General features: G+C 39.8%; 7 protein-coding genes across 13 annotated transcripts in view; 4 read left to right on the top strand and 3 right to left on the bottom strand.

The window, feature by feature from the left end:
• The first annotated feature begins 23,833 nt into the window (after window positions 1-23,833).
• LOC124149110 (annulin-like) lies at window positions 23,834-39,386 on the top strand. Its single transcript, XM_048397274.1, has 12 exons — window positions 23,834-23,858; window positions 24,010-24,124; window positions 24,986-25,488; window positions 26,956-27,438; window positions 27,719-27,994; window positions 30,783-30,901; window positions 31,288-31,401; window positions 32,093-32,267; window positions 33,259-33,400; window positions 38,097-38,209; window positions 38,371-38,536; window positions 39,196-39,386. Exons 2-12 carry the CDS (start codon window positions 24,081-24,083, stop codon window positions 39,353-39,355), a joined length of 2,295 nt encoding a protein of 764 aa, XP_048253231.1. The 5' UTR covers window positions 23,834-23,858; window positions 24,010-24,080; the 3' UTR covers window positions 39,356-39,386.
• A 301-nt stretch (window positions 39,387-39,687) lies between these two features.
• Window positions 39,688-45,518, top strand: LOC125381078 (protein-glutamine gamma-glutamyltransferase K-like). The gene is made up of 5 exons (XM_048397273.1): window positions 39,688-39,811; window positions 40,861-41,068; window positions 41,867-42,030; window positions 43,842-43,987; window positions 44,758-45,518. The coding sequence occupies exons 1-5, from the start codon at window positions 39,770-39,772 to the stop codon at window positions 44,906-44,908; spliced, it is 711 nt and encodes a 236-aa protein (XP_048253230.1). The 5' UTR covers window positions 39,688-39,769; the 3' UTR covers window positions 44,909-45,518.
• A 3,809-nt stretch (window positions 45,519-49,327) lies between these two features.
• On the bottom strand, window positions 49,328-219,849 carry LOC124149856 (TOX high mobility group box family member 4-like). Of its 5 annotated transcripts, XM_048397535.1 has the most exons (10): window positions 219,728-219,849; window positions 166,014-166,097; window positions 116,945-116,984; window positions 105,481-105,579; window positions 67,269-67,811; window positions 62,464-62,657; window positions 56,002-56,218; window positions 55,356-55,625; window positions 54,155-54,288; window positions 49,328-52,756 (listed from the first exon to the last, which is right to left on the bottom strand). In XM_048397535.1, exons 4-10 carry the CDS (start codon window positions 105,547-105,549, stop codon window positions 52,696-52,698), a joined length of 1,488 nt encoding a protein of 495 aa, XP_048253492.1. In that variant the 5' UTR covers window positions 105,550-105,579; window positions 116,945-116,984; window positions 166,014-166,097; window positions 219,728-219,849; the 3' UTR covers window positions 49,328-52,695. The 5 variants fall into 5 exon arrangements, with proteins under 5 accessions (XP_048253492.1, XP_046378710.1, XP_046379512.1 ...); XM_046522754.2 differs by lacking the exon at window positions 116,945-116,984; XM_046523556.2 differs by lacking the exons at window positions 116,945-116,984; window positions 219,728-219,849 and adding an exon at window positions 174,619-174,688.
• On the top strand, window positions 166,594-166,917 carry LOC124116399 (threonine-rich protein-like). The gene has a single exon (XM_046477758.2). The coding sequence runs from the start codon at window positions 166,594-166,596 to the stop codon at window positions 166,915-166,917; it is 324 nt and encodes a 107-aa protein (XP_046333714.2).
• A 4,536-nt stretch (window positions 219,850-224,385) lies between the features above and the next one.
• On the top strand, window positions 224,386-238,482 carry LOC124116488 (asparagine-rich zinc finger protein AZF1-like). 2 transcript variants are annotated; one of them, XM_048397532.1, is made up of 6 exons: window positions 224,386-224,715; window positions 226,702-226,833; window positions 228,310-228,384; window positions 232,019-233,251; window positions 233,692-233,775; window positions 236,402-238,482. In XM_048397532.1, exons 1-6 carry the CDS (start codon window positions 224,682-224,684, stop codon window positions 236,776-236,778), a joined length of 1,935 nt encoding a protein of 644 aa, XP_048253489.1. In that variant the 5' UTR covers window positions 224,386-224,681; the 3' UTR covers window positions 236,779-238,482. The 2 variants fall into 2 exon arrangements, with proteins under 2 accessions (XP_048253489.1, XP_048253490.1); XM_048397533.1 differs by lacking the exon at window positions 228,310-228,384.
• A 6,666-nt stretch (window positions 238,483-245,148) lies between these two features.
• The window catches only part of LOC124152250 (RAB11-binding protein RELCH homolog), a 201,677-nt gene continuing 192,751 nt past the window's right edge, over window positions 245,149-254,074 (bottom strand). For both annotated transcript variants that reach the window (XM_046525506.2, XM_046469522.2), the window contains exon 27: window positions 245,149-254,074. This exon is cut by the window's right edge and continues 184 nt beyond it. The gene's annotated coding sequence lies outside the window, so the exon portion shown is untranslated.
• LOC125381114 (proline-rich receptor-like protein kinase PERK2) lies at window positions 251,561-252,100 on the bottom strand. Its single transcript, XM_048397336.1, has one exon. It carries the CDS (start codon window positions 252,098-252,100, stop codon window positions 251,561-251,563), a length of 540 nt encoding a protein of 179 aa, XP_048253293.1.

The raw sequence follows: 254,074 nt of genomic DNA, 5'->3' as shown, positions 1-254,074 counted from the left end.
GTTTCTTTTTCTCCTCAGTTTATAATTTTCAGACGCTACGGCGACACATGTGTACATTTGGTAAAATTAAATATTCAATATTTTCAATTCAGTATTATCCAAAAACACTAGGTAAATAATATATGTTACCTATAACGATATTCACATTGAATTAATTTGATAACTTTTGAAAAACGGGAGAAGCATATATGTCCTTGTTTGGGTTCTATAGTTTTCATTACCCCCGTCAATGTGTACTATCAACGTACAGCCGATTGATACAATACCCGTTTAGGGCCCTATGACACAGCAAAGAGATTTGTACAATGTATTGTAAGGATCAACTCGTGACTTAGCTTGGCGCACGTGCCTTATGATCATCAATACATTTCTCGGGCAGCAGCCAAGGCCAACTAGCACTGCAGAAATACAGACTACAAAGACTTCTTGTGTATTTTGCTCAAAAGAATGAATAAGAATTACTTGGACCACGCGGGGCTCAGATTCATAATCACGGAAAGACAATTACTAATTGAATTAAAAACAGACAACTACTGGTATGTATGTATGTGATACTTTGGCGTCTTACTGTGATACGACCTGAATACATTTATCAATTTACCAATTTTAGTAAAACGTTGAAATTAAATCAATTAGAGACATACTTGATGTAAATGATTTTGTTACAATGTGATCAAGTAAGAATGATTTTATTATGACAATCCCTCTTAGTGGGTTTGTCTTCTTTGAGGGATGGTCCAGATGTATCTGGTCAGATATGATGACTGTGATGTTTCAGCTGAAGATCTAAAAGATCGACTGAGTCTACACCCGCAACCAAATTAATAACTAAGTAATTTTCATGCTTAACGTAAAAAGACATTGAATTTGTTCATAAAAAAACAAGATTTGTATAAATGATGATTTGCATGTTATGTCTGTATCTGCAACTTTGGAGGATATTAAGAAAATATATCTATCTGATCAAAGTATTCCCGCCCGAGTGGAGCTCGACTGTCTTATTCTAACAATGGGTATTGTCCTAATTCCCCCACTGTCTAACATCTGGCTGGACGACAACTGCCTGTCTGACGTATGAGAGACGCTGACAGTGTAAATTGTCCGGAAGAATGTCAGTGTCTCGGATGAAGTGCAATGTATATGTAAGTTATTTCCCACTAACCACCGGACCAGTAACACGACCATATACGACATGTACATTTGGAAAGTACACAATGCGCAGTGTGGAATAAAGTTATACGTAAACACGAACAACCATCCCAGTTTATAATGCAAGCAATATACATACGCAACCGGCGTCCTCTTTAATGGGAAATGGGAACAATATTACGAATTCTATCAATTCGTATCAAAAAGCAGTGTGGATCCATGGTAACGGGGACTGCAATACACCCGCAATCACATTTAAATTTATACCGAATCAGACAAGCGTTCAGAAGGAACGTCACTGTTCCTTGTTAGCAGGTTTCTCCTTTGCCATTACAACTCACAGTTGTACAAGGACGTTGTGTAAATGACCTTGGCATATACATCAGGATTTAGAGTTATTAGACTATATCAGATGTGTGAAAACGTTGGAGCGAGAACAGCTAGAGTCGTACAGTAACCGAGGAGGAGGATGGGTTGTAAATGGCTATATCTTTAAGCAATACGTTTCTTAAACGATTTATAAACCCCAGCGACGTGACCGCATTGTTTCGGTAGTCTCAGCTCATAATACTTCCAATTTGTATTGTGCTTTATTGAAAACACTCTATGTGAAATGTTGGACTTCCTCACTGATAACATCTATGTACAATTTGGGGGTAAGACATTTAGACAAGAAGTAGGCATCCCCACGAGCACCAATTGTGCTCCCCTTCTTGCTGATATGTTTCTTTATGCACATGAATCGGAATTTGAACTCTTCCTCTACCCTGACGGGAGTACCATGTAAATTATTTGCTTGGGTTTTTTTTAAATATCAAGCCATTCTCAAGAAATGCCATCAACTTGACTAAAATTATCAGACAGGGTAGAAATTACTCATACTTGAACGCATCTTTTTGTTGAAATATTTGTTTAAATGATGCAATTCAACATCAAGTATCAAATGTCTCAACTAAATCGGAAAGTACAATATTATGTTGTTTGGTTACGTGTCATTTTTTATAAACGATTCTAAGCATTCCAGCTAATAAACCAAACTGTATGTTACATATGATATTATTGGTGTCCAAGTACCAGACTTATTGACTGTAGCTAATTATAAAGGACGGTAATTTGATGGCTCAGGCTTTGGGAATGATAATGGCAGTTCGGGGGCTGATAATGAATGTTATCAGCTCTTGTTACATACTGCCAAAGGGAAGTATGTAATTCAGGATATCAAATATTTCGTTATAATTATTATCATATTTTGAATTGACCTTCTTCTCTTCTTGTTGTTTTTTATACTTCTGAAACTTGTGTAAAAGGTAAAACTCTTACAGTGAATGAGCAGAATTCTTTCCAGTGGAAGAATGTGAAAATGCGTGTCGTTGTTTGAAATAAAAAAATTCAAAACTTCCCCCGTATTGTTTGTATGAGCATTTGCCATAGATATGTATGACTATTTAGATAGCCTATGATGAGACATGATGATATTTGGGAAATTGGCCGAACACTTAGCAAAAGTAATGAACAATGTGTTATGGCAATATCCAGAAAGGCAGTTATTGTTACGTGGAGACATTCCTAAGTCCAGCTAGCTTCTGTAGGTTCCTCTTAGGGAGGGGACAGTGGGGTAGCCTAGTGGTTAAAGCGTTGGCTCGTCACACCGAAGACCCGGGTTCGATTCCCCACATGGGTACAATGTGTGAAGCCCATTTTCCGGTGTCTACCGTCGTTATATTGCTGGAATATTGCTAAAAGCGGCGTAAAACCATACTCACTCACTCACTCTAAAGGAGATGTTATACTTGGTTGTTGTGATTTCAGCTATTGTTGATGCTTTTCTTATTGCTTTCTTTTTAAGACAAGCTCAAGTGAACAGGTTCAACCGCCTCCGGGGCTGGTTTTTCTTGTGCCCAGACTCTGAAGTTGTTACATTTGTGTTTTGTTGGTTTTTCTAAAGAAGAAATTGGGATTGTTTTTCAGACTTTTACCCATGACAGTAAGGGAAGCGGGACAACAGGTTGCATATTTGAAATTGACTAGAATGCTGATGATGTGTTTGTCAACTGACAGGCAACCAGCTTCTCAGCTTCTTGGAAGGTGATGGTGTTTTACTCATTTACTTGCTGCATCCGGTGCTCCCATGCTCGATACATGGAGCCATAACAGGACTTTAATCCATGTCTAAAATTTCAGCATCGGAGTGAATCCGGAACATACATCTTCCACTTTAATGTTGAAATAAACAGCTTTGGTAGATTGAGGGGTAGTCATATGAGCAAAAGTGAAAGGTTAGGAGTTGGATCAACTACAGGTTCGAATGTCACACTGAATATTGCAGTACATCAACTGCAGTCTTCGATATTAACTTCCCATTCTGCCTTCAGTCCCAATATGTCTATATCCCATTTCACCTACAGAAATTAGTGAAGGCACAATGTGAATCACGCTGTATGCTCATTAGCTAGCATGGCTCATTATTATCTAGGAGAGATACAGCTGTTGTTTAGCATGTGATTTTACACTGAATAAAAATAATACATGTCACTGTGTGAAAATGAGAAACACACATAATCCACAGACAATCATGTGCACAACTATACCAATATTTATTGAGTAAATATGTTAATACATATCATTGCAAAACAGCAAGAAATAAACATACCCTGGAAACAATCGCATCACTCTATTTGTTTGAGAGGGCACTGGTAGTCAAGCCGTCAGTCTACGCAATTCGCCGCGCAGAGTTGCTTCCCTTGGCCTCGCCAGAAATCTGGGATTGTTGGTTCGAATCCTGGTTCGCCCTGATTGTTTCTAGGTTTGTCGAAGGGTTTCACCACGGGCTTTCTTCCCACATCAAACTGACACGCAGTGATATACGTTGTAACTGGAATACTTTTAAAGCGGAGTTAAACCCGACTCACTCATTCACTGACAATTACTTTGAATATCAGTTTGATTTATTCCCCAACCTATTCACCAATCAAGCAATGCTTCAACTGGCCCAGCTGGTAGCTTGTTCACATTGTCAATAGATTTTACCATGAGTAAATACAGAATATTGTAAAGGTGGGAATAAGTATGAAGGGTAACTTTGTGAATGCAAAACGTATAAAACCATGTTTATAACGTATTTATGCATCACACGACCAAATGACACAGGTTACTGGACTGGATCAGACCATTCAGGGCATTCATTCGAACATTCATTAAAATAGCGTGTCAGACTTTAGATTAAAGACAAAAGTTGACACTGTTTCTTAAAAAATAGACTGTAAATGTATTACAGTTATTAATTGATGACCAAACAATAAGGACGTTGCAACTTAAAATATCTGTGTACGAGACTAAGATAGAGACTAAGTTGTTAGGATTAATCGCCACTGTCAGCAATTCTTGTCTGTCCGTCGAATGTAATCATTATTGCAATCAAGGAAGAACTACATGCTTGAGAACATCCTTTGTTACAATGCCTGAAACCGGAAGATGTCAGAAGGGCGATGTATAAACTGCGGTCATGGGGTATGGCAGTTTATAAAGTTACGGAAAACTTCAAAATACTTAAGTCTTTGAATGGCATTTAGAAGTGATACACATGATAGAGAGAATTTATGGATGTCAACTTCTTTATTATCAGGTGCTCAACGTTTTGGAGTATATGCTTTCTCCATCATCAGAATGCGTCGTGTTCCTTATAGTAAAAAAGCTGACATCCATAAATTCTTTCTCTTATGCAAAATACTGGCATGAAAGTCATCAACAACAGTTCCGTGTAACCAGTTCTGTTTTTAGTCGAATTCAATGAATGAAACACGTTGTCAAAGCATTCCAACAACGTTTTCATAAAACAGTGACAGGATGTTAAGTAGATGTTGATATTACGTAAATCCAGCACGCTGTAAAGTACGTGCAGATGACATTTTTATTTTTGACGAATTGTCCCGAACCTTTGAAAAAAGAGAAGTAACTATATCTATGGTCACCACGTATAATGACAAATGTCCCATGAGTAAAGGAATGAAGTTTTTAAAAAACGAGATGATGATCTTACATTATTTAGATAACCTTCTCAGAGTTTCGTATCTTTGATGAAAAGAGCATATTCATTTTATGCGTATTTTGTTTTGTGTCACAGTAGTAGAGACCGCCTCCGTGGTCTAGTGGTAGAGCGTCCGCCCGGAGAGCGGAAGGTCCAGGGTTCGATCCCGGGCCGCGTCATACAAAAAGACGTTAAAAGATTGTACTTGTTGTTACCCTGTCTGGCGCTCGGCATTAAGGGGCTAAAACAAGGACTGGTCGGCTCGGAGTCAGTATACTGTGTCTGAGTGGGGTATTCATGTTAAACTGCGGCATGGTATCTCAGTGAGCTAGCACTACAAATCGGCATCAGTCCGGACTAGTACAAGCAGCCACACACACACATACACGTGCATGCACGTCGCTATATAAGTGCAATAATCTTGGACGCGACGTTAAACCCAATTTCACCTCACCTCACAGTAGTAGATGCGGTTGACAATTGTTTTCCCCACACACCACTTGTGTTTGCACTGTTACAATCAACAAATGTGCATCATCAATAATTTCATAGAAATTAACCTACAAATTAATCATCATTGCAAAAACTTTGAAGTTTGTAATCTGAAATGTTCATATTGTACATTCTATCTTTCTATCTTTCTATCTTTTCTACCGTTGTCACCCCAAATACTGACAAACATAATCACCAAGTCCTTTGGCAAATTATATATATTTATTTTCCCGTTCGATCTGAATCATGAACAATGAAAAGAACCAAGTCAGTATGCCATCGTCAACAAATCCATTGTCGAGAAGCAAAAACATCCACTCTTTGTAATCATGCAAACAACAGATTTCATAATTTTGCAATAGTCCACAGAGTAAATAAAATGCTCAAGCAACAACTGATACTGTAATTATTTAACCAAGAGCCTTTGAGTAACATTCAGTAGATTAGGGTTGGGCTATATTCAAACAATTTGGATAAACTGAAAGTTCCTAGTACTGGTGGCTATGGTTTCTATATGCAGAAGGCGAAACCTACAAGCCTCATATAATAATTACACTCATTGTCCCTGTTGTTTGTTACAAATGTTTTAGTGTTTTAGTGGCAAGGCCTTACTTACAATCCCTACGTTGGTCTCGAATAAAGGAACACATGTATCACGAAGGCACCTTCGAATCAGGTACATCAAAGCTCTAAGGGTATCATCAAAGCTCAAAACAGGTGTCATCAAAGGACGAAAATCAAAGCTCGAAACAAGTGTCTTCAAAGCTCAAAACAAGTATCATCAAAGCTCAAAACAAGTATCATCAAAGGTCGAAACAAGTATCTTCAAAGCTCAAAACAAGTGTCATCAAAGCTCGAAACAAGTTTCATCAATGCTCGAAACAAGTATCATCAAAGCTCGAAACAAGTGTCATCAAAGCTCGAAACAAGAATCATCAAAGCTCAAAACAAGTATCATCAAAGCTCGAAACAAGTATCATGAATGCTTGAAACAAACGTCATCAAAGCTCGAACCAAGTGTCATCAAAGCTCGAAACAAGTTTCATCAAAGCTCGAAACAAGAATCATCAAAGCTCAAAACAAGTATCATCAAAGCTCGAAACAAGTATCATGAATGCTTGAAACAAACGTCATCAAAGCTGGAAACAAGTGTCATCAAAGCTCGAACCAAGTTTCATCAAAGCTATACAAAAGTACCTTCAAAGCTATAAACATAACCATCAAGGCTCTAAAAAACACAATACTCAAAGTTCTGACACACTTTCATCAAATATCTACCATATCAACCTCAAAGTTCCATCACAGTGCCCTTTTATTATACAATAGTACCCAATGTCTAAAACTATCAAATCAACGCAAAAAAACCTCCGCGTTAGTTCTACAAGCACCAAGTGATTTAAATGTTAAACAAACTGAAGAGAAATGCTAAATTAATTTTAAAATGAGTTAGTATAACACTGTTTGCTCTACTTTATTGACTTCAGTGTTTCTGGGTTTTTTCCACAAGTTCCAAAGAAAAGTTTCCTGTGATGCCAGAAAGCTACCTGAAATCGAACCCCACGGCGACATCGAGCCTGGCAAATGCTCATGCACCACTCTAAATCTCAATCCTAAAGAGGGTCCACGAGGGACGAAAGCACGAGCTCTATGTATGGGGTTCGACATCGAGCACCCTGTCAGCGGCACAGTCAGCGTGTTCTTAAAGGAGACTTCCACTTGGATTGCATCAGAGAGGGAGCAAGTCTCCGGACTCAGGTTGTAGATGTAAATCACCGAGTCAACCGTGCGCAACAACATACTAAATTACACCACATTTTAACACATACAAAAATAATCAACAAAAGTGTTCCTACTTATCGGCCTCACTTTTGGACCCTTTCATGTACTACGACGCCTTGTGGGAGTTGTTTCAGAAGATATTCGATTAATCTCAAATTTAATTTCAAATTGTGCAAACATTTATGAAACATTTGTCTGATAGATACGTTTATTACGAACACGCTTATAACGACGGATATGACGAACTTATTTTTTGGTCCCGGCCATTTGCTGTAGGTATGGTTATAACGAACTACGGTTAAAGCGAACTAAAAGAAGAGTTCGTTATCATGGTAGTTCATTGTATATACAATATCAGTTATATGTGTCGGCTAACTGGTAATAATTGATATTATGTTCTTCATATTTGGGATTCTAACTAAAGATATACAGCTGTGGCTTTAAAATAAGTGTCTGATTGTATTGTTCTGATTGTATTAATATATGCATAACAACATGTGTAAGGCTCTTGATGTAAACGTAGTAAGACTAAGTTTACGGTAAAGTCAGTAATATTCCAGCAGCAACCTCTTAATGGTAGAGCGCATAAAACACGTCATCGGGGAATGTTAGCACGCATCAACCAGGTCTAACATTGTGTCCATCCGATCCTAAATAGCTGGCATGGACTACCTTCATGGGGATACACACTTGTCATGGCTGAGCAGGGGGTTAAACCCAAGAATTCCTGAGAGTAGGTGTTTCATATAGCCCTGATAAAGTTTCAGTACCGAGAGCTTTAGGTCGGGTTTCCCCATGCGGAATGTCTTGTCCTTTGTGGTTGTGTCATGATCGTGTTCCTTGCAAATGACCATTGCTTTAAGTTCAATGTTGAACTCATCTTCAGGCCTCTGGTCAGCTTAATCTTCAGTTTCCTCTATTGTGAATTCTTTGCATGGAAAAAATACATTGATTGTCAAATAAAAGCGACAAAACCCCTTTCACATCCACAAGAACCCCCCGCCAAAAGTAGAGTCGATTGCATGATTCCGACCACACCACGAGCATGCGCCCAAGAATCTCACCCAAGTAGTGACGGCAGTAGGTGTTTGCGAAAAGGTGAGCGTATCATGTCTCACTGTTGGCAACCGTTCACCTGAAAAAACACGGGAACACATGCTACAAGTAAAAATAGGGAGCTGCATTGGAAACCATCTCTGATGCGTCAAATTTGGAAATGTCCTCCACGTGTCTACCCTAAAACATGTTGAAAGCTTTACTGGGGCCTTGAATGTTGTAACATTGATCAAACAACTTCTGAGCAAGAGACGTAAGACACCATTGGAAAATTGGTAGAAAAGAACATGCTCGATAGTACCTCAAAAGTTGTTGAATGTAGACACAAAATGCTTGAGCTGCAGGAATATTGCTTGACATAAAGGCAAAGTTGACTATTGGCAAGTTGAAGTCATCTCTCTTGTCTACAGTCTTGAAGTAGATTTGTAGCTGTCGCTAAACACTGGATGCCTCTCAGTTCTTCTAGAAAGAAAAAGAAAGGATTCTATGTATAACTAGGTCAGACAACAATCTTAGGCTAACAGAAGCATGAAGTTAGGATCAGAGAGAGTTTAGAAAACGAGAAAACTGACTTCTTCAATGAAAGGTGTGGAGGAATACAGACAATTGGTCATCAATCCGATACCACAAGAAGTAAAGCCTATGAGAGACACATCAATATCATTCCTCAGATAAATGTATTATGCTAGACATGTGTTTTATAAGGAATCAGACACCTCTTGTTATTACCTTAAGTAATCCTACATCTGTTCGTATTGTTCACATTACGTAAATGGTGATGCAAAGAGAGGGTTATGAATATCGTGCAACACTTGCCTACATATTGGAGTGAAGGTTTCTAGTTTCTTCCGTGTAGAAACAATTCACCTTATATGACAACTATGGCTATGTTCCTTTCTTAAATGTAGGTTCCATGTGACATTCTCATTTATTGAAATATTTTATTTGAAAAGAATTTAATGTCGTTCAATCCGCACACGTTGTGGCTGAATCACGGAGACGACCAACCTTTACAAAGAATCACATGCACTGAGCTTTTATGCAATGGCTACACGAAGATAGGGAAGGTAACAGTTGACCTTGGTGACTACTTAACAAGAAACCACGGGCCTGTCTTACTGATTCAGCCATCCTTATTCTTTGCCATTGGTAAAAGTAAATTTTAAAATGAGGTAAAACGGCGATGGTATGGTATTTGCTCATGCGTGGTAGCAAACTGTTAATTCAGATCGATGATGTGGTTACTTCTCCTCACTGGAACCAGTAACAGACAATGAGAATCTTGTCAAACTCTGGGATTCGAACCAAGGAACACAGGATTCTCGAACGACTTACTATACTCTCTGCATACAGAAAGCACTTGTCACAATTTTATGAAATGTGTAAATTTGGCTTCCCGGTGGACATATTCACAAGGGGAAAGCGCTGCCCATGCCATGGAGGTGGGAAGGAAGCAATTACAGTAAACTACGGTTATAACGAACACGTTTATAACGAACTGACTGATATAACGAACTTTTTAGTCCCGGCCATTTGTTGTATATATGCTGCATATATGCTTATAACGAACTACGGTTACAACGAACTAAAATAAGTGGTCCCTTTGAGCTCGTTATAACCGTAGTTTACTCTACCACTTTCTCGCTGGAGTGTAAAAATGTGATTTCACCCGAGCACATGAAGCATAAATAAGACATGTTTTTGCCTTTTATTTAATATTTTGAACTAAATCGAACTTATATCATACACCGAAGGGCTTCCGGGCCATAATCGTTAGAGTATTTACATACAACACTCGATAATTAGCTCGATATTTGTATCTTTTCTTTCATTTCATCTGGCGCGATCGCGACGACTCGAAACCTAGGTGCTATTCAGCCGCGACTACCGCGACAATCAGCTTACATAGAAAATCAACAACCCAGACAGTGTTAACAACTCCCATCAACTCCTACAGTTTTTGGTTCGTTTAACATATCTGAATATATTCATAACACAAAGGTTATACATTGATACAAATCCTAAAATAGCCAAATAAGATAAAATTGACACAAAAGTACGCTAGACTGAATAATAAAGCCGTTTTCACTCTGAAAAATACCAAGTTTCGACTCGTCGCCATCGCGCCAGGTGACATAAAAACGAATTTGGTCCGGAAGCCCTTCTGTGTATGATGTAAGTTCGATTTAGTTCAAAATACTAATTATGAGGGCTAAATCTTGCTTCATTTTGCTCGGGTGAAATCAGACTTTTTACTGTTCAGCGAGAAAAGGGTAGTTGCTACCTACCATGCAGTTTCCGGTTTGGCATTACCCAATGTGATAGTGTGTTCTATGTGTTAGCATGCCCCAGCTGTAGACAGTTTGTTGTTGTCATTCATAGGCCTACTGTAGACGACTGTATAATGATGAATTATGAGTGAGAAATACATATCGCTATATCATATAGCGGGTGAAATTTCCAATCTAATAATGAGGAAAGAACTTGATCATGAAACTCATCGGAAAACTGGGTCTTGCCTTTGCCGACGCAAGCAACTTAAAAATAAAATATAAACGCCAGAGAATAACTCCATTAGAGCAGAAACGGTTGCAATAAAGGCATCATAGGCATATTAGAGGTGAAAACTACATGAATGGATCACTGAAAACTAGATTAACCACTTAACCACTCTCTTGTACTAGTTTTATCATCGGGGCTGTCGCCTGATCGCCTCCTCTCAGAAAATGAAATTTGTCATGTACAGTAAGTATGCATATTTCGATACGGAACTACAGTAAATATTTTTTTCTTTGTTATTTCCATATATGTAGGTAAAAAGATTGCATGAGATTAATTTATTGTAGAAGGATTCAGGACATATGATTCCTTTTTTCTAGTTTAAATAATATTGATACAAATAAATGCGACAGAATCCTTTCCATATTCATAAGAAATCGCTGCTATATGCACAGTCGATTGTGAGATCCCGATTACATCATTATCATGTGTTTATGAATCACTATCAAATGGTGTACCAGGTGTTCGCGAAAAGTAGAGCGCATCTTGCCACACCGTTTGCACACGTCACAAACACATGCAAAGTCAAGTCAAATGTTCAGCTGAAAAAAAACACGGTAACAAGTTACAATAAAGAATTTCATCAGACATCATTTTGGTCACTGATGTGTCATATTTGCAAATGACCTCCACATGTCTCACGTGAAAGCTTTACTAGGCCTTGAATGTTGTAACCCGAATCAAGCAATGTTGAGCAAGAGTCGTCGAAATCTCCATCGAAAGAATATGCTTGTAAAGTTGTAAATTGTTAATACTAAAGGTTGGAATATTGCTCGACATGTTCGACATATTGCTCGAACTTATATTTCATTCATAACAAAGGGCAATTCATGACACTAAGTGGTTCTGTAAATCTGTCATATTGTCAAATGTTGAAATAACACAAAGGCTACGGGGGCGGTCGGGTAGCCTAGTGGTTAAAGCGTTCGCTCGTCACGCCGAAGACCTGGGTTCGATTCCCGACATGGGTACATGAAGCCCATTTCTGGTGTCCACCGCCGTTATATGCTGGAATATTGCCGAAAAGCAGTGTAAAGCCATACTCACCCACTCTCACAAATGCTTGAAATACTAGGAACAGACACAGAGCTAAAGCTGTCTGTAATGTGAGTCTATATATGTGTGGGGCAGGTGGAGCAGGATACGCATACCTTCTCTCGAACACCTGGTATCAATATTTGATAGTAATTCGTAAATACATCCTTCTGATAAAGTCTTAATCCTAAAATCGACTCTGTTTTTGCAAAGATTTCTTATGAACATCGAAAGGGGTTTGTCCATAAAATATGGGAGTAGCAATAGTGTCTGTCGTAGTCTATCTGATATTAGAGAGTAGAAATCGTAACAGCGCTAAGACTTTCGTAAGTCTTTGTTAAAGTGTGGGAGAAGCAATGATGACAGCGCTAAGGCTTCGTAAGTCCATGTTAAAGTTTGGGAAAAGTAATAGTAACTTCGTAAGTCTATGTTAAAGTTTGGGACAAGCAATAGTAACTTCGTAAGTCTATGTTAGAGTTTGGGACAAGTAATAGTAACTTCGTAAGTCCATGTTAAAGATTGGGAGAAGCAATAGTAACTTCGTAAGTATATGTTAAAGTTTGGGGCAAGCAATAGTAACGTCGTAAGTCCATGTTAAAGGTTGGGAGAAGCAATAGTAACTTCGTAAGTCCATGTTAAAGTTTGGGGCAAGCAATAGTAACTTCGTAAGTCCATGTTAAAGGTTGGGAGAAGCAATAGTAACTTCGTAAGTCTATGTTAAAGTTTGGGATGAGCAATAGTAACTTCGTAAGTCCATGTTAAAGTTAGGGATGAGCAATAGTAACTTCGTAAGTCCATGTTAAAGTTTGGGGCAAGCAATAGTAACTTCGTAAGTCCATGTTAAAGTATGGGAGAAGCAACAGTAACTTCGTAAGTCCATGTTAAAGTTAGGGATGAGCAATAGTAACTTCGTAAGTCCATGTTAAAGTTTGGGGCAAGCAATAGTAACTTCGTAAGTCCATGTTAAAGTTTGGGGCAAGCAATAGTAACTTCGTAAGTCCATGTTAAAGTTTGGGGCAAGCAATAGTAACGTCGTAAGTCCATGTTAAAGTTAGGGATGAGCAATAGTAATTTCGTAAGTCCATGTTAAAGTATGGGGCAAGCAATAGTAACTTCGTAAGTCTTTGTTAGTTTGGGACAAGCAATAGTAACTTCGTAAGTCTATGTTAGAGTTTGGGACAAGCAATAGTAACTTCGTAAGTCTATGTTAGAGTTTGGGACAAGTAATAGTAACTTCGTAAGTCTATGTTAGAGTTTGGGACAAGCAATAGTAACTTCGTAAGTCCATGTTAAAGTTTGGGACAAGCAATAGTAACTTCGTAAGTCTTTGTTAGAGTTTGGGACAAGCAATAGTAACTTCGTAAGTCTATGTTAGAGTTTGGGACAAGCAATAGTAACTTCGTAAGTCTATGTTAGAGTTTGGGACAAGCAATAGTAACTTCGTAAGTCCATGTTAAAGTTTGGGGCAAGCAATAGTAACTTCGTAAGTCCATGTTAAAGTTAGGGATGAGCAATAGTAACTTCGTAAGTCCATGTTAAAGTTTGGGGCAAGCAATAGTAACTTCGTAAGTCCATGTTAAAGTTTGGGGCAAGCAATAGTAACTTCGTAAGTCCATGTTAAAGTTTGGGGCAAGCAATAGTAACGTCGTAAGTCCATGTTAAAGTTAGGGATGAGCAATAGTAACTTCGTAAGTCCATGTTAAAGGTTGGGAGAAGCAATAGTAACTTCGTAAGTCCATGTTAAAGTTTGGGGCAAGCAATAGTAACGTCGTAAGTCCATGTTAAAGTTTGGGGCAAGCAATAGTAACGTCGTAAGTCCATGTTAAAGTTAGGGATGAGCAATAGTAACTTCGTAAGTCCATGTTAAAGTTTGGGAGAAGCAATAGTAACTTCGTAAGTCCATCTTAAAGTTTGGGGCAAGCAATAGTAACGTCGTAAGTCCATGTTAAAGTTTGGGAGAAGCAATAGTAACTTCGTAAGTCCATGTTAAAGTTTGGGGCAAGCAATAGTAACGTCGTAAGTCCATGTTAAAGTTTGGGGCAAGCAATAGTAACGTCGTAAGTCCATGTTAAAGTTAGGGATGAGCAATAGTAACTTCGTAAGTCCATGTTAAAGGTTGGGAGAAGCAATAGTAACTTCGTAAGTCCATGTTAAAGTTTGGGGCAAGCAATAGTAACTTCGTAAGTCCATGTTAAAGTTTGGGGCAAGCAATAGTAACGTCGTAAGTCCATGTTAAAGTTTGGGGCAAGCAATAGTAACTTCGTAAGTCCATGTTAAAGTTTGGGGCAAGCAATAGTAACTTCGTAAGTCCATGTTAAAGTTAGGGATGAGCAATAGTAATTTCGTAAGTCCATGTTAAAGTTTGGGGCAAGCAATAGTAACTTCGTAAGTCTTTGTTAGTTTGGGACAAGCAATAGTAACTTCGTAAGTCTATGTTAGAGTTTGGGACAAGCAATAGTAACTTCGTAAGTCTATGTTAGAGTTTGGGACAAGCAATAGTAACTTCGTAAGTCTATGTTAGAGTTTTGGACAAGCAATAGTAACTTCGTAAGTCCATGTTAAAGTTTGGGACAAGCAATAGTAACTTCGTAAGTCCATGTTAAAGTTTGGGACAAGCAATAGTAACTTCGTAAGTCCATGTTAAAGTTTGGGGCAAGCAATAGTAACTTCGTAAGTCTTTGTTTAGTTAGGCTCAGAACCTTTCAGCTACCCCTGTATAGCGTTCATTTATATAGTCCTCCTGTATAGCGTTCATTTATATAGTCCCCCTGTATAGCGTTCATTTATATAGTCCTCCTGTATAGCGTTCATTTATATAGAGTCCCTGTATAGCGTTCATTTATATAGTCCCCCTGTATAGCGTTCATTTATATAGTCCCCCTGTATAGCGTTCATTTATATAGTCCCCCTGTATAGCGTTCATTTACACAGTCCCCCTGTGTAGCGTTCATTGATATAGTCCCCCTGTATAGCGTTCATTGATATAGTCCCCCTGTATAGCGTTCATTTATATAGTCCTCCTGTATAGCGTTCATTTATATAGTCCCCCTGTATAGCGTTCATTTACATAGTCCCCCTGTATAGCGTTCATTTATATAGTCCTCCTGTATAGCGTTCATTTATATAGTCCCCCTGGGTAGCGTTCATTTATATAGTCCCCCTGTATAGCGTTCATTTATATAGTCCCCCTGTATAGCACTCATTTATATAGTCCCCCTGTATAGCGTTCATTTATATAGTCCTCCTGTATAGCGTTCATTTATATAGTCCCCCTGTGTAGCGTTCATTTATATAGTCCTCCTGTATAGCGTTCATTTATATAGTCCCCCTGTATAGCGTTCATTTATATAGTCCTCCTGTATAGCGTTCATTTAAATAGTCCTCCTGTATAGCGTTCATTTATATAGTCCCCCTGTGTAGCGTTCATTTATATAGTCCCCCTGTATAGCGTTCATTTATATAGTCCCCCTGTATAGCACTCATTTATATAGTCCCCCTGTATAGCGTTCATATATATAGTCCCCCTGTATAGCACTCATTTATATAGTCCCCCTGTATAGCGTTCATTTATATAGTCCCCCTGTATAGCGTTCATTTATATAGTCCCCCTGTATAGCACTCATTTATATAGTCCCCCTGTATAGCGTTCATTAATATGGTCCTCCTGTATAGCGTTCATTTACATAGTCCCCCTGTATAGCGTTCATTAATATAGTCACCCTGTATAGCACTCATTTATATAGTCCCCCTGTATAGCGTTCATTTATATAGTCCCCCTGTATAGCGTTCATTTATATAGTCCCCCTGTATAGCGTTCATTTATATAGTCCCCCTGTGTAGCGTTTATTTATATAGTCCTCCTGTATAGCGTTCATTTATATAGTCCCCCTGTATAGCGTTCATTAATATAGTCCCCCTGTATAGCGTTCATTTATATAGTCCCCCTGTATAGCGTTCATTTACATAGTCCCCCTGTATAGCGTTCATTTATATAGTCCCCCTGTATAGCGTTCATTTATATAGTCCCCCTGTATAGCACTCATTTATATAGTCCCCCTGTATAGCGTTCATTTATATAGTCCCCCTGTATAGCGTTCATTAATATAGTCCCCCTGTATAGCTTTCATTTATATAGTCCCCCTGTATAGCGTTCATTTACATAGTCCCCCTGTATAGTGTTCATTTATATAGTCTCCCTGTATAGCGTTCATTTATATAGTCCCCCTGTATAGCGTTCATTTATATAGTCCCCCTGTATAGCACTCATTTATATAGTCCCCCTGTATAGCGTTCATTTATATAGTCCCCCTGTATAGCACTCATTTATATAGTCCCCCTGTATAGCGTTCATTTATATAGTCCCCCTGTATAGCGTTCATTTATATAGTCCCCCTGTATAGCACTCATTTATATAGTCCCCCTGTATAGCGTTCATTTATATAGTCCCCCTGTATAGCGTTCATTTACATAGTCCCCCTGTATAGTGTTCATTTATATAGTCCCCCTGTATAGCGTTCATTTATATAGTCCCCCTGTATAGCACTCATTTATATAGTCCCCCTGTATAGCGTTCATTTATATAGTCCCCCTGTATAGCGTTCATTAATATAGTCCCCCTGTATAGCGTTCATTTATATAGTCCCCCTGTATAGCGTTCATTTACATAGTCCCCCTGTATAGTGTTCATTTATATAGTCCCCCTGTATAGCGTTCATTTATATAGTCCCCCTGTATAGCGTTCATTTATATAGTCCCCCTGTATAGCGTTCATTTATATAGTCCCCCTGTATAGCGTTCATTAATATAGTCCCCCTGTATAGCGTTCATTTATATAGTCCCCCTGTATAGCGTTCATTTACATAGTCCCCCTGTATAGTGTTCATTTATATAGTCTCCCTGTATAGCGTTCATTTATATAGTCCCCCTGTATAGCGTTCATTTACATAGTCCCCCTGCATAGTGTTCATTTATATAGTCCCCCTGTATAGCGTTCATTTATATAGTCCCCCTGTATAGCGTTCATTAATATGGTCCTCCTGTATAGCGTTCATTTATATAGTCCCCCTGTATAGCGTTCATTTACATAGTCCCCCTGTATAGCGTTCATTTATATAGTCCCCCTGTATAGCGTTCATTTATATAGTCCCCCTGTATAGCGTTCATTTATATAGTCCCCCTGTATAGCGTTCATTTATATAGTCCCCCTGTATAGCGTTCATTAATATGGTCCCCCTGTATAGCGTTCATTTATATAGTCCCCCTGTATAGCGTTCATTTATATAGTCCCCCTGTATAGCGTTCATTTATATAGTCCCCCTGTATAGCGTTCATTTATATAGTCCTCCTGTATAGCGTTCATTAATATGGTCCTCCTGTATAGCGTTCATTTATATAGTCCCCCTGTATAGCGTTCATTTACATAGTCCCCCTGTATAGCGTTCATTTACATAGTCCTCCTGTATAGCGTTCATTTATATAGTCCCCCTGTATAGCGTTCATTTATATAGTCCCCCTGTATAGCGTTCATTTATATAGTCCCCCTGTATAGCACTCATTTATATAGTCCCCCTGTATAGCGTTCATTTACATAGTCCCCCTGTATAGCGTTCATTTACATAGTCCTCCTGTATAGCGTTCATTTATATAGTCCCCCTGTATAGCGTTCATTTATATAGTCCTCCTGTGTAGCGTTTATTTATATAGTCCCCCGCATAGCGTTCATTTATATAGTCCCCCGTATAGCGTTCATTTATATAGTCCCCCTGTATAGCACTCATTTATATAGTCCCCCTGTATAGCGTTCATTAATATGGTCCTCCTGTATAGCGTTCATTTACATAGTCCCCCTGTATAGCGTTCATTAATATAGTCACCCTGTATAGCGTTCATTTACATAGTCCCCCTGTATAGCGTTCATTTACATAGTCCTCCTGTATAGCGTTCATTTATATAGTCCCCCTGTATAGCGTTCATTTATATAGTCCTCCTGTGTAGCGTTTATTTATATAGTCCCCCGCATAGCGTTCATTTATAGAGTCCCCCGTATAGCGTTCATTTATATAGTCCCCCTGTATAGCACTCATTTATATAGTCCCCCTGTATAGCGTTCATTAATATGGTCCTCCTGTATAGCGTTCATTTACATAGTCCCCCTGTATAGCGTTCATTAATATAGTCACCCTGTATAGCACTCATTTATATAGTCCCCCTGTATAGCGTTCATTTATATAGTCCCCCTGTATAGCGTTCATTAATATAGTCCCCCTGTATAGCGTTCATTTATATAGTCCCCCTGTATAGCGTTCATTTACATAGTCCCCCTGTATAGTGTTCATTTATATAGTCTCCCTGTATAGCGTTCATTTATATAGTCCCCCTGTATAGCACTCATTTATATAGTCCCCCTGTATAGCGTTCATTTATATAGTCCCCCTGTATAGCACTCATTTATATAGTCCCCCTGTATAGCGTTCATTTATATAGTCCCCCTGTATAGCGTTCATTTACATAGTCCCCCTGTATAGTGTTCATTTATATAGTCTCCCTGTATAGCGTTCATTTATATAGTCCCCCTGTATAGCGTTCATTTATATAGTCCCCCTGTATAGCGTCCATTTACATAGTCCCCCTGCATAGCGTTCATTTATATAGTCCCCCTGTATAGCGTTCATTAATATGGTCCCCCTGTATAGCGTTCATTTATATAGTCCCCCTGTATAGCACTCATTTATATAGTCCCCCTGTATAGCGTTCATTTACATAGTCCCCCTGTATAGCGTTCATTTACATAGTCCTCCTGTATAGCGTTCATTTATATAGTCCCCCTGTATAGCGTTCATTTATATAGTCCTCCTGTATGGCGTTCATTTATATAGTCCCCCTGTGTAGCGTTTATTTATATAGTCCCCCGCATAGCGTTCATTTATATAGTCCCCCGTATAGCGTTCATTTATATAGTCCCCCTGTATAGCACTCATTTATATAGTCCCCCTGTATAGCGTTCATTAATATGGTCCTCCTGTATAGCGTTCATTTACATAGTCCCCCTGTATAGCGTTCATTAATATAGTCACCCTGTATAGCACTCATTTATAAAGTCCCCCTGTATAGCGTTCATTTATATAGTCCCCCTGTATAGCGTTCATTAATATAGTCCCCCTGTATAGCGTTCATTTATATAGTCCCCCTGTATAGCGTTCATTTACATAGTCCCCCTGTATAGCGTTCATTTATATAGTCCCCCTGTATAGCGTTCATTTACATAGTCCCCCTGTATAGTGTTCATTTATATAGTCCCCCTGTATAGCGTTCATTTATATAGTCCCCCTGTATAGCGTTCATTAATATGGTCTCCCTGTATAGCGTTCATTTATATAGTCCCCCTGTATAGCGTTCATTTATATAGTCCCCCTGTATAGCGTTCATTTACATAGTCCCCCTGTATAGCGTTCATTTATATAGTCCCCCTGTATAGCACTCATTTATATAGTCCCCCTGTATAGCACTCATTTATATAGTCCCCCTGTATAGCGTTCATTTATATAGTCCCCCTGTATAGCGTTCATTTATATAGTCCCCCTGTATAGCGTTCATTTATATAGTCCCCCTGTATAGCACTCATTTATATAGTCCCCCTGTATAGCGTTCATTAATATGGTCCTCCTGTATAGCGTTCATTTATATAGTCCCCCTGTATAGCGTTCATTTACATAGTCCCCCTGTATAGCGTTCATTTACATAGTCCCCCTGTATAGCGTTCATTAATATGGTCCTCCTGTATAGCGTTCATTTATATAGTCCCCCTGTATAGCGTTCATTTATATAGTCCCCCTGTATAGCGTTCAATTACATAGTCCCCCTGTATAGCGTTCATTTATATAGTCCCCCTGTATAGCGTTCATTAATATGGTCCTCCTGTATAGCGTTCATTAATATGGTCCTCCTGTATAGCACTCATTTATATAGTCCCCCTGTATAGCGTTCATTTATATAGTCCCCCTGTATAGCGTTCATTTATATAGTCCTCCTGTGTAGCGTTTATTTATATAGTCCCCCGCATAGCGTTCATTTATATAGTCCCCCTGTATAGCGTTCATTTACATAGTCCCCCTGTATAGCGTTCATTTACATAGTCCTCCTGTATAGCGTTCATTTATATAGTCCCCCTGTATAGCGTTCATTTATATAGTCCTCCTGTGTAGCGTTTATTTATATAGTCCCCCGCATAGCGTTCATTTATATAGTCCCCCGTATAGCGTTCATTTATATAGTCCCCCTGTATAGCACTCATTTATATAGTCCCCCTGTATAGCGTTCATTAATATGGTCCTCCTGTATAGCGTTCATTTACATAGTCCCCCTGTATAGCGTTCATTAATATAGTCACCCTGTATAGCGTTCATTTACATAGTCCCCCTGTATAGCGTTCATTTACATAGTCCTCCTGTATAGCGTTCATTTATATAGTCCCCCTGTATAGCGTTCATTTATATAGTCCTCCTGTGTAGCGTTTATTTATATAGTCCCCCGCATAGCGTTCATTTATAGAGTCCCCCGTATAGCGTTCATTTATATAGTCCCCCTGTATAGCACTCATTTATATAGTCCCCCTGTATAGCGTTCATTAATATGGTCCTCCTGTATAGCGTTCATTTACATAGTCCCCCTGTATAGCGTTCATTAATATAGTCACCCTGTATAGCACTCATTTATATAGTCCCCCTGTATAGCGTTCATTTATATAGTCCCCCTGTATAGCGTTCATTAATATAGTCCCCCTGTATAGCGTTCATTTATATAGTCCCCCTGTATAGCGTTCATTTACATAGTCCCCCTGTATAGTGTTCATTTATATAGTCTCCCTGTATAGCGTTCATTTATATAGTCCCCCTGTATAGCACTCATTTATATAGTCCCCCTGTATAGCGTTCATTTATATAGTCCCCCTGTATAGCACTCATTTATATAGTCCCCCTGTATAGCGTTCATTTATATAGTCCCCCTGTATAGCGTTCATTTACATAGTCCCCCTGTATAGTGTTCATTTATATAGTCTCCCTGTATAGCGTTCATTTATATAGTCCCCCTGTATAGCGTTCATTTATATAGTCCCCCTGTATAGCGTTCATTTACATAGTCCCCCTGCATAGCGTTCATTTATATAGTCCCCCTGTATAGCGTTCATTAATATGGTCCCCCTGTATAGCGTTCATTTATATAGTCCCCCTGTATAGCACTCATTTATATAGTCCCCCTGTATAGCGTTCATTTACATAGTCCCCCTGTATAGCGTTCATTTACATAGTCCTCCTGTATAGCGTTCATTTATATAGTCCCCCTGTATAGCGTTCATTTATATAGTCCTCCTGTATGGCGTTCATTTATATAGTCCCCCTGTGTAGCGTTTATTTATATAGTCCCCCGCATAGCGTTCATTTATATAGTCCCCCGTATAGCGTTCATTTATATAGTCCCCCTGTATAGCACTCATTTATATAGTCCCCCTGTATAGCGTTCATTAATATGGTCCTCCTGTATAGCGTTCATTTACATAGTCCCCCTGTATAGCGTTCATTAATATAGTCACCCTGTATAGCACTCATTTATAAAGTCCCCCTGTATAGCGTTCATTTATATAGTCCCCCTGTATAGCGTTCATTAATATAGTCCCCCTGTATAGCGTTCATTTATATAGTCCCCCTGTATAGCGTTCATTTACATAGTCCCCCTGTATAGCGTTCATTTATATAGTCCCCCTGTATAGCGTTCATTTACATAGTCCCCCTGTATAGTGTTCATTTATATAGTCCCCCTGTATAGCGTTCATTTATATAGTCCCCCTGTATAGCGTTCATTTATATAGTCCCCCTGTATAGCACTCATTTATATAGTCCCCCTGTATAGCGTTCATTTATATAGTCCCCCTGTATAGCGTTCATTTATATAGTCCCCCTGTATAGCGTTCATTTACATAGTCCCCCTGTATAGCGTTCATTTACATAGTCCTCCTGTATAGCGTTCATTTATATAGTCCCCCTGTATAGCGTTCATTAATATGGTCCTCCTGTATAGCGTTCATTTATATAGTCCCCCTATATAGCGTTCATTTACATAGTCCCCCTGTATAGCGTTCATTTATATAGTCCCCCTGTATAGCACTCATTTATATAGTCCCCCTGTATAGCGTTCATTTATATAGTCCCCCTGTATAGCGTTCATTTATATAGTCCCCCTGTATAGCGTTCATTTATATAGTCCCCCTGTATAGCACTCATTTATATAGTCCCCCTGTATAGCGTTCATTAATATGGTCCTCCTGTATAGCGTTCATTTATATAGTCCCCCTGTATAGCGTTCATTTACATAGTCCCCCTGTATAGCGTTCATTTACATAGTCCCCCTGTATAGCGTTCATTAATATGGTCCTCCTGTATAGCGTTCATTTATATAGTCCCCCTGTATAGCGTTCATTTATATAGTCCCCCTGTATAGCGTTCAATTACATAGTCCCCCTGTATAGCGTTCATTTATATAGTCCCCCTGTATAGCGTTCATTAATATGGTCCTCCTGTATAGCGTTCATTAATATGGTCCTCCTGTATAGCGTTCATTTATATAGTCCCCCTGTATAGCGTTCATTTACATAGTCCCCCTGTATAGCGTTCATTTACATAGTCCCCCTGTATAGCGTTCATTAATATAGTCCCCCTGTATAGCACTCATTTATATAGTCCCCCTGTATAGCGTTCATTTATATAGTCCCCCTGTATAGCGTTCATTTATATAGTCCCCCTGTATAGCGTTCATTTATATAGTCCCCCTGTATAGTGTTCATTTATATAGTCCCCCTGTATAGCGTTCATTTATATAGTCCCCCTGTATAGCGTTCATTAATATGGTCCTCCTGTATAGCGTTCATTTATATAGTCCCCCTGTATAGCGTTCATTTACATAGTCCCCCTGTATAGCGTTCATTTATATAGTCCCCCTGTATAGCGTTCATTTATATAGTACCCCTGTATAGCACTCATTTACATAGTCCCCCTGTATAGCGTTCATTTATATAGTCCCCCTGTATAGCGTTCATTGATATAGTCCCCCTGTATAGCGTTCATTAATATGGTCCTCCTGTATAGCGTTCATTTATATAGTCCCCCTGTATAGCACTCATTTATATAGTCCCCCTGTATAGCGTTCATTTATATAGTCCCCCTGTATAGCGTTCATTTATATAGTCCCCCGTATAGCGTTCATTTATATAGTCCCCCTGTATAGCGTTCAATTATATAGTCCTCCTGTATGGCGTTCATTTATATAGTCCCCCTGTGTAGCGTTTATTTATATAGTCCCCCGCATAGCGTTCATTTATATAGTCCCCCGTATAGCGTTCATTTATATAGTCCCCCTATGTAGCGTTCATTTATATAGTCCCCCTGTGTAGCGTTCATAGTCAGCAGTCCTAGCAGTGATGTTTTAAAAGACCATTTGCTTTTGCATAGCAATGGACAGCGAAACCTCAACTCCTATAGTGTTACACTAGATATGTGCACCCCTAGTTTGTATACAGCAGCACCATATAGACATGTAATGTGTCAATTACCAACAGCTGTAGCAGGTAGGATTTACAATCGTAACAGAAACGGATGTCCCGCCGAGGACCAATGAGTGTCCATGTAATACACGTGATGAATATAATCCATTCATCTGATGAATGATCCCACATATATATTGATGTGTCTCTCGTGGGCTTTACTTCTTCGTTCTTGTAAGTATCGGAGTGATGACCAACTGAGTGTATTCCTCCACAGCTTTCATGCAATATGTCAGTTGTCTCGTTGTGTAAACTCCGTATACGTGCTTCTGTTAGCCTGACGTTGATGTCCAACCAACATGAATTCCTTTCCTTTTCTTTCCAGGCGAATTGAGAAGCTTCCTGTGTTCAGCAGTAGTTGCGGATTTACAGATCTACATCGGCAGGCCATAGACAATGTTGGGCTTTTTTCGAGGATTCAACCCACGTCTACCTGGCAGGTAGGCTCCAGATAACATTAGCATTAAAATGTATCTTCATTTTAGCATGTGACATGTAGAGTAATCGTATACACTACTGGTTGTTCATCATCATCATCATCATTTATTGTATTCAGGCCATAGGCCCATATACATACAATAATATTATATTTATACAATTTTGTACAAGTATGAACATGCAGACTTATATATACAATTTTGTGAAAAATAAATCGCATCACAACACAACAAGAGGAGATTAAAGCATTTGATTAATAAAGGCAAATAACCTCAAGAATAATTAAACATCATTTGTACAAAGACGGTTGCGCAGTCGTAAACCATAATTAATGTATAGGATAGTATTCTTTTGTTGCTCGTTAGATATTTCATCAAAACGGAGGAGCTTGATTAGTGTATTGATGTTTTGGGGTAAACCTTGGAAATATTTTGTTCTGAGCGATTCATAACATGGACAGATAAGCATAAAATGGTATTCGTTTTCAATAAATGTGGGACTGGCTGTTAGTAATACCAGTGTTGGTAATTCAGCCTGGAAAATTGCTTAAAGCAGCGAGACATTGATGAATTGTGAATGATCAGTACCTTTCGCTTGTGTTGTAAACGTCAAAGAGTTCCCATCAGCCTGGCAAACAGTAATATAAAGGACTGGAAACAATGTTCACAATGCGCCTAACCCAACTCACTCACTCACTCACTCACTCACTCACTCACTCACTCACTTACCCAAAACAGCATTCAACACTCACTTACCCAATTCCCACACACTCAGTCACTCACGCATTCGAGTTTTCAAGCGGTTTGCATGTATATGAATTTATTGAACGTGAATATAGTTTGAGTGTTTTTGCGTCATTTTAGGTCCCGCTCTCGCAGAAGATACAGGGATGGGGGCGTCGAAGGCATACGCAGGAGCTATTTTGCCAGGCGGTTCCCCTCCTACTCCAGCTCCAACTCGCGACCACGACCTTCAGAGTGTGACGACAGGTTCGTACGCCCTCAAAGACCTGACTTCTCTCAACAGCCTGGCATGGAACAATCTACAGTGTCTGATAAAGACGATTCGAGACCGCAACAACCTTCGTTCCGCCCACACCGCCTTGGACAACAACGCCCGAGGCCCCAACAACGCCCGGGACAACAGGGTCCGCGCCGCCCACAACGCCCGGAACAACAGGGTCCGTGCCGCCCACAACGCCCTGGACAAGAACGACCGTGCCGCCCACAACGCCCTGGACAACAACGCCCGGAACAGCAACGCCCGAGGCCCCAACAACGCCCAGAACAACAACGCCCGAGGCCCCAACAACGCCCGGAACAGCAAGGCCCGACGCTTGGTCAAACAGTCCTCACCCAACAACAAGGTAACAATCCTTATGCAATCTTGTTTTACATTATTTTTACATACATTTCCAATTTCAAAAGCTTTTTTAATTGTATCAGTTGCATGTATTTATTTCTGGATACTGCTAACATCAGACATTATTAATCTGATTGTATAACGCCTATTCATTATCTATCTTTTCACATTCTGTCACCTCTATATTTTAGGTACCGTCATTTTAAACCAGGTCACAGGCTAGTCGCGCCTCAATTCGTTGTGCAGAGTTGCGTCCCTCAGTTGCGCCAGAATCCTATGCTCGTGGGTTCAATTCCCATATTCGTCCCGATTAAGTTTCTCGGTTTGTTAGCGCCTTGTGCTCGTGGGTTTCAAAAAAGTAGTAAACGTCTAAGACCTGCATCACTTCGGGCTTTCCTCCCACATTAAGCTGACACGCCGCGATATAACTGGAATACTGTTCATAGTGGTGTTATATCGTACTCACTGACACGTATCAAATATCCAACAAGAACCTGCTGTAAATTCCACCAGGACTGGGAAGGTTCCGATGGATTCCTGTGTGTTCCTTGTAGTAGGATCCCGGGTCTCAGTAGGTCACCGGTACATTATTCACGAAATCTTCAGGCAGAATAGGATCTGTTTGTTTCTTGTTCAACGCCTAGTAACCAGTATTCCAGTTATGAGTAAATGCCGACAGGTTATCAATAATTCAGCCTGGACCAGACGATCTAACTAGTGTTATTATTGCGTAAACTCAGGCTGACAATAAAATGACAGTACAGTAAACTACGGTTATAACGAACTGAAAGGGACTACTAATTTTAGGTCGTTATAACCGTAGTTCGTTATAAGCACATATACAGCATGACTACAGCAGGTAGTCGGGACCAAAAAGTAAGTTCGTTATATCCGTCAGTTCGTTATAAGCGTGTTCGTTAAAACCGTAGTTTACTGTACTTAACTTTATAACCGATTCTGACCACCTGATCTGTTTAGTCGCCTCGTACGACAATCATAGGCTACCAAGGACCAATTCTAACCCTGAATTCCCACTAGGTCACTCATATAGTGAGAAATGGGTTCCCGAATATAAGGCAAGTGAAATATGTTCACAGCCTGATTAGGTTACGGATCACGCTATAACTATTACGTCAACCGTCAACCATTTCGATTTCGATGCACGAATAATCATGGAATTGGGCCTGGCCAGTCATTGTGGTAATAAGTGGATAAGGGTCCAGTGTGTGTGTGTGTCTGTCTGTCTGTCTGTCTTTCTGTCTGTGTGTCTGTCTGTGTATGTGTGGCTGCTTGACCTAGTCCTACTGATGCCGATTTATAGTGCTAGCTCACTGATACAACATGAATACCCCACTCAGACACAATATATCGACTCCGAGCCAACAAGTCCTTGTTTAGCCCCTTAATACCGAGCGCCAGTCTCTGTGTTGTAAATAACAGTTGAAGTTTCTTCCTTTTTCGTCATCACCAGAGCAAACAGTGCCACAGGAACCAGCAGTGTGTGTGGAGCCGCCAGTGACAGAGCCGGAAGTGTTTGTGGAGCCGCCAGTGACAGAACCGGAAGTGTGTGTGGAGCCGCCAGTGACAGAACCAGAACCAGAGCCAGAGCCGGAGGTGTGTGAGCCGGAGGTGTCTGAAGAGCTGGAAGAGCCAGAGGAATTAGAAGAGTCAGACGAGTATGTTGAACCAGAGGAGCCAGAGGAGCCAGTGGTACCAGAGGAGCCAGAGGTTGAGGAAGAAGAACTGGCAACAAAACTGCACGTCACTGCGGTTGACCTTCACTATGAGGACAATGCCAAAGAACACCACACTGACATGTACGCATGCTCGAAGGGAACTGAAGAGAGAGATGCAGAGCTGGTTCTCCGTAGAGGTCAAGAGTTCAAGATGACCATCACCTTCGATAGGCCATATGACATCAAGAAGAATGACATCACGCTGATGTTTAATTTGGGTAAACTACTTAACAAAATGTGTTCAATACAAAAATACTGACAAGGGAGATTGTAGTACATAGTACTATTTCACGTTGACCACTTACTTAGAAAAATAATCCCATGATGTTATTCTTTATCGATGCACAATTCTTTCTTGGGTAGACGTTCGCGTTTTTCTGACTAAACATATTCATCCAATGCAGGTGACGACTACAAACCACACAAGGGTTTGAACGCACAATTCTTTCTTGGGTAGACGTTTGCGTTTTTCTGACTAAACATATTCATCCAATGCAGGTGACGAATACAAACCACACAAGGGTTTGAACGCATCCTTCACGGTGGACGAAACTGGGGCCACGAAGTACAAGCCCAACAACTGGGGTGCGACGGTCACAGGGCAGGAAGGAAACTCCCTCACACTGTCCGTCTTCATCCCCGCAACCACGCCCATCGGCGAGTGGGAGTTTGCCATCCAGACAATCGTGGATGTCAAGGACGACAAGAATATTATCTGGCAGTACAACCATACAGCTGACGTCATTGACATCATATTCAACCCATGGTGCAAAGGTGAGAACAACAACTACTTTCTTCTTTGAAGAATTGTTGATTTCAATTCAGTTCTTTGTATTCAAGACACAATACCTACATACTTACAAGTTACATAACGTTAAGGTTAGAGTAAGGCATGGATATACATGTACAGTGTGTGGGACGTTAACCAAACTTTTTTCGGATCAAAATAACTCTTTAATAGAATTTGGACAATATTTCAACAATTACATTATTAGTATCCATCATAAAAAACAGAATCGTTCAAAATTACAATTTTCTTTATATTTTGGGCATATATAGTTTTGCATACTATCATACAATGGGGGATCTTAAAATTACGTGAAATTCATCTTCAATAATATTCAAATTACAAAACTGACAGATTCGGCTTTCTATTGGAATATTTTGTCTGCGTCCTATGTATGTCTGTAGCCCTGCCCCAAGTGCCCTTGATAGAGCCAGATGATATCTAATAATTAATATATTGTTATTGTTAACATAAATTTCAGGATATTTATTTATATTTATATTTTTAACTGGAATAATTTCATATCTGGAGCTTTCGTTCAATTGTGCGTGCCTATCTTTAAAGGACAAAGTTTCATTTTGACTTCAATACAAATGTATTCATTATTCCCGACTTCTTTTTAGACCCATGCATACCCCATACTAAATGTAAAAATGATTTTCTAATGATTGATATCCAAGTAATTCTGTTATGTGCCTTCAGTATAACATATTGTTAGCTTTCTTTGGGGGCCGATTATTTGTCATATGTACAAGGGACAGCCAGTATTTGATGCATCTGAATTACGATTCATTAAACAATGGGTCTCTTCCAGAACCCCCAAGTGCCGTTATATTTTGTGTATGATTCGGCGTTCCTAAAAATCTTTTGCATGCCGTTGTTGGAATTCACTCCATAGTTCAGTTCCATTCAAAATAATAGGTTTAATCATTCAAATGTCTTGAAGAACATGTCGAAGATAAGGCTACCAAAAGCATACCATGAACGAAGAAGTTCATATAGTGCCACTTTAGCCGTAACACTGATATTCTGCACTGCTTTCTGCATATTTAAATTAAAGTAAAACATCACCCCAACATATATCTTTTGAGAGACTATTTCAATGTTCCCATTTCCAAACTTCAATAATTCTCATTTCTTTCAATGGACCCTTTTTTCGGAAAACAATAACTGTTGGGGGTTTTTTCTAGGTTGACATTCAATTTCCATTTTATACACTATAAATTCAGAGTATCAAGATGTCTTTGTAGTCCAATTACGTTATCTGAAAAAAATATGATGTTTGCAAATAATAAAATGAGAAGTTCTGTATAATCAGGGGACAATTGGGTTCCTCTATTTCCACCATATTCAAGGGAACTTACTAGTTCTTATATGTGTACAGCGAGAAGAGAAGCGGGCTAAGAACACAGCCCTGACGTAGTCCTGTAGATGTCTCAAATATTTCAGAGAAGTATCAGAATTAGCTTGTCCAGCTTGTAGCCATCGCACAGAGAGAGAGGATCCCATATATCACGGCATTGTACTTGTGATTATATAGACATACTTGAACACGAACGGCTTTTCTGTTCTATTAACGTTTTGATGAAATAACAAAATCTTTCGTGTTATAATTTAAGTAGCAAAGTGTGATAAAATGTAATCAATATGGTACAGCATACAATGATATTTCTAGCCAATGATGTCAAATGATGTCAAATATCACAAAAAAGTAGATTCATCTCTTTGTATGTATCATGAAGACGATAGGATGTCATGATTTTCAAGTCATTTTGCATTTCGGATTTTAAAGTAAATTGAGAAAAGAGTCTCAAGTTACTGTCTTTTTCATATTGTATATGTATTCTGAGCAAGCAGGCACAAGCCGACGAATAAGAAAAGAGGGCTGAACTTAAATGATAAAGTACCTAAACATACTCACCAACCATATAAGTGAGCCTTCCTAACCTGTCCCGCCACCTCCATTGAGAAGTGATGTAAGAACTATTTTTGCCTCTGTAACCCATAGGAGCTCGACGAGCGTTGATCTTTAATGATGGTCACCTTTGGTAGTACCTCCTCATAGATACCAGCCTCACTGATCAGTTTACAGCCTCTTTCCACAAACTTTCCACAAGGTTCATTCTGTCAAATAGGAATGTTATAAGGTGAGGTGAAATTGGGTTTAACGTCGCGTCCAAGATTATTGCACTTATATAGCGACGTGCATGCACGTGTGTGTGTGTGTGTGTGTGTGTGTGTGGCTGCTTGTACTAGTCCGGACTGATGCCGATTTATAGTGCTAGCCCACTGAGATACCATGCCGCAGTTTAACATGAATACCCCACTCAGACACAGTATACTGACTCCGAGCCGACCAGTCCTTGTTTTAGCCCCTTAATGCCGAGCGCCAGACAGGGTAACAACAAGTACCATCTTTTAACGTCTTTTGGTATGACGCGGCCGGGGATCGAACCCCGGACCTTCCGCTATCCGGGCGGACGCTCTACCAGGAATGTTATAAAGAAGGTTAACCATCAATGAAGAGAATTTATGGATGTCAACTTCTTTATTATGAGGAACACAACGTTTCGGAGTATATACTTACTCTTTCATCTGCCAAAGGTGTAAGTTTATACCCCGAAATGTTTTGTTCCTCATAATAAAGAAGCTGACATCCATAAATTCTCTTCCTTATGTATATAACTTCTAAATGCCTTACAAAGATTTGTTAACTATCACGTTGTGAATGTTTCAAAATATGATTAATGGTTTTGAATAAACTCTATCTAACAGAGGACTGGGTGTACATGGAGGACGATGTCTGGAGGACTGAGACGGTCCTCAACGACCACGGCACTCAGTACTACGGCACCTACAATCAGGTCGGAGTCAAAGCATGGGCCTACAACCAGGTAATCACAGCAGAACCATCGTCATTATTTTCTCTATACGGACCTTATCTCTGCTGAAGTATGGAGTTGGGGTGGATCGTATTGTGCTATTGTTACGGGTCCTTCACGATGTCCATGTTACATTACCAATCAGCTGGTGGTGTAGTGTCAAGGCTGCACTTGGAGTTCTTGCATGTGAGACCGTGGGACCAATAAGAGTGTGTCTTGTGCCTGTGTCCTGAGAGTTGTTCGTGAAGACGTGTATTGAGGTGCGATAACCGTAGCAGTAAAAGCATGTATTCCATATGAGAGTCTCTGTTTCCGTCCCAGTGAAGCAAGTAATAGTTTCCTGTGTATTAATTGGATGTCCATCTGGTGACACTTGGTTATCTGCTGTCATGTTTCAGTTCAACTATGGCATACTGGACACTGCTCTCCACCTTGTGAGGAAATCGTTCGGGTTCCAGGCTACGCCAGCTATGGCAAGCCCGGTCAAAGTATCCAGGATGATCGCAAAGATTGTGAGTTTTACAGCAGTGTCATTGATGCAATACTACGACACTCACTTCATCCTAAAACATATATCTTCCAACTCACAGTATCTATAGCCTCCAAACCGTATCTATATTATTAAAACGTTCAGTAAATACATTAACAGTACCTTATTAATTGACAAACGAATTTTGTATGACAATTTATTTTCTCTTCACCCTTTAAAACGATGTCTCTTCTGACTACGCTAAGAGGGTATGTAAGTCCCAAATCATTCGAAGTATTTTTATGCATGCCAGGCTTTTAAACGTAGTATTTTTGTCATTTTAATCTTAGGCTTAACTGGTCAATTCTCGTCAGTGACTGTAGGGTGATATAAATCCTGCCAGGGCCCATGCAGGAAGCAAAGGTACTGTAAGTCCCCATGGTCCCTGGTGTGGTGATCTCCCTTTAGTTACTGACGATCTCTAGACCATTTTTATATTGTGTTGTTCCTTAATAAGTAATGCTTTTTAAATGTTCCACAACTGGTTTTAAATCTTCTCTGTGATATTCTAGTTATCATACTGTCCTTCGATGACAGATTTTTATAAAGTTTAAATATATGTATATTTCATGTCTAACTTCTCGTCACGATATGGCTGAAATATTGCCGATGTGACGTAAAGCGTTAACTCACTCACTCACTCTGACTACGATTGAGAACTGGTATGGTTACAGGTGAACTCCCCTGACGATGACGGAGTACTCTTGGGCAACTGGAGTGGAAATTATGCTGGGGGTGTTGCCCCGACTGCGTGGGTGGGCAGCGAGAAGATCCTGTTGGAGTACATGAAGACAGCGAAACCAGTGCGGTACGGCCAGTGCTGGGTATTCTCCGCCGTCACCACTGCTGGTAGGTCAAGCACAGTTCCACATGTGTAACAACCACCATACACATATACTATATTGACGTCACGACATTTGTCTGTTCCTTTGGACGAGAGGCTGGAGACATGACCACGAAACTGATGTTCATAAAATTATGAACGTCACATTTTGAGGTCCATCCATTTTTCATGAGACTGTATTCCTGAAATGACAAACCCTGACGGACAACTTCCACATTCCTGGGAACACCCCTGGGAATTCCCAATCACGAACACATACAGAGGCATTGTTTCTGATCATTTAGATCTTTTAATCTTGAACTCGGCGTTTCAGCATACATAGAGGTTAACCCCGTGCCCGTTCGAGAATATCCTCGCTACGACCCACCCACGTGAACAAAACGTAAAAATGTACATCCAAGTTATTGACTCGGTGCATGTCTAGACTGACAGTAGCACTCAAGACCAATGAATTTGCCTCAGTATCTTTCTGACACATCTGTATAATCACCTTTCAATTGCTCGATGACAACAATGATGACTCGCAAGCTCGGACGTTCATACAGTTTGTCCCCTCACTCTACTCCAATGAACTCGTACAAAATGAAAGTCAAGTATGTAAGTGGAGGATTCTAACCGAACATCTAGAATCAAGACGATGGGTGGAGAGGAGCCAGTTGGTGCCACCCTAAACCATGACAGACGTTGCAGGAGGGTCCCTCAGAATGTTGAGGGATTTGACAGTTTGGCGGACTATCAAAGTACTGGTCCATATGGTCCAGATATTTTTTCTTAAAAGCCTCTACCAACTTTAAGTTAGATGTTGGATATGATTAGTGACTTGGTGATGGCGTGCTTTAACAAACTGGTAACCTTGCATGACGATTTAACTTGATCTAGACAACAGGTTTTATACAAAAATCGCACACTGGTTGAAATAAGCATAAACAAAGGCAAACATGTATTGTGATAAAGATGAGGAAAAATATTAGTCATCTGGTTTTTATCCCTGCATAGTGTGCAGAGCTCTTGGACTGCCTTGTCGCAGCATCACCAACTTCTCCTCTGCTCACAACACCGACCTGTTCCGTCTCAGCGTCGATGTCATCAAAAGAGAAGTGGGAGGCGTAATCGAGGAAACCAAGGATGATTTTATTTGGTAGGTTCAGGAGGAAGTGGACCTTTTTGTTTTCATAGCATATGCACTACAGTTGGGAAATGCGTCACACATTCTAGTATGTCATCATCAGACTCAAATTGGAATTGATGATAACCTCAATGACAAATTAAATAACGTTAATAGGTATGTTTTTATTTCTTCTTGTATTCTTTCTCTGAGATAAATTGTATCAACAACATATTATTTGTTACCCTGAGAGTTTTCTGCTGATTTAAAACTGTGTCATTAGTTGTCAGAAGTATTACCTCGTGTTACACCCATCAATAATAATAATACACCCCTCGGCTGTTTACCCCTGGAAGTTCTTCCAATTCATGGAGCTTACACAAGGTATGTTAGGTCAATAAGATATACCATATCTCAATAATCAGGAGCAATTACCTCGGCTGTTTACCCCTGGAAGTTCTTCCAATTCATGGAGCTAACACAAGGTATGTTAGGTCAATAAGATATACCATATCTCAATAATCAGGAGCAATTACCTCGGCTGTTTACCCCTGGAAGTTCTTCCAACTCGTGGAGCTAACACAAAGTATGTTAGGTCAATAAGATATACCATATCTCAATAATCAGGAGCAATTACCTCGGCTGTTTACCCCTGGAAGTTCTTCCAATTCATGGAGCTTACACAAGGTATGTTAGGTCAATAAGATATACCATATCTCAATAATCAGGAGCAATTACCTCGGCTGTTTACCCCTGGAAGTTCTTCCAATTCATGGAGCTAACACAAAGTATGTTAGGTCAATAAGATATACCATATCTCAATAATCAGGAGCAATTACCTCGGCTGTTTACCCCTGGAAGTTCTTCCAATTCATGGAGCTAACACAAGGTATGTTAGGTCAATAAGATATACCATATCTCAATAATCAGGTGCAATTACCTCGGCTGTTTACCCCTGGAAGTTCTTCCAATTCATGGAGCTAACACAAAGTATGTTAGGTCAATAAGATATACCATATCTCAATAATCAGGAGCAATTACCTCGGCTGTTTACCCCTGGAAGTTCTTCCAATTCATGGAGCTAACACAAGGTATGTTAGGTCAATAAGATATACCATATCTCAATAATCAGGAGCAATTACCTCGGCTGTTTACCCCTGGAAGTTCTTCCAATTCATGGAGCTAACACAAAGTATGTTAGGACAATAAGATATACCATATCTCAATAATCAGGTGCAAATACCTCGGCTGTTTACCCCTGGAAGTTCTTCCAATTCATGGAGCTAACACAAAGTATGTTAGGTCAATAAGATATACCATATCTCAATAATCAGGAGCAATTACCTCGGCTGTTTACCCCTGGAAGTTCTTCCAATTCATGGAGCTAACACAAGGTATGTTAGGTCAATAAGATATACCATATCTCAATAATCAGGAGCAATTACCTCGGCTGTTTACCCCTGGAAGTTCTTCCAATTCATGGAGCTAACACAAAGTATGTTAGGACAATAAGATATACCATATCTCAATAATCAGGTGCAAATACCTCGGCTGTTTACCCCTGGAAGTTCTTCCAACTCGTGGAGCTAACACAAAGTATGTTAGGACAATAAGATATACCATATCTCAATAATCAGGTGCAATTACCTCGGCTGTTTACTCCTGGAAGTTCTTCCAATTCATGGAGCTAACACAAAGTATGTTAGGTCAATAAGATATACCATATCTCAATAATCAGGAGCAATTACCTCGGCTGTTTACCCCTGGAAGTTCTTCCAACTCGTGGAGCTAACACAAAGTATGTTAGGTCAATAAGATATACCATATCTCAATAATCAGGAGCAATTACCTCGGCTGTTTACCCCTGGAAGTTCTTCCAATTCATGGAGCTTACACAAGGTATGTTAGGTCAATAAGATATACCATATCTCAATAATCAGGAGCAATTACCTCGGCTGTTTACCCCTGGAAGTTCTTCCAATTCATGGAGCTAACACAAAGTATGTTAGGTCAATAAGATATACCATATCTCAATAATCAGGAGCAATTACCTCGGCTGTTTACCCCTGGAAGTTCTTCCAATTCATGGAGCTAACACAAAGTATGTTAGGTCAATAAGATATACCATATCTCAATAATCAGGAGCAATTACATCGGCTGTTTACTCCTGGAAGTTCTTCCAATTCATGGAGCTAACACAAAGTATGTCAGGTCAATAAGATATACCATATCTCAATAATCAGGTGCAATTACCTCGGCTGTTTACCCCTGGAAGTTCTTCCAATTCATGGAGCTAACACAAGGTATGTTAGGTCAATAAGATATACCATATCTCAATAATCAGGAGCAATTACCTCGGCTGTTTACCCCTGGAAGTTCTTCCAATTCATGGAGCTAACACAAGGTATGTTATGTCAATAAGATATACCATATCTCAATAATCAGGAGCAATTACCTCGGCTGTTTACCCCTGGAAGTTCTTCCAATTCATGGAGCTAACACAAAGTATGTTAGGACAATAAGATATACAATATCAGGTGCAATTACCTCGGCTGTTTACTCCTGGAAGTTCTTCCAACTCGTGGAGCTAACACAAAGTATGTTAGGTCAATAAGATATACCATATCTCAATAATCAGGAGCAATTACCTCGGCTGTTTACCCCTGGAAGTTCTTCCAATTCATGGAGCTAACACAAAGTATGTTAGGTCAATAAGATATACCATATCTCAATAATCAGGTGCAAATACCTCGGCTGTTTACCCCTGGAAGTTCTTCCAATTCATGGAGCTAACACAAGGTATGTTAGGTCAATAAGATATACCATATCTCAATAATCAGGAGCAATTACCTCGGCTGTTTACCCCTGGAAGTTCTTCCAATTCATGGAGCCTACACAAAGTATGTTAGGTCAATAAGATATACAATATCAGGTGCAATTACCTCGGCTGTTTACTCCTGGAAGTTCTTCCAACTCGTGGAGCTAACACAAAGTATGTTAGGTCAATAAGATATACCATATCTCAATAATCAGGTGCAATTACCTCGGCTGTTTACTCCTGGAAGTTCTTCCAATTCATGGAGCTTACACAAGGTATGTTAGGTCAATAAGATATACCATATCTCAATAATCAGGAGCAATTACCTCGGCTGTTTACTCCTGGAAGTTCTTCCAATTCATGGAGCTAACACAAAGTATGTTAGGTCAATAAGATATACAATATCAGGTGCAATTACCTCGGCTGTTTACTCCTGGAAGTTCTTCCAACTCGTGGAGCTAACACAAAGTATGTTAGGTCAATAAGATATACCATATCTCAATAATCAGGAGCAATTACCTCGGCTGTTTACCCCTGGAAGTTCTTCCAATTCATGGAGCTAACACAAAGTATGTTAGGTCAATAAGATATACCATATCTCAATAATCAGGAGCAATTACATCGGCTGTTTACTCCTGGAAGTTCTTCCAATTCATGGAGCTAACACAAGGTATGTTAGGTCAATAAGATATACCATATCTCAATAATCAGGAGCAATTACCTCGGCTGTTTACCCCTGGAAGTTCTTCCAATTCATGGAGCTAACACAAAGTATGTTAGGTCAATAAGATATACCATATCTCAATAATCAGGAGCAATTACCTCGGCTGTTTACCCCTGGAAGTTCTTCCAATTCATGGAGCTAACACAAGGTATGTTAGGTCAATAAGATATACCATATCTCAATAATCAGGAGCAATTACATCGGCTGTTTACTCCTGGAAGTTCTTCCAATTCATGGAGCTAACACAAGGTATGTTAGGTCAATAAGATATACCATATCTCAATAATCAGGAGCAATTACCTCGGCTGTTTACCCCTGGAAGTTCTTCCAATTCATGGAGCTAACACAAGGTATGTTAGGTCAATAAGATATACCATATCTCAATAATCAGGTGCAATTACCTCGGCTGTTTACCCCTGGAAGTTCTTCCAATTCATGGAGCTAACACAAGGTATGTTAGGTCAATAAGATATACCATATCTCAATAATCAGGTGCAATTACCTCGGCTGTTTACTCCTGGAAGTTCTTCCAATTCATGGAGCTAACACAAAGTATGTTAGGTCAATAAGATATACCATATCTCAATAATCAGGTGCAATTACCTCGGCTGTTTACCCCTGGAAGTTCTTCCAATTCATGGAGCTAACACAAAGTATGTTAGGTCAATAAGATATACCATATCTCAATAATCAGGAGCAATTACCTCGGCTGTTTACTCCTGGAAGTTCTTCCAACTCGTGGAGCTAACACAAAGTATGTTAGGTCAATAAGATATACCATATCTCAATATCAGGAGCAATTACATCGGCTGTTTACCCCTGGAAGTTCCTCCAATTCGTGAAGCTAACAATAAGTCTTTTACGTCAAAAAGATGAAACATTGACGCTTCAGTGACAAAAATGATATCCGATGCAATTCCCTACTTTGACTAGTACCGTATGTTCCCGTGGTTTTTTTCAAGTGAACAATGACTTGCCTTTGCATGTGTTTGTGACGAGTGCAATCGATGGGGCTCATGCGCTCATCTTTTCACGAACACGTGGTATCATCACTATTTGATAGTGATTCATAAACGCATGCTCATTAAATAGTCGGAATCGTAGAATCGACTTTTAGAAGAGATTTCTTTTGAATGTGGAAAGGGTTTTGTCGCTTTTATGTATATATGTTCTGTTTCTACCTACAGGAACTTCCACGTCTGGAATGAGGTGTTCATGAGACGCCCGGATCTGAACACTGACGCCATAAAGTACGACGGCTGGCAAGTCATTGACGCCACGCCCCAAGAACGCAGCGATGGTGAGGTTTACCAAATTTGTACTTTAAGACCTTTAGTTAGAAGGTATAGGACGTTAGCAACATGTCTGTTATAGTCAACGTGTTGTGTGTGATTGTAGATAGATAGATAGATAGATAGATAGAAAGATAGACATTCGTCTTTTCCGTTTCTTGTTATGTAGGTGTGTATGTGTGCGGCCCGGCCCCTGTGGTTGCCATTAAAGAAGGCCACTTGAACGTAGGTGACGACACCAGCTTCGTCTACGCTGAGGTGAACGCCGACAAGGTGGAATGGACGAACAGCAATGTGCTCAATACACTCGTCGAAACGAAGCGGGACAGATATGCGTGAGTTTTTAATCACTTAGATGCCAAGAAAAGGCAACTGATGGAAGGTGCGAACGATCCGGGCACAGCATAATGACTCCGAGCCGACCAGTCCTGGTGCGTCAGACAGGGCAACAACAAGTACCATCTTTTAACGTCTTTTGGTATGACGCGGCCGGGGATCGAACCCCGGACCTTTTGCTCTCCGGGCGGACGCTCTACCACTAGACCACGGAGGCGGTCGTTGAATTTTAGTGAGAGAACAGAACCGAGACAGGATACTTCTGAAATCAGATACAGAGGAGTTAGGCCAGATCTTTGAGGAATTAGAAACTTTCTGGGTTAGGTTTACGGCAGGAAGGCCTTTTGAGCAGCAAGTTGATCAGGGGTCGTTGTACAAAACAACCTTAGCGCTACGATTGTCGCAAGTCTATGTTAAGGTATGGGAGTTACGATCACCTCAGCGCTAAGATCGCTTTGTGCAACGGTACCCAGGGATATAAGAGGGAATGCTGGGTGTACTAGGGAGTATAGAACGAGGAAAGTATATGAAATGAACTGGGGCACGATAGGAATCGTTGGCATTAAAAAACTGGCTTGGTGAGAATGTATTGGAGTTTTACCTTATTCTGGAGGGCACACGACAGAGAAGTTCATAATGTTATCTTGGCTTGATTCAGAATCGGCAAGAACATCAGCACCCACAAACCGACAGGCAAGCCCTACGCCTCTTCCTCCACAGGCAACTTCATGACTGGAGATGACAACATGGAGAGGGAAGACCTCACGAAGTGCTACAAGTACGAAGACGGTACGCCAAGAACTACATTGAAATCTTGAACCCGTAAAAATCCGGGTAGAATAGGTCTTCAGCGACCCATGCTTGCCTTAAAAGTCGACTATGCTTGTAAGAGGCGACTGACGGGATCGGGTGGTCAAGCTCGCTAACTTGGTTGATGCATGTCATCGTATCCCAATTGCGTGGATCGATGCTCATGATGTCAATTCCTGTATTGTCTGGTCCAGACTCGAATATTTACAGACCGCCGTTATATGGCTGGAATATTGCTGAGTGCGGCACGCCAGAAGTCATGTATATGAGTGAAGGATCCGCGCTGTGTGTCTTATTGAACATATTTGAGCAGTCACAGCATTTGAAAAGTGATCAGAGAATACATGTTATGACGCTGACCTGTTTCAGGCTCAGCCAAGGAGAAGGGTGTGCACGCATCTGCAGAGAAGCAGTTCTATCTGATGAATGGCAAAGACAGCGAAGCCAGTGAATCAGTGACACAGGTTGGTGTATGTCATTGGGCATTGGTAGTGTTGCAAGTCACATGTTACTTCCATGTACTTATAAACCTATTCATTGGGATCGCTATTAAGTAAGAGACTTCTTTCTATAGGCATTAAAACCTATTGTGAGGTTTTACTTTCCAGTCGGGTTAAATCTCCTTAACAGGGAGGTTGTAATGTCCCAGGGATTTTATATAATGTCCTGGGTATTTTATTAATATAACTTCCGTTCAGATTGTAACATGTAATGAAATGTAAATTCAACCGACAAATGTTTTCTTTATATTCCCGAGAATCGAACTCGCAACCTTCATATCTGTAGCCCAGTGAGTGTACCACGAGGCTACAGAGGTGTTGATAAGACTCACTGGTTTTTAGAATGTCTTTTTCAAGATCCGTACGCCAGCAACAGATATTTTACGCGCGTTTCCTAAGGTTGTGGAAAGTATGTTTCTTTTTTCGGTTTATAAGCATGGAAAAACACTTTCCCTCGGTTTTGGTAGACAGAGCATGCCTTAGGGGTCGGGAAAAACCGCGGGGGCTTCACCATTACTGGTGTATAAGCCCTGTTTGTTTCACGGAAATCAGTGGCAGTAACATGACTGGTGTATAAGCCCTGTTTGTTTCACGGAAATCAGTGGCAGTAACATGACTCGTGTATAAGCCCTGTTTGTTTCACAGAAATCAGTGGCAGTAACATGACTGGTGTATAAGCCCATGTTTGTTTCACGGAAATCAGTGGCAGTAACATGACTGGTGTATAAGCCCTGTTTGTTTCACGGAAATCAGTGACAGTAACATGACTGGTGTATAAGCCCTGTTTGTTTCACGGAAATCAGTGGCAGTAACATGACTGGTGTTTAAGGCCATGTTTGTTTCACCGAAATCAGTGGCAGTAACATGACTTTTGTATGAGCCCATGTTTGTTTCATGGAAATCAGTGGCAGTTACATGACTGGTGTATAAACCCATGTTTCATTCACGGGAGTCAGTGGTAACTAATGATGTAACAGATCTGAAAGTGATGACAAAAAAACTTTACTTTGCAGACTAGCAACTTGGATATTGAGATTGATGAGATGGGCGATATCACTGTCGGCAGCCCATTCGCCTACAGACTTTTTGTCAAGAACAACAGGAGTGATGCCTGCACCGCCAAGGTCAACCTGAAGGTGCTCTACAAGACCTACTTCGACACCGTCACGGGGATTGCTACTGAAAAAGATTGTGACGAGATCAGGCTGCAGCCTGGTGCTTGTATGCATTTTGTTATCCTCTGAAAACAGTTAACCAAACCATAGTGTATTACAGTAAACTACGGTTATAACGAACACGCTTATAACGAACTAACGGATATAACGAACTAACTTTTTAGTCCCGACTATATGCTGTAGCTATGCTGTATATATGCTTATAACGAACTACGGTTATAACGAACTAAAATTAGTAGTGCCTTTGAGTTCGTTATAACCGTAGTTTACTGTATATGTATCAATGTTTATGTTATATGTTTTCGGCAAACGAATTTTGGTAGGACCACCCAACTCAGGCTGGTTATGTCATCTGACAATGGCTTGAGAGGCGTTTGTAATCTTTAAACTTCAGATCTGGCGGATGCTACCGCTAGGGCGGGACATGCTTACCCTTTGCGCGAACACCTGGGCCCACTTGCACAAAGCGATCTCAGCGCTAAGATGATCGTAACTCCCACACTTTAACATAGGCTTAGCGCTAAGGTCGCTTTGTGCAAGTGGGCCCAGGTGTCGTCACGGATTTTCAGCAGTCCGCTCATAATTTTCACAGCTAAGTGCCTTTTACGCCCAACGGAATCAGTTTCGTGGGATAATCGAGACTGGTTTTTTCCTGGCGTTGACGTTCAATATATCTCATACCTTGACGGGAAATCAATCAACGCGGTCATGTTCAAGCTAGAATGCTTGATTTACATTTTGTAAACTGAAACACTTTTTAACCTTCTGTTAAAATCAACGTCAGGGAATAGGTTAAGGAAATACATTTTTACTCTCTTCTAATTAACTATGTGTTTGTTACCAGCCGAAAAATTCATGATTGAGGTAACTGAAGATGAAGCCAACAAGAGGCCTCAAGATGAGTTCAACTTTGAACTGAAAGCGACGGCCATTTGCAAGGAAGATGCGAGAGACAACGCCACAAAGGACCTTGGATTCCGCATGAGGAAGCCCGATATCCAGATCTCGGTACTGACACTTTTTCAGGCTTATATGAAACGCATACTTTTAGTAGGGATTCATTGGGCGTATGTAGCCCCAGAACCCCATGCTTGTTGTAAGACAAAGACTTAGTTGGGTTTCCGGTACTTTTAGCAATATTCCAGCAATATCACGAAATGGGCTTCACACATTGTACCGATGTAGGGATTCGAATGTAGGTCTTAAACGAAGGATTTAACCACTAGGCTGAAAGAAGAAAGAAGCATTCAAAAGTACAGTAAACTACGGTTATAACGAACACGCGTATAACGAACTGGCGGATATAACGAACTTACTTTTTAGTCCCGACTATGTGCTGTAGTTATGCTGTATATATGCTTATAACGAACTACGGTTATAACGAACTAAAAATAGTAGTCCCTTTGAGTTCGTTATAACCGTAGTTTACTGTAACAGTGCACGCCAACCTGGCTGATTGTTTGTCACCCAATGGCGTGGACATGTCATCATGCTGATAACCAGTGATTTACAGGCTATGACTTTATTATTAATGACCGCCTCCGTGGTCTAATGGTAGAGCGTCCGCCTGGAGAGCGGAAGGTCCGGGGTTCGATCCCCAGCCGCGTCATACCAAAAGACGTTAAGAGATGGTACTTGTTGTTACCCTGTCTGGCGCTCGGCATTAAGGGGCTAAAACAAGGACTGGTCGGCTCGGAGTCAGTATACTGTGTCCGAGTGGGGTATCTCAGTGGGCTAGCACTATAAATCGGCATCAGTCCGGACTAGTACAAGCAGCCACACACACACGCATGCACGTCGCTATATAAGTGCAAAAATCTTGGACGCGACGTTAAACCCCATTTCACCTCACCTCACCTTAATTATTAATATGCTACCATGAAATGGCTGGAATATTGCTGACTATCGTGAAAATCAGCGTGTGCCTATTTTCAAGTGGTATCAACGACTACATATAATACGGGCCTGTATCCATCGGGAGGTTTAAGGTGAACCATTTGCATTTCCTGAAGTTGGTGTGTGTTTAATGAGGGTTTTGTTCACTGGATGCCTTGAAAAATAACAGCTCCTTTCCAAGAAAAGAATGTAACTTGAAGCAATAACAAATATTTCGTTTCCAACATAATTCCACCAGCACCGGGGCGGTGGGGTAGCCTAGTGGTTAAAGCGTTCGCTCGTCACGCTGAAGGCACGGGTTCGATTCACCACTTGTACAATGTGTGAAGACAATTCCCGGTGCCCCCCGCCGTGATATTGCTGGAATACTATCAAAAGCGGCGTAAAACCATACTCACTCACCCCACCAGCACCCCATCCAGAAGGTGAAATGGGGTTTAACGTCGCATCCAAGATTATTGCACTTATATAGCGACGTACGTGTGTGTGTTTGTACTAGTCCGGACTGATGCCGATTTATAGTGCTAGCTCACTGAGATATCATGCCGCAGTTTAACATGAATACCCCACTCAGAAACAGTATACTGACTCCGAGCCGACCAGTCCTTGTTTTAGCCCCTTAATGCCGAGCGCCAGACAGGGTAACAACAAGTACCATCTTTAAACGTTTTTTGGTATGACGCGGCCGGGGATCGAACCCCGGACCTTCCGCTCTACGGGCGGACGCTCTACCACTAGACCACGGAGGCGGTCCTCAATCCAGGAGATAATCCTAGTAGAATTGTTTAGAAGAACTCTACTTAATCAGCGTCTATCAATCTCGAACTAAGTAGACCTACAGAGTCAAAAATTAGGGGATAGGGTAAAAATGAACGAAAAATGGTAAGGCATATGTCTTAACATATATTGATATCTACAACCAGGGTCCGGCGACCTGCTCCCTCTCTGATACAATCCAAGCGGAGCTCTCCTTTAAGAATCCACTGACTGTGCCGCTGTCAGGGTGTTCGGTGTCCTTTGCAGGAGGATTCGACCTTGTTGGTATTGCGTCAGATACACTGTATTTCAGGTAAGATTAATGATGCAATAGTTTGAACATATCAGGTCCTTCCTGGTACTGGTTACACTGTGCTGGGTTGCGTCACTTGGTGGTGCCGGGATCTGCTGATTGTGTTATTGATACTTGGTTCGTCGGCACCATACCTGTGCGCTCGTGGTATTCGCTCGATTTCACCCACGTGAAGGAGACAGGTCACCAAGGAGACAGGTCGTAGGCGTTTACCACTTTGATGAAACCTATGGCACGTTATAGCAGGGACAACCAAGAAACGTGATCTGGGATTCGAATTTCTGATTATTGGATTCTGTAACGAATAAGGGACATAACTCTGCATGACGATTGCAGAGCCCTGAAACGAATGTCAAACGAATGTCTGACGTCCCATGTTCTATACACATACAGAGGTCATTTAGTCCTCTGGGTCCCTAGTTTCATTGCATTTAGATCTTCTGTTGCTTCGGCCCTGTTCCACACTGAAGCACGTTTAGCACATACGGTGTCTCCTTGGGAAAGTTATCAATATGAGTCTGTTTACTTATTATAGCAATGAATGGGTACCAGTAGAATGAGATGGTAATCTGACTGTTAACCTATGCCTCACAGACTGCTTGAGTGTATACTCCCAAGGGAGCTGAGAATGAAAATCTAGTGCAGTAGTCCAGTGACCAGAGTAATAATAAGATCCATCATTGTCCAAAAGCATTTGACCAGTTATGAATTGGAAAGTGTGATATTCAAATTAACAATTTAATTTAACTTTAAAACTAACTTCTTTTCAGCAACATTGCCGCTGGTGAGACCTGGAGCAGAACATTCGACCTCCTTCCCAAAGAGGCTCCCCGTGGCCAGGCTGAAAGAGCTCTCTGTGTGGGATTTGACTCAATTCAGCTTACTGGTATCGCAGGAAAATATTCTACGAAACTTGTGTAAAATACTCCCGGAAAATGAAGTCAATGTAATCAGGGCATGCAGTTATCAGATGTGGATCAATGATTTTGAAAGGTTTGGGGAGGGGTGCACCCAGCGTCTCTGAATCCGCCAGGGAGATATATTGTAATTGATGTATCTAAAATTATCTATTCTTTATCAAAATCATGCTAGACGTGTGAGGTACTTTTGCAGGACTATATTTTCAAGGGATGAGTTTTGTTCTTTAAGGAAACTTGGTTTGTTTTGAATTTTTTAGATTTGTCACTGATCCAGATTGATACAAAACACTATCAATTATTTGCACAAATGGAAATCGTTGTTTTTTTCCTGTAAAAGAATGTATGAAGTCCATGAATGGGCCTAGTTGCTCCAAAGAAATCAAATGGTTTCAAACGAAAGTAACGTTAGAGAGGTCATGGCAGTTGTTGGACTGAGAGTGATCTTTGGCCAGGGAGAATGTGGTAGTGATGACGGTGGAGTTACCTCCCGTAGACTAGGAAATGAACCACCCAAGTCCATGTCCGATTTCCAAACGTCTTCAGTTTTATGTTAACGTGTTCAGGATTCACTGTCACATTTTATTTTTCGTGTGTGTGTGTGCGTGTGTGTGTGTGTGGGGGGGGGGGGGGGGGGGGGGGAGGGGAGTGTGTGTTTGACACCACAGTTGGCAATACTCCCGACAGTTGATGGGGGATAAACCATGTCTGAGTGAGTATGGTTTTACGACGCTTTTAGCAATATTCCAGCAATATCATAGCGGGGGGACTCCAGAAATAGGCCTCACACATTATACCCATGTACCAGCCTTCGGTGTGTCGAGCGAACGCTTTAACCACGAGGCTACCCTAGTATAGCTAACTACTGTGATGTGAAATCGGCCAAGTCACAGAGCATGGCCGCCTCATCCACATCTACTGGGGCTGTTGCCTGGCCTGCTGGTGAGTGGTTACCCACTCCATCTGGATCATCTCTGCGTGTGTTTTTGCGTGCGTGCGTGCGTGCGTTCACGTGTGCGTGAGTGATTGCAACAGTGGATATGGTGGGACCAGCGAAGTCTGAATATCCATCTTGCTGGCTTTAAATCTGGCAAAAGTCCGAAGTAGTGAAAGGACCCACAGTGCATGCTATATATAAATAATCTGAGTGAGTGAGTATGGTTTTAAACCGCTTTTAGCAATATTTCAGCAATATCACGGCGGGGGACACCAGATATGGGCTTCACACATTGTACCCAATCGAACCCGGGTCTTCGGCGTGACGAGCGAACGCTTTAACCACTAAGCTACCCGACCGCCCCTAAAATAATCTGAACCGACCTCAAAAACCATTTCCCCTCACCTCACACACAAGATGACATGCTGGTCCCAGCTGCAAAAGCCACCTTGAGCCCACAGGGTGTGAATGGTTTTACGCAGCATTTGGCAATATTCCTGAAATACCAGACAGGGACACCGGAAATGGTTGAGCCCATAAGATGGGTTAGGGGTTGTGGCAAGTGAACCGACTTGACACCATCCTCAACTGAGTCGAGATCTTCATCCTCATTGACAATACACATGATGCAGATGTGGTTGGGCAACACGGTGAGTGAGTGAGTTTTAATGCCACAATAAACAGTATTTCAGGTATATCAGGCCGCCATCTTGAATTTGGGTAAATTTGTCAATAGTCGAAAACGTTCAGTAGCTCTGGTGAATAACGTTTTAGAAACATAATATGGCTATTTCGTAATACAAAACAGGCTTTTTTCATCAAAAGATTGAACCTCATGTGAAATATGGAAGATATATTGATAAGTGGTAGCCATATTGGATTATGCACTTTACACATATTTCCAAACTTGGATTGCTTGGGACTAATAGTTTGTGGTTTTGAGGGCCTTGTGGAAATGCATTATGGTGAAATAAATTCTGTTGCAATTTGTTCCAAGTTGAGTGAAAATATGGCCTGGATTGCCTGGACTATTGGCGGGGGATGAAGCCCAAAGGGATGCAGGTCTTTGATGAAACGGTCCCACTGCCTACTAGGGGTGACTATTGGTCTGGAAATCACTATTGCAATAACTATTCATATTGAAAGAAACTATTGCAATAACTATTGGTATTGAAAGCAACTATTGCGATAAATATCGATAGTTTTCAGTGTATCATTTAAGATGGATTTTAGAGCTGAATTAAATCTTGGAACTGAAGTTTCCTTTGAATGTGATAACAATAACAACAAATAAAAAGTTAAGTTTGAGATATGACTGATTTGTTGTTTTTTTACCCTAATAATTTAAGAAAAAGAAAATCCATGTGTAAATTACTACCACTCATGATCAAAAGAAAAACAAATTTGTACAGCATTGCATGTAATTAATTGATGTATTAAATACAATCGAAACTATCGATATTCCTAACTTAAATCGATACTATTGATCGGAAACTGATTTAACAATCGATTTATGGACTTTAAGTGCTTCCCAATAGCAATATATCGATATTTCCATTTATCGTGACACCCCTACTGCCTACATTGATTGTTTGTTGTTTATCACAACACTCAGCAATATTCCAACCACATAAGTCAGTAAATCTTTGCTCTTCACTGTAGATAAACCAGATATTAGATTTGCTTGTTTGTTTGTTGTTTAACGCAGCATTCAGCAATAGTCCAGCTATATGTCGGCGGTCTGTAAATAATCAAATCTGGACCAGAGAATCATGAACATCAATCCAAGCATATTGAGTGAGTGAGTGAGTTGGGTTTAACGCCGCTTTTAACACTATTCCAGTCATATCACGGCGTGTCAGCTTAATGAGGGAGGAATGCCCGAAGTGATGCAGGTCTCAGACATTTACCACTTTGGTGAAACCCACGAGCACGGGTATGGTGCTGACAAACCTAGAAACATAATCGCCAAGCATATTGGATACGATGACAGGCTTCAAGCAGGTCACTGATCCATTTCGTCAACTCTAATGAGCAGCACAGATTCCTAAGGACTTATCTTACCCATTCCCAAAGATGTATGGTGCTAACAAATCAAGAGTGAGTGAGTGAGGTTTTACATCGCTTTTAGTAATATTCCAGCAACATAACAGCGGGTGATACCAGAAATGGGCTTTACACATTGTATCCCTGTGGGGAATCGAACCCGGGTCTTTGGCGTGACGAGCGCTTTAAGTATATACTAGGCTATCCCACTGCCCCTAAGAAATCAATAAACACAATAAGGTAAAACATAAGATTCAACCCTAAGATCATGTTGCACCCCAACCACCCCCACCACCCCCACCAAACACACACACACCCACACACACACCACACACACACACACACACACAAATATTATCAAGAGGGTAAGGCGGGGCACAGGTGGCCCAGTCTTCTAAGTTGCTGTGCAGAGTTGCATCCCTTGGGCACCTGGTTCGCCCCGATTAGGTTTCTAGGTTTGTCAGCACCATACCCGTGCTCGAGGGTTTCACCGAAGTGGTAAATGTCTGAGTCCTGCATCACTTCGGGCTTTCCTCCCACATTAAGATGACAGACTGCGATATAACTGTAATACTGTACTGTTAAAAGCGGTGTTAAACCCAACTCACTCACTGACTCAGGAGGGTAAGAATGAAAATAGATGAAGCCTGTAAATGAAGCCTGTAAATCCACCAGTCAAACCAATGACTGATATCATGAGTATTGCGCCACAAACTGTAAAAAATTAATGCGAGTGGTCTTTGCTCGCTTTTAACATCGCATTTATATCAACAATAAGACATTTTGGATAGCAGAAATACCAACTTAGACAAACGCTGAAAACAAAAAAACTTTGTATTCCACATCATTGTTTATTGAGCTGCACTTGTAACAAGTATATAAACAATGTCATTCAAACACTAATCACATCCTGTGAATTGTCACTGCTGGGGTCAAGACAAGCGTTCTACTCTCTCATGTCATCAGTGATCACACCTGCAAGTCCAGACAGACGCCACCCAACACGGTGTCTTTGCTCTTTGCGACTGCGTCAAAGGCCGACATGAGCCAGCGCGCACGTATTGTTTTAGCTGAAGTACTCTACTCAGCGCTAATAAGCGGTGCTATTTGGTGTGTGATTGGATTAATGTAAGGTTAGATTAAGGTGAGGATCCTCCTGTAAACCTGACAGAGCTCATTTTGTTTAGATATAAATCCACTGATGCTTGAGAGGAGGGGGTGTCGCATTCATATTGAGTCGCATTTTTGGCTAGGGGCCAGCGGTCGCATTCTTTTGGAGACGCATTAATTTCACGTTTTACAGTATTCAATGACTCACAATCAAACAAATCACGGTACCTGACCAACCCGACTCCGGCTACTGCCTCGGACAACACATCACAGGATGCTGGGAACCATCGAACAACCCCCAGGGGTCAAGTAAATTCAAACAAACTGGAATATTTTCCAAAGTTTTATTTCAGCAAAATCCATGTGACACCAATTTTGCAGATACATGAAAGTCATAATAATCATCATCATCATGATGTGTACACTGCCTGAATGTAGTCAGGCCACCATACAACACAGAACTGACAGGTGAAAACACTCAAACACAATCGCAGCACCAGTTCAGATGTCATCTGCTAAACAATGTTCAATAACTCGACAGTAAAGCTGTTAATCCTCAATTAACTAACAGAATGCATCTGATAATTTATCATTTATCTTTTATCTTTCATTGGGAAGATGTATCAGCCATAATTTAGTTTTCAGGAAAAGTGGCATTCTTGTGAAATCAAGGCATGATTATTACCATAGCAACACATTTCCAATTTTTCGCCTTACACGCAAAGGGAGCAAAATAAATAAATAAAATTAGCATAAATCTATTTTTATTTGCCCAACCAAATCTATCTCAAGAGGGATTTTTATAAAAATAAAATAATAACGATACAAATAGTTAAAAATCTAAATTAACAAAAGTAATTAATGAATGAATTTTAAGTATCATAGAGAATAATGCCTGAATGTTACCCTATAAATACCAAACATCCAGCTAAAAAAAACCAGTAAACAAATAAACCCAAGCGACTTCATACCAAATAAAAAAGTCCTGGGCGACACAAAATTATTTTTATATATATTTCAGCAAAGCCAAGCAAATTCATCATCAATTTACATAAACCCTGATTAAACAGTGTGGGTGAAGTGTTGTATATCTTGCAGTATTGAATAATTGAAGAGAGAATTGGGGCAAAAAAATGACCACAAAGATTTCATGTATTTTCTTGCTATCCTTGCCTCTAGCATCAGATTCACTACCCACCTGGTACCACCAGTTGCTGTGGTTCTGATAACCCTTTTCATCCTAATTTGGTGCAGACAACGATTTTTTTCGCACCTGAATTTCGACACGTCTTTCAACCTGTACGTAATTTAAACATTTTTCTGAACCCCAAAGTTTAAAAAAACCATCTAACCAGCATTATTATTACACCTAACAAATCGGTTATCAAGATTACAGTATTGTCAAAAAGAAATCCCTCAAATCTGTTCTGCATGCTTACAACAATCAGTTTTAAAATTAATTGACTAGCATTGAACATAAAACAATGATCCTACAACACTAACCCGAGGAGATTATTATTTGGTTTATGAAAACTCAAAACCTGAAAAAAAAGAAACTCCCCATCTTACAGTCTCTTAATTTCAGCAAATGAATATAAATGCAAAACCACATCATTCGACTGTCTCCCATCAGCACTGAGAGTAACTGTTATCTTCTTTGGAAAGTTAAATGCTTCATATGAAAGACTACATTTCCTAATTTCTTGTCTCAAATTGAAAACATTGAGCTGAGTTTATGCTGCGTAAAATGGTATTCCGAGGTTCAGCTTAATGTATGAGAAAAGCCCAAAGTGATGCGAGTCATAGGCGTATGGTGCTGACAAACCAAGGATCATAATCAGTACGAAGCTGAGATTTAAAGACACAGTAAGCAGATCCTGGCGCTAGCAAGGGAGGCAACCCAGCAAAGTGAAATTCTGGGCAACCCACACCATAGACGGTTCGTGTCTTTACAGAGTGAGATATTCTTGGTTTCTCCACAGTCAGAAATATTACATTGTGATAAATCAAACAATTTGAGATTGATACAAACTACTCAGGTTTGTCCTGCATATTTGTTTAGTGTTATTCAAACTCCAAACTTATTGCCTGTATTCTGCCCAACTTTTGAAAATCAAAGTGTTAAATTAGCAACTGTGACATATACTACTCAAAACAAGTTAAAGAACACCCACAATTGGAAGGCAGTGTGTTGCAATACCCACCAGCCGTGACAGGTTGACTATAGTCACAGTAAATAATCAAGTGTTCCTTACTTCTTTTGTGTAGAATATTTATTACGCTACAGTATCAGCATACTGCTACATCCTGATACAAACAGGAAACACACTTTCACATATCGTTCAATATCGTTCTCAATATATGACACATCACACACAGAAACCCAGGACGTGCCAGAGATATTTACAGTTGCCCTCTTTAACGCCTAGCAATAGGAAATTTGGTTGCAATATTTCATACTCCACGATTATTTGACAGAACAATTGCAGAAAAGTAGCACATACAGTAAAGTAGAAGGGTCATGATTCATCAACGAAAATCAGTCGACCTCATAATCAACAACCGATAGAAGTCCTCATGACATGTAGACACATGGTTGGACAATTAATTATGTTTATACATGGCCACAAGTATAGGCAGTGAGAAACATGAAACTGCACATTGATATACAGGAAATACATTTGTACAAATAATTCACTGATAACCAACAGTCGTGACACTAAGTCGTCGAGGAAGGTGTCCTATGTCTTGCATATTCCCAGTGTCACACTGTTACACATTGTCACACACTGCACAGGTCTAGATAGTGGGTCTGTCCACCAGAGACAGTTGGCATGGTGTTCTGCAAGCGTTCCAGCGGAACAACGTAGAACACTGACGTATGTGCTGTGTCTCCCAGCCCCAGGAAGGAATATCCTATCATTAGTCTGTTCTGTGTATTGATGTCTCCTGTTACAATGTTTTTTGCTGCAGAGGCTATTCAAAGTTTCAAAGCAGCTCATCCTCTTTGTTTTCAGAGAAAACAGACTCCCATAGATGACAATTAATATCCAGCAAAGATGTCCTCCTCCTCTTGGAGAACCAATCAACATGATCGCCACTCTCTATATATCAAAATACCAGACTCATCCAAGTGATCTTCGCTCAAAGCCTTGTTAGCCATGGTAAAGCACAGCCACAGATCCCGGTGTAGAACATGCCGTTGTCTTCATGCGAAGCTGCGTGTCCCAATGGGTATTTCACGACAATCTCTTGGTGCTTTTAACACGATGGACCTCTGAACATGTCCTCATCCAATGCAGCATCAATGAAAGATATTGGGAAAAAAATCTTTTCTCAAACAAGTTTCTTTACATTTAAACTTCATTCTGCTTCTCCAAGATCTGTTTTTCATGTTATCCTCCAACCCTAACAAACACAGAGGGTTTACTCTTCATCCTGTCCACAAAATATGTATAACTGTTCTACATATTCAAGAAAACAATCATCCTCCGTGTCCACAATGTACAACAAGGTGTCCCCTGTGCTGGCAATTGGCTCACTTCAAATCAACCAAAAGGCACAATTTCTAACCTAATTCATACGTAATCTGTACAAAAATAAATATATCTGTACAATTGTCACAAAACAACCCCAGGGGAGGGGATCCAACTGTGGAATTAAGAAGATTGGTCACAATGCATTACCATGGTAACGCATTATTTCACTTGAAATGTGCTTCCCCCTTGCTTTGATGCCACCCATGCTGTGAAGATATCCCTGAAACACATAAAATATGATTTTTAAAAACAGGAAAATATGGTCATGAACAAACTACAAGGTACAGGATCCTGTTCCACAAAGGGATCTTAGCACAATGATTACCGTAAGCCTTGTTAAAGGATGGGAGTTACGAGGATCTTAGCACTATGACTACCGTAAGCCTTGTTAAAGGATGGGAGTTACGATCATCTTAGCACTATGACTACCGTAAGTCTTGTTAAAGGATTGGAGTTACGAGGATCTTAGCACTATGACTACCGCAAGCCTTTGTTAAAGGATGGGAGTTACGAGGATCTTAGCACTATGACTACCGTAAGCCTTTGTTAAAGGATGGGAGTTACGATGATCTTAGCACTATGACTACCGTAAGCCTTTGTTAAAGGATGGGAGTTACGATGTTCTTAGCACTATGACTACCGTAAGCCTTGTTAAAGGATGGGAGTTACTATCATCTTAGCACTATGACTACCGCAAGCCTTTGTTAAAGGATGGGAGTTACTATCATCTTAGCACAATGACTACCGCAAGCCTTTGTTAAAGGATGGGAGTTACGATGATCTTAGCACTATGACTACCGTAAGTCTTTGTTAAAGGATGGGAGTTACTATCATCTTAGCACTATGACTACCGCAAGCCTTTGTTAAAGGATGGGAGTTACGATGATCTTAGCACTATGAATACCTTAAGTCTTTGTTAAAGGATGGGAGTTACGATGATCTTAGCACTATGACTACCATAAGCCTTTGTTAAAGGATGGAAGTTACGATGATCTTAGCACTATGACTACCGTAAGCCTTTGTTAAAGGATGGGAGTAACGATGAACATAGCACTATGACTACCATAAGCCTTTGTTAAAGGATGGGAGTTACGATGTTCTTAGCACTATGACTACCGTAAGCCTTGTTAAAGGATGGGAGTTACTATCATCTTAGCACTATGACTACCGCAAGCCTTTGTTAAAGGATGGGAGTTACTATCATCTTAGCACTATGACTACCGCAAGCCTTTGTTAAAGGATGGGAGTTACGATGATCTTAGCACTATGAATACCGTAAGTCTTTGTTAAAGGATGGGAGTTACGATGATCTTAGCACTATGACTACCACAAACCTTTGTTAAAGGATGGGAGTTGAAAAAAATCATCTTCTCCATTGTATTTTATTTATAACTACTCAAAATCTTCAAACTAAAACAAGTGATAATTATCTGATTATTAATTGGCTGATTATATAGTTTGTTTTTACAAAAAACTTGATACACGTCACTTAATAGTATTGGTGGAATATATTTCAAAATATCCCAATAAATCCATCCAAATACTAAAGGTTGGTCTCTGTATGGTATCAATGTTATGATGAGCCTGGCAATTCAGTGAAGCACTCATAAAATCTGACCTGCAATGACTGACAACACACTCGTTGCTGCAGTATTCGCTGTCCCAGCCGGGGTTGTCGATGGCCTGGTTGATACAACCGTTACGGACACACAGGCCGTTGCTTTGAGCTCGAGTATCCATCTGGTTCATGTTCTGAAAAACATGCACATGGCCATTAATACCAATTCCATTTATAACATTATTTCATTTTAACATGTCCAGTGGGATGAATGAGTTAGATGAACAACAATTATAAATTCTGAATACAAAATTACTACATATGTCAGTGTATATATACCCTTGTCATATACTAAATATGGTACTGACTGTAAACATAATTTGGAGAAATTTTGAAAAAGCTCACGACAATCAGTATGATCAGTATGACTGTCTCCGACTGTTCAAAGCCCTGGCTTAGTAAAACAAATTGTCCAGCAAATCAGCTGATAACCCTACATTAACGCTATGACAGACTGAAAACAGCAAAAACAGTTCTAGGCCTCGATCCACAAAGTGCTCTTAGCCCTAAAACTGTTGTAAGTCTATGTTAAAGTATTGGAGTTTCCTACGACTAAGATCGCTTCGTGGAATGTGCCCCCGGGTCACGTTCAACAAGCGACCATAACACTACAACTGTTGTAAGTCTATGTAAAAGTATGGGAGTTACGATCGTTTCAGTTCTACGATCACTTTATGAACACAGCCATTCCACAAAGTGATCTTAGGGCTACAACTGTTGTACTGCCAATGCTTTTACACAGATTTGCAATCATCATAAGATTGCTTTGTTGAACTGGGCCAGGGTTAGGATTGGTTGGTTTGTTCTTTTACGCCGCACTCAGCAATATTCCAGCTATATGACGGCGGTGTGTAAATAATCGAGTCTGGACCAGACAATCCAGTGATTAATATCATGAGAATCGATCCACGCAATTGGGATCGATGACATGCATCAACCAAGTCAGCGAGCCTGACCACCCGATCCCGTCAGTCGCCTCTTACGGCAAGCATGGGTTGCTGAAGACCTATTCTACCCCGGAATCTTCACTGGTCCCAGGGTTAGCACAAGTTGCTATGGTCTAGGTCCTTGTTCCACAAAGCGATCTTAGCGCTAAGATGAACACAACTCCCACACTTTAACATAAACTTATGACAGTCATAGCAGTATAATCACTTTGTGGAATGGAGCCAAGCTCTGGAAGATGATAATGAGTGCATACTTGGCAGTAATCAGACTGCTGATACGTCATGCCGTTATTCTGTTGCTGAGGCGCCATGTTCTGCATCTGATACGGTGGCTGATGAGGCGGGCTGTTGTAGCTGCTGGTCATCATCGGCTGTTGCTGTTGCTGAGGCGGGCTCGGCATGTTCACATGGGTCATCTGGGACATCATGCCCATAGAGTTACCTCCCCCTGACATGCTCATCTGGCTGATGTTCGGAGGCGAGGGCGATTTTTCCGACATTGAGCTCGCTTCGTCAGCTGCAGCCTGGGAACAGAATAAAAGGTTCTGTACATCGAATAAATCACAAATATTTTGTCATCTTTTATAAATATGCTTGTAGGTTCTTTCCGCTTTGAACAGTATTCCAGTTATATCATGATGTGTCAGTTAATTGTGTGAATATTATGGGTATGGTAATGCAGACCTAGAAACATAATCGGAGCGAACCGAGATTTGAAGCCTTGACCATAGGTTTCTGGCATGCCCAAGGTGAACTGGGGTGCCTAAGACGACTGGGCCAACATGCCCTCGCCACTTTGAAAGAGTATTTCAGCAATATCACAGCATGTCAGCGTAATGTGTGAGGAAATGTGAAGGTATGATATTGAATTATCAAATATACATAATAACTATTTCATACCTGTGACACCTGACTTGCTCGATATGCTGCCAACTGCTTCAGATATTCTTTTTTAGCAACCTCTGTTTTCTTCTTGTACACATTTTTGTTGTCAGGTTCAAGACTGTCCCACATGGATGCCACAATCTTCGACACATCTCCAAAGCTCTTGTTCGGACTCTGACCCTTTATGGCCGCTTGGGTGTCACGGAAAAAAAGAGCGTAGGCCGAAACAGGTCTGAAACAGGGAAGACATGAAAATAAACAAAACGATCATGTTTCTTTCATACCAACAAAATCAGTTTTATTAACCCACATTTCTAAAGTTCATTGATAATGTGTATGCAGCTGATTTTTCTTATTAGTTTTCACTGTGCCTTGTAATAAAATATAATTCTAAATGAATAAAATATATACAATACAACAAAATCAAGGACATAATTCACAGAGAAAGATTATTTCCTTTTCAGGTTGTGTAGCGATGCATCACTTGGGCAGCAGAGATGTACATTAACAGTTTCAGTTTTAATAACGTTGCATAATTCGACAGCATCCATCCTCTTCCGTTCCAAAATAAAATAAGTTTTATTTGTCAAACATTTCTTGGCTAAAAGTGAAGAGCTGGAGGATTCTGTCACTTCTAACAACTAGGGATTTGAATAAGCTGGTGCTTTCAAATTAACACTGCATAATTTGTTTTGGAGTTTTTCTTTTCCAAAATTTTGAACATTTGTTCCCTGGTTTGAAAAGCAAATTCTTGCCTTGTCTTAGTGAGTGAGTATGGTTTTATGCCGCTTTTAGCAATATTCCAGCAATATCATGGCGGGGGACACCAGAAATGGGCTTCACACATTAGACCCATGTCGGGAATCGAACCCGGGTCTTCGGCGTAACGAGCAAATGCTTTAACCACTAGGCTACCCAACCGCCCCTGCCTTGTCTTATCCAGAAGCCACTGTTTGTTTACTGTTACTGGTGGAGTCTTTCAATTTTCTTATAAGCAATATTCTGCACATATAATGTTAACAAATATGATGTAGCAGGTTTCTGTGGGCCAGTGGTAGATGCTGTACAATATGAAGGGGGAACTCGAATGTCATAAAAGTTAATATTAAACAGATTATCTTAGAAACATTAATTCTCTGAAGATCACATTTCAGGTACATACTTTCATTTCTTAGATCAAATGATTTTTAACTGAATCCCTTCTCTTCAAGATGGCTACGTAAGTTGGTCCCTCATTCTCACTAGAACTTCCAACATGACCAATTTTCATATCCACTTTTATAATGCTGGTTTATATATTTTTGCATATGATGTTTGATATGAAAAATCTGATAAAAAATCTGTTTATATTGTTACATTTCAGTTCTTCTTGTATGAAATGAAAGCTATGTATGCTACCGTATTCATCGTATTAAATGCCCCAAAAAGCACCCCACCCCCCAACTTAGACCAATACTACTGGTAACCCCAATACCCACTAAGACCAAAAATGTACCGGTACACGACAGCCAATATTTGTTTAGTACAGTTAAAGTTGTTACAGAGAACACCACCACAGAACAGAAGTTTATCATTGTTACAATTGTCCAGAATGTTTTAGTTTCATTGACGTTTGAGTAAGTATGTTCACTATCATTAGATCTCTGAAAACAAATTTAACTTTGTATGGTTTAAATATGCACCCCTTTTGTCAATTTTCAACGCACCCGTAACACTTATTACAGTGAAGACAGTATCACAAACAACACAAGACTTCTTGTTATTCGAGAGATTCAAAAAATTTGAATGAAATTATCTAAGTTTCCGTTCTGACAGATATACAGGACAGATATACAATGGTTTGGGTCTCATCTGCATAGAAGGGTGTCATTCACCTGTCAAACTGTCAATCAATAAGATCTGGATATGATAACACCGTCATTTCTCCACAGACCAAACACAGCTATCCCATCATTTCCATATATCCGAATGGCAACGTATCTAGATGGAATAGATCCGTTTATCTCCAAGTCTCAATCTCATAGCCAGGATATCATTTGCATTTGAAAAACAATTATCTTCGAACAAAAAACATGGCAGAAAGCACTGAAGAATAAAACATAAATTTTCAATGAATTGATAATTCATAGAATACAAAATACGAAAGGACTTAAAATGATGAGAGATTATGGGTTTGGCGTTAAGGTTTGGGTGAATTTTGAAAACACATCGTCTTGACATTGTGCAACTCAGTAAATACCCACAATGCATGTCCAGCCATTTTCAGCCTGTTCGTTCCACAATGGATGGCCTGTCAAAATTGTTTACGGAAAGGACACCAGTCTACGGAAGACAAACTGAAATTCTTCTGATTTGTTTGTACAAGTTAAATGTAAAATTTCGAAATAGAGAGTCCAGTCTTAACATACATAACCAAAGAGGAGTTTAAATATTTATTCGATGCGATTATGTTTGCAATGCTGGTTGGAGAAATGGCTTGCTTCTTGACAGTTGAGTTTATTTTTTGTTTTCTGTTTGAGCTCAAAATGACAATATGCTCCTTCACAAACACATTTTGTTTGAGGAAATTCTACAAAGGTTCTTCTAAATTTGAAGAATGAAATAATGAAAAGAAAAGAATGTCCAGTCTATCACAGCACTCATGTGTCTACACGGAAGTCATTGCACAAAAAACATTATTCTCTGATGCAAGATAATGAAAAAAAATGAAATATCAGACCCAAAATGTGAAACTTGTTGGAGAATCAATGTGAAATATGAACTTGCTACAAGGTTATGAGAACTCTATTTGCACATCCTTTATTTATAGTCTGTCTGAACTGAAGCTCCAGGCGTGTTCTAGCTGTTGGAAATACCCCCTTCAAGTAACGGCAAAATGAAAGATTGAGCGAGAACAGGAATGGTGTGTTGTTATGTCAAGCTCACATGGAGTGAGTGAGTGAGTATGGTTTTACGCCGCTTTTAGCAATATTCCAGCAATATCACGGTGGGGGACACCAGAAATTGGCTTCACACATTGTACCCATGTCGGGAATCGAACCCGGGTCTTCGGCGTGACGAGCGAACGCTTTAACCACTAGGCTACCCGACCGCCCCTGCCTTGTCTTATCTAGAAGCCAATCTCACAAGGAACAATGTCTGAATATGTTGCTCCCTGACAAAATGAAGCAATACTGATCACAACAAATATAATCTGAAAAATAAATACTTTACAGAACTGATGAAAATGTTAAAAAGTCACTGATATCTGAAATATTGACATTTATCATTAATTACAGGTTTCTCGAGTTTGAGATATATATCGTTTGATATCATTTCATAATTTAGATTGGCTGCTTGGACGTATATGAAGTCAGCTAGAGATTGGATGACATCTTATTATAAACTACTTTTATCAGTTAGACAAAAGGGTAAAACAAGGTCCTAAGTCTTACGTCTAAAGTTTCTAAATATTTCTTTAGACAGTTATAAAACAAACTTAACCGTATATTTGAATGAGTGAAATGAACACCTTGTCTGTGTTTATTGTTATATGAAACTTTATGAAATAATTGGAATTTTTTCAGAGGATAAATAAGATCTACCCATGTTTCATTTGCCATCAAACATATCAGTAGGACTGGCTATAGATCATACAGATCCATAATCTCTAATTAAATATCGATCAATTATGGATAAATATTTCAGAAGTAACTTTTAGCAAATATGCAAGAAAATCCCGAAAGAAATCAACATACTTCCTGCCACTGGTGAGTAGTGAAAAATTTATACATAGATTATTTTGCGGACATGTGAGATATAACAAAAACAGTTGCTTTTTGTCTTCGACAATTGACATGACTGACAACAAGTGTGTTTCCGTCTATCTAAACTTTTTTTCATCACAACAGTTGATGTAAGTTATTATTGATTACAACAATTTCATATCGATAATCGGTAATATTTCTTCCCATCGATGATAATTCTGATTCTCAATACTTTTAGCCAGCCCTACATATCAGTAATCGATAAAACTCTCAAATATCCTTGCCAAAGTCACAAACAGATCAAAGTAGAGCAATATATTGTAATACATATCACAATACAGACTGAAGTATAGCAATATATTGTAATATACATATCACAATACAGACCGAAGTATAGCAATATATTGTAATACATATCACAATACAGACCGAAGTATAGCAATATATTGTAATACATATCACAATACAGACTGAAGTATAGCAATATATTGTAATATACATTTCACAATACAGACCGAAGTATAGCAATATATCGTAATACATATCACAATACAGACCGAAGTATAGCAATATATTGTAATACATATCACAATACAGACCGAAGAATAGCAATATATTGTAATACATATCACAATACAGACCGAAGTATAGCAATATATTGTAATTCATATCACAATACAGACCGAAGTATAGCAATATATTGAAATACATATCACAATACAGACCGAAGTATAGCAATATATTGTAATACATATCACAATACAGACCGAAGTATAGCAATATATTGCAAAATACATTCCAGGCACTACACAGTCTAACTAACACTACAACAGATCAGTTTCATGGCGTCACATCAGATGCTAAAACTATCATTTCACTCTGTGTCACACATTGTGGATCAGACACAGCTTATTGATACTGTATTCGCCATAATAAGCTCACTGGGGGCTTTGAAAATTGACAAGGGAGGACGCTTATTAAAACCAGTTAAATTTGTTCATCGAGCAGTAGTGAATAAACTTAGTTCAAAAATCTATGAAACAAAACCTTTTTCACGTATGGTAATAAGGCAATTCTATGGGGTTTATAAGAAACATTCGTATCTGCACTTGAATCGCATATGGCATTTATATGTTATAAAACGCATTCTGAAAAGATAACATAACCAGAGCACCAATCATACTAATTCTTACAAAAGCAAAACAAAAGGACACACACATTTGCCCCTAAGCATGATAATATTTTAATACTGGTTATTAATTCATCATGTTTACAGTTAATCATTGATCTTTGCCTACTTATGTTCTAAGACATGTTTTTTACCATTAGCCATGGTGGGTTGGCTAAAAAAAACTATAGACAAATGTATTCCCCGGATTGTGATTGTGTATCTCACAGAACTCTCTGACTACATTCTTTACCACAATAGCTATAAGATATTTAGCAGTGTAAATTTCAACATTACGATGGAAAAGGACTGACAATGAATTTGATCAATGAAAACTAAATGCTGCACAAAACCTCAGTGGTTTATGATTGCGTAGCTCTCATGATAAGAAGGATTTTCTTATTATTATTTCAAATGACACAGAAATGATATTTTGTAATATTAAGTCTTTGTGAATGGCTGGCTTCCGTCTTTGTATTTCAATAGTTTCTTACAGTTTTCTTTTTTCATGGGATTAATGTTGGCATGGAGAATTCTGGTTTGTTGCCAGCAAATATCGTGGTCAGGATGGTCATAATATGGTTATTTTTGTACATTTATCCAACCTTTTGTAAACATATGAGCATGTATATATATGTATACATACGGATCATCTAATGTAAAGAAAAACGTGGTTGCTATTTAGAAACAGTTGTCATGTATTCATCATCTTTCATGTTTTGTTACAACTATACGTCCCAGAAGTGGAAGCTTGTCCCGAGAGACAACTCCGTTGATTTGTCCCTAGGGGTATCTAATAGGCCCTATACCCTACCCTTTGTGTTGCTATGTTTCTGTAAAAATCTGTAATATAGACAGGCAAATATAAACTGTCAAGTTAACTTTTAGTCTTTGCAGGTGGCACTCATAAAGATTACTTACAGATCAGTGGGTGCTTATTGGATCAATGCGCCTAAGACAGTGACAATGGTGACTGTTTTTCTAAGTACAGGTAAAATATTCAGACAATTAAAATACACCAATTTTCAACCGAGGAATATTTGCCTGACTGTGGGTACAATGTTACCAATATTCAAGCTGTATCCTAGCAACCTGTAAATAATTGTGACAAAGCAGTGGTTGATGGAATGAGCAACGACAACATCCAGAGTAGACATTGTAACCAGCCAATCACCAATTGTCAGCACCTGACAGTGTTGTACTGCAGACCTATTCTGCCTCAGATCCACAAATAGATTTTCTTGATGGTAGTATGCAATTTACATGAGATTGTTTACATGAGCAATATTCCACCTATATGAGGGCGGTCTGTTAACAATAGAGTCTGGACCAGACAATCCTGTGATTGACATCATGAGCCCATGATGGATCCACGCAATTGGGATACGATGACATGCATCAACCAAGTAGAACGAGCCTGACCACCAGGTCCCAATAGTCGCCTCTTACGACAAGCACAGTCGCCTTTTACGGCAAGCATGGGTTGCTGAAGACCTATTCTACCCCGGATCTTCACGGGTCGTGATAAAGTGTGACAGTGTGACCCTGTGTGTCAGTACTTACTTCTGTGGTTCATTGGGGTCCTTCTTCTTCTTCTTCTTGGGAGTCTTCTGTTTCTTGGCAGTGGTTGGAGCTGACACTGTAGTTGTTGTTGTGGTCGTGATGGTTGACTGTACTGGGGCCTGTGCCGTTGTTACGGTGATGACACTGGGAGCTGTTGGGGCTGTTGTTGCTCCTGACCTCTTCAGGGACATCAACTGAAAGACGAAGACAATACAATCTCAAACTGACACAAGACTTGTTCTCCCAAAAGGGTTATAAACTTGGCCCTATTGCAAGAATCTACAGCATAACATTCACATATTTAGCCATTCAATTCTGTCCCCTTACACTACATTCACTTCAAAAGGGAACACATTTTAGATCTTTACCTAGTCAGGGCATTTAATCATTACCTTCACATCTTGCTTCCAAAGATTTACACAAAGATGTTTTCAATAACTCTCCCAGCCCCACAAAGAAGACCACTGAAGCAGTTCCTTAATGGCTGACCCTTAAAACAGTCACCCATGCTTACAGAGGGTTGTCCAGTGCAAATTGTTGAGGAGGGGGTCACACCAGTATGTGTTGGGGAGGGGGTCACGACAGAATGTCTTTAGGAGGGGGTCAAGGCAGTTTAGGGAGTTGGGGGTCATAATTGTCATGTGTTGGGGGGAGGAGATCAAGGTAGGAGGGTGGGTGAGTGGGCTGGCTTCAGTGGGTGGGTGGTTGGTGGTTGGTCATTGTTGTCATCAGTGGGGGTAAGTGGTATGTCAGAGGGGTCAAGATCGTCATACACAGGGGGTTATTTCATGTTTGTTTGTTGTTTAACACCGCACTCAGCAATACTGCAACTATACAATGGCGGTCTGTAATAATCAAGTCTGGACCAGACAATCCAGTGAGTGACAGCATGCATCATCCTTATCCTGTTAGTCGCCTCTTACGACAAGCATGGGTTGCTGAAGTGGGGGTTATGTAGAGGTAAAAAGCTTTATAAAATTGAGGTGGTCATAGTATACAAGTCCCAATGCTTTAAACCAATATCCAATGTACCACATACTGTAGTGTCCTTGAAAATATTGTCAAAACTTTTTTTAGAACAATAGTGACAATGTTTTGTTAAAGACCATCTAGAACGTGCTTTGTGGGAGTTGTGGTTGGGTGTTAGGGTCTGAACAACATACTTACACAAAAATATACCATTTCAAAACAATATGAACCAAACAACACTATCAACACTCTAGCAATTTAATTGTTGAGAACACTGGCCTGACACAAGGATAAAATACAATATGTTCTGCCATATGGGTTTTTTTTCAATTCAATTTCATTCAATTTTCACGACCAATTGAGCAAAATTAATTTGTCAAAATGTCCTTACCAAGCTGGGCTTTACAAACTAACACCATGATAACATACATTCCTGAAACATGGCAGCCACAACTCACATGACCACTCAAATTTGAAATATTTTTATAACTCTTATTTAAGTTTTATTCATAGCGTCCACGTGGCCTCCCTTTCAATGAAACAAGATTGAAGAATAAATCTCAGACTGCATAATACTCATATTTTAACTGCCGCATTGTGAGTTCACAGTTGCGAGCAGGTGAGCACACACACACGGAACCAAGATGGCCGCCAGTGAATGGATCACAAAGCCACCCCAAGACGGCCTTACAATTACATCTGGTTCTGTGAGTGCAGGGGCCGTACTCTGGGCTTTATCAACCGCTACAAGGAATTGTGGGAGTGCTCCGTCATGACCTGCAACTGTTTGTATGGCAACAAGTTCAAGCACTTGTTAACGTGGCAGATGCACATAATAGAACCGAAACCCCACCACATAAATAAAGTCAAAAACAATCTTGTGCAGATCTCCTATCTACTATCAGCCACAACTAACGTATTCTTGCATCCATCGTTCCCTCCATCACTGATGACTGAGAGAAAGCGTCCCCGAAATAAAGACGGGTTCAAATATCTTGCATTCATCTTAAATGTACCATGACCAAGATCTGTCATTGATGATATTCCCTTGTGTTGGCAAAGGGTTGAGATTTTGTCATCTATCATTGGTCGGGGTTATTTTGGAAATGTAAATGATCAATATCTAATATTTAAGACATTTTCCAGAAAATCTATGTAGAACCTTGAATAAAAATCTCAAAAATCTTACTTCTTCAAATTGAAAAGCTCAGAATGTTGTATGGTGTTTCATACAGACCTTAGAGCATATATTAATTAAACAGAGCTCCAGATAAGCTGCGTATCTGCGTAAAATACGCATTAGAAATTCAGAAATACGCAGTAAAATAAAATCCAAGCGTATCAAATACGCAACGAACATTACAGATACGCTACAAAAATAAAACTTGTGCGTATCATCAAAATATTGTGAAGTAACCCCGCGTATTTGATTAGCAAATCAGCACTTTATTTTGAAATTATAAACAGGCATTCCGTCAACCTTGCCAAACTCCACGATGACAGTTACATCATGATCATTTGCCATCACACTTTCTTGTGGAAGTATCGTGGTATTTTTGAGTCCTATAAAGCTCTCGAACCCACACGACAACAGTTTGCAGGGACTAGATGAATAGTTTTTAAATATTTACCTTAAATACCCACATGTGTAAAAACTAGTGGGTAACAGAAATTTGAATACCCAGATAGAATTACCGATACCCAATGATTTTAAAATGAATGGGTAAAATACCCACAACACCAAAAGCATCTGGAGCTATGATTAAAACAGTCACCAATACTGAGCAGCTGTTACTTATCCCCATTCTTATTCATTTCTAGGACTTGAGGTTCGTTTAATACTCATGTGTTCCCTTGTAGAATGATTGTTAACCTTATACCCTTTACTGGACTATGGGTTAGTCTATGGGTCGTGTATTAATGATGAGAGCATTTATGTGAAGAAGATTCAATGTATGACTGAACATTTAAACAGTATGTTTATCAAACATCTACTTTGGACACTTCCAGTCCATCAAAATTAAAAATGCAGGGTAATTGATAATTGGTGGAATATAATAAATAAAACAATCAATTGTAGCTTAAACTTCAAATTTTATCAGATTCAGTTCATCATTTTCTCTGAGCTAAACATTTGATGTTGGTGTAACTTATTGCATTTATGAGTTGTAAAATTTTCTGTTGATAAGCTGCTTTAAAAAGAATATTTTAATATAAAAAAAACACACAAAAAAACACTGTAAAACAAAACTATCGTACATAATATTTGCCTATTCTCTTTAGGTGACATTGTCACATTTCTAAGGTCATTGGGGGCACAGGTGGCCCAGCCTTCTATGACAAGAGTTGCGTCCCTTGGGCATGCCAGAAACCTATGATTGTGGGTTTGAATCCCGGTTCTCACTGATTATGTTTCTAGGTTTGTCAGCACCATACCAGTGCTTGTGGGTTTCACCGAGGTGGTTAACGTCTGAGGCCTGCATCACTTCGGGCTTTCCTCCCACATTAAGCTGACACACCGTGATATAACTGGAATACTGTTAAAAGCGGCGTTAACCCAACTCACTCACTCACTCTAAGGTCATTGGATTGTTTGAACAATCTATATTATTTTTTTTTCATAGAAAATTTATTAGGAGTACATTTTAAGACAAATTGTCTATCACTTATTGACATAGATAAAAACAATTTGTTCACCTACAAATTCTAATGGTCATAAATATAAAAAGATGACTCAAATATCCCCGTAATTTAATTACTATCCTTGACCAAGCCACCATAATAATACAAGCTGCATGATACATAGCTCAGGTGCAATGTTATGGATGAAAGTAAAGCCTGATTTCAACTGATGAAAATGGAACAAGCACTGGTTTAAGGCAAGATTTGTACCACGAAACTTGATTAGGATGGAGATATGAAACGTTTGAAAACTTTTTCCAACTTCTCTAAATATAGATTCACCTATAATTACAACAAAAGAAGCAGAAGCCACATAGATATCCATCTGTTTCGCTTCTAAAATCCTACCAAAGACCATGTTATTATCTTAACATATATATTCAAATGAAGACTTGTCCCCAACTCTTTCTAAAGCCTTGTCCTCAGAATGACATGACACAACAATGGCTCAAGCTTATACCAATATGCTGCAACAATTTCAATATTTTCTCAAAACACAACACAGATAAATGTGAAGAAATTGAGTTCTTTGTGAATGAAGGCTATGTTAGGCGAGTTGACGGACCACGACTACATTCATTGTCAGTTTGGAGTGCAAGGGCAAAGCAGATAAATAAACCCCCAAGATGGAGGTCGACCTTCCCTGCTTGCCATCTGACGGGGAGAGTTGAAGGAGGGAGCCATTACGACCTCCCTTGGAGAACTCTCAACACTCCAGTGGACAAATTCAATAGTCTTTTTAACAGATATTCCTAAATACAGACACTTAAATTATTAATCATATCTTTAACAGTTTTTAAATGTTTTGTGAGATTGTGGCGCTTGGTGATGTATATCTATTGGTATTTGCCAATTACAAGAGAAAGATAATTCCTGATTACCTGGTGATATAAAGTTTTAAACAATAACCTTTTTAACGTTGTTTTTTAAATTTTGACGGATCTCTTTCTAATCATATTCTGCCATGCAAGTGTTATCAGTAGATAAGAATTGCATATTGATCTTTTTCTCAGTCAACTATGACTATCTAGATTGATACAAAACAAATAAAAACTTTAAAAACATATTTGCAAAATATTTAACATTTGACCAAATTAAAACTGACAACGATTTTTGTGATTTAGCTTAGCAGTGTTGTTGTCGTGGAAACTCACCTGAGCCAATGGCAGACTATCATCACTATCCTCACTACTCTCTCTACTTGGGGACGATGTTGAGTTTGAACCAGGTGGTGAAGCTCCTTGTACAGCTGTCTGAAAACCGAGTTGAGTGGCCATTTGTGTCTGGCTGATGGTTGACAGTGACTGGTGGCTTGAGATTGGGCCTCTGTTGGGTATCACATCATGAAACATCGTCCCCGTGGAGGCCGCGATGGAGGCGAAGATGTTGTCGGCATTGGCGGCACTTGCCATAACACTGTTAGTGACGTTGATATCGGGAACGTCAAAGTTCTGAGGTGGGAATTTCGGAGCAATGGGATGCGGACCTCGCATCGACGTTAACGGTGCACAGTCTGCAGTTTGCATAGTCGGCGCCACTGTCAGTGCTGGGTTCAAACCCAGATCCAAGTTGGACAACATCTGATGGGAGAACGGCGGCTGGGAGGTGTTCCCAGAATTCCCTGATTCTTGGTCGGAAGGAAGTGGCAACACTGGGAGGTCAAAGTCCTCATCCCCGAAACTGGGTGTATGGAAAGTCTGCAAAATAATTAGAGACGTGAGCAATTGTAATAAACAATCGGCATTGTGTTCTTACATGCAGCCAACACCTAACAAAACAATTGGTCGCCAACACTGACAACCATCAACACTGCAACCATCTTGTGTACGTCTTCATTGTCTAAGGGGGCACGGTGGCCCAGCCGTCTAAGACGCCGCGATTCGCTGTGCAGAGTTGCGTCCCTTGAGCACGCCAGAAACCTATCATTGTGGGTTTGAATCCTGGTTCGCCCCGATTATGTTTCTAGGTTTGTCAGCACCATACCCGTGCTCGTGTGTTTCACCGAAGTGGTAAACGTCTAAGACCTGCATCACTTCGGATTTTCCTCCCACATTAAATTGACATGCCACGATATAACTGGAATACTGTTTAAAATAGGGCGTTAAACCCAACTCACTCACTCACTCATTGTCTAAATTGGGTATAATGCATCAGACATTCATAAACTCAGGAAAGGTTTAATTAATATACATAAGGATAGTCTTAAGTTTGAATGCTCTGTTTTTGAGGATGAAGAAGTTCTTGCACTGTCCCCAATATGATGATATACACTCTACATGTTTTTCTTCTAATATGATTAACTGTCACGACAAGATCCATTTGTTTATCAAATTAAAAGAAAACAATATCTCTGCTTGCATATCTGTTCATATGTTAAAGATCCATGTAAATGTCGAACATTAAATCACATTAAGTTCAGCTCACATAACCAGTACATATATGTACATTACGTAAGTAAATGTATTTGTTTCATTGATCTGCTTGCAAAGAGACCAACCAAAGATTGCCATTGTCGTTGTCACAATGTTGTTGGCATCCTTACATTAAGCTTGGCTGCCTGCCATTTCCATTTCATTTTTTGCTACTTTATTTCTTGTTGCACATGTGTTTTTGAATGTTTTTCTCATCAAAATGTTTGACTCACATCTGTCATGCAGAACTTTTTTAATCAATTCACCAATATTTTCTAAAAAAATTGCAATCAATAACATAAATACAGGCAAGCTACAGTAATGAATCATTCGTTTTACTTTTAGTTAAATGGTGACAGCCTCCTTGAATTCCCAAACAAGTCTGAATAAAACTAATAAAAGGTAAAAAAAAGTCAAACCCAAAATGAGTCATGGATAAAAAAAAAAGTCAAGGTAAATTATTTGAAAAATATATAAATTAGTTCAAAATGTCTTTATAGATCCATAACAGAAAATGAAAAACTAATTAATGACATCTGTGATCTTTTTATCAATAAAACTCATGACACAGATACCAAATATCGACGAAAGAGAGCAGTGCACATCGCTATAGCAACATCTCTCTAGAAAAAACACTGGATACTTGAAAATAATTGAGATACTTATTCTAATAAATAGCATTATGACAAAAACATCTAAACAAAATAACGCAAGAGTTTCATTGTCCACGTTTGTCATGTTAGCAGAATCCACCATTAATCCTCGAGCAGGTTTCCAAGCATATCGCACAGAGGATCTAACATATTAAAATGCCATAAAGTTTTATGTCTAAAAATCAATACCTTTTCACAATGGTCTTTGATTAATCTTAATTACATGTCCGATCATAAAAGGCAATGTCTCCTTTGTGCTGTAGCCAATCGATACAATAACAGAGGGAATCTTATTCAATTAATATGAATATTATGGTTCAACTCATGCTCCATTTACAAAATGTTATTGTGATTTATTACATCCTGAAAATTGCTAGAAATTAAAAAAGCCTATCAAGATGGCAAAATAAAACTTTTGCGCAATTTTTATGCCAAAATCTGATGAAACTGAGTGATAAATTGTGCCGGTAATAACACGCCTTTTGAAAGCCATGCTACCTGACGAGATTTTTACAACCAGTGATTAATGAAGCGCTCTTTGCTTGTCATTCGTCACTTTCTCTAAATTAACATCATCAAAGTGTTTCCTTTCAACGAGCCTGACTAACCCTCTCAGAGGGTAGTACGACATATCCGGGAACAAAAGCCGTATCTCATCAACGAGAGATTGGTTGTCGACAAGTCATTCAAATCTAACCAACCATTAAAATCATCATTTCTGGCTGCTGGTTACTGATCATGCTAAAACCAAAATCAAAACATTTCTTGCCCAATTATTGTGATGTGCAAATAGATCAGAGAAATGACAAAATACTGTCCTGCAAGAAAGGCGGCCAGCTTCAACAGAGGACTGGATTCAGTGATGATGTTGTGAATCGGATAAATAGCTACTGCCAGAGTTGTGTAATGAACTTCACAAGTTGATGACATCAAAATGTTGACTGATGAAGATGATGTAAGATGGGGACAATGGGACTCTGGAGCAACGCTGAGACTATACAAAGACAATTTTTATGGTGAGTGAGTGAGTGAGTTGTGTTTAACGCCATTTTTAACAGTATTCCAGTTATATCATGGCGTGTCAGCTTAATGTGGGAGGAAAGCCCGAAGTGATGCAGGTCTCAGACGTTTACCACTTCGGTGAAACCCACGATCACGGGTATGGTGCTGACAAACCTAGAAACATAATTGGGGCGAACCGGGATTCGAACCCACAATGATAGGTTTCTGGCGTGCCCAAGGGACGCAACTCTGCACAGCGCATCGTAGCACCTTAGACGACTGGGCCGCCCGTGCCCCCCAATTTTTATTGAGAGCGTACACAAAGGAATGACCTGCACAAATATGTCAATTTCTTTCTGCAAGCCTTCCAAAGGGCTTTTCAATTCTATCTCATGACTCGTCAAAAAGAATCAGAACTGGTGCAAAATAAATTGCTATCATGAAAATAACATTAATATTATTAATATTTTAACCTTTAAATTAATGTCCATTGTAATCACCATCTCCAAATAAATGTGTATTTTATCGTTTGTCATTTACGCTGACTGTCCCCTGACTATTGACTCCTATCTCCAGCCCTCCATTGAATGTGGACCAGTATCCGAAGCCCCTCCCGACACTGTGGACCACCACCCCAACCCTTCCTGACACTGTGGACCACCACCCCAACCCTTCCTGACACTGTTGACCACTACCCCCAAACTCTCCACTGACTGTGAACCACCACCCCAGCCAATAATAAATCACAGGCCCCTTTATCAATTGAAAATATTGAACATCAAAAGAAGAACAAGTATAATCTTTCATGCCTCACATCTGACATCTGGAAAAGTTAACAAAGCACCATTAGATTCTAAAATCAAGATTAATGCATTGAAAAACACATCCTTTAACAAACAAGCGCAATTAATTGTAATTATCTCCTAATTAAAGAGCATAACCAAAAATAATACATCTGTTCAAAGTTTTAATCAGCAAATGTATGGCCATTCTGCTGATGTGTTGATGAGAGGTACCAATGCAAGCACTACATCATTCCGCCACAGATGGAACAATTAGCGGCTGTCAATATATCAACGCCATGTTAACACCAGATGGTCATATCCCCACCTTGCATGTTATTGGTCAATTACTGCCAAATGTACAGCGCTGACAGAATATCAAATGAATACGGAGGTGGCATGACCGTTGTAAAACTGCACTCACTGATAATGGCTTAAGTAGTATCCATAGTACCCGAGAATTGTGGGAAATAAGCTTTGCCCCAAGAACCAACCGACAATATACCGTGACATATAAACCAATGTCTCTAGAAAGGCATATTTTTATCAATATTAGCATCAAATTCCATGTATTCTACTCAAAACAAGTCAAGGAACACCCACAATTGGAATGCTGTGTGCTGCACTTATAACTCGCCATGACAGATTAACTATGGTCATATTAAAAAATCAGGGGTTCATTAACTTATGTAACTTTACCTTTATCGTATGGTGAGGTGAGGTGAATGGGATTTAATGTCGCGTCCAAGATTATTGCACTTATATAGCAACGTGCATGCACGTGTGTGGCTGCTTGTACGAGTCCGGACTGATGCCGATTTATAGTGCCAGCACACTGAGATACCATGCCACAATTTAACATGAATACCCCACTCAGACACAGCATACTGACTCCAAGCCAACCAGTCCTTGTTTTAGCCTTTAATGCCGAGCGCCAGACAGGGTAACAACAAGTAGCATCTTTTAAAGTCTTTTGGTATTACGCGGCCGGGGATCGAACCCCGGACCTTCCGCTCTCCGGGCGGACGCTCTACCACTAGACCACGGAGGCGGTCCTTTATCGTATGGATCATTATCATGCTGTAATGTTGTATTCACTTTCACTGCTTCATCACTGATGCTACGAAGCAAAATAATTCTGTTGAAGCCATGGTGACAATCCAACTTATAAGTTCCAAGCTCATGTGGAATCAGTAACTTTATTTGGGGTCAAAATAACTACCGATAGTCCTTCTAGATTTCCATTCATGAACCTGAGGACTGACTGAAAGGTCATGTCATGACCCTAACCCAATTTGAAAATGTTCTCAAAAAGCGTGTACCAGATTTTCCACTTGACAATGGTACATGCGTTTGGAATTCCAATTTCGGCATTTACGTTTAAAAACACAAATTTGACATCAAAATGTCTCAACCATCTTGACAGAATTTCCTGGCAGTGACAGACCTGTACTAGCATGTGAAACATTCAAGCCACTGTTTCCCAGTTTGACACATGTCAGTCAAAATAAGAGCCAATTCCAGAAAATTGATTTTCTTAGCAAAACATTGTTACATTGATTTAATCCCTCCATGAGGGCCAACAGACCAGACACAGACACCAATGTCTCAGTTCCTCACAACCGTGGAAACACCATCAAAGCCAGATACAGAGAGCACTGTGAGCCTCCTTTTCAGATTCTTAGTGAAAGCATATGTCCTTTTATATAGGAGTCTGTGCTATTTTGGTACATAGATGTCCCATTCTGTTGTGTTAAGTCAGGCTCTGCGAGGTGAGGTGAGGTGAAATGGGGTTTAACGTCGCGTCCAAGATTATTGCACTTATAATAGGGACATGCATGCATGGCTGCTTGTACTAGTCCGGACTGATGCCGATTTATAGTGCTAGCTCACTGAGATACCATGCCGCAGTATAACATGAATACCCCACTCAGACAAAGTATACTGACTCCGAGCCTACCAGTCCTTGTTTTAGCCCCTTAATGCCGAGCGCCAGACAGGGTAACAACAAGTACCATCTTTTAACGTCTTTTGGTATGATGCAGCCCGGGATCGAACCCTGGACCTTCAGCTGTCGGGGTGGCTGCTCTACCACTAGACCACTGAGGCAGTCGCTACAATGTGTGAAGCCCATTGCTAGTGTCCCACGCCATGATAGTGCTAGAATATGGGTAAAAGCAGTGCAATACCATACTCACTCACACTCCATAAATTTAGTCATTTTACATAAACCACTAGCACTACCTATGGACCAATTCCATACCACCATTCTGTTTCTAGTTAGGCCAAGTGATCTTGAAGGCAAAATCTGTTCTTAATATTTTATGCTCTTGAATGGACATTCTACATATACTGTATTCACTGTATAGAGCACCCAACTCCAATAAGCACCTCCTTGCCATCTTCTAGACCAATTTGTAAGTAATATTAATAAGGGTCGTTACGGCTCACTCGCTTATTCGGTGAATCGAACTGTATCCATTCATGAATTGAATTCGTTGCCACTAGAATCGAATATTTATGAATATGCAATCATGTGCATTTACATACCCTGTACCTAAAAACATCCATAAGAACATATGACATGCATAGATTTCTTCAAAGACAACACTCATATAATATTTAATTTGACAGGAATGTGGTCACTGGTCGTTGTCCCATTTGAGCATTTATACTAGTACCTGGGCAACTGTAGTATATAAATGTATAATATATATACACTGTAATTAACAAACCATGTCAAATAATTTATGTTGTTAATGTTTCACTGAATATAACAAATAATACATCAACTGCTGACTTGTTATTGTATTCATGAATTCATATTCATAGTCATAACCCTATATTCGTGATACGAATCGTATTTGCCTCATAGGGTATTCAATGCAGCCCTAATAAGCACCCCTATAGAGAGTGAGTGAGTGAGTTTGGTTTTACGCCCCTTTTAGCAATATTCCTGCAATATCACGGCAGGGGACATCAGTAATGGGCTTCACACATCGTACCAATGTTGGGAATCGAACCCGGGTCTTCCGCGTGACAAGCGAACGCTTTAACCACTAGGCTACACCCCCCTACAAAGACAGACAGTTTAGTGACAGTTTGTATTTTCAGAGAAGCAGAGATGTGCAAATAACTGCCTAGTAACAATTATCAAAAAAGGTTAAGTTTCATCGACATTTGAACTTTCTACTGCTTGATCTATGAAAATAAAATTAACTCGTTTATGGTTTTAATAAGCACTCCTTCATGCCAATTTGCTAAGCGCACAGGGTGCTTATTATAGCGAATATGGTATTTAAACATCATAAAACTACAATATCAATATTTTAAGGATTATAAAGAAATTATCCTGATGCTATTCTGTTTTTCTATAGCAATTAGTAATATATCAAAATGTCAAAACCAGAGAATAACCAGTCTCGATCATCAGCTAAAACAGATTCCATTGGGTGCAAAGGTCAAACAGCAGTGAAAACCACAGTGAAAACCACAATGAAAACCACAGTGAAAACAACATGAATGGATGTCATGTGTCTCGTGGTACATCAGTATCACAGAATATGGTTGTAATGGCTCTGTCACAATAACAATATTACTCCAAATTTTGCATTAATACCCTAAAACTGCCTATAGAAATTGTGAACATTTAGACAAGTTTCATCATTATTTGTGATCCTAACTGAAATAAGTTATCATTAAATACTACAAATATTATGAAACATGAAGATTGTGTTTTCATAATGATCCGGTACAGGTGCCCTGTATTTCATAATACACACCCTATTATGTCTCCTGGTTAAATCTGTTAAGTGTATTTGTCCTTGAGGTAACAACCTTTTATATATAAACTCTCTTGATTCTACAACCTAAAAAACTGTTTAATTCACAAGCACTATGTACTTTACTTTCCTAACATCGCCAATATTGAATTTCACTCATGCAAAACATTTCTTGGTCTTGCATTAAACAATATTTCTTGGAAGTACTCAAACATACTTCATTAAACAAACTACATTTGCATTTCTAGAAGTATAAATATTCAAAATGCCCTTTCATCCTACAAATCGACCCAAACAGCATCTTCGCCAGTATTGTGATGTATTCTGGCAATGTTATTTTCTCCTCAAACTGTTGTTATAACAGCGAAGAGAACAGAGTGCACATCATCGAAAAGCAAAACCTGCAACACCATTACAGAAGACTATTGATCTGCTGCAAGACGAATGTTGAAACCGATTCCACAGAGGTAGCATCATCGAGCAGAAACACATCCTTTCAGCATAAATAACAGTACAGAAATGATTTTTAATACAACACAAATAGGCCTAAATTGCATTCATCACAAGAGAGAAAAAAACAACAGATCAAAGTGTTTTCATCTTCCAACTATTGCAAGCAGAGAGTCGCCTTCTCCTTTCTGTCAGAATAACTAAAAGAGAATACACATAAAAAAGTCTAATAGCCTACTAAATCAAAACACTGAAAAGATATTTAGAAACATGTCAATCTTGAAGATCAAAGCATCCACATAGAGAATGGCCCATTAGCCTTAATTACTAAACACCTCTGTCCTCAAAAAAAGGAGCCTGCTTGCTGTGTTAGGGAGTGAGACAGTGATTGGCCTGAGAGGCCTATGGTTTTATGGCCCTACTTGACAGAACCTTGGCAAATTGGATGTGACACAGGGGTCAGTGGGCTTTGTGTGGTCACTGGATTGTGACCAATGTCATACAGAACATGCAGTGGTCATATAAACAGAGCTTTAGTTCCCACAGATGTGTGTACATGTCTGTTGTATTGGACATATGTCCGCTACTTCCTCAGCAAACATCAACACAATGCCGACTTCACACCAATAATACCATGTTTAATCTCAGTAATGCACACTCGAGACTAACATAAATCAAGGCCATGAATTTGAATGTTGTTACACACCCTTTTCCTGTTTTTCAAATTTACTTCAATAATGTTTCTATTTATTTTGAATTTCTAGCTTAATGCTGTATCCCTCTTTGAATCAATCATGGCTATTTGTTAAACAGCCTTTTTCTGATTAATAAACAAATTCGAAACTTTGTGTTTGTTTTGAATTTCTTGTTTTGTCTACTACTGTAGGCCTCTGGTCACCCCTTTTACTGATTGAACAAGCCAGACAACTGTCTGCGTGGGACAAAACATTAACAGAATGTGATGATATTGTATGAAAGCTGTTGTTTGCTTTAAAGTAATGAGGTCTAACTCAGCAAATTTCCAGGGTTCAAAGACATGAAGGGTATCACGATCAATGCAGTTGTAAGAACTGTCTAAAATCTTTGTTCTGCTATATTGGCTATCAAATATCGTAAGTATTATGCTGAACAAAACTAGAGGATAAAATATTCAAAAATGATGTGTTAAATAAAAGCAACAAAACCCTTTTCATATTCAGAAGACATTAGACATCAGAAGACTGCACAATTCAGAGTTTGCCGTGACATGGGAATGGCAGAAGTTTTTATAAAATGTCATTATCTGGATCTAAGAGTGCACTGTGACCATTGTTGCCAGATCTCAGGGGTGAGGTGAGGTGAAATTGGGTTCAATGTCGGGTCCAAGATTATTGCACTTACATAGCGACGTGCTTGCACATGTGTGTGTGTGTGCGTGTGCGTGTGCGTGTGCGTGTGTGTGTGTGTGTGTGTGTGTGTGATATCATGGAGATACCATGCCTCAGTTTAACATGAATACCCCACTCAGATACAGTATACTGACTCCGAGCCGACCAGTCCTTGTTTTAGCGCCTTAATCCCGAGCGCCAGACAGGGTAACAACAAGTACCACCTTTTAACGTCTTTTGGTATGACGCGGCCGGGTATCGAACCCCGGACCTTCCGCTCTCCGGGCAGACTCTACCACTGGACCACGGAGGCTGTCGCAAGATCTCAGTACACTCTGTGGCAAGATCTCAGTACACTCTGTGGCAATATCTTATCTCTGACCTCATCGATTCTTCTGTTTTTCAAAGAGAGACAGCAATAGTGATTGTCTTTGTTCAGAAATATGTGGCCTCCTAATCTTCTGATTTCATAATTGTCAGATGGTTCCAGGGACCAAAGTGAAACAATTATTACCATAATCAAAATAACAGTGACTGACCCTAGTCTAAGAGTAATGGACTCTTATTGTCGCCAATATCTCAGCAATGCTAAGGCTTCACACACCAACAAGGACATATTTTCCATGTAGGTATTAAACTCTGGTGAGAATTTTAAGCGAACCCCTTATCCACTTGACTAACCTACCTCCCAATAAACTGCAGCCCTGAATCAGGTCTCTGCCACAGCCGGCTGTTGTATGATGGCTGTCATTTGCTGTTGTACAGCTGTTGTGAGGCTGTCATATGGCTATTGTCCAGCAGGTGACTGTCAGGGGATAATTAATAAGGAAATGCATATCGGTTCCATATCTGAGCAGGACAATCAATACCAAGAGGCATCAAGGCTTTGATTTCCGCTCAGCTAACTGTCTTGTGTGTGATGGGCAGGCCAAGATGAGTGGTTGACCACATATCGGTCATATTGGACACTCCATAGCGACAATAGAGACTGACCATCTCGGCAAACAAGATGGCAGCACTGAGTGGTCATATTGACCAAGGATCATACGTTCACTCAAGACTCTGATGAAGCTGATTAGTCATATCATTTAGATTCATCACATGAAAACTACAACAAAATATGAGCAATTCTTGTTAGAAACAGATTTAATTTGTTGGAATAGCCTCATTTGTATCAAAATGGTAACAGTTTATCTACAGAACATACACTTAATGATGATTATGAATAACGAATGTATCACTGTCTTCAATGCATTGACAAAGGCCAGGCTCCGTTCCATAACGTGATCTCAGCGCAATGACTGTCCTAATTCCATGTTAATGTGTAGGACTTACGATCATCTTTCGAGCTAAGATCACTTTAAAGAATGAGGCCTAGGACATTGTAATAGAAGAACCTATCATTTCGGAAACTTCCAAATACTTTTAGTGAGTGAGTGAGTTGGGTTTTACGCCGCTTTTAACAGTATTCCAGTTATATCGCGGCATGTCAGCTTAATGTGGGAGGAAAGCCCGGAGTGATGCAGGTCTCAGACGTTTACCACTTCGGTGAAACCCACGAGCACGGGTATGGTGCTGACAAACCTAGTAACATAATCGGGGCGAACCGGGATTCAAACCCACAATCATAGGTTTCTGGCGTGCCCAAGGGATGCAACTCTGCACAGCGAATCGCGGCGCCTTAGACGACTGGGCCACCCGTGCCCCGCCAAATACTTTTAAGTCAGCAGAATATATCATTATACTAAGAACTGAACTTTTTAAAAAGCACGGAGACATCCTTGAAAAATGAAATATGATACAAAAGTAAGTAAGTAAGTACTGTTGTACTGTTGTTTATTTGCCTCTTTCATAATAGGTAGATACTTGTTCACTATCAATTGAATAACTTTGCAAAATGTACGTAATAGCTATTGGCGATTTCATCTGTGGTATACATATTATATTTGTGGTATACATATTATATTTGTGGTATACATATTATATTTGTGGATTATATTGTTATATGTAAAGATCGTGGAGTTTATGAAGGACGATAAACCTTAAACATTCAATTGAAAACTTATGATTGGAAATAGTAACATGCATAAATTCTTTAAATAAAGGCAACATTGGTGTATAATAATAACTTCCAATAACTAAATAACTTTCGGGAAGTTGTAATCTATAGGACTGTCATTCAGGCGATGTTTCTGAAATAAATGAAAGTGTATCCCGTGGATAAGCCGACCCCTTTCTATAGAATCTTTTTTCTGGTCCTCAAAATTCGGCTTATCTGCAGACATATACGATATTCCAGCCATCACAGCGCAGAAGAAACGGATTTGACATATAGTATAGACACGAGAGGACTTCAAACCGTTTGAGGTGGCAAGCTAAAGGTTTAAACCAATCGGCAACCACCACCCCTCTTATATATACTGACAAGATAGAAGTTCACTAAAATATCTATCATGTACCTTTATTTCTACTTGAAAGAACCAGAATGACGTTTACGTATTCCACGGGAATGACTCAAAGATAACATGATTGAAGTCCTATTCATGATAATGATAGAATTGGGACTTGCTTCATATGGAATGAAAACATCTATCATGCTTATATATTCCATGTGCATTAACTCTGTCATATAGTGTTTACAAAACTATTCTCCATGGACGAAGTCGTCCTCCGCTGGCCGCCACGTCCATTTACCAAACAAAGGTCAGTGCAATAAAACACTGGCATCACATTATCTGCATTGCCCAACTTATCAAATGGCATCCAGTCCCGTTGTCATTAAGGTTGTGGCGGGGCCTAATTCCGTCAAATATGCATAGATATTGCTGGAGTAATGCTTATAGTAGCCCTATTAACACTGGGACATTGGTTCCACGGACTACAGTGCCCCCTGGGAGAAGATATCAATCATGATGAATTGATGGTCATTAATGAACAAGAGTTGTAAAGATGTGATGAAGATCGCCACAGGTCAACCTGGATTGGCCGATATTCTATTGACTTCCGTATAATTGATGAGATAGCAATTACTGACATTCAGTCCCGTTGTACTTATGCTGTAAGTGCTTGCCAGGGATGAATAAACAAAGGATTCTCCTGGTCCTCCAGCTTACTGGGAGGACATTGTCCTGGTCCTCCAGCTTACTGGGACATTGTAAGACATATTAAATCCAGGACCTTCTGAAACCAGACACGTAATCCAGCAATACCTGGGATGTTTTAGAACATTTCTTTTCCCCAGTGAGTGAGTTGAGTGTCATGCCACTTTGAACAGTATTTCAGTAATATCCCGACGTGTCAGATTGGTTTGGAAGAAAGCCCCAAGTGGCGCAGGTCTCAAGATTTTTACCACTAAGGTGAAAGCCACGAGCGGGTAATTGGAACTGAGAAACCTAGAACAATCAGGTATTGTGATTCAAACCCATGACGGTTGTTCAAGAGATCTTCAAATCTTCAAATCCCCCAAATCAGGTGGGGGAGTGAGTTTAGTTTGATGTCTTTTTCGCAATATTACAACTTTATCATGGCAGGGTTTGGGGATGGGCAAACTGACCAATGATTTTATGAAATGTAATACTCAGTATAGGATTAGACCAGCAAGGCTTTTGATCTGTCAAGCTAGAGACTGAATGTTATCAAATCCCATCCCGAAAATCCAAGGCAGAAATGTCTTTTATTCTGTTAATTCCATGGTGATCAAAGCATCAACTCTAAGCTCACTTAACTAATAGGGCTGCTGGCCGAACTAAATAAACAATTACAAAATAATTCCCAATACACATAAACCAGAAAATCCTGGCTCCATTAATCTTTAGAGTCAAAACATCCTGAGGGTTCAGACTCTTATTAATAAAACACAACCAATTGCCTTTTTTGCTGTCTCATCCTTACAATGTTATATTCCCATCTCCAGTTTGTGAGAATCTTACGAACTCCCATTCTTCTCATTTCAACAACAGAAAGCTACTTTATCTTGAAGATGAAACATCTCCATGCAAAGGGAACCTTGAAAGTAATCAGTTTTAGCAGGGTTAAATCAATGCCTTAAAATTAGCCATGGGAGCACAGCCAAATAATCAGAACCAACATGGTGAACAGATAACGGCAGGAACTGGTAACAGGAAGGGCTAAGCTAATATTTGAGGTGAGATCAGCGACAAGAGAGAGGAAGTCTCTCCCAGAATGCATTGGCACAAAGCACTGAAATTTCCATGTAATTAATACAGACATTGATTCACACATGGTCTGAAAGAATGAAGCCATACAATCGGAACTTACCAGACGAACAAAATGGGGGATTGATAACAATCAGGGGTCTTACAGTGTGGGTTTAATAAGCTTGATTATTATACTCAATACATACCAATATACAATATCTTTTGTTTTTGTTTGTTGTTCAATGCCATACTCAGCAATATTCCATCTATATGATGGCGGTGTGGGAATAATCTACTATGGACCAAACAATCAAGTGATTGACATCATGAGCATCGATCTACACATTTGGGATACGATGACATGCATTAACCTCTTATGACAAGCATGGGTTCCTGAAGACCAATTCTAACATAGATCTTCACTGATAATAGCTTATTTGAAATAGGTTTCTGAAGTTTCCAAAATATCCCCTTTGTTGCAGAACAGTCCCCAGTCGCCTAGTGAAAGACTCTGATAACTGACTTTTAGGTGGTCACAACGTGCTACTGGCACCCATATCGGGATTCGAACCCGGGTCTTCGGCGTGACGAGTGAATGCTTAAACCACTAGGCTACCCGACCGCCCCTTGATACAAAAGCAACCCCTCTAGGATTACTCATTTGACATAGAAACGAACATAGAACTCGTATGGTAGTTTTTGGTGTTTCACGTTTAAGATCATTGCACTTATATGATGATGTGCATGTAACAACAAATACAATCTTCTATATTCTTTTGGTATTACATGACCAGGGGATGGAACAACCCACCCTCTTCTCCCTGCATGCTCCAGCCACTAGACCACGGAGGGGTTCCAGATTCATAGAAGTAGCCAACAAGGGTAAGTCAATGGATGGCCAGTTTGAGAAATATTTTGTGTGAAATCCAATGCGTTTGGTTAATTGGTGTTTCAGCTAAACAAGATAACCCTACATCGTCTAATCAAAGATGTAATGACATGCCTGATCCATTTTTGGTAAGTAAATGATTTTTTCATAAAAAAAGGAGAAGATAGACAAAATACAAACAAACAAGCATTCCTGGTCGGATGTGTAGATTACCTTACTCACTTGTCTAACTGATTGTTTAAACTGTTGTCTCAGGTTCTTTTTCCAGCATTGTTTTCTCCACCATACAGTGAAGCAGGTCTTCCCAACGCACTCTACACATCATCATAAAGCTAAACACACACTCATGACAAGTATGCTATTTCATAATCCCTCGTTACTTAACCAGAATATTTCAATGAAATGATCATCCTTTCACTAACTACTCCATCATGACATCAATAGGTTCATCAATAATAAAAGCAGTGGTCCAGCAGATGTCCAGCTGTGTAACGGTTACCTGTGCAGGCAGGTTAATTACAGGTAACTCAAGCACCTGTACCTGTGAGATGCAGGCTCGTGTCGCCAACTGTTTTCCACCTGTCTGACCTGAAGCACACTCCGGGAGCAGCACACATCACCACGGTTCACTGATCACAAGTTACTTGACCTTTCACCTCTGACCTGGCACAAGTTCAAAAACAAGAGCCAGAGCACCAAACCCAGAACACAAAACCTGGATAAACACACAACCTGGATAAACACAAAACCTGGATAAACACACAACCTGGATAAACACAAAACCTGGATAAACACACAACCTGGATAAACACAAAACCTGGATAAACACACAACCTGGATAAACACACAACCTGGATAAACACAAAACCTGGATAAACTCACCAGTTTTGACAAATCTTGATTTAATCATGTACCGTATTTTCTCTAGGCAGGGCAGGGTCAAGGGCTAATGTTTTGAAACAACAACAACGACCACATTTCCCAAAGCATTCATATCGCTACAAATGTCAACAGTCTATGTTAAATTATGATCATCATAACGCTATGTTCGTCTTGTGGAACAGGGCCCAGGCCTCTAATAAGGAGCAGGTGAGCTACAGCTAATGATTTCTCCCCATTACATTTTTAAATCATTTTCTTTTTCAAAACTAAGACATCCCTTCTGGTCACTGTTGGTCAGACAGGAATAAGGGGAGGGCTCATAAACGGGAAAGGTCTGAAAGTAAACTAAACTAAAAAAGACTGTGGCCTGTTTCATTGACATGGCAAGCGTCAAGTTTATATGTACCGTATTTCGAAATTACTGATATTAGCTATGTACCCTAACACATCAAAGAATATCATTACAGGCTCATGTCAATGTTGGTATCTACGACTCATTCACGGCAGCAGATACCCACGCTCTTTAACTCATTAAATATACTGCTCCACTATTGACAGGGATATATTTATCTTTCTATGACACTGAAAACTGATTCTCAAAATATGTCAAGTACATATTTAAATAGAATGACATTTGCTTATCCCTATCAAAAGTTGAGAAGTATATTGTTGGTAATTCATATATATCGGTACTGAGTATGCGTGGCTCAGCATCATCTGTGTGTACAGTGCCTCTCCATCACAGTGACACACAAATTGGAATCTAAAGCCATCTTCATATATCCGATCACTCATCTCGGATATCAAACTTGCTGCCTCATCAGTATCGGTTCCCGTCTTCCGAGTGTCTGTCTACAGGGCTTAGATGGGTAATAAACCCTCACTCCAACATGGCTACATTTTAGTTTTTGGAAACATATTAGGTAGCAATTTAGGTTTCCATGGTAACAGAAAATTCAAACTTACTTATGCAAGTTCAAACAAAAAAGCTATTTAATTTATAATTCTTACATCATATATGTGCATTGCTCTCAAGCAACAATTAGCTCAAATCATTAGCAATACCAGAGTTGACAAGATTAATCTGTCCATGCCATTAACAACATTCATATGAAAAAATCAGGCGTTCTTTCACTTCTTTTGAGCAGTTTACATTTGTTGTAATTAGCAACACTGCACTTGACGATGGAAACTCATCCAAACCAATTGTCCTTACATCAGTTAGGTATCTCCCCAACAATACCCCACCTAGACTTGTATAAGTCTCTAAGTCAATAATTATTAGTTTAAATCATAAGTTCGAGATTGTAAATAATAAGAAATAGTTGCCATGATGGGAGACTGGAGTGTCTAGACTTGCCTATTAGGAGGATAGAATTACTACACATCCATGGACTTTTCTTTCAGTACAGCCTTGGAGCAAGGCTATACCCCTGTCCAAACTTGAGGAAATTTATCCAACATTGAATTTTTAAACGTTCCATCACAGAAACCAAGCACAGAAATGACAACCATGAGAATATAATCCATGTCTTGTCTGCTTGGCCGCCATTGTGCACACACACCGATTAATGGTTGACTAAACAGATTGATCTACTGGGACACAATAGCCTTCCCTAATCCACCTCCCTCGCGGCTGTATGGGGTGTAGATGTTACACAACATTATAACAAGTGTTTAGTTACAGGCCACTTGTGTTCAGTGTGGGACATCTGTCCAGCCCAGCAGGGCTTATTAGCTGACCTGTTACAATGATCCCAGGGACATATGTTTGATTTAATGACACACATTTGAACTTGAGATGGGAGGTTGTTTGATGATAATACCCAATTTACACATCATTAATACTACATACACTATCCTTACAACTGAAAAAATGTCATTAAATTCACTGTGTGAAAAGGTTATGTTTATAAGATTATCTTAGTAAACATACTTATTAGGTCTTTTTTTATGCATTGTTACTCTTTTTTCAAATATTGTTTTTATATTTAAAAACATTTCTTTCTATGCTGGACTTGTTTCTTTGCTAAAAAAGTTGTAATGCTAAATGTAGAAGTCAGTGTTGTTAGGAAACCCTAAGGTTCTTGAGGTTTACTTATGTCTAACATTAGGGTTATGAGAAGGAAACAATGACTTTCATCCTGATTTTTTAATATATAAATATTTATATCATGACTTTACAATAACTTGTCAAAAATCATTAAACACACATTCACACGCTCCTGACATAAAAATATTTACTGTCTCGCGAATAGAAACAGTTACAAAATAGTGTTGGGTGATCTTTCATCTCTTACAGCATGTTTGACTGGCCCAAAGGCTGCATGAATCTATCTGCTTCCAAGGAAGGCTTTGTTCAACATATATCGATAGTGCCCTCTGTCCCCCCATCCATCACCCCCCACCCCCCTCATCTGGAGCCCTGCCTGGGGGATACAGTGCATAACACCTGTCTATTGACAGATGCTGATTGGTTAATGTTTTAAACAGTGTTGATATCGCCTGAAATATATCATGCCTCAATTACATCATGGTTGCAAGAGGTGGCACTCCAGACATAAAGGCTAATTCACTCACATTGTGCGTATTCGGGCCAAGTGTTTGTCCAGGTGTCAAAATTGCATTATATCATTGTGTTGTAGAAATGTAAAACGTTTTATGAAGATGATAAACGATGTGTTAGTGACCCCATGATACTAGGCAAGCAGGTGATAAAGACGATCATCCTACACCTCTGATAAAAAGACCTGGTAATAAAGACCAAACTTGAAAGCCATGCAATTTAATCGTAAAAATTTCAGATATATAGCTCTACTGTAATGTGAATATTCCTGCAATAACCAGACACATTTGATGGGAAATTAACTGGAATATTTCCTTTAAAAATAAATATTATCAATTTCTAATTTCTTAATGCATAAACATGGAGTGAATGCATATATGCCTCTGGTTGGCACTGTGTAGAGGGGGATCCGGGCTATCTGTGGTCGTTGACAGTAACAGCGTCCCCCACAACAGCTGTTCCTGCTAACACCTGCTTGGTGGAACCGCCCACAACACCTCATACATTACCATGCTTGTAGCAAATATACTGTCACTTAACCTTCACACAAATATCAGCTTAGATCAACATTATTAGCTCATAAAATAAGATCAAAAGAACTTAATTCCAGCTATTACAATCTTGATGTTACTTTTGAAAAATGAGTCTCATAAAGACTGGTCTTTTTGGCTCGAATCTCAAATGATAATTCTTGAGTATGCTCCAAAGACGTAACCCTTTCTTGTATCAGATCGGTACAGGTGTTCACAAAAAACATGAGGGGAGGTCGGTGTTATAACCCAAAGAGGGAAACTTCAGATATATACATGTTATCACATAGATAATAAGGCACAGATCGGATAAACACATATTGTTACATAGATAGATAAATCTCAGATGTACTGGTGTTAAAACATAAAAAGGCCCAGGTTGGAAAGAATGGTGTTCTACCAAGGGTATTGTATGTCTGTGTTATTCTACACAGGAAGGCACAGATCTGATATACTGCTGTTGTTACACACAAATCGTCACAAATTGTATCAGGGTTTTACCTTGACTTACAAAAGTAGTGAGTGAGTGATTTGGGTTAAACGCCGCTTTTAACAGTATTACAGTCATATCACAGCGTGTCAGCTTAATGGTGTTCTAACAAGGGTACTGTATATCTGTGTTATTCTCCACAGGAAGGCACAGATCTGATATACTGCTGTTGTTACACACAAATAGTCACAAATTGTATTTTAACTTGACTTACAAAAGTAGTGAGTGAGTGAGTTGGGTTGAACGCCGCTTTTAACAGTATTCCAGTCATATCACAGCATGTCAGCTTAATGTGGGAGGAAAGCCCGAAGTGATGCAGGTCTCAGACGTTTACCACTTCGGTGAAACCCACGAGCACAGGTATGGTGCTGACAAACCTAGAAACATAAACGGGGCGAACCGGGATTCCATACAAAAGTAGGGGTCCCCAATAATTAATTGTAAGGGTCCTTGCAGGCAATGTGAGGGTCCTGTAAAGTAACAAGATGGTGTTGTGTACTGGACATTTTGATAATTACTTTAGAGCCTGGAATGAATCAATGATCATGTGGACAGTTGTCATGATTGATGGATGAAATGACAGACATAACTTGCCTTAATGCTCTGTAGGTACAATGAATAGTATTAGTATATTCTTTTTCTACGTCCAATCTCAACATTTGTGCGTACTGTTCCCACATTTGTGCGTCACATAAAATCTTGTGTTTATACTGGCGTTATTCTCCAAGGAAAAGTAAAGGGTCAGATATCCAAGCATTATTATATTCAGAGTAAGGTATAAATGGGGCTATACTTGGTGTATTAAACAGAGTAGAGGTTGAATCGAATGTAGACCAGGCCTTTTGTGCGCCTTGTACTAATTTAACCAATGTTGTATCTGACAGTTGGAATTTGCTTCTTTTGAATTTAAAATATAAATAAATAAATGCCTGCCTCATATCAAAGATTTATGGCATTTCTGCCTTTCATTAATTTACAAACATAGAACTCGTTTATGCGATAAGATAAAGCTGAAGATGGAACAAGAAGATACAATAATTTTATTCCCAAATCAAACACTTTTTGTTTGATAAAACTATTAGCTTTTTACCCAGACATATGCTCACAGAGCATTAAAACATTAAATGACATGGAGGATGGCCAGTAATGAGTCCCTGATATATACAAGTTGTCTGGCGCGTGGCCCAATGTAAGCAGTCGGCGTATTCTTCTCCTTTGAGCAGGTGCACAGGTAGAGGAAGACAGTCCCATATATGGCCATAATAGCTACATCCATTTACTTCCAAACATAAAACTACCATTACATACTCTGTCTATGCCACAAACCTACTCAAGCGAACAAAGTAGAAGCAATTATGACAATTTAGACCAATTTCTTACATTTCTCTTCCAGATGTACAGTGCAGAGATAATGACCCTATCTGGGGCTACAATGGCTGACATTTCCTCAACATGATTGAATTCAACCATTAAGTTAGAGCAGTATCCCATCCACAGACATTTGACAAGTCTTCCTCCTTCGCTCCATCTGTCATCTACATGATCTCCTTGCATCCTTCTCTCTATCTCTCATCTACGGTCTCTTTCCATCCACCTGTCATCTATATTTTGTCCTTCCATCAATCTTTACACTCATCTGTCATCTATATTTTATCAATCTGTCATTTACATTCTCGTCCCTTCCATCTCTCATTTACATTCTCGTCCCTTCCATTTCTCACCTACATTCTTGTCCCATGTCTCTCACCTACATTCTCGTCCCTTCCATCCCTCACCTACATTCTCGTCCCATGTGTCTCTCATCTACATTCTTGTCCCATGTCTCTCATCTATATTCTCGTCCCATGTCTCTCACCTACATTCTCGTACCATGTGTCTCTCATCTACATTCTTGTCCCATGTCTCTCATCTACATTCTTGTCCCATGTCTCTCATCTACATTCTTGTCCCATGTCTCTCACCTACATTCTCGTCCCTTCCATCTCTCACCTACATTCTCGTCCCTTCCATCTCTCACCTACATTCTCGTACCATGTGTCTCTCATCTACATTCTTGTCCCATATGTCTCTCATCTACATTCTCGTCCCATATGTCTCTCATCTACATTCTTGTCCCATGTCTCTCATCTACATTCTCATCCCATGTCTCTCATCTACATTCTTGTCCCATGTCTCTCACCTACATTCTCATCCCATGTCTCTCATCTACATTCTTGTCCCATGTCTCTCACCTACATTCTCGTACCATGTGTCTCTCATCTACATTCTTGTCCCATATGTCTCTCATCTACATTCTCATCCCATGTCTCTCTTCTACATTCTTGTCCCATGTCTCTCACCTACATTCTCGTACCATGTGTCTCTCATCTACATTCTTGTCCCATATGTCTCTCATCTACATTCTCATCCCATGTCTCTCATCTACATTCTTGTCCCATGTCTCTCATCTACATTCTCGTCCCATGTCTCTCATCTACATTCTCGTCCCATGTCTCTCATCTACATTCTCGTCCCATGTCTCTCATCTACATTCTCGTCCCATGTCTCTCATCTACATTCTTGTCCCATGTCTCTCATCTACATTCTCGTCCCTCCCAATCCAGTCATCCTCCTGTTTGCATCCCTCTCGTCACTGTTACTGTCGAATCCCCTCCTTTCACACATCCAACACCACCAACATGCCCTGCTACTACCGACACCCATATATCAATGATGCCCTCCCAATCCAGTCATCCCTCCTTGCTTGCATCCCTCTCGTCACTGTTACTGTCGAATCCCCTCCTTTCACACGTCCAACACCACCAACATACCCTCCTACTACCGACACCCATATATCAGTGATGCCCTCGGAAACCAGTCATCCCTCCTTGTTTATGCATCCCTCTCGACACCGTCGAATCCCCTCCTTTCACACATCAAACACCACCAACATGCCCTCCTACTACTGACACCCATATATCAGTGATGCATTCCCCTCAAAAACTCCTCACTAAATCTCTTACTTGCCTTTCAAAACCTTCACCTGTCATGGGAATGTTTTGGGGCATATATTTGCAAATTAACATTTTTTTAAATCTTTCCATCATATGTTTCTAGGTATGCCCCAAGTGTAAAATCGGCACCTCTGGAAGCGGTCATTAAATCATCATCATCATCATCATCATCATCATCATTGTTCCAGCCTGGGCCAAACAATAGTCTACTCGCCCAAATATGGCTCCTGGCATAATTTTCAATGCATTTTAGTGTCAACATATGGACTATTATTAGCTGAGCAAATTGTAGTTTAATAGACTTGGTCTTGGACTACCATTTAGAGTCCCAGACTGTTGTTCAACCTGTCCGTTCAGATACCATCCCCTACTGACAGAAATGAATCTGAATTGTAAACCAATGTCATTCCTCCCCCTCCTAAAAACATTCAGACACTCCCTTCTTCCCTCCCTCCCTCCTTCCCTCCCCCCTCCTCCTCCCCTACTAGAATCTCCCTCAGTCCTTCCACCCCAACCCCTCTTTTCTCTCAGCCACTAAGGGGGATGAACTTGTAAACTGCAATCTGTATTATCAGTAAGACCTGGCCAAGATGTCTGCTGGAGTGAGGGAACTGGCAGCTGAAAGGGCCCTTGTCACACACACAATGAGAACTGACATCAGCCACTGGGATCAGATTTATTGGTCCAAAGATCACACTTAGTCACAGATATGTGAAAAATGTCATCAGTTTTCACAAATAGGTTAATCCAGCTTGAAGGGTATCAGATGATGCTTCACTATCAAAACATCTGGTTTTCATTTTTTTTATAAGATATCAAAAGAAAAAGGGTGAAGGAGAGAAAAACTAAAATTTAGGCCATTACAAACATGTCAACCAAGTTGTGGATCTTTTCTTTCAATTTATAATCCAAACTCAACAGAAAAATGACAGAAGACAATGATGAGTCTATTGTCATGTAAGAGTGAAGTTTGTGATTAATTGATAATGAAGTCAAAGACCCACAAACAAAACAGAACATCGACATTCTCGAGCCAGCATTATTTCCGCAGCATTACAACATTGTGTAAACAATGAAGTCTAGACCATGTCAAACAGTCACTGAAGGCAGGGGCAGCTGTCCACAACATCAGAATGACACACCACGACACATCTCAGAGTTGGACCACCAGATCCCCACTTCAGTCAGCTCAAACAAATGTGACTTACCCAGAACCCCACAGCTCCAAAGCATGAAAACCATAAACACTAGCACTTGATGTACACTAAAGCCCTATAGTGTTTGATGTACACTACAGCCCCATAGTGAGTGAGTGAGTGAGTTAGTGAGTGAGTGAGTGAGTATGGTTTTACGCAGCTTTTAGCAATATTCCAGCAATATCATGGCTTAGTGTTTGATGTACACTATAGACTTAGTGTTTGATATACACTATGACCCTATAGTGTTTGGTGGACACTACAGACTTAGTGTTTGATGTACACTACAGACTTAGTGTTTGATGTACTCTACAGACTTAGTGTTTGATGTACACTACAGACTTAGTGTTTGATATACTATACAGCTCTATAGTGTTTGATGTACACTACAGCCCTATAGTGTTTGATGTACACTACAGTACTTTAGTGTTGGATGTTGTTGCAAACTGAAGCACTTTCAACACAAAAGGCTTTTACACGACTCACAAATGTGCATCCAGTACCCACACAATGGATGCAGACATTTTTTTACTGCATCCCGAGGGACGCCCAATAATATTCATCGCACCTACAGTGCACCAAGAGCAGTTATGGGTTTCTACTATTTCATCCATCAATCATGACCACTGTCTACATCATCATTGATTCATTCCCGGGTCTGGAGCAGTTATCAAGATGTACAGTACACTACACCATTTCATTACTTTACAGGACCCTCCTATTGCCTGCATGGACCCTTAAAATGAATTATTGGGGACTTCCACTTTTGTAAGTCAATGTAAAACCTCATTATTTCTGTATGTTGTGTCATTTTTTTGTAAATAGAGGCATGTATTGTCATATTAAATAGCTGTATTTGTCTCAAATCTTGACATAAATGATCCTGCTCGACATCAACAACTGTTTACTGTTGTTTCAGAAAACAACACTGAATACTTAAAGAGCTATTACAAGTTCTCAACATAAGCATAACATTTCAAACACACACATTTCTGATTCATAATCATATTGTTTCCAGGTAATGTCAATAAATAGCATGAAATAACATAGATAACATATCAGTGAGGATAATAAAATTTCCCACTGTGAAATACTCTGGAACACCCCGAGTGCTAAACAAGCAGTATAGGTAGTGGGCCTTGCAGTGATGTAGCACACAGTGTTAAATCCTGTATCACACGCCTGTCTGTGGACTGCATCTATGTTCCACAAGGTAAATACAAACACTATCCCATTTATCAATAGACTGTATATAGATAGGACAAATGTTCATGTAAAACTCTAGTGTACAACAATGTTGACAAAGCTCACTGGGTACTTACAGCATCCATGGTCACCAGTGTCTGGGTACACAGATCCCTGATCATAATGAGTCGAGTAGCCGTAGGGTAATCCAATATATTGTCCAGTCACACAAGTGACCACAAAGTCAGCTCAGTCCAGTCCTCTCACTCTCACTGACCATACATGACCACAGCGGTCAATCCCGATCTCACCTGAGTGTCCAAAGTGTTGATCACTAACGATAGAAGGTGTACGGCTCCAGAGCTTAGATGACAGATGTTGACAATCGGCGATGCTAGTACTACTGAGCTACAGGCCATACGACAGCAGTCAGCCTTGCATTGTTCTCACCAGTGGTAGAAGCGGTCTATTAGGCTCCCTTCAATAGCCCCTTTTACTGCAGGGGGACTCAGGGAGTCGGCGAGCCAATCAAAGACTTCCTCTAGCGAGAATGCTGCTGTATTGATGGAAAGCCAGAGTTGAAGATGTATAACAAACACTCTTCACTTGAGGACATCCTACACTGTAGTACTGCCCGTCAACAAAGTTCAACTGGGGATACCACTATGTTGTAACATGTAGGCGGCGTCCTTGTCATGTTTATCTCTGGAATAGCATGATAACATGGGCCACTGAAGCGTGACTATATCTAGTCATGTTGTGTAGCTTCCGTAGCAAGATAAATGATGTATTTTTGCATAATGTGCCACTATTACCACACAGTAAATGATGTGAATGCATTTTTGGTGAAAATTTCATTTTTCTTTTTTTTAAAGGTACAAAACAGCATGACATATCAGTATTCATGTGACTTTGGGTGTTTGGCTATAGAACACAGGTTTATATAAAGAGATGATTTCTAAAATGGACAAGAAATATTGTACCTAATTGTATTTGAAATTGTATGAAATGTACATATAATGTACCTCTCTGAACTTTGGAAAAATATTGCTTAAAAATATCAAACACAGTTAACGAGTTAGCCTTCAGATCAGCTGCATGTTTTAGAGTGGATATCACAGAATTTGAAAACCCAGTTGATTACTGAATTAGATGAGAAATGTTGTATGTGATACAGACTGCATGACATATATCATTTGATATATCACCATCCTACATTTCACCTCTAGGTAAATGACCGGAGAGGAATCAACCTTTATTACAAAAATTAATAAATGAATCAGAAAAACCTGACTCACTTGTGACGCATCTGATGTATTGATACACTGGCCATAAACATCAACACTTTAAAGCTGGGAGAGGTGACTTAGCTCCTCAAAATCTCAATAAAAAAAATGGAGGTGATGCTTGGGAATTTTTTCAAAAAACAATAAATATTATTTTGAGGTGCAGCATATGTGCAACTCAAGTTTTATCCTCTAGATAACAATATGATGCAAATATTTTACAATTATTCAAATTATTCAACAACAAAAATCCAACTACTGTTATTCCCTCCCATGTGACAAACACTTCAAAAAGAAGAAGCCAAAGACATAATGGGGGATCAGGAATTTATCTGGACATGCTCAAAGGCTGATGTTCGGAGGCAATACCAGTAACAAATTTCAACATTAGAATTATACATTTCCTATTTCAAGCTAAAATAGTTATAACTCATGTTATGGCTTTGTGAGGTGACTTGTATTTCACTGCTAACAGGAATATACAAAGAAAGAGGATATAATGCTTTGTTTTACATTATTGCATCGGATGCTATGTCAGTATTCAATGTTAAAATACCTCTGAGTTTTGGATAAACAAGAACTTTAAAATAAATCCTTATTATGAACAAAATAATGAGTGAGTGAGTGAGTGAGTGAGTGAGTGAGTGAGTGAGTGAGTGGAGTTAAGGCCACTTTGAACAGTATTCAAGTTCTATCATGGTGTGTATCAGATCGGTACAGGTGTTCACAAAAAACATGAGGGGAGGTCGGTGGTATAACCCAGAGAGGGAAACTTCAGATATATACATGTTATCACATAGATAATAAGGCACAGATCGGATAAACACATATTGTTACATAGATAGATAAATCTCAGATGTACTGGTGTTAAAACATAAAAAGGCCCAGGTTGGAAAGAATGGTGTTCTAACAAGGGTACTGTATATCTGTGTTATTCTACACAGGAAGACACAGATCTGATATACTGTTGTTATTACACACAAATAGTCACAAATGGTATCAGGGTTTTACCTTGACTTACAAAAGTAGTGAGTGAGTTGGGTTAAACGCCGCTTTTAACAGTTTTACAGTCATATCACGGCATGTCAGCTTAATGTGGGAGGAAAGCCCGAAGTGATGCAGGTCTCAGACGTTTACCACTTTGGTGAAACCCACGAGCACGAGCAAATCTCTGGTAATATTGGGAAACCAATGTAGGAAGTACTGGGAACACATTCAGTATTTTGATAATTTAACTGTTGTCAGACACTGCAGTTGTTTCATTCCGACTGAATGAGTTCGGACAAGGGAGCTGTTCAGTTGTCGCTGCTTTACAACATGGAGTGGGCATGTTGTGTCTGTTTCAATACAGTGTTGTTGCATGATTTATCTGAACCACTCCTGTTAATAGCTGCCACACAACTCTTGATCAATACAGTAAGAGACGGTCATAAACTGTGCATTAACACTTTTAGCATCTAAAACGGCTGATCATATACATTACAGCCCTGAATGAAAGCTGAAACTAATCACAATCACTAGTTTCTGTACAATAGGCCCTGGTGTTTGGATTCATTGGATTTATCTCATCTTTTTTATTAATACCTACAGGTGATAGGGTAGCCTAGTGGTTAAAGCGCTCGCTCCGGGTTTAAGACCCGGGTTTAATTCCCCACATGGGTACAATGTATGAAGCCAATTTCTGGTGTCCCCTGCTGTGATATTGCTGATATATTGCTAAAAGCATAAAAACATACCGGGTACTCACTCGCTCACTCACTCAGCTTTTTTTGGTTTGTTTGTTGTTCAACGCTGCACTCAGCAATATTCCAGCTATATGACGGCGGTCTGTTAATAATCAAGTCTGGACCAGACAATCCAGTGATTGACATCATGAGCATCGATCCACGCAATTGGGATACGATGACATGCATCAACCAAGTAGAACGAGCCTGACCACCCGATCCCAATAGTCGCCTCTTACGACAAGCACAGTCGCCTTTTACGGCAAGCATGGGTTGCTGAAGACCTATTCTACCCCGGATCTTCACGGGTCTCACTCACTTAGTTTTAATACCTACAGAATTGTTTTTGTTTAAATATTTACAAAAACTAAATCAATTCAAACCAAAATTTACAATCAAACAATGACAAATAATTAGTTTTTTAAAAAGCTATGCAAATTTACACAGTTTGCACACTAGATTTTACGTTTATTCTCCATAAGTCAATTCGTAAAAGTGACAGTTGAAAGGTTGACAAACATATGCCATGAATGAGGACTCTTGGCGAAATGATGCTACAATGGGGAGCAATTCTATACCTTCCCACCAGACCTTGTCACCTGGTTAATGAGACATTGTGTCATCAAAGGTGGTGAAAGATCAAATAATAATAATTTGAATATGTCCAATAAGTCGGTGAATATGTCATGATTGCAAAACAGCAATCTCCCAGTAATACAGTCCGCATTCTCCACTAGTAGTCCAAGAAAGACCTCATTACCAATGTATTATATCATGGAACCATCTGCTTTTCAAAGTGAAATCCCTCCCCCTAATTTCCCCATTCCCTCTTGAGGGCTTGTGGTGCTGTATGCACAGTGTCAGAAATGACTTTGCCCACACAGCAAGTAGGCTACACAACAACCTACCCCGGGGAAAATGTTACCTGGCCTGTCGTGGGGTAACAGTTACCCTAGGCAAGGATCAGTCCCCATATTTAATTGCATCAGTGGGGCTACACTTGAGGAGGGTCTAGAAAACATGAAATCTGAAATGCAAATGTGGTGTGACACTGATGAATGTACACATAGGCAGGTGGGCTTGCCAGTTATTGATATGAAATGTCATATTCACCCAACAACTGAATTGGGGATATGTGGCAATATAAATTAAATCTGTATTGGCTGAAAGAAAAAAAAGAAAAAAATAATTTAAAGGATTTATAGATTTGAGAAATGGGATTTTTTTCCATGACATGAAAAATATGACAATGGCTGTCACAGACAGTTCAAAAGTGACAGTATAATGTCTTTTTCAATATACAATGAAAGTATTATTAGAGCAAGCAAATAGAGAGCTCTTGTATTGTATGCTGACTTGAGAACACGTTACATAGGTGATGAATAATTGACACACCTTGCCAGTGGGGTTGACTAGCAGAGATCATCACCTTGCCAGTGGGGTTGACTAGAAGAGATCATCACCTTGCCAGTGGGGTTGGCTAGCAGAGATCATCACCTTGCCAGTGGGGTTGACTAGAAGAGATCATCACCTTGCCAGTGGGGTTGACTAGAAGAGATCATCACCTTGCCAGTGGGGTTGACTAGTAGAGATCATCACCTTGCCAGTAGGGTTGACTAGCAGAGATCATCACCTTGCCAGTGGGGTTGACTAGCAGAGATCATCACCTTGCCAGTGGGGTTGACTAATGAAGATCATCGCCATGCCAGTGGGGTTGACTGATGAAAATCATTACCATGCCAGTGGGGTTGACTAATGAAGATCATCGCCATGCCAGTGGGGTTGACTGATGAAAATCATTACCATGCCAGTGGGGTTGACTAATGAAGATCATCGCCATGCCAGTGGGGTTGACTGATGAAGATCATCGCCATGCCAGTGGGGTTGGCTAATGAAGATCATCCCCATGCCAGTGGGGTTGGCTGATGAAGATCATCGTCATACCAGTGGGGTTGACTGATGAAGATCATCCCCATGCCAGTGGGGTTGGCTGATGAAGATCATCGTCATACCAGTGGGGTTGGCTAATGAAGATCATCCCCATGCCAGTGGGGTTGGCTAATGAAGATCATCCCCATGCCAGTGGGGTTGGCTGATGAAGATCATCGTCATACCAGTGGGGTTGGCTAATGAAGATCATCGCCATGCAAGTGGGGTTGACTAGTAGAGATCATCACCTTGCCAGTGGGGTTGGCTAATGAAGATCATCCCCATGCCAGTGGGGTTGGCTGATGAAGATCATCGTCATACCAGTGGGGTTGGCTAATGAAGATCATCGCCATGCCAGTGGGGTTGACTGATGAAGATCATCGTCATACCAGTGGGGTTGGCTGATGAAGATCATCATCATACCAGTGGGGTTGGCTAATGAAGATCATCGCCATGCCAGTGGGGTTGACTGATGAAGATCATCGCCATGCCAGTGGGGTTGGCTAATGAAGATCATCCCCATGCCAGTGGGGTTGGCTGATGAAGATCATCGTCATACCAGTGGGGTTGACTGATGAAGATCATCCCCATGCCAGTGGGGTTGGCTGATGAAGATCATCGTCATACCAGTGGGGTTGGCTAATGAAGATCATCCCCATGCCAGTGGGGTTGGCTAATGAAGATCATCCCCATGCCAGTGGGGTTGGCTGATGAAGATCATCGTCATACCAGTGGGGTTGGCTAATGAAGATCATCGCCATGCAAGTGGGGTTGACTAGCAGAGATCATCACCTTGCCAGTGGGGTTGGCTAATGAAGATCATTGCCATGCCAGTGGGGTTGGCTGATGAAGATCATCGTCATACCAGTGGGGTTGGCTAATGAAGATCATCGCCATGCCAGTGGGGTTGACTGATGAAGATCATCGCCATGCCAGTGTGGTTGGCTAATGAAGATCATCGCCATGCCAGTGGGGTTGACTGATGAAGATCATCGCCATGCCAGTGGGGTTGACTGATGAAGATCATCGCCATGCCAGTGTGGTTGGCTAATGAAGATCATTGTCATGCCAGTGGGGTTGACTGATGAAGATCATCGCCATGCAAGTGGGGTTGGCTGATGAAGATCATTGTCATACCAGTGGGGTTGGCTAATGAAGATCATCGCCATGCCAGTGTGGTTAACCAATATAGATCACCTCTCAGCCAATGTGTTCAATGATGACCATTACATCCTAAACAATTATATAATGTCACTGAACATAAAGATGTTGTTGCCAGGATTTTAGAGAATTTAGTGAGATCAGCATTTTCTGGTTGTTTAATAAAGAATGACATTCAAATTACATATTTGTGACCTGACAAAAGATATCGATGTTTTCCCGTTCCCCGCGGTGACATAAACATGGCCCTTCACAAGATAAACCACACATTCTCTACATTTCACATTTAGTCTTGGCTGAAGTCTTCTATTCTCTAACAAAAAATCTAAATTATGCATTCTGAATTTTGGCAAATTGAACATACTGAGAGTTTCTGGTTAACTGAAATATCTGTGACTTTAAGTCTCGTAAATCTGTTATCTTCGTCATTTGGCTTTTAATGCAACAATCAGCGATATTCCTCCAATATGACAGCCTGTCAATAATCAAGACAAGACAGGCAGACAAACCAGTGATTGATAATATGAGCAAATGATCCATATGCAGTACAATGACTCATATTTAACCAAGTCACTGGGCCTGACCACCCGATTCATTTAGTCCCAAGCATATATGTTGCCGCTTCATTTAGTCCCAAACATGTATGTTGCCATTTCATTTTGTCACACGCATATATGTTGCCATTTCATTTTGTCACAAGCATATATGTTGCCATTTCATTTTGTCACAAGCATATATGTTGAAGCTTCATTTTGTCACAAGCATATATGTTGTCGATTCATTCAGTCCCAACCATATATGTTGCCGGTTCATTTTGTCACAAGCATATATGTTGAAGCTTCATTTTGTCACAAGCATATATGATGCCGATTCATTTTGTCAAAAGCATATATGTTGAAGCTTCATTTTGTCACAAGCATATATGTTGCCGGTTCATCTTGTCACAAGCATATATGTTGCCGGTTCATTTTGTCGCAAGCATATATCTTGCCGATTCATTTAGTTGCAAGCATATATGTTGCAGATTCATTTAGTTGCAAGCATATATGTTGCCGATTCATTTAGTCACAAGCATATATGTTGCCAGTTCATCTTGTCACAAGCATATATGTTGCCGGTTCATTTAGTTGCAAGCATATATGTTGCAGATTCATTTAGTTGCAAGCATATATGTTGCAGATTCATTTAGTTGCAAGCATATATGTTGAAGCTTCATTTAGTCACAAGCATATATGTTGTCGATTCATTCAGTCCCAAACATATATGTTGCCGGTTCATTTTGTCACAAGCATATATGATGCCGATTCATTTTGTCACAAGCATATATGTTGCCGATTCATTTTGTCACAAGCATATATGTTGAAGCTTCATTTTGTCACAAGCATATATGTTGCCGGTTCATCTTGTCACAAGCATATATGTTGCCGGTTCATTTTGTCGCAAGCATATATAGTACCAGTTCATTTAGTTGCAAGCATATATCTTGCCAATTCATTTAGTTGCAAGCATATATGTTGCCGGTTCATCTTGTCACAAGCATATATGTTGCCGGTTCATTTTGTTGCAAGCATATATGTTGAAGCTTCATTTTGTCACAAGCATATATGATGCCGATTCATTTTGTCACAAGCATATATGTTGAAGCTTCATTTTGTCACAAGCATATATGTTGCCGGTTCATCTTGTCACAAGCATATATGTTGAAGCTTCATTTTGTCGCAAGCATATATAGTACCGGTTCATTTAGTTGCAAGCATATATCTTGCCGATTCATTTAGTTGCAAGCATATATGTTGCAGATTCATTTAGTTGCAAGCATATATGTTGCCGATTCATTTAGTCGCAAGCATATATGTTGCCAGTTCATTTAGTTACAAGCATATTTGCTGCCGATTCATTTAGTCACAAGCATATATGTTGCTGATTCATTCAGTCGCAAGCATGTATGTTGCCGGTTCATTTAGTTACAAGCATATTTGCTGCCGATTCATTTAGTCACAAGCATATATGTTGCTGATTCATTCAGTCGCAAGCATATATGTTGCTGTTGAGCAATTCAAAACCAGAACCCCCAAAGGGTCAACCACAGTGTATAATCAACAGCCCTCAGCAGTGGAGGATTTCTCTGGTTCGATATATTTCCCATATGAATCCATCAAAGATCGCAAGCTGTTGTTTTAAATATTTTCAGCTCAACATCAATCTCCAAGCATGAGCAATACAAACTCTGGCAAATAGAAAGGTAGACTTAATCACCTGGAAAATTAATTCCTTTCAAGTATTAAATTTAAAACTGCAAAAGGCTTTTTCAAGAATTAATTTGAAATGAATTTTCATATAAAACAAGAAAATGAATTGAATTCAAAGAAATTCCAAAATAACGATTATCTTTAAACAAGATAATTCAAGATAAAAGGCATAGATTAATATTTTGCAGAGCCAAAGAATATTCTTAACATTATTGCAGTGACAATCAAACACAACAGACGAGCCTCCTGTCTGTGATTCTGGTCCTGAAGGAGACTTCTCTTGACAACAGGTGATGTGATTCCTGATTGTCCTCAGATCAATAAATACATCATACACATCCCCTGCATCATCGCAGCCAACAAACAACAGGTGAAAATAAAGAAAAAAACATAAAGACCAAAATAAATGAAATTATTCTTTAAGAAAAATAACATTCTCTCCCTGAAAAAAGTTGCAGTAACCTGAACGTGTCTGTCCGAACAACAATGGTTGGTGCTATTTACAGGCGAAGAAGACAATGGTGCCCCTCGCTGCCCGCACATCAAAGCATGCACCTGTCAGGCCGGCTCTACTCTATTGTCCTCCACCTTTGATGGCCATTAGAACAAATTACAATCGAGGACTTGATATTCAAATCTTTCATCAGTTCTCTTTATCAACAACTAACGATTTTGGTGAAAAGAAATGGCAGGTTGAATGGGCCACGACATGCAGGAGCAATGGAGTGGCCGTTCTCTCGGTTGCCACCTGTTTTCTGCCAGTTCTTCATCTATACTGACATCGGCTTCATAATTAATAATTTAAACTTTCGGCAATTTGGAGTAAATATCAATTTTAGATTACATCATATCGGTTTGTGAAGAATGAATATTGATGAGATGGTACTTTTGATAGGGAATGTTATATAATGATATAGCAAATGTCTAACCATTAAAAGAACTGTGCACAAACAATTGGCAAGCAGTCTTTTTTTTCCCTTTCTTCCAGTAAAAAATATATTACCCAAATGTAATTTCTTTTCTTTACCGACAGCCAGGGAATATTTGATATCATTTTTACATCTAAGACTACTCTGATTGTATAGCTGCAAATTTAATTCTGGCACAAAATATGTGTTGATTTGTAAAGGCATACGTAGCGATGAGAACCATGTGGTGTTTGATAGAATTCTCCTACTCTACAGTTACTTTTATGACAAAGTGAAAACAGCCAGATACACACAAGAATAGCAGCCACTGTGGTGATTAGTCTGAAATATTTATGACTTCAAGTGGTGATCACAGTCATGTTTTACAAATGGCCTGATTGAATGGCATGAATCACTCCACACACGGGTGAGATGGGCCAGTGCTTGGTTGCTCATTGTATAGGGGTCTGGGTTTGATTCCCATATGAAACAGTTTGTGAAACTCTTGATACCGTCCTCCGCCTTGTATGATGGCAATAAAAAAAGTGCTTTGATAACACTTGGTGTAACAGTGCAGTGATAAAAAAACAGTAAACTGTGTTTATAACAAACTTAGGGATATAACTAACTTATTTATATATGTATATAAGCTCATACAGTTATAACAAACTAAAATTAGTGGTCCCTTTGAGCTCGTTATAACTGTAGTTTACTGTACTATTGAAAAGAAATAATACCGGCACTACAGTAGAGTACCAATAGTGTTTAAATAGTACGTTTGTGTGCTACAATAGTGAGTGAGTGAGTATGGTTTTACGCCACTTTTAGCACTTTTCCAGCAATATCATGGCGGGGGAAGACAGAAATGGGCTTAACACATTGTACCCATGTAGGGAATCGAACCCAGGTTTTCGGCGTGACGAGCGAACACCTTAACCACTAGGCTTGCTACAATAGTGCAACATTAGTGCTACAATAGTCCAAAACAATGTAACAATAGTGCTACTTAAGTGCAACAATAGTGCAATAACAATGTAACAATAGTGCTACTTAAGTGCAACAATAGTGCTGTTAGTGCAACATTAGTGCAACATTAATGCAACAAAAGTGTCTGATCATTCTTACTGGGCAGAATTTCTGCAAGATTCTGTATCACCATTAAAGTCAAAGTTATCAGCAACTTTTCATTTCTCACCAGGAACATAACTAAGACCTAAACCCCACAGTATCCATTAATACGAGTCCTTGTTTCGTGAGACAGTTTCTCACTCCAGTGACAACCCATTTGTAGCAGTTTGAGAAGTACATACTGCATACCATAAAAACATTCATGACATCCATGCACAGCTGGCGAATTATCGCCAAATTCCACACAGAACTTGTTTCAATGTACATGATCAATGATTATGCTGGCAATGATATACTGCATGGAGCATTATCTCTTCATGGCATATTAAACGCAGTAAATTATACCAAGCGTATTGATGGTTCTGCAGTAAAAGCGATGATGGAGAATCCTAACAGTAATGTTACTGGCATAACAAAAGATACGATTAAACACATTCATATTCGTATATTCCCCATATTCAAACAGAAGAGAAACTAAACTCTACACTAAACTATCTCTGGCTGTTATTCTCATAAATCTGTCTCAGCCTAGAGAATGAATACAGCTCCATAACAAAGGGTGGAGTGAGGCTGATCGCAGATATCAATTTTATGTAAATTGTCAAGTGTGTGAACAATTAGCTGTATTTATGAGCTCAGGTTTATATTATTCACCAACACCTGTTTTCACAATTTTGACATTTTGCTCTGTTATCACAGATTTGGTATTTCTCCTGCCATGCTCTTTAAACTGGAACCCTGTATTTGTAACGGAGACCTTTTCCCGAACACGACTCAAAGTGGTCAACAGGATTATTTTTTAAAACATTTGCGACAATATTTGTGAACATGTGTGACACATAAAAATCCAAATATTCATCTCAACAAAAGTTATCAGGTTTTCAGACCAAGCAGATGATTTGAATAATTTTTTGGCCTCATAAAATATTTTTTATGGCACGTGAATGCATCTTACTGCAATGGTCCAGACTGTATCTAACACTATGAATAAAGATGAAGCGTTTGCAGAATGTCTTTCTTCTTGGCTGTGAGGGTTAAATCTGCCAGGAAGGCAACTTTATAACCAATACAAAAAATCAAACACTAAAATTACCCAAAAGAGGTTTCTACAAAAAAAAGAGGCGGTTCTAAAAAAAAAAGTTGGCAAATATAACTCTATAGTTATCTATATGTTGTGACCTTACACTATGTTGCAGAAGAGGACACTGACTAAGATTCCACTGATTGATGCTTACGATTGAAGTCCAATCATTTTATCATTATTATTCATATAAGTAATGTTGTTATTTCCATAACTGAATTTTGCCTATCTCAGTGTAATTGAATATTGATTTAATCCCATATACAAACAAACAAAAATGAGAAGTTTAATTAGTTTACAAAACAAGACAGATGTAGTTTTCTGTTACTGGAAGAAGAAACGGCCAACTTTGGAGCAGAATGATGTAGTGAAAGCAGAGCGGTGTATCACATTTCCTGAAACTAAATTAATCCACCTTTGCATGTCTGTTACATTCCTAAATCAAATTATATATTTCTTTGATCAAATCCTGCTTAATCAACTTTTGATCAAAACTGACATTAATGTTGTATTCTAAGTGTGGACTAAATAAAGAGCTTTGACTTTTGCTAGATGTTGTTCTAATGATCACTACAGGAATGGTGTATGTATGTATGTTCTAACACCATGAAACAAAATATGTGTGTTTGATATTTCAGCCCATCCCAAAATTGGCACATAGTAAAGCCATTTGTTTTTCAACTCATGGCTTAAAAATGAGATTGTTTTTCTTTCTTTAGCCCCTGGGTTTTAATCAAGAAATCAATTTTGATTGATCCCCCCCTAGCGGATGGTTCAAAACATGTGGAATGTGACAGACTATTAGCACTGTGGGAAGATTCCATATTTATAAGACACATTGGTCTCCTCAGTTGGTGTTCAAGTGAGGCAAAAGTGTTTTATTCGACTTTTGAATTTGAAAAGCATTGATTAAAAAGTGAATAAAATGAACTCTTTGGTCAGGATTCCATATTTTCCCTATTTAAGCCCAGGGCTTAATTTTGGATGAAAAAGGTGATAAACCAATTATTAGACCCTGGGCTAAATTATGTCCATTCCCGGTAGGTTGGTGTTCCAAGCGATTTTTATAATGCTAGTTTTCTGCAATTTGCAGAATGTCATTAAAAGCCTTTTTTTCTAATGAAGATGACCCGTGAAAATCCGGGGTAGAATAGGTCTTCAGCAACCCATGCTTGTCTTAAGAGGTGACTATGCTTGTTGTAAAAGGTAACTAACGGGATCGGGTGGTCAGGCTCGCTGACTTGGTTGATGCATGTCATCGTATCCCAATTGCGTGGATTGATTCCAGTTATATCACGGCGTGTCAGCGTAATGTGGGAGGAAAGCCCGAAGTGATGCAGGTCTCAGACGTTTACTCCTCGGTGAAACCCACGAGCACGGGTATGGTGCTGACAAACCTAGAAACATAATCGGGCTGAACCCATGATGGGTGACTGAGTGAGTATGGTTTTACGCCGCTTTTAGCATTATTCCAGCAATATCTCGGCGGGGGACACCAGAAATAGGCTTCACACATTGTACCCATGTCGGGATTCAAACCCAGGTCTTCGGCGTGATGAGCGAACGATTTAACTACTAGGCTACCCGACTGCCCCAGTGAATCATGATATCCCTGTCTCAAGAATCACATTCCAATTATTGGAAACTTTTTTTCTGGACAGATAACAAGCACTGTTAAAGTGAACAATGACAGCAACATGCTTGAAGGAAAAGCATTAATGTTGAGTATGAGATATAATGTTCATTAATCAAGGGTTATTATATGGTTGGTTGGTTGGTTGGTTTGTTGTTTAACGCTGCACTCAGCAATATTCCAGCTATATGACGGCGGTCTGTAAATAATCGAGTCTGGACCAGACAATCAAGTGATTGATATCATGAGCATCGATCCACGCAATTGGGATCGATGACATGTATCTACCAAGTCAGCGAGCCTGACCACCCGATCCCATTAGTCGCCTTTTACGACAAGCATAGTCGCCTTTTACGGCAAGCATGGGTTGCTGAAGACCTATTCTACCCCGGAATCTTCACGGTTATTATATGGGGCCATATAAACAAATACTTGAAAATATTTTCGACCTTTGATATCAGATTTGAAAAAAAGTAATCACCATCCGCTGCCATGAGTGCATAACTCTGTAAAACATTAATTCAAGACACTAGTTTTCAAACTCATTTGATATCGTGACCAGTAACATCAGTGTGTAAAATTTCATTTCTCTAACATCAAGGTCAGAAGCAAAACTGTTTTGAACCAGGTCAGAAAAATAAGACTACATTTTTACCTGTAAATTGAAGTTTTATGATCCAGATCAATCTAGTCACGCTAATTTACCCTCGTAAAATTGAGACAACATGTCTCCAATCTCAGAAGGCATCAATGACCAAATCTTGACTCAGAACAGAAATGGCCATCGAACATTCAAGCTTCATCTCTCTTGAAACATCTAATCATAAAAACAATGAATCAAACGACATACCAAACAAATTTTTAGACGACACAAACTCCTCTTTGCATTTGTAAACAAAGCTGCAAACAAATAGCTGTTCAAATGTACTTACGCTCACACTTCTGGTGTTAAAGTTGTCTCCCCCTTGATGACCTTGCCCAGGATCATTTGACATTGCCATTGTGAAGGCAAGGGGGTTGGTGTTGTAGCTCTGGAAGATACAAGACAGATTGGTAAAGAAAGATATCATTAGTAATCATTCTATCAAATAAAGCAATTCATAACCCTGACATAATGTCACCCCTGCAGCCAATAGAATGACTAGGACACGAGGCCAATAGAATGACTTGGACAGGGCGCAATAGAATGACTTGGACACGAGGCCAATAGAATGACTTGGACAGGGCGCAATAGAATGACTTGGACACGAGGCCAATAGAATGACTTGGACAGGGCACAATAGAATGACTTGGACACGAGGCCATTAGAATGACATGGACACGAGGCCAATAGAATGACTTGGACACGAGGCCAATAGAATGACTTGGACAGGGCGCAATAGAATGACTTGGACACGAGGCCAATAGAATGACTTGGACAGGGCACAATAGAATGACTTGGACACGAGGCCAATAGAATGACTTGGACACGAGGCCAATAGAATGACTTGGACACAAGGCCATTAGAATGACTTGGACACGAGGCCAATAGAATGACTTGGACACGAGGCCAATAGAATGACTTGGACACAAGGCCAATAGAATGACTTGGACACAAGGCCAATAGAATGACTTGGACACTAGGCCAATAGCATGACTTGGACATGAGGCCAATAGAATGACTTGGACACGAGGCCAATAGAATGACTTGGACACAAGGCCAATAGAATGACTTGGACACGAGGCCAATAGAATGACTTGGACAGAAGGCCAATAGAATGACTTGCACATGCCCCTTTGTAATGTATAAATATCTAGGCTACATCCAAGTCTTCCAAGAGAGGTTCTTTATTAAGGTATACCTATTTCAGATAGTTTTATCTAATGCTTCCGAATACTTCTCCGGAATAAGATATACCTTTAACTGAATTGTTTGAGTGTTATTTCTTAGGAGCTGAAGGATGACAAAGTAGACATAATTTAAGGATAACAACTTCTTTAATGTACTACTAATACATTCATGAGATTGTGATGCTACATTGTGTCTACTTTGCCTATAACTAAGGTTGTGCTGCATTACCGGTACACCAGTATATTGTGGTGCAAATCTTCAGCAATACGTATTGTGATACGTTTGTAAGCGTAGCAATATATTGGGCTAATATAAATAAATATATTTATGTGTTCATAATTGATATGGAGATGGAAAATAGTATCTTTCTGATACATCTTTCCTCTGACGATCTTTTTATCAATTAGCGTGTACACATCGCGACTATCAAGCTCCTCACAGCGATAGCCTGTTCGTGGAGCTCTCTATAATGAAGAGTATAGTGGAGAGTATAATGAAGGTGTCACGCGCTGGAAAAGAGTTTGCTACCATGTGACCGTATAATCTCCCTTGATCGTTGGGATACAAAATGGCAGATGATTTCGACATCTTCCCAAATAAGGGACACTGACTGATGATATCTGAAACTAATATAGGGTATAACTCTGATTAACTCATGAAAATGTAAATTGGCAATATATTGCAATACGTATCGCAATATAGATTAAAGTATGGCAATATATTGCAACAAAAAATCCAGGTCAATACACAGCCCAACCTATAACTGGAAAGAAATATTTTGGGGAAGGGAGAGCAGTAATTAAATGGAAAAGGGTGATGAGTATATTTTCATTACGGTACATATTTCTTTACACATGCATATGATACAGTCACAATTGAAAAGCGTTTGGTCGAGATTTCTTATGGTTATGGGAAAGGTATTGTCGCTTGTATTTCCATGTGTAGCAGGGCATGGAGTCATCCCACAGATGACGTCCTTATTTTGACAGGGTTAATTGTTTTGATCAAGTGGACAAGGCGTCTGACCTCAGGTCAGAAAGTATGTGGGTCGAATATCATAATGGGACTCGGTACTGTTTGGCTGCAACAAGGGCATGAATTCTGAGCACCATACTTTTTGAATGAAAGCACCTAGGCCACAATAAATTATTAGATTTTCATTCAAATGTATTAAATATGTGAAGAGTGAGTGAGTATGGTTTTACGCCGCTTTTAGCAACATTCCAGCAATATCACAGCAGTGGACACCAGAAATGGGCCTCACACATTGTAGTCATGTCGGGAAAGCGAACCCTTCGGTGTGACAAGCGAATAGCTTTAACCACTAGACTACCAGACCGCCCCAAATAGGTGAAGAAGCCATGGTCATCTTTGGGTTTTTTTCGTATTTGTTAAACACACTGTTCAAGCCATCTCTGTACACTAACTGTCAATGGATGTGATTTACAAAAGCATGAATGGTTGGTAGGCCAGGTATCAAGCATATTTATCAACTAAAGCAAGATTGAATGAGTGAGTGAGTTAGTTGGGTTCAAACACCTCTTTGAACAGTATTCCAGTTATATCACAGCATGTCGGCTTAATGTGGGAGGAAAGCCTGATGTGATGCAGGTCTCAGACTTTTACCACTTCCGTGAAACTCTCGAGCATGGGTATGGTGCTGACAAACCTAGGAACATAATTGGGACAAACCGGGATTCAAACCTACAATCATAGGTTTCTGGCGTTCCAAAGGGATGCAACTCTGCACTGCAAATTGTGGCATGTGAGCCCCCAACTCTAGCAAGAAGGCAACACACATAGCAATTTTCCTTTTCAGCTGAAATGTGTTTTCAGTGGAGCGTGGTCCATAATTTGGGGGTGTTTATAGGGGGTTCATCGGAATTCAACAAATTTGTGTTCACTAAAATTCTTGGAAATTCACGGATTCACAGAAGATTCTCATCCTGTGAATGGAGACTGGACACCACTTTCAACAGTATTTCAAACACATCTTGGTGTCAGATTAAGGTGGGAGAAAGCCAAAGATATGAGGAGTGTAGGTGTTAACCCCCTTGTGAAACCCATGAGCAAATTGCAGGTGGCATACCAAGGATAAGAATGGCATTCAATCAGGTGAGGTGAGGTGAAATTGGGTTTAACGTCGCGTCCAAGATTATTGCACTTATATAGCGACGTGCATGCACGTGTATGTGTGTGTGTGGCTGCTTGTACTAGTCCGGACTGATGCCGATTTATAGTGCTAGCTCACTGAGATACCATGCCGCAGTTTAACATGAATACCCCACTCAGACACAGTATACTGACTCCGAGCCGACCAGTCCTTGTTTTAGCCCCTTAATGCCGAGCGCCAGACAGGGTAACAACAAGTACAATCTTTTAACGTCTTTTAGTATGGCGCGGCCCGGGATCGAACCCTGGACCTTCCGCTCTCCGGGCGGACGCTCTACCACACGACCACGGAGGCGGTCGCATTCAATCAGGGATCCAGTTAGCAACAATAGAATCCTGGAATGGTGAACTGTGCCATTTCAAACACACGCCCCTACATTGTCTTTTACAAATATCTGATATATCCAGCCAGCCTTTATTTGAAATCTGTGCTCTCAGCATATTCTCAAAGTTCACTTCTTGGCCTCAAATCAGGACATCAACGAAGAGGACAGAAGTCAACTGCTTCATCATAAAGTATTAATCTCACATATTTGACAGTGATCAGAGTGTAAAGATTAATCAAACCATGTGCATCACATTTGTCCATGGATGGATTAGATGGACAAGAATATAATTAGTCGTAACATTCATGCTGCATTATAGTACTGATACTATTGATAAATATCCACAAGCAAATGAACAAAATAATGTCCATTAAAATTTCCGTTTGTGTTGAAAAAAAACCATATCAGTTGTTCATCTGTCTCAATGATGCCAGGGTGTTGCAAAAAGGCTCAGCATGTCCTGCTCTACCTGTAGCACCCGCACCACACTCAATTTGCAAAAAATGTATGTGTCTGTTGCCTAACAGTCTTATGACTGTGGAATGTTAGTAAAAGTGACAAAACACACTCCTAATTCGTAAGAAATCTCTGCTAAAAGCCTGATCCTTAATATTTGAGTCAATCCAGTGATCCGTATCATGAGCAATGAAATTGAACATTGCATGTTCGGTTCAAAATTCAATTTAATGTGGTTAAGTCTACTGGTAACCTAGCCCTACATTGAAAACACAGCATGTATATCTCCTAACTGAATATTGGGAGGGTTTTGTTGCTTATTTATTGAAATTTGCTGACTGGTGTGCAACGTCTCCTGTAACCCACAGCACCATGTGCCGCATGTGGTGTGCGACGCCTCCACTCCTCCATATTAACCACACAATCAAGGCAGACAGGCAGTGAATCTGGTTAAGGAAATAACCCAATTCCAGAATATGATAGAAGATGGACACAGTCACCATTAAGTCAAAACTAAACCAATTAACTGACAAATGAATGCAAAATATCTAATGAAATGCGAGACCCAAATTGTTTGACCTCATCCTAAGACAGTCGATCCCTATATCATCTACAGTGCAGGAAATAAGCTGACCACTTCACTAGCAGTGTAGGCATGCACGGACACATCATGGCAGCTGATACACTGATCTGGAATACAACTGATACTTGAGCTTTCAAGCAAATTATTAATAAAGTCCAACAAGACATGAAAATGATCTCCAAACAAAAGCGAGTGAGTGAGTGAGTGAGCGAGTAGGTGAATGAGTGAGTGAGTGAGTGAGCGAGCAGGTGAGAGAGTAAGCGAGCAAGTAGGTGAGTGAGTGAGCGAGTGAGTAGGTGAGTGAGTGAGTAGGTGAGCGAGGGAGTAGGTGAGTGAGTGAGTGAGCTAGGGAGTAGGTGAGTGAATGAGTGAGCGAGGGAGTAGGTGAGTGAGTGAATAGGTGAGCGAGGGAGTAGGTGAGTGAGTGAGCGGGCGAGGGAGTAGGTGAGTGAGTCAGTAGGTGAGTGAGTGAGTGAGTAGATTAGTGAGCGAGCAAGTAGGTGAGCGAGTGAGTGAGTAAGTAGATTAGTGAGTGAGTGAGCGAGTGAGCGAGCGAGCGAGTAGATTAGTGAGTGAGGTGAGGTGAGGTGAGGTGAGTGAGTGAGTGAACGAGTGGGTGAGTGAGTGAGCGAGCGAGCGAGTAGATTAGTGAGTGAGGTGAGTAGATTAGTGAGTGAGTGAATGAGTGAGTGAGCAAGTAGGCGAGTGAATGAGTGAGTAGATTAGTGAGTGAGTGAGTGGATTAGTGAGTGAGTGAGTGAGTGAGTGAGTGAGTGAGTGAGTGAGTGAGTGAGCGAGCAAGTATTTCAGTTATATCCCGACGTGCCAGCTTAATGTTTGAGGAAATACTGAAGTGATGTAGGGCTAAGACATTTACCGCTTCGGTGAAACCCACGAGCAAAGGTATGGTGCTGACAAGCCTAGACACATAATCAGAGCAAACTGGGATTCGAACCATGATCAGGTTTTGGCATGTACTTCAAATTGCAGCACCTTACATGACTGGGCCACCCATGTCCCCCTTCCAAATCAGACTACACTTAAGTTACTTCTAAGGATGTCCTCTAGGCTGTAATCTCCAGTAATTTTTTATCAAAAAGAGGGTTAGTGTGCATTCTGTTGCTCTAGGTGCACTACTCAACTGCCACACCACATTAGCACTACTACAGGGGGCGGTCAGGTAGCCTAGTGGTTAAAGGGGGCGGTCAGGTAGCCTAGTGGTTATAGCGTTCGCTCATCACGCCAAAGAGACGGGTTCGATTCCCAACATGAGTACAATGTGTGAAGCCCATTTCTGGTGTCCCCCGCCGTGATATTGCTGGCATATTGCTAAAAGCGGCGTAAAACCATACTCACTCACTCACTCACTCACTACTACAGCTGCGTACAGGGATATTACTCACAGTTTAAACAGTTTTTAGAATAACGAACAGTATTTATTTATAAATATTTTAACAACCTATGGATAAAACTTTCATCTTTAAGAAAACGTCATAATTTATTTATGTTAGTGTGCAATTGTTTAAGAAAATAGATAACGTATGCATTTAACAAAACATTATGGTAATACTGTCATAACCTTTTGTCGTAAACAATTCATGACCTGTCGTAAAATTGGACTTCATTTACTTTCTGTTTGGTATATATTATGACATATACTTGATGATTTGACTTTTACGATGTTTCTTGTCTTCATCACTTCACCTTTGCAAATTATCAAATTAAAAAATGTCCAAAAATGCCCGATACACAACGGTTCGAGTTGCCCACAGAACACAAAATCCTATCAGCAGACATCCTTAAGTTTGAGGGAGGTCGGGTAGCCTAGTGGTTAAAGCGTTCGCTCGTCATGCCGAAGACCCGGGTTCGATTCCCGACATGGGTAAAATGTGTGAAGCCCATTTCTGGTGTCCTCCGCCGTGATATTGCTGGAATATTGCTAAAAGCGGCGTAAAACCATACTCACTCACTCACTTTTAAGTTTGAAATGAAGGAGTGAGAAAACATTTGTTAACGTGGCAGTCACCAATATACCAGGCATTCCAGTATAAGTCAGTGACGACTAATGGGATCGGGTGGTCAGGCGCGCTGACTTGGTTGATGCATGTCATCGTATCCAAATTGTGTGGATCGATTCTCATGATGTCAATCACTGGATTGTCTGATCCAGACTCGATTATTTACAGACAGCCGTCATACAGATGAAATATTGCTGATTGCGGTGTTAAACAACAAACAAACAGACAAACAAACAGTGCTCTCACAACAAGCAGATGGTACTGTGGTACTAACCCAACCCCAGAATCCCCACACACCTTTGTCTAGAGTCACCTAACAGGAACTAATTTCAAAAGTGAAAAGTATTGTTTGTTTTTCTGCTGTTAAAGGCTGCACTCAGCAATATTCCAGCTATACAATAGCAGTCTGTAAATAATCGAATCTGGACCAGACAATTCAGTGATTAATACGTGTATAATGATCATCGATCCACGCAATTGGGATACGATGACATGCATCAACCAAGCCTCACAACCTGGTTAGTTGCCTCTTATGACAAGCATGGATTGCTGAACACCAATTCTAACCCAGATTTTCACGGGTAAAACTGAAAAGCCCTACATATACAATGTTCTGTAGCAAAAATGTGATTTTAAGTCATTTTTCAGGAAAAATGTAATTCATCTGTTTCCGATTTTCTAAGTGAAATCTAAATGTTACTCAAGGACAATAGACACAAACTCGGCCTCTCAACCATGATAATGTAAAGATCGTCTAAAGAAGAATAAAACCCCAATCTCTACTGTACGATGAAGTGATCTGCATGAAGAAGATGAGGATGACCGAGGAGCTATTTGGAGCATATATAGCAATCATTGTACTTAATACAGGTTATCAAATTGCATGTCACAAGATCTGGCCACACAGTCAACCAAACTAAAACATAACACAATGCCGTAGTGTTTCCCAACACGAGGAAATCCTAACCTTCATGTCTAGGGTGGTCGTTATGGGCTGAGTGCGATACCCCTAAGTAGATCTGGCTCAAAGATCCCTAATCCAGGCGCAACCCAATTAGCCCAGGTAACCTAGCAACCTTAGTTCGACCATCATCACAAGTTCTTCATCATAATCAATATCTTTTTTTTTAATTTCAGGGCTGGAACATAAGCCACAATAACAATACTACAATTTGTGTAATTAACTGGTCCCCGAGCTCACAGAAATATGATAACAAACCATTTGATACAGCTATTGATTTCCTTCTTGCAACAAGCTTCCGGCACGAGTTCAAAAAGGCAATTTGGAGATGGGCATCATTCTTTGATTTAATGGATCCCAATAATACTTGAAGGCTTTCTCCCAAGTTTAGCCTGTATTTACACGATATGGACTGTGCTGATTATTTGTTTGGGGATGGGGAGAGCTATTACATTCCATTACTAGAACACTCCCGATCTTTTGCCATATTGAAAATACAAATCTTGTAAAAGTCATATGAGAATTATCAGCATTTGCTTATCAAGTTCTTTTGGTCTGAAATGATTTTTGTCTTCCCTTCAGATAAAAACGTCTACTTTTGGCTTGATTTGATTATATTTTCCCAGAAAGTGCTTCTGTGGAGAAACATTATGGGGGAAAAAGAATATTGAAGATTAAAGGCATGAACATGGGATCCTATGTATACATACATCATTTGATATTTTTTACATTTCCAGATAAGGCCACATCATAATGAAAATATCAAGTATAACCTGAATAAACGGATTATTTAATATTGTTGATATGTTTGCTGCAGGACTACCTTTGTTTGTTTGTTGCATAATACCACTCCGCAAATTTCAGCTATATGACGGCAGTCTGTAAATAATCGAGTTGGGTCCAGACAATCCAGTGATTTACATCATGAGCATCGATTTACGTAACACGAGACACACATCAAGTAATTCAGACAGTCTGACCACCCAATCCTCTCAGTTGTGTCTTAAAACAAACATGGGTTCCTGAAGAACAATTTTAACTTGGATCTTCACAGGTGACTGACTACCTTTGAAGAGCCATAATATAACAAGTGTTACTCGTTTTGAGTAACAGGTCCTAATGATGGATGAAACTATTAATATTTCTATTCAAATACATAATTAATCACGTTTTTTAAAAGGAAACTATTAACGATTTACACATGACTAGAGATCCGCCCTGGTCACACAGATGAGAAATCTGAAATCAGAACAGACTGGTCTATTGCAAGACTTTAAGGGCGCATTATATTTGTTTTGCATAATTATATAGATTACACTACTGCAACAGTGACAATTAGGTGCATGACAGTATATATATATGAGAAAGTATCCTGAAATGTGAAAAACTATTTCCATTTTTGTAGTTATCCTTTGTTCACATTGGCTGTAGGGCTCCACGTGCTGTCATCGAAACCCTTCAGCCACTTTGATTGATATATAAGTGGCTGAAGGGTTTCGATGACAGCACGTCGAGCCGTACAGCCAATGTAAACAAAGGAAAACTACAAAAATGGAAATAGTTTTTCACATTTTAGGATACTTTCTCAATGAAAGTTATCCGTTCTATGACAATAGGTTTATCTAGATGTGTAGATTTGTCAAAATGAAACAGTTGGAAAACATATGCAATATCTTGAAAGGACTGGGCCACATGGCCTGTGGCAGAGGTACTATGCTGGATAGGAGTAGGAGAGTGAGTGTTTTGCTAGTAATTATATGAGAACTTGACAAGAACAAAGACGCCATCATACACGTGGTGACGGTCATAAGTGATAGATCAACATGTGCAAACACACTTGACATGGTACTTGATGAGAGGCACAACATCTTATAAGTCCTAAATTACATTGTTTATTGGGAACCGAGCGATAGAAAATGGCACTACTGGTAGTTCTATGGTCCTTTCCAAACTGCCCAATAGTTAAAGCATCATAAAGACCAGTAGAAATTTGCCATTTTTAAAGGTTATGTATTTATTTATTTATTTATTTACAGCAATTGTGTGTATATTAACATTACCTGACCACAGCAACTGTGTGTATATTAATGTTATTACCTGACCACAGCAACTGTGTGTATATTAATGTTATTACCTAACCACAGCAACTGTGTGTATATTAATGTTATTACCTAACCACAGCAACTGTTGTGTACATTAATGTTATTACCTGACCACAGCAACTGTGTGTATATTAACGTTATTACCTGACCACAGCAACTGTGTGTATATTAATGTTATTACCTAACCACAGCAACTGTGTGTATATTAATGTTATTAATTGTTGTGTATATTAGTGTTATTGCATGTCCACAGCAACTGATGTTTACAGTATGTTAATGCATGACCACAGCAGCTGTTGTGAACTATATTTTTATTGCATGATTTGTTTGTTTGTTGTTTAACGCCACACTCAGAAATAATCTAGCTATATGACGGCAGTCTGTAAATAATCGAGTCTGAACAACACAATCCAGTGATTAATATCATGAGCATCGAACCACGCAATTGGAATCGATGACATGCATCAACCAAGTCAGCGAGCCTGACCACCCAAACCCGTTAGTCGCCTCTTACGACAAGCATAGTCGCCTCTTACGACAAGCATAGTCGCCTTTTACGGCAAGCATGGGTTGTTGAAGACCTATCCAACCCAGATCTTCACGGGTCTTTATTGCATGACCAACAAATATGTAGTGCACATTAATATAATGACATGATCACACCATCTGTTCAGTATCAGTGATTTCTGGTGAAAACCATGGCAACAGCAGCTGCTATATATAACTGGACTTTTGTCCTGATCATAGCACCTGTTGTTTCTGTAAATGCAATAACACAAGCGCAGCACAATGGCATGACCAAACAATGCAGTAAATCCATATGTGTGTGTGTGTGTGAATATAAAAGAGTCTGCATGGAAATCCTCAACAAGGAACTTGAGATATTCTCTCAATAAATATAATATTGAAAACAATTTCATACAAGAGTCAACAGGAGAAAACATATCCCTCTGGTCTGGTGCAATTTGGAAATGGAGTTTGGCTACATATACCCCACTTTTGGTTCATTGCCATTTGATACCTTCAGTTCAGTGAAGAAAAAATATCGCTGTTCAGTATTTTTAAAAAATCCCAAATCATCAAAAGGCATCGGAAGTCTGCAAACGAGCACTACCCTCATTTTCAGTAAAGTCCAACTTGTTGTCATGGAAACATAAACAATTAAAAAAATACAAATCCCAAATCATCAAAAGGCACCAGTTTCCAACCTGACTGATCTGTATAGCAAGTTTCATCTAGAAATATTCAACGGCTTTGGAGTTCTGCTCCAGAAAGGAGCACAACCCTAATTTTCAGAAAGTCGAACTAGTCATGAAACCCATGTCATCAAAAGGGTCCAGTTCACCGCTAGACTGATCTATACAGCAAGTTTCAACAAGAATTATTTAATGGTTTCAGAGTTCTGCTCCGGACATCCTGATTGCTATATACACCACCACCACCCCACTCCCCGTTTATCAAACCAGGGGATAAACACATAGAACCACAGTGCCATGAATGCTTATTCTATTACAAAGTAAGCAATGAAGGAAGGATTGAGTGATCTGAACTGAATTGAGCTCTATGAGCAACAACCCCTAGGTTCAAGCAATCATTACACAATGACACAGAACCTGGTCAACGACAATCAACAGAATTAATTGCCTCTCCATTGGTTCTCTCAGTACATCGAGGGGTCATAAGGAACACAGTACATATTAATCAATACATCTGCAGAGAAAAAACAACAAAAAGGGCACTGGATTCATTATGGTAAATCAATAATAATTAATCTATGAATATAATTAAAGATGATGAGAGTTGTACAAGTACTCATATTTCTATAGCAATTATAAAAATTACATTTAATGTAGTTTCTAAGTAATTAGATATTGTTTTACAAGAATATTACAAATTAAAAGAAAAGCATAATCACATTCCAAATTACAAAATTAATTCTTGACTTACATTTTTGACTCCAGGACTTCAAGTCTTTTTAATGTTGTATCTAAGAATACATAGCAGCAGTGTTGGAAATGAAGAGGGATTATGCGTTAGTATTTGAATGTTGGAATCAGCAGAAACATAGTGTCTTATCATTTCGGCTATGAAAAGGAATCCCAGACTTCATTTGTACTTTCAAACGCCAGAAGAATAATCAGTTTCAATCATCTTCCGAAACAGATTCCATTGGGTTGAAAAAGCAAAGTGATACAAATAATATGGATGGATCACAGAAAGTCAGGTCACAAGGTCGCAAACCAACAGGACACAAGGTCACAAACAACCAGGACAAATGGTCACAAACAACCAAGACACAAGGTCAAAAAATCCCAAGGACACATGGTCACAAACAACCAGGACACAAGGTCACAAACATCAGGACACAAGGTCACAAACAACCAGGACACAAGGTCACAAACAACCAGGACAAATGGTCACAAACAACCAGGACACAAGGTCAAAAAATCCCAAGGACACATGGTCACAAACAACCAGGACACAAGGTCACAAACATCAGGACACAAGGTCACAAACAACCAGGACACAAGGTCACAAACAACCAGGACACAAGGTCACAAACAACCAGGACACAAGGTCATAAACATCAGGACACAAGGTCACAAACATCAGGACACAAGGTCACAAACAACCAGGACACAAGGTCACAAACATCAGGACACAAGGTCACAAACATCAGGACACAAGGTCACAAACCACCAGGACGCAAGGTCACAAACCACCAGGACACAAGGTCACAAACATCAGGACACAAGGTCACAAACAACCAGGACACAAGGTCATAAATCCCAAGGACACAAGGTCACAAACCACCAGGACGCAAGGTCACAAACATCAGGACACAAGGTCACAAACATCAGGACACAAGGTCACAAACAACCAGGACAAATGGTCACAAACAACCAGGACACAAGGTCACAAACAACCAGGACACAAGGTCACAAACAACCAGGACAAATGGTCACAAACAACCAGGACACAAGGTCACAAACAACCAGGACACAAGGTCACAAACAACCAGGACAAATGGTCACAAACAACCAGGACACAAGGTCAAAAAATCCCAAGGACACATGGTCACAAACAACCAGGACACAAGGTCATAAATCCCAAGGACACAAGGTCACAAACCACCAGGACGCAAGGTCACAAACATCAGGACACAAGGTCACAAACATCAGGACACAAGGTCACAAACAACCAGGACACAAGGTCACAAACAACCAGGACACAAGGTCACAAACATCAGGACACAAGGTCACAAACAACCAGGACACAAGGTCTCAAACAACCAGGACACAAGGTCACAAACATCAGGACACAAGGTCATAAACATCAGGACACAAGGTCACAAACCACCAGGACACAAGGTCACAAACCACCAGGACACAAGGTCACAAACAACCAGGACACAAGGTCACAAACAACCAGGACACAAGGTCACAAACAACCAGGACACAAGGTCACAAACATCAGGACACAAGGTCACAAACAACCAGGACACAAGGTCACAAACAACCAGGACACAAGGTCACAAAACACAAGGTCAATAACTCATTCAGGCTGGATAAAATAATCTGTTGTCCTGTGATTGCAATTTATTATTTCATACTTCTAATATCTTGCTTTATGTTCCTCAGCAATTGTTGTGGACTGTTATGGACCATTGTTTAGCTTGGTGCAGCTAAGCCTAAATGTCAGAAATGGGTTGGTTTTCCATTTCCAATGCTCAACTTCAAAATATATTTATATCCTGTAACCAAAGGCTATAATAAATTTAGTTTCTTCATTCAAGCAAATAAATCAACAAGTTCCATGTTAATCCTTAATAATGTGAGGTCTGAGTGAAGTTTGATAGCTAAAATGTGTTTGTCAGAAAGGTACTTGTTGAATGATCGTGTGTCGGAGAAACACAACACCCTTGCGTAAGTCACAGAGAGCTGCCACGTAAATGTCATCGCAAAACCATCATCAATTTCACAAAATTTGATTCCGTTGTCGTTTGCACTGACTCACCTAAAGACGAGAATAGTTCCATGACGTAGAGCATCAGGGGAGAGTTATCATTGGAAAAAAAAAATCCATAAGGATATGTAGCTCACCTTCATGTTTCTGTTGTTCACTGCATCAAATTCAAGATAATTTGAAAAATAGGTTTAAACAAATCAACAGCAATATAAAATAGATATGTTAACTGTTTTATCTCACTATGATAATAACACATGGTTAAACAAAAGTCAATCTGGCACCTGTCACTACATGAGAAATTGCTATTCCTTTTTCCAGCCAAAGAACCTGACCACCCCATCCACTAGGTGTCCTCCCAAAACAAACAGAGGGTGCTTGGCATAGGAAGTAACAACGTATCAATGTATCACTAATTTCCATACATTTGGATCAATACGTTACGTATGGTTATGATCTTGCCAAACAGATTTGCCCTTTTTGTAAATACAAAACACACTGAACTTTCTTTCAAAAGGAAGACTGGAACAGAAACTCAATTTTAAGTCAGTTCAGTTTTTTTACGATGTCAACAATATTCTAGTTAAATCAGAGCAGCCTGTAAATATTCTTCCCCGAGGAAGGTTCAGTCTAGGTCAGTTTTCTCAGGGGAGGTTCAGCCTAGGCCAGTACTTCTTGGGGGAGGTTCAGCCTAGGCCATTTCTTTTTCGGGGGAGGTTCAGCATAGGCCATTTCTTTTTCGGGGAAGGTTCAGCATAGGCCAGTTCTTTTTCGGGGGAGGTTCAGCATAGGCCATTTCTTTTCGGGGGAGGTTCTGCATAGGCCATTTCTTTTCGGGAGAGGTTCAGCATAAGCCAGTTCTTCTCATGGGAGGTTCAGTCTAGGCCAGTTCTTTTTGGGAGAGGTTCAGCCTAGGCCAGTTCTTCTTTGGGGAGGTTCAGCATAGGCCAGTTCTTCTCAGGGGAGGTTCAGCATAGGCCAGTTCTTCTCAGGGGAGGTTCAGCCTAGGCCAGTTCTTCTCGGGGGAGGTTCAGCATAGGCCAGTTCTTCTCGGGGGAGGTTCAGCCTAAGCCAGTTCTTCTCGGGGGAGGTTCAGCATAGGCCAGTTCTTCTCGGGGGAGGTTCAGCATAGGCCAGTTCTTCTCAGGGGAGGTTCAGCCTAGGCCAGTTCTTCTCGGGGGAGGTTCAGCATAGGCCAGTTCTTCTCAGGGGAGGTTCAGCCTAGGCCAGTTCTTCTTTGGGGAGGTTCAGCATAGGCCAGTTCTTCTCAGGGGAGGTTCAGCATAGGCCAGTTCTTCTCAGGGGAGGTTCAGCCTAGGCCAGTTCTTCTCGGGGGAGGTTCAGCATAGGCCAGTTCTGCTCGGGGGAGGTTCAGCCTAAGCCAGTTCTTCTCGGGGGAGGTTCAGCATAGGCCAGTTCTTCTCAGGGGAGGTTCAGCATAGGCCAGTTCTTCTCAGGGGAGGTTCAGCCTAGGCTGGTTCTTCTCAGGGGAGGTTCAGCATAGGCCAGTTCTTCTCGGGGGAGGTTTAGCCTAGGCCAGTTCTTCTCGGGGGAGGTTTAGCCTAGGACAGTTCTTCTCAGGGGAGGTTCAGCATAGGCTGGTTCTTCTCGGGGGAGGTTTAGCATAGGCCAGTTCTTCTCGGGGGAGGTTCAGCCTAGGCTGGTTCTTCTCGGGGGAGGTTCAGCATAGGCCAGTTCTTCTCGGGGGAGGTTTAGCCTAGGCCAGTTCTTCTCGGGGGAGGTTTAGCCTAGGACAGTTCTTCTCAGGGAAGGTTCAGCCTAAGCCAGTTCTTCCCCACCCTTGGCCAGACTTTCCCCCCTCAAATTGAAAGGTCGGGAAGGTTCAGTCAAGGCCAGTTCTTCCCCTTTTTTGATTCCAGCCTAGGCCAGTTCTATCCCATCCTAGGCCAGCTCACATACACTGTGGTCATACCTCCCCAGGTCTTCAAACACGTATTGACAAGGGGAAAGTGTTTTTCGAGGCATTGTCTCTCCCAGGGATTTATCTGGGATTCCTAACTAAGAACCCCCGCCGGCAAATTGGTAAAGTTCATTATTTTGATCAAAATTGGTATTTTATAAAAGTTCATTTTTTCTTAAACTCAAGGGTATTTTGAGATTGCATTTAATGCAATAACATAAAACAAAGCATTTAAACCTGTTCCTATATGTTGGTCGTGTTACAAGTGAATAAAGGTCACTTCTACACATCCATAAACTTGGCTATGTACATTAATATTTTGTAACATGAATTGGGAAATGCTCGGTTCCAAATTTGGAGTTTTATTGACATTTGCTGAAGACTAAAGCCAAAAGTCGGCCCCTGCAGGTCTTGATAAATCCATGCTCTCCCTTATGGATTTCTTCAGGAAAACCATACTTTATATATTTCTCATTTTTCTCATATTTCTGGAAACTAATTATTCATCTTCAAATGTTTTAGATACTGTTCCACAATATAAAAAGATCTCTATTTTTATATTTATTGAATATGAGGATGTTAATATCAATTATATATATATAGCCTAGGCTGATCAATCCCCCCATGTTCAGCATTTTTGTAAATCAAATGGGCCGGACCTGGCCCAGGTGAACCATCTCCATTTATTTTTCAGTAAATCCAGAAGGGGGAGAATCTGGCCTGCCTTCCCCACCTGAGGTAAGTTTACAATTTGAAGGGGGGAAGATCTGGCCATTGGTGGGGAAGAACTGGCCTAGGATATTCCTTCCCTTGGAAGAACTGTTATTTGTCTCCATGGATGCGAGGCATCAACCACAGGGGGCAAACATTGTACTCATCGAAGACAAAAAGCAGGAAAAACATAACACCTGCTTCCTTCAAACAGCAACGTCTCTTATTATCCATTACAAAAATGTTCCCGTTCCTCCTTAAAATGTAAAACAATATCTGCCAATATGATATTTATGTCTCTTCAAGAATATTAAATGAATCATTTGGGTATTTAATACGTCAATTGTAATAAATAGGAATTACTGGTTGGCATTTCAGACCCATAAAGTTTATCTGTCATCAACCATTTCGGACAGTGTCGCCAAACGCTTCTTAAAAATCTATAACATTATCGAATGTCATAATCCCTCATCTTGTGAAAGTGTTATAAACTAAACAGATGGTGCCAGGGATGACGATGAATAAACATTATCCCTGATTTACATCCATAATTAGGGCCAATAGTCCCCTGGGTTTCACACGGAACCAGAATCCCTTGTAATAATCAGTGGTAATTTCAACATTGCATAATTTTATGCATCAATGACATAAAAGCCTGTCATTAAAGGATATAAAAGCTGGGTAGGAGATGCCATGGATTTGAGTTAGCTCAACTTTGATATATAGTTTATGAGAGGTGTGACATTTGTGACACTCCAGATGACTCTCTTTCGGTAATGCATCTCCAGATGCTTCACCACCACTCTGCTAATTATACACGGGGTATTGTATTGCCTTTAATAAATGATGATGTGTTCATGAGCTGAATCAAACGCTTTCATAATACCACCACTCCCATCCCACACTGATACAGCCACTACACCTGTGTCATCCCATGTTAAACGGCAAGACCACTGCCCATCTACCTTCCCATCCACCCATACCAATGATCTCCTGTAGACACACCCACCTGCCTTCCCATCTCCCATACAAAAGATCTCCTGAAGACACACCCACCTCCCTTCCTAATGATCTCCCGTAGACACATCCACCTGCCTTCCCATCCACCCATACCAATGATCTCCTGTAGACACACCCACCTGCCTTCCCATCTCCCTTACCAATGATCTCCTGAAGACACACCCACCTGCCTTCCCATCTCCCTTACCAATGATCTCCTGTAGACACACCCACCTACCTTCCCATCTCCCATACCAATGATCTCCTGAAGACACACCCATCTCCCATCCCAATGATCTCCTGTAGACACACCCATCTACCTTCCAATCCACCCATACCAATGATTTCCTGAAGACACAACCACCTGCCTTCCCATCTCCCATACCAATGATCTCCTGAAGACACACCCACCTGCCTTCCCAATGATCTCAAGTAGACACACCCACCTCCCTTCCAAATGATCTCCCGTGGACACACCCTACTGCCTTCCCATCTCCCATCCCAATGATCTCCTGTAGACACACCCATCTACCTTCCCATCCACCCATACCAATGATTTCCTGAAGACACACCCACCTGCCTTCCCATCTCCCATACCAATGATCTCCTGAAGACACACCCACCTCCCTTCCTAATGATCTCCCGTAGACACACCCACCTGCCTTCCCAATGATCTCAAGTAGACACACCCACCTCCCTTCCAAATGATCTCCTGTAGACACACCCTACTGCCTTCCCATCTCCCATCCCAATGATCTCCTGTAGACACACCCATCTACCTTCCCATCCACCCATACCAATGATTTCCTGAAGACACACCCACCTGCCTTCCCATCTCCCATACCAATGATCTCCTGAAGACACACCCACCTCCCTTCCTAATGATCTCCCGTAGACACACCCACCTACCTTCCCATCTCCCATACCAATGATCTCCCGTAGACACACCCACCTGCCTTCCCAATGATCTCAAGTAGACACACCCACCTCCCTTCCAAATGATCTCCCGTAGACACACCCTACTGCCTTCCCATCTCCCATCCCAATGATCTCCTGTAGACACACCCATCTACCTTCTTATCCACCAATACCAATGATTTCCTGAAGACACACCCACCTGCCTTCCCATCTCCCATACAAAAGATCTCCTGAAGACACACCCACCTCCCTTCCTAATGATCTCCCGTAGACACATCCACCTACCTCCCCATCTCCCATACCAATGATCTCCTGTAGACACACAGACCTACCTTCCCAATGATCTCAAGTAGACACATCCACCTCCCTTCCAAATGATCTCCCGTAGACACACCCATCTACCTTCCCATCTCCCATACCAATGATTTCCTGAAGACACACCCACCTGCCTTCCCATTTCCCATATCAATGATCTCCTGAAGACACACCCACCTTCCTTCCAAATTATCTCCCGTAGACACACCCATCTACCTTCCCATCTCCCATCCCAAAGAACATTAGACATATATTTGACTGATGAATAAAATCTTAAATCTAAAAAACATTCTTATCAGGACCAGCTTTGAGTATGATTTATTTTAACAATTTGCATCAGAAAATACTAAAAAGGTAAACTTTTGCCTCAAAAACATAAAAAATTCTGGTTGTCCCATAACAGAAAGAAGCTGTATCTGTTGAAGCCGTGACAGATAAAATATTCGTCTTTGTCAGAAATCTCAACATTTCAATCAAACAAGCCAGAATAAGATAACTCCCAAAATATCGCCATAAAAAAACAGACACCATGAAGGCCAAAAAATCTACCATATTTACAAATTAATAGCTACATGAAGCAAATGACATGTATGATCATAGACGATGATATTCTTTACTACCGGCAACTCTTGGATGTTGCTTGTCTCGGTAGGATCAAGTGGAAGAAGATAGGAATCGGCCAACCGATAGCCTTATATAAACAAGGAAATAATTTTGGCCATCCAGAAAATTTAATGGAGAAAAGGATACTTGTCGTAATGAACTCTTTCTCGATCACTTTTTTATGGCTGCTTGGGACGTGGTTAAACTGTGTAATGAGGGAATTAAGCGAGGAGATATCTTATTAGAATCGGAGCACACCATCGATAAAACTGCTTTTGCTTTTGCAGTAAAACATGGCGATCAATATCCTGTTTTCCTTATGCGATTTCTTGTCATCAGAACCAGGAGAGCTATTATTTGTGATCGGTCTTTAACTGGATGTTTGTGTATGGGCCAAACTGATAATCTCGTTATGTTCGTAGATAAACTTCCCATCTATCATATTCTAGTATCACTGGTCCTTTTAATCAGCCATTTTATTGAATGTTTCATCATTATGGCAGGACATTAAGACTCATCCCTGCTGATGCATCTCTTTGTGAAATTCCTCAATTAATATTTGTAGCAAGAAAGGAAAGCTAGTTCACAGAACCCACCAGAATTGATGTTTGTTTTATGGCGAACATGACACCCAATTTTGACAAATAACGTCCTAATATAGATGCTTTCACGGAGCATTTTCACTGGTAGCATTTAATTACATTGAACTATGAAGCATCCATCACTTGTGTGTGCCTCTGATCATCTTACAGCAAAATGATGCATTTATATGGTGCTCCTACCAGTTTCCATTAAAAAGAGTTGCACAAATGCTATTTAGTAATCACAAGTTCCAGCAATCAATACGGAGTGCCAATCATCCGTGTCAGGGAATACGCAGAAAGGGGTAATTAATGGTTAACAAATTTTGCTGTCATCAATCATGGTACATCTTGTCCACATGGTGCTAGACATTGGAGTGAGTGAGTGAGTGAGTGAGTGAGTGAGTGAGTGAGTGAGTGAGTGAGTATGGTTTTACGCCGCTTTTAGCAATATTCCAGCAATATCACGGCGGGGGACACCAGAAATGGGCTTCACACATTGTGCCCATGTCGGGAATCGAACCCGGGTCTTCGGCGTGACGAACGAACGCTTTAACCACTAGGCTACCCGACCGCCCCTCTCAGTGAGTGAGTGAGTGAGTGAGTGAGTGAGTGAGTGAGAATGTGTGGGCCTTGTGTGAGCGAGCGAGCAAGGGTGAGTGAGTGAGTGTAATGAGAGTGAGTGAGTGAGCATTGAAAGTGAGTGAGTGTAATGAAAGTGAGAGTGAGTGAGTGAGTGGGCCTTGTGTGAGCGAGCGAGCAAGGGTGAGGGAGTGAGTGAGTGAGTGTAATGAAAGTGAGTGAGTGAGTGAGTGAGTGAGTGGGCCTTTTGTGAGTGAGCGAGCAAGGGTGAGTGAGTGTAATTAAAGTGAGTGAGTGAGTGAGTGAGTGGGCCTTGTGTGAGCGAGCTAGCAAGGGTGAGTGAGTGTAATTAAAGTGAGTGAGTGAGTGAGTGAGTGAGTGAATGGGCCTTGTTTGAGCGAGCAAGAAAGGGTGAGTGAGTGAGTGAGTGAGTGTAATGAAAGTGAGTGAGTGAGCAATGGGTGTGTGAGTGAGTGTTATTTAAGGGAGTGAGTGAGTGTAATAATAATGAGTGAGTGTGTGAATGAGTGAGTGTAATGAAACACTAAAGGGAAAAAAGCCCTACACATCTAGACATTTACCACTTTGGTGAAACCATCAAGATATCTTAGGTTGCCAACAGCTCTTAATGGGGATGAATATTGGGTTCAAACAGATGAGCAGTAGACACAACCTGACACAACCTGACACAACCTGACACAACCTCGCAAAACAAGCTTCTGTGCGTGGACCGCTGGGCCACCCAAGGCCTGTCCGGAACACCAGATCATGCAACAGTGTCCAGGACATGGAGATCAGGGTTTAGATTTTGAACACAAGGACACCACAGTTTCACAAAAACACAACTGTACACCAAAATATCCCACACAAGAACACAACTTCAGATGAACTACACTACAAAAGAACAGGAAGAATGAAAGAATACAACTGTGTCCCTACAAGAATCTGTACTATGGCTTTAAGAACACGACCCGTGAAGATCCGGGGTAGAATAGGTCTTCCGCAACCCATGCTTGTGGTAAGGGGCGACTATGCTTATCATAAGAGGCAACTAACAGGATCGGGTGGTCAGGCTCGTTGACTTGGTTGATGCATGTCATCATATCCCAATTGTGTAGATCGATGCTCATGATATCAATCACTGGATTGTCTTGTCCAGACTCAATTATTTACAGACCACCGTCATATAGCTTGAATATTGCTGAGTGCAGCATTAAACAACAAACAAACAAACTTTAGAAACACAGGGAGTTGAAATGCAATGTTTATACAATACACATCATCAAAGACCAAAAGATACATAATATACTTTTTTATCAGAACCTTGGTGTTTTCAGTACACCATTGACTATAACATGGCTTGGGACCGAACCACTATTCTTCCTCTCTCCAAACAGAAGCTCTATCCACTGAACCAAGGAGGCAGTCGAGTGGTTGACACGAGCAATGTCCCGGCTGTCTGACACACAACCAGACACGCCCGACATCACAATCCCAATCTAATCATACACATACCACACAAGCATAGATTGCTGGGAACATACCACAACATATCCCGTCATGTATAAAAGATCAACACAACAAACATTTTCAAGATATTACTTTGTATTAACACTTCCACGTTTTTATTCTTCATGGCCGATTTGTGAATGTTCAGATGTCACCGACTTCAACCCGAGCAGGTCAATGAGGGAGCCGAAAGAGCAGGGGGTCTCGGCTGCCAAAGCTGTCTGAGATCCAACATTCATCCATAACTGGTCATGTGTGGTCAAAACACCATCAATTACAGCCTCTCCACCAATTACTCTCAGCTTCAACATTTAATCAATAATCTTTTAATGATTTGATGGCCGTATTTCACTCTCTTTGTACACAAAGGCCAGAATGAACATTTGCTTTGTGTGCTTCATTCAACCAATCAAACAAAAGCGGCCAAGCTCAAGAGTTGTTTTGATCTTTTCTAATGTCATTATCTTTTTTTTTGCCTGACTTTTGCTGATCTTACAATCCTACCATTGAAAGGAGTGGGTCTGGCTGCTGAATTGCAGCAGTGAGTTGTACACTTGGTATAAAGCCGCACTCAGCAATATTCCAGCTATATGACGGCTGCCTGGACATTATCGAGCCTGGACCAGACAATCCAGTGATCAATATTGTTAGCAACAATCCACACCATCAGAGCACAACGACACGCTGTCAACCAAGTCACAGAGCCAGGCCACCTGGACATAAGCGATTCTGGACCAGACAATACAGTGATTGATATTGTGTGCAATGATCCATGCCATCAGGATACGAGGACACGCTACCCACCAAGTTACTGAGCCTGATCACCTGATTGTAATTGATTCTGGACCAGACAATCCGGTGATTGATATTGTCAGGATACGAGGACACGCTACCCACCAAGTTACTGAGCCTGACCACCTGATTGTAAGTGATTCTGGACCAGACAATCCGGTGATTGATATTGTGAGCAAAGATCCATGCCAGCGGAGTACGAGGACACTATCAACCAAGTCACTGAGCCTGACCACCTGATTGTAATTGATTCTGGACCAGACAATCCAGTGAATGATATTGTGAGCAATGATCCATGCCGTCGGAGTATGAGGACACATCATCAACCAAGTCACTGAGCCTGGCCACCCGATCCGTTTGGTTGCCTCTTACTACAATCATGGGGTACTTAGGGTCTATTCTGCCCTGGTACCTATATAGACAACCATGGAGTACTTGGGACATATCCTGCCATGGCAAACCACAAATGACAATCATGGAGTACTTGGGGTGTATTCTGCCCTGGCAAACCTCATAGGACAACCATGGAGTACTTGGGATGTATCCTGCCATGGCAACCCACATAGGACAACCATGAAGTACTTGGGATGTATCCTGCCCTGGCAAACCACATAGGACAACCATGGAGTACTTGGGATGTATCCTGCCATGGCAACCCACATAGGACAACCATGGAGTACCCAGGGCCTACTCTCCCTTCAAATTCTTACAGTGAACAAGGATATCTTTTCTGCCCCCAAATCACCCAAGGCGTGAACCTCAGTCTATGGGCGAACTACCCTGCCCTTAAATCAGCACAGGGGAAATCATAGGGTAGGGGGAGCTGAAATATCCTACCCTCCAGTCACCACGGGGAACATCCATGGACACATATCCGTCCTGGAATCCCCTCAAATCTGTGACAAACCAAACCTCAGTAAAATCAATGATAATTATAGCATCTGGCATTGAGGATCTTCAGCATCTTGACAGCTGACTAAATTACAGAACTCTTCATCGATTATTCAGCGTAAATTAGAAATGATAAACTTGAAGCAAATTTTCTTTCAAAGATTGTCATCAAAATTTATGTGGGCATTTATTGACCATGACTGATGCCGCACCCAATGAGAGTGAGAAGAGATGAATCATAACAGATTGACGTACTCGTGCTTGTGTAATTGTCTCATTGTCCTAGTCAATGGGAAACTTACAAACAACCATTCACAACTGAGCTCCAGTCAGTTGGGTTGTGACAGTTCATCAATGTATTGTTACATCGTGAATTTACAACTGACTATACGGTACAATACATGGTACACCCAAGCATGTATCTATTTTCAAAAAGTAGCATTATCCCCCGCAACGTGTTTTGCAGGGAGTATTGAAACGGACTCCATCCTTCCGTCTGCCCATCCATGCAAGATGTCATTTCAGGAGCAGATCATGAAGACCATATAATATTTCCACAACAAACTTGGCACATAGATAGGTGTGATGGTGAACTGGTACCGTTTGATAGTTTATTTATTTTTCAAGTTTCCATGGCATCAACTTTGACTTATGCTGAAAATGGCGGTAATGCTTCTATCCAGAGCATCTTGAAAACCGTACAAACTTTCTTCAAACTTGGCACACAGACAGGCCTAGTGGTGAACTGGTGCCTTTTGATACCATTACATTTGACATGCAATCTCTACAACTGTTGATGTACTCACGACAAGTACTTACCATTGTGGGGGATATTGATGTCTTCTTGAGAACTACTTGGGCTAGCATTACCCTGTTACCTACCACATAACAAAATGTCAAATCATACTGCATATTACTGTCATAATGAGCCTACATTAACCTGGGATGCAAGTTTAACACAAACTGGTTCAAAGGATGGAACAGGGATATGTTTTTCACACACAAAAAAGGCGCAAACTAAGAACCATGATATGTGTAAAGCAGCTTGGGTTGTATACTTCCCAGGGAGCTGAGAATGAAAATTCAAGTGCACTTTCATTCATTAAACAGGGTAATAATGACATACCATGAGCATTCACTAGGTGCTTGTACTGGTCTGAAGTAATGCCTCAGTTTAACATGGATACCCTACTTAGACACAGCATGACCCCAAGATGGCCTTGTTTTATCCCCCATAATGCCAAGTGTGAGACAGGATAACAACAAGTACAATCTTTTGACATATTTTGGTATCGAACCACAGTCTCTTTGGTAAGAGAAAGAGCGTGTGCGTGTGTGTGTGAGTGAGTGAGTTTTAGCAACATTCCAAAAACATCACGATGTGGAAAAACAGAACCAGGCCTTCACTACAACAAGCGAACGCTTTACCAGCTGCGCTACCCCATCACCCAACAAGACTATAGAAGTCACTGATATCAATTATTGAAACTTGATATAAATTTCCTGCCTGAATTTGTTCACTGAATTTGTTCACTCACATTGTATTACAATAATTGCAAACCAGTGACAATATTTCAATACTGTTTCCGCATGCTTCATTTACTAAATCAACTAAAAAGGATTTGGCCTTAAAAAGCTTGCAGGTGGAAATGCCCATTTTCTTCCAATACAATTTGCCATCCTTTTAAATTGTAGTCAAATTCAACAATGACTAATTGCATGCTCAATCTGAGTAATCCAAATACAACTTTCCTAACAACAACCCTCAGGAAGGATTAGGTTCCAGACCTTTATCAAATCTTCATCCAGCCAGTCCAATGCTAAATGGATGTCTAACTTTGTGATAACTTTGTGACAAAAATGTGAAAGAGGACCAAAAAATAATTATCTCACTAGTAATAAAACACAATCAAATCTGCCTTCACAAATTAGAAGCTTTGCAATCAGTAAGAGCCTGTTAGCTGCACAATAAAATTAGAAGGGAATTGGTTAATTATTCTATTGAATCTGTCTCTGCAATCCTAATCACTGGTTCCCTAGGACAAACAATGAGTAATCACATCCCAACAGAAAACCCGATAATTTTTTCCACAGTATTGTCTGTCAGTTCAGATCAATAGTAAAGCAAGATGTCCTCAGACAGTTGTTTGGAAAACAGCACCAACTCTTTCAATCTCGAGTGCCTTGTAAAACTAGCAATGTTTTTACAAGAAATGGATCAAATTTCCTTGGGATATTCCATCAATAAAACACTGTGTTACAAGTTGTTTTAAGGGCCCTTTTCAATATCAAAGATATCAGAGACTGGGTATTTGCTCTTACTTATAATGTTTATGTAATGTTCTCCATGAAGGCCTATTCAGGCAGCAAAAATCCATAAACCCATTAATAAGGGGACATAATTTTCTGAATCACCAGTATTACAATTGAGTGGAAATATTCCCACATCACTGAATGTTGTTGTAATGAAAATAGTCCTGACACTCACAAAGACAGTTGTCAGGAAAACATGACAGAGTTTTATTGGACAGTGGATCAAAACAGATTAGATCAAATTTCCGGTGTGGAATTTTTTTTTTTGAACTTTGTTACAAATTGTTTCAAGTTGAGTGCACCCAAAAATTGGCAATATTCAGTGCTCTAGGGATCAATCATTTCTGCTATTCCCCCAGTTTCAACATCATTAATGGAAAATGATATTAACAAATCTCCTGGTCAAAGAGGTGCAATGAAATGCACAAATGAGATCCAAAACAGGCAAATATCTGTATTAACAAACTAAATTCTTGTAGCTAAGTTATGGACACAAACATATTCTTCCGTAACACTTTAGAATCCTTCATTCTGATTGGTCTGTAAGCATTATCGAATCTATGTTAGACCATGATTTGCTGCTGACCATATAACCACTTGAATTGCAGCCAGGTGAGCTAAAACTTAAATTTAAACATATTTCAACACTAAATCATGATAAAATGCATTATACAATATATCAAAATTGAAAACTACCAAGTTAACAAGAACAGGTTTTGAATTTTGCAATCCAAATTGAGTACACGAACGAATACTGTTCACAAAACTAAAAATACCTGTTACATACATATAACTTATCGTACTTCAAATATAGTCACATAACGTGTCACCCTAACTCAACCAAACATGGTTGATCATGATTGTTAAGTCTACAAATTCACCTCTTTCTATTAAAAGGGCAGTGGGGGTAGCCTAGTGGCCAAAGCGTTTGTTCGTCATGCTGAAGACCCGGGTTCAATTCCCGACATGGGTATAATGTATGAAGCCCATTTCTGGTGTCCCCTGCCGTGATATTTTTGGAATATTGTTAAAAGCGGCGTAAAACCAAACTCACTCACTCACTTTCTATTTAAATAATTAATTTAATTAACTTCAATAGCTACCCTGTTTGTCCACTTTAGTTGATTATCGTACTCTTTAGGACCATTGGTCCCCACTTGCCCTTTGCCAACGCGCAACCTTCAAGATGGATTGTCCTGGAAATATTTACCCCAAAAAATTTAAATTGAGGAAAAAGGCTTTGAAGCTCACCTGGATTCTTCTGGAATATTGGCAAACTCAGTTCACAGTTCAAGGTGATAATAAAAGAGTAAACAACGGAAAAATAAGTAACAGAAGTTTGACTCAAGAGTGAGTGAATATTGTTTTGCGTCACTTGTAGCAATATTCCAGCAATATCACAGCAGGGCACAGCAAAAATGGGCTTCACACATTGTACCCATGTTGGGAATTGAACCCAGGTCTTCGGTGTGACGAGCGAACACTTTAACCACTAGGCTACCCCACCACCCCTTTGAAAAAAAAACCAGTGTAAATATTTCATCATGATGTTTATGAATGGCTGTTTATGGGCAAAAAAGTACATTTTCAACAATGCAGCCATATAATCTAAGGTAAGGGGAAGTCTGTGAGCAATTCAGAAGACACATTTGCTGGATATCATTCAAAATTTCAGCTTCACGAACCCAGATGTTTCTGAGGGAGAGTTGAAAAAATTGCAAATCTAATGAAATGGGCATGTCAAAGTCAAAGGCAATGACAGAGCCAAAAATTAAATAAGCCAAAAGAAAACATAGAATATGTTAATCCTCTTATGACAAACTTGCTGCTTGTCAAATTTCATAATGATAGACATACAAATGACCATGTAATGGGTAATAATGAAATGTTCAACATGTCTGCCATGACGGCCATATTTAAACTCAGATTAGAATTCTATGGGCACCTCTTAGGGTCACCATTGCTGGGATCATCTTTGCAATGGCTCAGTTTTATATGCAATGAGGTTTCAAAGGAGATGCAAATGAATAAAATATTAAGGACAGTCAGAGAGATGGTGGACAACAAAGGGTAAGACTTACGCCCATATCCTCCTCAAAAATATATATAATTAAAAACATCGAGCATCAATCATATACATACATAAGTTTTGGAGGGGGAATACGGGCGGAAGTCTTACCCAACAAAGAACCACTCGTGAGCTACTTGAACTGTAATTTCAGGTTAGCTAAAAATGAATAATCCTATTTGAAATCAATTTAATAATCAACATTCACTGCAGCCTTACCTAACCTGCATATAACTAATCTGACTTGTCTTTAACCTGCACATAATGACTAATTCGGCTTATTTGACTTTTCTTTACCATCTTATGGGAATATTGCTGAGGAATCCACCCACAATAGACCATGGAGGTTCACTAGCAACTGAGGGTGACCTCTTCTGTAACAGCTTCAGTCTGATTGCATGGCTTGGCTATTGCATGCTTAAGCTTATTTCATGTATTGTCTCATCAGGTGCCACTTGTGGGTCTAACACATGCAAGCCTGAGTCACTGACCGCACAAGGTCAATGTTGGCCATTACAACTGGCATACAAAATTAATATGACCGATAAGATGACCACGAAGATGAGTTTAATGCTAGAGTTGTGAGGATTTAGTCCATACATGATAAACACAGACTAATAGCAATGTGTGTGGTAAATATATAACATCAGCACCAGAAAAAAAACCATCTTGATTATCTGCCCGAACAGATTCTGTTGAGCGTAAAAGTCAAAATAGAAGTGAAAACTATATTCTAAAACATCCTCCAGTAACCACTGCCTCCAATGTTTTTGAAGTATTACAAAATTATATATATATGTTAGGGTAAGGGTTAGGGTAAGGGAGCTCTAACCCTCGCCAAATTTCATGAAGGGTTAGGGGTGGAAATCTTTCCAAGTTTGTTTCCACATAAAAAAATATCATATATTCAGAACAAAAAATGTATTGAGCGAGCCTTTGGTGAGCAAAATATATATTAAATATTCCTCATTTTATAATATTTACGATGTAAAAACACACGAGTGCAATAAAATCTTTATCATATAATATCATAAATATATTCCATGTTTAAGACATTATTTGACCAACTGAAGTAAGTTAAAAAACTGTGTAGGAGTACATTGTTTGAGTGAACTGCCCCATTTATCAAAGAGTGCCACGTTATTTACACCCATGTTTGTTTACAGAAGCCCACAGTGTAAACATAAACTAGTGCCTTTCCTCAACAGGAAGAGGGAATCATGGGTGGCCGAGTCGTGCAGTTGCTTCCCTTGAGTGCGCCAGAATCCTAAGATCATGGGTCTGAAATCCCATGCCAGATTAGGACTCTTGGTTTGCCCATACATTAAACTGTCGAAACACAAAATGTCAATGTCTCGCTTATCTGCCAAAACAGACTCCACTGGGCACAAAAGGCAAAACACTGGTGAAAACCACAGAAATGGAACTGTTCAAAGTTTAAATCCAACTCACTCACTCACTCACTCACTCACTCACTCACACCGGAAAAAAGGAGGGATAACCTTCAGGAATATTTTTCATAATATTTTATCCTTTTATCGTAATTCTTAACACTGCATTGCAACTTCACAAGGAGACTCCGCTGATTTCTCTAAATCCTTGCTGAAATATCATCAGACATTGCAATCACAGCAACTGGAATGACATTAAAAAGTCACTCTCAAAAATAAGAATTGGTAATATCAAACCTATTCTGTCAATTGCAAAAATTAAAGTATCATCAGCATCAATATCAACTTCACGTTTTTTCCACAAAAGTTTCTCTTCAAAGTCCAACAAATGTAATTATGTTTCCAAATTCATCCCCCACCCCAGCAAGTTCGCATGTCTTTCAACACAGCACCAAAGATTCCAGCTTTAATCAGCAAAAGGATTCCACACACTTTCTTATCAAGGGGGAATTTCTTATCTAAACCAGAAAAACAGCCCTCATTTGTTTTCAGGACCAAATGTCATAAAACTTCAAAAACACCTTTTACCACAGCAAGTTTTCATTTAACTTCTGCAAAGCAATCATTGATTGAATAAATAATGCATTAGTACTCCATACTTCTTATCATGTTAATTCCCTCTAAGGGTTTCGTAAAAAGTCCAAAGAGCTTTCAAAGTGATTTTCTTGCATTAAGGGGCTAACTTTCAAATATTCAATGCAAGAAGAAAACGAACATGGAAATTGGACAACAAGCCCAAGGTAGGTCTTCTTCAAGTGATGCACAGCCTGATTGCTAAACACTGCAGCTCCACATTGTTTGGGGGATGCTGGCTAGGATGTTTTTGTCCTATCTATGCCTCCTCTCCTGCCGAAGATGCTGATGTCAGTGGAACACAAAGTAGAAGAAGGGCTTCCTACCATACGAATACATGGATCTTTAATTTATTAATTACCTGTATCAAACTCTTAATTTGTACTGAAAGCTTCAAATCTCATCCACACTCAAATATTTCTCATCCACAACCACATCTCTCTTCTCCATTACTTAAATCTGCTTGCCGTAAAAGGCGACTATGCTTGCCATAAAAGGCGATTATGCTTGTCGTGAAAGGCGACTATGCTTGCCGTGAAAGGCGATTATGCTTGCCGTGAAAGGCGATTATGCTTGTCGTGACAGGCGACTATGCTTGTCGTGAAAGGCGACTATGCTTGTCGTGAAAGGCGACTATGCTTGCCGTAAAAGGCGATTATGCTTGTCGTAAAAGGCGATTATGCTTGTCGTGAAAGGCGACTATGCTTGTCGTGAAAGGAGACTACGCTTGCAGTGAAAGGCGACTACATTTGTATTAAAAGGCGACTATGCTTGTCGTGAAAGGCGACTATGCTTGCCGTGAAAGGCGATTATGCTTGTCGTGAAAGGAGACTACGCTTGCAGTGAAAGGCGACTACATTTGTCATAAAAGGCGACTATGCTTGTCGTGAAAGGTGACTATGCTTGCCGTAAAAGGTGACTATGCTTGTCATGATAGGCAACTATGCTTGTCGTGAAAGGCGGCTACGCTTGTCGTGAAAGGCGACTATGCATGTCATTGATCCCAATTGCGTGGATCGATGCTCATGATGTCAATCACTGGATTGTCTGGTCCAGACGTGATTATTTACAGACCGCCGTCATATAGCTGGAATATTGCTGAGTGCGAAGTTAAACAACAAACCAACCTACCAACCATGACTCAAATCACTCATCCATGACTCATATACCTCTCTCCATACCACAAATTTCTTTCTTTGCATGAAATCAAAACTTTTCTTTCAACCAACACTCAGAGTCATAATTAAGTTTACAATCTACTTTCAATCCACAGAAAATCAGTTTTAACATCAATATTTTCTTCAGTACAACAAATAGGAGTTTATATGATAGCGGTCATAAAACTAACTACAATGGTCTGAGTAAACATGATAGTCAGTTAGCCCCAAGTCCAGTCATGGATTAACTTAGTTCAAGACATTGTTATCCAGACTCCCATTAATGATGTGTATTAAACAATTATGTCAGCCTTCACACACCAGTCTGGTGAGGTTCAAGTGCTGCCTATATATTTATATGTTTCAAGTCAAAGAAGGGGACCCTATGTTTAGAGTGAGGGAGGGAGTGTCTCCATGACAGCCGAGGCTTCTACATCCAGCTGCACCACCACTACACCCTTCATGATGACTAGTTGTACAGAAACTATTACATTAAAGATAACATAAAGAACTGTTGCACGGAAAGTAGTACTCCTGTTTCTTCTAGGAGGCAATCACATAGGCATTATAGTACAAGTTCTCTGACCAAACCATATCATTGGCAAAATTTCATGAACAGAGTAAACTTTCCGTGTAAGACTCAAAAACAGAATCTTACCCTCAGACAAATTTATTTGCAATCTTGCCGTCAAGGTTATGATTTAAGCTGTAATGACAATGATGACGAACCAGTACACAACTCCTACACTGTTGGGTACTTCAGATCCCATACATCAATGCAACTGAAGCAACAATTTTTGTCTGAAGAAATAAAAGTTGTAATATGTTCTTGAAATTATTAATTACAATATCACAGACAGCCTTCATGTAGCTCTTTTTGTTATGTGGACACTTTGGGACACTTTCTTAGTGTAATTTTCAGGAATAGTGATTGATAACTGCAGTTGCTTCATTTGGTTAAACATTTATTTTCACAAATGAAATATGAGAAACATTGAAAAAGCTTTGAAATATTATTGTATTCACTGTGAAAGTCTGAGCAGGATGGAAAATGGTAAAAGTTCTTTCAAGGACAAAATTCCAAAAATAGCTACAAAAACACATATACCTTATATATCAGAAGAGCAAATTCACTTATCTTCAGGCATGCCTGAGTGAGTGAGTGGGTGGGTGAGTGAGTGAGTGAGTGAGTGAGTGAGTGAGTGAGTGAGTGAGTGAGTGAGTGAGTGAGTGAGTGAGTGAGTGAGTGAGTGAGTGAGTGAGTGAGTGAGTGAGTGAGTGAGTGAGTGAGTGAGTGAGTGAGTGAGTGAGTGAGTGAGTGAGTGAGTGAGTGAGTGAGTGAGTGAGTGAGTGAGTGAGTATGGTTTTACGCCGCTTTTTAGCAATATTCCAGCAATATCACGGCGGTGGACACCAGAAATGGGCTTCACACATTGTACCCATGTCGGGAATCGAACCCGGGTCTTCGGCATGACGAGCGAACGCTTAAACCACTAGGCTACCCGACCGCCCCGGTATGCCTGAAACCCATGATCGTCAATTCACATTCCTGTTTTTTCACCTATGATTCTTGGTCTGCCAGCACCTACCAGTGCTGATAGGTGTCACCAAAGATCATCATCACTTTGTGCTTTCTCCCACATTAAACTTACACGCCATGATATACCCAGTAACCAGTACTGTTCAAGGCAGCAATAACCTCAACTCATAAGGGGGTCTTAAGTCCTTGAGGTCTGTTCCCACATCAAGCTGACACTCTGTATTATAACTGAAATTCTTTTAAGGCTGTGTTAAACCAAACTCTTTTGTTTGAAATTAAGAGGTGAGGTGAAATGGGGTTTAACGTATTTGTCCGGACTGATGCCGATTTATAGTGCTAGCCCACTGAGATACCATGCCACAGTTTAACATGACTACCCCACTCAGACACAGTATACTGACTCAGAGCCGACCAGTCCTTGTTTTAGCCCCTTTGGTATGATGCGGCCGGGGGGAGAACCCCGAATCTTCCGCTCTCCATGCAGGTGCTCTACCACTAGACCATGGAGGCGGTCCTTGAAATTAAGAAGGGTCTTGGGCTCCTTGAGGCTTGCTCCTCTAGTATTTGAATGCAACGAACCCTAAATCTTTAACCATAAGGAAAACAAGGGCAAAAGTGAGCGTGGCTCACTAATACCCCCGACCCGCCTAGTTTGTCAGTAGTTTCAAATTAGATAATGGATAGGGTTAGGGTTTGAAAAATGCATAAAAAAATGGAAAATTAATAAAAACAATTTTTTTTCTTTTGACTGCACCCCTCCATATGACACAGATTATATGTACTAAGTTTGAGATGAATCCACTGAATAGTTTAAGAGAATTCGCGAGGACAAAGTTTTCGGATGGACGGACGGACGGACAGAACCTTGGTACAACTATATATAGTTATGATTACAAGGACTCCTTGACCTTCAGTGTTTTTGGAACACTGATTATGTATAGCATTTATTGGAAATATCCACCAAAATATCAATTCTCACCATCTGTGGCAACTAAATGTCAAAATTGCTATCCGAAAACAACACAATAAATTATATACATGTGCTGTTTGTCTATTGTTCAAGACAGGACAAAAAGAACCTGCCATCATATGTTAATGCTCATTTAGACGATTTGAATCACTGAATTTCACATTTGCATTTAACAATGTATCTTGCGACAGGATTTCTGGTTGCCAATGACAACCTGCAGGGGTCGTTTTTTCCATAGAGAGTTATATTCATGGCTTTCTTTACACAAAAGCATTAAAGAAGTATTTCATTGCAACCATTATGATCCCTTCAAATTCTCCACGAGACATAAAAAAGGAAATGACAAAATCAAATGTAACCTCTGCGGAACCTAATCCTGGGCTTGCTAATGAAATGTTTTGTGTCCGTCTCTTCTCCTTAAACACTAAGCTGTCAGGGCCAGGTTAAATATTTAGACCAACAGACCTTGATTAGACCAATACCATCGATAACTGTAAGGATAAACGTCATGGCAAATAACACCTGATTTCTTCAACCTCACTCTAATCTATACCATTCATGTGTCAGACATATTGCTGGCATATCTAGACATCCTACAGTCACACTGTTACACTGTTGTACATGTCAGTTTTCTACACTGTTGTACATGTCAGTTGGACACATTGTTGTACATGTATGTTGCACTGTTGTACATGTCAGTTGGACACATTGTTGTACATGTATGTTGCACTGTTGTACATGTCAGTTGGACACATTGTTGTACATGTATGTTACACTGTTGTACATGTCAGTTGGACACATTGTTGTACATGTATGTTGCACTGTTGTACATGTCAGTTGAACACATTGTTGTACATGTATGTTGCACTGTTGTACATGTCAGTTGGACACATTGTTGTACATGTATGTTACACTGTTGTACACGTCAGTTTGTTACACTATTGTACATGTATGATAATTGTTGTACATGTCAGTATGTTACACTGTTGTACATGTATGTTACACTGTTGTACACGTCAGTTTGTTACACTATTGTACATGTATGATAATTGTTGTACATGTCAGTATGTTACACTGTTGTACATGTATGTTACACTGTTGTAAATGTCAGTATGTTACACTGTTGTTAATGTCAGTATGTTACACTGTTGTTAATGTCAGTTTGTTACACTATTGTACATGTATGATAATTGTTGTACATGTCAGTATGTTACACTGTTGTACATGTATGTTACACTGTTGTAAATGTCAGAATGTTACACTGTTGTTAATGTCAGTATGTTACACTGTTGTACATGTATGTTACATTGTTTTACATGTATGATAATTGTTGTACATGTCAGTATGTTACACTGTTGTAAATGTCAGTATGTTACACTGTTGTTAATGTCAGTATGTTACACTGTTGTACATGTATGTTACATTGTTTTACATGTATGATAATTGTTGTACATGTCAGTATGTTACACTGTTGTAAATGTCAGTATGTTACACTGTTGTTAATGTCAGTATGTTACACTGTTGTACATGTCAGTTTGTTACATTGTTTTACATGTATGTTACACTGTTGTTAATGTCAGTATGTTACACTGTTGTTAATGTCAGTATGTTACACTGTTGTACATGTATGTTACACTGTTGTAAATGTCAGTATGTTACACTGTTGTAAATGTCAGTATGTTACACTGTTGTTAATGTCAGTATGTTACACTGTTGTACATGTCAGTATGTTACATTGTTTTACATGTATGTTACACTGTTGTTAATGTCAGTATGTTACACTGTTGTTAATGTCAGTATGTTACACTGTTGTACATGTCAGTTTGTTACATTGTTTTACATGTATGTTACATTGTTGTACATGTCAGTATGTTACACTGTTGTTAATGTCAGTATGTTACACTGTTGTACATGTCAGTTTGTTACATTGTTTTACATGTATGATAATTGTTGTACATGTCAGTATGTTACACTGTTGTTAATGTCAGTATGTTACACTGTTGTACATGTCAGAATGTTACACTGTTGTTAATGTCAGTATGTTACACTGTTGTACATGTCAGTTTGTTACATTGTTTTACATGTATGTTACATTGTTGTACATGTCAGTATGTTACACTGTTGTTAATGTCAGTATGTTACACTGTTGTACATGTCAGTATGTTACATTGTTTTACATGTATGTTACACTGTTGTTAATGTCAGTATGTTACACTGTTGTTAATGTCAGTATGTTACACTGTTGTACATGTCAGTTTGTTACATTGTTTTACATGTTACACTGTTGTTAATGTCAGTATGTTACACTGTTGTTAATGTCAGTATGTTACACTGTTGTACATGTCAGTTTGTTACATTGTTTTACATGTATGTTACATTGTTGTACATGTCAGTATGTTACACTGTTGTTAATGTCAGTATGTTACACTGTTGTACATGTCAGTTTGTTACATTGTTTTACATGTATGATAATTGTTGTACATGTCAGTATGTTACACTGTTGTTAATGTCAGAATGTTACACTGTTGTACATGTCAGTTTGTTACATTGTTTTACATGTATGATAATTGTTGTACATGTCAGTATGTTACACTGTTTTACATGTATGTTACACTGTTGTAAATGTCAGAATGTTACACTGTTGTTAATGTCAGTATGTTATACTGTTGTACATGTATGTTACACTGTTGTAAATGTCAGTATGTTACACTGTTGTTAATGTCAGTATGTTACACTGTTGTTAATGTCAGTATGTTACACTGTTGTACATGTCAGTATGTTACATTGTTTTACATGTATGTTACACTGTTGTTAATGTCAGTATGTTACACTGTTGTTAATGTCAGTATGTTACACTGTTGTACATGTCAGTTTGTTACATTGTTTTACATGTATGTTACACTGTTGTACATGTCAGTTTGTTAAACTATTGAACATATCAGTTTGTTACACTATTGAATATATCAGTATGTGACACTATTGTACATGTATGTTACATTGTTGTACATGTATGTTACACTGTTGTAAATGTCAGTATGTCACATTGTTGCACATACTGTAACCTCCTTGAAAGTTTGCCATCAAAATGATAAAGTTGGAAAGTATGTCTGGCACATCGTGGTCTGTCAGCTGCAGGAATGTCCTTTGATGATGGCCTTGGACGCCAACCATTTTGGTAAAAAAAACATGAGGAACATTATTGTCCAGACAACCAAAGAATAATAATCAGGGCAAATCTGGAAACAAACCCTCAATCAGGGACTCCCTGGCACGGCTTGGGGACACATTTCTGTGGAGGAGACTAATGATCCACCCGTGCACCATCTCATAAGATAAAGAAACATAAATACAGACATCACAAGTCCTCCTGGCCACTGAATTAAGCATGATATCTAGCATCGTGAGTTGACAAAGCACCTGTTTCCATGATACAGCAAGGCCTGTCACACATCTCATGCTGCACCAAGTTAATCCATCAGTGGACGAAGCACCAAACAACTCAAACTGAAGAAACAGATTATTTTTCTCACCGGAGATTCTTTAATCTTATCTTAAATCTATCTATAGGATTGTTTGAAGACACCCATAAATAATTAAACATGAAAATGATTTGATGAAGTTCTCTAAAAAGACAGATTCTGATTGATTTGTTTCGAAGTAATTTGAACAAAATCAAGCTAATCAATAAACAAATGAGACTATCTCACTCTGAATGTATAAAAGCTAGGTCTGCATGCAAGAATCACATTTATTGGGCCAACAGTTCTTTGATGTTTTGTTAATAAGAAGCAAATAGCCTATAAATCACGGACAAAGGATGACAAAAAATTGTCCCTCGCCAAAAGGTCGGGCACAAGTTTACAAAGCAGAAAATTTGTTTGGGGTTCATTTTTCGTTGGTGTAATGTACCATGCGTATTCATCACAAGAACATTTTATTACTAATCCTATCATTTCCTTCTGAAGCTAACAAAGCAAAACAAAATAAATTGTTAATTAATGCAATACAAAAATTTCCCCTATAAAATCACTGTCTGTAAATATCTGTTTATAATGGTGAAAATATTTATTTGCATTACTATGATCAAAGGATTAATTCCTATCATTTGACATTCATTTCAATAAATTTCATATTGTACTTTTCAGTGATTAATCATGAATCGAAGATGCCTTTTCCCACATGACTGGCTTTAATTTTCAATGTAAAATATAAAGGGGGGCCTCAGGATTACAGCTATATATTGTTAGAAACTTGTCAATTTTTCGTCATTAATTTCTAGTGAGTGTGTTTGGTTTAAATCCACTTTGAACAAAACTCAACTTTTAAAAAATAACTGGGATTCAAACTGTTTTTTCCTGCTTCCATCACTAATGATTCAACACTCAGGAGATACCAACAATGGGCCTCTCTCACTGTCCCATGTGATGTCTCAAGTCCAATGCCTAGCTTATAAGTTAACCTGGCCTTAGACCCCTGGGAAGATTCAGTGGGTGAGTGAGTTTGGTTTTACGCCGCTTTTAGCAATATTCCAGCATATCACGGTGGGGGACACCAGAAATGGGCTTCACACATTGTACCCATGTTGGGATTCGAACCCAGGTCTTCGGCGTGACGAGTGAACGCTTTAACCACTAGGCTACCCGACCACCCCGGGAAGATTCAGTCTTCAACAACCCGTGCTTGTTGTAAGAGGCAACTGATTGGATCGGGTGGTCAGGCTCACAGACTTGGCCATAATCGTTTAATCTTTAATCATAATCTTAACCACAAAAATTTTGTATATTTTAAAATTGCATGTGAAAACTGATTATATCATGATTTGATCTTTTAAGTATCAATTTCTTTGAAAAAAATGTCAAGTATGTTTATGTGTAATAATGCATAGATTTAATTAATGTTTAAACATATAAATAAACATTTAATATCAAACATAAATATTCTCCATAGTCATAAACCCTTTATAAAATATACATTGTAAAGCCTAATAAAATATACATTGATCCTTACACTTGTAAAAGGGAATCTGATTAATAATCAATACTACCGAGAAAGCAACACCTACAATATTATTCTCTTGTAGTAGACACAGAAGCAAGTATAAAATGACAACTTCACTTTCATTCAATAAAAACACTTTTTTCAATCTAGAAATTGATACTGGTAAAATAAAAGTGACCAAACCTTTTTATAATCATACGAAATCTCTACTGATAGCATTGTGTGCGCCTCTGACTATATCATAAGAATGAGTTTAGGAATCACTGCTCGATCTGTGATGACACCAGGTGTTCGTGATATTTTAAGTGTATCCTGCCCCACCGGTGACACCCCTCACAAACACATCATACAAAAACAGTCCATACAAACTTCCCCTTCACAACCAGTTGTAAATACACAACTATCAAGTCATGAAATAACCACACAAAACAGCTATAATTTAGTTTAATGCACTGCAAAAGAACACATACGAAGACATCACAGCTCACACAAAAATACACCTGTCTAAGTTTCGATTTCAAAAAGTGAAATTCTTTTGTAAGAAACATATTTCAAGAATAATGAATTGAATTTTAAGCTCCTCTTAAAGACCTACAGAGTTTACAGCATTTGGAATCTATTGTGCGATGAATAAATTCTACTTTGTAGAGCTTGTGACATGTTGTAAACAGGGATCTGACTGTGGTTTATTGCCTCCAGAAAAATGGGGTTCTGTAGCAGTAAGTCTGGAAGACGCCTCGATCAGATACAAAACATCCCACACTAAAATACTAATCATAAACATATTTCCATGTAATAAATAAAATATAGATCTAATAAATTAATTTAAAGAATGTTTTAGTTCTCAAACGCAGTCATACATGAAAGACCATTCATTCTCTAACCATACAAGTAAAGATGTAATGTATTTTCAATAACAATGCAAATTCAAATTTTGAATAATAATATTTAATAAATTTAAATTAATCTTAAAAAGATACCACAATTTATTTGATTTTCTAATGCTTTTTATCACATCTATTCCGTCTAATACACTTTCTCAGCAGTCTGTTAAGCTCTTTGTCACAAGACTGCAGGTGTTACATGTTATCTAATACACATAGAAGTGTGACATAAAGGACTTAATGTCATATGACTTCACTTGTGCAGAGTTAGATATTTAGCAGTGGTTTTCTTAGAAATCTAGAGCTTTTTCACTTATTGTGTAATCCATCCTAATAAACACTGTAACAAGTTGGAGTTAACAGTTTTCATTATTGACATGGATTACCAGCGTTCGAAATATCTGCCTGCCCGACCGTCCGAGACGGGTTGATTTCAACTCGGGCTGCCAGATTTTCATATCCCCCTGCCCGACGGTCGGGTTATATTTCATATGTGACAATATTCTAAATATTTCCCGATGATAAGCATTAATTCACATGTAAAGATGAATGATAAAATGTAACCCGTTAGCTTTTAGACAACCTAAAATTTAGGCCCTATTTAGGAATATGGATATTTACATGATGTATTCTAGGATATTAAATACAAATCTGACCTTAAAAGTGTTTGATATTTCTTTTCTTGCATTACTTCATGTTCAATGAATTCGATTTAAAGTTTTAATTAAATTATCCTGAGAAACATATGATTATAGTGGGCAGGGCTGGCAAGTATTTCAGCTAGCCAGTCCTGTGGTCTGGCTGAAATCTTTGGGAGTTTCATACCCTGGGATTACAAAAAATTGTTCAAATTAATCCACAGACAGCAAAGATTTGTGTATTTGTGAATGTAGAACAGGGAATAGAGAGATGAAAGTCCACAGTAACACCATGCCAGTTCTGATCTCCAGTGCTTGACAAGACTGGCATCAAAAATGCAATTCCTTTATACGTTAATCTAAATTTGAAAATCACCAAATCATTTGAATTGTTTGAAAATAAAGTCCCAGTACCTACAAAGATTCAAACATTTGTCTTAATTCTAACTTGAAGAAAACAATTGTCTAATCATGATGTCTTAATTCTGAAATTGAACTGTGGAAATCTTAAGTACAGAAAATTTGACGGCTAAACAAGCAGTTGACAGCATCACAGGAATCAATGTCAACAGAGTCTCCACACAACATCTTTCTGGGATTAACTACGCCAGGATAATGGCTTTGTGGAAATAATGAACCCTAAAGTGATGATCAAGTGCCTTGTGCGAACCTACCTTCAAGACATAAGAGCTATACAAGGGCATACAATCCACCGAAGAGGCAGAACCTCGGTAACCTGCTGTCGTCATCCTGAGGTTTGTGTCGATGACAATGTGAAATAACTCGCAATTAGACAGACATCGGCTGCCAAGTTTCAGTCGAGATCACATGATTGGTTCTGTATTCCATAATAGCTCGTTATGTCACTCTCAGAAAAGAGTCGTAGCAGACAATGATCAAACAGTTAATTGTTCACTAAATGTTCCAGATCCTCTTCACTGTAACACTATGATGTAAGTCAGTCAATTTCCACTTCCGAAGGAAGTCTTAAGTCAAGAAGACTTGACAAGATTGAGGTTTTTTTTAAACGCTCCTGGTGTGACCTATTCCCACAAGACGGGTGAGAATAATGACGTGTAAAGGAGTCGCACATACACAGGGTGGTTGAGGTGAGGATTACGTTATGAAAAGTCAGTTTAAACGCCCCAAGTTGCACACGCACGTGCCTGACAATGAGCCGAGACGGAGAGCATTGTGATGACAGTGGATGACTGGCTGTCCCAACAATCTCAGCCACTCCTTCGCCTGGCTCCGCACACCTGCCTCTGTGGGCGGGGAAGCGTATCAGCTCTCACCACAGACAGACCAGCTTTACATGAGAGAGAGAACACCACCCTGGGGGAATACCTAGCTCTTGCCACAGAAGGAATACCTGGCTCTTGAGACAGAAGGAATACCTGGCTCTTGAGACAGAAGAAATACCTGGTTCTTGAGACAGAAGGAATACACAGCTCTTGCCACAGAAGGAATACCTGGCTCTTCCCTACAGAAGGATTTTCTAACTCTTCCCTACAGAAGGATTTTCTAGCTCTTCCCTACAGAAGGATTTTCTAGCTCTTCCCTACAGAAGGATTTTCTAGCTCTTCCCTACAGATGGATTATCTGGCTCTTCCCTACAGATGGATTTTCTAGCTCTTCTCTACAGAATGATTATCTGGCTCTTCCTTACAGAAGGATTATCTGATTCTCTTCCCTACAGATGGATTATCTGGCTCTTCCCTACAGAATGATTTTCTAGCTCTTCCCTACAGAATGATTATCTGGCTCTTCCCTACATAAGGATTTTCTAGCTCTTCCCTACAGAAGGATTTTCTAGCTCTTCCCTACAGAAGGATTTTCTAGCTCTACCCTACAGAAGGATTATCTGGCTCTTCCCTACAGATGGGTTATCTGGCTCTTCCCTACAGAATGATTTTCTAGCTCTTCCCTACAGAAGGAATATCTGGCTCTTCCCTACAGAAGGATTATCTGGCTCTTCCCTACAATAGGATTTTCTAGCTCTTCCCTACAGAAGGATTATCTGGCTCTTCCCAACAGAATGATTTTCTAGCTCTTCCCTACAGAAGGAATATCTGGCTCTTCCCTACAGAAGGATTATCTGGCTCTTCCCAACAGAAGGATTTTCTAGCTCTTCCCTACAGAAGGATTATCTGGCTCTTCCCAACAGAATGATTTTCTAGCTCTTCCCTACAGAAGGATTATCTGGCTCTTCCCAACAGAAGGATTTTCTAGCTCTTTCCTATAGAATGATTTTCTAGCTCTTCCCTACATAAGGATTATCTAGCTCTTCCCTACAGAAAGTTTATCTGGCTCTTCCCTACAGAAGGATTTTCTAGCTCTTTCCTCTAGAAGGATTTTCTGGCTCTTCCCTACAGAAGGATTTTCTAGCTCTTCCCTACAGAAGGATTATCTGGCTCTTCCCTACAGAAGGATTATCTGGCTCTTCCCTACAGAAGGATTATCTGGCCTTTCCCTACAGAAGGATTATCTGGCTCTTCCCAACAGAATGATTATCTGGCTCTTCCCTACAGAAGGATTATCTGGCTCTTCCCTACAGAAGGATTATCTGGCTTTTCCCTACAGAAGGATTATCTGGCTCTTCCCTACAGAAGGATTATCTGGCTCTTCCCTACAGAAGGATTATCTGGCTCTTCCCTACAGAAGGATTATCTGGCTTTTCCCTATAGAAGGATTATCTGGCTCTTCCCTACAGAAGGATTTTCTAGCTCTTCCCTACAGAAGGATTATCTGGCTCTTCCCTACAGAAGGATTATCTGGCTCTTCCCTACAGAAGGATTATCTGGCTTTTCCCTACAGAAGGATTATCTGGCTTTTCCCTACAGAAGGATTATCTGGCTCTTCCCTACGACGCCAAACAGCCAAGCAACAGTCATGGGCTCCTGGAGACCTGTTTGGGGAACATCCACCAACAGACAGTATATTTCTTCCATCTTTGACATTAATTCATCGTGTCATTTGATAAACACCTGTCACTCTGAAACTCAGTTTGTAAAAAAAAAAAGTATTTAGAAAACAGATAATCAATACATGATGGCCTAATGGGTCACAGTGACACTGTCTGACTGCTGCTGTGACAGCCATTAATTGATATAAAATAGGAATGTTGGTAATTAATTTTTGCTGTTATCATCACAAAAAAATTCTTGGTAACATCAACACAAAATCTCATACTGACAAAACTGTTTGTTTAAAATAACATGTCAAAATCATAAAGTTGAAAGAGTGAGTGAGTGAGTTTGGTTTTACGCCGCTTTTAGCAATATTCCAGCAATATCACGTCGGTGGACACCAGAAATGGGCTTCACACATTGTACCCATGTCGGGTAAAGTTAAAAGAAGTTCAAAAGCTTTCATCAATTAAGTATGAAACTGTTACAAATCAGTTGAAGACATTCTCAAGAGGTACAAGTATATCAATTATTCCTCTTATAGACCGTCCTCACCGAAATCACTGAAATCAAAACCACAACATCTATTTTATCCTCCACAAAAACCACCATGTGACAGGTTGGGGATCACCGATCTGGTCATCATCGATCTGGTCATCATCGATCTGGTCATCACCGATCTGGTCATCACCGATCTGGTCATCACCGATCTGGTCATCATCGATCTGGTCATCATCGATCTGGTCATCACCGATCTGGTCATCACCGATCTGGGTCATCACCGATCTGGTCATCATCGATCTGGTCATCACCGATCTGGTCATCACCGATCTGGTCATCACCGATCTGGTCATCACCGATCTGGGTCATCACCGATCTGGTCATCATCGATCTGGTCATCACCGATCTGGTCATCACCGATCTGGTCATCACCGATCTGGGTCATCACCGATCTGGGTCATCATTCATCTGGTCATCTGGTCATCACCAATCTGGTCATCACCAACAGTGCGATCCGATCCGATCCGATCCGATCTGATCCGATACGATCCGATACGTATCACGATACCATGCTCACAATCCGATACATATCACGATTCTTGCACATGCTCTTATCGGTGGTGCGTAAGCCATCTTTTTCATAGACAGGATGGCCAAATACCTAGCATACTAACAATTTACTCTTTGCAATGTCAAGTACTGGTGCAATGGATGAAAATATTTACGTTTTCACTACTCATTTTCACTAGTGATTAGTGTTTGGTTTAACATTTATAAAAGAATACATTTAAGGTTTGAATGATACTTTTTACTTGGTATGCAATTGTGATTGATATTTGTTATATTATCTTAATAAAAATATAATACAAGGAGCCCAGAGACCAGCTTAATACTGCAGTAATCTAGACTTGCCAAACATTATAGACTTGCATGGGCTGCATTGGATATATTTGTATCAGGGTCTGTATTAAGAAGTTAAAGAACACCTGATTTTCATATGACTATAGTTAATCTGTCATATCTTTTCCTCTAACAGTGAGTACTACTGAAATAAAGTAGCAATGGTCAGCACCTTAATTAGGGTTAGTCAGGTAATTAGAATCACATCACTTTTTCTTACTATGTTGGTAATAAATATACCATGCAATCCTGGGTTTTTTAAGTTTGTTTAAAATATATATATATATGTTTGTTTGTGTGTTTTTTTATTTTAGGCCACACTCAGTAACATCCATCTATATAATGGCATCCTGTAAATAATCAAGTCTGGACATGGCAATCCAGTGATCGATATTGTGAGAAATGATTGAAGTTGTCGGGGTATGATGACACGAAATCAACCAAGTAACCGAGCCCGACCACCAAGTCCATCTGGCCAACTCTTACAACCGACCCGTGAAGATCCTGGGTAGAATAGGTCTTCAGCAACCCATGCTTGCCGTAAAAGGCGACTAACGGGATCAGGTGGTCAGGCTCGCTGACTTGGTTGATGCATGTCATCGATCCCAATTGCATGGATCGATGCTCATGATATCAATCACTGGACTGTCTGGGCCAGACTCAATTATTTACAGACCGCCGTCATATAGCTGGAATATTGCTGAGTGCAGCGTTAAACAACAAACCAACAACAACAACCTCTTACAGCCAACATAGCTTGCTGGGGACCAATTCTAACCCTAATCCCTACAGGGGAAAAAGACAGCTGAAATAAAAATGATACGACCCAATAGAAGTCCTGCTTCATTACAGATTAGAGATTATCTGTAGAGAGACAAGTGACTTGTGCATAACGCTATTTGGAATAGCACGTCACCTTAATGTCGATATATCCAGGGTAGAATAGGTCTTCAGCAACCCATGCTTGTCATAAAAGGTGACTATGCTTGTCATAAAAGGTGACTATGCTTGTCATAAAAGGTGACTATACTTGTCGTAAGAGGTGACTAATGGGATCAGGTGGTCAGGCGAGCCTACTCTGTCATCGAATCCCAATTGCGTGGATCGATGCTCATAATATCAATCACTGGATTGTCTGATCCAGACTCGATTATTTACAGACTGCTGTCATCTAGCTGGAATATTGCTTAGTGCGGCATTAAACAACAAACAAATAACCAAACATTTTAATATAGGAGGAGAGCCAGATATCTTCATAGGATTCTGGCACACGCAAAGGATGCAACCCGTGGAGAATATTGCAGCCACTAAATCTACAGGGCCACTTGTATCCCCTATGTACACATGAATACGGACAGCTATGTGTGATACTTTAACTCTGGATTCCTGGACCAATCACACCACAGTACCACAAGCTTGTCATAAATATAACATAAAACATCAACGCCGGCCGAATAACCAGCCTTGAGAAAAAATAAATTGAAGATTGGTTGTCTGATGGCTTCAGAGGATGCTGAAGCACCTTGACAAATCAACTCTCAGCTGTATTCTGGTTGATTAAACATATCATTGTACCCGAGGCAGATTTCAGTAATGACAATACAAGGGTGGAGGGTAGTGAGTTGGAGGAGAGAAAGACAAAGAGAGAGAGGAAAGTAGGGATGGGGAGGGGTGGGGAGAGAAGGATAGGGGTGGGGAGAGGTGGGGTGAGGTTGGAAGAGGAAGTTAGGGTTTGGAGGTGGAGGGTAGGGGTAGGGGAAAGGAGGGTAGGGGTGGGGGTGGGGTGGAGGGTTGGGGTGGGGAGAGGAAGGAAGGGGTTGGGGGTGGAGGGTGGGGTGGAGGGTAGGGGTGGGGAGAGGAAAGGAGGAGTCTGCATTTGCAATTTAAGCCAGTGGTTTGCATCCTGCATCACATTATTAAACTGGTGTGATGCACCAGTTGTTTCACCAACTGCTGGGCCCTCAGGGCTCCACCCGTCTACCAACCATTCCTCCTGTCAACAATGGCCGTAGATACTACTTCCCTGGCCACCGTGGCCACCAGTCACCTGCTACTCAAGACAACAGTAGCTGGTTCCAGGTTGTTTCAGCATATGGCCCTGTTCAGCCACACATTTCCTCATCATACCTCCGTGGTTATCACATTTTCTCAGATAACCATGTTTCAAGTACTTGCAGATGGCAAAATATCACAAGTCAAGATAGTACAATCTTGCAACATTCTTTTTCTTCTGCTACACATTTGATACCATGTAGCACTCAGGTTGTCTTCTTACAGTTGGCTTAGAATCCGAGGCTAGACTGACCCTGACAGTGAGGGAATGGTGTTTACAGCACTATTCCTGTCACTAATGGTCTGGAGTGAGTGAGTGAGTGAAATATCACAGCAGCATGTAACTGATGGTGAGGGAGGGAGTGAGTGAGTGAGTGAGTGAAATATCACAGCAGCATATAAATAATGGTCTGGAGTGAGTGAGTGAGTGAAATATCACAGCAGCATGTAACTGATGGTGAGGGAGTGAGTGAGTGAGTGAGTGAGTGAGTGAAATATCACAGCAGCATATAAATAATGGTCTGGAGTGAGTGAGTGAGTGAAATATCACAGCAGCATGTAACTGATGGTGAGGGAGGGAGTGAGTGAGTGAGTGAGTGAGTGAAATATCACAGCAGCATATAAATAATGGTCTGAAGTGAGTGAGTGAGTGAAATATCACAGCAGCATATAACTAATTGTCTGAAGTGAGTGAGTGAGTGAAATATCACAGCAGCATATAACTAACGGTCTGGAGTGAGTGAGTGAGTGAAATATCACAGCAGCATATAACTAATGGTCTGAAGTCAGTGAGTGAGTGAAATATCACAGCAGCATATACCTAATGGTCTGAAGTCAGTGAGTGAGTGAAATATCACAGCAGCATATAACTAATCGTCTGAAGTGAGTGAGTGAGTGAAATATCACAGCAGCATATAAATAATGGTCTGAAGTGAGTGAGTGAGTGAAATATCACAGCAGCAAATAACTAATGTCTGGAGTGAGTGAGTGAGTGAGTGAGTGAGTGAGTGAGTGAGTGAGTGAAATATCACGGCAGCCTGTAAGTTATGTGGTCTGGATTGAGTGAGTGAGTGAGTGAGGGAGTGAGTGAGTGAGTGAAATATCACGGCAGCCTGTAACTAATGGTCTGGAGTGAGTGAGTGTGATGATCAACTCATGATGATCACATATATAGACAGCTTTGGCCTTCATACTTTCCAGTCTTTACTAAAACACTGCATGATTCTGTGAGACATTTGGAAGTGAAAGAGTCTAACTCATACAAGACACTCAGTGGTTGCACATATATATTTGATTCAAATTTCAACCACAACCAGGGATTGACTTAGGCTGCGATTCCACGATATTCTCGCATAGTTGTCGTAGATATCGCATCAACATTCAATCAGCACGATTGAAAATCAGGTACATCTTTCAATGGTTTTATCTACATTAACACGCTCATTTTCACCTACAAAAATAAAAAAAATGTCCTATTGCTTGAATAAAATGATCTACCTTACCTAAAAATGTAATAAAAAACTTACACAGTAGTTTATTCAATCATCAAAAGTTGTCAATCGAAAAAGCGATTTGCATACTCGCAACACTGCATGCTATCTCTTACTGTGCATTACCGATTCCTCTATCACTGCATGAAGCTTTGCATCAGCTGACAATGGTGGAGTGTGCAAAAACAAGTTATCCCTGATTGGCAAAACGTGTGTTTGTTTTTACAATTTTACAATATATACACTTTGGAAGCGCACGAAAATCCTATTCCGTGATCTACAAGTCAACACCAAGTCATTAAACATATTTTTAAAAACTTAAATCCTAGCAGAAATCAAACATGTACATGTATGTGCATCCATGCAGAAATCAAGAGAAAGGTACAGTTTCAAAACACGAGCAAATTTCGGTTTTGGAATGACAACAAAACAAAACCTAAATGAATATACTTACAACTCTTTCTCCATAATAATATACAAATTTCAGATCACAAACCATCGTATTTTAGATGAGATTCACCTAGTCTTTAGATAAGACGGCACTGAGTTTTCATGAACATACCCTCGTGCAAGAATGGTCACCGAGCGTGAATTATGAATTTTTAACTATATCTAGTGGCAAGTTGGATTTAGATTATTGAGAATATACTACGATACCTTTGCTTCCAGAGTTGTCCATAAAACTTGAAAACTGTGACTTAATCTTTCAAATGTAATTCATAAACATCGTGAATGTCAACAGTCTTTTCAACATCCGGTGACATTTCTGGCTGCTGCACATGCCAAACACGCCGCCTTCTGCGGGAAATAAATGACTTAAATGTTGCTAATTAAACAAAAGAGCAAACATGGAGCAATAGTCGCCGTATAATGAACTGTTACTTCTAATTAATTAAAAAGTCCATATTGATAAGATTTAATTTGATACAGTCAGAGACCCGGTTTCTGATACGCTACACACCACAGACGAAAATAAGCCAGCGAAATTGATGAAAGCACTGGAATGTAAGTATTGTATTTTTTGCCAACAAACAGTAGCTGTTTTATTTCATCATTTTGAATATATTAAGTTACGATCTAAACACACATTGTCGAAATTTGATAACTGCAGATAGTTGTCTCCTGCATGCCAACGAAATGAACAGCTGATGGTGGTAAACATGCCTCGTAAACAATCTATAATTGTCTTCACAAATAATTCCCCATAAAGTCGACAATGAACAGAAATACATAAATATTAGTTTAATTTCTCCTAAAGTAGACAATCAACAGAAATATAAGTACTGATGTAATGTTTTGTTAATACAAATGCTTATATTTTTAAATATGCGCAGCGGAATAATTAATGTTTGAAAATTGGATATCAAAGGAAATATATCCATATAATCTTGTAACATTAATTGCAACATTATTTGAGTCACAAGTACCGAAAATCAAATACAGTTTCCATTGTGTAAAGACGAAATATTTCTGAAAATTAGCAAAATCTCATCACATGCCAAAAAATCTCATTGCTTTTGGACCAGGGGAGATTTTTTCTCATGGGTAAAAAAATCCAGTATAATCCCTGCAATACTCCAAACAACATTTGGCATGATCAAGTCATATTTAACTCAACATATCTGTATCGGTCACGATTTCTTCCTACAAAACACATCCATGAACCATAATGTGTTCACCAGAACAGTCTCGATGTTTATCAAGACTGAAAGAAAACCATTTTTGCATGCAGGTATTTCATGTTAGTAATATCAATAGCAATGACTAAAATGGCTCTTGCAATTTATTAAAATGATCAAAGCTGACAATGAGCAATGAAATCTTCCATTATTACAGCACGCTGATGCCTGATACTGATGTCTGGCAACTACATACAGCTTGATGAATAAAGGAGATATGTGGATGCTTGATGATACATTTTCCTGAAATAATTAGATGGAGAAATAATACAATGACACACATCCATTTTTCCCCAACAATGTTTATGTATCATATTGCATAATCTAATCACTTCATTAATCACAGAGGCTTAACCAATTCAGGAAGTCGGGGAAAGTGATCAAAAAGGTGCCATTTCCCCTGAAACTAGTTCTCATTAATGCATAATATATTATGACCTTTACACGTCCAGAGTGACTGGAAGGTTTATTGATGGACAAACACCCTCCTACACCCAGGGCACCTGTCAAAACACAACTTGTATTTACAAATCATTAGGAGCTCCATGGGAAACCACTACCTTTCTCAGGGGTTAAAAATATGGACTGGCTGTGGATTTTTTGCCTTAATCCATGTTTGGTTGTTTTACAGGTGTAAGACTGGAATAATATTGACAAGGCTGACACAAGCTGAAAACTACAGCTCCTGCTGTGTGTGAAGACAGGGTGTTGTGGGGAAAACAGTATCAGTCTCAGCCATCCTGGGCTGAGAGCACCGTACACATTGTCCATCTCCATCTGGGATCATTACTGTGCACTCTTTACACACAGAGACAAATTTGATATGTGTGAATAATCAAATCATGAAGTAACTGGCCGTGGCATCCATGTTATAGCAGATTGAGGGAACTGAGTCAACATCACACATATCTGCGATATTCGCTTGAATACACATGTTAAGAGCGTTCAAAAACAACAGGCCATCTCATCAAAACTACCATCAATTCTTTCACTGATATTGTTTCTGGTCTCTTTCAAAAATCAAAATCTCTTTTCATACAAAATTGATTATTTTTCTATTAAATATATTACCAGTACACATTCTAACTCCTCAGTCCAAACAACAGTGAGATCGTATAAATGGATAGGTTTTAAACAATATCATCTGTAGAATTGTTTTTGAAAATTACAGTCATATTCCAGACTGTGTTAAGAGATTTACTTTTCACTTTTCAGTTCTGCCATCAAGTGACCATACTTGTTGTCTTACCTTATACGTGAATGTCAGATTCTGATCGACTGAGACCCATCTCATTCATTTATCCTGCTAACATGTAAGACACATATTCTCACACAGGACCTAAAAAGTACTAGAATTTGTACAACACTACAAATATAACATGTTAGATTTAATCCATTATATGAAAATAATAGAATAGTTTAGTTGTCTTGAAAGTCTGTTTTCAGAACATGTCAGGGACAATGAGATTGGAGCAGGACACTTTATAATTTGCGTCATAGTTATGGCTATAAAACAAGGTCCATACAGAACTTCAGTCTTAACAATTTTCAAGGATCCATCCCTAAAATGAACCAGCAAACAAGTCCTCTTGCATATGAATCATAACTCGCTTTGGACCATTCCACTTCTTACTGCTCCTTCCATTCCATTTGTTACTGTTCCTGGAATGTTCGACTCCCTTACAGAAGCAGCTGATCATTGGAGCAGACGCTCATTGAAAGGGGGACAACTCAATGGTTACAGACAGTAGATGGACTGTATACCATTCTTTTTTCAGTTTCCAACAGATTCCAACAGTTTGTTTTCAAACTACACTTCTTTTTCGGTCAATTACTTCATATGAGACTAATTGAATAAATTTAAGTCACATTATGCATTTTCCAAGCAAAATCTAAATTCAAGGAGTTTTCAAGACGGACCTAAAGTTCAAGGCCTTTTTAAACCTGCATGAACCCTGATAAATAGGTTTATGATTTTGTGAAAGCATAGAACTGTAGATATCACACAAAACTATGAAATAGAGCTTCGTTCAACCGGCTATTCTGTGAAGGATTCCATCACAGGGTAATGTTGGCCACCACTCGCTCACATGACAAATAATTAGGAAGCAACACAATCACAGCACTACATGATACAGTCGGAGCCGTGTCCTGGACACTACTACCATCTGACCATGCCATCAGACAACACAAAGCAAATGTGGTTCAGTTACTACATAAGAATTCTACATGATATATGATTCAATCCCCACACAAGAACATTACAAATGATTCAATCCCCACACAAGAACATTACATATGATTCAATCCCCACACAAGAACATTACATATGATTCAATCCCCACACAAGAACATTACATGCTATATGATTCAATCCCCACACAAGAACATTACATATGATTCAATCCCCACACAAGAACATTACAAATGATTCAATCCCCACACAAGAACATTACATGATATATGATTCAATCCTAAAACAAGAACATGACATGACATACAGTTCAGCCACAGCATGACATGACACAGTTCAACCACAGCACGACATGACAGTTCAACCACAGCACGACATGACACAGTTCAACCACAGCACGACATGACACAGTTCAGCCACAGCATGACATGACACAGTTCAACCACTACACTACATGACATTCAGTTCAACCACTACACTACATGACACAGTTCAACCACAGCACGACATGACACAGTTCAACCACAGCACGACATGACAGTTCAACCACAGCACGACATGACACAGTTCAACCACAGCATGACATGACACAGTTCAACCACAGCACGACATGACAGTTCAACCACAGCACGACATGACACAGTTCAACCACAGCACGACATGACACAGTTCAACCACAGAACGACATGACAGTTCAACCACAGCACGACATGACACAGTTCAACCACAGCACATGACACAGTTCAACCACAGCACGACATGACACAGTTCAGCCACAACACTACATGACATTCAGTTCAACCACAGCATGACATGACACAGTTCAACCACAACACTACATGACATTCAGTTCAACCACAGCACATGACACAGTTCAACCACAGCACGACATGACACAGTTCAGCCACAGCACGACATGACACAGTTCAACCACAGCATGACATGACACAGTTCAACCACAGCACGACATGACACAGTTCAACCACAGCATGACATGACACAGTTCAACCACTACACTACATGACACAGTTCAACCACAGCACGACATGACACAGTTCAACCACAGCACGACATGACAGTTCAACCACAGCACGACATGACAGTTCAACCACAGCACGACATGACACAGTTCAACCACAGCATGACATGACAGTTCAACCACAGCACGACATGACACAGTTCAACCACAGCACGACATGACAGTTCAACCACTACACTACATGACACAGTTCAACCACAGCACGACATGACACAGTTCAACCACAGCACGACATGACACAGTTCAACCACAGCACGACATGACAGTTCAACCACAGCACGACATGACACAGTTCAACCACAGCACGACATGACAGTTCAACCACTACACTACATGACACAGTTCAACCACAGCACGACATGACACAGTTCAACCACAGCACGACATGACAGTTCAACCACAGCATGACATGACACAGTTCAACCACAGCATGACATGACAGTTCAACCACAGCACGACATGACACAGTTCAACCACAGCACGACATGACAGTTCAACCACAGCACGACATGACAGTTCAACCACAGCACGACATGACACAGTTCAACCACAGCATGACATGACAGTTCAACCACAGCACGACATGACACAGTTCAACCACAGCACGACATGACAGTTCAACCACAGCACGACATGACAGTTCAACCACAGCTCGACATGACACAGTTCAACCACAGCACGACATGACACAGTTCAACCACAGCACGACATGACACAGTTCAACCACAGCACGACATGACAGTTCAACCACAGCACGACATGACACAGTTCAACCACAGCACGACATGACAGTTCAACCACTACATGACATGACAGTTCAACCACAGCACGACATGACAGTTCAACCACAGCACGACATGACAGTTCAACCACAGCACGACATGACAGTTCAACCACAGCACGACATGACACAGTTCAACCACAGCACGACATGACACAGTTCAACCACAGCACGACATGACACAGTTCAACCACAGCATGACATGACACAGTTCAACCACAGCACGACATGACACAGTTCAACCACAGCACGACATGACACAGTTCAACCACAGCACGACATGACACAGTTCAACCACAGCATGACATGACACAGTTCAACCACAGCACGACATGACACAGTTCAGCCACAACACTACATGACATTCAGTTCAACCACAGCACGACATGACACAGTTCAACCACAGCACGACATGACAGTTCAACCACAGCACGACATGACAGTTCAACCACAGCACGACATGACAGTTCAACCACAGCACGACATGACACAGTTCAACCACTACATGAATGATGATATGTGTTCAGCCACAGCATGACATGACACAGTTCAACCACAGCACGACATGACACAGTTCAACCACAGCACGACATGACAGTTCAACCACAGCACGACATGACAGTTCAACCACAGCACGACATGACAGTTCAACCACAGCACGACATGACAGTTCAACCACAACACGACATGACAGTTCAACCAGAGCATGACATGACAGTTCAACCACAGCACGACATGACAGTTCAACCACAGCACGACATGACAGTTCAACCACAGCATGACATGACAGTTCAACCACAACACGACATGACAGTTCAACCACAGCACGACATGACACAGTTCAACCACAGCACGACATGACAGTTCAACCACAGCACGACATGACAGTTCAACCACAGCACGACATGACACAGTTCAACCACAGCATGACATGACAGTTCAACCACAGCATGACATGACAGTTCAACCACAGCACGACATGACACAGTTCAACCACAGCACGACATGACACAGTTCAACCACAGCACGACATGACACAGTTCAACCACAGCACGACATGACAGTTCAACCACAGCACGACATGACAGTTCAACCACAGCACGACATGACACAGTTCAACCACAGCACGACATGACACAGTTCAACCACAGCACGACATGACACAGTTCAACCACAGCACGACATGACAGTTCAACCACAGCACGACATGACAGTTCAACCACAGCACGACATGACACAGTTCAACCACAGCATGACATGACAGTTCAACCACAGCACGACATGACAGTTCAACCACAGCACGACATGACAGTTAAACCACAGCATGACATGACAGTTCAACCACAGCACGACATGACAGTTCAACCACAGCACGACATGACAGTTCAACCACAGCAGGACATGACACAGTTCAACCACAGCACGACATGACAGTTCAACCACAGCACGACATGACAGTTCAACCACAGCATGACATGACAGTTCAACCACAACACTACATGACACAGTTCAACCACAGCACGACATGACAGTTCAACCACTACATGACATGACAGTTCAACCACAGCACGACATGACAGTTCAACCACAGCACGACATGACAGTTCAACCACAGCATGACATGACAGTTCAACCACAGCACGACATGACAGTTCAACCACAGCACGACATGACAGTTCAACCACTACATGACATGACAGTTCAACCACAGCATGACATGACACAGTTCAACCACAGCACGACATGACAGTTCAACCACAGCACGACATGACACAGTTCAACCACAGCACGACATGACACAGTTCAACCACAGCACGACATGACAGTTCAACCACAGCATGACATGACAGTTCAACCACAGCATGACATGACAGTTCAACCACGACATGAATGATGATATGTGTTAAGCCACATGAGGACCTGTAACATGTCAGGAAAGCCTGCATCTTCCACTTACAAGTAATTACAGCTACCCATGCAAACACAACGACCAGCGACACAAGCTACTTTCACAAAACCTTCTTTGATTGATACACAGTGGAGTTTTTACGATTATAAGAATAATGCAAAATGTCATGTTTCCATATTGAGTTTACAGTTACGTTTCATCTTCTTCCCTCATGGTTCCCCAATACTGGATAGCAATGTCATTAAGGAAGAAATCTAATAACATTGCCTGGATGGAGAGTCTAAGAAATGCTCCATGGATAATGAAGCACTTTTCTCCCAGCCCGGTGCTCTTGGTTGAGAGTCATAAAAAGGGCAGTCCCAGGTAGCACTTGCATATCTGCTGCTCTAAAACATTACACTTTGTCTTCAGAGGTCCATTATGATGATATTTCTACATGTCAAAGCCTCCCTCACTGACCAGTCTTCAAAGCAACTCTCTGAGGAGATTTCACATTTCCTATAAACTAATGCGATAAGTTTGATGTGCCTTTTTTACACTAACTATATGCCTTCAAGCAATTTCCCCAAAACATTTTTTTCCTTTTTTCATCATCAATGACAATCATGACAAAACTTCACATGTTGTGTCAACGGAACTGCACAAGAAGTCAGCACCTGACATCAACATTGCAGACTTGGGTTAATTAACTTAGATTTTCATTAGCGAAGTTTCGCTTGCATGCAATATTGATAACATTTGTTAATTTATTAATGGAAGCTTGTCTTAATGCAATTTTAGCCCCAGTTGATGTATCTGCTAAATTACCATCAATCGCGCGAAAACCTCCTATGCTACTCCTGTATAACAGGCACAAACTGACTTGGAGATTAATTGGACAAGATACAAATTGTTGTCAACAGACAATGATGGTAAATTAATGCCACACAAGCCCAGAGCCAAGCCAGGCCGACAGAAGAAAGGTGGCCTATGGATCATAGCTGTGTGAAATGTCCACAGCATTTTAAGAACAGAGAGGAATGTATGAATTCAGCACCTTGGTTCCCATTCAGCAGTGCCTGATGGGTGAGAGACTCTACTCTGGAACATCACAGTGAACTGAGGCGCTGATGTCCATATATTTGTCCTGTATTATACACCTAACTTTTGATATGACTTATTAAGAGGCCACAGTTATTTACACTGCTCAAGAAGTGGCAAAAACCATAATGGTGGATGCACTCACTACGATCTGCAATGAATACGAGTTGATCTTGAACTGTGAAATATGATATTACATACTCTTAAACAGAATCATTTTATACAGTGAAACCCTTTTTCAATTTCCAGTGAAACCCTTTCACTATTTCCAATGAAACCCTTTCACCATTCCCAGTGAAACCCTTTTACCATTCCCAGTGAAACCATTTTACCAATTCCTGTGAAGCCGTTTACTATTTCCAGTGAAATCCTTTTAACATTTCTAGTGAAATTCTTTTACCATTTCCAGTGAAACCCTTTCACCATTTCCAGAGAAACCCTTTTACCATTTCCAAGGAAACCCTATTACCATTTCCAGTCAAATCACATAAAGGTTATCAGTAAAACCCTTTTACCTTTTCCAGTGAAATACCTTTTACCATTGACAGTGAAAACATGTTACCATTTCCAGTCAAATCTTTTACCATTTCCAGGGAAATCCTTTCACCATTTCCAGAGTAACCCTTTTACCATTTCCAAGGAAACCCTATTACCATTTCCAGTCAAATCACATAAAGGTTATCAGTAAAACCCTTTTACCTTTTCCAGTGAAATACCTTTTACCATTGACAGTGAAAACATGTTACCATTTCCAGTCAACCCTTTTACCTTTTCCAGTGAAATACCTTTTACCATTGACAGTGAAAACATGTTACCATTTCCAGTCAAATCTTTTACCATTTCCAGGGAAATCCTTTCACCATTTCCAGTGAAACACTTTTACCATTTTACAGAGAAATCATCCCGATTACATTTGAGATTAACAGATAATTGCTATGAAGAAATGTCCTTTGACTAAACATATTGCCCAAAGAGTGGCATCAAACTAACACTGTTTCATAGTCATTCATTACAACATAACAACACAGAATTTAAATCAAGAAAATGCACAAATAGTTGTGTCAGCGCACCGAGAAGAAATAAAGAAACCTTATTGCCTGATCAAGGTTTTTCAAACGAGACGCACCCGTCCCAATTCATGAAGCCAATGTCCTGAAGAAATTAACTATCCCGTCAATGATTCAACAGTTCCATTTCATGAAACCAAGACACCAAAGACATTCACCATCTTGTCTGGTAACATACTTTTGTCTGAGACAGCCTTGGTTTGTATCTAAAACAGTTGCTCAATAGTTTCATTTCATAAAGCCAAGATGCTAAAGACATTCACTATCCTGTCTGGTGATTAGGGCTGCAACGATACAGGAAGGTCACGATACGATACGCATCTCGATATTCTGGTCACGATACGATACGTTTCTCGATACGCAATGATAAAAAAAACAAGACTTAAAGCATGTCAAGATTGAACCTTTCATGATTTTGGAACAGTTAAAATTATTTTATAATAACAAGACTACTGAAGTGGTTAGGCTTCAAAGTGGAACTTTCCCTAACTTTCCTTCAAAACAATTCAAAGTTGAAACACCAGAAAATAATTAATGTACTTCACCAGTGATACAACTTCAAAGAATTGTGATGCAATGGTCGAATAAATTGTATCTGAAATTATTGTTTTATCAGGAATAATATATTCCAATATCGTGTTACCTTAGTTGCAGCTTTTACTATATATATTCTTAAAATTATAAGAACCACAAGAGTAGCATTTTGGTACTGGTAATTGCTGTTGTAGGATATTTTTACGTATGGAACAATTTGACCAGTCACCATAGGGACTTCCCACGCTACATGTATTTCGATTGCAAAAACGTTATGTTGACATATATTAGCCAAATTGCCAAAAATATGACTTTTAACGAGTCAAAGTAGGGCATTGTTAATATATGTATCCATTCTCTAGCAACTAAAGTTTGTTTCAATGAGTCAAAAGCGATAATCTGACAGTGGTTGCTGTATCTCTTCACACGCGATTTCACCTAACTTAATGAAAACAATATTAAATGAAATTTTTAATAAAATTAATAAAATATATTACAAACACAAGTCCAGATATACAATGAACACGTTTTAATAAAAAAGATAGTATAATAATGGTATTGAATTGCGTACTTCAGTTCGGATTTGCTGACTGGTATTTCCGGTGTTAAGTGCTTGCCCTGATCAGCTAATAATGTTTTTTGGGATGGGGAAAAACACCTGTCAGTGTAAAACCTGAGCTTATTAAAAATGTAAGTACGTTTTTTGGAGCCATGCATTACCGCGCACAATAACCAAGTTAGCGGTTTATTAAAAGACACAATAGCGAGGAATCGCTGTACTTGAGATTTGCGTTCCGTATCATGGTGTATCGATAAATGGGCCCACATTTATCGTATATCGTATCGTGGGTCAATTATCGCGATGCATCGGAATATCAATCTATCGTTTCACCGTTACTGGTGATATACCTTTGTCTGAGAAAGCCTTGGTTTGTATCTAAAACAGTTGCTCAATTATATAAGTTTCATTTCATAAAGCCAATATGCTAAGGACATTCACTATCCTGTCTGGTGATATACCTTTGTCTGAGACAGACTTGGTTTGCATCTAAAACAGTTGCTCAATAGTTTCATTTCATAAAGCCAGGATGCTAATGACATTCACTATGGTACAAAATAAACTATTGCAGAGAACCTCCTTGTGTCTTGTAATGATCTTGAAGCCCTCCTTCCTCCCCGCACAGAGCCATTAATAACCGTATCCTCATGGATGGGGGATAATGAAAACTGTACATTACGCCAGTGAAAGAAGAGATCAATATACCGAACAAATACACGAAATACTGCGCCCTATAACAGATCCAATAAATCACTATCATACCAACCTTATATATCGGTAAAAAAGTCTCAATTGAAACATTAATATATTTGAAGTTATTGTAATAAAGGGATAGAAAATTAATTCATTTAGCTAAGAATGCTTTGAAAAAAAGCAATTACCTTTTTCCTTAATTCTGCTTAATGGTAATGTCATTATTGATTAGATATTAAGGCTCCATTTTATCATTTTTATTGCACAAAATGATGTAATTTTCAGAAAACATGCTCATTTTCGCTGAGAGCTTGGTTGTTATTTTGAATGTCATAATCTCGCAGCAGTTTCACTTTACAAACTCATTCATCAACTACGCTTAACAAATGGCAAAGCTGTTTCGAAATATTGTTTCCACGAAAAATAATAGTTTTTCAGTAATCTTTGGACTACCTGAAGTTTGGATGTAATCCTTTAACAAAGACAGTGAATTTAATGACATTATTCCAGCATTCATGTTTCTCTAAGTCAGAATAAAAACACAAACCAGGTCAAGCCAGACCCTTGACTAGTGTCACAAAAATCAATGAAACTAACAATTAAAATTTGCATTCTAATGAACTAGTTCCATTATGAATGTTTATCATTGAAAAGAACTCCAGAAATGTTACAACAAAAAAGAAAAGCCTTTCATCTCAAAGGCATCAACCTATTTATCATAATTTTGACTTCTAAAGGAAATAACAAAATCTAATTTAAAAGCTAAAGAAACGATATTAAAATTTCAAAACTGAAATGATTCATGCTTTTGACCAAAGTTTTACAATGAAGTGATAGAAATTCAATCAAATTCCAACTATTTCTTTCGATCATTTCCCAAAACAGTGCAAACAAGCCAAGAAACCAATATCTCACTGTGAGGTTTAATTAGTGTTTTCTTTATCCATTTTCCACAGAACTGTGCGATTAGCCTTGGACGATATGTCTTCATAATTCAATAGCAAGTCACGTTAAGTCATAGGGTTTGATGGACAGGACAGATTAACAAAACCTAATAAAATCATAATTGTTTATGTTAGTGTGACTCATGTATTATTCACGATAAAAGATGTTTATTCCTTTTAGTTGTCTTGGTTGAGATAAATGAACACACATGGAAGTGGGAGTAGTTAAACACAGTGGCCCGGGAGGCTGTGTAAAACCACAAAGAGAAATTAGCATCTCAGTAAGTGCTCTGTTGAAAACTTACCTGTAATTAGCCAGCAGGTGAGATGTGCCACCTAGAACCCACCCACCATGCCACACACAGCAGAACAACCCCTAGAGGCACTATCTGAAAAATAAGAAACATAACTTTATTAATCATACATATTTTTTTCTCAAATCAAATTCCATCTGAAATCATAAATGTAACAAAATATGCTTTCTTTTAGGAAAATGTATGTCAAACATTTTCACATTTAAGACGTTCACAAAATTTAAAAGTTACATTTAATTATTGTTTTTACCTCACCTGCATGACATTATTTGGCCATGTGGCTTAGTGCCATGTGGCTTAGTACCATGTGCTTGTAAGGACTAGGCTTTTGATTACATTATGAAGTCAAACATTGACCAAAGAGATTTAAAAGAATCTAGGGATGTCAAGTATTGTACATATTTAATGTCAATGCTGTATTGATATAAAACTATGAATATCAATACCAGGTTAATACATGTAAATGTATCTGTGGCAAAGAAGTATTACCATGGTTATGATGGACAATGAGAAGGCAGAAATTTTATTTAACAATTTATGGTTCATATTTAGCATCAAATTAAATAATTGAATGTCTCCTGACTGTAAAGAGAGCCCTGAATGTGTGGAGAGTCCTGGCAGTGTAGAGAGCCCTAGCAGTGCAGAGAGCCCTAGCAGAGTGGAGAGCCCTAGCAGTGTAGAGAGCCCTAGCAGTGTAGAGAGCCCTAGCAGTGCAGAGAGCCCTAGCAGAGTGGAGAGTCCTAGCAGTGTAGAGAGCCCTAGCAGTGTAGAGAGCCCTAGCAGTGCAGAGAGCCCTAGCAGAGTGGAGAGCCCTGAATGTGTGGAGAGCCCTAGCAGTGTAGAGAGCCCTAGCAGCGTAGAGAGCCTTCTAACCCCAAATGTAATAAGCATATAGTTGACGAAGTCATCTATATCCCCCGCCCATTTCAACACGTTATGGTCCCAAACCAGGTAACTGATCCAACACTTCTCTTAGCCCATGTCAAAATAGCTGCAATGGAAATTCTAAAATAAACATTTCTAAAACTCCTTAATATCAAATGGCACCAGTTCAGTATGTGCTTTATATGTAGACATGCAATGTTTGGCAAGGATCTATCTGTTATCTGTTATACTCCATGAGTGAACCCACCCTACATTAAAACTTAAATCCAACTTGTTACCATGGAAACGTAAAAAACAAACATTTCTAAAATTTGAGTTATGCTCCGGAAACGAACTCTACCCTATAGAACCTACATCCAACTGCCATGGAAACATAAAAAATCTAAATTTACAAAATTCCTAAATAGCAAAAGGCACCAGTTCAGCATGAGTCTGATAGACATGTAAAGTTTCGTAGAGAAATATTTAACGGTTTCTGAGTTATGCTCCGGAAACAACTTCGGGACACGATCACACACGCACGGACGGACGGACGGACGAAACCCATTTACATATCCCCCGCCAACTTTGTTGAGGCGGGAGGATAATGACCTTTATACATTTGTTTATGTCTTTGGGAATGCCAATACAGTTAATTTTTAAAAGGTTTACGACTGACCAAATTTCCCAGATGAATTAACCCTTTTGTTTGTTTGATCGGATTGGTTCGAGATTGCAGACCAACGAAAAGCAACCAACTTCTCCCTTACATTGTTACTATACCAATTACATGATAGTTGTAATGAAACACAAATTCAAACTGACAAACAAAGAAAATAATTTAGCAGTGGTAAGAGTATTCGTGCCACGGCAGTCATCATTTGTTTGTAAACATAACGGTCAGTCGGTTGCGAGTTCAACTCCAAGCATGGTTGTAGCCACTCATCAGAGTGGGGGGCTCTGACTGGTGGCAGTGATAGTATAGTTGGCTACTTTGTTTTAGCATTAAAAATTAATGTAACAAAAAAAATTTAAACTATTTTCATTTCAGGGACGTCAGAGATGTCAGACCATTACACTAATTACATATCCTAGAGGGCAGACTGTGCCTTGTCATGTCCAGTTAATTCCCAAATTTGTTATATTTCTGAAATGAATGTACCCGGGATTATGATTCACAAAAGTTACAAAATGTTGAACATATTTTACAGCAGATCAGCTAGATCCCTACACCGTCCATGACGGAGTATTGGAACTGTGTGATGGTAAGCGTATTTATATCCCAGTAGATAATAGGGTCACTGGCTACAATCAAACCACATCACACTCACAATCTGCTTCCCCCACAAAGGACGCCACAGTGAGATGTGTTACTGTTGAAGTTTTAGATCAAATTAAAGTATTGAGCAAACATTACCATATCGGTTGTACCCTTACACTGCTTATTACTTCAGAATTTAGCTGTTATTTTGTAAAATCTGTCAATCATTTGGAAATCCCTGACTATCAAATTTCAGTTAAAGTACTCCTACCCCAGTGATGAATGAACCACGGCCTCGTCATCACCAGGGACTGTTTTGTAATAGAAGCAGCCGCAGGGTTCTCCCAAGCCAACAACCACCTGTCTAAGCCATTATACATTCAAAAGCACATTGCACAATTAATATGGAACAAAAACTTTTGAGTTTCAAATCCCGCGTAGGAAAGTCTAATAAAGACATCAAACCTAACCTTCAACCTTCAACACTTACATGGTCTACCAACATTAAATCCAATATTTGTTTAAGATTAACGGTGTACTATTTCCCTATAGCTGTCTCTGATTAATGTTAATGTCGACTGAATAAGGCCAAAAGACGAAACCCACCCAACTAACTGGCCCATTCTACTTTCCCTTCATTCAGGGTTTATGCTTAAGTTGTCCTTTTCTTAAATGAAACCAAATATAACCACTGCAACAACATGAATTATTAATTTATCCCCAAAGCAAATTGCTATTTTAGAAAACTTTGAATTATGAATTGGTCTCTGGAAACTAATGTGATTACACTGAAATAAGAAAACAAATTCATTTTTTTTCAAAACAACTTCAACAAAGTATGCTTTTCATCTATAATTAATAAGTGCTCTTTTCCTTTTTATAACAGTAATTCCATTTGCAAAACCTCAGTTTGGGGAAATAATTAAATTAAAGAAATGAAATCGTTTCCTAGGAGACCGATAGATGCATCTTGTGTAATGTGAAAACTACAACACACGGATTGTGGATTGACAAGTTCATTTCTTCTTTGGCATGTGATTTCAATGTTGTCATTTAATAGTTTGAAAAGACAATAAAACCTTTAGTAAGGTTTCCATTTAAATTAAGCCATGATTTCCAAAACATTGCTAGGCATTGTAACTACAATGTGTGGAATGTAGGAACGTGTCACTGCTGTAGACAATCTGTAATTTCAGACATTAGTACAGCTGCATCATTCTCCAGTTTTGTTTGTTTGTTTGTTTGTTTGTTTGTTTGTTGTTTAACAATACACTTAGCAATATTCCAGCTATATGACAGCGGTCTCTAAATAAGGGTCTGGACCAGATTGATTAGATCATGAGCATCGATCCACGCAATTGGGATCGATGACATGCATCAACCAAGTCAGCTAGGCTGACCACCTGATCCCGTTAGTCGCCTCTTACAACAAGCATAGTCGCCTCTTACGACAAGCTTGGGTTGCTGAAGACCTAGCCTACCCCAGATTTTCCAGTACGAATACATTCTCTAGCATGTCTAGTACAAAAGATATATTTCAAACTGCAATTTTTGTTAAACGTCAAAGAGATTTTCCACAGAACATCATTTTAGTTTCAGATGATTATATTAATTTGCCAGTATTATGATAAGTTTGTGTGAAAATATCTATTGGATTCCATCAAGATTACTATTGCAGTTATAACTCAGGTCTGTCAAAGTCAACAAATATAACGCCTCAAATATTTGCCATGTGCTGGTGACTGTTGGTTCCCAACATAGAAATGATTCCAGGAGAATTATATACGATTTAGATAAGAAATTGATTGATGAGATTTTCAAGTTAATAAGGCAATATTATGGCTCAATGAAAACATGTTGATGAAAGATTTAGGAGGTTTGAGAGGAGATATGAAAATATCACCCCTAAAATATTCCCGGATAGGTTATGCCGCTTTGAGAATAACCCAAAGAACATTATCATTAAATTTTATGAGCCATCTGCAAAGCTCGATAGATGTGATTTGGCTGTCACATTATATGCCTGATAAACACTACACAGCGATGGCAGTTCAATTGGTCAACAAGGTCAGACCTAAGAATGATCTTGTCTCAAAGAAAAACCTACACAAAATACAAAAAACAATTTAAACAGTAGTTCCATGTAAAGACAGCCACTTAAAACCAATCTTGCTGTCAACAGTGATATTCACAGAGGACGAAACTCCAACATCAACATTTAACGATTTGAACTTATGTCATCATTAGGAGAACCATACTTGCCAAAGTTCAGCTCATTCAAAGTAGCAGTTTCAGAGAAGTTAACAGATTCAAATACGTATTTTGAGAGAATATAACAGCATGGTCACAAAAAGGGAAAAAAATAAAATATTACAAAAAAACAGAACGTATTTGGTGAATCCCATTCTTAACAAACCAATCAACCAATTTCATTAACGGTACATTTTCTCCCCAGAGGTCAGGCAATGGCCATAAATAGGATTTCTCAATATGACTGTCCAAGCAGCCATAATGAAAATCAGATTCAAACCTTTTGAACAAATTCAGGTGATACTGTTTGTGGGAACAATCATATTAAGTTTCAGCTTCATTGGTGAAGTGATCTCTGAACTGGTTCGACAGTAGCAACACAGCTAGTGACACACTCTGTCGAACTGGTTCGACATTAGCGTTGAGAGCTTTAAGGGCAAAGAAATGCATTTTGACAGGATTTAGGAGCATGGTCAAAGTGCAAAGATAAAACAAAGGCCAAAATGTTTTTAAATGTTAAACGTGTGTTGAGATTTACTACTACCTACACATTATTAGTCATGCCTCGCCCAATATTTTCCTGCTAACCTAATATGACACCGTATACAGCAACTCAAGACACCATAACGAATTTATTATGCCGAAAAGTTTACACTATTTGGTATCTTTGTCGCACATGTCATGTCAAAATAAAAACTTGACACTTACAACCGGTATAAACGACAGGACCAGTACATATGTTTCCGGTACAACGCTTTAATGTAAACATTAACGTTAACAATGGAATATATAATGCACTAAATGTGAACGTTTAAAGTATTATAGCTAAAATGGATAGAATTATCATAAAAATGCCCGCATGTCAACAGAAATCTGCGGGCCACTGTAACTTGATAGCAGTCCCTTTCCCCTAACGACAGGCTGCTATCTATTCTCTTGCTATGTGACATCATTGGTGTCACTTTTTTTTGTGTGACGTTATCCTATAGTATATGTTCTATGACGTTGCTATTTGTACCTCTGTGACCTCCGTTGTAAGCTTTTTTTCTCTATAATTTTATAAATAAAGTCATGAACATGGTTTCTTTAATAAATAATGTCTTTGCTCATCACAATTAATGATATTAAAACACAAAACAGTGTCGAATAACGGATTTCGGTACCAGAATTTCCATGTGAAATATGTGAGGTGGGTGTTACTGACGGTATACGGTCTCATATCAGGTCAGTAACAACCATCTTGGATTTTTACTGACGGTATACAGGCTCATGTGGGGGTCAGTAGTTCTGCTCTCTGATTGGTCAATCTCACTTTGATTGGTTGGTTGGTTGGTTGGTTTGTTGTTTAACGTCGCACTCAGCAATATTCCAGTTATATGACGGCGGTCTGTAAATAATCGAGTCTGGACCAGACAATCCAGTGATTAATATCATGAGCATCGATCCACGCAATTGGGATCGATGACATGCATCAACAAAGTCAGCGAGCCTGACCACCCGATCCCGTTAGTCGCCTTTTACAAGCATAGTCACCTTTTACAGCAAGTATGGGTTGCTGAAGACCTATTCTACCCCGGCGTCTTCACGGGCCCAATCTCACTATAAGGCATAATAAATAGCAGCTTACTAAAGCGGCTGAGTAAGAAGTTTCAGCTTTCAATAAGGACAAAGTGCAAAGGTTAATTCACTGAGGTGAGCTAAAATTAACAAAAACTTGTTTGAACGGCAATTAGTCTCTTAAACACCTTCCCATGGACAGACTGACAAGCATATTTTTCAGTTTCTTTATTTTTTCAATGCGAGTGATAAAAATACAAGCTCCAGCACAGAAAGAATAAAGAAACTGAAATCCACATGTCAACATGTCTTCACCTTCTCATTCATATTTTTGTTAAAACTATTATTTCGAAAGTTTTTTGAAAGAAATTAACTTCAAATCAATCCTGACATGAGTCCTTACTGTTTTGTTAATTCTGTCTCCAGTCACTTGGCATTTGACAGTGGTGATGTAATGCCTTTCAAATTACAACATAGTGAATTATGTACAAACACGATGCATCTGCATATCCATGCTTTCTTTTGATCCCTCTGTCAGTCTCACCCTGAGACAACATTCCCCGTGACATCTGACAACAAGCCAGCGTCTATGATGCCGACCAAACATTAGCAGCTTCGCGCTGTTCAGCTCTGAACTGTTTCAAACTAATTAAAAATTATGTCTCCTCCTCTTGAGATGTTTTAAAATTCAATAAAATTGACATATCACATTTCCACCTGTCAATCAAGCGCTGATCCAATCAGAACAGGCATGTCTTCTTCAACTTTGCTAAGGACCCAAATCCCTTTAATTAGAAATTTAAAATAAGCCACAACCCTTTGAAGAAGAACCAGAAAGTTATGTGAAGTCCACAACAGCCTCATTAGAAGCTAAGAGTGAAAAGATCTCATCCTAACTGCTAACAATCAGAACTCCCGCTCTCAATCAACTGTGTTAATTCGAAAATGACAATTTCATCGTGGAGTGACCATCCGCGCATCATATGGACGTTTTTTTTATTATGGCTGTGGTGATGTGAGCTGTGACACTTCCAACAAGATTCTTCGTTTTTTAACGCTGCCGCAGTCAGCAATATTCCACCTATATGAAGATGGCCTGTAAATAACAGTCTTTGCCAGACAATCCAGTGATTGATATTATGAGTGACATCCCACATCATCAGGGAACAATGACACGCTATCAACCAAGTCACTGAGCATGACCACCCAATCCACTAAATCACATCATATGACCAGCAAAGGTTGCTAGGTAACTGTTCCAACCCAGAATTTCCATAAAGATATGTCAGTGACAAAAGTGGTACATTCTGCCATGACTTGAGAATACCCAATTCTGATTGGTCAACTGGTCTATGAAACGAGGTTAACATACCTCATTTTCAAGGAACCACTGTACCAGAACGTATTTATCAGAAGCAGTTCTTTCATAAGTATGGTCAACACACAAATGTACCATAAAAAATGCTAACAATTAAGATAATTTAGTTAGTTGATGAATTCTTTGTTTGTTTTGTTAATTAAGACCACAATAATTTCAGTTCTATGATGGCAGCCTGTAAATGTGAGACATGAGAACAGCAAAACTTTTTTTTGGAGAAACATCGCCAATCTAGGGGGGTTTGGCGGCATGCCCCAAAACGATTTTTTTTAAAAACAAGGATTAAAATAAGTGCATTTTACATCATTCTGATAGGAATTCCGGGAATCCGAGGAAAATTCTCATGTCTGAAATATTCAAAGGCTGGAGCAGACGAACAAGTGATGGATATGATAAGCAACATCTCTAGAAATTTTGAACGGCTGATGAGTTAAACAAACCCCACCCTCACTTGAACCGAAGTCCAACTTGTTGCCTTGCACACCCAAAGTCATAAGATTTCAAAAATACCTCTGCAGTAAAAAGCAACAGTTCACCACTTATTTATTATGCATACAAAGTTTTAAAAATGAAGAAATATTGAACTTTTTATGAGTTTATGTGTGTGTGTGTGTGTGTGTGTGGCTGCTTGTACTAGTCCGGACTGATGCCGATTTATAGTGCTAGCCCACTGAGATACCATGCCGCAGTTTAACATGAATACCCCACTCAGACACAGTATACTGACTCCGAGCCGACAAGTCCTTGTTTTAGCCCCTTAATGCCGAGCACCAGTCAGGGTAACAACAAGTACCATCTTTTAACGTCTTTAGGTTTGGGATCGAACCCCTGGACCTTACGCTCTCCGGGTGGACGCTTTACCATGAGACCACGGAAGCGGCCCTAAGTTGTTTGGACAAAATGCCAGATGGTATAATCAATGATAATGGTTAGAACTTGCAGAGCAAATATTTGGAAAAGCCAAGCAACATAAATCATATAAATATTCAATGGGTATTGCAGGAATATACAGGTTAAAACTAATTCACTCTTACTTTAACTTACTTATAAATGACAAGAGAAATTATGTTAAAAAGGGCTTGTCATGTCAACAGTGATATATATCTGAGAGTCAGGATAGACCTATTTCTGCCAATGAACATGATTTATTCTTGTTTGCTGATTCACCAAAGTAGGTAATAATTTATGGTGAGTTTTTTCAAAGAATGCATTTGCATGAATAGCGAGAACACATGAATGAAACAGCAAACGTGCAGGCTCGCTCGCCTGTTTTTCCCCCCGCTCACCTTGGTTCCACAACTTTCCTGTCTTCGGGTTTCATTTCTAACCAGCATTTTTCCAACTGTGTCTTCCCGTTCTCAGGGAACTAATGTTTGAATCTGTCAGAAACTGACCATGTCATTTGAAACAGCCGCCTTCTCCCGGACATATTTCTTCCTGTTTGTTACAGTCTGACTGTTAGTGCAGTTCTTCTCTCCTCTTGCCTTAATTGACAGGTCCAATGAACATTGTTTTGATCCTACTCTCCATTGATTGGCTTCTGACTGTGTAGGCGTGTCAAGTTATGTGCATAAATTAAACGATCACCTGATTCATGTCAGGCCACAGTATGTATTCTTACACCTGGAATGTTTTTCAATCTCGTAATTTTTTTCTGTTTTGATATATACAACTGTTTTTGGTTAAATTATTGTAGATAAACCATGTTTTACATTGTCAAATTTAATTATAAGCATTGACTGTGTATTTTTTTCGGTTCATTGAGGTAAGGTGCAAACCTTTGTAAGAATCCGCTACGCGAGAGGAGAGAGAGAGTCCAAAAGTGTGCAGGGGGAAAGTCTGATGTATGGGTCCATTCTATTCAGGTTCATCATAAATTACACATGAGGTGAGGTGAAATGGGGTTTAACGTCGCGTTATTGCACTTATATAGCCATAAATTACACATGAGGTGAGGTGAAATGGGGTTTAACGTCGCGTTATTGCACTTATATAGCCATAAATTACACATGAGGTGAGTTGAAATGGGGTTTAACGTCGCGTTATTGCACCTATATAGCGATGTGCATGTACGTGTGTGTGTTTGTGTGGTTGCTTGTACTAGTCCAGACTGATGCCGATTTATAGTGCTAGCACACTGAGACACCATGCCGCACTCAGACACAGTATACTGACTTCGAGCCGACCAGTCCTTGTTTTAGCCACTTAATGCCAGGGTAAAAACAAGTACCATCTTTTAGCTTCCTTTGCTATGACGTGGCCGGAGATCAAACCCGGACCTTCCGCTCTCCGGGTGGACACTATACCACTAGACCACGGAGGCGGTCAAATTTCACATGAGTGAGTGAGTGAGTTGGGTTTAAAGCCGCTTTTAACATTATTCCAGTTATATCACGGCATGTCAGCTTAATGTGGGAGGAAAGCCTGAAGTGATGCAGGTCTTAGATGTTTACCATATAATCTCCTGGTCAGAAATGTATTTGCCTCCCAGTCTGGATATATAATATTTTATTAAGATCACGTGAACCAATCAGATCTCATCATTCTGAGATGGAGGTATGATAAATAATCGTGTGAAGACTCCATGTTTAGTTCCAATCAAAGTGACAGTGACTCAATACTCATCTTTATATAAACGGGAAATATCAAAGGCTTGGCAAATACCGGACAACTTTGACTCGGTTGTTATATCCCACATAATAAAAGAATTAGTAAGCTTCTCTTCAGTATTACATTTACGCAGCATATCTTTGATATAGTGAGTGAGTGAGTTGGGTTTAACGCCACTTTTAACAGTATTCAAGTTATATCATGGTGTGTCAGCTTAATGTGGGAGGAAAGCCCCAAGTGATGCAGGTCTCAGACGTTTACCACTTCGGGTGAACCAGGATTCGAACTCACAATCATAGGTTTCTGGCGTGCCCAAGGGACGCAACTCTGCACAGCCAATCGCGGCGCCTTAAGATGACTGGGCCACCCATGCCCCCAATTTCACATGAAAGGACACATGCAATATATTGCCAATACCCCTCAATAGTGGTTACATCATATTATTTCCAGGTGATTCTAGGTGAGGAGGAGATGCTGAGCTGACAGGATGAAGCAACAGGCCATCATCGTGTCTCACCCTTGTTTATGATTTTTGTTTTCTCTGTATCTTTGCGACAAAACAATTCCAACCCAGCTGCTTATCACTTGCTTGAAAAGGTACAAGCATCTGCATTAAATCTTCAAATTGAAAGATTAAAGACATTAAATCCATAAGTCTACTCCATCTTCAGATCAAAGACCATGTTATCAAAACAGAAAAAATATGTCATCTATCAAGATACTGTACCATCAGCGTCACAGACTTTGTCAAGTATATAAGTGACTGTTTAACTGCCTACCACCAGATGTAACCAGATGTAACCAGATGTAACTGAACTAATTGTTGAAATCACCATCAACCATCAAAGGTTTCTACACGCAGGCTGGGCCACACATTTATATGTTATGGTTGATTGGTTACAGGATGATAATGGGTAGATTTGGGTAGGTTACGAAAATAAAACATTTGTGCCGCTCAAAAAGTTTAATATGTCTGTTTGGGGGAGAGACGGAGGAATAAATGCTCATTAATTTTAAATAGTTCACATTTGAACAGTAATATGTTCTTTTCATGGCAGTGGTCCAAAACTACAAATGCCATGATCCATTACTTTTTCAAAAGATACCCTTCTGTTAGATTTCTGTTTTATCTTTGTATTTCTAAAATCCATCAAAGACAGAGTGGTTGGGCAACATGATTTTTTTTATTCATTGCTTAATAATCTGATTGTTGTTTAAACAGGTTTTGTGAAAATATGTAGCCCCAGCATCACAGCTCAGAAGACATCTGCTATAACTGGAGACAGTGTCAGGAGTCCCTGGCATGGGCTTTGTTCTTCCTTCTCCTGACACAAGACAAAAGCACAGAGGACCCGATTATGTCAACTCAATCGTTTTTGAATTATTTTCAAGACTTTTTGAGTGGGTCATCGGCCACCTGGTGGGAGACAACAGAACTATATGCAGTCGGTAAACACACAAATATCACGTCAATGAAAATTCATGGCTGCTTTCCATTTTTATAACTTTGATTTGCATCAGCAATTATTACAGAGAAAAATAGTTGATTATGCATTAACTGATTATCTGGCTGAGAAGTCCCCTGACCAGAGGACAGGCAGGGGATTACAGCAACTTGACTGGGTGCGAGACAGGCTAGCATCATGGGCATACATGGAGAATACTCAAGGATAGAGATCCATCTGTACTAGGCACAGCAGCAGCACCACATCACCACCACCACCATCATCATCATCATCATCATCATCATCATCCAAATGCAGTACCACCATCACAATCATTACTGTATTTGACGTAGTAAGGGCCTAGGGCGCTATCAAAATTAGAAATAGGGGGCTTTATTAGAATATAATTTTGGTGAGAAAAAAACCCAGCATTTTTGTGATTTATGCTGACAGCCTGAAATGATACAAAAGAAAAGTCTGTGCGTATCATACACGACAGATATATTTTCCAGAATATAATTACCCATAATTAAGGGTGCATATAACACATGAGTGCTTATTATACACAAGTCTTGTGTACATTGATCAATCAAAAGGGGTGCTAATTGGGATTGTTCTCGAGACAATATATCAGCAAATGTCGCCGTGGGAGCTTATTAGAGCGGGGCGCTTATTACGTCGATTACGGTAACTGCAGTACCAGTCACATCACACCATCATACATATGCAGGACCACCATCACATCATCACAATCATTAACTGCAGTACCAGTCACATCACACCATCATACATATGCAGGACCACCATCACATCATCACAATCATCAACTGCAGTACCAGTCACATCACATCATCATACATATGCAGGACCACCATCACATCATCACAATCATCAACTGCAGTACCAGTCACATCACATCATCATACATATGCAGGACCACCGTCACATCATCACAATCATTAACTGCAGTACCAGTCACATCACATCATACATACATATGCAGTACCACCGTCACATCCTCACAATCATTAACTGCAGTACCAGTCACATCACATCATCATACATATGCAGGGCCACCATCACATCACCATAATAATAATAAATAAATGTAGTACAGAGGATGCTGTATAAGTATCATATTGAAGAAATGCGGCTTAATTGTAATATCAAAGAGATTCCGTATAAATGCAATAGCGAAGAGATGTTGAATAAATGTAATGTCAAAGAGATGCTACTTAAATGTAACTTTGAATAGATACTACATAAAAGTAGTATCGAAAAGTTGTTACTTAAATGTGATATCAAAGATGCTACATAAATGTAATACTGAAGAGATGCTACATAAATATTATATCGAAGAGGGGGCATGGGGTTGTCTAAGGCGCCGCAATTCGCTGTGCAGAGATGCATCCCTTGGGCACACCAGAAACATATGATTGTGAGTTCGAATCCCGGTTCGCCACAATTATGTTTCTAGGTTTGTCAGTACCATACCTGTGCTCGTGGGTTCCACCAAAGTGGTAAACGTCTGAGACCTGCATCACTTCGGGCTTTCCTCCCACATTAAGCTGACACGCCATGATATAACTGGAATACTGTTAAAAGCGACATTAAACCAAACTCACTCACTCACTATATCAAAGATATGCTGCATAAATGTAAAACTGAAGAGAAGCTTACTAATTCTTTTATTATGTGGGATATAACAACCGAATCAAAGTTGTCCGGTATTTGCCAAGCCTTTGATATTTCCCGTATATATAAAGATGAGTATTGAGTCACTGTCACTTTGATTGGAGTGAGTGAGTGAGTTGGGATTAACGCCGCTTTTAACAGTATTCCAGTTATATCGCGGCGTGTCAGCTTAATGTGGGAGGAAAGCCCGAAGTGATGCAGGTCTCAGAGGTTTTCCACTTCGGTGAAACCCACGAACACGGGTATGGTGCTGACAATCCTAGAAACATAATTGGTGCGAACCGGGATTCGAACCCACAATCATATGTTTCATGGGTGCCCAAGGGACGCAACTCTGCACAGCGAATTGCGGCGCCTTAGACGACTGGGCCACCCATGCCCCCCACTTTGATTGGAACTAAACATGGAGTTTTCACACGATTATTTATTATACCTCCATCTTAGAATGATGAGATCTGATTGGTTCATGTGATCTTAATAAAATATTATATATCCAGACTGGGAATCAAATAAATTTCTGACCAGGAGATTATATTCCTTATACCCCCCCCATGAAGAAGACAGGCTGCACGTGGATTTCTGAACGGGAGAAGAAATTCCTTATATCCTGCTTCGAAGCAAAAAGTCACACACTTTTTCCACACAAGTTAACCTCAGTTCAATCCAACAGCTGTTTTCTATCGATTTTTAATTTGTTTTAATTCTTAAAAAATGGCAGATTAAAACATGTCGTTAAGATAATTTCATTGTAGCTGTATCATTTTGGGTACATTAGGTTTTAAACCACTCGTCTCCTCCTCATGGTAAAAAAAACCAACGCGGGACGCATAAAATCACATATACCCCGAATGATACATTGCTAGCAAGACTCGCGTTGACACGATCATTGACATGGATAACACGAGGCCGTGTTATCTACTGACAATGTGGACTAGAGGGGCCGCAATGCATGACAAGATGTCCAGGAACATCAAGGTTGGGAGGTTTCACTTATTCTGGCTATTTGTTTGTGACAATCAGGTTTCATGTGACAATCAGGTTTCATGAGACAAAGTTATTCACAGACTGAATGGTCTTGTATCAAGTTATCTGCATGATTGGATTTCATTGCATATTGTTGTTATTCAACTTGTGAACAAGGTGATAAACACCAAGGGTGAAAAAAATCGTCACCAACATCAAAGGAAACCATGATGTTCGTAAACACCTGCTTACATGCACCAATGAAAAAGACCTTTTTCTAGTTATTTAACAGCCTATTAATGTCACTGGGGAATGGCAAGGTATGATTAACTATAGCAATATGGAAGTCCTACACTTCTTTTCAGTAGTACACATGTTTCTGCTGTCGAAAGTTTATTTCAAGGACAAATATTTCAGATAAATGATTAAAAGATGTTTCAATGATGTGATATATAAATAGAAAAGATACAGACTTCAAAACACTGACTATATATTATCATAGGTGATGCATATACAACTGAACTACTTCCGATACGCAAAACATGATAATTACAAATAATTACACAAAATTTAAACAAAGAGCATGAAAGTGCTGCAACATGAGTAGAGATACAAGACTAGCATACACTATACATCCAAGGGTACCAAACGCTAACTATACCACCAAGCTCAGAACTTTTTAAAAAATTGGATTATGAATCTCCCGGGTCCCAAAAATTGAAATGTGAAAAAAATATATTAAAAAGTGAAAAATAATTTTTTTTCATTCCACCAATCATAAATAAGCTAAATGGTAAAAAGAAAATTCATTTTCTGTTGCCATGAATATAAAATTTTATAACTACAACCTGTTGAAAATTTATCTTAAAAACTTCAAAACACAACAAACTACGACGAATCGAGAGAGGAAATAAAAAAATAGATTTTAAATTTAATTTAAATTTTTCGACCAACCAAACTGGAAATTTTGGGCCAAAAAAAGCTTCACCCCTTGCCAAAGTCTGTCCTAATTGTACAATTATTATACATGATACAAGGAACTGCTGTTGTCATGATACAGTCATACTTGTCACTGGTATAACAAGCCACATAATTATGTGTATGCGGGTGCATGATTTGTGAAGTCTGTGACATCAATAGTGTCTGCGTGTCTGTATGACCACCATATCCCTTCCCCCGTAATGAAAGGTTAGCCATTACTGGAGGCAGGTGAAGTTATAGCAATAACCACAACACCACTCTTTTAACCCCCTAGTCAAGCTGAGATGAGGCATGGCTACAATACCCTCGTTCTCAAACATACACTTAAAGTCTCCCACAGAAGAAAGCCCTGACGGGTATTTATTGATCTCGGTCTGATAAGAATGATGCCGATATCGGAGATATCCATTTAAATATTTGACTGGCAAGACACAAGGGGTTCTTTTTCACTTTTTCAGATGTTTATTGGAGTTTAGGGATTCATTAAAAGTATGATGTAATATCAATGACTTCCACATGAAACCCTATTCAATAACTAATATGTCTACCAGATGTATCTCTAGGGCAGAAATATTACACCCAGTTGTGATGAGGTTGTTATTTATCAATAGAAAGGACGCAATACCATATAAGAAAAGTCAATGCTTTTAATTCAAGGAGACCTAATTAAAACTAAATTACTGTATTCAACACATTACGCCTGCCTGACAACTTCCTGACGAATCAAGGGGCGGTGGGATAGCCTTGTCTTGTGGTTAAAGCATTCACCCGTCATGCTGAAGGCCCGGGTTCGATTCCCCTCATGGGTACAATGTGTGAAGCCCATTTCTGGTGTCCCCCCATGTGATTTTGCTGAAATATTGCTAAAAATCTGACAACAAATTTAATTTGTGTATGGTTTGTGGCTGTTTGCACTAATAGAGAATCTCACCAGAGTGTCTTTTGATATCAAATATATCAACACGAGTTGATAAAAGTGGCAAAACTCCGAGGCTGAGATTATATTTATCATCCAACATCATACTTCCAACTTTTTTAGTTTGTAGACAGTAATAAGCAGTGTCTTAAGTGTAAAAAGTACTTCTAACAGCTTCAGTAGCAGAGCCATTAGTGATGTCATTTGATTGTGACATCATGGTAACCAATGATGTCACAATGGTCTGCAAAGCATTGTGATGCAATTTCATTGTAGCGACCTTCCACTGAGGTTTATAAGTATGCAAAAATCCAAAAATGATGCATATAAGAAGACTAAAAGACTTTTGGCACAGACTGCTATATATCAAATCCTCTCGTATATCACTTTGTTCCACCACTACCTTTGAATTCCCCAAAGTCTACATAACTAAGAAGTAAGTCCTTCCTTTTTGTCAGAGGTATGCAAATAAAGGCAACAAAACCATTTCTATATACATAAAAATCTCTGCCAAAAGGAGACTGTCGATTATACGATTCCGACTACCGTATTTTCTTGAGTATAGTGCGCACCCATGTATAATGCGCACCCCCCTCTAGCGGATTCAGTATTTTGGAAAAACAAATTTCTAACACCAACAGCAAAAAAAAATTACACCGTACACCTTCAGCGAAGTCCGGCAAACGAACGGCTGATGAGAAACTTGGTAAGTACAAATTCGAAATTTGAGATAAAAAATCACCAGACATGTTGATTTACCGTTTAAATTGTATTTTTTGTTCTGCTAGGCATTGTTTTATATCCAGGGATTAAGATTACCTTGTGTATTTTCTCGTAAACTAAGCCGGACACAGCAATCAGCTGTACACATGTTTACTTGGAATCTACCGGTGATTCGGTCAAGACAAACCCAATGATATAACTTTACAGGATTTTAATGCAAGGATCGGCAAAAATTGTATCTGAAACTATTTTTTATCAGGAATAATATATTCCAATATCTTGTTAATTTAGATGCAGCTTTTACTAAACATATTTAAAATAAAAATAACCCTAAGCGAAGCCACTGATCGCTATTGCTGGGTATTATTTATTACATGGAACCAGTCTGACTAGTCACCATCATGGCTCCCGTGCACGTGATCACGTGATCGCGAGAATTACGTCTTGACATAGAATCGTCCAACAAAAACAAATATGACTTTTAACAAGTCACAGTATGGCATTTAGGATATATGTATCCATTCTCTGTCAACTAAAGTTCGTTTCAAGGCGTCAATAGCGGTAATCTGACCGTGGTTGCTGTTAATAACGGTGAGTTGTGTGATCTACTGATCGCTTCACACACAATTTCGCCGAAATTAATTAAAACAATATTAAAAGGAATTTTGAATAAAATTAATAAAATAAGTTACAAACATAAGTCCAGATATACAAAGAACACTTTTTATAGCCAGACAGTGTAATTACATGACTAATTTGTGTACTTCAGCATGGATTTGTTGACATGGTATTTCCGGTGTTACGTGCTCACAGTAATGTCTTTCCATGGGGGAAAAAACATCAAAACTCATTAATTCGTGTATAGTGCACACACCCTTCTACACAGCTGTGTTTTTTGGAAAAAAAAGTGCGCACTATACTCAAGAAAATACTGTATATCATGAGCAAGTGTTTATGAATCACTATCAAATAGTGATGATACCAGGTGTTCACGAAAAGGTGAGCAAATCCTGCCCTACAGATGGCAACTGACTCAAACACATGCAAAGGCAAGTCAATTGTCACCTGAAAGGAATACAAGGAAGATCTTCAATAAGAGCCGCTTCTGACCTTTTGTTAGTTGTTTGATGCTGCACTCAATAATATTCCACCTGTATGACGGCGATCTGTAAATAATCAAGTATGGACCAGACAATCCAGTGATTGACATCATGAGCAACAAACCACACAATTGGGATACAATGACATGCATCAACCAAGTCAGTGTGCGTGACCACCCGATCCCATTAGACACCTCTTACCATAAGCATAGTCGCATCTTCTGACAAGCATGGGTTGCTGAAGACCTATTCTACCCCGGATCTCACAGGTCCAGTGAAGATGAAAAGTGACATATTGATTGCATGCCCATGCAAAGAAAATTTTCTTTTTTAATCATGTGTATTGTTGAGTTTATTTGAATCTTGAAAAAGTAATAAAAATATTTCGTAATCAACCTCTTATTAAATTCCTCTTTCATCTTGACATAATGCTGCAAATCGTCCATGCAACAGGAAATATAATAGCATTGAAGCTCACCTGGTACAAGAACATTCTGAGCGATTACTCCATGCTGACACTTTATATGCTATTGTTCCTGTTGACATCAAATTTTTATGCCATCAAATTTACAGCCATAATGTGATAAATGTGTGGATTTTACGAGGGACAAATGTGCATTTTTCAATTTGGTCTATAAAGTGGTTTGTTTAATGTTGAACGACAGCCTTTCATGAACGTCATCAAAACATATGAATAACAATCAGGTTCAAGATGCAAGGCTAGCGTCTTTACACATCAACAACTACCCTTGAAAAGCTTTTTAATCACAAACCTCTGGCATGTAGTACAGCTGTTTAAACTCAAAATATTAAAATTAAATTTGAAAACTATGAACTACCCAACTAAATTGCAAATTTGGATGCATGTGGTCATGTGAACAGTGGACAGGTCACAAATCGAGTGAAATTAAGCAATGTCATGGGTGACCATGTTCGCTAGTTTAGTTTCTTGGGTTTGGGTCCTGCCCCACACTGAAGCACTTGTAGCACATGTGGTGTCTCCTTGGGCAAGTGACTTTGTTCAAAATATGACTCCGTTCATCCAGCAGAAAATGGGTACCCAGTAGGATGAGATGGTGACTTAACCTTCTAGCGACACAGGCAGCTTGGGTTGTACACTCCCCAGGGAGCTGAGAATAAAAACAGTGCACACTGATCCATTGACTGGGGTAATCGCTTTGAGCATGTTTTAGGGTGCAGATTTGGGCATTAAAAATATGCACAATGCATTTGATCAATTTAAGGAGTTAACAGTATTTAATATAATAATAATTTAATATAAGCATTTATATTTACCTGTGGCAGTGTTTGGACAAGGTAAGCTAAGACTGGTCTGTTTGTTTGTTTGTTGTTTAATGCCGTATTCAGCAATATTCCAGCTATATGATGGCAGTCTGTAAATAATGGAGTCTGGACCTATTCTAGACTGGTCTGACCCAATGAATACACCACACACCTGCTGATTATCTCCATGCTCTGTAATGTTTATCTGACAGTAGGTGAACAAATATTCCACCCATTCTTTCACAGTTTTATTGTAACCATAATTGAACACATCGACTCAATAACTCATTACTTTTGCAATCACCAAAGAGATCCCGTTTATCTTGTCACAGTAGACTGATTGATTGTTGCAGCTTTCAGTACTATTCCAGATATATGACATCAGTTTGAAAAATAATCTGAGTCTAGACCACACAATCCAGTGATTGACATCATGAGCATCGATCCAAGCAATTGGGATATGATAACACACAACCAACCAAGTCAGAAAGCCTAACCACCTGATTAATTAAATCACCTCTTATGACCAGCATAGGTTGCCGGAGAACAATTCTATCTCGGAATCCCCACGGAGATGGTATCTTATGTCCAGCATTGGTTGCCGGAGAACAATTCTATCTTGGAATCCCCACAGAGATCGTATCTTATGTCCAGCATTGGTTGCCGGAGAACAATTCTATCTCGGAATCCCCACAGAGATCGTATCTTATGTCCAGCATTGGTTGCCGGAGAATAATTCTATCTCGGAATCCCCACAGAGATCGTATCTTATGACCAGCATTGGTTGCCGGAGAACAATTCTATCTCGGAATCCCCACAGAGATCGTATCTTATGTCCAGCATTGGTTGCCGGAGAACAATTCTATCTCGGAATCCCCACAGAGATCGTATCTTATGTCCAGCATTGGTTGCCGGAGAACAATTCTATCTCAGAATCCCCACAGAGATCGTATCTTATGTCCAGCATTGGTTGCCGGAGAACAATTCTATCTCGGAATCCCCACGGAGATCGTATCTTATGTCCAGCATTGGTTGCCGGAGAACAATTCTATCTTGGAATCCCCACAGAGATCGTATCTTATGACCAGCATTGGTTGCCGGAGAACAATTCTATCTCGGAATCCCCACGGAGATGGTATCTTATGTCCAGCATTGGTTGCCGGAGAACAATTCTATCTCGGAATCCCCACAGAGATCGTATCTTATGTCCAGCATTGGTTGCCGGAGAACAATTCTATCTTGGAATCCCCACAGAGATCGTATCTTATGTCCAGCATTGGTTGCCGGAGAACAATTCTATCTCGGAATCCCCACAGAGATCGTATCTTATGTCCAGCATTGGTTGCTGGAGACCAATTCTAATCCAGAAGCCCCACAGAAGTCGCTTCTTAAGACCAGCATAGGTTGCCAGAGACCAATTCTAACACAGAATCCCTACAGAGGTCACCTCTTATGACCAGAATAGTTTGCCAGAGACCAATGCTGACCAAGAATCCCCATGGAGGTCGCCTCTTACAAACAGCACAGGCAACCGGAGACCTGGAATCCCTACAGATCTGTCACAGCAGAATGGAGATACAATTACCGTCTTGTCAAGTTAAGATTCAGGTTTCAAGGATTTGAAACCTCTTTACACTTCCTGTTTGCCCCTGATTTCAAGCCTACATTTGATACCTATAAACATAAAACACAAGTGTAGCTCTTTCTGTAGGAAGCCTGAATTCAGTGTAAGCGAAAGCATTTTTCCATTTTATCTGAACAAGAATACATTAGTATGACTGCTAGGTCTTTCCTTACTACACACCTGAGGGTTAGAAACTCGTCAGAAACTCATACCCTAGGAATGAGTAGTAGGCCAGATGACAACACTCATGACTCATCACTTATGTATTAATGTTATTCATTGTGATGTATTATTAAGCCGCTGCAATCATGAGAATAGACAAAAATATGCATCGATTCGATGCTAAAATGGTGTGATTTCGAAAGTATAAGAAACAGATTTCTGTCGGTCATATGCCATCTTTCAAGTCGTTTCAAAACATATCCAACTCGTTTTCGCTTGCTGAATACATTTTGAAACCACTCGTAAGATAAATGGAGACTGACATGCAGTAATTTCGTCAGCGCTTATGAAATTATAAAGGCGGTTCATAAGCTTCGAACAGTGACCTGTCTCAAACATTCCCAAATCTACGCTCCAGACACACAAATATAAGCAATCATGTTTACACAGAAACTGATCCTAATCACTTAATGAGAACAATTTTCCATTTTACTCCCACTTTAAGTCGATAATGAGGACAATAATAACATCAGTCCAAATGACCGTACTTAACCAGACAGAGTCGGCATTGTCCACTTGTTTTTGATCTCCTTGGCAACCAGATCACATTTCTTAAATGAAACCACAAAGTCAATTCTTTTTTGATCGTTTTTCATTTCTTCCCAAATTCTTCTAGGTCAATGGGCTGATTTGAAATCACCCCAAACAAAGAGCTAACTTGCTTTTATGACCCCAATTTGTAGCCCTTCATCTGCCAATTAATATTTCAATTCATCAAAAGTGACACAATAGTAGTTAAAATCGACTCATCATCCATTATGTCTGTCATCGGCCATTTTTCTTATTGCCCAACTTTGATTCAACCACCTGCCCACCCATTGACTTCTATTTAGTCCAAGCTTACGTCCTATTGGTTGATCAATGAGGTCATGACCTGCGACCTCTTTGGGGTCAGAGCACCTCCCAGTTATGCTGTCACTGTGCTGACAGTCAACAAGGTTAAAGATGGGAGGAGACCGACTGAACGTCATTAACTCAAATTGATTCCGACAAAGTGAAAACGCTTTGAACTGCTCAGCAGCATCCAAGGATAATGTTTATTTCAAACAGAGAATTAATTAGTTGTTATTACCCCCGGGAGTTTAACATGGTGTTATCTTACACTGCTCACGTATACAACCAGACAATCAGCCATGTGGTTGTTTTAATATGGCTAAAATGTGACCATAAACTTTTCAAAGTATTGATATGACACACTCCTGTTATTGCCCATGGACTGAAATATGTCATATCCCCGATGCCAATGCATTCAGAGGAGGTTCATTACCTTTGGCATTAATTAACTGAAACTTAATCTTGTCTAACGACTGTATCATCAAAAACAAAAAATAAAACTCATAATATAATATTCTAAGAAAGATATACAGCTCATGTTTGTATCTGATTTACATGTGTGAAGATTCCGAAGTATTTCCCCAATCAAAACAGCCACAAGTAGATTATAATAATTAACAAAACATGCAATAAAAATATCATTACAACAGGCATGTGGTCATGTACCAAGATTTTTGTGATGTGGGCGTCTACCAAGGTCATCTACCATGTTTGGGGGCGTGGCCGTCTATCATGTTTCGGGGCGTAGCCGTGTACCATGTTTGGCAGCGTGGTCATCTGCCATGTTTAGGGGCGTGATCGTCTGCCATGCTTGGGGGCGTGGTCGTCTACCATGTTTGGGGGCGTGGTCGTCTAGGGGGCGTGGTCGTCTGCCATGTTTGGGTGCGTGGTCGTCTGCCATGTTTGGGGGCATGGCCGTCTACCATGTTTGGGGCCGTGGCCGTCTACATGTTTGGGGGTCGTGATCGTCTACCATGTTTGGTGTCGTGGTCGTCTGCCCTGCTTGGGGGCGTGGTCGTCTATCATGTTTGGGGGCGTGGTCATCAGCCATGTTTGGGGGCATGTCGTCTACCATGTTTGGGGGAATGGTCGTCTACCATGTTCGGGGCGTGGTCGTCTACCATGTTCGGGGGCATGGTCGTCTGCCATGTTCGGGGACGTGGTCGTCTGCCATGTTTGGGGGCATGGTCGTCTACCATGTTTGGGGGCATGGTGGTCTACCATGTTTGGGGGCATGGTCGTCTACCATGTTTGGGGGCATGGCCGTCAACCATGGTTTTGGCAAATCAGGTCCTGAAATTGCAATGAACGTTCGCATTGTTCTCCCTAAATTACTCTACTGTTAATGATTTTTCTGATGATCTGTTGTATATTTTTTCATGTCATTTTATTATCAAATCTGTGATTCACTGATTGAGAAACAGAAGCTAATTAAACAATTTTACAAATCATTTCCACAGAATCAACTTGATAGATTTAATGACATTATTTCTGTCACTCTCCATTCGGACTGTTCTTTGCATGACCATAATGACATTACTGCTGCATGTATGCTGCCGCTCAAACACTGGAAGAACGCCATGCAGTTTCCAAAGACCAAAGACAATTGAACCACAAAAGGGTAATAAACAAAATCATCAAAAGAAAACCCGGTTCCAAATAAAAGTAAATGAATCAAGGAAAGACATATCCTGGATAGAACTTTGCTTAAAATTACGTTCCTCGGGGCAATCAATGTCAAAACGTCAAAACTCAATTTGGACAAAAATGAAAACAAAATATAAGACGATAAAAGAGAAAATTCTAAATCAAATTCTTAATTCTCTGATGACAAAGTTAAATGTTGGGACAAAAAGAAAGTAGGAAAGAAAAATAATTTCATAACAAAATAAATTGTTCACATCTAATGAAAAACAATTTTACAGGCAATTAAATGCAGCCAATGGTAGTGATGAGAAACGACCCAGCAAGGATTCCAGTGAAAGGTTGTGGAAACAGTTGTGATGAAAACACGGCAACTGTAACTTCGAGGAACCATGGGTAGAGGATTACAATGACAATGTACATGCAAAAATAAGGTCACCATAAGGTTTCATTACACCTGATTGCCAGAAAAATGTAACAAAAAACTCCAAATCTAATACGGACCAGGGCCTGATGGTATTCGCAACCGGTATTGGAAACCGTTCCCTTGTGTCCAAACACCATTACTTCACTGTTTCAATTCTCTTGAGGATACAGGGGATGTTCCGCCATGGTTGTGCATAGGTCAAACAACACTCCTCCCAAAGAAAGGTGATTTGACAGATCCCCCAAAACTTCCGCCCTGTCACTTGTCTGAACACACAATACAAAATATTTACAGGTTGTCTCACAGATCTTGTGTCATCGTACTGCGCTTCCAATGATATTATTAACATGGAGCAGAAAGGGATGTAGGGGTTGCAAGGATCAACTGTTGGTTCAAAAAGTTATCCTTGAAGAGGATAGAACTGACAACCGTAACCTCTCAATGTGTTGGATAGACTACAGAAAAGCATTTGTTTCTGAAGCTCACAAATGGATTCTGAAATCACTGGAATGCATTGACCTCCCCGAGGGACTACTTGTTTTACTCAAGTCTTTAATGAATTGCTGGTCAACTCAACTTGAGATGTATTCGCAGGGACCCATTGCTATTCGAAGAGAAATATTTCAGGCATATTTTTAGTCCTTTGATTTTCTGTTTGTCACTAAATCCTTTAAGCTTTTTGCTTAGCAAAGAGGAAGGTTATCATCCTTGACCCCATCAGCACAGATCCCCAACACCTCTTACTCACCTCCATTACATGGATGAAAATGATAAATACAAAATTCTTTGGAATAGGCCCATATACAGCCTCAGACGTATCCAGGCCAACAAACCTGGGACCCGTTCCACAAAGCAATCGTAGCGCTAAGATGATCGTAAGTCACATTCTTTAGCATAGGCTTATGACAGTCGTAGCGCTACGATCCCTTTGTGGAACGAGGCCCTGATCTTGTCCTTTTTCATAAATCCAATGAAATCGATTATATCATTGAATTTTCTGTCCCTTTTGACACTAATGTGATTGACAAGATTCAGAAGAAACATGGCAAATATGTGGACCTCGTTTCAAATATTGTTCTCGGCGCCTTAAGTATAATAATAAATCAAAACTGCAAAAATTATTGTTTTCAAGAATCTTTCTGACATCTTGTAATATAGTTTCTATGAAGTTGTCAATGAAAATCTTGTCCTCTGTGTAGCTAATCAGTACTGGTTAGTTATCATGGTTAGCGTTAGCGGAACAGTTTGACAAGCAATCAGTTCACAGGGATTGACTCAGGCCGCGATAGCGATATTCTCACATAGTTGTCATAGATATCACATCAACATTCAATCTGAACTCGAAAATGTCATATTGTTTGAATAAAATTATCTACTGTCCTAAAAAAGTCAATAAAAAACTTACACAGTAGTTTATTCAATCGTCAATCGAAAAAGCGATTTACATACTCGCAACACTGCATGCTATCTCTTACTGTGCATAAATGATTCCTCTATCACTGCATGAAGCTTTGCATCAGCTGACAATGGTAGAGTGTGCAAAAAAAAGTTATCCCTGATTGGCAAAACGTGTGTTTGTTTTTACAATTTTACAATATATACACTTTGGAAGCACACGAAAATCCTATTCCGTGATCTACAAGTCAACACCAAGTCATTAAACATACTTTTAAAAACTTAAATCCTAGCAGAAATGAAAGATGTACATGTATATGCATCCATGCAGAAATCAAGAGAAAAAAAGGCAATCATGAGCAAATTTCAATATTGGAATGACAACAAAACAAAACCTAAATGAATATACCTACATCTCTTTCCATATAATAATACATAAATTTCAGATCACAAACCATCGAGATTCGGCTAATCTTTAGATAAGACGGTACTGAATTTTCATGAAGATACCCTCGTGCAAGAATGGTCACCGAGCGTGAGTTATGAATTTTGAACTATATCTAGTGGCCAAACAGCAAGTTGGATTTAGATTTTTTAGAATATTCAACGATATGTTTGCCCGCAGAGTTGTCCATAAGAATTGAAAACTGTGACTTAATGTTTCAAATGTAATTCATAAACATCATGAATGTCAACAGTCTTTTCAACTTCTGGTGACATTTCTGGCTGCTGCACATGGCAAACACGCCGCCTTCTGCGGGAAATAAATGACTCATAAATGTAAGTAATGTATTTTTTGCCACCAAACTGTCGCTATTTCATTTCATCATTTTGAATATATTAAGTTACGATCTAAACACACATTGTTGAAATTTAATAACTGCAGATTGTTGTCTCCTGCATGCCAACGAAATGAACAGCTGATGGTGGTAAACATGCCTCCAAGACGATCTATAATTGTCCTCGCAAATAATTCCCCATAAAGTCGACAATGAACAGAAATACAGAAATAATAGTGTAATTTCTCCTAAAGTAAACAATCAACAGAAATATAAGTACTAATGTAATGTTTAGTTAAAACTAATACTTATATTTGTAAATATGCGCTGTGGAATAATAGGATATCCTTGGATATATCCATATAATCTTGTAACATTAATTGCAACATTATTTGTCACAAGTACCGGAAAATCAAATACAGTTTCCACTGTGTGAAGACGAAATATTTCTGAAAATGAGCAAAATCTCATTACACGCCCAAAAATCTCATTGCTTTTGGCATGTTTGGACCAGGGGAGATTTTCTCTCATAGGTAAAAAATTCCAGGATTATCCCTGAATTCATATAGACCAATAAGTGTTTGCAAAAAGGTCCACACCCTAAACCAGGCTTTTCGGTATGTGAAAATAAACTATTGACTTACAACAGTCAAAGAATTATGGCTTATCAAAGTAAATTCATGGCATAAATGTTATCTTTATTCCAACATGGAAGGTTTCATTGAAAACACCAATAGCAGTGATCTGATCATGGTTGTTCTAGTAACAGTGAGCCAGCTGCCAACCAGTTCACATACAATTTCTCCTGGAAGTATATACACAATATTGAAGAAAATACTCAATAAACTTAATGAAATGCATCATAAATAATAAAGCAGAAATAAATTGAACAAATTTAAATAAAAAACTGGCATATTTCGATTAGTTAATACATTATTTCTAGAAAGATGCGCTTTGCATTGTTTTCCCTTTGGAAACATGACCATCAACAAGGGTTGCAGGTTACATGACCATCAACAAGAGCTGCAGGTTACATGACCATCAACAAGAGCTACAGGTTACATGACCATCAACAAGAGCTGCAGGTTACATGACCATCAACAAGAGCTGCAGGTTACATGACCATCAACAAGAGCTGCAGGTTACATGACCATCATCAAGAGCTGCAGGTTACATGACTATCAACGAGAGCTGCAGGTTATATGACCATCAACAAGGGCTGCAGGTTACATGACCATCAACAAGAGCTACAGGTTACATGACCATCAACAAGAGCTGCAAGTTACATGACCATCAACAAGGGCTGCAGGTTACATGACCATCAATATGGGCTGCAGGTTACATGACCATCAACAAGGGCTGCAGGTTACATGACCATCAACAAGAGCTGTAGGTCACATGACCATCAACAAGAGCTGCAGGTTACATGACCATCAACAAGGGCTCCAGGTTACACGACCATCAACAAGAGCTGCAGGTTACATGACCATCAACAAGGGCTGCAGGTTACATGACCATCAACAAGGGCTGGAGGTTACATGACCATTAACAAGGGCTCCAGGTTACATGACCATCAACAAGGGCTCCAGGTTACATGACCATCAACAAGAGCTGCAGGTTACATGACCATCAACAAGAGCTGCAGATTACACGACCATCAACAAGGGCTGCAGGTTACATGACCATCAACAAGAGTTGCAGGTTACATGACCATCAACAAGGGCTGTAGGTTACATGACCATCAACAAGAGTTGCAGGTTACATGACCATCAACAAGAGTTGCAGGTTACATGACCATCAACAAGGGCTCCAGGTTACATGACCATCAACAAGGGCTGGAGGTTACATGACCATCAACAAGGGCTCCAGGTTACATGACCATCAACAAGGGCTCCAGGTTACATGACCATCAACAAGATGTGCAGGTTACATGACCATCAACAAGAGCTGCAGGTTACACGACCATCAACAAGGGCTGCAGGTTACATGACCATCAACAAGGGCTGCAGGTTACATGACCATCAACAAGGGGTGCAGGTTACATGACCATCAACAAGGGCTGTAGGTCACATGACCATCAACAAGGGCTGTAGGTCACATGACCATCAACGAGAGCTGCAGGTTATATGACCATCAACAAGGGCTGCAGGTTACACGACCATCAACAAGAGCTGCAGGTTACATGACCATCAACGAGAGCTGCAGGTTATATGACCATCAACAAGAGCTGGAGGTTACATGACCATCAACAAGAGTTGCAGGTTACATGACCATCAACAAGGGCTCCAGGTTACATGACCATCAACAAGAGTTGCAGGTTATATGACCATCAACAAGAGCTACAGGTTACATGACCATCAACAAGAGTTGCAGGTTACATGACCATCAACAAGAGCTGCAGGTTACAGGACCATCAACAAGAGTTGTAGGTCACATGACCATCAACAAGGGCTGTAGGTCACATGACCATCAACGAGAGCTGCAGGTTATATGACCATCAACAAGGGCTGCAGGTTACACGACCATCAACAAGAGCTGCAGGTTACATGACCATCAACGAGAGCTGCAGGTTATATGACCATCAACAAGAGCTGGAGGTTACATGGCCATCAACAAGGTTACATGACCATCAACAAGGGCTCCAGGTTACATGACGATCAACAAGATCTGCTGTTTACATGTTCGATTAAAAGATCTTCCATAACAGCTGCCGATTACATGCCAGACAAATGACCGTCCATAAGGGTTGCAGGTTACATGGTCAATTACAAGATGGTCCATAAGGACGAAGGGTTAAAATGGCTACTGCCTGGGACTATCATCAATAACAACCTAAATTCTCGGGGGTTAATGACATGTCCTACTTTCCGCCCCTTCCCTGACAATAATTGGTTATCCGCTCATGTCCAACATGTTTACTGTCCTCTGACTTCCATCGGTCGGAATTACTGCAATCATACCCCCGAAATACAAGATGAATTGTTGCATGAAATCAAACAATAATGCTAATGTTTCCATAAATCATAAGAATTAATTAAATTAATGGAGCAAAAACAATCAATCAACAGTGCTCTAATTAATATCCCCGCTACCCCCATTGTGTTCCATTCATAGCGCTCATTTAGTGTAACCCGATCTCTCTGTCTGAAACTCCATCTCCAAACATGCCACTTTCTCAGATAACTGGAATTAACTTGCTTACACCCCTAGCTCAGTTTCCAAACATGAAACCGTTTACCCAATAATGAGCAGTATCCTTGTCCATTTCTCTTTTTCTGAATGATTAAGAAATTATGAGCCTAGAAAGGCAGGTTGAACACAATGTCACATGGTTTCAATGGATCCAACTCACAAAGTTGATTTTTTAATCATCTTTCAAAACATGCACTGCATCCCACTGAATTATGTACAGGAACCTGATAGATCACCGGGTCCATCTAACTTGCTCAGGGATTTATTTCGACCTGCTCAGAAGCCGATATTTGGCCTAAAGTCTGCAGCAAATGTCATAATATTCCCAAACTGGAATGACAAATGTCCCAATTCATGTTATATAGTCATGACTAATGTCATGACTTTGTATGGGTCACTTGCATACCACTGACCAATTTGAGCAAAATAACGAATTCTTTCCCAAATTGCCTGAGGGTACCGAGTTTGGAATCCTTGACTAATCCCTGATTTTTCCAGAATCATAAGAAATTACTGCTAAATCCTGGTTCCATTAGACAATTCCGACCATATCATGTGCATGTGTTTCTGAATCACTATCAAATAGTGATGATACCAGGTGTTGGGGAAAATGTGAGCATATCCTGCCCCACCGGTGACACCCATCCAAAAAAAAAGGATCACTGTTCCAAGATCAAATAAGATACAAAGCATGTTTGATGCCTTATGTCTATTATTGATCATGATTTACTTGTTTGAAGCGTAGTGATTGAATTAATCGACTGTACCAAACAGAAATATCAGATACATCGTACGTACAAGGTTCAAATTAATAGTTTCAATTATTCCAACATCCAAAATCTATTGCGTCAAATGGGACTCGCAGTTGAGAATTCAGCCCCTTATTAAACCTGCCAATGGTGTAACAGACTCTCCTGTGATCTGACACTGTATAAAGGCATCATATGTTTCTGCCACCATTGTGCATTGCCTGGGAAAGACAAAGACAAACTCTACTGGATCGGGCTTGCTGCTAATTACCTACTGAGATATAGCGTGTCCATGGAACTCAGAAACCAAACTGTTGATTCAACACAAATGCTTGGCCTCAGGGCCAAGGGACATTGTTACAAATTACCCACGATTCCCAGCTTGCATTGATCATAGATAATCGCAAACAAGGCCTGCTTCAACCTACTTCAAACTTCAGACATCGATACCACTTTGTGTAACTAGATATGGATGTATCTAGCGCTAACCACACCTGTCAATCAAGTATCAGCTGGTAGTGCTACCCCCACCTGTCAGTCAAGTATCTTACTATCAAAACATGTATAAACTGCAGTGAAGTATGGCGTAACAGCTGTACCAGTTACGTGTGTCATACATATGTAGAATGACAGGGGGTCATGCCGTAATGTACCTAATTCAACTGCTGCCTCAATGATATGTAATGACCCTGGTGGCTACAAGTGAAAACTTCTCAATCACAACATTTCAAATGCAAATCCAGTTTATACTCTTTCTATACTTATAAACCTCCGGTGACGTCATTCTATTGTTCTCCAGTCGGGTTAAATCTCATAAACAGGGATGTTGTAATGTCCCTGGGATTTTATATAATATCCTGGGATTTTATAGGATATTCAAGTCATATATGCTATATAATGTGTTATAATATCCCAGGGATTTTATATAATGTCCTGGGTATTTTATTAATGCAACTTCCATTCAGATTGTAACATGTAATGAAATGTAAAATCAAATGACAAATGTTTTCTTTATATTCCCGAGGATCGAACTCGTAACCTTCATATCTGTAGCCCAGTGATTGTACCACAAGGCTACAGAGGTGTTAATAAGCCACACTGGTTTTTAGAATGTCCTTTTTAAGATCTGTACGCCAGCAACAGATATTTTATGCCCGTTTCCTAAGGTTCATGGAAAGTATGTTCGAAACAATGTTGATAAATGTTGTTTTAAGTTTCTTTTTTCGGTTCAAAATTGGTTTATAAGATAAAACACTTCCCCTCGGGTTGTTATGATATTTAAAACCCTTTCCCTCGGAAAATCCCTCGGGGATGCGAGTTTTAAATATCATAACAACCCTCGGACGTGTTTTATCCTATACATATGCCCTACAAAATAACATGCCATGATGTTTTGACTTTTGTTTTATTTTAAATTTAGCTCCTTGTAAAACTGCCTTGCCTTCAAAAATATTGTTTCAGCTCTCCAACCCTAGAGATTAAATTAGAGAAGGAGTCCAACTCAAATCTAGTCTAGATTGCCTCAGAACTGAAACTAAACATTCTTCTGGGCTCTGTTTGGATTTTATCTTCTATACTCACCACCAAAAGTAACGGGAACCAGAGAAAGGTATAGAGAAGTATGTACATTAATAAAAGATGTCTTCAATGTGAACCAATTAGTTACACAACTAACAATCAGTCAAGTGTTACCACAGAGTGTCTTTATTCTATTCACGATACGCTGAACGTGATTTCCAAACTTTACACGCTAATCCTGCAGGAGACAACTGGTCCATCTGGAATCATGGATCTATGACGTCACATGTGAGGCGTTCCCGAGTGTCGGTTCACACAACATATTAGTATGTTCGTTTGTGCATCAAACCAATCTAATATCTCTTAAATATAAGTATTTCTTCATACATGTCATATATTAACCAACATATATGGTATTCGTGTTCCTTTTGTCGGTGAGTATATTTTGTTGATATATATTTTCAAACAAGATAGGTAACTTTATTTCAGTGACTAAATGTCCATCTACTAGTACTACAAGGAAAATTAACAGGAGCAAGGTAGCTCCTAAAAAATAATTTGATATTTGAATTTTGAGAGTCAGATTCCACGTTTACGTATATTAGCTTGGTTACTCACAACAATGCTTTTCATGTTGAATATATTGCAGCATCAGGAGTACGTACTCCTTATTATTCCAATATAGGAGAACTGGCAAAACTAGAGAGTACACTTGAGTACTTAATGGGCTAATCTCATATTTCATTTTAGATAGTGCATTGCTACTCTTGTGCAAACAGGTCAATAAACAATGAATAATATTTATTTCGTTGTACATGAATGTCTATTGTATGATGCGAACCCCTTCTAAGTTATTCAGCATTTTTAAGGAAACAAATTCATGTATTATGAACAGAACTTTTTTTGAGTCTTTGAAAGGCATTTTGAAGTAATCCCTATTTTACATCATATCCCTTCAGCAAAGTCAGATAAACGAAGATTTGACATATTTTGTTAATACAAGTTTGAGATAAAAAAATCAAGACATGATGATTTACATTAGACATAATGATATGCAGAGATTCAGATTACTGTGTGTATTTTCTCAGTATTTCGGTGAATCGGTTAAAATTTCCCAATAATATAACTTTAAAGAATTGTGGTGCAATGATCGGAAGAATTGTACCTGAAACTATTATTTTATCTGGAGTAATATATTCCAATTTCGTGTTATTTTAGTTGCAGCTTTACTATATATATCTAAAATAATAACCATAAGCATAGCACTAATTTGGGTACAGCTGATTGCTAGTGTATTGCTGGATATTTCTTTTATAGGGAACAATATAACCAGTCACCATCGAGGCTCCCGCTAACAAAAACTCAATGTTGTCTAACTACAACAAATATGACTTTTAACGATATAATAATATGTATCCATTCTCTGTCAATTAAAATTTGTTTCAAGGTGTCAAAAACGGTTATGTGAACGTGGTCGCTGTAGGTACAAATACAATCACTTCATTGACAGGTGCCCTGATCTGAACAGGATCACCCACAACAGTAGGTACAAATACAATCACTTCATTAACAGGTGTCCTGCACTGAACAAGATCATCCACAACAGTAGGTACAAATACAATCACTTCATTAACAGGGGCCCTGATCTAAACAAGATCATCCACAACAGTAGGTATAAATACAATCACTTCATTAACAGGTGCCCTGCACTGAACAAGATCATCCACAACAGTAGGTACAAATACAATCACTTCATTAACAGGTGCCCTGATCTAAACAAGATCATCCACAACAGTAGGTACAAATACAATCACTTCATTAACAGGTGCCCTGCACTGAACAAGACCATCTACAACAGTAGGTACAAATACAATCACTTCATTATCAGGTGCCCTGCACTGAACAAGATCATCCACAACAGTAGGTACAAATACAATCACTTCATTAACAGGGGCCCTGATCTAAACAAGATCATCCACAACAGTAGGTACAAATACAATCACTTCATAAACAGGTGCCCTCATCTAAACAAGATCATCCACAACAGTAGGTACAAATACAATCACTTCATTAACAGGTGCCCTGCACTGAACAAGATCATCCACAACAGTAGGTACAAATACAATCACTTCATTGACAGGTGCCCTGCACTGAACAAGATCATCCACAACAGTAGGTATAAATACAATCACTTCATTAACAGGGGCCCTGATCTAAACAAGATCATCCACAACAATAGGTACAAATACAATCACTTCATTAACAGGTGCCCTGATCTAAACAAGATCATCCACAACAGTAGGTACAAATACAATCACTTCATTAACAGGTGCCCTGATCTAAACAAGATCATCCACAACAGTAGGTAAAAATACAATCACTTCATTACAGGTGCCCTGCACTGAACAAGATCTTCCACAACAGTAGGTACAAATACAATCACTTCATTGACAGGTGCCCTGCGCTGAACAAGATCATCCACAACAGTAGGTACAAATACAATCACTTCATTGACAGGTGCCCTGCACTGAACAAGATCATCCACAACAGTAGGTACAAATACAATCACTTCATTAACAGGGGCCCTGCACTGAACAAGATCATCTACAACAGTAGGTATAAATACAATCACTTCATTAACAGGGGCCCTGCACTGAACAAGATCATCTACAACAGTAGGTACAAATACAATCACTTCATTAATAGGGGCCCTGCACTGAACAAGATCATCTACAACAGTAGGTACAAATACAATCACTTCATTAACAGGGGCCCTGCACTGAACAAGATCATCTACAACAGTAGGTACAAATACAATCACTTCATTAATAGGGGCCCTGCACTGAACAAGATCATCCACAACAGTAGGTACAAATACAATCACTTCATTAACAGGTGCCCTGCACTGAACAAGACCATCTACAACAGTAGGTACAAATACAATCACTTCATTAATAGGGGCCCTGCACTGAACAAGATCATCCACAACAGTAGGTACAAATACAATCACTTCATTAACAGGTGCCCTGCACTGAACAAGATCATCCACAACAGTAGGTACAAATACAATCACTTCATTAACAGGTGCCCTGCACTGAACAAGATCATCCACAACAGTTGGTACAAATACAATCACTTCATTAACAGGTGCCCTGCACTGAACAAGATCATCCACAACAGTAGGTACAAATACAATCACTTCATTAACAGGTGCCCTGCACTGAACAAGATCATCCGCAACAGTAGGTACAAATACAATCACTTCATTAACAGGTGCCCTGCACTGAACAAGATCCTCCACAACAGTTGGTACAAATACAATCACTTCATTAACAGGTGCCCTGCACTGAACAAGACCATCTACAACAGTAGGTACAAATACAATCACTTCATTAACAGGTGCCCTGCACTGAACAAGATCCTCCACAACAGTTGGTACAAATACAATCACTTCATTAACAGGGGCCCTGCACTGAACAAGACCATCTACAACAGTTGGTGCAAAAATACAATCACTTCATTAACAGGTGCCCTGCACTGAACAAGATCATCCACAACAGTAGGTACAAATACAATCACTTCATTAACAGGTGCCCTGCACTGAACAAGACCATCTACAACAGTAGGTACAAATACAATCACTTCATTAACAGGTGCCCTGCACTGAACAAGACCATCCACAACAGTAGGTACAAATACAATCACTTCATTACAGGTGCCCTGCACTGAACAAGACCATCTACAACAGTAGGTACAAATACAATCACTTCATTAACAGGTGCCCTGCACTGAACAAGACCATCCACAACAGTAGGTACAAATACAATCACTTCATTACAGGTGCCCTGCACTGAACAAGACCATCTACAACAGTAGGTACAAATACAATCACTTCATTAACAGGTGCCCTGCACTGAACAGGATCATCCACAACAGTAGGTACAAATACAATCACTTCATTACAGGTGCCCTGCACTGAACAAGACCATCTACAACAGTAGGTACAAATACAATCACTTCATTAACAGGGGCCCTGCACTGAACAGGATCATCCACAACAGTAGGTACAAATACAATCACTTCATTACAGGTGCCCTGCACTGAACAAGATCATCCACAACAGTAGGTACAAATACAATCACTTCATTAACAGGGGCCCTGCACTGAACAGGATCATCCACAACAGTAGGTACAAATACAATCACTTCATTACAGGTGCCCTGCACTGAACAAGATCTTCCACAACAGTAGGTACAAATACAATCACTTCATTACAGGTGCCCTGCACTGAACAAGACCATCTACAACAGTAGGTACAAATACAATCACTTCATTAACAGGTGCCCTGATCTAAACAAGATCATCCACAACAGTAGGTACAAATACAATCACTTCATTAACAGGTGCCCTGCACTGAACAAGACCATCTACAACAGTAGGTACAAATACAATCACTTCATTAACAGGGGCCCTGATCTAAACAAGACCATCCACAACAGTAGGTACAAATACAATCACTTCATTACAGGTGCCCTGCACTGAACAAGACCATCTACAACAGTAGGTACAAATACAATCACTTCATTACAGGTGCCCTGCACTGAACAAGACCATCTACAACAGTAGGTACAAATACAATCACTTCATTAACAGGTGCCCTGCACTGAACAAGATCATCCACAACAGTAGGTACAAATACAATCACTTCATTAACAGGGGCCCTGCACTGAACAGGATCCTCCACAACAGTTGGTACAAATACAATCACTTCATTAACGGGGGCCCTGCACTGAACAAGACCATCTACAACAGTTGGTGCAAAAATACAATCACTTCATTAACAGGTGCCCTGCACTGAACAAGATCATCCACAACAGTAGGTACAAATACAATCACTTCACAAACAGGTGCCCTGCACTGAACAAGACCATCCACAACAGTAGGTATAAATACAATCACTTCATTAACAGGTGCCCTGCACTGAGCAAGATCCTCCACAACAGTTGGTACAAATACAATCACTTCATTAACAGGTGCCCTGCACTGAGCAAGATCCTCCACAACAGTTGGTACAAATACAATCACTTCATTAACAGGTGCCCTGCACTGAACAAGACCATCTACAACAGTAGGTACAAATACAATCACTTCATTAACAGGTGCCCTGCACTGAGCAAGATCCTCCACAACAGTTGGTACAAATACAATCACTTCATTAACGGGGGCCCTGCACTGAACAAGACCATCTACAACAGTTGGTGCAAAAATACAATCACTTCATTAACAGGTGCCCTGCACTGAACAAGATCATCCACAACAGTAGGTACAAATACAATCACTTCATTAACAGGTGCCCTGCACTGAACAAGACCATCTACAACAGTAGGTACAAATACAATCACTTCATTAACAGGTGCCCTGCACTGAACAAGACCATCCACAACAGTAGGTACAAATACAATCACTTCATTACAGGTGCCCTGCACTGAACAAGACCATCTACAACAGTAGGTACAAATACAATCACTTCATTAACAGGTGCCCTGCACTGAACAAGACCATCCACAACAGTAGGTACAAATACAATCACTTCATTACAGGTGCCCTGCACTGAACAAGACCATCTACAACAGTAGGTACAAATACAATCACTTCATTAACAGGGGCCCTGCACTGAACAGGATCATCCACAACAGTAGGTACAAATACAATCACTTCATTACAGGTGCCCTGCACTGAACAAGACCATCTACAACAGTAGGTACAAATACAATCACTTCATTAACAGGGGCCCTGATCTAAACAAGACCATCTACAACAGTAGGTACAAATACAATCACTTCATTAACAGGTGCCCTGCACTGAACAAGATCACCCACAACAGTAGGTACAAATACAATCACTTCATTAACAGGGGCCCTGCACTGAACAAGATCATCCACAACAGTAGGTACAAATACAATCACTTCATTACAGGTGCCCTGCACTGAACAAGATCTTCCACAACAGTAGGTACAAATACAATCACTTCATTAACAGGGGCCCTGATCTAAACAAGACCATCCACAACAGTAGGTGCAAATACAATCACTTCATTACAGGTGCCCTGCACTGAACAAGACCATCTACAACAGTAGGTATAAATACAATCACTTCATTAACAGGGGCCCTGATCTAAACAAGACCATCCACAACAGTAGGTACAAATACAATCACTTCATTAACAGGTGCCCTGCACTGAACAGGATCATCCACAACAGTAGGTACAAATACAATCACTTCATTAACAGGGGCCCTGCACTGAACAAGACCATCTACAACAGTAGGTACAAATACAATCACTTCATTAACAGGTGCCCTGCACTGAACAAGACCATCCACAACAGTAGGTACAAATACAATCACTTCATTACAGGTGCCCTGCACTGAACAAGACCATCCACAACAGTTGGTACAAATACAATCACTTCATTGACAGGTGCCCTGCACTGAACAAGATCATCCACAACAGTAGGTACAAATACAATCACTTCATTACAGGTGCCCTGCACTGAACAAGACCATCCACAACAGTAGGTACAAATACAATCACTTCATTAACAGGGGCCCTGCGCTGAACAAGATCACCCACAACAGTAGGTACAAATACAATCACTTCATTAACAGGTGCCCTGCACTGAACAAGACCATCTACAACAGTAGGTACAAATACAATCACTTCATTAACAGGGGCCCTGATCTAAACACGATCATCCACAACAGTAGGTATAAATACAATCACTTCATTAACAGGGGCCCTGATCTAAACAAGATCATCCACAACAGTAGGTACAAATACAATCACTTCATTAACAGGGGCCCTGATCTAAACAAGACCATCCACAACAGTAGGTACAAATACAATCACTTCATTAACAGGTGCCCTGCACTGAACAGGATCATCCACAACAGTAGGTACAAATACAATCACTTCATTACAGGTGCCCTGCACTGAACAAGACCATCCACAACAGTAGGTACAAATACAATCACTTCATTACAGGTGCCCTGCACTGAACAAGATCATCCACAACAGTAGGTACAAATACAATCACTTCATTAACAGGTGCCCTGATCTGAACAAGACCATCCACAACAGTAGGTACAAATACAATCACTTCATTAACAGGTGCCCTGCACTGAACAGGATCATCCACAACAGTAGGTACAAATACAATCACTTCATTAACAGGTGCCCTGCACTGAACAAGACCATCCACAACAGTAGGTACAAATACAATCACTTCATTAACAGGTGCCCTGATCTAAACAAGACCATCCACAACAGTAGGTACAAATACAATCACTTCATTAACAGGTGCCCTGCACTGAACAGGATCATCCACAACAGTAGGTACAAATACAATCACTTCATTAACAGGTGCCCTGCACTGAACAAGATCTTCCACAACAGTAGGTACAAATACAATCACTTCATTAACAGGTGCCCTGCACTGAACAGGATCATCCACAACAGTAGGTACAAATACAATCACTTCATTAACAGGTGCCCTGCACTGAACAAGACCATCTACAACAGTAGGTACAAATACAATCACTTCATTAACAGGTGCCCTGCACTGAACAAGATCATCTACAACAGTAGGTATAAATACAATCACTTCATTAACAGGTGCCCTGCACTGAACTAGATCATCCACAACTGTAGGTACAAATACAATCACTTCATTAACAGGTGCCCTGATCTTAAACAAGATCATCCACAATAGTTGGTACAAATACAATCACTTCATTAACAGGGGCCCTGCACTGAACAAGATCATCCACAACAGTTGGTACAAATACAATCACTTCATTAACAGGTGCCCTGCACTGAACAAGATCACCCACAACAGTAGGTACAAATACAATCACTTCATTAACAGGTGCCCTGCACTGAACAAGATCACCCACAACAGTAGGTACAAATACAATCACTTCATTAACAGGTGCCCTGCACTGAACAAGACCATCCACAACAGTAGGTACAAATACAATCACTTCATTAACAGGTGCCCTGCACTGAACAAGACCATCTACAACAGTAGGTACAAATACAATCACTTCATTAACAGGTGCCCTGCACTGAACAAGACCATCCACAACAGTAGGTACAAATACAATCACTTCATTAACAGGTGCCCTGATCTGAACAAGACCATCCACAACAGTAGGTACAAATACAATCACTTCATTAACAGGTGCCCTGCACTGAACAGGATCATCCACAACAGTAGGTACAAATACAATCACTTCATTAACAGGTGCCCTGCACTGAACAAGACCATCTACAACAGTAGGTACAAATACAATCACTTCATTAACAGGTGCCCTGCACTGAACAAGACCATCCACAACAGTAGGTACAAATACAATCACTTCATTAACAGGTGCCCTGATCTAAACAAGACCATCCACAACAGTAGGTACAAATACAATCACTTCATTAACAGGTGCCCTGCACTGAACAGGATCATCCACAACAGTAGGTACAAATACAATCACTTCATTAACAGGTGCCCTGCACTGAACAAGACCATCTACAACAGTAGGTACAAATACAATCACTTCATTAACAGGTGCCCTGCACTGAACAAGATCATCTACAACAGTAGGTATAAATACAATCACTTCATTAACAGGGGCCCTGCACTGAACAAGATCATCCACAACTGTAGGTACAAATACAATCACTTCATTAACAGGTGCCCTGATCTTAAACAAGATCATCCACAATAGTTGGTACAAATACAATCACTTCATTAACAGGGGCCCTGCACTGAACAAGATCATCCACAACAGTAGGTACAAATACAATCACTTCATTAACAGGTGCCCTGCACTGAACAAGACCATCCACAACAGTAGGTACAAATACAATCACTTCATTAACAGGTGCCCTGCACTGAACAAGACCATCTACAACAGTAGGTACAAATACAATCACTTCATTAACAGGTGCCCTGCACTGAACAAGACCATCCACAACAGTAGGTACAAATACAATCACTTCATTAACAGGTGCCCTGCACTGAACAAGATCATCCACAACAGTAGGTACAAATACAATCACTTCATTAACAGGTGCCCTGCACTGAACAAGACCATCCACAACAGTAGGTACAAATACAATCACTTCATTAACAGGTGCCCTGCACTGAACAAGATCATCCAGGATGTTGAAGATTTAGTAAAGACTTCTTACAGTTATAATATATTTCTTCAACTGCAGTGTTCCCATTGTTTCTAGACAGCCTTTTACCAGTGAAGGTATCTGAGAGAACTAGACACTGACATAAACAGACACGGCAGCATGCCAACCTTTGTCATGTTCATGTGTAGGTTCTGCCCTGTAGGCCTGTGTCATGTTCATGTGTAGGTACTGCCCTATGTGGCTGTGTCATGTTCATGTGTAGGTACTGCCCTGTAGGCCTGTGTCATGTTCATGTGTAGGTTCTGCCCTGTAGGCCTGTGTCATGTTCATGTGTAGGTTCTGCCCTGTAGGCCTGTGTCATGTTCATGTGTAGGTTCTGCCCTGTAGGCCTGTGTCATGTTCATGTGTAGGTACTGCCCTGTAGGCCTGTGTCATGTTCATGTGTAGGTTCTGCCCTGTAGGCCTGTGTCATGTTCATGTGTAGGTACTGCCCTGTAGGCCTGTGTCATGTTCATGTGTAGGTACTGCCCTGTAGGCCTGTGTCATGTCCATGTGTAGGTTCTGCCCTGTAGGCCTGTGTCATGTCCATGTGTAGGTTCTGCCCTGTAGGCCTGTGTCTTGTCCATGTGTAGGTTCTGCCCTGTAGGCCTGAGTCATGTCCATGTGTAGGTACTGCCCTGTAGGCCTGTGTCATGTTCATGTGTAAGTACTGCCCTGTAGGCCTGTGTCATGTTCATGTGTAGGTTCTGCCCTGTAGGCCTGTGTCATGTTCATGTGTAGGTTCTGCCCTGTAGGCCTGTGTCATGTTCATGTGTAGGTACTGCCCTGTAGGCCTGTGTCATGTCCATGTGTAGGTTCTGCCCTGTAGGCCTGTGTCATGTTCATGTGTAGGTTCTGCCCTGTAGGCCTGTGTCATGTTCATGTGTAGGTTCTGCCCTGTAGGCCTGTGTCATGTTCATGTGTAGGTACTGACCGATGCTTATCGTGGAGGTCAACTGAAGGATCATGTGGTCAGTTTGAGGGGAGGAGAGGTGAAATATGGTTTAAGGTCACATTCAAAATTATTGCACTTACATAGCAATGTGCATGCACATGTGTTGGTGTAGTGTTTCAATGCTTTCCGTCACTTGTCTGCCTGGTTCAACCTCAACTTCTTACATGCAGATGTGAGAGCAGGAGTACTCAAGATTGGCTCACTCACTCACTCACTCACTCACTCACTCACTCACCCACTCAAACAAAAATATTGAGTCATTATATAAATAAAGATGTCATTTATCGAATATCTATACACACTGAAATATACACTGATAAAAAAAGTGTTAGTAATAGTTTCCTATTTCTTTTAATTGGAAGAGTATAAACATGATCACTAGACAAGACTTAAGAGCCCTCATCTGAGGGGTACACAAAGTATGTGATCCGGACTACCAGCAGTCAGACTTCCATTTTAGTGGAAGCCTCGAGGACTGAGTGGGTTAGATCGCTGACTTTGTCTACTGACGATCAGGCGTGGGTTCGAATCCCGGATGAGACTCAACCCCAAAAATGCTAGAATTTGTAATTTACTAACAATGTGTAATCCCAAATATGTATAACATTTGTTGGACAAGACTTGTTGGTAATTTGAGTTGACCAATCCAGCATGTTCTTTAATCAAAATGTACAAACTCCTCCCCACTCCCTCTCTCGTTCTCTCACCCACTAACTTTCTTTTTCTTTCCATCCCCATAAAGCCCCCGCCCTAAATTGCCATCAAGTACCCATGGGAGATTTTCAAATACTAATATACAAGTTAAAAGAAGGTAAAGAACACCCGATTCTTTCATACCGTATTCGACGTAATAAGCGCCCAGGGCGCTCTCAAAATTAGAGATAGGTGGCTCTTATTAGAATATAATTTTGGTGAAAGAGTCGAAAGATCGTAAATTTTATGGTTTCTGCTGACAGCCTGAAATGATACAAAAGAAATTATATATATATTATACACGACAGATATATTTTTCCAGAATTTAATTGCCCGTAATTAAGGGTGCATATATAGTACACGAGTGCGTATTATACACGAATAAATGTACACGAATTGTGTACATTCATCAGTCGGAAGGTGCTAATTGGGATTGTTCACTAGCCAATATATTGGCAAATATCGCTGTGGGCGCTTATTAGAGCGGTGCGCTTATTACGTCGAATACGGTATTACAACAGTTAATCAGTCATGGCAAGGCAGAACTCAGGAGTCAGGAGTTCTTTAACTTCTTTTGAGTAGTATATTTTTCTATGGTGGTTACCTTTTCCAACTCAAAACAAGAATGGCATTGAAATATTCAGCATGAATGATAAAAACACATTTTCCAATTGTACCAATTCTATTTTTTTTATGAATAACAGTACTTTGGGTATTTTTTCTGCTGCCTAGTGACATTTCAAGACTATTTCAATACCACCTAATCATTCACCGGCTCATTGCTGTGAGAAATTGGATGTCACATCTCGTGCAAAAACAGGGAAGGAGTATTTGTGAAACAGAGGAGAAATGTCACTGGCTTCATATAGTGTCTGTCCTTGCATAATTACACTGACATTTGAGCATGTGTCGGGAATATTTTCAAATGCTGGCTTAATTACCATGATGCATTTCTCCATATGTGAGTAGAGATGATTTTATTCCGATATGAGCAAACTGTCAACCCGGCCTCGCTCTTCTGCTATTTAATCAGTCAGTGAAACTTTGGCAATATAACATTTTCAAATCAACCTCAGTGTGATCTATGATCTCCATGAATTATTGCGTAACACAGTATCGCCTTTCTTGCAGTCATGAATGGCAAGTATCGAGTTAGAAAATTGATACAAACTTTTCTTCTGACACACTTTCATATCTATATAATACTGTGACAAATTTGCATACACGTTTATCTATACTGATACAAAAAAGCAAGATACATGATCCAAAAAATCTCAAAAGAATATAAATTTTTGGCTTGGGTCAACTAGAATATTTATCATTATGATTATCAAAATCTTACTCGGAATGATACAAGTGAAAAAACAAATTGTACCTAATTATATTACACTCGTACCTGAAGAAATCTGAGTCAGTCCTTGAGCTTCATTTCAGGTCATTAAAATGTTTAATAACGAAGAACTTCTAAACACACAATTTCGCTGAAATTAATGTCAACAATATTGAATGAAATTTTGATAAAAATTAATAAAATATATTATAAACATAAGTCCAGATATACAATAAAGACATTTTTATAACTAAATAGTATAATAATTGGATAAAATTGTGTACTTCAGTTCGGATTTGTTGATTGGTATTTCCGGTGTTGAATGCTCGCAGTGACCAGCTGGTAACGTTTATTGCGATGGGGAAAAAACATTGTGTCAGTGTAAAACTTGAGTTTATTACAAATGTAAGTACATTTTGGAAGCCATGCGTCACTGTGCACCACAACAGAGTTAGCGCTATATTGAAGGGTGCAATAGAAAGGGAACGCTGCATCACACCTCCCAATATACAGCTGACAAGACTGAAATTTCTTTATAAAAAATCAGGTGAGATTCTGACTGATTGGTTTCAATAATAACCTTTAATACAGATACTCGGGAAATGTGCGCAATATTTCTTTGTGAAAATTTCACAAAAACTGCCTGCCAACCATGTTGAAGATTGACGTTGGATTGACAGAGTAAGTGAATATTGTGTTTAACACAGCATCACCAATTTTGTAGAGTGAGTTAATAATGTTTTCCTGCCACTTTGGGCAGCATTCCAGCAGCTTGGAGGTGGGAGACAAGAAAGGGCTTCTCTCATCATCAGCATGAAGGACATGAAGCCAATGTCAAGGGTCTGACTAGCAAATACTTTAGTGTTTGTTTGTTTGTTTGTTTGTTTGTTTGTTGTTTAACACTGCACTCAGCAATATTCCAGCTATATGACGGCAGTCTGTGAATAATCGAGTCTGGACCAGACAATCCAGTGATTGACATCATGAGCATCAATCCACACAATTGGGATGTGATGACATGCATCAACTAAGTCAGCGAGCCTGACCACCCACCCAAATTCTGTTAGTCGCCTCTTTTGACAAGCATGGGTTGCTGAAGACCTATTCTACCCTGGATCTTCACTGGTCAAAAATACTTAAATGCTGCTACAGTATTTCAGTCATGACATGACAGCTTGGTGTGAGATGCATGATCTAGATGTTTACCACTTTGGTGATACCAGTGAGTGAGTGAGTGAGTGAGTTGGTTTATATGTCGCATTAAAGGTTATTCCACTTATATCACTGCGTGTCTGTCTTCTTTATGTGGTCGTAGAAGCCCAAAGTGATGCAGGTCTTAGATATTTACCATTTTGGTGAAACCCACCTAAACAGGATTGGCCCCCACGGTCATAGGTTTCTGTCACACCTAAGGGACGCCACTCTGCACAGCAAATTGTAGCACCATAGACACTTCTAAGGGAAACAACCCTAGAAAGTGAATTGCAGGATATATATGTGCCAGAAAACAAGTGGCGGAAAGAATGAGCAACACTCCACGCCAAAAGAAGGATGTTTGTTTGTTTATTTGTTTATCGCTGCAGTCAGTAATGTTTCAGCTATATGACAGCGATCTGTAAATGATCGAGTCTGGACCTGACAATCCAGTGATTGACATCATAAGTATCGATCCACCTATTTGGGATACGATGACATGCAGTCAGCAAGCCTGACCACCCGATCCCATTAGTCGCCTCTTACGACAAGCATAGTCGCCTCTTACGACAAGCATAGTCGCCTCTTACAGCAAGCATGGGTTGATGAAGACCTATTCTAACCAGGATGTTGACACAAAAGTATGTAAGGTTTCTGGCGTGCCAAAGGGAGGCCACTCTGCACAGCGAATTGCAACTCAGTTTCCAGCAATTTAGCTGACTGCCCCCAGTGATAGAAGAGTGAGTGAGTGAGTGAGTTGGGTTTAACACCGCTCTTAACATTATTCCAGTAACGTCATGGCGTGTCAGCTTAATGTGGGAGGAAAGCCCGAAGTTATTGAGATCTCAGACTATTACCACATCTGGCGTGCTCAAGGGACACAACTCTGCACAGCGAATCACGGCACCTCAGACGCCTGGGCCACGCATGCCCCCCAGTGATAAAGGAAAAGCATAGATGTGCGAAAGAGTGAATATCATTTAGTGCACAGTCAGCAATATTCCAACCATGTCACTGTAGCCTGTTAATAATCACGTCTCAACCAAACCAGTGACTGATAGCATGAACAATCGATATAATTGGGGTACTGCATATGTATATCATTGTTTGTAACTATGTTCGTTTCAAACAACATTGACGGTATCATTTACCTGATGAGCAATGACAGGGAACCCCCACAGTGAGTGAGTGAGTTGGGTTTAACACTGCTTTTAACAGTATTCCAGTTATATCGCGGTGTGTCAGCTTAATGTGGGAGGAAAGCCCGAAGTGATGCAGGTCTCAGACACTTACCACTTCTGTGAAACCCACGATCCAGGGTATGGTGCTGACAAACCTAGAAACATAATTGGGGTGAACCTGGATTTGAACCCACAATCATAGGTTTCTGGCGTGCCCAAGGGGGCGCAACTCTGCACAGCGAATCGCGGCGCCTTAGACACCCGGGCCACCTGTACCCCCACAGGGTAAAACACTCGGAAATGCATCATATATATCTTTTCTGTGATCATATGGATTGCAATAAGTTCCTGACACAGGGGTAGATTTAACAACAAATTTGTATGTTCATCCATAAATTCTTATCCTTACTTAGGACTCCAACTTCTAAATGCCTCCTTTTAAAAGTTACTGACCCTTCTCCAAACTGGCCTACAACTAAATGGTGGAGGCCGCAAAGTGGCTGAACCTGAGGTCACGAAGCCACCTAGCGGGGCTCTGAAACTATTAGAACTTCCCACCCCAACACTCTGAGATTAAATCTTGGCTTCCATTTGCCTCAATTCATGGTGATTTATGAGCAAATACAGATGTTCACAACATTCAAAAACGGCGGCAGGTTGTCATGCTTCCAAGATGATCCAACTGAAAAAATATAACATACACAGAGAAGGGGTCAAATTTTGACCGGCCACACAGTCCATCTACTTAACGTTTCAGCAAGCCCTTTGTTATTTTACTGGCCACGGGCCAACAGTTAAATTGACCCTGAATAAGTACCTCTGAAACATTGTTTCAAACAATAAAGTAGCTGTTATCCACAAAGCGAGCTGCATTAATAGCTAATAACTCCAATAGGAGTTATAACATGACTAAGAACAGATAACATGTGAGCATCATACAGCAGGTAAGCTACATCTGTCTCCACCAGCTCACCAGCTGATCACAATCACTACAGACAAAGGTCTGCATCCTCAGCGGTCTGTCTTGAAATAAAAACACTCTGACATCACAACAGCAAACAGCTCACACACACCACAGTCCCATCTGGTGGTGTGAGGTTACAGGAATGCAGGAGTTACCTCCCCTGATATACTTGCCATATGTCCGTTTCCTATATCACATTATTCAGCTTGTCTGACTGTCTCTTTCATCATCAAATAAGGATGAAAGGGATAATTTTCTTCACAATAAAAAATAACAGCTGTCGGGGATCAATTCAGTTGAAGTCGATATGCGCTGACGATAGGGACATTTCTAAATGCTCATTCCAGGATAAGGAGTGCCCAAGTGTTTATAAACGACCAGCTCAGCACAAAAAGCTCAACACACAAACAGCATTATTTAACCATATAACACATCTGTTGCTCTCATAAAAAATCACACTTTTTGAAGCACAACTTGACAGTGCTGTAACCAAAAATATGTCCAGAAATAGCAAATGTCAAAATAACCATTAAAATCATCTTCAAATAATTTTACATCCATTTTCATTATTCACTTAAAGAGCTACTTTAATCATGCTTATTAACAATCCTTAATCATGTTAATCAGCACTTCAAACTAGTTTTATGAAATCTGATATGATCATTCTTATGTTATATATGGAATAAATAAAGCACATTTAAGATGTCTGTTATGGCTTTCTATAATGTCATTATTTCGATTTTTAAAAATTAAAACCCAACTTTATCATATTCAATACAGAGGCCAATACACATCGGTTAGAAGTTGTATAACAAACTGTCCCATTAATGTGATACATAATAGGAATTAAGGGGCGGCCGGGTAGCCTAGAGGTTAAAGCGTTTGCTTGTCACGCTGAAGACCCGGGTTCCATTCCCGACATGGGTACAATGTGTGAAGCCCATTTCTGGTGTCCCCTGCCGTGACATTTCTGGAATATTGCTAAAAACGGTGTAAAACCATACTCACTCACTCACTCACTCATGGGAATCCAAAGGAGAGTTCACACTCGAATGCTGCATTCATGTCAGCAGTAACCATGGTAACCATTTATCTAGGATTCCAAACTAACTGCCCATGGTAGACAAATATTAACACTGCCCTGTTACATTGCATTCAATACAATAATGTAAAATAAAACCTCTTCCTTTTTTGTGGTTGTCTCATCAGTGGAATAACAATCTCCTCTTTATTCCAGCACTGCAATATGATGTATAAGCTTTAATAGTTTATGCATACTTGACATATTCAGTGTAGTTGTATCACTAGAGTGAATGTTTGAGTGAGAAGTAAGTTATATCTGGTGTTAAATCCAAGATGTACTGATATGTTGTGCAATACGTCATTGGCTTTCTGCTACCCTGGGCAGAAGCCCATTTTATGTAACAGGTACTTCTTTTTATAAACAATATATGAAAAAAGAAAAAAATCACCTCTTCAAAGTAATAACATTAGTCATAACTTTAGTTACATGAAATAGCAACTTTTTAATTCTCATGTATGATTATTTAATGACACTGGCATCAGACTTGGGCACAATTATCGGCCTCTGGGCAAGTCAAAACAAATCCCTGCACTTTGTAATATTTTCAAAACAAATAATTTTGTAGCAGCCACTGACACAGCTTTATGTGGATCCTGGAGACTCGGGAATAATTTAGTGACAACATAACATTGTGCATGTTCTGAGCTAATAAAATTTGGTTACCGTATTCGACGTAATAAGCGCCCGGGGCGCTCTCAAAATTAGAAATAGGGTGCATAAATAGGGTGCAAATAACACATGTGTGCGTATTATACTGAATAAATAAGTCTTGTGTACATTGATCAATAGGAAGGGATGCAAATTGGGCTTGTTCACTAGCCAAGTAACAGCAAATATCGCCACGTGCGCTTATTAGAGGGGGGCGCTTATTATGCCGAATATGGTATTTCCTTGTTTGAAAGAAGATATGTGATTGTGTTAAGAAAATTGGACACTGACAGTGAGAACTCTCATTGTGTTTTTTACCAGACCATAAATACCATCAAGATCTAACATTCATGCTGAGACTGAAAAAGTTACCGTACATTGCTGTCTATAAAGCGACCCCCCTGTACACGCCTTCAAAATCAATGCTAATTTATATATCCCGTCTATAAAGTGAATCGGAATGAAGCACGTCACCAGCGCATACAAAATCCCTACATTTGCAATAAAAACGTGTTTGTCTTCCGCAGAAAAAGATTTACATTGTATGCCTTCAGTGAATTCAGGGAAACGAACATATCATAACAATTAACGTAGATCAATACAAATTTGAAATTTGAGATAAAACATCACTAGACATGATGACTTACCAATCAAATTGTATTTCCTGTTCTGCTAGGAATTGTTATATATGCAGAGATTAACATTACCATGCGTATTGCCTCATAAGAGGCCGGAAGTAGCAATCAGCTGTACACAAGTTTCTCGGAATCTAACAGTCATTCGGTTAAATCTTCCCAATAATATAACTCAAAAGAGTTTTGATACAATGAACGGAAGAATTGTATCTGACACTATTATGTTATCAGGAATAACTTATTCCAATATCATGTTATTTTAGTTGCAGCTTTACTCTACATATTTGAGTGAGTGAGTGAGTGAGTTTGATTTTACGCTGCTTTTAGCAATATTCCAGCAATATCACGGCGGGGGACACCAGAAATGGGCTTCACACATTGTACCCATGTCGGGAATCGAACCCGGGTCTTCGGCGTGACAAGCGAACGCTTTAACCACTAGGCTACCCGACCGCCCCCTCTACATATTTGAAATATATTAATAACCATGAGAGTAGCACTTTGGTACAGCTGATCGCTATTGCCGAATATTTTTTTCATATGGAACAATTTGACAATTTGGTATAATGAATCTTACAGCCAAACACTTTAGCATCACACTGTACTCACAGTGTATATACTTATTAAAGGACACAAGATTTTATGTCCATTAAAAGCCTTCACTGACAACAACGAGATGTGAAAATATCATATTCATACGTCCAGAAACTTGAAACGTTTTTTATTGAAAAGTGCATGGAATGAAGGACGAACAGATTGATTACAATATAAAAAAATTATAATTTCAAACAAGTCCAAAAATATTCAATAATACTGATAATTAATCATTACATCTCACTGTAACAATACTGATCTGCCAACATGACATTAACACATGGTTAACTTCAGCAGCGAAGTGTCCAGCTGACTACATGTCAGAGGATTGCACTTCCCATGAAACACTGCTTACCAAACATCATTGATTCAACATATTGCTTCATATGACATACAGAATTATTTATTGTTATTTTGGGACCCTGCTCATGTCATATCACGAAGACCTTATTTTTCACTAGTCTGTCACATCCATAGATATAAAAAAAATAACCTCATTTCGACAAAATATTGAATTGCATCCATGCAGTAGTGATGATGGACAGGCTGACACTGACTGACTGAAAACACATCCTCACGCCACACACGCTTCCTGATCAAGATGAGATTGCAGTGTGATTTAGTCATTACACAGTTGGAAATTAATCCAGGTAGAAATGACTCTTTGATGGGCACTCAAACATGCCACACAGTGAATTATTAATAATGTAATAATCATGATAATTGAGATAAACATGATAAACGATAAACACTTTACAGAAATAATTCAGAAAGTGTGTGTGTGTCGGCGGGGGGAGGGGGTGGTCTTGAATTTTAACCTCATTTGACATAAGGCCCACATTTTCAAAGACAATTGGGCATTTTAGCATTTTGCTCTATTGGTTAGTGTGGGTGTACCACTGGAATATTTGACATTTTCAGATAAAGGGCCCACATCAGAAAACTCCAAGAATGAACACTGCCCTTTGTAGTTCAAGCACCACTGTTTGGCTGCTTGGAGATTTCATGCTAGCATGTATAGATGTCAGTATATATATATATATCTGTAACTTATAAGTAAAAATTATGTTTGGACATGCATGAGTGTTCATTTTGCAATATAAAACACTGATTAAACTGCTATTTTGACTTGCAATCAATATTTCAGTGTCAACTAGTCCTTACAATGATAACATATAGCAAAACCCTTAGGAATTGCAAATTTCTACTAGTCCTTATGATACACAACTATTGGGCAGTTTGGCAAGGACAAAAAGTCTAGTGCTAATTTCTATCGCTGCCTACTGCAGGTATTATCAGTGAGTTAGCATGGTTTTATGCAGCTTTAAGCAATATTCCAGCAATATCACTGCGGGGGACACCAGAAATGGACATCACACATTGTACCCATGTCGGGAATCGAACCCAGGTCTTCGGCGTGACGGCAGGTATTTTTCAAGCGTTCTTGGTAGGCTAATTGGAAAAACATGTTATTTTGTTCCAATGGAAGGTTTTTTTATAGTTATTATTTTCTTGAACATGTTAAATTCAAAAGTATTATTTATAACATTGCTTTCAAAAAGAATGTAAACAAGTTAAAACTACACAGTAAAGCCTTTTCCTCTTTAATGGTCCTGTTAACAATGACACACAAGTCACCTCTGCAAAGCCATATCGTTAGTTATAGCATTAGTTATAACTTTGATAACATATTACTTAAAACAAGTTATTTAGGCAAACAATGAAGCCTCTTCCTCTTTAATGGTCCTGTTAACAGTGACACACAAGTCAACACTGCAAAGCCATATCATTAGTTATAACTTTGATAATGTGAATATGGAATATAAATTTACTGTCATTTGTTGCAGACTTGGGTCCCAATACATGTGAGCAAGCCTGGATAATTTAATTCGTCAAGCTTTCTACTCATTCATTTCAGAATGCTGCCTCACCTGTGAATCTCCCCATGCATGAAACACTCGGGTTCAATATCTGGAGTGAGTGAGTAAGTATGGATTTATGCTGCTTTAAGCCATATTCCAGCAATCTCATGACAGGTGACACCAGAAATGGGCTTCACACATTGTGCCCATGTGGGGAATCGAACTCAAATCTTCAGCGTGACAAGCAAACACATTAACCACTAGAATACCTCCTGGCTCTGAGACACATCAAGATATACAAAAACTATGGGATGTATAGATTACATAATCATAGATCATAATTTGACTTGGGATAACCACTCCTTGTCAATACATCTTTCATGTTAAACAGTTCAAGGTAATATTCTTATACATATTAGTAATAATAATGTAATGTTAGTCACAGGGTGAGATACTGTTCCATATCAAACTGTTCATGGTGTCTTTAGCATGTCTATTGGTAATCCAGGATAAGTCAAACCAACTAACAAAATGTGTTTGAGACAAGTTGGCGGTGCACAGAATTTGGGCAAACATATTTGGTTTGTTTCAGGTAGAGAGGGTGTACGCCTTTTGTGCATGTGCCGTTGGAACTGACTATACTGAATTTGACCAAAAGATGCTCAAAGCCGAACAAACTGCTGTTTCTTGCAAAAATCGAACAAATTCGGACCCGTATACTAAGTAGATACCATGCTAAAACATTGACATGCTGCATATACCTCCTTACCATACAGATTAAAACCCAGTTAGTTGATTTGTGCTAAAGTGAAGCAGATCACCAAAACATCAATTCGAGCTGCATGTGATATGCAAATTTGCTGTCATCGTTTTCACAATCATCGTGTACCTCACATCAGCACATACTGATTATGTGCTAATGAACTTGCCACAAGAACTCGCTGTTGTCGATACAGGTCATGTACATATCTGTTCATACAACCACCTACTACCCATTTCTTTAAATGGTACACGCCAGTGGGCAGACCTCATACATAGTCATATGGGGTCAATTATCAGGTCACAGCTCAACTTATCCTGGCCTACCAGTATATGGGTGTCATAACTTGACATTTAAAGTCACAGTCAAATTGAAAGACAATGCTGGATTTGTGTATATCCTGCAGCTATCTAACCTACTATTATAAGTTTTCTGGAATGATGAATATTGGAAATCTAACATATCACTTAAAACAAGTTTGCTGTCATCGTTTTCACAATCATCGAGTACCTCACATCAGCACATACTGATTATGTGCTAATGAACTTGCCACAAGAACTCGCTGTTGTCGATACAGGTCATGTACATATCTGTTCATACAACCACCTACTACCCATTTCTTTAAATGGTACACGCCAGTGGGCAGACCTCATACATAGTCATATGGGGTCAATTATCAGGTCACAGCTCAACTTATCCTGGCCTACCAGTATATGGGTGTCATAACTTGACATTTAAAGTCACAGTCAAATTGAAAGACAATGCTGGATTTGTGTATATCCTGCAGCTATCTAACCTACTATTATAAGTTTTCTGGAATGATGAATATTGGAAATCTAACATATCACTTAAAACAAGTTAATTAGGCAAACAATGACATGAACATTGCACCAGCAGAATTCGTATGATTATTTCCATGTGATACAATTTATGGTAGATCTTGTTTCGTGATCGTCTTTTGTAGAAAATATTCAAACGCATAATCTGTACTGTATCACAACATTGTCAAAAATACAAACATAATTTGATGACTATTAGTTTTAAGCGCGAACTGTCACGCGGTGACCGACTTCACACTGCGCGAGATTGCAATCAAAGAATCAGTCGTGATTGGTCTGCCATGGTGTTAGTGTCAATCAAAATGAGCAAGTGAAAATATTACCATTAACTTCTTAAGTGAAAGAATGTCTTTGTGGTCGTAGATTCTTCAACATACACCGTCAATAATTGTCCACAGAAAACGTGGATGGAAACAGGAAGTTGACACAAGTGATCCGGTTTTCGAGTTTGTCATAAAAAGCCTACGAGCTTAAAACGAAAAACGAGCTGTTAAAATGACAACTATTGCTATTCATCTTATGGCCCGTTTTATCTCATTTGTTATTGATAGGCTTTGTCAGTTTTGTACTGGAGTCATTTTTAATCAACATTTAATGGAATCGGAAATGAAGTAATCAGGTCAAATTGACAAAAACGGCATCATATGTACATATTTTTATATACATGCAATCAGAAAAAAGGAATACAAATAACTCCATGGATGTATACCACATAAATAGACACTATTCCTAATTGTTATCCGCGTAAACACTTATTTCATAATTTTTCCACGTTTAAACACACTAAACACACAATACATATAAACATTCAAATATCTATCTATCATTCAACATTATTTATTAACGGTTTTTTTCTTCCTCATTTCATTAATTCATTCATTCAGTTATATTTGATTAACGTACACAAGAACTCGTAATCATGGGCTAATGTGAATAGCCTTCTGAATGTCCAGATAGGAATTCATAACGGCTAGCTTGGACTGTGGGGATATAGGTTGCACGTATCACTTACACATCATGTCAGAAGCACTATTGCATTTGAAGCAGCATCGTTAGTCGGCCGGACTTCTGTTCGTTACCAAAAACAAACTACCGTATTCGACGTAATAAGCACCCACGGCGACATTTTCTGAGATATTGGCCAGTGAACAATCCCAATAAGCACCCCTACCGATTGATCAATGTACACAGGACATTTATTCGCGTATAATACGCACTCGTGTGTTGTTTTTTCACCAAAATAATATTCTAATAAGAACCCCCTATTTCTAATTTTGAGAGCGCGCTGAGCGCTTATTACGTCTAATACCGTTCATACAATTAAAGTACCTACTTGTTAATGGGTCAGCGTGCACTATACGGAAACGTCGCTATAATACTACGTAATAGAAGTTGTTATCCATAAATTGTGTCTACTTTGTGTCTACTTTGTGTCTACTTTGTATCCCACTTGTCATTAAGTAAACAAAATACGTAGCCGTTAGGATGGTTGTCCTTTTTGTCCTAAGAAGTGGGTTGGTTTGGTTTGTTGTTTAACGCCGCACTCAGCAATATTCCAGCTATATGACGGCGGTCTGTAAATAATCGAGTATGGAACAGACAATCCAGTGATTAATGTCATGAGCATCGATCCACGCAATTGGGATCGATGACATGCATCAACCAAGTCAGCGAGCCTGACCACCCGATCCCGTTAGTCGCCTTTTACGACAAGCATAGTCAACTTTTACGGCAAGCATGGGTTGCTGAAGACCTATAAGAAGTGGTATTACGGGACATATTGTTATTAATAAACTTAATGAAATGTTTTCATGTGTGCGCCCCTCATGGTTTATTCTCCCTGAAGTGTTTTATTGCACGCGAAACAACCCCCACTCGTCCTTTATGTCTTCTATGCGATATCAACACTATTTACAGCCTCTTTAAGGATGTTAAAAAAATGTAAAAACTTTGAAAATATTTACCCGTATTGAGATATACGGTAACAATACAGTTATTATATGTTTATGCGCATTTCTAAATTGTTCATATTGGGATTTTTAGGTTAAAGGTTAAAAACAGGTTCGAAAAATGTGCATGTAGATATAAGCACATGCGCAGATGCTTGTGAAATTGTCCCCAGTATCGTTCATGTTACAGGTTGTGCGTCTCCTGCAGGAAATGAAACAGGTTTTATTCAAGGGTATATTCGGAATGGGTACAAGTCCCAAAGACTTACTGGCCCTTCCTCTTACACTCATATTGAACACAATGTCTGCAGTTTTGTGCACAATAAACAAGTACGGGATGCACATGTGATTGAGTGCATGCAAAACAGAAGCAGTGATTGACACATGACGTTACTAATTGAATCTACATTCAAAGATTACGAAGGATATACGAAAGGTTTATTTCATAACACCGTTAAAACTGAATGCAAACTAGAAAACTTGAATAATAAGAACTATTTTGGTGTAATCTGTTAAAATATCGAACCATAAGCTACTTGGTGAAACGGAAAGATGAAATATTACATGTACATCGGAAACACATACCCCGCCCTTCTTTCTGACGATGAGAGAAGAAGGTATATTGAATTGTAGACATCGAATGTTCATTCCAAGCGCTGCTTCATAAAACAAATCTTGTAGCGTCATGCTATTTTCGCGTCACCCAACTGCCTTTTTAACAGTAAACTTCTAAAAGATAGTTATTATATGACTGGTGTCTTGTGCATTAAGGGAATGGCGTATTTAGTTTGGTTTAGGTCATCCGTTATTGCGTGGCGCTCGATGTCAGCCTTCAAAATTGCATAAACCACTCAAACCGCCCGTAAAATCACCGAAAGACCTCGCGATTCACGATAGTCAAATATGATGCCTAACATTTTATAACGGTGGGTCACCAATACTTCTGAGCACACACAAGGCTTTATTTAGTTTGTTTGTTTGTTGTGTAACGCCGCACTCAGCAATATTCAAGCTATATGACGGCGGTCTGTAAATAATCGAGTCTGGACCAGAAAATCCAGTGATTGATATCATGACCACCGATCCACGCAATTGGGATACGGTGACATGCATCAACAAAGTTTAGCGACCACTTGATCCCGTTAGTCGCCTCTTACGACAAGCATAGTCGCCTTTGGCGGCAAGCATGGGTTGCTGAAGACCTATTCCAACCCGGATCTTCACGGGTCCATTATTTAGTACTTGCCCGAATTATATAATGAATTAAAAAAAACGTCTGACCTCCAAAGGAAATTGTCAACCCCTGAACCCGAACAAAAGACATGGTCCTAGCTGACCTGCGAAACTTATATTTTAGAATATTTCCACCTGCGATTAAAACATGAAGCATCAAGGGGCTCCGAAACTGTATTATATATAGTAAATCTGGAACTGTAGGTCCCCGATTTTCACTGTAATTGTGACATTGATGACGATTTGGGCAATTATTTTTACGGGAAAACTAAAACATTATATAAACACATACTAAATGATAGCAATTCACTAAAAGATAGTTATAAATGGACCCGTGAAGATCCGGGTTAGAACTGATCTTCAGGAACCCATGCTTGCCGTAAGACTCATGGGATGGATGGTCAGACGCTGAATATCCCAATTGTGTGGATCGATGCTCATGACGTCATTCACTGGATTGTCTGGTCCAGACACGATTATTGACAGGCCACCGCTGGAATATTGCGGCGTTAAATAACAAGCAAATGTTATAAATGGAAATAATTCGTTACAAAAATATCGCATCATTTTGACTGTAGGATATACGTTTATTTGATATCCAAACTTTGTTTTTAAATCCACTGCGTTATCGTGTCAATAGCCAAGGGTGAGTGAGTTCCGCTACAGTCTGAAATAATACTGCTTTATCACAGCCAAATGTATCTACAACCAGTTGTTGATGACACACCCACAACGTCGAGATATGAGTGAGTGAGTGAGTGAGTGAGTGAGTGAGTGAGTGATGACACACCCACACCGTCGAGATATGAGTGAGCGAGTGCGTATTGTTTTGCGACGTTTTTAGCAATCTTTCTGCAATATCACGGCGAGGAACACCGAAATTGGCTTCACATATTGTACCCATGGGGAATCGAACCGAGTGAACGCTTTAACCACTAGGCTTCCCCACAGTCCCAATCTCATTAAAATCAGATCTAAGTCTGGCTGCCGCTAAACAAAGCGATAGCGAGAACTAAGATCTGATTTTAATGAGATTGCCGCAGTCCCTTCTTGGAACTAGAGGACATTAGACCAAATAGTACATGACCATCATAATGTTTATATTTAACCAGAGGTGGAAATTCTTTCAGTCCATAAAGATGGCACCTGTCTATATTTTCCTCTAACCCCGTTTCTGTGATTCCGCAATATTTAATCATATTATACCTTTTCTCTTTTGCTAATGTTAATTTTTTTGCATGATGCCTCTTGCTGATGATTTGACACTAATATACTTATTACAACAGTTGAAATGATGCCAAGTTAGCAAATTTGCCTGATATAAATTCACAGGACTACGGATTTTTGTATATTTTGAGTTTCCCTTTCAAGGATGATAAACAAAACATTATATATTTTCAGATATCTTTATGGTCTTTCATACAATCATATTAACCTTTCATAGCCAGCATGCATCGAGAACAGCACAATAGTTACAAATATTTGGTTGGAAAAGGGTTGAGTTAAGGAAACAGGCAATGGATGACGTGAGACACTTTTTCTTATTCCGTATGTCAGGTTCCGGAATGTGTTTTTGTTACATTCACCGGAAGTAAATAAATACGTGAAACAGTAAGGCATTTAAATGAATCCAACTCACGACATACACACCTACGATTGACCAGTATGACCGATATATAATCTTTTTAAATTTTAAAACTAATATCTTTGAAAATCCCTTGGATTTTCAGTCATTAGGTATTAGTCCTAACGATTCTGTAATTTGAAGTATTTTCCGGATTTTAACCGAATAATCACTACTTCCGGTACGGGAATTCTTGATTCCCATTTCTGACATTAAACATTACCATGACTCGTGATATATCAAACCCTGCTCCCCTTTTCACACAATGTCTTTAAGTAACTATCAGTGTGAGTTTTGTCAATGAAAAAAGGTAATTACAAACCCCGTAAAGCATGACATGGTATTTTGCACACCTCCCCAATGTTCAAGTTTCGGGCAGTGTGAAAAAGACGTTTCCCAGTTCCTTACACACGATCACACGTCAACTGTCTTCATGAACGAAGTGTTCGTGGATTTGGGTGTTCACACGACATGTTACCCCAAGAAGGAAACAGCATGACTGGCGGTAAGAAAATGATACTGAGACGCATATTGTGTAAAAGGTGTTTAGGAATGACGTTATCCATAATCACTGTTGATTGTGATTGAGGTTTATCACGTAATGTGAAAATGTGAAAATGACACCGATTGTGTTGTCTACACTGGCCTTACTTACAGCCGCCGAATGACCTTCAGTAGTACACATAGCGTTAGTAAGAGTGTCAATGTGCCTGTCATACAGCGAATGTTATTTATATTTCAGTATTAAATGTGTTTAAAACTTTTTAGAACTTTATATAGACCTGTCTACCCCATGGTAGTTTTTGGTCAAATGAGTAAATGAAAAGTCTGGGATTGAGTTCAATATTAGTAGGGTATCTGACATGTGAAACACACACTTCACTGATGTCACTCTCTCTGTAATCAGCATGACTAGATTCTACTTATTGTGGTACAGCTTTAGTATCACTGATGTTAACAATGGTTAGTGAATGGAAAGATAGGAGAGGTGTATAGATATGTAACTCAAATTTATCTATTATTACTAAAACATTGCTTATCTGCAAGCATTATAAGCCTTTGTCCAAATACAACATGATAAATGGCACGGCTCCATGGGTAAGATCGCTGGCATTGTGTGCTGGCAATTAAGTGCCTCACTCTGGCAGTGTGAGTTTAAATTCCAACCCAAAAAAGTATGAGAATCTGTACTTTACTTAGAAAGTGTTATCCCAAATATAACATTTGTTACATGTTTAATTAAGAATACTTTAGAAATACAGAAGTTCATTGACATTGAAGCTGTTACTTTGCTTGGTTAGAGTGGAAGCTTTTTCTAAGGTAAATTATGCAATGTCTATGCAAATATTATTTGTTGTGGATAGCATGTAGAGATGCTTAGTGTACTTTCCATTGTTTTGCAGTGTGGACGTATGTTATGATGATGATGTTTAGTTATCATCTCTTCAATCATGTCAGTGACGGGTTGATTTTACTGCTGGCCACTTAAAATTATGAAAGGCTTGCTGAACAGAAAGTAGATAGCCTGTCTTGTTAGTCGAAATTTCACCCCTTCTCTGTGTATAATTAAGTTTTTCAATTAGACACTGCTCGTAAATCATGTAATTTCGATGAGAAAATATTTAGTGAGGATGAGGTCATGTGAATGGTTAACTAAAAGATCATCTCGGTAGAATGACACAACTAGTGGCCATTTTGTAATATTCTGTACAACAACATCTTTATTTGCTCATAAAATTGCAACGAAATGAGGCAAATGGAACACAAACTGCAGGAAATGAAGTTTTAGGGGTGAGGCGTTCTAAAAATGTTGCCGTGGCCTCCAACATTTTGTTTTGGGACAGACAGTTTGGAGAAGGGCCAGTTACAACAAAAACTCTATAATATGTTAATTGTTCAACATTATTTTCAGTTAAATTACCACTGATGTAAATAAGGATAATTAAATGCTATGTTACAAAATGTACCTGAGGTTAGTACAAAATAACACAGTTCCCCAATGTGCCTGCCATTGACCATGATGGACAGTTGGTTGAACGTCCTAGGTAACTCCTTGGACAATAGACCTGTGAAGATTCCGGGGTATAATAGGTCTTCAGCAACCCATACTTGCCATAAAAGACGACTATGCTTGTCGTAAAAGGCGACTAACGGGATCGGGTGTTCAGGCTTGCTGACTTGGTTGATACATGTCATCCATCCCAAATGCGTGGATCGATGCTCATGATATTAATCACTGGATTGTCTGGTCCAGACTCGATTATTTACAGACTGCCGTCATATAGCTGGAATATTGCTGAGTGCGATGTTGAACAACAAACCAACCAACCAACGCTGGACAATATGGACAATGGTATTATTAGTTTCTGACTCTAATAAGACAGTCTACCACAGATAGAAGACTAGCTATAGTTATGAGGTGAACATATGCAGACTAAACTGCTACCAGTACTAGAGAGATTGTGAAAGTTAATTGCCGTGTTGCTGACAGAGAACCTGGTGGACATCCTGACCTGTGGGAGATGTGGCAAGAAATATCCCCTCCACAACATTACAAACTTCATACAACACAAGCGACTGGACTGCCTTGACTCTGGTCCTCTCAAGGAAACACAACCTCAAGGTAAAGATACACTTTCATATGTTTCGGGTGACAAGTTTGACTAATACTATTTGCTGGCTGCTGGCTACCCACTAACAATGACTCCTGTTGCCTGGGTTGGCATAGGCATCATAAGGCAACTAAGGTTGGAGGCAACTAAGATCCATCTAGTGGTTCAACTCTTTGGCTTGCTTGCATGTCCCAGCCCCATGGATCCTGCTCATGTCTGCAGTCACTGATTTCCTGGTCTGCAGACATGAGCTGCTCGCTGACCTGGTTGATGCATGTCATCGTATCCCAATTGCGTGGAGCTATGCTCATGATGTCAATTACTGGATTGTCTGGTCCAGCTGATTATTTACAGACTGCCGTCATATAGATGGAATATTGCTTAGTTAAATAACCTACAACAAAGATTTGCCTGGTCAGTCCTGTAAGCTGACTTGTTATGGCAGGAATATTGCTTTCTGCATGGTTAAAGGATATTCCCTTTGTCACTGTTGAACCATTGTGACCATGCTTGATGCCATCTGGCCGTAGTGGCTGCCTACTGACCATGCTTACTGCCTACTGACCATGCTTACTGCCCACTCACAATACTGAACCCCTGCTGAACATGTCCACTACCAATTCGGTAACAGTAGAGCACGGATATAACAAACTACAAGGGACTGGAGAAATCAGTTTGTTATGAACGTTGTTCGTTATATACCTTACCGCTCGGAAACGTCCGCCATCTTGGATAAAATTAAACACAATACACCTAATTACAGCATTTACTTGTATTTGCAGTCATCACTTCATAGCATTCAAATAATAACATTTCATAACATTCATTTAATCATATTAAATTCTGAACATTTTTAGAATATTGTTTATCAAATATGTATTTAGCATTTTGCGATTTACATATTGGGAAATGTGGAGTCTGTGGTTTCGCTGTGATTGTATTGATTCGCTTCTGATTGTATATAAGCCAATTGTCAGTGACACTTGACACTGAGTGAGATTTCTCAGTTCGCCATACACGTCTCTAATTAGTGGTATTTGTGCTTGTTGGGGATCAGATATCAGTTCGCTATATATGTTAGTTCGCTGTAAAGAGTTCGTTATGTACGTAAATTCTATATGATAATATATAGGAGATAAATCAGGAATTTTGTAACAGTTCATTGTATCCGTTCGTTCGCTCTACCCGTGTTCATTATCTCCATGTTCTACTGTCCTAAACATACTGGATGCCTTTTGAATATGTCCACTACTAATCATGCTAATACAGTTGGTAAGACACTGGATGTCTTCTGATCTGCTGCCTTTGAAATCTATCGCTAACATTGATTCCTCCCTGACTGCTAACCACTGTTTACTGCTGACCATTGAAATCTATCGCTAACATTGATTCCTCCCTGACCGCTAACCACTGTTTACTGCTGACCATTGAAATCTATCGCTAACATTGATTCCTCCCTGACCGCTAACTACTGTTTACTGCTGCAGGTACTAAAACCACCAGCCACCACTCCGCATGTGACCAGCAGCGGGAGTATGGGTCATGGGAGATCACGCAAATTGGTAACAATACCTTGAATTAATACTGTTCATTGTCACATTTGTCTCCTACACTAACAGCCAGTGGGTCTGGAGTTGGTCTATGATATTGCTGGAATATTGCTAAAAGCAGCGTAAAACCAAACTCACTCACTCACTCACTCACTCACTCACTCACTCACTCACTCACTCACTCACTCACTCACTCACTCACTCACTCACTCACTCACTGTTGCATGCTGCTGTAATCACAACACATGTGCAATAGACACATTATGTACAGGAATCTGGTCATGAATAGTTTCGCTTTTTCAATTACTGGAATGAAGTTACTAAATTTTGAATTTCATAATTTCTAATCGACTTGTCACTTAGGAAAACTTGGCCAACAAGATGAAAACATGCATGATTTTGAAAAATGCAATATATATACTGAACCGCAAAAAAACATCACCATGAATAGATATATGAGAAACCTTATTTGTCCAAACACTGTAAACATACTTTGAGACATATTAAATGGATGAAACTTGGAAAAACTGATCATCAAGGTTGAAATTAAAGTGTCAAATGTTCTTAAAGTGAGACATAACACTAGTCTCTGAGAACATGGCATCGTAAGTCAGTATCTCTTGTGTCCGCCATGTGCATTGATGACTGCCGTGCAACGTCGATACATGGAATGGATGAGGCGGTTGATGAAGGCTATAGGCACTTGAGCCCACATTCTGAGGAACGCCTGACGCAGTTCAGCTGCAGTTGTCGGCCTTGGTCGGACATCATTCAGCCGTCTTTGAATCTTGTGCCACAGGTGCTCAATGGGATTTAAATCAGGACTGAGGGCAGACCACTGCATGGTTCTGATGCCATTCTGCTGGAGGAAGTCTCTTGTTGCTCTCGCAGTGTGGGCACAGGCATTATCATGCTGAAACTCATGCTTGCAGCGACGTGCCAAATGAGGTGGGGCGTGTGGTCTCAAAACTTGATCAATCTACCGAGCTGCTGTGACGCCATCCAATTAATGTTCCCCACGGCATCGCCAGACTCTCTCTCTCCCATCTGCTGTTGAGATACAATAACAGCTCTCGTCTGAGAAGAGGACTCTTCTCCCCAGCTGGTGGCACCAATCCTGGTGCTGTGTTGCCCACTGAAGATGGTCCCGGCGATGACGTGGTGTCAGAATGGGTCCTCGGTGTGGGCTGTGACAGTGGAGGTGTCTGCTCGTCAATTGTTGACGCACGGTGTCAGCACTATTGTGTTGCTGGTGTGTCCCCATGGTCTGTCGAGCAGTTTCCACAGCAGTAACAAAACGATCTTAAAGATGCTGTTGCACAATCTGACGATCCTGACGTCGGGTGGTGACCCTTGGTCTTCCAGTACGTGGTCGGTCATCTGTAGTGTTGGTGGTCTGATAGCGTTGCTGGAGCCTGTGTATGGTCCTTACGTGGACTTGAAATGCATTGGCTACTTGCCAGGCGGTTTGTCCAGCTTGCAATCGTCCAAGGACTGGGTGTCGCTGATTTCTTGTCAATCTTGGCATGTGGTTGCAATTCAATAACGAATGAATGTTATCCGACCTGTGTGGATTTTTATGGGGCAAGTAATGGGGGAACGCATGTGTATTTCAATTTGCACGGAACTCACGTGCATCGGGTTACCATGGCCGTTGCCATGATGCATTTGGGCCCTCAGTTTTATTGTCATCTGCTTTTTTTTTTTATCATCAAATTTCATTTTTCCGGACAAGGTAATGTTAAATTTTAGAAACTTTGACAAAAATTACCCAGATATTTAAATGACAACTTTTCATGAATGTTACTTGGGATGACATTTCTTTTGTGGTTCAGTATAATATTTTTGAGACATATTGTATTTATTAGTACTTCAAATCGTAGTATTCCGGTAATGCCTCACACCTCTAGAATGAGTGAGTGAGTATGGTTTTACGAGGCTTTTAGCAATATCACAGCGGGTAAATGAAGACTTTAACAACTAGGCCCAGAGTGCCTGCCCTCTAGAAAGTGGAGACGATACAATCTAGGCAACACCAGCAGAGGTGTAACAATTCTCACCAGCATTCTGTGCAATGCGATACTCTGCCATCATGACATGACGAATTGTATTAAATTAATTATTAAATATTTTCGGCTGGAATGTGCAAGTAATTTTGCCATCAGTTTGCACAAATCTACTAAATATGTTTTGGTTGGGCTTCTACTCATTGCCTGTGGTGATGTAATAATTCCTATCATGTATCATGCCTTGAATTGTAGCATGACCTTACTTCCCAGATATGTAAAGCACCCATGAAGATCCAGGTTAGAATAGGAACTCGGCAACCCATGCTTGTTGTAAGAGACGACTAATGGGATCAAGTGGTCGGGCTCGCTGACTTGGTTGATGAATGTCATCGTATCCCATATGCATGGATCGATGCTCATGATGTCAATCACTGGATTGTCTGGTCCAGACTTGATTATTTACACACTGCCATCATAAACAACAATCAAACAAAAACAAAAAGATATGTAAAGTATCTCGACAAGGAGTATTGTTACAGCTCTTGTCACCTGCTAATTAAGTTTAATAGCTGTCTACCCCTATAAACATGATAAATTTGAGACATTTGTATCAAGATGAATTTATTAGAAAATGTTTTGCTGCAAACTTCTGTGAGGACCCCTTCCACTAAGTGATCTTATCCCTACGACTGTCACAAGTCTATGGTAAAGTTTGGAAGCTATGATTGCCTTAGCGCTAAGATCGCCTTGTGGAATGGGGATCGGGCTTTGTAACAGTAAGATGAGATGGGCAGCCCCTTAACTAGTATTGCAGTAAAGATTGTTGGATAGTGTCTTTCTTGTTTTGGATTGTTTGTTTATTGGTTTGTTGTTTAACACTGCACTCGGCGATATTCCATCTATACGACGGCGGTCTGTAAATAATTGAGTCTGGACCAGACAATCCAGTGATTGAGATCATTAGCATCGATCCACTCAATTGGGATACGATGATATGCATCAACCAAGTCAGCGAGCCTAGCCACCTGATCCCGTTAGTTGCGTCTTGTTTTGGATTGATTAAGAGCAACCTCATTAAAATCAGATCTTAGTTCTCGCTACCGCTAAACAAAGATCTGAGGACATCCCATTAGGGGTCACGTCAGAACGACCTTTCATCTGACCAATTAGAGCGTCCCTTGCTAGATCATGAAAGTGAAAGTCGGAATGTGATTTCCAATCATGCGGCCTCAAAAACGTTAAAACGGGGTATTCTGAACAATAGTTACGGGCTTAACAACTGAATCTTTACAATCTAGACCATATATTAGCCACTTAGAAGGTTCTTTTGTTCAGGTTTTAAATTTTTAAGCGAGAATTTGTCAAAATATGTTTCGAAGTGTAGTCGCCAATTTTAAATTAGTGCCGTAAAGCACGAGAACGCTGCCTTCTGATTGGCTAATGTTGATTTCTTGTTATTATTTCCATTGGTCGGTCAGAGTTTGTGAAAGGTCGGTCTGACGTGACCAGTAATGGGATGTCCTCAGATCTTTGTTTAGCGGCAGCAAGAACTAAGATCTGATTTTAATGAGATTGGATTAAGAGTGACCTTATGGTGTCATGAACCTGACATATAACACTGCCATCTTCATACTCAGGTCCAAACGAAACTGTGTTGTCCTGCTACTCCTGCTCCCAGGACTTCGTGACGGCCTGGGGTCTGCTGAACCACGTGCAGGTCTCCCACAATCTCAACATCTTCATCAAGCGAGGCACAGACGGGAAGGATGCGGGACATGATGACGACCTGTCTGAAGATGAAGATAAAGAAAACATGAAGGAGGAGACGACAATGGTGGAGATCAACCAGGGGACGGGAAGGGTGACGACAAACGTGTCGCGGAACTGTACAGAGCTGGCGGCAGCAGGGGGCACCACCATCTGTTGTAACAGCAAGGAATGCTGTGTGACCATCATACCCGGCACACATGAGCGGCCGAAAAAATGCTGCAGCGCTGTTGTCCCGAAGAAGCGGAAGCGGCACATGGAGGAGCACATGAGTGGTGAAGGCGAGAGGGAGCTGATGGAGGGGCAGGACATGATGGACGAACAGGAGGACCTGGATAAGGACTGTGATGATGAGAATGAGTCGGACAACGGTGATGATGGGGATGAGGGGGACGACAATGGGAGCAGAGATGCTATTTATATCGACTTCCGACCTCGGGAGAGCGGGAATGGGAAGCCATCAGATGAGAACGGGGATGTGCAGACTGACAGTGATCAGCCGTGGGGGACCGTTGAGGTTCGGCAGGGCAGGGCCCAGGATGACGATGAGGGTCCCACTCAGTGTTCCTCGGAGAGCCGTGATACTTGCTCCGACAGAGGTCCGATCATCATGCAGCCCGGGATGACCTTCTCCATCCCAGTGTCCTACTCCCACAATGCATCCTCCAGCCCCAACATCAGATCAGCTGCAGCAGCAGCAGCCGATCCCACCAGGACCAATCCCATGGTTACATACAGCCTCCCCAAGCAGACGATGTTCTCGGTTGGAACGTCGCGAGTGATGACAATTAGTTCCAACACTGCGCCCTTTGTCATGGGGCCCCGCAACGTGACCCAGATCCTCCGCCTCCAGACAGGGGATGCTGGAGATGCTGAGTGTTCCCGGGGGGCACCTGCTGGAGATGAAGAGGAGTCTCGGTTGATGATTGACATTGACAGCGGGCAGGATGACGAAGGCATGGACAACGAGGATGATGGGTCGCCAGAAAAGGGTAGCGGCAAGAAACGGCGCTACCCGACATCACGGCCGTTCAAATGTGACCAGTGTGAGCATGCTTTCAATCAGAGGATTCATTTGAAGAAGCATATGAGTAAACATACAGGTTAGTAAACACTTGAGAAAACACCAGCCTTTTCATGCAAGTAAACAAGCATATTTGTTCACACATGAGTTAATGATTCTGTTCACACTTGGGTAAATAATTGTCTGTTCACACCAGAGTAAATAATTTTGTCTGTTCACACTTGAACTAACATACACATCTGTTCACACTTGAGTGAACAAACATGCCTGTTCACACATGAGTAAACATCTCAGATCAGATCATCTAGATGCATGGGTATACCTACATTGCTTGAGCAGATTCCGAACAGTATGTGAATTGTAGTTCTGATCATACCTTTTCTCTCAGGTACATGTGTTATATTTATGAAATACCTTGTGCTTAGGTTATGATCATGAACAGTCAGTCCCCTATGTCCTCTGTTGAATATGTTGTTACGGAAGTGTTTGACTGATGTTCCTGTGATGTACCTGTGACAGGTGTAAAGCCGTACAAGTGTCAGCAGTGTGACTACTCCACCGTGGAGCGCAGCCATCTCAAGGTCCATATTAGGATCCATACAGGTGAGTGACCTCAAGGTCCATATCAGGATCCATACAGGTGAGTGACATCAAGATCCATACATGTGCGTGACCTACAGGTCCATATCAGGATCCATACAGGTGAGTGACCTCAAGGTCCATATCAGGATCCATACAGGTGAGTGACATCAGGATCAATACAGGCGAGTGACCTACAGGTCAATATCAGGATCCATACAGGTGAGTGACCTTCAAGGTCCATATCAGGATCCATACAGGTGATTGACCTCAAGGTCCATATCAGGATCCATACAGGTGAGTGACCTCAAGGTCCATATCAGGATCCATACAGGTGAGTGACATCAAGATCCATACAGGTGCGTGACCTACAGGTCCATATCAGGATCCATACAGGTGAGTGACCTCAAGGTCCATATCAGGATCCATACAGGTGAGTGACCTCAAGGTCCATATCAGGATCCATACAGGTGAGTGACATCAGGATCAATACAGGCGAGTGACCTACAGGTCAATATCAGGATCCATACAGGTGAGTGACCTCAAGGTCCATATCAGGATCCATACAGGTGAGTGACATCAAGATCCACACAGGTGCGTGACCTACAGGTCCATATCAGGATCCATACAGGTGAGTGACCTCAAGGTCCATATCAGGATCCATACAGGTGAGTGACATCAGGATCAATACAGGCGAGTGACCTACAGGTCAATATCAGGATCCATACAGGTGAGTGACCTCAAGGTCCATATCAGGATCCATACAGGTGATTGACCTCAAGGTCCATATCAGGATCCACACAGGTGAGTGACCTCAAGGTCCATATCAGGATCCATACAGGTGAGTGACCTCAAGGCCCATATCAGGATCCATACAGGTGATTGACCTCAAGGTCCATATCAGGATCCATACATGTGATTGACCTCAAGATCCATATCAGAACCTATATACAGGTGAGTGACCTCAAGATCCATATCAGAACCTATATACAGGTGAGTGACCTCAAGATCCATATCAGAACCTATATACAGGTGAGTGACCTCAAGGTCCATATCAGAATCTATATACAGGTGAGTAACCTCAAGATCCATATCAGAATCTATATACAGGTGAGTGACCTCAAGATCCATATCAGAACCTATATACAGGTGAGTGACCTCAAGATCCATATCAGAACCTATATACAGGTGAGTAACCTCAAGATCCATATCAGAACCTATATACAGGTGAGTGACCTCAAGGTCCATATCAGAATCTATATACAGGTGAGTGACCTCAAGATCCATATCAGAATCTATATACAGGTGAGTGACCTCAAGATCCATATCAGAACCTATATACAGGTGTGTGACCTCAAGGTCCATATCAGAATCTATATACAGGTGAGTGACCTCAAAATCCGTATCAAGATCCATGTAAGTGACCTCAAGGTCCATATTGGTGAGTGATCTCCAGGTTCTTAACAGGATCTATACAACTAAGTCACCTGACCTCGAGATTCCTGGTCAGAATTGGTCCACAGCAGCCTATGCTGGTCGTAAGAGGCCACCTCGATGAGGTGGTCTAGCAAGGAAAATTGGTTAAGGTGTTAGGGGTTGTGGCTCATGATATCAATCACTGGATTGTCTGGTCCAGACTCGATGATTTACAGACCGTGATCATGTAGCTGGAATATTGCTGAGTGGTGCTTTTAACAACAAACAAAACATGCAGGTAAGTCACATCCCATCAGGAAACAAATAACAGGTGGGTAAAATTGAGTTCTTTGGTATCATTCTAAATGATACATAATGTACTGGTAATAATTTGGTATATATTTTTGAATAATGTAAATGGATTGAATATTACATCATATTTTACTCACTGGGTAGAATAGGTCTTCAGCAACCCATGCTTGCCGTAAAAGGTGACTATGCTTGTCGTAAAAGGCGACTAACGGGATTGGGTGGTCAGGCTCGCTGACTTGGTTGATGCATGTCATCGATCCCAATTGCGTGGATCGATGCTCATGATATTAATCACTGGATTGTCTGGTCCAGACTCGATTGTTTACAGACCGCCGTCATATAGCTGGAACATTGCTGAGTGCGACGTTAAACAACAAACCAACCAACCAACCAACCACTAACGGTTAAGGACATTTTCAATCAATCGCTACATGAGAGCTGGGTGACTGATCAATCCCTGAATACGTCTGATCACCTGCTAATGTGAGGACTAATGTATACTTATTTGAACAGGCCTTCTTAGAACATGAATACATGACTCTTTCTTTGTGGATAGCAACTTCTTTTATTCATTCAGAGCTACTTCTGTCTCCTTCATCATTCACCTGATGAAGGGGTGGTCAGGTAGCCTAGTGGTCAAAGTGTTCGCTCATCAAGCCCCGATTTGATTCCCGACATGGGTACAATGTGTGAAGCCCATTTCTGGTGTCCCCCGCCGTGATATTGCTGGAATATTGCTAAAAGCAGCGTAAAACTCACCTGATGAAGGAACAAGAAGTCGCTCTGAAACGTTGTACAAAGAATAAAATAAGTTGCTTTCCATAGAAAAAGTGTGATGCATTCATGTTCTCCCAAATTCTAAATGCCTCGCAAATACTTCCTAGAACAGGTATATTCCCAGTTACTCTCTTGTCCTCTCCAGGTGAGAAGCCCTTCAAGTGTACATTCTGCGAGTATGCCACGGCCCAGAACAGCACGCTCAAGATTCACCTCAAGAGACATCATGGCGGTAAAATGTTTGAGTGTCAAGCTTGTAGAAAGAAATTTACACAGAGAAATCTGCTTCAAAGTCATCAAGAGGAGCATCGCAGGACGCCTGGTGTCGGTGAACCAATGCTGCAGGCTCTTACTGGACATGCAAATCAGCTCCCGCTTCCAGTTCAGATAGCCAATCAGAATACAGTATCTACAAGTGCTTTCCCGAGTTCATTGACCTCCACACAGACAGTTGAGGATGCTGATGGCAATCAGAGGGATGCAGATGAACGGCCAGAACAAAGTGAAGCAACTGTGACATAATCAGTTCGACCTAGTCTTCACACACATAGTGGATTGTGTCTAAAATACACTGATCGGCTTGCCATGGACTAGACTTACACCAGCAGTGTGTTTTTCAAAGGAAAGAACAACTAAAACTGCTGATAATACAATTTTACTCCAAGTGACACATGTTATCTAACACAACAATGACACAAGTGACAACTATAACACAACAATGACACAAGTGACCTAACACAACAATGACACAAGTGACCTGACACAGCAGTATTAGTAACCTAACATGACACTATTAACCTAACACAACGAAACTATTGACATTACACAACAATGACACAAGTGACCTGACACATCACAAGTGACCTATCACAACAATGACACAAGTGACCTAACACAACAACAACACAAGTGACCTTACACAACGACTCTATTGACCTAACACAATGACACTATTGAACTTACACAACAATGACACAAGTGACCTAACAATGACACAAGTGACCTAACACAACAACACATGTGACCTAACAATGACACAAGTGACCTAACACAACAACGACACAAGTGATAAAGAGAAGCACAATGATGACACAAATGACTTACATGTACAACAATGATGTTCAAATGAAAGGCGTATTATGTATTATGTAAACAACGGATGATGCTGATATTTGGTTCCTGATATTGGAGAATCTCTGACTGACAAGAAGGATTCATTGTGCTGAACCCTAGTGTGACTAAGCACTCTATTACTTGCCGTTAAAGGCAACCTGGAGGTCAGGCTGGTGTGTGATCGTGTGTCATCGTACCCCGATAAGGTGAAATGTTGCTTTGAGTATCAACTGGTTTGTCTGTCGAGACTCAAGTACTGCAGGCAATTGTGGGATATAGGTGAACCTTGTTAATCTGAATGGTACCGTTTCATGGGAAATAGTCCAGATTATCCCGTTTCAGAATTAACGAATAAAGGGTACACATATTCCATGATATACACACCAAAAAAGATTATTGGAATAATGGATGTCTAGTCTAACAAGGGTCACTGTAGCTGGAATATTGCAGTCACTCGGTCACAGTGTAAGTCCAAGTGGGGTGTTTCTGTGAAGCTGCGGTATGGTCACGCAGTGGGCTAGCACTATTAATCTGGCACTAGTCCTGACTTGTGGATACAGACACACGCACAGACGGACAGACACACCACAGACACACACACAGACACACACACACAGACACACACTAACCTTGAACCCGATATTACACCTCATTTTCCCTCACAAACACATAGCTCACCTACTTAGATAGGTTACCATTGTATTGTTTCTCTGTAGCATGTAGGTAAGGACTTTATTTATAGGTTGAAACAAGGAACTAAATAATCCATGAAACCAGGAGTGTTTCAAGATCAGCCAGTTAAACAAGTTTATTTCCCATGTTGCATGATATTTGCATGTATGACAGATTAATTGTTCAAATGTAATGTGTAAACATTTACTGTGCAATTTCATTCTTAACATGGGTGAGAAGAAACATACTTAAAAAAAAGATTCACCATATCTTAGCAACAAGCAGAATATTTTTGCTTACCTGCCGATAGCTGAATTTGCAATATATCCACGTTTAGTATGGTCATATCTCTACATAGTTATACTTAGTTACTGAATCTTGCTTGCCCAACATTCAGCGAGAGTATTACCCTGCTTGCATGTTATATAGTACTCAAAAGAAGTTAAGGACCACTTGATTCTTTCATATTACTACAGTTAATCTGGCATGCCATGATGTAGTAACTGTAGTAATATGAAAGAATCAGGTGATCCTTAACTTCTTTTGAGTAGTATACAATGGTTCACAGTGCCGATTCCAGTTTGGACACGCATTAGAGGATGACCATTCATATTCTGTGGGATGGGGATGGGATTTGTTTGGTTGAACTATTTAAATTATCTGTTCCCCCTAATGGTGAAGATCCGGGGTAAAATAGGTCTTGCATGGATCGATGCTCATGATGTCAATCATTGGATTGTCTGGTCCAGACTTGATTATTTACAGAACGCCTTCATATAGCCAGAATATTGCTGAGTGCGGCACTAAACAACAAACAAACAAATTCCTGGGTGTCAGGACAAGAAATTGTTTTTGTTCTCCCTTGTAAAACAGGTCTTGTTCTGTTTGATACATATGTAATGCCTACTAACATCTCCACACGTTGTATCTATCACATGCTTGTTACATATCATAGACTTGATCCTTTATATTTAACATCTGAAGTGTTTGCCTTACATTTGCCTGACATTCAAGGTCATGGTCTCTGCTTTTGAGAGAAGCATCTGGAAAGGCCAGTACTGTACATACGATAGACTTTTTTCCCTCCGTTTTTTTTATACAACAGGATGGGACTCCATTGTTAAAGATTCTTGCAACATTAAATTCTGTTTGAGGTCAAGGTCGTTACAGATTGCAATATGAGACCTGTGAACTTATTTTAATTTCACTTCTGATTCCGTGACATTTTTCAATCCGTGATTCATACCATCAACATGTCGTAATGACAAAGGTCAAGGTCACTCCCTCATCAGAAGGTCAGATTATTATAGGAAAAAAATCGGTATCTTTTGGAGGCTTTATATTTGTTACACCTTGGACAGTCAACCAAGGTCAAGGTCGATGTACGCATTGTAGGTGTCAAGAATGTGTTCAACATTAATATAAGAGCATATTTATCATTGTGTTCAGTGTGGCATGTTATTGATGAAAGCACTGTATACAGTATCACTATTTTGGCTATCAGACTACAGTTTTGCATGTTCAGTTTCATGCTCACAAGAAAGAAGTTTGTACGAAATACTTTTATGTTTAGGACCAGTCATGCACATCATGTAACAAAAATGGCTTGTGTTCCACATGTCCTAGAACAGGACCCTTTCCACAAAATTATCTTGGTGCTAAAACTAACGTAACGTCGATGCTATGACATAGATTAAAGACAGCCATAGGGCTATGATCACTCACTGGGACTGAGCCTCTCTTTGAATATTGTCCTCAGATGAACTGTGACACCGGTAACCATGGAAACTACCAAAACCAAAGTGCTATAGAACCAGACATCAAGTGCCAGCTGTTACAAATTGTTTATATGGAGCCCATTTGTGGTGTCCCCTGCCTTGATATTGCCAGAAGTACTGTAAAACCATACTCCCTCACTCACTCTGGTGTCACTCGCCATGATATTGCTGGAATATTGCTAAAAGTACCGTAAAACCATACTCACTCACTCTGGTGTCACTCACCATGATATTGCTGGACTATTGAAAAAAGTGGCGTAAAACCATGCTCACTCACTACAGAATGTTTAAGTTGCTATAAATAGTTGTCAGGAATACATTCTGGAGGATCTGTCACAGTGTCACGTGACGATTACAGGACATACCTCTACAGTGCCAGATATTATTGAAATAGCAATTATTTGACAGGGATATAAGAGCATGTTATTTATTCATTACTGTTATGGACAATGTGTATCAAAGGTGTTTAAGTTTGTATCAGATTATTCTGATGTTGAGAGAATCTTGCCTAGTGTGCAGAGTTTATCTTTGTAACAATGTATATATACATGTACTGTGTATTTGTATGTATAAAATATGAAGAACCATAATCGCCTCTCTTGTCTTTGAACGTCCTCTTCTCTATGTTGGACTCTGTTGGGATCCCTGATTAGTGTATTGGTCCTGATTGGTTGTCAGAGGTCAGTAAGTGGATAGGGGCGGTCGGGTAGCCTAGTGGTTAAAGCGTTTGCTCGTCACCTCAAAGACCCGGGTTCGACTCCCGACAGGGGCACAGTGTGTGAAGCCCATTTCTGGTGTCCCCCGCCGTGATATTGCTGGAATATTGCTAAAAGCAGCGTACAACTATACTCACTCACTCAGTAAGTGGATTGGGTGGTTTTGTTGAATGTATGTCATCTTTAAGGACAATGTGGACATTTGCTCTACATATCAATCACTGGATTTGTCTGGTCCAGACTCGATTATTTACAGGTTGTTGTAATATAGCTGATGTAATATAGCTGACACAAAGTCAGATTGTGTGGGTACGAATGGATTGGACTCAACCTCAAACTGTACAAGAATTTGAACATTCCTAAGAACGTGTTATCCCCAATATAACAATTGCTACATGTTATTCATGGTTGCCAAATTCAAAGTCTCCACAAGGCCAATTCACATTTAGGACCTTTCAAGGCCAGACTGCCAAATTCAAGGTCTTTTCAAGATGGTGCAAGGTGAGGTTTTGTTTGCTTGTTCCAGCTATATGACGTCTGTCTGTAAATAATCGAGTCTGGACCAGACAATCCAGTGATTGATATCATAAGCATCGATCCACGCAATTGGGATTGATGACATGCATCAGCCATACAATCCTTGTTTTAGCCCCTTAATGCTGAGCGCCAGGCAGGGTAAGAACAAGTACCATCTTTTAACGTCTTTTGGTGTGACGCGGCCGGGGATCAAACCCGGGACCTTCCGTTCTACGGGTAGACGCTCTACTACTGGACCATTGAGGCGGTCCAAGATGGTGCAAAACCTGCTTGGGTGGGATGTGCACGGCACTATCTACTGTGCTATCCCATCATGTGTAGAAAAACAACACAACTGCGATACTTGTATCATGGTGAGGATTTATTCATGTGATATTACAGACGTCAAGGACTCAGGAATGAGGAACATTTTGACACAAAGTGTTATAAATGTTAAAGCTCTTATCAAGTTTCCAGATATAACAAGATCTAAGAAAGAAAACTATGTCACACACGGCAGGTAGTGGAGGTATTGTTACAGAATCAAGGACACCGATTGGACAGACAGTAGACATGTTGCCTGGCAACCGTGACATGTTTAAACAACATGACCGACTAGCACACAGGGAGGGAATACACATACATACATACATACATACATACTACAATGACTGGATCCCCAGGAATGTTCTAGATCGGACAATATGACAGCACACAGCTGGGGCCTCTACAAGACCGCTCAAACTGCATTACACTCAGTAGTAGCCAAAGGAGGCAGATACAACTTGGTGAAATATCAGAAACAATAAATTATTAAATTTTATTTCAACTTTAGTTTGGATGCATTTTATTTTTCATATTTTTGAATAACAAGAATGGATGGGGAGCTGGAGTATGTGTATTGTGTCTTCCATTAAGTCATTTTTTTAAAACATTACTTTGTATTCATAACTCACTTGTATATATATACATGTACTACCCAAAAGAAGTTAAAGAACACCCGATTCTTTCATATTACAATTGTTAATCTGTCTTGGCATGTGAGATTAACTATAGTAATATGAAAGAATTGGGTGTTCTTTAACTTCTTTTGAGTAGTATATATCAACTTCTTCTTGTCTCTATATAGGTTAAAATAATGCCGATCCGGTGTTAAATTTCACTCACCCATAAAGTCAATCATGATGGCCACACACAGCAATTTTCTTCTTTGTAGATACTTCGGCTCAACAAAATGATGTGTGATTCTTAGGTGGGGATGAAAATCTTATAATTCATTATGGCCTAAACACAGCATTTAAATCATTGTTGAAACCAAGGGTAATGTTCAGCATCAATATAATACTAAATTACTCGAGCTATTTTTGTCAATGAAACAGCTATTTCTTCCTTAAAGCAGCTTTAATATGACTTACCAGTATTTAAAATGGATATTCCCCTTTTTAATTAACAGTTCATCACATGTTCATATATAATTGAAATCAAAACACAAAAGGTTTAAGATTCTGGTTCTTGAGAAGCATTTCAAATTTTTCTAAGATATCTGATTCTCAAGTTAGCTTGCTTTTAACCCTGTCATTGAATGTGGCATTGACTAGAATTGCATCTATCATTTACAAGCAATTTTAATCTTAAGTTTACAGATGCACATGAACTGTTCTGTTCCATCCTATTTTAGTCGGCGACTCGGCTTCCCTTTGTATGAATGTAATCTACATCCATGTCAGGTCTATACTGGAGACAGTACAGTGTACAACAATGCTTCTCCTTCTTTTCAGGACCTGAGAAACAATTTCCTCGAAATGTGACACTAAATTGTATAAGTAGTTTGTTTTCATGAAAAAAGACATTAATAGGAAAATCTCCATTCCTTTTATGCTCCTTCCCAAATTGAGTATTTTCTTGCATGAATCTGGACCCTGTTATGTTTTGTGAGATCGGATTCTGTCAAGGCCACATGTTAAAGGCCTGACATATTTCACTATGATATAATCTGACACAATGGCAAAAGCTTTTGATTTTAAGAATGACATACATGAGTAAGGATGAATTTGTCAGTTTCATGTTTAAACTTCGCTACATATTTTGTGATGAAATTCCATTTTACATATTTCTTATATTAAGACAAAGTTCTCATAAGTGATGTCACATGACAACCAAACCCAATCACTTGTGCATGTCCAAGTTCTGGTCCAAGATATTTTATCAGTGCACTATGCATAGCTACCATACCATGTCACATTATGTATACCAGTTCAGGGCTGGGATCAACACAGCACAGCCACAACAAGGCATTATTTAAAATCTCTTCATAGTACATTGTCCAAGTTTATAGACATCAAGTTCAAGGTGAGTCTGATAATGATCATACCCATGGTCAGGGCTGATATAAAACACAGTGCTCCCAGCACAGGCATAAAAAATGGGCCACTTGACACATATTGTCATTATAAGATACTTTTCTTACTTTAATACTCCCGAAAACCTCAAAACTGACACATTCAAAGTTTTGAGTACTTGCATAACACGAAGAACAAGTGAATGAGTGAGTGAGTTGGGTTTAACACCGCTTTTAACAGTATTCCAGTTATATCACAGCATATCAGCTTAATGTGGAAGGAAATCCTGAAGTGATGCAGGTCTTAGACATTTACCACTTCGGTGAAACCCATGAGCACAGGTATGGTGCTGACAAACCTAGAAACATAATCGGGGGAACCGGGATTCGAACCCACAATCATAGGTTTCTGGCATGCCCAAGGGATGCAACTCTGCACAGCAAATCACAGTGCCTTAGACGACTGGGTCACCCATATCCCCACACGAAGAACAAAACTGATAATGTTTTGTACTATTCTTATGTTTTTATGTACTGGAGCAGTCTTCATATATTTATATATTCTAATAAACCAAGTTGTTTACCATTTAAAAACTCCTGAGACAAGTTCCGGAATAAAGCCATGTTGCCTGGCTTCTGGCCTGCCTACCTCTTCACCATGGACTGATGGAGTGGGCAAGTGATGAACCCCCTGGTTTGAGAGTACAACATCGGACACCATGTACAATCATTCAATCGTGCAAATTAGTGCAGATGTTTATATATCAGCTTCAAATTATATTGTACGGTTAAATAAATCTCAAAACTGAATTTGAATGGTCGATGGACCAGTACACATCTCGCTATACATCAGCCAGGAATGGCTGCCATTGTACACACATCACATGGAACGATCACAGTGTAGGGGAGATAATTGGTTGACAAAGTTGATTAAGGATGTTCCCTGGTCTGGGCCAGTATTTAACTTTCACTCAGGGAGGAAGTTTACAAATCAACATGATTTAATGGAACTGTTCAAATGAAATACGAAAGGCATCTGTTGTTTTTCTACTGCTCTTGGTGCCCTTCAGCTACAGCCCATTATTGTAGACATTTGTAGGCAAGACACTAATTGTGCAAACATATTTGCATAAAAGTACTTAATAACATAATACATGTAGTATTTATTAAAAACATTCATCTTTCTGAAAACATATTGTCTACATAAGTGTGCCTTATTGGGCAAATTGATTAAAACATGCATATTTATTTTCCCCCGTAATTTTTAATTCCACTGATGACGTCATGAAGTTGGATGATGTCCCAAAGGTATCCACTGATGACATCATGAAGTCGCATGATGTCCCAAAGGTATCCACAAATGACGTCATGCAGTGGTATGATGTCCCAAAGGTATCCACTGATGACATCATGAAGTGGTATGATGTCCCAATGGTATCCACTAATGACGTCATGAAGTGGTAAGATGTCCCAAAGGTATCCACTAATGCGGTCATGCAGTGGTATGATGTCCCAAAGGTATCCACTAATGACGTCATGAAGTGGTAAGATGTCCCAAAGGTATCCACTGATGATGTCATGAAGTGGTATGATGTCCCAAAGGTATCCACTGATGACGTCATGAAATGGTATGATGTCCCAAAGGGATCCACTAATGACGTCATGAAGTGGTAAGATGTCCCAAAGGTATCCACTGATGATGTCATGAAGTGGTATGATGTCCCAAAGGTATCCACTAATGACGTCATGAAGTGGTAAGATGTCCCAAAGGTATCCACTGATGACATCATGAAGTGGTATGATGTCCCAAAGGTATCCACTAATGACATCATGAAGTGGTATGATGTCCCAAAGGTATCCACTGATGACGTCATGAAGTGGTATGATGTCCCAAAGGTAACAAGGAAATGATGTCATGTTAAACGTTATCAACTACTCATTTACATCTCAGACATGAGAATAGCTATACTCTTTGTTGGAGGAACATCGCCAATCTAGGGAACATTTTAAAAACAAGGATTAAAATAAGTGCATTTTACATCATTCTGAGAGGAAAGATCCCGTAATTCCCGGAATCCGAGGAAAAGTCTCATGTCAGAAAACTCTGGTGATCAATGGCATCAAAAGGGAAACAATTCCTCTTCCTGTTTGATATGTAACGCCTTCCCTGATGTTTGTCTCTATCTTTCAAGCTATGAATCTTGGCGTCATCACTTCACACTGGGGACAGACTGACGTCAGAACACCCACGAATGTTTGAGCTGTACAAAAGCATACCAGCACATGTCCTTAACAAAGAGGACTTCAAAACATGTTTGTGACAATTGTGAAAAGTAACATCCAAATGCAGAGGAATTCACAAAAAGAAGCCATGGAACATATATAGGACAAACAGACACAACCGGAGATGTGATCCCCAATCTGACAGCTATGAAAAAATAGACAGGGCTATTTCACTGCTTCCATAACAGGCTCAATATTAGACACGTTCCAATTGTCATGACTGCCCTGTTGGCCCTCAATAGACAACAATGCGCAACCTTTGACAAGAACATTGTCTAACTTGACAACTCTGTAAGCGCAAGTAGGGTAAACACAACCCCGATGATGAAGAAATGAGTTATCATAAGACAGGGTGAGTGAGTATGGTTTTATGCCGCTTTTAGCAATATTCCAGCATTATCGCGGCGGGGGACACCAGAAATGGGCTTCACACATTGTACCCATGTCGGGAATCGAACCCGGGTCTTCGGCGTGACGAGCAAACGCTTTAACCACTAGGCTACCCGACCGCCCCTGATGATGAAGAAATGAGTTATCATAAGACAGGTCATAACAAGGAGGCTCTGTAACCATATTGCTGCCAGGGATACTCGCATCACATGTACAAGCATCACATCACATTACAAGCCAGCAAAATTATTAGTTCACTTCAACCATGGTATATCGAGGCCAGACTTTAGGTAAAACTGTGCTTACGACTCTGCCGACAAAATTGAAATGTAAATAAATGAAAAACTGAAAAGTAGTGTTATTTCTATCCACTGACCAGAAATAAGTAAAATGTTAAATCTAAAACAATGCTTATTTACTGTCACTATCAACAAAAATAAATTATTTAAAATATAATTAAAACCTGTTAGAAATTTTATCTTAAAAACTTTAAAAAACTACAAATAATGACAAACTGCGTCAGATCTGTCTGACATCTTTTTTCTTTCTTACCTACTTAACATTTTGAGGAAATCAAAAACATATATTTGAAATTGGACTTTTTCATTAATTTTTTCGACCTGACCTGAATTTTGGGCCAAAACTCTGTAAAAAAGAAAAAGACAAAAAGTCTGGCCTAACAAGTAAAAGTCATAAAGCAAATACAATTGTGTCCATAAACTTGAAGATGTATCACTACCGTATTAATCAACCTCTGCCCACATGCACACAAAGATCACGGCGGCTGATTATTGTAGTCTGCGAGGCAGTATGAGACTTAGTTGTAGCTACGTAGTGGACCCTGCAATGTTTCCCTTGCTACAGTTGAACCTCATTAATCCAAACCAGTCCCTGTACGCGTCACCTGACTATTTGTAGGATGGCCCATTCTGTGACTATCCTCACTGCTAATTTACTTGTGTTTGAGATGGAACTTGGACAGTTATTACTTGCATATTTTAAAACAAAAAGTTTAATGAAACACAAATTGTCTGGATTATTAAGGTTCTACAGTTTCCTTTGACTGGGGAAACAGTTAAAAAAAGGAGAAGACTGTCAAAAAAAAATAATGTCAGTCTTGGTGTCACGACAATGTCAATGACCGTATTATCACAGGTAATAATATAGTAGGCGCCTTAGGTGGGGGTCCAGACTGGGGTATATTGTAGGAAGTAAAATTATCTGAGAGAGGATTTTGATGTTTTGGATCCCTCCCTTTTAAAAATGCTGGATCCGCCTGTGTTTCTAGTGAACAGGGAAAAAAGAAGAGACAAAGAAATTGTTAAAAAGAGCGGTCTGATCTGGATGCAGATCATCAATATTAGTGAGTCTCAAGACAAACATCACCACGTTATCACATGTCTGTTTGTACAGTGTACAGAAACTGCCGAGCAAACGAAAGTACACACCATGTTTAATGGTGACCCAAAATGAAACAAACAAGAAATGGTCATTTGGAGGTGATGTACCGTATTCGATCTAATTAGCGCCCAGAGCATCTCAAAATTAGAAATAGGGGGCTCTTATTAGAATATTATTTTGGTGAAAGAAAATAAAATTTCGTGGTTGATGCTGGCAGCCTGAAATGTTTATGTACAGCAGATATATTTTTCCAGAATTTAATTGCCAATAATTAAGGGTGCATATAACACACGAGTGCATATTGCACGCGAATAAATGAGTCTTGTGTACGTTGATCAATCCGAAGGGGTGCTAATTGGGATTGTTCACTAGCCAATATATTAGCAAATATCGCCATGGGCGCTTATTAGAGCAGGGCGCTTATTATGTGGAATACGGTATTTGATACAGGTATCATAGTTGTGTTGGACCTTAAGTTTGCAGTGTTTCGGCGACTGTTTTCAGCCTAGTAATGTTTTAATAACATTTCTATTTTTTGGTCAAATCCAATATTCAAGGGTATACTTTTTTTTACCCAGCAGTTTACATTATGGAATGATGGAAGGGTCGCACAATATTATGGTGGGTATTATGAAACCAACAACATACACTTGAATGATTAAATATTGAAGAAATATGTACAACATTGTTAACATCATTGTTGCCATGAGATTACAGTCTATATATTACTGGGATATACAACACATGATACAACACGAAATATCTGTACATGTGTGGTCACAATATCACTCCAACAATAAAAACCACACACAAATACTCACACACACACTCACTCACTTCTAGTACACTATATACAATTAGTCTAGCTGTCCTAACACGAATTTTAATTCGAACAATGAGTGAGTGAGATTATTCCTCTTTCATCGATCGTTAGAAAGGTTCACCACCAACTGCTAGACTAATTTCTTGTATTGTCATTAAACACTATCGCACTGCACTCTACTCACTGTGGGTGATGCAAATCTAGCTGTTGATTGTGAAGTTTCAGACATTTGTAGGTTAAGTGTCTGCCTTGCCTTGTTGGTCCTCCACCCAACTAAAGAAATTCCTTTTTTCTTCAAGTTTCAGACCCATCTTGACATCTATCATGTCTACACAACAACCTCACTCACTCACTGTCATGTTGTCTGCCAACTGTTACTGACCTGACTAAAGGGAGGCTACTCCATCTGGCAAATATGAAACTGCAAGTTCAGCTTTAAAATTCTTTGACACAATCACAGTCTATCACTGACGTAATACTTAACTATTAACATAGGGTGTGCCTGTTTGCAGCACACTAACTGTTCTTGTGCCTCCATCATTTTTGTGCATCTCTCAGTTCCTGATTGAACACTCATATTCTCTCACTTACAACACTGTGGGATAACAATTTTTAATCGTTTTTGTTCAGTGAGTGAGTGAGTATAGTTTTACACTGTTTATAGCAATATTCCACAAATATCACGGTGGGGGACACCAAAAATAGGCTTCACACATTGTACCCATGTGGGAATCGAACCCAGGCTATCAGCGTGATGAGTGGACAATTTAACCACAAGGCCACCCCACCGCCCCTATTTTTCGTTCACAGGTCATGTAGTTGTTCAGAAGGCACACTGCATGACGAAAGTGCATAGTGTCTCACTACCTGCATTCTCTGCAAAAGTTCTCAGACTTAAAATGATAATATGTCATATCATGTACCAGTCAACATCGTAACAGCAACAGCTACATCGACAACCTTTACATATGATATGTCTAGATAATAATAGAAAAAATATCTAAAATCATTACATTCAAACAAACAAACAAGCATTTAATATGTTAAAAATCTCTAAACACAGGCCATTATACATGTCTAAAATATGCACAAACATCTCAACATTATTATAAAATTCTCTGTGTGTTCTGGGAAACTAGCTGAGTTCCATGTACTCCTATCTCACCAGCTCTGCCTGCTTGACATGACACGACAGTGACATGACAGTACGTGACAGTGACATGCCAGTTACATGTCCAAATTCAGGATCAAAGGATTTCCTCAAGCTCAGCCTTTTGTCTCAGCCTCATTGTGACGCTAATTTACATAATTGATCAATTCTCTTTTACAGAGCATGTTACACCTGCTTTGATCAAACTCTTTTTCATCTCTCGGTGAAACATGTGAGGAATGAGAAACGAATGTACCCCAGGCTGCTGTCTGTTCCAAGCTGCCACACCATGTAATTATAACAGCCACGAAGTCTCCCCTACTTTCCCATCTCTGTGTCGTTATATGATGCAGTTAGTGTTCGGCACAACATCTTAACATTAAATGTTAAACAATTGAAAAACAAAACCAAAAAAACCTTCATAACGTTGGGTTACATGCATGTAATAGCTTTGATAATCATCATAGAAGTGTTATATACCTTCTGATTTGTTCACATGATTATAGTTAATCTGTCGTGTTCATGACATATTAACTGTTAATCTGTCGTGGTCATGACATATTAACTGTTAATCTGTCGTGTTCATGACATATTAACTGTTAATCTGTCGTGTTCATGATATATTAACTGTTAATCTGTCGTGGTCATGACATATCAACTGTTAATCTGTCATGGTCATGACATATTAACTGTTAATCTGTCGTGTTCATGACATATTAACTGTTAATCTGTCGTGGTCATGACATATTAACTGTTAATCTGTCATGGTCATGACATATGAACTGTTAATCTGTCGTGTTCATGATATATCAACTGTTAATCTGTCGTGGTCATGACATATTAACTGTTAATCTGTCGTGGTCATGACATATTAACTGTTAATCTGTCGTGGTCATGACATATCAACTGTTAATCTGTTGTGGTCATGACATATTAACTGTTAATCTGTCGTGGTCATGACATATCAACTGTTAATCTGTCGTGGTCATGACATATTAACTGTTAATCTGTCGTGTTCATGACATATTCACTGTTAATCTGTCGTGTTCATGACACATTAACCATAGTCAATGAAAAATTCGGGTGTTCTTTAACTTATTTTGAGGATAGAAATGAACTATACTGATGGAAAGAAATAAGGGAACAGCATCTGTTTCACGTGACATCCTGAATGCTCCCTGAACACCTTCATCTGTGGGGTGAGTGAGTTGGTTCAGTGATGCTTTTTAACAGTATTTTAGTGTCAGCTTAATGTGGGAGGAAAGTGATGCAGGTTTTACACTTTTACCTCTTTGGGAGTAAGTGAGTGAGTGAGTGAGTGAGTGAGTGATTATTGTTTTACGCCACTTTTAGCAATATTCCAGCAATATCATGGCAGGGGACAACAGAAATGTTCCTTTATTTCACTTCAATAGTATATTTCAGTATACAGAAACTGCTAAAGCCGGGGTAGATTTAAAACAACAAATTTGTTTATAGCCAGTAGGGCTTGCTCCTTTTAAGAGTTACTGGCCCTTCTCCAAACTAGCTTGCCTACAACTAAGTGGTGGAAAACCTGAGGACCTAGCAGGGCTCTGAAAATTTTAGAACATTTTTTCCTGCACTCTGAGATTAAATCTTGGCTTTCATTTGCCCCATTTCATGGTGACTTATGAGCAAAAACAGATGTTGTTGTACACAAGTTATAAAATGTGGACGGTTGCCTTTTTACCGAGATGACCGAAATAAAAAACTTAAACATACGCAGAGAAGGGGTGAAATTTTGAACAGCCAGACGGAACATCCACTTTCTGTTTCAGCAAAGCCCTTGATTTGATACAGAATGATAAAAAGCTGACACAGAATTGACACATGAGAATATAAAGTTGGTAAAGCATAAACAGGGGCAGGTCACTCTCCAAGCTGTGAGGTCCGTGAAGATGGCGACTAGAATAACAATACAGGAAGCATTCAACAACAGACCATCAGGACAGACAGATTTTCGATCGTGTAAGACTTTCATGAAATTGATCAGTCAGAGTGGGCACAGTGGACTGGAAAGTGTTGGTGGTGTGGTTGGGGTAGCTGGCGTGGAAGGGGTGGTGATGGAGGCGGGGTTGGAAAAGTAATTGAGTAGGGTGGGGGTTAGGGTGGAGGGTTGGCAGAGGGTGTGGGGTTGGCAGGTAGGGGGCAGAGGGTTGGCAGGTAGGGGCGGAGGAGGGGGCGGAGGGTTGGCAGGTAGGGGGCAGAGGGTTGGCAGAGGGTGAGGCGTTGACAGGTAGGGGGTGAGGGGTTGGCAGATAGGGGGTGGAGGGTTGGCAGAGGGTGAGGGATTGACAGGTAGGGGGTGAGGGGTTGGCAGATAGGGGGTGGAGGGTTGGCAGAGGGTGAGGGATTGACAGGTAGGGGGTGGAGGGTTGGCAGGTAGGGGCGGAGGGTTGGCAGGTAGGGGGCGGAGGGTTGACAGATAGGGGGCGGAGGGTTGGCAGGTAGGGGGCGGAGGGTTGGCAGGTAGGGGGCAGAGGATTGGCAGAGGGTGAGGGGTTGACAGGTAGGGGGCAGAGGGTTGACAGGTAGGGGGCGGAGGGTTGACAGGGAGAGGGCAGAGGGTTGGCAGAGGGTGAGGGGTTGGCAGCTAGAGGGTGGAGGGTTGAGAAGAAGGGAACATACCAACTCAACTAACATCAGACAACTCAACTCAAACAATCATCAACATCGCATATTACACACACACACACGTTTGATTTTCTACAGTAAATGAGATCATGTTTTCAACCACTGCGTGAAACAGACAACAGACAGGCTCCACCTGTGTCCATAAACCTCACACAAACCTGCTGATACAGCCAGGGCGCAGAGACCATCCAGGTGTTCAGCACACCAACAAATATATTAAGGATATTAATGCTAAAACATTATTGTGAAGACCACCCATACCGTCCACCCTTGTTTCCAAGGAGGGAGTGGTGGTACACACAAATGTACAGGCTAGGACTTACTTATATACACCATACCAAGTAGCCACATTCAACCTGTATCACAGACAACAGCAATACAGACATCTAAATATATTACAGGTGATGTCATAATACAAGTCACAGTATTGCACATACATTATTGTTGTATACTATACACCAGCTGGGGGATATCATATTAATATTGAGAGTATGTATATGTAGTAACCAGGGTCTCGTTGTACAAAGCGATCTTAGCCCTAATGTGATCGTAGCTCCGATACCTTAACACAGACCTATGACAATCGTAGCGCTAAGGTTATTTTGTACAATGGCATCCTGGATGATATTTGGGTGATACTGGACTTAAATCTCACTGACACAGGAGCAATGGACTGATAACAGGCTGATACCGGACTGATACAGGGTTATACACCACAGATGATACTGGGCTGGACTGCTTGAGGGACGATAAGTAGGTTTAAACAAATTGGATAACAGCAGCTGATACAAGGCTGATGGGCTCAGACCTGATACTGAACTGATACCGGACTGATACAGGGTTATACACCACAGTTGATACTGGGCTGGACTACTTGAGGGATGATAAGTAGGTTTAAACAAGTTGGATAACAGCAGCTGATACAAGGCTGATGGGCTCAGACTGTGCTCATACCTGATACTAAACTGATACTGGATTGATACAGGGCTTTCATAAGGTTGATACAAAGCTTATGCAAGGCTTAAACAGAGCTGATACTGAACTGATACTGGATTGATACAGGGCTTACATAAGGTTGATACAAAGCTTATGCAAGGCTTAAACAGAGCTGATACTGAACTGATACTGGATTGATACAGGGCTTACATAAGGTTGATACAAAGCTTATGCAAGGCTTAAACAGAGCTGATATTGGACTGATACTGGATTGATACAGGGCTTACTTAAGGTTGATACAAAGCTTATGCAAGGCTTAAACAGAGCTGATATTGGACTGATACTGGATTGACAAAGGACTGACATAAGGTTGATGCAGAGCTAATGCAAGGCTTAAACAGGGCTAATATTGGACTGATACAAGGTTACCAGACAGCGAGATGGCTTAAACTGAAAACTGGCTTAAAAAAGGCAGATAACAGACTGATACTAGATATGAGGCTTAAACAGGGCACATACCTGATACTTGATACAGGACTTAAACCAAGTTGATATTGGGCTGATACAAGGATTAAGCAGGGCTGATGCCAGACCAATATCAGATTGACAACTGTACTGATACAGTTATAATTCAATACAGGACAGACACGTAGAAAGTGTTTTCTTTTCCTGTTTTCCATATTTCGCAAGAATAACATATATTTACAATTATCCATTCTTAAAGATGTTAACATCTTCCAATCATGTATTTTGAACAGAAATCACACCCACAGTTTGAAGCTCATTCTGCTGTCATTCAGATGACCTTGTAACTCAATACTTTTTCCAGAGTCCTGCAAATAATTCTCAGCCTCTATCTCAACTCAGACAAGCTACAACTGAAGCATTTTCTTCAAAAAATATTTTTACTCACTTGTAGAAATAAAATATTCCTAAAATATACCTGTAAGTTCTCAAATGTTTTTCAAGGTCAAGGTGTACATGTGCTGACTGCGGCTGAGCATGGGATGCTGCCATATTTAATGTCATTGATACTCCATACACAAA

This window comes from Haliotis rufescens, unplaced genomic scaffold (assembly GCF_023055435.1).
Source record: "Haliotis rufescens isolate VD_foot unplaced genomic scaffold, xgHalRufe1.0.p SCAF_17, whole genome shotgun sequence".
In the NCBI taxonomy this organism is placed as follows: Eukaryota; Metazoa; Mollusca; class Gastropoda; order Lepetellida; family Haliotidae; genus Haliotis; species Haliotis rufescens.
This window is presented reverse-complemented; position numbering and strand designations above follow the sequence as displayed.

What these genes read in the sequence shown, in the direction of transcription:
- LOC124149110 (XM_048397274.1), top strand. Translation starts at nt 24,081, where the DNA reads ATGTTGGGCTTTTTTCGAGGATTCAACCCACGTCTACCTGGCAG. An exon ending in CTCCGCCGTCACCACTGCTG is followed by an intron (nt 32,268 to 33,258) that starts GTAGGTCAAGCA and finishes ATCCCTGCATAG; the next exon opens with TGTGCAGAGCTCTTGGACTG. An exon ending in GCCCCAAGAACGCAGCGATG is followed by an intron (nt 38,210 to 38,370) that starts GTGAGGTTTACC and finishes CTTGTTATGTAG; the next exon opens with GTGTGTATGTGTGCGGCCCG.
- LOC125381078 (XM_048397273.1), top strand. Translation starts at nt 39,770, where the DNA reads ATGAATGGCAAAGACAGCGAAGCCAGTGAATCAGTGACACAG. An exon ending in AGCCCGATATCCAGATCTCG is followed by an intron (nt 42,031 to 43,841) that starts GTACTGACACTT and finishes ATCTACAACCAG; the next exon opens with GGTCCGGCGACCTGCTCCCT. An exon ending in TCAGATACACTGTATTTCAG is followed by an intron (nt 43,988 to 44,757) that starts GTAAGATTAATG and finishes ACTTCTTTTCAG; the next exon opens with CAACATTGCCGCTGGTGAGA.
- LOC124149856 (XM_046522057.2), bottom strand. Translation starts at nt 146,126, where the DNA reads ATGACGACAGCAGGTTACCGAGGTTCTGCCTCTTCGGTGGATTGTATG. An exon ending in ATAGTCTGCCATTGGCTCAG is followed by an intron (nt 62,658 to 67,268) that starts GTGAGTTTCCAC and finishes TTCGTCTTTCAG; the next exon opens with TTGATGTCCCTGAAGAGGTC. An exon ending in GAGCAAGTCAGGTGTCACAG is followed by an intron (nt 55,626 to 56,001) that starts GTATGAAATAGT and finishes TTCTGTTCCCAG; the next exon opens with GCTGCAGCTGACGAAGCGAG.
- LOC124116399 (XM_046477758.2), top strand. Translation starts at nt 166,594, where the DNA reads ATGTCTCCTGACTGTAAAGAGAGCCCTGAATGTGTGGAGAGTCCTGGC.
- LOC124116488 (XM_048397532.1), top strand. Translation starts at nt 224,682, where the DNA reads ATGTTACCCCAAGAAGGAAACAGCATGACTGGCG. An exon ending in AGGAAACAGCATGACTGGCG is followed by an intron (nt 224,716 to 226,701) that starts GTAAGAAAATGA and finishes TGTTGCTGACAG; the next exon opens with AGAACCTGGTGGACATCCTG. An exon ending in CCATATTAGGATCCATACAG is followed by an intron (nt 233,776 to 236,401) that starts GTGAGTGACCTC and finishes TGTCCTCTCCAG; the next exon opens with GTGAGAAGCCCTTCAAGTGT.
- LOC125381114 (XM_048397336.1), bottom strand. Translation starts at nt 252,100, where the DNA reads ATGTTAGTTGAGTTGGTATGTTCCCTTCTTCTCAACCCTCCACCCTCT.